The sequence below is a fragment of the Sciurus carolinensis genome, chromosome 6 (assembly GCF_902686445.1).
Source record: "Sciurus carolinensis chromosome 6, mSciCar1.2, whole genome shotgun sequence".
NCBI classification, from domain to species: domain Eukaryota; kingdom Metazoa; phylum Chordata; class Mammalia; order Rodentia; family Sciuridae; genus Sciurus; species Sciurus carolinensis.
Window position 1 is genome coordinate 13,949,852 of NC_062218.1, and position 288,358 is coordinate 14,238,209.

At 41.1% G+C, this 288,358-nt stretch overlaps 1 protein-coding gene, 1 long non-coding RNA gene, 2 other non-coding genes and 1 pseudogene across 4 annotated transcripts; 1 reads left to right on the plus strand and 4 right to left on the minus strand.

Annotated features, from left to right (window-relative positions):
* Positions 1 to 2,530: 2,530 nt before the first annotated feature.
* On the minus strand, positions 2,531 to 120,485 carry Marchf11 (membrane associated ring-CH-type finger 11). Its single transcript, XM_047556129.1, has 4 exons — positions 119,595 to 120,485; positions 118,248 to 118,403; positions 26,008 to 26,200; positions 2,531 to 3,025 (listed from the first exon to the last, which is right to left on the minus strand). Exons 1-4 carry the CDS (start codon positions 120,141 to 120,143, stop codon positions 2,703 to 2,705), a joined length of 1,221 nt encoding a protein of 406 aa, XP_047412085.1. The 5' UTR covers positions 120,144 to 120,485; the 3' UTR covers positions 2,531 to 2,702.
* Positions 68,978 to 69,051, plus strand: Trnav-uac (transfer RNA valine (anticodon UAC)). Its single transcript has one exon. It is a non-coding gene; the product is annotated as a tRNA-Val (tRNA).
* Positions 120,486 to 156,480: 35,995 nt separating the features above from the next.
* Positions 156,481 to 157,293, minus strand: LOC124987401 (heterogeneous nuclear ribonucleoproteins C1/C2-like; annotated as a pseudogene).
* A 6,550-nt stretch (positions 157,294 to 163,843) lies between these two features.
* Positions 163,844 to 164,001, minus strand: LOC124987796 (U1 spliceosomal RNA). Its single transcript, XR_007109306.1, has one exon. It is a non-coding gene; the product is annotated as a U1 spliceosomal RNA (small nuclear RNA).
* Positions 164,002 to 256,482: 92,481 nt separating this feature from the next.
* LOC124986523 (uncharacterized) lies at positions 256,483 to 257,990 on the minus strand. Its single transcript, XR_007109021.1, has 3 exons — positions 257,891 to 257,990; positions 257,187 to 257,317; positions 256,483 to 256,932 (listed from the first exon to the last, which is right to left on the minus strand). It is a non-coding gene; the product is annotated as an uncharacterized LOC124986523 (long non-coding RNA).
* Between the last annotated feature and the right edge of the window lie 30,368 nt (positions 257,991 to 288,358).

Here is a 288,358-nt window from a genome sequence, read left to right on the forward strand (position 1 = left end):
GCCCCAATTTTCTGCATTATTGGGTTTACAGCCGTTGATGGAGACAGAATATCCATCCCCCAGGAACGACCCTGCCAAAACTTACCACAGGCTGCAGCCCACCAACTTCTCATCCTGTGGGATTCAGTCCCAGGTACCCAGCCGACCCAGTGGACGGGATCCTGTTCCCTCCTGTACTTGGTGCTCTCCCACCAGAGACCCTTCCGTTGCTAGAACATGCCTCTCTTTTCCTCCAGAGTGTCCATTACTCCTTTGCTGATTCGCAGATGCTCATTAACACCAGCCCCTCGGGGACCCTTCCCCAGACGCCCCAGGGACAATTCACTACCTCTCCGACCTGCCGCTTCTCTTAGCTCACCTGCATGTCAACGTGTAGGATGCACCGCCCGCCAAGGCTCCTCTGATATCAGGCCTGGCACGCAGAAGGTGCTCCTGTAAATGTCTTAGGCTGCAAATGAATGACTCAAAAGAGACACACGGAGTGGACTTTCTAAATTTTTATAATATTGGAATAGATTTTGAAAATAAGATATTTCCAACTCATTTCCTTATCATCAATGTTCTTGGCATCAAAGGCAGCTGGAGTTTGAATTATGGTATTAATAGTTGAAAAGATAAGGGTTTATATCATCATAACTCATACAGCATGTTATTAAGAATTTTAATTATTTTAAGGCAATGAATTCAATTTTTTAAATGCACACCCCCACACTTGAATTTCCATGCAATCCTTTCAGGGATGGTATATTTTTAGGGGGTGGAAATTCTGCTAGATTCTTCTTCCAGTGCTGACTTGGATTGTGTACTGGTATTTGTGTGTTTGTGTTACAGGAGGTAGGAGATGGCGAGGGGGTGTGCAGGATGTAGACAGAAGGCACACCCAAAGGGCAAGGTCCTGGGAAGGAAGGAGGCTTCCTTCAGGTGCCCTCTCCACCAGCGCTCTCATATCCAGAGGTCTCCACCGTACACCCCAGGCAGATATGGCAGAGGGGGATTCTCATCCTCTGCCCCATTTTGTTGTCAAGTGACACACTAATTCAAAAGCAGGCTTGCCACACTCGGGAGTGCTCCTGTCTAAAGTCTGAGTCCACTGTTTTTAACACAATGCTCTACATTGCAATGTCAGTAGTAGCTGGAATTATTCTCCATTAAATGATGTGCAGTTTATGACTTGCCTTCGTGATTAAAACATGCAGGAGCCCACCAGGACTTTACTCATTGAACATCAGTTTAAAACAAGCAAATCCCTCAAAGGTTGGAACAGAATGCTCAGCACTCTCACCCTCTAGATCTAGATCGGTCTCTACATAATGTTGGGTTTTCATTCTTTCAAGACTTTGTGATTCATTTTTCCCATTTCTGCAAATCGTCAAAACTTCTCATTGTGGCAAAGATTTTCAACTGGAAAAATATAATTTTTAGAAGTGGGAGAGTTTGCTATGTGGGAATCAATGCTGTCTATTCTATTATCAACCACACAAAAGTTTTTAGAGAATAGAATACAAAACATTATAATGCATCACCTATATTTCATGTGTTTTAAAATCTAATTAATTGCTTCAAACAGCCAGCATGTTCAACTCATGTTTCTAAAGGAAGTATGCCCGTCTGCCTTCCCATCTCTTGTCACTGCCCATTAAAATGTGCCAATTACCTCCACTGGGAAGTCTAAAAGGTGGAAAGTCCCAGGTACCACGAGTTAGCAACCTGTTCCTGGGGAGTCAATAGCTTCATTTTTCTTTTCCTCTTTTCATTAAAAAAAAAATACTGATACAAGTCATCTAGAGAAGACATCTCACAGCTGGAAAACATATTTTTAGGACTTCATTAGACCAAGTAGGAGTATATTTAAACAATTAGGAAGATACGTAAGGAAAATCTAAAATGGTGCTCAGATAATTCAAGACATTCATAATTGAGGAATCTAGTTGTGTTAGGTCTATTGGAGGACTGTAAATGTGAGGCAGTATTGTTTTTTTGAGTTACTATTATTATAACATGTATATGGTGCAATATTCTGATGAGCTTTAAGAACTGGAAATAGCCAGCCTTGCCCGTTTGATATGATTTGGGATAAAACCATCTTATTCTGCTCATATTTATCTTTTCGGAAGCTCTCTGCGCTGCTTCAGAAATTAGGAGCAAGCCATGATCCTTAGAATTCGCATTGCTGGTGATAAGTTGTTTTTCATCACGTTAAAAAGTCACGCTACAGCTTGCCAACAGCATGAGGCACAAGAAGCCAGGCCCAGAGCGCCACGGCAGCACCCGTGCCATGCCCTCGACGGGCACTTGGGATCTGCCCACCGCACGCCAAATGCTTCCCCATTCGTACTGTCCGAAAAACTACACGTGCAGCAGCAAGTTTGGTAAAAATATATTTAAAATAAGCAGGAAAAAAAATAGTTTTGGCCTTAAGGATAACTTCCATCATTCTTTTAACCAAGTAGTTAAATTATATGTATAATGATTTCAAGTACTAACTTATAAAAGATGTGACAAATCAGAAAACAAAGAACAAGAGGACTCTCTTTTTTTTTTTTCAGAAAAATGTATTTGCAATTCAAATGTTCATATAAAAAGCATAAATTTTAAAAAGTTCACAGATGTGTGGTTTTTAGAAGTGCTATGGTTTCTCCACTCATTGCAATTACATTCCGAAAGGTGCAGGGTGGCCCGCGCTGCATCGCCAGGCATGCCGGTCACACTGAAGTCACTCTCATCACAACCTCTCCGGAGCTGTTGTCTTCTGACAGGTCCTCCTGGGGCCTCATCCGGTTGAACAGATGCAGGAGCACATAGCCACACTGGAACCTGGGCGAGGTGAGCTGCGTCGGGTGAACCAAGTTTCTGCTCCGCAGGGCCGTCAGTGGCAGCCATAAAGTCCTACTGGTGGAAGACTCTCCCCGGCTGCTCTCTTCAATGTCTGTGGCTTTGTCATAATTTAACACATCCCAGTGCAAATTCACTGCTCTCCAGCGTTTAAAAACTCTGTAAACTGCAGCTCCTTCATGCACAATGAGACCTGAAATTCAAGGGGGAAAAAGTAAGACATCCTCATCAAAAGTTGGAAATCCTATTTTGTATTAAGAAGAGGGGTTCAAGAAATGATCCATTCTGTGTTATTCATCCCATCAAAATTCAGTATCCTGACTACTCAAATATGACTCCTGGCAAGCCACCACCCACCTTACACAGAAAGAATCAATATTCAAAGAGCGACTACCATGCAGACTTCACCAGCCCTGGTCTAATTTACTTGCTCCATTGTGGCTCAGAACACATTTCTTTAGAAGAATCATTAAATTTGTTTGTTGATTCAACATGGTGTCCAGTATGTGCCAAGCAATGTGCAGGGGGCGTGGACCCAACTGACAAGCTGGGACAGAGACAGATATGCAGGTCACTACCCTCTGCCCAGTGTCTAAAACAAGGCCTGACACACAGCAGATATGGTATTCCCTTTCTGTCATTTGTCCTTTCCTCAACAACACAACAAAAGTTGACTGGACCCCTGCTTGAGCTTTATGTGTATTATCCCACTTCGTTCTCACAGCCGTGCGAAGAATACCAGCATTTCCCTCACTTCACGCACATGGAAACCAAGACACAGGGATGTGAAGGCCCTTGGCCAGGCACACACAGCCGGAAGTGCTGGAGCAGGGAGGCAAACCCAGAGTCCCGGGTCTCCGCCATGGGGAAGTGAGCCTGATGGTCACATGTTCCTGAGGCAGACTTTCAGGAAAACAAACCAGGTCGTAAGAGAAGCCCAGGGATCACAACCCAGTGAACCCCGAGTCCCACACAGCTCACCGCCCACTCCACGCCCCGCACACAGCCTGGCTCCTCTGGGAGAAAAGGAGCACCTGCAGGAGACACCCCTTCAGATGGAGAGTGAGGAGGAGCTCTTGGCTTTGAGGAAACTGCGATGTCACTGAAAGTCAGTGGGGAGGTCAGGAAAGATCTGCCCGGTGGAGGGTGGCACGCCAGAGGAGCGCCACCACTCACCTAAGGAGCACTGCGACCTCCTAGCATTCAGAGTCCTGGTGCCTGCCACAGGGAAACTTGCAAAAATGCAAATAAGGAAGCCTGTGAATAAGGTGCATGCCTATAATCCCAGCAGCTCGGGAGGCTGCAGCAGGAGGATCCAAGATCCTCAGCAATTTGGCGAGGCCCTGAGCAACTCAGCAAGATTCTGTCTCAAAATAAAATATAAAAAAAGAGGACTGGGGACATGGCTCAGTGGTTAAGCGCTCCTGGGTTCCATCACCAGGACCAAAAAAAGCTTACCGCATGATTATTTATATTTAAAGAAAAACATGGCAAGCAATTGTGGAACATGGATCCAATGGATGACAGTAAAATTAAGGGGACAAAGTCGTACCCAGGAACATGGATGGGCCTCAAAACCAGAATGAAAATCTTAAAGCCATGATGAGAAAATGAAAATTTCTGAAATGATTCTACATTTTTCTGGATGCACATACATATGGTGAATGTTTAAATTGTATGCATGAGAAAAGCACTAAATTCATGATAATGGAAAGGAAAAGAAACGAGATTGAGGAGGGCTTCCAAGAGGGCTTTCGACTGTCTCAAATGTTGCAATATTTTAAACGGAGCAATTGGATATGGATGTTTCACATATTATTCTGTATATTTTTGTACCAATAGAATTCAAAAATTTCAAAAATTACAATTATTTAAAATATTACAAATAATTTGGAAAATTAATCTGAAATGGAATTGAGGAATTTGGGGAAACAAAGGAGGCTGCTGTATTATACATGAGGACCAGAGTAGCAATAAGCAGAGCACAGAGGGACAAAGGAATGAGTTCAGAAGAAAAATGGGAGCAACTGTAACTGAAGGAAGAGGGAAACTCCAAGTCCCATATTCCCAAGGCTGGAGGAATGGGTGATTCAAAGGGTGATGCTCTTCCCATCCATACAAAGCACGTTTGGGGTGTTTCTGTTGGAAAGATCAGGTTTCCGTCAGCTAACACAATGTCAGATAGGTGATGGAGATAGCCACACACCTTGAAATATCAGAATGTTACCTATCTAATGTCAGAATTTAAGTTTCACATTGCTCTTACCAGAAGATAACCTGATACATGTAGCTTCAAAGCTTCCAAAGATATTAACATAGAACTAAAAACTGTATGTGATCTAATAAGTAAAAATCCACTCGGCCCAATTATTGAACACTGCCAGGTGTAACAGATATAAACTGCTGTCAATCATAACAATTTTTTTTTGTTTGTTTGTTTGCGGTGCTGGGGATCGAACCCAGGGCCTTGTGCTTGCAAGACAAGCACTCTACCAACTGAGCTATCTCCCCAGCCCAATCATAACAATTTTGAAAAGCTGTATTTTTAAAATAACTTCATTTCTTTTTCTACGTGGTGCTGAGGATTGAACCCAGTGCCTCACACATGCTAGGCAAGCATCTACCACTGAGCCACAACCCCAGCCCCGAAAAGTTGTTCTGATCAAATTCTTTTTCCAAAGAAATAGTCAAATTTGACCTAATTGGCCAGAGGTTTTCAGGAAACATAAGTCAAGACTACTAGATTTTAGTTGGTGATTTTATTATTAGCTTTCTAAATTCACCATGGCCACAATTTAACCTTGCTGAATCTCTTTTTCCTCCTTAAAAAGCAATTGGAAATACCTAATTTTTACATTCAGCAGGAGAGTGTGAAGATAAATTGGATCTTATCAACTATAAAGCCATCAAATTTCCTCTGAGATGGCAACTATAAAAATACAAGACACCATTATTAATTAAAAATCAATGGTGAATTTATGTGGAAGGGGTATTGGTTCACACTGATCGCGAGGATATTACAGCTTGAGACAGGCTGACTGTGAGTAAGTTCAGTGATGGGGGGTCTGAGCAGCTTTCCAGGAGAAACCACCCTTTCCCAGGTTGCTCTTCGCTTTTCACTGATTTCCTTTGAAAGGCCAGAAATCAGATCGTTTACTAGAGTTTAAACTCTCTTTCTGGGAATATATTCCTAGTATTTCTTTTCTTAATGCATAAATCTACCCAATGTACAGACACACGCTCCACAGGTCTTTCTAGAACATTTGGAACAGAATTAACCAAGGAAAACTACTCAAGAGGACACAGTCCTCTTGAATTTCCAACTCCATGGGCAGCCTCTTAATTGTATTAAGTTATGAGTGATGCTCAGATTTCATTTTGCTCCCATGAGCACACAGAAGTACTCCTTGCCCTCTGCAAGCTTAGATTTCCCTGGAATACAATGAATCCCACCCACCCTCAAAGATGTCCTCGGTAGTATGCATTACCCTGTTTCTTCTTTGTGTTCTGGAGTTGTGGCAAATGCCTTTTATACTAGTGGTTATGAGAAGACATGATTACAATAAATCTTCAATCCAGGCTAAGGATTCATTCAAGTCTATTTCACTGTGTTGAAAATCCAACCTTTAGTTTTTTATTTACTTTTATTATTATTATTTTTTATTTTTGGTACTGGGCATTCAACTCCAGGGTGCTTAGAAAATCCAGTTTTTAAAAACCATATGAGTATGCTTTCTTACTGATAATCAAATGAATTTGTCACCTTGACATTTCAGGTCATATGAGAACAGGCTTGGATTTGCTTTGTCATCTGAGTCACTTAGTCTGCAGGGAAAAGAAATGACAATTTCTGTAAAACGTAAATGCAAAATATTTTAGATACCAGTTACACTAAATGGCACAGATGTCCAAAGTGTGAATTATAGGGATCTGGGGTCTGGAGAGTTCTGCAGTGTTTGTGTGTTGTGGAAGGGGAGGGATTGGTTTTTGTCATTTTCTTGCTGATAACATTTAATGAGAACATACCCTTATGGTGTGCAAAGGACATTTCTGTTAGGGAATAATCTTGAAAAACAAAGCCAGCCTAAATAGTTTCTGGTTTCAATGAAATTTTTTAAAAAGGTATTATGTAAGTGAAACATATTCAAAATTTTAAGTGGTGTGTTTATTTTGAAATTCTATCAATAGATATGAACCAATTACCCAAAGAAATGAGAGAGAAGATCAAGATACTTAAGGTTATGAGCTCACGCACTTGTGGGTGTATACACACACACACTCGATTTGTCTATGTCTATTTCAACATCTGAACAAAAGCTTGCACAGTTTATGGTCAAATACAAATTTTATCTTATATTAACAACCAAACCATTAGTCAACATTGCCATTCCTTGGGTTGCCAGCCTCAGCCTTGGTTTGGATAGCTGTAGTTGTTTCTCGTAACTTATAAGCTAAATTTTTCTTAAAATTTTTTAGGGGTAATTTTGTTCCAAGAACTTTCCTAAGAGTTTTACATGCATGATTTTCGTTTAATCTTGAAAGCAACTCTACAAATAGGTGTTATTACTATCAGGGAACAATTTGAGGAAATTGAGACCTAAATAGATTTAACAATTGGTCCAATATCACAAAGGTATAAAAATCAGAGGTGAGATGGAGACTTGAATTTGTCTCAGTACCTGAGTCCTATCCATGCTAAGTTTCCAGTGTATGGCAGTCTCTTCTGGTTGTAGAATGACCAACTAGGAAATTAACATAGACCACCTATCAGTGTTCCCTGGTATTCCAATGTTGACAGATTAAATTCCCAGTATGATGGTATTTGGAGGTGGCCTTTGGGAGGTAAGCAGGGTTAGATCAGATCATGAGGATGGGGTCCTTATGGTGAGATAAATACTCTTTAAAAAGAAAGGGAGACGTGAAAGAGGTCTCTTGCCCTGCCTCTGTGTGTGCACACACCAAGGCCATGTGAAGGCACAATGAGAAGATGGGGGCTGACCACAAGCAAGAACAAAGGCCCTCACCAGACACCAAACATGCCAGCACTCTGGACTTCCCAGTTCCCAGAACCACAAGAAAGAGAGAAAATGCTACTTAAGCCACCCAGGCCATAGTATTTTGTTAAAGCCCCCTAAACTGACCACCAGAGACCTTATGGATAAGCTTCCTCACCCTCATTTAAAACATGAGTAGATTAAGTCCTGGAGGCTGTAGTTTGAGACAAATTATACAATTAGTGCCATCTTCAATATCCCTGTGTGTCACTGACACTGTTAGATGTAGAGGATGCCCATGAAACAGCCCCACCGCGGGGAGAGAAAGACAGGGAGCCGTAGCTGCAGGCGGCACCCGAATCCTGCCCTGAGCTTTGTCTGGCTGCCGGCTGAGTCGCCTCACCCTCGGCCTTACCAGGAAATGCAGGCCCTGGGGAAACGGCAGAGAAACCCAGGTACAGTCCTGTGCAGGGCTCCATCAAAATGACCCCGGGAAGGCTAAAGAACTGCCTGCTCACGGCAGATATCTGGCAGAAAAGTCTCTTGATTGTGAAATTGTCCAAGATTTACAGCTTAATTTCACCTTTCTCCTTTGCCAAGACTGTTATCTCTCTGTCATATTCAAACCCTTTAAATAAGCCTTGTGTCCTCCTGGGAAGTGAGTGTGACCAGAACCAGGTCAGAGACTCTGGGTCCTGTTTGGTGGCATATGCTAGAAAGGTTCAGGGCCTATCTCAACAACAGGTCCTACTTTTTAAAAAATTTTATTTTAATTAGTTATACATGACAGTAGAATGCACTTCGATACATCATGTATAATGGAGTCTAATTTCTCATTCCTCTGGTTATACATGATATAGAATCCCATGTACGTACATGGGATAATAATGTCTGATTCACTCTACTATCCCTCCTACCCCACATCCCTCCCCTCCCTTCACTCCCCTCTACCTAATCTAAATTAACTCTATTTTTCCCTGGCCCCCCTCCTATTGTGAATTAGCATCAGCATGTCAGAGAAAATACAGGGTTTTTGGTTTTGGGGGATTGGCTTATTTCACTTAGCATGATTTTAACTCTAAAATTTCTACTCTTTGGTGAAGGTCAGAGAATGATTGCTTCAAAGGATTAAACAAACTAGTCTGTGGTCCAAACACATTAGCTCTCCTAACACTATTTCCCAACATGTCACAAGTTTAAATATTTTATTAAAATGAGTCTTGAAGAAATAACCAGAAATCAAGGTTATTTCTATATATACAGAAGGTTTTTGATGGACTGAATATGTACATGAACACACAAAAACACACAAGATAGGGGCTGAGATTGTGGCTCAGTGCTAGAGCACTTGCCTTGCATGTGTGAGGCACTGGGTTCAATTCTCAACACTGCACATAAATAAATGAATAAAATAAAGGTTCATCAACAACTAAAACAAAAATTTTTAAAAAACACACAAGATAAAACTTAAATGAAGATTGACATATGTCATCACAAAAGTCACCAGGTTTCAAAACGTTTTCATGAATTCCTACACCTCTGGGAAGCACAATGTCCTAAAAACATATGGGGATTTTAATGGATACTATGTCCAACGTTGTCCAAATAGAAATAAATAATGTGAAGAAACGGTCCATATAAAATGCACTTTCAAGAAGTGTTGTTTTTTCTATTGTTCAATATTAATGGTACAGACCTTGGTTCATCTCAGAATTGTCTAGAACAAAGTAAAATTCATAGGACCAGGTTGAGAATGGCATGCTGATCATGAGACCTAACAGCTCAGGGGCTCAAACAGATTCATTATTACCACAGGCAGTAAAACCATGTGTCTGAGGAACCTGGTAAGGACCATGAACTATTCTGAAGCTTCACATACACACACACACACACACACACACACACACACACACACACAAAACCCGATGCCAGAGGCTGACTAATACCCAGATATTGATGGTCTAAGCCATCCCACCCCCAAAGCAGATAGCAGCACATGTGAAGAGAAGCCCCTTCACAAGAGGGAAGACCCTGAGTGACAGCAGAGATTCTCTTGAGAGTGCACCAAAGGAGCTTGGTGTCCATTCCGTGCCGCTGCCTCTCTGCTCCACGAGGCCTGCCGCCACCGGCCGGGTGGGGAGGGCACGTCTGTGTGGGGTCTGCAGCACTGAGGACACCACTGCTGGCATCAGAATGAGACTGCAAAGCCCAGTTTTATATGGAACCTAGCCCTTTACTAAGGAAGGGAGGGTGAGTGAGCTACTGACAGGTTGAATTCCCTCTCGTCCTGCCGTCCCTAGGTCAGCTAATGGCACTACTCCAAGTCAGCTGAATCAGAAAGCTGGGAGTCACCAGGACTCCTCTCACCACTTGCACTCAATTCTGCTCGTTCTGTCTTCTTAGCAAATCTGACCTGCAACCATAAAACAGAGAAGATGCTGGAATTTCCACTCTGACATTTGCATGATGAGCTATTAATCATGCTTCAAGATCCAGATTCTCTCATATTTTCTTATCTGATGGAGTCAAACAAGATCAATCACCCACTCCTACCATCTACCACTGTACACAGGACACACTCACCCTGTTTGACTTTACACCTGTACTGAAAACACTGTTGATATGCCCCTGATCCCTAACCAGCTAACTAGCTATGTGTTCCCTGACAATGGGAAGCTTATCTTACTTGCCTGTAGATATCCATTCCCACTGCAGGGCCTGGCGCATGCTAAGAACTCAATCTTTGCTAAATGAGAGGGAGAGATAAAGAGGAGGGGCCCCATCCCAGGAATCTAAGGGAAGACAAAGATTGACTTAATCTAGCTGCAACAGTGTCATTGAAACAGAACAATACCTTGAGGGTTGTCCTTTTAAACATTAAACTAATATTTTATGACACCAAAGACAAACTGAGACATGCATTTCAAAACTAGATTTGAAAAGGGTTTAGGAGTCAGTGCCCATATTTCGTGAAAAGTGGATTTTAGCCTGGGGAAGGGGGAATGGACAGAGGGAATAGTGGGGAGGAAAGAGTTAAAAATCGTTTATGAATGGAAGAGTTGAAAATTCTTTATAAACATTTGTGTTCTGCCCCAGCAAACTGTAGGCACCCCGCCACCCGCACTATCTTATTGGCCTGCATCAAGCAACTATGAACCCAAATACTTTTAAAATGACTGTACCCAGGCCTAAACAGCCTTAGAGGAAGAAATGATTCTTCTCTGCTATTTCCAGGCCAAACAGAGAGAGGAAGCTGTCCATTCATTTCACCACTTGTTTTCTGAGAAGTCAATTGATTCATCAATTATTTTATCATCTCTCTCTTTTTCTTTTATTTCTTGGTAGATAGATTGGAAGTTATCCTGATTTTCCAACTGCTAACCCTTGAAGCACAACACACCATTGGCACATTCACATAATATTTCACAGAAGCTGCAAACTCCACTACAGGTTATAAAATATATAGTATGTTGACATTTTTAAAAAGGATTAAAATAATTCACTGGAAAGGAGAATCACTAAATCATCTAAGTTTCTAGTTGAGAAAGAAGATCTATGGGTGTGATTTTTTTTTCGATAAATAAATGAAGGAGTGAGGTCAATACTTTTATAGAAAATAAAGGCATCTTAGAGGGCTCCTCTAACAGCAAGCGCAGATAAGCATCGGTTTAATTTCTGTTGTTAAGTGTCATTCTGTCCCTCAGTTCAGGGGTAGGTGAAATATCTTGTAACAAAGGGGAAGCGTCATACATCACAGAGGTCAGAAGACCCTTTGGAGCACAAATTCACCTTTAGCACCACTGTTCACCTGGTGAACAAACAGTCACTGAATTTAAAATAATTTTTTAAAATTGGGTGTGATGTGATCCAACTTGGGAGAATGAACACTCTTTGAGACCCAGGGATGTGATGTTGAGTGACTGGCTCAATGGGTCACAGTGAGTTTCTGAACCCAGGCACTGATCCAGGCCCTGGAGGCCTGGTCCACTCTGCTTGTTCTGCAGGAACTCAGGCCTCAGAAGACTTTTTTGACCAAAACTAAGCATCACTAGAGTCCCTTCAGCCCACAAAATGTTCAGTGGCCAGAGGCACCAACGCCAAAAAGTACATCAAATCAAAATTTCCTCTTGGTAACACCAAAGGCTAGTCTCCTAAAGGGTAGCATAGGAGATAGGGGATCACAGCAACCCATACAGTTCATAAAAATAAAAAACTCTGCCAGTTCTGATGTCATGAAAATATTTTTTGGTTAAAAAAACAATGTTGATATCTATCTTCTGTGTTAATTAAAGATTTAGGACTTGAAATTGCTTTGGTAGATTTCCATTTGTTTCCCACATTCTAATCCATGGACCAAAGCCAGTTCTTAGTGATTGTGTGAACTTTTCCTAATAAGAAGTAGACAAAACTACAACTAATTTCCCATTTCTTCTCCAATGGACAAACTGTCTACTACAAATTCACTGCAACCCTATGGGTTGATCACTTTGAAAACAACATTTTTTAAAATTTACGTTAAAACATCTAATTAAAACATTTATCTTTGTGGCTTCTAATATAGTATCTTACTTCTGCTGGTTTTGGATTTTTTTGTCTTTCTCTTAAACTATAATGTCAATTTGTAAAAATTCCAAACAGAAAGTATCATATAAGCATAATTAAAATTTATAACTCTTCTCTTTCATTCCAGGATGCCAATAAGACATTTTCAATTGAAAATATTAATGAAATTTTTTAACCTGAATGCAAAAATACTCGGGTTCCTTAATATTCTGTTCTGTGATCTGGTGAGAAAATTCAAGGTTGAAATGTGATTCTCTACACAGATAATTCTTTTTAAGAAATGGTTTCACTCAGAACAATGGAAAGAGAACTGAATTTTGGCACAGTAGATTGCATACATGTCTTCCATTCTCTTTACTAGTGTTTCCAAATACCATTGGCTCCAATAATTTTGAATAAATAAATAAACACCTCACAAAATAACTACATTACTTGGGGATTTCAGGAAAGAATTTCTCCATCTCTGATCTTAAATCAGATTCTGCATCTTAGAAAAGGTGTCTGTTCCCTATATCATATATTTGTGTTTGAGATAGTAATTTAATTAGTTTCATTTTATTGCAGACCACATAGTATTTTGTAAATTAGCCATTCAGGTTCAGCGTCTAAGTAGGGGGTTTTACCAGATAATAAACAGAATTAACTGAGTCATGTAAGAGTTCATACGGGTTGTGCAGTCTCTGGAGTACCAGGATTCCAATCATGGGCCCTGCTTCCAGGCTGCGTAACCCTGAGGACGTCACTCACTTTGGCTTTCCCGTCTCTAAGATGGAATGATAATGGCAGCCATGCAGCCTGAGGTCCTTGAGAGGATTAAGTGTGACAGACGAGGTGGGAGCTTGGACTGATGCACGGATCGCAGTAGCTGGATCGTGGTTTTGAAGACCTTTTGTCTACTCATTTGGAAGCAGGTGAAACCTCCAGGGGCCTGGTTTCTGTGCTCACTTCCGTGGTTCCTGATGACCTCAGGGTTTGTCCCCTCTCCCTGTCAGCACCCACAGTGCACGTCATGATTTAGAAGAATGTTTGCTCACATTCCCTTCGGTGAAGTTCTGTGTTGTTGAGTGGTACAAAGCCAGGAAACCCCAGAGGTGAGTTCAGCTGTGAAGAAAAGTCCCAAGTTTTGGGGTTCGGGGAGCTGCTTCTTCCCTGGTCCTGCATGGGCCCTGGCAGCTCTTCTTGTGATGGTTTGGCTCCACGGCTGCTGAATCTGCTTTCTGCTCTTTCTTCTCATGGTGATTCAGCCTCTTTGGGGACCTCACTTTAACTTAGAGTGCTCAGGGACACTCTGGGTTGCTGCCCTTGTTCTCAAGCCTCACACAGTCAGCATTCCCACAACCACTCTTCTGGAAAATAGTGACATCACAGAGTAGAGCCACACACAGTGCACACCTGGGCACATTCATGCACACTGCAGGAGGTGAGCTCTCCTGGCGTGGTGGTGCCCACAACCACCAACAATGTGTCCCGTGGCTCATGGACCTCCTCAGCTCCTAGACCCACAAGGCTGTAGTGTCCACGTGTCCACAGCATATTCCTGCTCCACCCCAGCCTGGGCCTTGCCCTCCCAGAAACCAAAGCAACTCCAAGCTCTGGAACTTGGCCATCCCATTGCTGATGACAACCTCCAGTACTTCCCACTTGCCCACTTTCTTAATCTCAATGCACCTCCCTCTACCTTCCAACCACCTGACCCATTCCCCAAATGCCAGCTTCTCTCTGGCTTTTGTTCCTTCACCAGCAGCCACGACAGCTCAGCCCAACCAGCAGCCCAGCTCTGCCCACTTGGGGAAAGAGGCAGAGTGGAGTTTGCTGCTCTTTCTTTGAGCAACTCTGCATAACCAAAGCCCGTCTTGGCTTGGGTCCCCCTCTTCCCCTCCACACTTGCACCTCATCCCTGTTTTGGTGGAAATTCATGACCACATGGCTGTGTAGATCAGGGTTGTCCTGCGACAGCCTCAGGAGGCCCCTCAGCCGTGCTCGGCAGTTCTTCATGCTCCTTGGCTTCTCTCTGTGTCCACAGTGTCTTCTGTGGGTCATTAACGAGTTTATTGCTCTCTTCAAAGTCTTCTCCCCGCATTGTGCCTCCCTGGGCAGCTGATCAGGTAACACTCTTGACGGAGAAACAGAGACCATCTCAGCAGCCGCCCCCCTCCTCAGAGGCACAGGGCCCTCCTGGGCAAGGCGAACTCGCCCTCTGGCTCTGGCTCCAGTACTCTGCATTCCCTGTGACACGAAGTGACCCCTTCCCACCCTGGATCTGCAGTCTTTCTCCCCATCTTCTGGGTCTTCATTCCCACGGGCTTCCATGCCTAACTCTACCATTAAAACCAAGGAACAGAACCCTTTCTCAATCCCACACTCCCCTCGAGCTCTGCCCTAGTTCACCAGCTCCTTAGTCAGCCGAGCTTGGTGAACTTACATTCTGAAAGTCCTTCTGCCCTTCCCAACCACCCTCAACCTACCGCGCCCGGCCTCTACCCATCCACCCCCAAATGCCAAAACATGAATCAATACTGGTTTCATTTCACTGGCCCTGGACATGGCGTCTGGCACTGAGGGCCACCTGCTCCTTCTCCCAGAAGTTCTTCCTCCTTGCCATGGCCAACCCCAATGGCTTCCTCTCTCTGGCCTTGCTCTCCTGCCTGCCCATCCTGTCTCACTGTGTCTCAAACTACCGCTTGTCTCACCCTGCAGACACTGGTTTCACCTACCAGAGATGAATCCTCTTCAAGTTCTGTCGTTGTCAAAGGTCTTTTATCAATATCAAGCTGACCCAGCACACAGTCCTTCAGCGGTTCCTGGCTTTCAGTGTGTTCTCACTCCCACGCTCCACAGAGCCTTCCATGACCAGGCCTTCCTTCCTCCTGGCTACTCTCCCAAACAAGCATCTATCGCTCTTTCCACATTAAATTTCATATGATTCTTTTAAAATGAAAAATGGTGTTATGCATGCATTATTAGGTCCAGGCAGGTGCCTCTCTCTGGACCCCTTGCTAATTCCTGGCTTTCCTTAAAATTTTTGCTCAAAGTCCTCAAAAGTCTAGGAATGGAACCATCTTATTACTCAGCTATTCCAATCCTTGGTATTTATCCAAAAGAACTAAAAGAAGCATACTATAGTGATACTGTCACATGAATGTTTATAGCAGCGCAACTCACAACAGGCAAGTTTTGGAACCAGTCCAGGTGCCCATCGACAGATGAATGGATAAAGAAAACGTGGTACATATACACAATGGGGTCTGACTCAACCATAAGGAAGGATGAAAATATGGCATTTTCTGTAAATAGAAGGAACTGGAGAACATCATGCTAAGTGAAATAAGACAGACTCAGAAAGTCAGGAGTCAAAAGTTTCTCTCATATGCAGAAGGTAGAGCAAAATAAGAAATAAAAAGGCAGAGGGTCCCATGAAAAGAGAAGGGAGTCAGTGCAGTAGAGGAAGGAGACTGATGGGGAGGGAGGAGGGGTGAGAAAGGGAGACACCGCAGACTGAAATCCACCAAATCGTGCGATGTAGACGTGTGAATATACCACGGCGAATTCCATTTTCATGTGTATCCATAAAATGCCAAAGTTTAAAAATGAATAAATAGAGTGGCAATCTGTAGCGTAGAGGAAGGGGAACAGGAGGAGAGAAGAGGAGAGAAAGGGGACTAAGGACAAAATGGAGCAAATTATACTACATGCATGTGTGATTATGACAAAATGAACCCAAATATTGTGCATAAGTACAATGAACTAATAATAACATTTTTGAAAAATTTTTACTCAAGATTTTCTTTCCTCCCCAGAGACTCGACTGACTCAGCATGGTTAACCTTCCCCCATGGGTTCTCACATCTCCCTCTCTCTCCTGGCACTTTTCAGGTTGTGTATTAATCCTTTCCTTTCCTGAATGTCTCCCTGCAGCAAGCGGAAAGCAGGTAGCATGCTGTAGTCCAGGTTTCGGCAAAGGGAAAGGACCAGACAGTGAGTATTTTAGGCTGCGCAAATCAGGGGCTCCTGCAACTTCTCATAGAGAGAACATTAATGAATGGAAGCGGCTGGTTCTGACAGGACTCTGTTTATCAGCCCTGAGGTTTAAAAGTGCTATAATTTTCCAAAATCATGGGCTGTACAAAAACAAGCAGTGGGTGGCTTTGGCTCTTGGGCTTCAGTTTGCCAGCCTTTGTTGTTTGCATCTCTACGCTGATTAGCATACAGGAAGTACACCATGAAGGCTGGCTCAATAAGTGACCCACACCTCTTTGGCTAGAGGGTCCTGAACTGCAAGAGACAGTAGAAGTGTCCTGACTTTCTACAGAGGAAATGGAAGTCAACGTACCAACACACCCGTGGGCTGCTCTGCTAATTAAGGTAAAGTCTCTTCAAAAGAACTTGAGTTTTACAGGCGGGGAGGAGGGGCTGCATTGAGGTTTTGTTTGTTTTGTTTTGTTTTCTCATGGGAGAACTAAAGGGTTAATTAGCTTTGAGAGCCCATTCTAGCTAAGCACAGAAGGGCAAGCAGCAAAAACAGTTCCCTTTGATTTTATTTCCTGGGGATTTAAGAGCAGTAATATCACTAATAACCAACCATAATAATAATCTTTAGACAAATTGGTAAATGGCAGTATGATTAAGGCATAGAAAACCCTATAATTTGTACCTCCAGAGAAAAAAGATAATGACCTACTCCTCAGAGCAAATAAATGATAAGGATTTGGTTTTCCTCGTCAGTGTTGAACTGCACAGGGCCCTGCCTCTGCCCTGAAGGGCTGCCTAGGATGCGCTCAGAGTGCAAAGCACCCAAGCTGGAGCAGGCCAGGATGGATCCAGGTAGGCCTGCAGGCTGACCCACTGCCTCAGACTTCCTAGAGAAAAGGAAGCACGTCCTGGGGTATGAGGCAGGCTAACATAGTCTGAAATCAAGGATAATGAGCTGTCCCTGTGAAGGAATGCTACTCAATTCCAGATGAGCTAGCAGTACATGCAAATTCCTAACAGCCGTGGCTGCGTACGCTGCAGATCCTGCCAGTACAGCCCACCTCACAGCCCCGTCCTCCGCCTGGGGTGGAGATGGAAGGAAACCCAGAGGGGCTCTGGGAAAGAGCAGAAGAATGTTTCTGCTCTCCCTACAGAAGCAGCTGGGTGAAGGTCTCCTAAGTAGCCAAACTGTGGTGCTGAGGGATGTAGGTCCCCAATCAAATTACAGCTCAGGAAATGAAAGCATTTCCGGAGCAGAAGTGGCTGACATGCTTCTGATGTCCACAGGGAAAATTAGAGAGATGTGGAGATTCAGAAAGGAAATACTGGGCGAACAAACTTTCCTGGTGATGACGCTAAACAGTGTTTAGGTTGAGCTTCTTTATTCACATGCCTTGTGATTCACGCAGACTTATCTCCATCAGTTCTTTCTATGAAACTCAGAATGAGACAAATACAGCAACGGTATTTCCTACCTCCTGCTTCCATGATAAGCCAAGGTGTGGACCACCACACGCTTGAGCAGCCTTCTCAGCTGACCTATTGACCTTTAGGGCTCTGCTCTCCTGAGGGATCCCAGTTGCCGGACTCCAAGCTTGGCCGTGGTGGTGGTGACTGGGGTGGGGGTGGATGATGAAGGTTTGGATCTGGCCTCCCAGTGTTTTATGTTATGAAAATGTCAAAATGAACCAGTTAATTTGTCAATTAATATGTGTTAGTAAAAATTAAAGTTTCTTTTAAATTAAAAAAAATACCTGTACATGAAGATTTTTTGATAGAAATTGCTGACAATTTTTAGTGGGGCAGGCCTGCCCAGCTTTGGTGGCCCTGAACAAAACAAAAGTGTAGGGGCAATATAGGCTGACATCTATGGTTTCCACCTCTCATACAGGACCTTCAGTGAGGGCCTGGCCTGTATCCAACCATGTGGCCTCTGATGGTCCTGCCTCTCCTCGGGGAGGACCAGGAAGGAGCTCACTCTACTCAGTCACCCCCAGCCCCCTCCGTGCAGAAGAGCACCTCCACAGAACCTTGACAGTGGGGTGAACATGCTAACTGTTCTCTTGGTAATTCTGCATATTTCACTCGGAACTACTTGATAAATTTCCTAATTTATCCATAAATATCTTACAGCTTAAAAGATACTACCTAAGGACAATGACCCAAGGGCCACACATTTTACAAACCTCACCAGCCATTGCTTCAAGCGCATTTATTTAACTATGGTTGATGAACCTGTGTGTCAGTGAACTTGAGGCTCTCCTGTGGTCTTGAGAAAATCTCTTTTGCTTTTCTGTCTAAATCATGCGATGTCTCAACTTTAAATGCTAACTTTTTTCCTAACTCTTCTCAGTACAGTTTTCATCCAAAAGGCTCTAAGAAATATTGTCAACTTCTGAAGCATGCTGACAGGTGCCAGAAATCATTGACGTTTCTTTTTTGCAAGTTATAGTTTAAAAGTCATTGACATTTTGCTTGGAATGTATTAGAATTTTATTTTTCCATAGCAGATTTACTTTCTTAATTATGCTTTGCTTATGCTAATTGGTTCACCTTTCTTGCAAGCAAGGAAGATGATCTACAGCACTGTTTTAGGAGGAAAAATTCTCCTGTCAGTAATTAGATCATTCCTGACACCAGAGCATATTTATGGTAACCAAGTTTGATTATCCTGATTTTTTTGATAAAATCCATCATTTTTACCTGTATAATTATCACAGTGAGAAAGTGTACTTTTTAGGTTTCATGTCAATAAAATGTTAAATCATGTATTACTTTTACCTTCTCTACCTGAAAAAATTAGCAAAGTAAAACAATATCAAAAGACAAAAATACCCTGGCTTTTAAAAATGTAAATATATGTCTAATATCATCAACACATTATAGGAATGTGTTGAATTTACTGTTCTGATGTTTTATAATGTAATGTGATTGCATTACCAACTAGTTACTCTTGTTTTCTTGTGTGCGCCCAAGTAGCTTTATCTAGATAAACGATCAACTATTGAAAAATGTTTTTAAAAGGACTATCATAACTATAAATATTTACATGAGTTTAAATAACCATTTCAATTGAAAATATAGGGAAAAAAAGTTCACATTGGGGAGTATGAAGCCCCTGCAAAGGAAGCCTATTTGCCTTAACTAAAATTGGTACAGCCAGAAGAAAATATTTTGACCTGAGTCTCACTCTAGTACAACTCAGTTTATTTTCTAGAATATATTTTCTAGAATTCCCTAATTCTGTAGCTCTCAAAAACAAAACAGCATAAAAAAATCATATTATACTTATTTCATTACTTCACAAGAGCTCTGAGAGATATTTTTTTTGTTTTGGATGGCATACCAGTGTGTGTGTGTGTGTGTGTGTGTGTGTGTGTGTGTGTGTGGCGTATGTGTGTGTGTGTGTGTGTGTGTGTGTGTGGCGTATGTGTGTGTGTGTGTGTGTGTGTGGCGTATGTGTGTGTGTGTGTGTGTGTGTGTGTGTGTGTGGCGTATGTGTGTGTGTGTGTGTGTGTGTGTGTGTGTGTGTGTGGCGTATGTGTGTGTCCTCCATTCTGCATGCTTGTGCTTTAATTTCAAGAAATAAAGTAATATGGAGAACAAAAATAGCAAGTTAGCATTTTAGCCACAGAGCCAAGTGACAGAGGGTGGTCATTTTTTCTTAAGGCAATTTCTGGGAACATGTTCTATGATAAAAAGAAACAGAATGAAAGTAAAATCTCCTCGGTGTTCAAACATAATAGAAGAGACTGACTGCAGGGTGCGTCAGTGTGCTGGAGAACACAGGAATCTTAAGTGGCAGTGAGCTCTAATCTTGAACATTCCTGCTGGATTCTGTCTTCAGAAAGCACAAGCGCAAGTGTTTACAGAGCAAGCCTGGCCTGCCTCTGCATGTCACATCCCTGGCGTCCCAGAAAACTCCAGGACAACAGGCTCAGCAGCATGACCAGGGGGGCCATCATCTTCTTAAGTAAAATTTGTCACACCCACTTTGAGAACCTGTTTTAGGAAAACCAGTCTAGTGGTGTTTATTTTAAATATAGTTGAAACCACCAATTTGCAACGTGAAGAAGTGATGATATTCGTGGTGGGCAAAGTGTGGAAAACAGGAACTCTGATGTATTTGGAGGGAATGCTGATATAAAGTCTTTTTAGAGGGCAACTTAGAAGGACTATTCGGCATTCAACATGTGCTTATTTACTCAACTTGGATTTTTCCACGAAACAGAATCCAGTAAACAGTATTTGCTTACAGAAATACTCAGGTAAAACGGGAGTCCCTTACAGGACTGTCCCTAAGGGCAAAGATATCCATCAGTAGATGAAAGACTAAATAAATCCTGTTCTAACAGAAAAAGATCCCTGGATGACATTGTTGAGTGAAAAAGACCGATTGCTCAACAAATCGTATAGTATGGTCCCACTTTCATGAAAAATAAAATACCTAAGTGTCTGTATCTACACATGTATAAACTGAACAGCCACAAAAAATCCAGAGGGTATACATTAAGGTGTCGAGAGGGGACACTTCTGTAAGGGAAGTGGCACAACAGAAAGGGTTATGTTAGTGAAGGGTCTCGGAGCTTCACAGGTTTCATAATTATAAACCAAAAATTTATGTGGGATGTGTGTGTGTGTGTGTGTGTTACGTGGACAATTATGAAAATTTTAGAACAAAAACAACACACATTTTAAAATATCATGATCAATTCCTTCATACGGTATTCCAAGGAAGATCACCTCTTCCAGACATGGATTTGCCACTAACTTGTAATGCTTTTTAGATGAGGTTCATGAACTGCAGCCTCTATTTTGGCAATCCCACTGATGTAACAGGTTTTAGTCTGTTGCTTCCACAACATGAAACTGTCTGGCCTCAAGCTACGTGACTCTGACATGTCTTGGTAACTGGTCTCAGCATCTGCATGCAAGCTCACCAAATGACTCTCTGTCCCCTGGGACCATCTCCTAGTCCCTCGAACTCCAGTCAGTAAAAAATGAGTTCGACTTGTGGCACATGATTCCTCTGAGTCATATGACCAGGGGAAGTGATGGCCTCCTACTTTCTCAATGTGCCAAGTGTGGTGTGAAGAAGCAAATCCCCTGCCCAGAGCGCTGTGCAATTCTCTGGGGGGCAAACACAGCCTAGGGTGATTTTCACTCCTCCCTGAGTTACCACCACGGGCTGCGACATCTCAGAGATTTAAATCCCGTATATTAGTTTTCCTGAGAACAATCACAGTCTGAATGTCATCTACTTAAATATTTAAAAGAGCTTCCTAAATATAGTATAAAGCTATATTTCTTTGCACTTCACTTTCCTTAAATCAGATATGAACTGTATAATAAATGTGGGTTGAAAATTAAATTCACATTTAACCCACAGAAGTCTTTCGAGAAAAGTCATCCCCTTTAAGGCTCTCTGTCTGCCTCTGAGCATCTTTCCTCTCCCTTTGACAATCTTTCCTGAACTCTCTTGCTCTCACTGTCACTTGGATCATGTTCACTGCAACAGAGAAGTCCTTTCTCACTAAGAACTACAGGCTACACAGGCAGACAAGGTGAGGACGTTCATCAAATCTTACCCATTTGCCATCCCACCATCCAATACAGCAGCCTCCAATCAAACATGGATATTTAAATTACTAACTAATTTAAAATTTAGTTTATCATTCTCCCCAGTCACACTTCAAGTACCCGACACCCAAATTATCACTAGTCTATGGTATCAAACAGCATAGCCATGAAACATCTCTGTCACTGCAGAAATTCTATTGAACAGCCTTGATCTTGATATTTCTACGATAATGGTACCTAGACCCTTGGGAGAAATTGAAACATTAATAGTTAGGAAAGAAAAAAAAAAAAAACCCTAAATCTCGGGAAAGAAGAAAAGATACTAAGTAATAATGAATGAAAACAACAAACAAATTCACTGTGCCTGGAAATAAGTAAGCCAATTTCTCCAAATAAATCAACGTTCTACAAATTCAATTCAACTTCTTGCTATCTGTTATATACACTGGCTGGATTATAACATTTTTGGATTCTGGACTAATCGTCTTTGGATTTTCTGAATTTTTAAAAAGAACATTCAAGGTTGCCAATCTGTTCCTTCTCATTTAGGTATAATCAAGTCTGAAAAGCTTACAGGACTGTTTCCAGCTATCCTGAAGTCCTCTGAATGAGCAGCTAATCTCGCCTCCGCCAGGGGTGAGAAGGGGACCATCCCTCCACTTGTCAGGTATCTATCTATTCAGCTGTCAGTTCCCCAGGAAATCTGCTCAAACCTTCCCCTCCACACAAAAATCCGGCATTAATCTCCCCTGCATTATCCAGCTACCATTTTCCTGTGCATACTTCCATAACGACACAGCCCAGTGATCCTCATTACTTACTTCCATGCCTGTCTTCCCCGTCAAACTAAGGAACAAACGGAGGGAGAGTCCCCCAAGACTAAGTTTGCTCTGAATGAAGTGGCACTGCAACAGGAGCCCAAGAGTCACAGGAAACTGAGTGCATTCAAGAGGCTGAGGCAACGGGGACTCTCCAAAGGCAAAATGAGCAGAACGCACCAAACATTCTGAAACGCCGATCCTTGGCACGAGGATTAAAATCAAGGGTGCTTCAGGATCGACTAAACGGGTGACGCCAGACTGATTAAACAGGCAATTCATGAGCGGATGTCCTTGAGGAACTGTTTTCTGTGAGGCTGCAGTGGCCTTTCTGCATGGTTGTGGTCCTGGCAGAGTTTCTTGTGACACTTCTTGTTAATCCGTCACAAGCATGGGACCCCATTCCACAACTTAAGAGCTTGACAAAATGCTTCTGTTTTGATCCCTAGAACTCTCCCATCCCAGGAGAGGAGCTAAAAGACCGGCTGGCTCACTTGCATTCCTAGCACCCAGCACGTGCCTGCCACACGGAACTCTCCCAATAAGCATTTACTAAACTGACCTAAGCAAATTGGACTCAAAACTGTAAACCTGCTTCTCACTAGAAGTCTCCCTTGTCAGCAGTATTTAGGGTAGAATCAATGTAATTTTTGTTACTTTCAACATTTAATTAGCAGACATCTGAATTAATTTGAAATGTTAGCGGGGGCTAATATTGGCTATAATCCAGTTGGCTACAACTTTTACTATAGTAGTTTCTCAGCTTCTTGGGGAAAGAAATCAGATTTGCTCAGAACAGACTAATTAATGGGAAAGCCAAGTGAAATAAATAATGTTCAATGTGAATTCTTTATTATTTTTTAAAACATACAAAATACGAAAGATGAGACTTGGATTTGGTAAACCAAAAAGACAATGAAAAGTATTAAAATTCACTTTCCAAAGTGTCCTCAAAAACAGCAACTGTTTTTGTTTCTGAGAAACCAGACTTTATAAAATGGGCAGACGCATGAATTACAAAAGAGAAGCCCAAATATGTCATATGTCACCAAAAGGTATCAGTTCATGTATTTGGGCTCTTAAAAGCAGAAATTAATTAATCTTGATTAAAATGCTGACAGTGATCATCAAAACTTAAGAGATAATAAATGCAAGTTATGAAATTTAAGACAATGAAAAGGAAGTAAATGCATGGTCCGCTTTAGTGTTCAATGACATGGAGACATCAACTGCACTTTTTTCCCCCTCCAAGCTGAGCTGAAAGCTTAGTGATTCATTTCTTTTTCATATTCCTTTTTCCCTTTTCTAAAAATCTACTTTTAACTGATACATAAAGACATAAAAATTGCCTATTATCAGGGCACTGTGTACTGCTTCTATACATGTATGCATTGTGTAATGTTTAAATCAGATTAAACATAGGTGTCTCTTCTAGAATTTATCATTTATTTATGGTGAGAACTTTCAAAATCCTTTCTTCTAGTTTTTCTAAATGCTTCTTTTTATGGAAGATCACAGTTTATAACATTCAAATCAAAAGAATAAACACTATCTTTGAACCTGTCAAGGGACTGGAGCTGTAGAGCAATTTTGTGACTCTATGTAGAACAATGCCCTAGAGATTAAATCTGAATAGAGATTTCCAATTTCTAAATGCTTGCAAATGCGTTATTGCATTTAATACAGAGTGTTCATACACATGATTAGCCCAATTATTTGGGCAACATCTGTTTAGTTTACCTATTATTCATGACATTTCCCTCCCTTCTGTGTTTCTTTCTGGTCTGAAATTTGATGAGTGTCTTTCCTGTTAGTCTTGTATTAGTGACAAGGGAGGAAAGAAAAACAGGAAGGAAAAGTCAGGCTAACTGTATTTTAAACACTTTAAAAAAAATAACTGAGGATACTGAAATTTCTAGTTAAACTAAGGCTCTAATAAGTACAGACACTGATTTAAGTGATTAAAGTTATTTAAATATTTTTGATTATTCAAATGTGTTCAGTCAACCATTTCTACTTAATCACTTAATTACTTCAAACCATGATTTCCTTTATTTAGACCTGCATGGTAAGGATTATTATTCCCATTTCTATGAATGAGAACAGAGAACCCTGGAAAGATGACCCGCCCAAGCAGAGGCCCGGATTTGAAACCAATTCATTTGATCCCAAGTTCAGCTTCCATTCCCTGGAATCTCCGGTCCTCAAGCTTTACCATCAGAACTTTAGGGACACGGGCTGCACTAGCTGGGCTGCACCCCAGAAGCTCTGATTCCGCAGGTCTGTAGTCTGGGACGCGACCTGAGGACAGGCATTTCTAAAGAGGGCGTGCAGGTGCTCTGCTGCCAGCGGTCCAGAGAGCACACTACCAGAACCACTGCTTTAAATCAAGGCTACCTCCCTCCTTCAGCTCTTCGGACAACTCGTGAGGCTGTAAATGACGTAAGAACAGAGAAATATCCCTGAGACCTTGGTGTCCCACTGATGTCAACCACCCACTGATACCAAAGAACTGGTCATGATCCCAGTGCCTGCCTGTGGCGCCTCCCAGGCACCACACGAATGCTGCCTGAATTGGCTTTTGTTTCCTCATGGTATTAGGGAAAGGGCAGATCTGTCAAGTGAAATGCAGAAGGAATCTTTCTGTAGGTCTCTTACAAAATGTATGATACGTTTTGTTTTCTGAGACATTGAATTTATCATGTGAAACAGAGAGACAGGAGCCATCAGGGAACATAGTCTGCAAATCCTTAACCTCCCAAGGAGTACTTTCTGACCCCAGGAAGTCTTAGCCACATCATGGTGCAGGTCTTTGAGGTGACTGCCCTCTTCCCAAGTCACAGTACTGCATAATATTGCCATCTGTATCAGTATACGCTTCTCCAGCTTTGTAAAAGGAGACTGACTCGCTCTCCTTGCTTAGAAATAAATTATTGCCCTTATATTGCTCACCCCAATAATTTCTTCAACCCCTCCGCCTTCCTTTTAGTTGCAAAATGTGCCACTTTAAAAAATTTTTTTAATCTTGTTCATTTTATCAAACTACACTGGAATACAAATGTATCTATGCTTTGCTTAGAAAAATGCCCAAATTATGAAACCCACCTCTACCCCAGATAAGTAATAAAGTGGAAAACCAAGATAATGTGAACTGCAACAGTCTATGTATATGAGATCCAAATGGTGAAAATATAATTGCTGAAAGAAATGGATTACTGACAGTTGGTGAATGTTTAAGGTCATGGTCTTACCTATGCACACTAGATCCATAAAACCATACATTCCATAGCAGATCTGAAAAAGGATGTCCTTCCTCTGCCACACTGCATAGGGGCTGAAGGCTGACCAGAGGAGCCACGTCACACTGGCTATTAAGAACAGGGATCCTAGGATTACAGCAATCATCTGAACTTTCTCAACCAGTGTTATAGAAATGCTTTGCCACTAAAAGAAAAACAGAGGCATGTGAGAAAAAGATGCTGTGTATAACTCAAAAAGGAAAAAAAAAAAAAGAACATTTTCAGCCCCATGTTTCTCTTCATAATGCCAGACCCCTTGCAATTGGACCAGTCCCCAAATGAATTTTCCCACTTCATTCAGGCAATAAAAGAGACAAGCAGATAAAGATTAACGAATTGCCTTAACTTCATTATTTTTAGTAATTCACCATTCTACAAGTTTAATCTAGTTTACTCCAGATAACAGTACTGAATGTGAATGGCTGAGGAATATTTAGTACCTGGGAATCACATTATTATCTCTCAAGAATGCATGAAATTAAATATATTCTGACAATATATGGTGAGGAGTCCTCTATCTGATTTTTTTTATTCTTAATACATCTGGGTCCTTAAAAGGGGGGGGACTGTTGTTTCTGTAGAAACATGTAAAAAAAATTTTAAAAGAAAAGTAAGTTACATAAGAACATCAGTGAAAAAGTCATTTAAGATAATACACAGTAAAAAAAAACTCATAAGGGAACCATGAAATTTACATTATCTGTTACTGGTAAATTTCATATGCACAAATATTACTAACTTTATTATCCAATGGGTAATCCATGAAGTCTTTTTGTCAAGATTTAGAATTTGTACCCAAATGAAGTATCTTGGAAACTCATGCATTATATTGGCACACACTTCACTGGGAAAAGTAATTTGTTCTCCTAAATATCAATATTTGAGAGGATTCACAGTACAAATTATCAAAATTCCTTCAAGAGTGCTACGAACTTGAGAGGCTTAATTAGTCATGTTCTCAGTTGTGAGTGTTGGGGACAGAAACAAACCTAGAATTATCATTAGAATTTGCCAGTCAGCAATGGAACCGGACAGGACCTTAGTTCCCTCTGTCTGGAGTCTGGCTGTGGCAACAAGTGGCTGATCGGAACAATCCCAAGCTGCACCAAGCAGCCTTATTTTAAAAGTGAGTTTAAGCAATCCATGTCCACTGGATGGGTCTATTTGCTTAAAGTCTTAACTTACCTTAGGTGTGCATGCAGGCATCCTGTTACTATCACCACCTCTAATTTCCTCCCTCCCTCATTACCCATCTCTCTCCTGTTTGCTCTCATACATGTACAACTCAAAAATAAATAATCTACTTATAATATTTTACATGCAGACTTGACTTTGCATATTCAAGTATATTATTCTTATTGTTGCAGATTAAATTCCAACGTATATTCTAAATATTTTATACTCTAAAGTCATTCTTCTTTTTAAAAACAGAAACAAACAATAAACAGTTTAAAGCAAAAATTCATTTATAGAAAAATAGTTCTTGCTTTTATCAGTCTAATGATTAATTAAACTAGTTAACATAATTTTATTACTACAAATGAATCAATATTGTTCAAGCAAGATTTTAGAGTCGTCTTTTTTTCTTTTTTTGTCTTAGCTTCCTGATACAAACATTAATTCCAAACCACCAGTCATTTGAATTATAAAGCATTTTAAATTTGGTGTCACCAAAGAAATATGAAGAGTCAATGTTCTTGTTCTTGTTTAGTTTGATTATCATTAAAATCTGTCTTAAATACAATAACACAGTAAACACTATAAAAGACCATCCTAGATGGATGGTACTTCATCTCTCTGCCATCTTACCCTTGATCAATTTATTAATCGCATCATCAGATAGATGAGAAAGGCACAGATAAAGGACAGTGCAGAGGACACTGGGCAGCAGAAGCGTCCTCTGCGTGTGTTCATGTGTGCACACACACGTGTGCATGTGTGGTTTGCACATGGTGTCCACATGCTCAAACACATATGCCTAAATCATAGTTGAGGGCAACCAAGAGTGAGAGAAGAGGAGTCGCCAAGAATGGTCCTCACCACCATCTACCTTTTTTTGCCAATAATTCTTACAATGTTACAGATTCATTATGCAACTTGAGTTAAATTTGAGCAGTTCCATATTGTATGATCCACTGTATACAGCTTCAAATAGACCTTCTCATTAATTAATCTGAGCCTGCTTGCATGATAGCTCAGTGACAGCATGGTAGCCCTGAAGAGAGCGTGGTTTAGCCCTTCTGGATGCTCTGATTTGGGAGGTCTGTGGTGACGGCTGTATATGGCTCTGGAATTTCCTAGGACACAGGAATGGGGTGGCCACACATGACCCTGAGGTATCTGATCCCTCAAACTCCTGTGTGGTGTGCACCTAACTCATCAGTATAGCGGCTCCTTGGATGGAAGGTGAATGAATAAAAGGAGAGTTGTCGGAAGCAAGAAACATGGATGCTTCACACTTGTTTGGTGACGCCAAATTTAAAATGCTTTGAAATTCAATTCCCTGGCAGTTTAGAATTAATGTGTTTAAAATCACACCAGGAAGCTGGGGAAAAAAGGACAACTCTTGATTACAAAGCACTGGGAAGCTTGATTATTTCTATCATCACAGAAATTATCTTTTGTCATGGATACGAGCAGCATTTCGAGATTACAATACTTATTTTTAAAGAAAAATAAATTGTGCACAATCTACATTGAAGACCTCCAAATTTTTTTGGTTAGGTATTAATCCACTAATAACACAAAGCACTCCACTCGTAATGCAAATGTGTTCAAGGGTAAGTAGATGCTCTTCATATATGGGTGAACCTTAAAATTAGCACCATTTCACTGAATAGTTAGTAAGGATAAACCATAATTTTGAAACCAAAATTATTAACTCCAATAATGAAAGTAGGTTTCCCCTTGGGCACATCATTGCGGCAATGCCCGTGCCCACTAGGTACCACTCTTTCATATTTTTACCACCATATACATGGACAGGGCTGCTCCTATTCCCCCTCTAGGAAGAATAACTGCTTTTCCTGGCAAGAAACCAGCAGAGACCTTGCTCTCGGAAGGCAGACTCTCCCATGGCTGGGCTCAGCCTTGTGAGTCAAGTTCATGAATCATTAGTTTGGACAATTAAAGTGGAAGATGGGTCTCTTGGGGCTTTTCTCTCTACCCCAGGCTATCCAAGACCTGGATTTAAGTTCATAAGATCATTTGAAACTTGAACAAATGTTTCAGTGGCTAAATACACTTGTTTACCCTAAAGAGACATATAGGAGTATATGAGTGTCTATGTGTGTTTGTGTGCGTATTTTTTTTTTAATTTAACTTGATTCCCAAGTTTGGGTAGGAAAGAAATATGACAATAACTGGATTGCTTCTAAGTAATTGCTATCATTTTATTTCCTCCCATAATATTTGAATGTGACCCAAGTTCCTGGAAAGCTGTTTGCTTCTACACAACAAAGCACCGCACCCACTATTCCCAGCAAACATGAGCCCAACGCCCCGCCCCTTGGGAATCTCACCTCATCTGGTGCACAAGAAGAGCAACAGCTATGTTTATCCAGGACCCCTACCTGCCAGCCACCTTTCTAAGTTGCATGAATTAACTCATTGGATCCCCACAACTACTCTATGAGGGAATTATTATCCCCACATTAAAGATAAGTAAACTGAGGCAGAGAGTCGTTGAACAATTTTCCCGGGGTTACACATCAGGTCAGGACTGGGGCTAAGAGAGAAGCCATGCAGCCTGGTTCCCAGAGTTGTGCTCTTAACACTTGGGCTGCACAGCAATTCTGCTGAGCTTTGGTGACGCCAAAGATGTACGTCCCATCTTGGCAGCATCACACTGTTTCCTGACTCCAAAAGCTCGAAGTCTGTCTTCTCTGGCCTACTGGACATGTCAGTCCCTGATCCTACATGTAAACCCCAGGGGGACAACAAAGGAAGGCTGTCCCTCTAAGCTCCATCAAGGAGGACAGATGTTTGGAACAGCATACGTCCTCAGTGCCCGACATCCCACTGTTACAGAAGGGTAGAAAGTGGTAATGGGTGGAAATGAAGAGGAAGAGAGGGAATGTGCATGAGGGATAAGTGGGAGGGAGGAGGGAGAAGTGGCAGGGAAGAGGGAGATGTGGAGACACCCTTCAGTTCCACTTTACCTCTTCTTTAATCTCCCAAGTGTACGCACTCATTGCTTTGGTCCCTCTGAACACGTTCCTTCCTGGGCACACTGTATCCTCTCCTTCTCTTACCTGATTCTCTCTCTCATCCATTCACACCCGATTCTAATGGTACCTCTTCTAAAAACCCAGCCCTCACGTCCTCCTCTGCTAAGGAAGGACATGATCCCTCTTTCCTGGCCTCCAAATCCACCGTTTATACTTCTGCTTAGTGTTCATTTCTTTCTCGCATTCAATGCCAGAGAGTATTTATTATTGTTTAGATGTGAGTTGTCCCCCAAAATCTCATGTGTGAGACAATCAAGAAGGTTTAGAGGTGAAACAATGGGTAATGAGACCCTGATGTAGTCAACGAATTAACCCAGCTGAATGGATTAACTGGGCAGAAGCTATAGGCAGTTAAGTGTGGCTGGAGGAGGCGGGTCACTGAGGGCTTGCCTTTGGAGTTTTTCTTTCATCCCTGGTGAGCAGAGCTCCGCTCCTCTTTCTGCCTCCTGATGGTCACATCCTGAGCTGCTTTCCTCTACTACACCTTTCTAACATGATGTTCCGCCTCACCTTGGGCCCAGAGCAATGGACTCAGTTATCTATGGACTGAGATGGCTGAAACCATGTGCCCCAAATAAACTTTCACTCCACTAAAATTGTTCTTGTCAGGTATTTGGCTCACAGTGGTGAAAAACAGCATTTATCTTTGTATTGTTCACAGACTGCAAGTTTCACAGTGGCAGAATCTGAGTCTTACCTCCCTGTGTTCTACCAGGCAGTAGAACACGCCAGGAAATGTCCGACACCTGTCGGTTTGGTACTGTTTCCATCACCTATCTAAATGCTGGATGAACTTGAACTCCACACCAGTCCATCATTGCTAAAGCGTAAAGTCCCAGCTCCAGCCAAACCACTTCTCAGTCTTCTCTCTATCTGCTCTCACCCCTGTGCTACCTACTTAAGTGGAACCATTCTATATCCAAAAGGAAAAACAAGTTGGGAACAATTACACCTGGCTAAGGCGTGGTGGTGGGATGGGAAACGGGCAACTCGTGCATAAAGTATCTCACCGGATGCCAATCAGATCTGACCACCGCCATGCCGTTGCTCTGATCAAAAAATTCTGGCTAATAGACACAGGGTTATCACTGCCCTTGGGGAAGAAAGAAGGAAGAGGAGGAAAGAAAAAGAAAAAGAAACAGAAAAAGGAAAGGAAAGGGGAGGGGAGGGAAGGAAAGGAAAGAGAAGAGAAGGGAAGGGGAAAGGGAAAGGGAAGGGAAAGAAAAATAAAACTGGGAAAACTAGGAATTTTCTTTAAAGAAATGTCAGGAACCCAAGCCAAAGCAAGACTCAAAGTCTCGCCCCATATAAATCACTTCCGGCCAGTAAAATAAGCACTTGAAAAAGGCACGTACATCCTCAGGTCTCTAGGATGCTATTTAGAAGATGCACCTGTCATTCCATTGTCTGCAAGTGTCCATGCACCTTCTCAGTTTAGAACCCAATTTCCTTCCTGAAAATAACCATGAGCTCAGAGGGAGCCAGGCTGAGCCCAGTGCAGATCTGTCCATGTGCTCTGAGTTAAATCACCCTGTCCGCAGTACTGCTTCATCTTTGTTTTCATGAGGCAGGCCAGATATGAATCATTAGCTAATAGATTTGTAGTACGATGATTTGTACTGTGCACAATGACAGGGGGATTACTCACCAGCGTCACCGGAGAGAACACCTGCTCTTAGGAGTTGCCCTCTGCAGAAAAAATGAATTTAACCGAAACTTATTTTCAATCAACTTTAAATGGTGTGTAAATTGCACCACTAAAGCTGAGATGGGAAATGTTGGCAGAAAAACATCTCAATGTGGAATCGGGATGATGTGTGGATACAACATTCTGTTAATTACAAGCCCGTTCTCTGCAGAGATGTGTTCATAGGCTGCATATTAAAAGTGATCTCAGGGTTCGGTAGGGGCCTCCTCTGCTAGAAAAGCATCTTCATAAACTTATCTGAGCTGGGATAAAATCAGACAAAAGGAATTTGCTTTGCCTGAGAAAAGATGAAATCTAAACAATACAGAGAAAATTTAAAAAACAGAACTGCTTCTCTGGAAAGGTTCATAGCAGTTGTTTAAATGAAAGACGGGAGATAATGACTGGTCCTAAAGATAAAAAGAGTAGTAAGAAAATATTATAAATAACTTTATGTCAATTCATAATTCCATAGCATAGATGAAATAGATAAGTTCTATGAAAAATAAACTTACCAAAACTGACTCAAGAAGAAATGGAATATATGAATAACTCTACATAAAATAAACTGAATTTGTATTCAAAAGCTTTCCACAAACACACTGGCAAACACCTCCAGGACCAACCAGATGGTTTCACCAGATGTTATCAAACACGTAAAGAAAAAAATACTATCAATCTTTCACATTCTCTGTCAGAAAATAAAGGAGAATAGAACATTTCCCAACTTTATGAAACCAGCACAAGCCTGTTTTGCAAAACCCAACAAAAACATTACAAGAAAAGACAAATCCCAGACCAAAATTCCTATGAGCACAGGTGGAAAAAAAAAATTCTCTGTTAAGTATTAGTGGTTCAAATCCAGCAATATATACAGATAATAAGGTGGTGTGAGTGGGTGGGGTTCATCCCAGGAATGCAAGGTGGATAGAACATTAAATACCAATCAATGCAATTAATCACATGAACACACTGAAAAAGGAAAAGTCCTCCTAATAGGTGCCAAAAAATAAAAATGATTTGACACATCCCCACATGATGAAAACCAGGGAGAGAAAGAAAACTTTTTAACCTGATGAGCATCTACAAGACACGTAATGCAAGGTTTATGCTTAATTGTGGATAAAAATTGCTTTCTTTACCCAGATCAGAAACTAAGCTAAGATATTCATCTTTATTACTTCTTTCCAGTTTTGAAGTGAATATCTTAATGAATGCAATGAGGAAAGAGAAAATAAAACAGTACAGGGACTGCAAAGAAAGAAATAAAAATATAAAACTGTCTCTCTTTATAGATGGCATGATTATCTGTATAGAAATCCTACAAGAAAACCACTGAAGAATTAGTAAATCAATTTAGCAAAGTCTCAAAATACAAAGTTAATAAATTAGTATCAAATATATTTAAATATCAGCAGCAAAAAATAGGAAAATAAAATTATAAAAATGTTGCTATACACACCACTAAAAGCTATAAATTACTTATGACTGAATTTTTAAAAGCTAATCTACAAGTTATTCGGAAAGAAATAAAAGACCCAAACAAACTAGAATTATAGATGAGAAGACTTACTATTTTTTAGATATTCATTCTCCCCAATTTTAATTTCTAAACCTCAAATAAAAGCAAAATAGTATCAGAAAAACAAAGCTTTTATTATCATTCATATTTTTGAAAAAGAAAAGATGAGTCGATTAAAATGGTCATAAACTAGCTGATGGTCAGCAATCTAAGTCTAATTCACAGAGATCAAAAGAGAAAAGTAAGCAGAGCTCAACAGCCCATGCCTGTAACCCCAGAGACTTGGGAGGCTGAATCAGGAGGACCACAAGTTTGAGGCCAGCCTCAACAACTTGGAAAAACCCTATCTCGAAAAAAAAAAAAAAAAAAAATGTTTTAAAGGGATTGGGAAGGAGCTCGGTGGTAGAGCACATCCCTAGCATGTGTGAGGCCCTGGGTTCAACATCTAGTGCCACAAAAAGAAAAGAAAAACTTCCAAATCTTTGTTGCACTTTTCAGGAGCAGACAGGAGAATACCCTCTGTACTCTTTCCTACATAAAACAATCTTTTCTCCCACTGCCTCAGCTCCTGGTAATGCACATCCTTTGAGGGACAGAGTCTCCACCACAGAATCATCACTTTATTTAACCAAACACCAGGAGCTAGTTCATGTGACCACAGAAAAGCAAGGAGGAGGACGCGCAGCTGCCCAGGTGTCCTGGTTAGATGGTGGTTGTGAGCGCTTCAAGTTGTCGTACCAACGCAGAATCTCAAAACCACTCTTCTTCCAGAAGCCTCCTCGACATCCCCGGGACTTTGCCAGGCCGTGTCCCAGGACCACGGCAGGGTCCTCCGTGGCGTCTACACCTCAGGAGGGTGATCTTGGGGTTTCTAAGACAGGTGTCTCGGGGACCACGTGCCTGGGTCCCAGGATTACAAATAGGAAGGAAAAAGGGCTGCCCTTCCGCCTCAGGGCCAGGAGAAAAAGGTCCTGGTGCATCGGGACGAGGGCGAATCCAGCCCAGGGCCACGTGAGGCAGCAAGGGGACCAGGAGGCAGGGGGCGTGGCCTGATAAGCATGGAGGGTCCCACGGTTCAACTCCAGGGGAAGGGAGACCAGTGCGAAGTGAAAGCTTGGCTAGTCAATGAGAGCCAGGGCCTCGGGTGCGCAGGGGTGCCCACAGGAGGGGCCCCTCTGAACGTCCGGGGACCAGGGCACTCGTAACATGAGCGGCAGGCTTTCAGAGAAATGTCTACCCAGAAAAACCCTCTGATGAAAGCTGTTCCTTATCCAGAAGCCAAGTCCTTGGAAGCAGGAGACGGATCCTCGGGACCCTCCTGGAAGGATGAGGAGGGGCAGGGGGAAGGCTGGGTCCGAGACAAACCCCTGGAGTGAGTACGGAACAAGCACCTGAATAGAGTAACCAGCGTTAATTTAGCAGCTACTGCACATGGACTCTATGCAGACAATGCCAGCCATTCGAGATGTCACTTGAGAAAAAGGGCAACTGTTCTTCCGTTGTTTCCCCCCATTTCTTCTAGAACCGCCCCTTATCTCAGCTCTCAGTGTTCTCTCTTGTTCTTTCATGCTTGTCAGAAGTTTGTCAGTCCAGATGTATTTAGTTCAAATATTGAAATAAAAATACATACTAGCCCGTCAGGGCTCAAGAGCCCTTGCTCTCTCCTGCCTATTTTGTTTTCTTATAACAAAACAGATGCTATTCATGACTTTGAATCAGGGAAAATTTCCCCAAGTGTCCACGGTCGAATATAGTCAGTCTTCGTAACTTGATTTTTCCCCATCTGATTTAAAAGTGTGTGTGTGTGTCTATTGCACTTTTATTTCATTACTCCTCTCAATATTCAGTATTATTTATGTTTAAATACAGGCTCCCCAGGTGAACTGTATCTAAGTAATTAGTAGGTGATCATAACTGGATATACTTGTTCTCTCCACAAGGAGTTGAAAGCTACTTTTGCTAAAGGAACTTACTAAAACTCTCAATGGACGACTGCTGTTTTCAACTTTGCTTTTGAGCTGGATTTTCACTGAAAGCATCTACCTTCCCATTTTAGTTTATGCAGGTCAAATACTGCAAATTCTCCCGGTAGGAACAGCACCCTTGGTAATTAGGATCCACAGCATGAGGCAGATCACCCCTTCCTAGAAACTCATGCAGAATCTTTTACAATGTGTTTTTCTCTTGGCTCCCGGGCGGCAGTATAATGTGCTCAGACAGAGAGCAGTGATTGGCTCTACCACCAAGCACTTCTCCTCAAAATGGCCTCAATGTTATTTCCTATGCACAACATTTGGTATTAGCAATTGCTATGGTTTGAGTGCATTCCCGAAAATTTCATGTACTGGACTCTTGGTCCTCTGGGTGGTGATACTGAGAAGTAGTGCATCCTTAAGGGGCAGGGCCTAGTGGGAAGTAATGAGGTCAAGGGGAGCCTGTCCTCACAAAGGACTGAAGCTTGCCTTGTGGAGTCACTCCTGAGAGCAAGGTGTTATAAAGAGAGCAAATCTGGCCCCTGAATCTCTCTGGCCTCCCGTCTTGCCAGGTGATCCCCCATCCCCCTATCTACACCACTGTGCTACTACCCACCATGAGGCCCTCACCAAGGCCAACCTGATGGTGCAACCTGACCTTGCATTCTCAGCCTCCAAACCTGCAAGCTGAATAAATCTCTTTGATTATAAAGTATCCAGGCTCGGGTCTATTTTACAGCAACAGAAAATGAACCAAGGTACCTCTCAGAATCATTGTGCATCGATGCCTCCGTGACTCTCTCTTCTTCCTTAATGGAGTTCTGGGGATTGGACCAATGGCTCCTATACCATGAAGTGGCTGATTCAGTAAGAGGAAAGACACAGCCCATTAAGCAGAGTGTCGAATGTGCCTTGTCCGGGACACGGGAGCAGGATTTGCTTCAGTTCTTGGTTAGCGTCGCACCGAGGATGACACCAACAGTGTAAGCGTGCACAGGGAAGTCCCCTCCCCTTAAGTATCTGTACATCTAAGCGGATTTGTTCAGTGTGTATCTGTCGGACGCCTGGCACATGTCACACGCTGTAGAAATCACTAGCCTCAGGAAAAATTCTTATTCTCATGAGATTACTGGCCAAACAGAACAAAACCACACAAGTCTAAAAATCACAATCCAAGTGGGTGTGTGCTCATAGCGGGGAGTGTGCTTCGTGAATGAGAAGCTGCCCCTGCGGCAGCCTTCAGAAGAGGCTTCCAGAACAAGGTAGCATGGGAGCTGGTTAGACGGGATGGGTTGGCAAGGCGGAGAAAGGGCTGAGACTCAGGGGACGGAAGGAAACGTGTGTGCAGAGCAGATGGAGAGATTCTTACTGTGCCAGAGGGGACAAGTGTTGGGGGCTTCCAGAATTGGCCACGGGGTCTGAATATTATGAACAAGACAGTGCAAGATCTGAATGGGACAGGACGGCTGACCTGCTCAGTCCTCCTCTCGCTTCCTGCATTTTTCAAAGATGAACACAACAGTCCCTCCTAACCTACGGGTTCCTCTGCCCTGTGGCTCTTATCCATGTTACCCTGCCTGCCCCTTGAGTAAGGAGACCTTTGACCAGCATGGCATGGGAGAAGGGACTTGACGTCAGCTCTGAGCACAGACTGCAACTGTCTGGGACGTTTTTGCTTCCTCCCTCTAGGACACCATGCCATGTAAGAACTACACCAAGCACAAATATGGAGAGGGCCCTGGGCACGGGACACCCAGCCGAGGGGGATCCCTGAGCACGGGGGTCCTGGCAACACGAGCCAAGAAGCCGTCTTGGAAGCAGTTCTGTCAGCCCAGATCTCTCAGCGATGCCGCAGGAATGGCAGGCAGATGGCCCCAGGGAACCCTTGGAGGCCACAAAATCATGAACAGAGGAAAAATGGTGGTTTGGAACCCACTCAGAACTAAGAATAGCTCTTTCTCTGTGCATTGCAGTGAGACATGTGCTAAGATTCAGAAAAGCAAGCTCCCCCTTTCCTTTCTGGTCTTTGCAGTGAAGAGCCTCATTAAATCACTCTAAGGCCCCTTGCCACAACTCCCTGGAATGCCACTTCTCTTTATTACTCCACCTTCTCTTTCCTTCCCACCTTTCCTCTGCTCCCCCTCCTCCTCCATCCCCCCTCTTCCCACAGGCACCTTAGGAATACTATAACAAAAAGCCCTTAAAAGCACTAGATCCCAAGTGCTTTGAAGGTGATGGAAATGTTCTACAACTGGGCTGTGGTGATGGCTGCGTGAGTCTATAAATTACTAAAATTCGCCAAAATGTACACTTAAAATAGATGAATTTTATGATATGTAAATTATACCTCAATAAAACTATTTAAAAGCCCTGGAAAATAATTAAAAAAGCAAAATGAGTGAAATCTTTTCAGCAATTATTTGCTTAGTTAGTGTGTGTTATCTTCTATTATAAGATCTTTGAAATGCACTTAATTTTTTAAAATTACATATAACTCCTGGTACACTGGAACAAAGAGCAGACTAAGCAGGCCGCTGGCCTACTCGCTGTCTGCGGCTTCTCTCTCCTGGAAGGCTGTGCTGCCTAGTGAGTTCAGACTTGGGGTTCAGATCTGAATCCAAGATCTGTACTCCAACTTTTTGCTGTTTGACTTGGAGTAAGAAGGACATTATCTTCCTCGACTTTAAAGTGGGATGACAGTAAATGAGGATTCACACACACACACGTGTACTACACACCTGACCATACAGCTGACATCTCTGAGAGAAAACTCCCCGAGCCCTCTGCTTCTGGAAGCTTCTGCAGGAAGTCTGACGAAGAGCGCTTGTGATATATGTGACCAATCCAGCTCCCACTGGCACCCGACCATGTCCTACCTCCCGACACCCTCCTGTGGCTTCACATTACTTTCCTTGAAGTGCTAAGAAAGTGTCGGTCCCGTTCACCAACATCAAGGTGATCTGGCAGCTCGCTACTCCTGAGGAGGGGCAGGTACAACATCTCCTCAGCTGTTACCTTTTACTTTGAGCAGTACTGTAACACAACCACTCAATGCCTGTCCCCTCGTTCCCATAACTCCTCACTGTCCTTCTGTTTCCCAGCCATAAGTTGTAGACAAGGAACTTGGATAACAAGGAACAAGCTTTTCCTCACTGAAGAGAGCTTCCCCTTGCTTAAATGCTGCACCGGCTGTTCACACTTTAATTGAGAACCTACCACTTGCCAGAACAGGCAGAAAAGCTGGGCAGGACACTGCAGCAGGACATCCCAGGCCCCACCCAGAACACCTGACTGTCCTTCAGTGAGGGAGGACACACATGACCAAGGGACTGCTGGGGACTTCAGGGATCCAGCAACTGCAGGCCACAGGAAGCACAGAGGAAGTAGGTATGAAGCATGGGTAGAAGTTTTGAAGCATCCGTAGAAGTTCATTAGGCAGAACAAACAGAGGCTGCTGGAAAGCCAAACACTTCTCATTCTTTGACCTTGGTACTATTTTTTTAATTTCATTTTATCTTCCACTTGTCTCTCCTAATACTTTTGAGCTCTCCTCCCATACCTGGTTTTGCAAGTCAACAGCAAATAGTCAAGCAGTGACTTGCTTAGTGCAAAAATCCAGCACAACATCTGGTTTCTACCTTTGAATTGCCCACAATCAATTTGAGCAATAAGGTCAAGGCATGGGAAACAAGGACTAAACAGTGCAGGGCTGTCCTTAAGCCACAAGCTGTGCAGAAGGGACTGTGTGTTTCACTGGGGAGCTGAGCAGACAGACACTGTACAAACTAAAGCAATCCAGAATGGCTTCCTGGGGGAGGCAGGCCTCTCTGTATCTGACAGGGGCAATGTGGAGAAGTCAGTCTGAGGTGAGGCTCTAGGGCAGGGATAAGCAAGAGAGGCCTCTGCGGTGCCCATTTAAGATACGGTTGTGTCCACAGACTCCAGAGGAGCTGTTAGAAAGTCCAAGTGCGGGCAATCATCTGGCAGACCTGTCTGCATCACCCAGCGGCACAACGCTCCCCCGGAGCCCAGCTGACACGATTTTCCACGCACACATGTGCTTCCCCAAACACACGGGGCTCTCTTGCAGGCAGGGACTGTACCTTCTTGATGGTGAGTCCTTGCGACTTGGCACAATGCAGAGGCACAGCTTCTGAACTCAAAAAACACTGGGTCAGTGAATGAAGTCGTGCTTATTCTGTCCCTTTACGTGAGTGATTTGTTCTGGCAGCGTGGAAGGATCCAAAAGCCACTTCACCTTCTAGCTCTGGTCAAGTCATTCTCAACCAAGGGTGATTTTGCCTCACCCGACCCTCCTGCCCAGGGAAGTCAGACAGTGCCCGAGGGCGCCTTTGGTTGTCATTAATTCCTGGAGATGATGCCACCAGAAGAGAGGGGGAAGAGCCTGACTCTTCTCAAGATAACTGCACTTTGGTGGCAGCGACCCTCAAGTGTGTCCCGGGTCATCTCACCTCAGAGTGGCTGTGTCCACAGGGTGTGAGGGTGTGGTGCAGAGCGGTGACGTCAGGGCAGAGAGGGACGTGCTGGCAGGCTTGACAGGCTAGCTGGGAACCTGCTCAAGTCCTGGGCCGTTCTGCATGCTGTAAACTGCTTGTCTAGGTACAGCACGGCAGGCTGACGTTAAAATAAATGACAGATGACTCAGTGAAGCCTCAGGGAAGGGAGACAGCGCACGTCTCAAAGATTTCCTTACAGTTCGGAATAGGCAGAGGGATGGTGATGGAAGGGGGGGGGGGGGAGGAAGGAAGGAAGGGCGCACAGACAGCCTGAGAGAAACCCTCACCCAAGGCTACCGCAGGGCCAGGGCACCGCCCATCCAGGACACTGCCCTGCACTGTAATCACCAGATCAGGAGAACAGTTGGCCTTTTCTGTCTTTGATGAGAAATTGAAGAAAAGGTGTCCCAAAGGGCAAAGACAATGCTAATATCTCCTTAGGAACTGCTTCTAGAGCTGGCCAAACTTCAGGCCTCCAAGAGAGGAATCTGCCCTAGACACTACATGGTACCTCTGTTCTGGAGATGGCAGAGAGAAGCGAAAGCAACCTGGTGCAATCTGGCTCTGGTGGCAAGGACAAAAAAACGTGTCCACGGAGGACAGAATCCAGCCTCGTCCGCATTTCCATAAACACGATAGAGAACCTGTCCTCAGAAAAACATGGTTGGAAGGAGGCCAAAAGGCCTTCAGAGGCCCTTCATCTTAGGAAGAGGCAAGAGTGGCCCAGGCAGTGAATCTGCCTGCTGTGAAGGGACCAGTATGGCCAGGGGCCCTCACTGTGGCCCCTGGAATCAGCCCAGGGTTCCTGCCCTCTGCCGCCGTGCCTCTGAACTCACCCTGCCGCCTCTCTTGTCCTCACGTGGGTCACTTTCTAATCTCCCTTCAGTCTTAATTCTTTCTTGCCAACTCGAGGGAGCTGTGACCACAGAAGTGGCGGAAACCACCTGCCTGGTGAACAAAGGTGGTGGCAGGGAGCCAGCAGCCCTCCACCGCGGCCGGGCCCTGCCTGCAGGTTGGGTGAGCAGGTGTGCTGCTTATGGAAATTTCCATCGCCTGGCAAACGTTCCAGGGAAACGACTACTACGAAGAGACGAATGTGAACTAATCCACGCGACAGCTGAACCTTCCAAGCAACGGGGCTGGCGCGGGCACGATCTGCCCTAAGATGCAGAAGCACATTTCCTGGAGCTTCCCGTCCCGGGAGACACTCGGAGCGGAAAAAAAATGAAGTGCGTGGTTTGAGAGGAGGGCTCGAGGGAAGCACTATTGATTTTTGGGAAAATCAGGTTACCGTATTATTGCTTCTTAGGCAGTGATGTCCGTGGTGAAGGATCATTTGTTTTTCAGTAAGCGTCTCTGACAAAGGTTTCATGACCGGAGGTACCAAGTTGGTCATGCTCTGCAAATGGTGAAATAAGGCCACTGTGCCCGCCAAAGAATTAATAAATGATTAAAGAGCTAGAGCAGTACTAACTGCACCCCACTCAAAGAAGCAGGCCTGCATCAGGGTACTTGAGAGTCATGAGACAGGAGAGGGAGGGCAGGCATGGGCTGCAGCTGTTTGGACTCTGCCAGGAGGAGGAGGGGGGTCCTGCTGGGGACAGAAGTGCCCCCAGGGCAGCACAAGCTCAGGTGTGGAGAGAAGAGGCAGGGAGGATCAGATGCCTCACCACCTGCAGCTGGCAGGGGACAGGACAGCAGGGGTGAAGAGGAGGATGCAAAGCAACAGACTCAGAAAGCACCCAGGCAGAGGGTGCTGAGGCAGCCACCTGGTCTCCAAAGCGGCTTTCTCTGCACCTTACAGGTCACACGGCCACAAGGAGCCCAGCCACGAAAGCATGAGTCCTAGGGCACCGTTCTCCACAGTCACTAAAGCACAGCTCTGTTGAGCTGCATGAGTAAAGTGTGTGTGTGTGTGTGTGTGTGTGTGTGTGTGTGAGAGAGAGAGAGAGAGAGAGGGAGAGAGAGAGGAAGGAGGGAGGGAGACTTATGCGCACACACACACCTTCCTACGTTCTGCACCTGCTGTCATGATGGTCAGTAGCACAAGCCTTGAGAGGGTCAGACTTCCACGAGTGTCCTACATCTGCCTTTTTCTATTTAAGCCTGGAACTCCACTAGACCTTCTCAGACTCAGTTTCCTCATCTGTGTGAGCATCCAGGACACAGTGATAAAGACATGCATTCAGTCCCTGCTCCATTTCCTGGCACACGGTTCTTACGACTGCTGGAATCTGAGGTCCTAGTGTCCTGTGTGCTAATCAGATGGCTGGTGCCTTGGGTAGCCTCATGATAGGGAACCAGCTGTGTGATCAGAGTTGGAAATTTCAGAGTTGGTCTCCAGGGAAGGAAAAGGAAGTGAAGGTTCGGTTGATGACCAATGGTGGATGATTCCAAACATCTACGGAAAGGTTCCTCTATAAACTCAAAATGACAGAGTTGAAGAGTTCTGGGCTGGTGTTCAGTGGGCGGCTTTGCCCTCTGCATCTCTTCCATTTGGCTGATCCAAGTCATACATGTTACACATGTGTGACTGTAAGGAAAGCATTTCTCTGGGTTCCATAAGCCAATCTAGCAAATGACTGAACCCAAGGAGAGGGTTAGGAGAACCTTCAATTTATAACAGCCAGAAGCACAGGTGAGAGCTCAACTCAGAATTGCTATCAACATCTGAAGTAAGGACCGTGTTTGGGGACTGAGCCCTTACCCTGTGTGTTTTTTGATGCTATCTTGATGTAGCTCAATTCACCATGTCAGAACTGAGTCAAATTGTGGGACACTCAGTTGGTATCTGGAGAATCAGAGAATTGCTGGTATGGGAAAATCCCACACATCTGGTGCCAGAAGTAAAGTGTTGGAGTATAGAGAAGAAAGTGTTTCTTGCATCTGTGTTAGTCATCTTTTCCTCACTGTAACAACATACCTGAGATAACTAACTTACAAAGAGGAAAAGTTTATTCTGACTCACAGTCTAAGGCTCCAGTACATGGTCATACATGGTTGCTTTCAGGCCTCCACTGGGAATGCTAGATGGCAGTGGCAGGAGAAGCCCATCAGAGCAAGCTGGTCACTCCATGGCCAGAGTTTCACAATCACCTTAAAGGGCACACACTTCCATGGTCTAAGGAGCTCTTACCAAGTCCAGCCTCACAAAGATTCCACTACATCTCAACAGCACCAACATAGGGACCAAGACTTGAGCCCATGAACCTCTGAGGGATGTCTGACATTTACACTACAGAACTCTGTCCCTGGTCCCCAGTGGTTCATGTCCATCTCACAATGTGAGATGCATTTAGCCTATCCCAAAGAGTCTCTAAAGCCTTAACTATTCCAGCACTGATCAAAAGCCCCAAGTCCCAAGTTTCCTATGAGACTCAAGGCAAACTCAGCTGTGAGCCCTTGCAAAAAAGTCAAAGAGAAATGTATACAATGATGATAGGGGCACCAGGTAAATATTCCTATTCCAACAGGGAGGAATAAGAAAATAGTAAGGAGGGATTTGGTCCAAAGCAAGACCAAAACTCAGCAGGACAAAGATAACTTTCACATCTCCATATCTGGCATCCACAGCACACTGTATCTGGATTTGGGTTCCCAAGGGCTTGAGCGTCTTACCTCTTAGCTTAGCTGACTGCAGCCCCTCTTGGGCTGAGTCTGCACATTACCCATAGCTTCCCGAGGCAGACATTCCATGTTCCTGGGTCTCGACTGCAGCATTGGCATCATTCTCACGCAGTACACTGTCTCGCCCCCCAGGCCCTCCCTCACAATCCTGCACAGCTGCCATGGCTCCCTGACTTGCATGCTGCATGCCAGCACAACCAGCACCAGGCATATGGCACCAAGGTCTGCTGTCAGCATGAACTACGTCCAGGTCTGCCTGGATCACTGCTGTAGCAGCCTCTCGGTACCTTGCTAGCTGAACACAGGAAAAGGAATCCTGGGAGTTCTGAGCACACAGGACACCCTAGGGCTCTTCTCTGAAAAGATTCTGCCCTAGAAGTTTTGAAACAATCTTGCATTACTTCATCACTGAAATGGTGGTGGCGCTGACCTTGACAATTTCGGAGATATCCTTGAGGCGCCTTTCCTATTGTCCTAGTGTGAAACCCTTGGCTTTTTGTTACTGGTGTTAGCAACTATACCCTCCTTGGCTATACCTTTACACATGCTCCTTTTATGGGCAAGATGCATTTTTTTCCAAATTATTACTCCTTTTTGTTCCCAATTCTCACTGTAAAAAGGACTAAAATCAGCCAGTAATACACATGCCATAGCCCAAATGTGTTGTTACTTTGTTGACTTAAATTTCTTCCACTAGATCACCTTTAAGCTCAGTCACCTACAAACTATATATCCAAATTCTTTGCCATGGTGTTACATGGGTGGCCTCTAGTCCAGTTCCCAATGGTGTCCTCATTTCCCTCCGAAACCCCATCAACATAATCTTTACTGTCCACATTCCTGTGTCTGCATTCTGATCTTCTGAGTCCCCACAAGATAAGCTCCTCTTCCAGCATTCAAGGCTTCTCTAACCTGCTCCTCCAAAATTTTCCAACCTCCTTTGATGAACCAGTTCCAAAGACTCCTCCACATGATCTCATGTATAGCTATAGTCAAAAACCCCACTCCTGGTACCAATTTTCTGTATGTCCTTCCCACCACTATAACACAAAACCCAAAAAGGGGGTTTTTCTGGCTGACAGTTTTAGAGGTTCCATGGAGTCCGTGATTGGGTGGACCCATTACTTTTAAGCCTCTGGTTGGAGTGCTGGCTGGGAATAGTGGAGAGTGCATGGCAGATCAACCTGTTCACCTCATGACCAGGAAGCAAAGGTAAGAAAAGGTCAGGGTCTTACAATCTCCTTCTGAGCATGCTCTTCATGGCCTAAGGGCCTCACACCGGGACCCACCTCCTTAAAGGTTCCACCAACTCTCAATGGTGTGACCCTGGGGACCAAACATTTTACATACAGGGCTTTGGGACATTCAACATCCAAACTATAGCAGTATCAGAGGAGATCATTTCCACAATACATTTAGCACCATCCCTGGAATAGAAATACCAAACGGGTGACATCTAGCTGTTAACTATTAAGAGTGCTGAGTATCCAGCAATTCTTCAGTCAGCTCTAGTGGAAGCTGGTGATGTTTTATCAACTAGGCACCTGCTGAATCTCCCCAGGACCATTAACATAACATTCATGTGACATACCTTTTGCAAACCATATTTTTTCCTAGTTCTCTAGAAAAACCAGCCCCATTATATTCAGATTTTTCAATTAATTAAAAAATATAATGTGTGCAATTTTAAAGCTCTCCTCCTTTAAGAGTCAAAAATGATAAAAAGAAGTTTTAGTTAGGACACTAACTGAGATTTATAAACTCACATAATTCAGTTTCTGTATCCACGAAATTACTTTGCACAAATGAATCATTATATCATGTCGCTGAACTCAGAATCCAAAGGAGATGCTCAAGACTGTGCAGCCCATCTGCTTTTGTGTTTTTCTACTACTAATTCACAGGAGGCTGAAGAGCAGCTCCTTCATATATAAAGGGCACAATCACAACACGACAATATGACAGAACATAAAATGGATATCTGCTTTAACTAGAGACTATTGGAGGCTGATACTTTGAAATAATCTAGTCCAAACTCATTTTGGAGACACCAAGAACAGAGATACAATGACTGACTCAAGGTCACACAGCTAGTTAGTGATCAATATAATAAAAGTCTCAGATCTCTACACTGCAATAGTAATAATGGACTCTGAAAATGGTGTGGATGTCCAGTTCCCATCCTCAACCTAGGATACTTCCTATCTAGGTCATATTCTACATAAAAACCTATGTCCCTAGGGGTTGAACAAGAGGATGATGTGTGGTCATCAAAGTTACCAAATTAAAGAATGTCACAACCCAAAAGCATGATTTTTATGGCTTCATGATAGGAAATCGTTAATACCTGGCCAACAGCAATGGTCAATGAAGACAAAGTGATATGTGAAATGTTTAAAACACAATGGCTCTGACAGGCACAGCACTTTTCCTCAAAATCATTAACTGCCCAAGGCGGTCTACAGAAAGCCCTTTCTACACTGGACCGGTGAGAGTCGATGTTTCCTTTGGGCAATAGGGAGTGAGGGGCCACTTATACCCAACAGCCAGTTTACTGTTTCAATACAACAATCACGACTGATTTTTGACTAGTGAGCAAATGAACATTATGACTAAAATCTGGAATAATATTCCTGAGCACACTAGAAAATTCAAATTATTATTGTTTGACTTCAGATTACAGAATGCTATAAAGCAGTCTTTCTAGATCGGAGGTTACCTTCTCTGGGTGGATAAAATGCACATGTATTCAAATGAGGAAATACGAGGACATAATTAAAGAATGTCACTTATCAAATCTCAATATCACATGTCTTAGAGAAACTGTAACAGGATACGTTCCCCTAATTCCAATAGTTTTGTTTGTTTGTTTTAATCAAGAGAGTATTTGTAACTCAGTTTATACAACTAAAGAAAAGATACAGAAGGATTCCAAAATCTGAAACTTTCATTTTTTTCAGTGATGATGTTTACAGGTCAACTGCAACGTACCCTAAATGTTTCTTCTTGCCTTCCCCTTGTTTATCACCCAGTGAGCAGCTTGACTCTTGGTACACACGTGGCCTCTGCTTTGTACCCAGAATTGTTCCTGGTGGGGCCCAATCAGTGAGCCCAGAGGGTCCGCTGACCTGTGTACAAGGGTTGACTCTCTCAGGAGTTTTCTTTTCTAATCAAGAGGAAATGACTGCCATAATTATTAGTTAAAAAAAAAAAAATACAATGTGGTTGCTCAGTTTCCCCATCCATCAAATTTCCTTTGATTATTTGGATTATTATCTTCAAAATTAAAACCCATGGTGAGGAATCAAAGACCCTTCCTCTAAGCTTTCCTGCTTGATGTGTCTACCTAAGCCACCCCCTGTACTCCGGTCTCACACTGTTGCAATTACTTCATCCTTTTGCCCTGAAAAAAAAAAAAAAAAAAAAAAGCCTGTCATCAGACAGGTTCATGAATAAGATGATGAGTCTCGATTCTGCAGTAACGTTTTAACAGAAGCTGAGGCGGGGCTTTGTAAATGGCATTTAGCAAGAAGAATAACTTAAAATGAAATATTTAGCCAATCTACTCATTAGGACAAAATTTGTGAGTCTAATTTAAACCATTATTCTGCAGCGAGTGCCCTCTGGTTCCTTAACTCGTCAATTTCCTCCTCAGCTCCCGGATTAGATGTGCACTCAGCTCCTCTCCTGCCCGTCTCTCAATCTCGCATTTGCTGCTGCTGACTTGCTCCTCAGCTGAGGAGCACTGTGAAGGGCAGCTTGATGTCACAGCCTCATCAGTTTATGTGATAGGAATGAACTCATCAATAAGTGTGAGTCAAGAGCCCGGAAGACCGCAGAGAGGACAGAAGCAACGGCATGCAAGGAGAACATTTATTTTCTTGAAGCATATTTGGAGAATTTGCATCTTAGCAGACATCTAGCGTTTATAATAAGCTGGGCAGGAAGAAAGGAATAAAAAGATTTATGTAAAAAGTTCATACCAAACTGAAACTCGAAAACATCTGCATACTTGTCTTTTTCAATAACCGTGACTATTGCTGGGATAGTCTTGGTATGCACCTCCGCAGGACTAATGCTCCTGCAGGGCTGGAGGTGCAGCTCAGCACCAGCCCCACATGCACACAGCCCTAGGTTCAATGCCCAGCGCAGGTTAGTCCAGACGTCATGAGGCTGAGGATTGTTAGGAGCACAAAGGCAAAAGTTTAGCAGCATGATTCTAGCTTTTGGAACATGAGTGTACTTATTAATGACTTTCAGAAGAGACTGAAGGTGACAAAGAATACAGTTTCCTTTTTTTACTAAGTCAGTGAATAGTATTCTTGAAGCCTTCGCGCAAGGCTTTGTTTGCCTAACTATAACTACAAAATTGGATCTTTCTGAGTGAAATCAAAGTGACCACACTTCAGAGTCCTGGGCCTGAGGGATCATCTCTCACCAAGAACTACAGAGCATCCACTATACCACCTCCACACACGTGCTCACCTGACAAGGAACTGAAATTACCTGGTTTTCCATGCTTACGATTTCATCAAACCACTCTGGATACTTCCAATAACTTAGTTCAGTATCACCTCCACCCCCAAATTGCAGAGACCAGTTATTACAGGTGATTTAGAAAATAGTCTCTGCTACCCAATGAACTTCTGAAAGAAATGCTGTACTACTGGTTTCACTTTGTCTGCTTTGACAGAGTAAAAAGATTCAGAGTGATTTTTGAAAAGCAAACCTGAGGCTACTGGAATCAGAGAAAGTAGAAGCTGCTATATGCCTACCACGCAGGATGACATCATATTTTTGGAATATCTGGAAAGAATTCAAAGCTATAACCTCATGCAATGAGGTTATAGCTCATTGCATAAAAATATCTAAACCTACTCACAAATGTTTAAGAAACTGGATTTGGGGGAAATGCGTAGGGCATCTTTGTAATCGAAGTCAGTTTTTGTGAAACAGCCCTCAGCCCGTCGGGTCAGACGGTGGGAGGTGTTAAGGCCTTTCTCCAAAGGATTAGTCACAAGAGCAAAGGGTGGGTGAGCTCTGCAGCTGCTCTGCATGAAAAGAGCCACCCTGCTTGACACACGCGGAAGCCCAGAGCTAAGCGCCAGGGCCACTCTGTGAGCTTCTCAAATTGATTTTCTTCAATACAGAGATAAATAAAATATGACTGGATCGGCTGCACCATAATATGTTTCATTTGGGATGCTGTGAATTATTGATTCCTGACTACCCACTCGGCATGTTTATTCACTAACCTTTTAAAGCTTTCTGATAAAATGGTGCAAACTTTTCTTAAATGGATTCATTTGTGTACACATATTTGGTGTCACACTTCTTTATTTGCATTCCTGACCTAACTTCGCACATCTGGAAAATGCAGTGCCCACCTAGGCAGTGCTTTACAAAGCGAGGCTTGGATTTGGATCTGCAAGGGGACAGCAAGCCCTTAGAGTTGGTGATTGCTTGCTTTCCACTCCACTGTCTTCCAGCAAAAACTAGGAAACAAAATTCACTCTTTCATTCCATAGTAATTCAGTGGTCACTGTGATCATGAGGCTGGGCCATGCACTGGTGGAGACAGGCAAGTCCCTGCTCAGGCGGTGCTAGGACTGAGGGAGGATGTGGATGTCAGGTGACCAGTGGTACCCAGGCAGTCAGCATGTGACTTCAGAGGGCGATGACAGCTGCTGAGAGAGCACAGGCCACTCAGCAGGGGGAAAGGAGGGAGGCTTACTTAGTTCAGGGTCCAGGGAAGCCTCTTAGGTCAACAGGCATCTATCCTGAGGAACAGGTAGGATTTCACCAGGAGAAGCAGAGGGCAGGACAGGCGTGCCTGGCAGAGGGCAGAGCACTGAGGCCTGCACAGGGTGATTCTGAGGCACACGGAGAACCGTGGTGGACGGTGACAGGAGAGAGAACCAGTGACGTGAAAAGAGCTTGAGGAAGCAGGAAAGGCCAGGGTCAGGACGTGCCTGCGAGTCCTTTCAGGAATGGGAGGTTTTCTCCCAAGCTGGACAACAACCACTAAAGGCCACAAGTGGCACTTCCTTCACTGCTGTGTGGGCCTGAATTTGAACAGGCGAGAAGCAGAAAACCCACTGAGAAGGTCCGGCTGGTCCAGATGTGGAGTGGCTGTGCTGTGCTCAGCGATGGAGGAACAGAACAGCAGCTTCAGCCTGACTAACCCCGGGTTTCGCTATTTGTAAAGCAGTACTATGCCGCTGTAAGTACCAGAGCCAGGGCAGAGTGACTCTACACCATAAGGCACAAGGTGGCCAATAACGTACACATGCCAACTTACCAACTTAAATCAAGGAGTACCTGGACACCCCAAATCCTATCGGGAACACCTGACATGGAGCTTATCAACCTCACAGACACAACATCCTCACATAAGACCCATAAAAGGAGGAGCCCCCAAGGCTGCACCCCGTCACCTGGTCACGCATCAGAAGGCTGCCCCAAGAAAATCACCACAGCAATATCCTGTCCCACTGGGCTTCAGCAGAACAGTTTCTCCTGCCCATGACGATCACATATGGCACACTCCAAGCTGACACTTGCAGTTGAAACTCCAAGGGGACACTCTGAAATGAAAGCTGCTGTCCGTTTGGAACCTCTGCTTTGATGATTCCATGGAACAGACTCATTAATCTGATCACTGATCACCTCCAGTGACTCTTTCTTTGACTCTGCATCTCTCTCTGCCTGTGCTCTTGGCATGGTGTCCTGAAACTCTGTGGCCATCTAAACCCTCTTGAAGTCTTCCTGTGACCTACCCTTATCTTTGTGTGAAGTATGATGTGTGGTTTGAGTGCAATAGATATTTAAAATTAAGGCTGAATTAAAAGACTTGTGTTTGCCCACTTATGACTGTCAGGTGACCCACGAGTATTCGGTGAACTGCCATTGCCTATGAACTTATTGTTCATTCGTCAAATTCTGACATTGGGGAAAGACACAAATGTGTTTGGTCTATGATAGTGACTCACGTAAGAGGAGGTGATGGCTGGGACCAGGTGCGACTTCAGAATGACCCAAGTGAACAGAGGTGCAGTACGTTGAGACAGAGACTGGAGGAGGAGGAGGTTTCAGAAGAAAGACCAAGAGCTGTTACAGACACATTTAGTTTTGAATTCCAATTAGAGAAGTGAGCGAAGATGTCAAGTATGTAGTTAGATTCATGAGCATGAAGGAATTACCACGTTTAATAGAGGAAGAGCCAGGATTAAAAATGTGCACGCATGCGCGCGCACACACATGCACACACACACACACACACACACACACACACAAATAAAACCAAGTTGAGCAGCCAGAGAGATAAAGGGAGCTAGGAGAGTGAAATTCTATCCTACATGGAGATTTCTGAAGACCCCTTTTCCCTCTTGCAGCTTGTGGTGGGCTTCAGCAATAGCTGTTTGGGGAAAGCATTGGAGGGTAAGCAGGATTAGGGTGGGGACAAGAATGACAGGGAAGTGAAGGGGTAGAAACCATTCATTTTCTTTAACATGCCAACTTACCAAATTAAATCAAGGAGTACCTGGACACATGGATTCCCCAAATCCTATCAGGAACACCTAAGCTTATCAACCTCACCAGACACAACATCCTCACATAAGACCCATAAAAGGAGGAGCCCCCAAGGCTGGACCCTGTCACCTGGTCACTCTTCAGAAGGCTGCCCCAAAAGTCTGGGTGGAAAAGAGAATTATGAGGGCTGGGGGCATAGCTCGGAGGTAGGGCACCTGCCTAGCAAGTGAAGGTCCTGGGTTCCTCTCCAGCACCACAGGATGGGGAGGGATTACGGCAGTGGCTGGGTGGTGGGAAGGCTGGTCTGTTAGGATTTTTCTTTTTCTGTTTTCTTTTAGAGATCAAGTGAGTGACAGTCACATCAATCCATATAACCACGCCTGACAGTCGAAAGTGATGGAAGAGAAGAAACAATCAAGGGCGGAGCTCAGGCACAGAGCGGAAGCTGGTGTCTCCTCCTTGGTGCCAGATGGAGAGATACTGAGGACATCCCACCCAGGATTGGGGAGAAGATCTGCTTTTAATTTTTCTCACTCTCCAGAGTCATGATAACGGAAAGCCTTGAGGTTGTAAAATGTTAAAGAACGCCTATTTATGAGCACTAGATGTTGAGATGCTGAGGTCCTATCAACCAGCAAACCAATTATGTATACTGACTTGCTGACAGGACCATTTAAGGATCCTCAAATTCTGAGTTTATTCCACCAATTACTCCTCTAAAGCAAAACCCCCAAGGCTCTGTGGTTTATTACTTCTATTTATAGTAATAAAAACTCAAGCCTCAGATTCAAACAATGCAGAATGTAATGAAGTAAAATGAACTAGCTGAAAATGCATTACTAAATAACCCTTCGCGAGTGGGTTCCCCGAGGCTTTATTTCTGTACATATGCTGCTAAGTGCTTAGCTCAAGGGCACTCCCATCCCGGCAGACGGGCCAAGGACAGCACGCGGAGGCCTGCATCTATGCAATGCACCATGAGTCACCCAGAGCCAGCGGGCTCTCCTGCAGAGTTTCTAAGGATGGGGTTCTATCGGGATTCTGCAGGTTCACCTTGTAATTTTGAAGTCCCACAGATTCACTTAACAAATATGTACTGAATATCTCCCGGATGACAGTCATGGTGCCAGGTGCCGAGAACACTGAGGAAAGTACAACAACCCCTGAGGAGCTTTCACCCAACGTGGCACAGAGAGTGAATAAAAGCCAAAGGAAGTGGACGCACATCTGGAACCTGGTCACTGCTACCACCCAGGTTCAAGTCTCACTTAGATCACTACAATAGCCTCCTTCCTACCCCCTGGGGTCCTTCTCCACAGAGCAACCACAGAAATGCTGCTCAGTTGTTAATTCATAATAGACTGAAGCTCTACTCCAAACCCTCAGGTGCATTTCCATCCTACATGTACAAATGTCATCGTGAACAAATTTAACTTGCATTTTCAATAGATGAAGCTCTGCAACTCTCTAACATAATGTCCTATTGCTCTCCCAACAGAGGTGAACTCCAAAAATGGCACCAGACCCTGCAGCTTTTCCCATCAGGAGGCAGAGACTGATTCTCCTCCCCTAGAAGCTAGGCTTGGCCTTGAGACTGGCTTGGACCGACCGAGCATGGCAGAAGTAACTTGTCAAGACGTGGGATAACTGTCTGGAGTACGAGAGGTCAATGTGGACCAGAGAGAAGCCACCCGACCTGAGAGCCCCAACACTGACCAGCACTCAGCTTCCTGCCAGCTGCCACAGAGAAGTGAGTGAGCCCAGTCAAGAACAGATGAACTGCCTGGCTAAGCCCAGTCTACTTGCTCACAAAGATTCCTGAACTGAATAAAGGATTGTTGTTTTAAACTATCAAGTTTGCTTGGTGTGTGTGTTAGTCATAAAAGTTAATTAACACATTACACTCACCCATTTTGTTTCTGCTACACTGACCTCCTTATCACTACATAAATACAAGGTTACTTTGCACTCTTTGCCCACCATTCATCATGCTTAAGAGCACTTCTTACCCACACAGCTATCCATGTTCTCCCTTCAGATTTTTGCCCAAGTTCCATCCACAGTGAAGTGAGGTCTTCCCTTACCCCAGCCAAGTATCTCGTTTTTTTCTGCAGAGCTCAACACCATCTGAAATACTATATTGACTACATGTTTACTTGTTTAGTTTTAATCTTCCTTGCCCATTACAGTCTAAGTCCCATGAGGACCAGGACTTTCATTTTGTTCATCCCTCTGTCTCCAGTAACTAACACAGTGGCTGATGCATGGTAGGGATGCAGTATGTAATGGTTAAATGCATAAGTAAATGAATGAATGAAACAAACCAGAAAATATAACATAGTAATAACCGCCATAAAGAGATTTTAAGAAGAATGATGGTTAAGCATGGTGGTGCATGCCTGTAATCCAAGCAGTTCAGGAGGCTGAGGAAGGAGGATTGCAAGTTCAAGGCCAGCCTCAGCAACTTAGCAAGACCCTGTCTCGAAATAAAAAAATTTTAAAAAGGGCTGGGGATGTGGCTCAGTGGTTGAACACCCCCTGGGTTCAATCCCTGCTACCAAATTTTAAAAAAGTATGATGAAGTAGTAGGGAGTGGGTACCTCCTGTAGATTAAGCAGTGACATTTCAGTGACACTTGAATAAATTCAACTTCTTCTAAGTATAGAAATTCCAAGTTGCATATCAGAGTCACTAGCAATGCTGCCATTCTTCACTGCGCCTGATTGTGCTGTAACAGTCCAGAGAACAGTTTCCACCCACAGATCCAAAGAGCAGGGTTAAAGCTTTTATGCCCAGTAAAATAAGTGGACCGACCCTGAGGCAGGCAGGCTTGGTCCCGACTGCTCCATCCATCCTGCGTGCAGCATCGTTAGAGCTGCACTAACTGTGACCACGCCCCGTCTCTGAGCACTCACACCCTGCCACGTACTATTCTAGGCACATTGCGGGCTTTGACTCACTGGTCTACTGTCCACGTTCTGGTACTCGCTGGCATTGTTATCATCCTCCAACAGACCAGGTGACGGAGAATCGAGGAACTTTTTCTAAAGGCACATGGCAAAAAAGCAGTACTTGGCTTTAAACATGGGCAATGTGGCTCTGGTGCCCCCATCTTTTCTCACCTCCATACATGGCCCCCCATCACTCCCACTGCCTTGTCAGAATTTTGACAGGAGGAAACTTCTGGACCCTGCTGCCTAAACTTCCCTGGGAAGCCTTGAAATGGACCCTTCTCCTCCTGCACACCTGGGCATACACAGGGCATGAGTCTGGAGAGCAGTTCCACGGAGAGCACTCCTCCAGGAAAAGCTGCACGGTGCTCGTCCTTGCTCGTGAGGAGAGCTGCACGGAGCTCGTCCTTGCTCGTGAGGAGAGCTGCACGGTGCTCGTCCTTGCTCGTGAGGAGAGCTGCACGGAGCTCGTCCTTGCTCGTGAGGAGAGCTGCACGGTGCTCGTCCTTGCTCGTGAGGAGAGCTGCACGGAGCTTCTCCTTGCTCGTGAGGAGAGCTGCACGGAGCTTCTCCTTGCTTGTGAGGAGAGCCACTCGTGCTGTGCCCCCTGCTGTCCTCCACCCTGCAGGATGCTTGGCCAGCAGTCCAGCACACCAGTGCTTGACACTTACATGGTCTTTATGTTTCTCATCTCTCCAAAATCCAGCAGAAATTAGTAACATTGAAGGGAATTATTTTTAGGACAAGGAGAATCACACCAATGTTAAAATTTCACAAAAGGACTTCGTGTTGCTGTGCCCAGTGATGTTCTGCTCTGCACACCTGGACCCGTGCAGCCCCGTGGTCCTCTTCCTCCTCTCATGACACCGCACATGCAGAGGCCCTGACTCAGCTGCCTCGGTCACCAGCTCACGCCTTCATCGCTGCCGGTGAGCTCTCCCTGGTAGCGAGGCAAGGGGCCAGGTGCAACAGAGGTGCACTCTCCCCGTCTCCGGATGGAGCCACTGAGCTGCTGGAGAGGAACCAGACGGCACCCGCAGGTCCAAGCTCCCTCCTCAGAAGCCACGCTTCGCTGAGCCACAAAGGCTCAGTGCCCTGCCTCTTGCACTCGTCTCCTCCGATGCGTCTTCCTCAGCGTTGACGCTGCGAGGCCGCCTGCAGGGGGTTTCCTCGTGAGCTCCGCGTGTCCTCCCTCCTCAGTCAGCTCAGCATCTACGCCCTCTGACACAAGCCTTTCCCTCTTCCATACTCATCACTCCTCACTGGTTTTACTTTTTCCCCACACACCAGGTTACTGTCTGAATCGTGTCTTGCCCGATGCTCACGTGCCAAAGTTTTACCCCCAGGGACTGCAGGAGGTGACAGTTCGGGAAGACAGGTGATCAGGATAAAATGAGGCTGCAGGAGGATGCTAAGCCCATGTACCTGGCCTCTCTGTAAGAAGAGGACAGGAGGACACGGGTATAGACCAAGACTCTGGGAGGACACAGCAGAAAACTGCCCCAGATGGCCAAGGAGGGAGACACCTCGCCAACACACCTGACCTTGGACTTTCAGCCTCTGGCGCCACAGAAAAATAAGTTTCTGTGGCTTAAGCTGCCCAGTGAGGGGTACTCTGTGACAGTAACTCAAGTCACCATACGTGGCCCTGAGGTGTGTGCTGTGCGGTCTGTCACTGAACACTTGAGCTCCCTCCATGTTTTGGTGTGATCAGGTGGCTTGGCTGTGTCACACTGAACTCTTATCATTATTTGAACTCTTACTGCTATAAGATCTAAGGTCGGAAATCATGTATTTTTATTTCACCCACAGTTACCTGCAGTGACATCTCCGATGTCATTATAACTTCATCATTTAGCAGAATTTGCCAAATGAAAGACATATTTACAAGGGACAATTTCTAGCATGTGTGGACTTGTCATATTGAAAGTAAGTCACAGGCCTTCTTTACCACGTAGGTACAGAGATTTACTTTTCACAAGTCAACAGGTGGCATGAACTATGTGCAGGTGTGTATGAGTCAACAGGATCGCACACTAAGGGGACTGCCTGGGGAAGGTCCAGGCCATGAACCAGGTTCTTCTGTGCCTAAGGTTACCCAGTGTAAATCTTTAGAATGGGACAGTACTGAACTCGGGGAACAGTGAGAGTGGTGGGCTCCTCCTAAGAGTTTCTGAGCATGAAATGACCCAGGATGAGAAGATGCATGGGCTGGGGACAGTGAAAATAAGTAGTGGGATTTTAACTAGCGAGAAGTGGTAAGGAAAAAGGATGCGAGAAGGAAACAAGGAGCAGCTGCCTAGAAAGTGGGGTTCGGAAGGCAGGGAAATAACCTGCAAGGTGACTCACGGAAGAGACTGGCCAGAGCAGCTGAGGAAGGAGGAAGAGGCCGGACCCAATGACTGGGTCGACGGAGAGGCTTTTGGGGTCTCTCTGTTCCAGAAAAGGGAGAAGAGCTCACACAGAGCCCCAGACCAGGGCTCCAGGGTAGTGCTGTCTGAAAGGCTGTCAGGTGCCAACGGCTACCAGTGAGGTTCCACGCACACCTGAAAACTGGACTGCAGAGGAGACGCGCTTGGAATACAACGTTCGCAGGACATGGAGCCGTAACTGAGGGTGGGGCCCATTTTCCACCAGGAAGGGTGAAGGAGTGCGAGGCAACCGTTCATGCCGGGGCAACTCCGAGTGTTTCATCTCAGCTGTAGGAGCCCAATCAAGTCCACGGCAGCCACGACTCTGGGAAATTCCAGGCAGTTGACATCTCCAGATCAAACCTGGGTTTGGCCCAATGAAAGTCTGTAGATCTGGTAGGAGCACATTTTAGGAGACTTCCAAAAAGATGCAAAGCCCACAAATAAAAACGATCCTTCCTGTTAAAATGTGATTTGAAACTACCTCTATAGAAAAAAAAATGTGCAGGATTTTCCTAGATTAGGTTTTGAAATCGTCTTGCTAGTTATCATGGTTTTAAAGCTGAGGATCTTAAATGGTCTCAGTTACCAGCGTCCTTGGTGTCACAGTGAAGTTCCTCACGAGGCTCAGGCCAAAAGAAATCACTTAGAGTCCCGTTTATCAGAGGTGGATCCAGACAGCTCAGAACTTGCTCCGCAAGGATGAACCTAAATTTAATTATCGAGTGGCCCCAACTGTTCAGAACGGGTCGGGCGAACATGCCGGTCTTCGAGGGGCACCTGCTTTTTATCACAAGACCCACCGCGCTCTCATTCGGCATCATCAAAAGGAGAGCGAGAGAACTGGTGCCGAAACCACGAGCTGCCTCCAGTGTTGTCTCCCAGCGTCCGACAGATGGCACAGAATCTTCCATGAAAACGTGTAACATCCTGTGGTGCCCCGGGAAGTTCTTTGTGGTTCCCCAGGGTGTCTCAGGGTTCAAGTTTCAGAGCCAGAGATTTAGAGGGTCATCAGTTTATATCTTGGACACACACATTTAGGGGCAAGATTCATAATAACAACAGAAGGTATAAATCCATATTTCAAATACTCCCAATCATTTATAAGGTTTTGACTGATGTGTGTCAGATCCAATTAGACTGGCTTTTTTTTTCTTCTTCTTCTTCTTGTTTTGTTTTGTTTTTTTCTAGAAACCTGGTTGCACCAGCTTGGCTATGCTTTCACTACTTTATATATTTTTTATTTTTCTGGTGGGGGGCGGGCACTGGGGATTGAATCCTGGGGTGCCAAACCTCTGTGCCACATCTCCAGCCCTTTTCATTTTGAGACAGGGCCTTGGGAAGATGCTGAGGCTGACCTCGAACTTGCCATCCTCCTGCCTCAGCCTTCCGAGTCCTGGGATTACAGGTGTACCTCCTTACTGTTTTAAGGTTACAACTGCATTGTTACAATCGCCTTCAGGGGGAGGTTTCTTTGCAACAGTATTTTTCAGCCTCTTGTCAGTTATGTGATGGTGGAGTGGCGTTTAAACCATATACTGCAATGGGCAATACCAACTCAACGGGGCCCTGACAACTGTGACATGTCACATTAGGCTGAAATGCAGCACTTGGGTGAAGAAAACACTGCCGATAGCATATTCATGACCATCTGACGTTAGAACTGAGCACCAGGCACCAAAGGCAATTCATGCACTAAACCCTGGTAAAGCTGCTGATGTGTGGATGGAGGATAATAAATGTTAACTATTCTGGGATAGGACGGCACTTGGTTGGCATTCAGTAAATCCTGTTGGTATCCTTAGCCTAGGCTCCTCACTGCTGTAGAGAGTCCCCAAAGAAGCCCCTGGCCATGTGGCTTCTAAGGCATGGGCTTATCTTCCCAGCAATGCTTGGGCTGCCATGAGGAATCTCGCCCCAAGCCCGGCTCCCAGGAATGTAAAAACAGCACAGATCTTGGCCCCAACTCCTCCAGGAACACCTCTCAGCTGGTGAACGCCGCTGTACTGAAGTTCATACTGACCAGAGCTTCCTTAAAATATCACGGGAATTCAAATGCTCCAACAACTCTAGCTACATCTGAAGTACAAGGGAGGAAAAAAGCTACCTAAGTCAGAGGAAGTTGAACGCACAGTCCTTTCTAAAAGGCTCGGCTGGCAAACACCAGTAGGCCTGGGAGGTTTTACTTTTCTCCATGATAAGAAAGACGCAGCAAAGGCACATGGCCCCTGAAATCTGGGGATCCACGGCAGATGGGATGGCAATGTTCTTGTTCTGAGTTACAAATACACCTTCTTGCTTGCAAATCTTCAGAGAGTGTTATAGTTTGGATGTGAGGTGACCCCAAAAAATTCACGTGTAAGACAATGCAAGAAGGTTCAGAGGAGAAATGACTGGGTTGTGAGTCTTAACCCAGTCAGTGATTTAATCCCCTGTCAGGGATTAGCTGCCTGGTAACTGAAGTGGTAGGTGTGGCCGGAGGAGGTGGGAATGGGGGTGTGGCTTTGGGGTGTATGTTTGTATCTGGCGAGCGGATTTTCTCTGCTTCCTGATTTCGTGTGAGCTGCCTTCCTCTGCCACACACTCCGCCATGATGATCAGCCTCACCACAAGCCCCTTAGGAATGGAGCTGGCCTTCTAAGGACTAAGACTTCTGAAACTGTGAGCCGCCCCTCAAATAAACTTTTCCTCCTCTACAATTGTTCTGGTCAGGTCCTATAGTAGCGAAAAATCTGAGGAAAACAGAGCAAGCAGATACGATGCAGGTGAGGCCCTGGTCGCTGGGCTGTCTGAGGGTCCTCAGCAGCTTCACTCTGGTCAACAGCTGTGGTGCACATCAAGTGTCCTTACCCACCGCAGTCAAAGGAGGAACTGTTCATGAAGGAGCCAGAGGCCCGTCCCTGTAACAGACCCCCAAGGCTTGAAGCTGCGGTGGCTGGTGAAGGCACCAGGGTCACTTGGCATATGCTATGGCTTGGATATGGATTCAGTGCGTCCCCCCAGAGTTCATGCTTCGGAAGCCCATCCTCAGTGTGGCAAAGAGAGAGATGGCAAAACTGCAGTTAGAAGTGACTATGCTATCAGAGGCTCTGCCCTCAGAAGAGCTTATTACCGATCTCTCAGATGTGTTCTCCTAAGAGTGAGTTGTTATAAAAAAGAGTGACACTGGCCACTCCTTGGTTTCTGGCTTCCTATTTCTCCATGTGATCTTTCCCTCTCTCATGACTTATTCTATAAAGTCACTGGTCATGTTGTGATGCAGTCAAGGAGGTCACTACCAGGACATTGGTGCCATGCTCCTGAACCTTCAGAAGTGTGAACTTAATAACCTTTTTTCATTATAAAGTATTCAGCCTCAGTTATTTTATTATGGCAACAATAAACTGATTGATACAGCATATAAAGGGAAGAGAATCAAGAATTAAAATAGTTTTCTGATTTACACAGTGCTCACCAATTTCATGAAGTCTCATGCCAAGAATGTATCACATAAATGCCACTAATTAGCAATGAAATCATTTACTAGAAAATGTTGGCAGATAGACTAATTTTTAACACATGAATTATTTTGTGCCTTATTCCCAGTTATAATACTTTGCATATGGAATTAAGCTGAGGTTCTTAACTGCAAAGCCCCTGTTTGATACTGTTCTCATTGTTATAATAGCTACCTTTTTATGCCTTGAATAGACATTTTATGATTAAGAATTAACTGCTTATAATAATGGAAAAAATTGCCACTATACGGTGGCCCTAAATTTTCTAGGGCAAGAAAAGCTAAATGGTATTTCATTATTTCTCTGGTCTTCGGTCCTTTGTATGGAATTTTCAATGTTTCTAAGTCTCTGACACAATGAGACAGGCACAGATAAGATTCTAATGAGTGCTGACATTAAATCAGTTCACCTCATGAACTGCTCATCATAACATAATTCGCTGTTTGTTCTAACATTAAGAAACAACATCTTCAAAAGCTCTGCTTTGGTTAACATCCACTTTTAATAGGCATGGACATTTTATAGGGCCTAATTAATAACTTGATTAAAGTATTAAAATTTGGGGAGATGTTTTTAAAGTCATGAATCTTTAATAACAACAGATGTCTATCCGTTTGCATCACCTTTGTTCAACTGGGGGAAAAAAAAAACGTACATCTCCCCACGGCACTCTCAAAGAATGGATTTCGGGAGTAAAGTAATGTACGCAGAGGAACTGGTTAAACATTCAAGTTTCACAGGAGCTGACGGAAATCCCTAGGACACCTGGACCTAATAGATACTAAGTGGACACAGGCTGAGGATCAGTCTGCGTGTGTTGAGGGGTCCCAGCTCGCTCTCGGGCGTGCTCGGGTTGGGATTCAGGTACAGCACAGACTATTAACCGCCTTCATTGCCTTTCTTTGCAGGCAGGTTGGAGCAGTGTGACTGAGTGCAAGTGCTCAGTGGCCAGCCACACCAGGGCTGACCATCTTGGGTGCTCCTCTCTCTCCCCTCTCCTTCAAGGTGATCCTGGAGGCTCGGAATTCCAGAAGACATAGCTACAAGACCAAGGAGAGCTGGACTGGAAGGTGAGCAAGCAGCACTTTCCACTGGATTACACCACTTCAGGTTTCCCCCACATCACACCTAACCTCCCTTGACCAACACCAGGCACAACGGGGCCGACCTGGCTGACGTCTTGGGCCAACACAGCAGACGGGGTTTATTTGCATGAGTACCGGGCCTTCTGGGTAAGGCCTCAAGCATGGCGATTACGATCTGTCACTGTTGCACAGAGGAGGGGCCACCAAGTACAGCAGGGCATCTGCTTCACAGACGTCAGCTCCAGCCCAGCCCCTAAGCCCGCGGGTGCGCCGCAAGGACGGGAGGGTGAGGGGTTCTGAGACAAGCTCTTCCTTGGGTCCTCCAGACCTTGCCTCGGTCTCTCTCTACCCTGCTCCCTGCCACAGGAGCTCCTCTGCCCTCTGACTTCTGCTGGTTGAAGGGAACGCCAGGAAGTCGGAAAGAGCAAGTGCAATGAAGCTGGGCGGCTGCTCCAGGTGCCTACCCGCCTGCCCATGTGCACGGCAGTGCCGTCCTCCCCGTCCCAGCTCTCGACACCGCTCCTAACTCTCCACCTGCCCCTTCACACCCTGCTGCAGCCCCTGGATGCCTCCCACCTCCGGCTGGTTCTCGCAACCCTCGCTGTTCCACTAACAGAACCTGCTGAGGGGTGCACCTGTTTCGCAGCAGGGCTGATGCGAGCTGTATGTCACTCAGAAAGCCAAAACCATCTCTGCGAAACTTCTGTGAGATGTCACAACTCAAGTCCACACCATCTGGCAGAGCACACACAAACACACCAAGCGAGATGCTCTGGCACCAGAAAGCCACTGGCCCTGCAGGGGCAGCGAGCAGCTCGGCAGCACTCACACCTGTGGGGGTCAAAGGGCCCAGCAGAGCAGCCTGGTCTGCAGGCAGCTCCAATGTGGGCCGAGAGGCTGTGGCTGGCCGCTTCTCCACAGCTTCGCCAATAGCCGAGTAGTTGTTAACTGCTAAACCACGCCCAGGCCCTCAGAGCTCATCCCTGTGGACCTCGAAACAGATGGGAGAGTCTGAAGTCTTTCAGGGTCCGTACAGGAAGGAGGGACCAGAGCCAGAGAAGTAGAGCTAATGTTCTGGATGTTAGTACCCCTGTAATTCTAAGCTGGTGTGTTCTGGGGAAATAATTCTTATCAGGAGAAGGTGTTGCAGAAAAGTCCCTGAACACAGAACATGTGCTAAAAAAAGAAAAGAAAAGAAAAAAAGAAAGAAAAAGAAAAGAAATATCCTTGTTGGAATGAATTGTACTTCACTGATCATATACTAAACTCTGTGTGTGTGTGTGTGTGTGTGTGTGTTAAAGATCACTTTCAATGTGTTCTTCAAAGTAAAGAAAATTATTCAATGTTCAAAAATTTGGAAGAAAGAAACGTGAGCCAGTGTGGCCATCTGCTTATGCTGGTAATTTACACAACATCAATTCCAGATGGGCACTTAAATCTTAGACATCAACTTCTTCTGCCCTTTTGTGCCTAGTTCTTCTCTTTTTTGAAATTGTCTTTTATTTCTATATAAGACAGCACCCTTCTCAACATTTACATCTTATGCAAAGTCGTCTCCAGAATGTGAAGATGAGCTTGCTGCTGGGCCTTCAGGGGCAACCAGAGCTTATCAACTGTTCAGCAGGATCCATGCAATCGGCATGAACCTGGCACGAGCTGGCACTCTGTGGCACACCCAGGAGCAACCCTTCCTTCACTTCTGAAGAGACAGGTGGCTCAGGAGTTTAAGAGTACAAGTCACATTGCAGAAGGGCTGGAAACATCTCCTGTCATCTTCTCACAACCATCACTCTGCCTTTGGTAATAGTTTTATAGGTTCTTGACATTTCTCAGGAAAGCCTCGTCTAGCTTGTGTCTTTTACTTTTTTTTTTTTTTTTTTTGATGAAGCAATATATTAAACAATTTTTCAAGCCACAGTTTATAATGGGAAAAAAATCCTTACTTTAAGTCAAGTGTGTTATATTAAAATAGTTATGCCAAATTTAATTTAGTTTAACATAAAGATGTTCAAATAAAAATAGCTATTTTAGAGTTATTTTTATGTTCCCATTATGCCTTTATTAAGTAAATTACATTTCAGCACCTTGCTGACCCAGCAATACTTTGTTTCTACGCTGAGTTTCAGCAACCCTAGAAATGGCCTTATAAAATCAAATTGTAGAGTTGATAATGACAGTTTTAATACTCTTCTTGTGTTTGTTCTCAGGTGTCAGTAGAGAAAGTGATTTTCAGTGAACATTCATTCCACAGAGTTACTTATTCTTTGGCTTGGAGTCATTTTATAATACTGCTCCAACGTATTTTTATCTTTACATGAATCATTAAGACAAGGATCAAAAGTGAATAAAAGAAAAATGAAAAAGAAGTATACAGTTAAATTTGTTCTATGAAATCCAAAATAGACAAAAATTCTTTTTCTTTTTTAACATTTCAAGACATAATCCCTTGAAAATCAACAGAGACAAAACATCTCATCAGTTAAAGAAAAAATAAGAGACCAGTATCTATTGCCCACTAAGATTTTGTCTAATTGCACTAGGTAAATACAGTAAAATCTCATTTCAACAAGTCTAATAATTATAACCAGATTCAGCTTTGGAAATATGGTCCACCTCTCAGTTAACAATTCAAATCCGTTGCTTTGCTGATGTAAGAATCATAAATTCCAGACACACACACATATTCCTGTCTTTTGCAAATTGTTGGTCCATGGTACAAACAAGTGAAGACCATGAGTGCTTCAATGAGACTGATATAATATGCACATATCTTGGACTTGAACACTTTTGCTATGCTAACTGTGCTCACAAATAAGGATATGCTTAATGTTATGTTGGTGATATTTGGGCAGTATAAATAGTTAGTTTCACAGACTTCTGCAGAGATTCTAGCTGGATGGTTATAGAATTTAATCAGCATGTGGTGCTACTAAATAGGGAAGACTGATCATTCACTGGAAAAGAAAACATTCTTGCTTCTGACAAAAGTGCTCCTGATGATGATGTTCAGGAAAAGGCATAGATGGCCAAAAGGCAGAAGAGATTTCCTCAATGAAAACAATCCAGAAAGTGTAAAGGGAGTCAAGAATGTTCAGGGTGTGATTCCAACCTTCATTATAATTTTGGAGGTGGGTGAAGAAAATCCGACAGTGATATCACTCACTGCCTGAGGTCAGTCTAACCCCAAATACGTGAATACTGTTTGTACCAGGTTCCACATTTTCCATCCTTCCTGAAATTAGTTCACTTTCTCATTTTTCCCAGTGGACACAGTTTTATTTTAATCCATGTGCCTAAAGGCTTGTGTGAATTTACTAGGCAAATGTGATCTTATGGCTCCTTCATTTTAAATAGAATTTGCCTGTGAAGATAGATGTAAAACCAGCAGTACCTTGAATATTCCACTCAACAGAGGACGGCCTGAGGAAGTAGACAGAAGGAAAGGGTAGGTTAACACCAAGCCCCATGCAACATTAAGGCAAGGTAAATTCTACCAATGGAAAAAGAACAAAATGGACCAGCAAAGAGGAAGCCCCTAACTGAAAATCGTGAGCGTCACCAGAGACTGACCAAGAGATTGATACCAGCCCTGACTGGCAGCCTCACTGCAAGAGCTCAAGATACCTCCTGACGGTGGCTCTGGAGCCTGCCCAGGTGATGCAGGAGGATTCGTCCTCTGTAGTGAGTTTAGCGGGTTCACTGCCATCTTTAGAACCAAGCCGAAAATCGCTTGTTCTCGAGATGCTTGCATGGCTCAAAAGCAAAGGTAAAGAGCAGAAATGAAGGAGAAGGGTTCAGTGTAATGAGTGGCCAGCCGGATACTCTCGTCTGCCTTGACCCCATACCCCTCAGGGAAGCCAAGAGTCCCACCAGCCCAACTTGGCACCCATTTCAGGGTTCCATTCTTTTTGGCCCTGGAGCATCCACTTTGCATCTGTCTTCAGCTTCTTTCTTCGGTGACCCTCTTACAACACCTGGGTCGACACCGTCCATGGGAATGTTATGCATGGGAATCTAGTTGAATAGGGAGAGATTTTTACAAAGCAGGAGGGTATGGGCACAGTTTGAGAAACAGCCAAAGGAAGCGCTGAATTCCAAAGTGGAAGATTTATATTCAAAGTATCAGGGAATGAGATACTATAGAGAGTTATAGCCTGAAGACCAGGAGTAGATGTTTCATTAAAGGAACCCAAACAACATTTCTGAAGACTTCTTGGAAGCCTCACAAGCAGGAAAGACACTACTATGTCTTATGACAAACGGGGACAGAAAACAGCAAGACAGAAAATACTCAGGTGAAAAGTTAATAGGAATGGACAGAAATACAATAGACTGCAGTAGGAATTAAGATTACAAGTTGCAAAGAAATAATAAAACATCATAGGCCAATAACTACACATTGGAATAAGCAACAGATATTAACCAGGACAATAGGAATAGATATAAAATTAAAGACAAAGTAAATAAAATTTTCTTGTACTTTAATTATTAAAAAGTTTATTTGATATACCCTAGGGAAAAAAAAGTTATTAACTGTGAAAGATTTTTTTAATGGTTCCAATTATCAACTTCTCACTAAATTTATGTGCTTTGCAATATATAAAATTTACAGTTCCCTCCCATTAAGAAGTAGAGTCTACTTCCCCAACCTTTGAATCTGGTCTGGTTCTGTGACTTGCTTTTGCTAGTAGAATGTGTCAGCAGGAGCTGTGTGCCAGCTCCAAATGTTCTTGGAATTCTGCCACTTGAAGAAGCCAAGCTGACAGGAGAAGAGCCCAGTTGCCCTAGCCTGGCCATCAGAAATCAGCCAGCCTGCCAGTGCCCCAAATGTAAGAGACCTCCCTATGATCAGCAGAATGTTTCTTCACTTCCAGGTGACCACAGAGGCATGAGAGAGTCTAGCCAAGACCAGAAAACCACACGGAAAACCAAAAGACCAACAAACAATTAACAAATGATGATTGCTGGAAGCCATTAAGAATATTTTGTTATGCAGCAGTAGCTAACTATTGTGCCTAAATAGGAGCACAAAATTGTGAATACACATAGATTCACGCACACATTTGCAAAATTATGAAAAAGCGAAAATATTTGAAATGCCCTAAAAGGAAATAAGCTAAACTCCAACACTCTAGCAGACGACAGGCAAAGGAACTCTTCCGGTAATTCACAGAAGAAATACAATTAACTAAAAACATCACAAAGTACTCAACTCCATTTATGAAAGGAATAAACATTAAAGCAATGGAATGCCATCTTTCCTACATAAAACTGAAAACAGAAGTTTAAAATTCACAAGGTTAAAGGCTGAATGTGCCAGGGAGGGTGATCATTTGTGCATACACGCTCCCTGTGGGGTGGCGAAATGCACAGCCGTTCTCGGAAGCAGCCTCATGGTAGGTATTAAGCCTTAAAAATGCTCAGGTGTGTGTTACATTTGAGAACACACTGTATTTCATCATGAAACACATTAAAAACAAAAAACTGGCACTTCTACCTATTAACTCTACTTTTCAGACTCTAAACTTAGAATTTGCATAGTCATTACAAAAACAGTATGGAACAAATGCTTACCAATGTGATAAAACATGATAATGCAAAATTTAAGGTACAAACATGCATGCAACTTAATAAAATTATATATGCATGTGTATATAGTTAAGTATAGAAGGAACACAAACCCAAGCTAAGTAGTCTTGGTACCCACAAGATTACGGGTTCTACCTGTCTCTGTCTCTCTCTATGTCTCACTGTCTCTCTCTCTGTCTCTCTGTCTTTCTCCTTCTTTCTCTCTCTCTCTTTCTCTCTCTATCACACACACACATGCAGTTTTCAAATTCCCCACACTAAATGTACATTAATATTACAAATACAAGCATACATGACTGCATGACCAATGTGATCCTATAACATGTATAATCAGAAAAATGAGAGATTACACTCCAGTTATGTATGATCTATCAAAATGTATAAATGCATTCTACTGTCATGTACAACAAATTAAAAAATTTTTAAAAATATTACAAATACAAACAAATTTCCTTTTTAAATGATTGTTTAGACCACATGGTAACCTCAGAGGCCAGCTCCGGCCCGGCATGTTTTACGATCTACTCATCAATGACTGCACCATGGCACAGCATGTAAGCTCACCAGCTCAGGAGGCTTCATGGATTCAGACTGACATTGTTAAATCATGAAGTGATCATAAATAAACAGGATGGAAATGAAAAGGGGCCTCTGCCAGGTCATTTACAGAGCATAAACTAATACACAATGCAGCACACAGGACCAGCACAAGTGTGTCTGAAACAGATCTAGGAGTCTGTGGGCCAGAAACTGAACACGAATTTAAAAGCCAATATAAAAAAGAAAGTACATTATTGAAATCTAAATTGAAGAATAAAACATAAGATTAATTCCTCCCCACCCTATTGACTGTGTACTGCCTCTTATGAATATCCTCTATTTGTTGGATCCACAAATTATGGTAGGTTCAAAACAAAGACTATACACAATAGTATTCCTTAGTAAATGAGATCATGTAGCCCAAAGGGAAAACACTGGTGAAAAGATTTTAAAAATGCAGGATAGATGAAAATTATTCCTGCAATGACCAGGTGATCTTCAAGTCCCCTGAAAAAATACTCAGGCACTTAGCAAGACCCTGTCTCAAACTAAAAAAAAATAAAAAGTGCTGGGGCTGGGGATGTGGCTCAGTGGTAAAGCACTCCCCAGGTTCAATCCCCAGTACAAAAAATAAATAAATAAATAAATATATCATATATATATAAACAGAATATAGCTAAGATATACAAAATACACATATAATCAACAAATATTAGATGGTAAAATGAAAGAATGGAAGGTGAAAAAATACTTAATTCTTCTTATGGGGCAAAAATAGATACTGGCTATGTCTATGAAGCCATAGGTATTATTTATAGAGGTTATCACTAAGAGTTACAACATATGTAATAAAAACTTAAATAATGAAACAAAGAATAACATAAAATATGATTATGGAATTAAGACTAAATGTTATCTGTTATAAATTGATAAATTTCCATTGTATTGAAAAACAAAACAGACACCCAGACATGACCCTCAGTGGAAAAATGGTATTATATATGTATAACACCACACACACACACACACACACACACACACACATATATATATAACACTTAAAATAATGCAACAAAGGAATGCTGAAAATAAAATAAAAGCCTGGGCCAAAGTAAACCAGATTAAATCAGGAGTGGTGATCTTAACATCAGACACACTGAATTCAAAGCAAAGAGCAGCAATAAGGAAGAACTACTTTAAAATTGTAGAGAGTCCAATCCACAATCAATATCTAAGACTTATAAACATAACATCAATACTTATATAGCAAAATCTATATGAAGTACAAAAGTAGAAGAAATACAGAAGTGTGTAGATTAATCTTTCTGCCAAAAAATTATCAAGTGAATAAGAAATAATAAATTAAAAATGTAATTATAAGATACATTCAAATTAATATATAACTGCAATTACATACCTTAAAACAGAGATGCAATTTCTTTACAAATTATCATGGACTATTTGGACTATTATTAGACAAAAAATAAAGTCTCAGCAAATTATAAAAGTAGAAATTAAATAGATGATAATTCTATTCAATGCTGTAAAATATGTATAACAAAACCAGAAAGTCAATAAACTCTACCATCTCTAAAAAAATTCTCCAAAACAAACTTTATGTCAAAAATGAAATCAAAACCAAATTATAGAAATATAAAAACAATGAAAATCGAATGATCTCTTTGCATCTCCAGATACCATAGTGATATGCTCAGAGGAAAATTTACAGCCTGAACTACTTGTATTAATAAATAAGAGGGCTGGGGAGATAGCTCAGCTGGTAGAGTGCTTGCCTTACAAGCACAAGGCCCTGGGTTCGATCCCCAGCACCCCAAAAATAAATTAATTAATTAATTAATTAATAAATAAATAAGAAATGATAGGTCTTTTTTTAAAGCAGTTGAGCAACCACGTCAAGAGATGTAAGGTCAAGAAATAAGATAAGGTCTTAAATAACCAAAGTGAAAAAAAAAGAATATGAAAAGAAACAGATTATTCATGGAACATGTGACTAATAAGCTACTTGGCTTAAAATTTTATTACATATAAATATTTAAATATTATAATGATTGTTATAATATTTAAATTTTTTTATATTTTAAAATATAATATTTTTTAAAACCTGGATGAATGGGCAATTGTACACACAGCAAATTACCAGAAACAAAACTGTAGTAGATTTTCATGGAATAACCCTTACCAAATTGCACCAGACATAATTTCACACAGCCACATTCTATGAATCCTTAAGGAACAGGTAATTCCAATACCAACTGCAACGCACACAGAAGGGAAGAAAAGCTTTCCATTCTTCCAATGAGACCAGCATAACTCCACGGCAACACCTTCCACAGCGAGTGTACACACACACACACACACACACACACACACACACATGCACAAACTACAAATGTCCCTTCTGGCCTCAAAAATCTTACATTAAATGTACATAGCCAAATTGTGCAGCACTGTTCAATATTTAAAAATATGTCAATATAACTACTCATGTTGCTAAATAAAAAAGGGAGGCTATTTTCTCCATTAAGGTTGAGAAGGAATTTGGCAGAAGTTAATAAAGTTGAGAATGTATCCATCTTGATTTTTGAAATTGTTGTAATGACTATGAAACTCAATACAATAGAAGATATGGAGACACTGCTGAAATCATGATGATGAATAATATTTATAAAGTGCTTAATACGTTTCTGGCATCCTAAGTAGATATAAACCAATTTGAATATTCATTTTTTTCCTAAAATAATGGTGAGATAAAAAGGTAGGGCACTGGGAATACAAGGGCCTAAGGGAAGAACTGAACCTGTAGGACACTTAATTTATTCTGAAAGCTGGAGGAACTAGCTAGTCTCCCCCACACACAGAGGAGGAGACACCAAAGGCCACCCTCTCCAGAGGACACACTGGAGACTTTTTATCTATGACAGACGGTAGATACACTCCTGCAGACTGTATATACAGTCTTCTCTCAGGGTCGGTGGGAGATTGGTTCCAAGACACCTCCACCCAGTAGACACCAAAACCATGGGTGCCAGTGTCCCGGATGTAAAATGGTATAATATTTGCACATAACTTATACATACAGATATTCTTTAAATCTTCTCATACACTCCAAATGACTTTGAGATACTAATAACAAATAAAACAATGTAACTGCTGTTTAAGTTGTTAGCACACTGTATTCAGGGAATAATCCACAAGAAAAAAGTCTGTGCATGTTCAATACAGACAAGATTTTGTTTTTTGAATGTTTCCAGTTCAATGATGGTTGAATCCACAGATGTGGAACCTGTGCATGTGGAGGCCCATCTGTACTCACTGAGTGCCTCCTGGGTACTGGACACGATTCGAGGTGATAGAAATATCCTGTCCCCACCTATCTTACTTTCTAGTCTTAAATCTAAATGCAAGAAGCAGCTCACAGTGCAAATCCTCTTTATTAGTAGGAGACACTCCCAAAGTTTCAGGCACTGAGTAAAATGAAAACAGAAAAGTGGCCCATTCCTAAGGAGCCCACAAAGAGGTAAAGGCCTCCTGAGAACAGACGGCTGCACAACCTTAGCCACAGTCCATCAGCAAAATAAAAGAAGGACATCTTTGGAAAGCCATCTGATAAAAATTCGAGAGAAACAGACCCATCAGAAGTTAAATGGCCTGGGCACCTTGTCTACTCAGTGTGGTCACAATGATATTTTGAAGAGAAAAGATATTTTTATAAACCAACAAAATCTACTTCCCATTTACCTTGAAAATGTGAACTGAAACATAAGAGCCAAGAAACACATGAGAACACTGCACTCCAACCTTGAGCCTAAAGAACAGCACGGCCTCCAAGGCACCTATTCTGAGGAAAGCACTTCAGTGGCCAAGCGCCTAATAGCAAAGGTGCCCACAAGGCCTTTTGCTACTGGGACTCTGCTTGATTCTTAGGGGATTGCCTTCCATTTCCCTGGAAAATCACTTTGCAAACACAGACTTTTACAGGCAAACATGGTTTCCTCATGAGTCACTGCCAAAAGTTTATAAGACAGCCTCATGATCATTTGTAAGAAAAAAACAGCAGACGCTTGTCTTAGACAACCCAGACCAAAATGACTCAAAACCACACGTGGAGAGCTGGCATCACTGTTTCCAACCCCAAACCGTTATCAACAAGTAATTAAAACTGGGAGGAAACAATTATGTTCCATTTGTTCTGCAAAGGCAAAGTCACTTCTAAGGTGAGACTTCAAGAGGAGAAAGCACCCAAGCACCTACTTAGAACCAGTAGGTGGTTTTCTGCCCAACCTAGGACCCAAGCTCACCTTCCTTGTTAAAATAACAGCACTGGAAGAGATTCCTTTCTAGGACTGTTGGGACAGATTTCAAAATCCTTTCTTCTGAGTCCAGAGTCTTAAGCCAAGTAGACAGCTCGTAAGGCAACCAGAAAACAAAATAGATTATACAGGACTACACTCAACCCTGTTTTCACCCTAAGGATTTAAATTCCCTACAAATTCTGGATGCCAGTGTTTCAGTGAGGCAAAGTCTGATGAACCAGGGAAATTCCTCGGTTATGATTCCCATAACCCCTGCCTCTCTCTCCTTTGTTAGCTTCACTTGAAGCCCTGTTAACAGTTTTTGCATTCGCCTTTTTGTGCATAAAAGTAATTTGTACCAGACTTGAAATGGGTCTGAATACCCTCTGTCGGCTTAGCCTCCCATCTCTTTTCTCCATTCTAGTTTTCTTGCCTGTCATTGGCTCCTTGTTCTATATGAAGCTCTTATAACTGACCCTTCCTTTTTTTTTTTTTTTTTTTTTTTTTTTTTTCATTTCTGACTCCTGACAGTATAGGGAGATAGAGAGTCAGAGACCACCGTGGATGTACTGCAGTCAGGGAAGTAGAGTGGGGTGGGAGACAATGGTTGATGGGAAGGTCTTGTCCTGACCTTGGCCCCTAATTCCCAGTCAGTTCTTGTTCCACTAACAATGCTAGATCTGGCACACTGGAACGAGGGAATTTGCGGCCCTGGCTCACTCTGGCTGGTCTCTTTCTCCTCACCACCTCCCAGGAGTGGAGTTATCATGCCACTGAATATTGATATTCTACCATCCAGAAGAGACTTCCTTGACCTATTTCTTTAGGGCCCCCGTGATCCCTTAAACTGCTAATCTGATACACTGTTCGACAAGCATGTACCCTAAGAATGTCCTAAGCAAGAGCTAAGACCTGGCCAGCATTCCAACAAAGACATTTTCCTCAACTTTAACATTCATTTTGCCTAGAGAGACTGAATGCAAAATGGAACAAAATCAAACAGAGGAATGTAGGTATTTGAGAAAAGTTTGTCTAGATATATGGAAGTGTGGTGTGGGTGTTTTGGGTGAGTCCCCCAGAAACAGATTCACCTGACACATCCTGAAAGTAAAACCTCTTCAAAATACTAGCGGGATCTCAGAAGCATGGGCTGAGTCCTTTAAATGAAATGCCTGGAATCAGATGTGTTTCAGATTTGGGATTTCTTTCAAATTTTGGAATATTTCCATCTACATAATGGCATCTTGGGAATGCGACCCAAGTCTAAACATGAAGTTCATTTGTTTCATGTACACCTTAAACACACACCTGAAGGTAATTTTATACAATATTTTAAACAATTTTGTGTATGAAACAGTTTGTATACATTGAACCATCAGACTTCTGGCATCAAGTTGGCACTCAGAGAGTTTAGATTTCAGAGCATTTCCGATTGGGAGTTTGGGGTTAAGTATCCTTGACCTGAAGTTTGATTTAAATGGATTCCAGTGTAATAGAGTCTAAGAGCTACAGTCTGTAGATCCCTTCTTACATTATTCAGCTTTTCCTTATTTCAAAACAATACTAACTTTATAAAGAGAGAAGGTTTATTTGGCTTACAGAGATGCAAGTCCAAGATCAGGTGAGCCCATGGTCTGGCCTATGGTGAGGGCAGCACGCCACAATAGCAGCTCATGTGGGAGCAAAGGGTAACTTCTGGAACCAGAGCAGAGATAAGACAGGTGGGGTCCCACAAGCCACTTCCATTGCACACCCACAGTGACTTTACGGGATCTGCTATAAGGTTCCATCTCTTAGAGGTTCATGGCACCCTACAACATGCCACTTTGCAGACGAACCCTTTAATAGACAGTCCTTTGAGGAACACAAATAATTAAGCCACACCCAAGTCAGAGCACTGAGTCCTGCAGCCCCTGCAGTGACATGCTCACTCCTTCTGTGTTAACAAAAGCCTAATAAATTTAGCTGAAACCAACCGAAACCAGGGTTCTTCGTCTCTGACTCTGTATCCAGAATAAATCACTTTACCTCCCTAAGCCTCGGTGGACCCATCTGCAAACTGAGACTAATGATCAGGCTAACAGCACAGGCCTTTTGTAAGGAATTACTGAGCTAATGCATGTGACATTCCTTTATACACAGAAAAACATATTTAATTATGAATTGATTTTGCTTCTCAGAAAAACTCAGAATGAATGCTGTGAAATGCATTTAGGAAACATAAAAGTTGAGAACATGTTTGTGAATACTGCTAAATATTAAGATGACCATTAATGTCCTTTTGGATGGGATTTAACAAATTGTCCAGCGATGCCCAGATCGAGCAGACCCTCCTGAGATGTTATTCATCCCAACACAAAGCCACCAGCAGGTCCTCCCACCCTCCCAGGAACAGAACGCCTTCTGACAGCATCGCTCCCGCGCTAACCTAAGTTTGTATTCACCGGCCGCCTCTCTGCTTTATCCCCTAATCCAGCCTCTTGTTTTCCATCAGCCTATCTGATTGATTTGGAACGTCTAATGTTTAGTTAAAGCATGCATTTTGATTCTTCATCAGAGCAACATAAAGCAATCTGTGTATCGAGCACACAGAGGAATTCAGAGATGAACCACATGGCTCCATATCCAGGGAAATTATACCATAATTTAATAGTTGAGAGAGGAATTCATGGTGCCAAAGTAAGTATATAACTTCACCATGCCGAACACTGAGATTAAAAAATAATTCTGTAAAAAAAAAAATAACATTGTTTGTTATCTGAATTTTTAGGCTGTTAGACAAACCTGTAAACTAAGTGGAAACATGGGGATGGCTAACTGGGTTTTTCGGTCTTAACCGGGATTTTTAAATGCCGTATGTACACCACAGGAAGCCAGCGGAATTCGAGGAACACCCGCAAGAACGGGGAATGAGGCTGAGTGCGCGGCTTGTGGACAATCATCAGACCGGCTTTCTCATGAAGGTCAGGATGAGGCTGAGAACCGGGTCCACTCGGACGCGCTAGGATGGAAACGAGAACCCCCAGCAGCAGCGCTGGGAGGTGGAGCCTGACAGCAGGCGTGACGGCCACCAGGGCGGCGCTCGCTCGAATGATTGGTGCTCCGAGAAGGGGCTTGCGGAGTGGGCTTGCTCTCTTCTGCCCTCTGAGACACCCATTCCTCCCTCCCCAGGAAGCAGCGTCCAGGATGCCACCCTAGAAGCAGAGAGATCAGGGCCCTCACCTGCTGACACCCTGACCTTGGACTTCTGGTCTGCAGAGCCCGTGAGGGGACATTTCTGTCCTTTATACATTCCCCAAGTGATACAAGGGATCCAGGTCCGCACTGACGGCTCTGCATCAGCTGAGAACCAGCACCTTTGATGGCTCTGTGCTGCTACCATTGTTCTTCCTCCTCCAAAACCCAAATCCCATCCACCCATGGGAAAACTGTCAGGCACACCCACGCAGAAGGGTCATCTACCAGCCACCTGACCAGTGTTCCTCAAAACCGCCAAGAACTGTCATAGGCCAGAGGAGGCGAAGGAGACACGGTGACGAAATGTGATGGACAGCCTAGACAAGATGCAGGAACAGGAGAAGGATACTAGGGGGAAGATGAGTGAAAGCCTAGTAAATTGTGGATCTGAGACAATATCAATGCGACTAGGTTATTTCTTAGCTGTGACAAGTGTTCCATCGTAACATAGGTATTAACAAGAGGAAGAACAGGTGGCAGAAGTAGAGGAGCCCTCTGTACTACCGCTTGCAACTTTCCACCTCTAAAACCATTCTAAACTTTAAAGTGCATTAGAAATTGTCAAAGACCATTAACAACTGTAAACTGCTGAACAAACTACTCATGTTGCAAGCATTTGGAAGCACTGGAATAATTGCAGGGTCAGTTATGCTGCTGTGGGATTTCTACATTCTTAAATTCCAACTCAGGTCTCTTGTCTTCTCCATGTCCCATTTTGTGCTCTGGTGTTTGGTGTCTAGTCTTGCCCGCCACCAGATTGCTGAGGACAGTTCTCCACCTCTGCAGCTCTCCCCAAAGGGACCTGACGTTGGTGTCCTTCCCTGCCCCCTATCCTCCACCTCCATCCCTTGTTCTTTGAGAGGAATCCTGTGCTCTGTCTGCCTCTCTCTCTCTAATTAAGGAATTGCTCTCTCTGTGGGTGTTAACGTAGCAACAGTTCTCAAGTAATCTATAGGTTTTTTGGAGTAATGTTTAAAGACAAATGAATTCAAAGGGGGAAGGTGCATAATTTTGGAGGCAAAGACAGATTTTCTGGACTTTTCCATCATTCACAGGGAATGTTGGAAGGCTTTCACTGAGACAGCTAGATGGAATTTGTAAACTAAACTTCAAGTGAAATCAATACCTAAAATGTTCTAAGCAAATGGTTTAGTTTTATAGGTACTTATTCAAGTCCAGAAGTAAGGTCTTGCTATGGCCAAAATTCATATTGAAGCTCTAACTCCCAATGTGACTATATCTGGAAATAGGGTCTGTCAAACATAATTAAGGTGAAGTGAGGTCATAAGCAAGGGACCCTAATATGACAGCACTGACCTTATGAAGGAGGATCTCTTTTCTGTTCCTGCCATGTAAGGACACAGCACAATGGAAGACATCTTCAAACTAAGGAGAAGGCCCTCTCCAGAAATCAAATCTGCCGGTGCCCTGATCTTGGACTTACAGCTTCCAGAACTCTGAGAAGTAAATTCCTGCTGTCTAAGCCTCCAGTCTATGGCATTTTGCTGTGGCAGCCCATGCTGACAAACACAGTTCTTTATGAAAGAAAACTGGTTATAGAATAAGAAGACCAAACATACCTACTCTAAATAAAATGTTAAAAGGCCAGTCTGTCAATACTGAAAGAAGCAAATGTGGGGAAAAAATATAAATAATGTTCCTTTTTTTCTCATTCTAGCATGTATTTATCGAAATAAGTGCATAAGGACTGTGCTACTTTTCACAGAATTACTCTCTGTATTTCAGTCTTTATGCGGCATATGGTGCTCAAATGGGTATCCTATAGTAAATACCCTTCCATTTCTAGGCAAGTTTTGTCCAGGTTTGTCCAGAGCAAATACTCAGATAGATTTCGTCCTTTTATGAACCAGACCTCGAAGTGGGTTTTCTGTGGAAGTGTTTCACATCATTTATGTCTAACTCTAATACTTTATCCACCTCCCACCAAATTCTCTAAGTGAAGTATGGCATCCAGTTCTATTCATTTAGTGAACATTTTAAGAACAGCAAAATTAAAATGTTTGATTTTATAAATAATGTAAAGAAGTGGATCATCAGGTCAAATTGCTGAATCACAAGTGGGTGCTGATCTTGCAGACCTCACTGTCCAAATGGCAAGAATCTTTTTGTTTCTATTAGGTTAAAATAAAGGCACAGCCCGTGTCCTAACCTCCTGCTCACAGAAGGTTGTCAGGCCTTCTTCATATTATACCCAATCCTTCTAACTCATGCAAGCGAATCTGCTTGCTATTCATCAGTCAGCTCCCACTAAAATCACAAATGAGCAAAACAAGGTATAGTTAAGACAGCCTCCTGTTTGTTAAAGACATTTTATTTCTTCCTTTGAGCTCTGATAGTTGCAAAGAAGACAACTTCAACATAAGACTGCGGAATTCTCTCTGGATCGTTGCCACCTGGAGAAGAGTAAACAACTCCTGGACTCAGGGACCAAGACTTCAGGGCTCACTCCACCAGCCCTACAATCCTGGGGGTTTGCATACATGATGTCTCAGATATTTTCAGTTCTAAGGACTGAAAACCTGAAACTAATTCAAAGTTCTGATTGGAGAGCCTGAGAGAGCAGGAGAAACTGTTTAGGATGGATCGATTCCAAGTTTTTAGTTTATGGCACAGTAGCTGAACTGTGAGAACCATCGATACTCTCAAGTTGGCTTTCAACCCTGAGACAACTTGAAAGCACCCCATCTTGTGCAGAAGTAGACCTCGGACTGTAGCAACCACAGTTCTGAAGAAATAAAGCCCGGGCCTTCCATTATAGTCCTGGGAAGGAGTCCTGATCAAGGGGACTAGCTGGATCTGGAGGCAGAGAGAGGAACATGTTGAACTAACAGCTTTATCAGAATGGAAATAGTGGAAGTGTCGCCATTGTTCTTGGGTAGGTCTGTTCTAAACAAAGGGTTGTTTCAAGGGACTCTCTTTCACTCAATCTCACACTAGAAGCCATCATTGAGGTGACTGCATTTACAGAGGGCACAGCCATGGAAGGATGGGTTTTGACTGGTCAGTCTGCAGGCAGTTCCAAGAACACCTTAAATAAGTAATTAGCCTCCTATTATGCTCAAACCACAAGGCTCTTTATTTTAAAATCACTGCTAATGCCAGCCAACATTTATCTAGCGCTTTTTCCGTGTGTCACTCTGCTAAAGGCATTATGTGCCTCATTTCATTTAATCCTCCCCAAAACCCTATGACGCAGTTACTACTATTATTATCCTCATTTGACAGCCAAAAAAATCTGGGACACTGAGCAGTTAAAATTCTGGCCCAAAGTGACAAAGTAAGTAAACAGACAGACTCAAAACCTGATCCATGGCCTTATTAAACCAAAACCTCAACCACAAAACTGCTTGTAAAAAGTGGCAAGTCCTGGTTCTAGATATACCTTGGCTACTAGTTCTTTCTGGAAACTGGGCCACCTCATCTCCTTTTTGAATAAGAGGTTTGATCTAAACAATCTTTAATGCACCTACAGAAATCTAAAACTGGGATCTCCCAGCAATGTTGAAAGACCATGAATTTGTCCTGTTATTTCAGATTCCTTCTTGGACTGCTTATGCAACTAACTACTGTGAGGCACACAGAGCACGTTTGACATTTTGCACTAGGGTTTGCAGTTATCTGGCTTCACCGACTCATCCCACTAGAAATCTCAGAAGACAGAGACCACATTCATCACCACACTCTTCCACACTGCTTAGCCACTGTCCTGCCCAAACTAGGAGGTCAATTAATATAGCCCAGTGCACTGAATGATCTATGGAACCCGAGGAGGGACTGCTGAGTCATGATTCCAGGAAACGTTCTTGCCACTGGCAAGACTGTGTGGCACCAACATGTCCTGGGGAAATTTCCATAAAGTGACTTTTCTTCATCTTCTGCCTCCTTTTTATATTGCCCACTTTGGGAAAATTTAAGAAAAAAATTCTGGGGAAGATGCATTCGGTTTAACAACAACGTTTAAAAAATGATCAGAGCAGGAAGTTAAGAACGCAGAGTGCTAGGAAACAGTGTAAGTTTACTTTTTGTTTTAAAAAATCAACTCAAATGATTAAATTTATGCAATAAAATATATAGAATGGGTAAAAATACACATCATAAATGTCACGATGTTTCATAATCCCACTTTTAGATACCCTTTACAAAAGAATGGCTACCCAGACGTTGATCAAATTCAATGGCTACTTGGGATTTTTCCTCTCCTCTTTCCCTCTTTCCTCACTGGCTCACATCAGCCACTAACATTAGGCAATCTCTCCACGGTACAGACTTCTGACTTTAATCCATACTGACACTTATCCAAAAGCAAATTTACAACAGCAGGTTTAGCGCTGAAGAGAGGGCAACTGTGAATAGATGTCCCCTACTCCTCTCGCCTGTCCCTGCCCACCTATTCCTCCTTCTCCAGACATCTTGTTAACGTTCCCTCCCATCTCCTAACCCAGGGACTCCCGGCAAAGCCTGGCCTGGACCTCCAAGGCCTTCTATGGAAACGTAAGAGGTCTTCCCAGAAAGTCACCAATGAAACTTTGTTTTAAAGACCTAGGACTTAAAGAAGATGAAGAAAGAGAGTAATGAAAAGTTGAGATGAGAAGAAAACCCTTTTACCTTCTGGAAGCTTCCTGGCTGCTCTGGTTCGAATGAAAACTTCATAGGACTTCAGTTTCAAGTGGTGGTGAGAATGTGCAGCAACTGAGCGTTCTTAACTGCGGAGGACAGATTTGCACGCACATTTTGAAAACCCTTCAGTGGTGTCTTCTAAAGCAATCTGTACATATGCCCTGAGACCTCATGTCATTCACTGCATTATGGCCCAAATTCTTCACCTAGCCCTGCATCCATGCCCTTAGCCAGGGAACAGCAGCTTCTCCCACCTCCGTGGAATAAATGCATGTCCTTTGGACTCAGCCATGCAACTTGCTCTGGCTACGGGGGTGTTAGTAATGTGAACATGCATCTTTTCCATGTTCTCTTGTGCTTCAACCATCTCCTGAAGAGATATCCTGAGTAGCCCATCGGTCCCGGGAGGGAAAAGCATCAGAGCTGACCAATGCGCCTACATCTCTGATCAGTCCGTAAAACAGCACACGGCAATAAAAGACTAACTACTGCTACACTCAACCACACAGATGAAATTTCACAATGTGGAGCTACAGAAGCCCAAGACCAAACATAAGTACCATAAGATCCTATTTGTGTAAATTCTATAAACAGACAGATAAAACTAATCTATTTTGATAGAGTCATGCTTGTAGGCCTAGTAACAGGCAGCTCAAAGGAGCATGTTCAAAGTTAAAACATCCTGTATCCTGACCTGGATCATGGACATGGGGAGGATTTATCGAGCTATGCCCTCCAGAATTAAGCACTTTAGTCCCCGTGAGTCACTCCTTAACGAAAGACTACATTTCTACAAATACATCAATAATTCTTAGGATTGAGAGGGGACAGCAAGAAGCCATGAGAGTCAATTCTGCTGTAGTCACTGCTCAGAACCAGTATGTACTGGGAAAGTACAATGATCTGAATGTCCCCTCCCAACTCATGTTGAAACTAAACTGCCACTGTTAACAGTACTAAGAGTGGGACCTTTCCCCACACCTCCCCCACAGGGGAATGAAATTGACTAAATTATGTCATGTGCATCTATGGATAGTTATGACAATTATTATGCACCAGTTAAAAAAGATGATCTCAAATGAAAAAAGGAGTTGGAACCTTAAAGGATGATTGGATCATGAGGAATTTACCCTCAAGAACTGATTAAGGTGCTTACTATGGGAGAGGGTTCATGACCACAGGAATGGGCTCTTGAAAATGAGTATAAATAATATCATGACAATAAAAGGATGAGTACGGCCCAGTTTTCTGCTCACTCACCCTTCCGCCATGCTGTGCGGCAGGAGGCCTGCACCAGATGAGGCCCCTCAATCTTGGATTCCCCAGCCTCCAGAAGCAGAAGCCAAATAAATTTCCATCATTTATAAATGATCTAGCCTGTGGTATTCTGATATAGTAGCAGAAAACCCACGGAGACAGAGTCTTGACTTTCTAGGCCCCAGAAGCCAATCGAGAGGCTGGAGAGTAGAGATGAGGAGAAATATGTTTCCCACCTGCCCCAATATGCAAATCTCTTCACCTTGGAAACATGACAAGCGCTGCTACCGAGGGTGGAATGGCCTTCCTGGGCAAGCCTGAGCAGCCCACATCGTCTCTGGGATTGGAAAAGGTACTGGAGTTCCTAAACAGGTTTGGCAACTGATCTGTTGGTAAACTGGAGGTGGTCTTTTGTATTAATTTACAGTCAGTCTGTCATAAACATTCATGTTTTTTTCCAGGATGATTTATTCTCCACAAAGCTGACTCCGCCTCTGAGTCTCACTTCACGCTCCCCTTTCCCCACGCAGACCCTTGCCCTCTATCCCTGTTCTCGCTCAAGGCCTAGGTAGGCCTTCGGTGGAAGCTGCAGTACTCGCACAGACCATGGGCGCGTCTCTAAAGACACGTTTTCCGCACTACACTGTAACTTACGTGCATTTATTCTCCACTAGCTACAAGCTCCTCGAGTCTGCAGACCATAACTCATACGTGACCCTTGAGCCAGGCTGTTTCACACAGACACTAGAGTAAATATTATTCCCCACACCTGGAATGCTGTTCCTCCTCTCCACCTGTCCAAACCCCAAGGCTGGTGAGTGAATCAGCACCAGTGCTTGCCCCTGTGTGAAGCCCTCTTGGATCTCTCTTGCTGCAATGACTTTCCCCTTCTCTGAAACCCTGTGACCTAAAGAGCTAATTATCACTTTATGGAAGTCACCATAGCATAGGAATGAGAACCAGTGGAGACCTTATTTGGTCAAGCTGTATGTTTTAGGTATCTATTAAAAAAAAAAAAAAAAAAAGGTAATTGTAAATACCTTATTATTCCCCAACAACTTCACACTTTCATGTATCTTCCCAGTTAACTTTTAATTGCCAATGTCAATATATTAGCAATTTTTTTCTATTTCTCTATATTCATAAAAACATTTAGAATATGTAAAATAAATGTTTTTTACATAAAATAAATGTTTACATAAAGATGCTTATTTATCTATATGTACATCTACACCTCTACTTACTAAGTGATGTTGGAGCATATGTGCCTTCCATACCCTGGCTTTGGTCACTCAACAGCACAGTGTGGAAATCTCTCCAAGTGGATGCAATTTGTAGGCCTCAGAAAAAGCCTCTGCACCGAGGTGCTGCAGTTGACAAAACCGCTCACCAGCCTTTAGGGATGCGCACGCAGGTCTTTCCCCGTGTTTATCGCAAGCAAGACTGAAATCAATATGCTCATACATACATCATTCCAGACTTGTATAATCATACCTTTAGAGTAAACCCCTTGAGGTATGAGTGCCAAGACAAGACTCGTACATTTCACATTCAGGCAAACATTCCTAGACCACCCTAAAAACAGTGTGTGCACACAGGCCCCAAATTCTTTCCCAAAACCACTCCCTGTCCACATTCCACTCTTCCCGACTGATCTATTTGTCTCCCAGCAAGACAAAACTTGGCAGCCTTCAGTCTTGCATCCTTGATTCAAAAAAGTGTGCGCGTAAGTGTGAGAGGCAGGACACAAACACATTTAAGGCTACAAAAAGATGATATTAATCAGAATTTTTCCTTCCAGGTCTTTAGGTATTGCCAGGAGCAAACATTTCATATCTTACCCTTAGCATTTCCAATAGACATACAAAAAGAAAATAATCACCCCACTAACCAAACAAAACTCAAATAAAATAGTAAGATTTTTAATTTTGCTTTGTTGTCATTTGGGGTGAAGACAGAGAGTGATGGTCCCCGTGATGCAGGTGTGGGGGAAAGGTACGCAGGCCCAATTCTTTTTGTTCTCTTTCCCAATTAGCTAGCTCTTCGAGAACAATTTTAAATAACAGTGGCAACGGGAGACACTTGGGTTTTGATCCTAACATTAGTAGCTGAATTTCCAGTATCTCATTCATTAAGTGTGGAGTGGTTTTCTGTTGAGCTTTATATTTTTATATCTATTTTACTTTCAGTTCTATTATGAATGCATGGCTTTTACCAAATGCATTTTTGCATCTATCAAGATGAACGTACATTCACTGGGGTACTTACAACAGGTGTTAATAGAAACCAGACAGCACCTGCCTACCTGCCTGCCCCTCTAACAAAGAACCTCTGTCTCAATCAAGAGATGAAATTCATTCCAAATTTCAAGCCAGGGCTCAAAAACAAAATTGAAGCAATCTGAGTATAACTGTGGTATACAAGTCTTAGCAAGATCCATGTCACAAATTTTGAACTCGGTTAACTACTTCATCTTCAGGAAACTAAGCATAACTTTGTCAGGACCCAGCTTGGTGCAAATTCTGACCGACACAGGAAGAACAGGTGTGCAACAGCACAGGTAAGATTACCTACCAGTGGCTTTCAGAGCTGAGTCAGATATCTACGTCTTACCCCAATCAGAAACACAGATGGAGCCCCCTCCCAAAGCTCATGCAATCAAGAGGCTCCTGATAAATCCGGGAACGGGCATGGTTTCGAAATTCTGCTTCCTCCGTTCGGCTAAGAATAATCTATTAGAACATTCAGATGTGCCTCTCAGGGACACCTGTGCTCTTCGAGCCAGTTATACCATCTTCAAACTAAACGCATCTTTCTACTTAGTACTCCGATTAAGCACCAATAATGTCATTTGGAGCACACGCAGTGTAAGCTACATTAGTGTAACATGAGCTTTCAGACTGCACAAAATACTATGGAATGGAATGCACACATTTTATGTACAATAAATCAGCCAGGTCAACTTCCTTTGCTGGAAGTGATGAGTTTCTCTGCTGTTGTCCCGTGTTCTTCACGTGGCCAGGCACCACAGAGGATGCAGATAAATCGGGCACTGATCCTGCTCCAGTGCCTAACAGTGTGGTACAAAGACAAAAATGTACACACCATCCCAGAAGCCCAGAAAAGACACAGTGCCATGAAGTTCTACGGGGCAGGAGATCACACTCAGGGAGGAGTGATCAGAAGTGGCTTGGATCAACAAGTGGCTCTGGGAAAACTGGAAATCCACATGTAACACAATGAAATTAGACCCCCTATCTCTCACCCTGCACAGAAGTCCACTCAAAGTGGACCAAGGACCTAGGCATTAGACCAGAGACCCTGCACCAAATTTCCATCATGCCGGCTTAGGAACCGAATTCCTCAACAAGACTCCTAAATGGGATGGTATCAAACTAAAAAACTTCTTCACAGCAAAGGAAACAATCAGGAACGTGAAGAGAGAGCCTACAGAATGGGAAAAAAATTTTTGCCACTGCACCTCAGATAGAGCACTAATCTCCAGAATATAAAAAGAACTCAAAAAACAAAACAACAACAACAAAAATAACAATCAAGAAATGGGCTAAGGAACTGAACAGACACTTCACAGAAGAAATACAAATGGTCGACAAATATATGAAAAAAATGTTCAATATCTCTAGCAATTAGACAAATGCAAATTAAAACTACACTGTGATTTCATCTCACTCCAGTCAGAATGGCCATTATCAAGAATACAAGTAACAATAAATGCTGGTAAGGAAGTGGGGGAAAAGGTACACTCATACATTGCTGGTGGGACTGCAAATTGGTGCAACCACGATGGAAAGTAGTGTGGAGATTTCTCAGAAAGCTTGGAATGAAACCACCATTTGATCCTATCCCACTCCTAAGCATATACCCAAAGGACTTAAAATCAGCATACTACGACACTGCCACATCCATGTTTACAGCAATTCACAATAGCTAAACCACAGAAGCAACCTAGGTGTCCTTCAACTGGTGAATGAATAAAAAATGTGGTACATATACACAATGGAATATTACCCAGCCATAAAGAGGAATGAAATGATGGCGTTTGCAGGTAAATGGATGGAACTGGAGATTATCATGCTAAGTGAAATAAGTCAATCCCAAAAAACCAAGGGCCCAATGTTCTCTCTGATATGCAGATGCTGACTCCCAGTAGGTGGAGGGGGAGGGAGAAGTGGAGGCTCACCAGATTGGGCAGGGAGGAGTGGGGGGATGGGAATGGCAAAGACAGTAGAATGAATCTGATATAATGTTCCTATGTTCACATATGAATACACAACCAGCGTAACTCCACATCATGTCCAACCACAAAAATGAGAAGTATACTCCATATTGTGTGTATCATATGTCAAATTGCATTCTAGTGTCATGTATAAGTAAAAACAACAAATAAAAAGAAAAGTGACTTGGAGGACAAGCAGCTTTTGAATTCACTTCTGAAAGCAGAAGGGATTTCTCCATGTAGAAAAACAGAAAGAAAATTCCTAGGCAGGAGAAGAGCACCACCAGTCCAGGAAGTAAAGCTGGATTCTGTCTGTGCCAGGAAAACAAGGAGAGTCTGGAGGGGTCGCGGTGACAAGACAAGCAGGAAGTGGCCTGCGCTGGGCCACTTCGGCGGTGGCTCCTCAGCTAAGACCCGGACTAACATGCTTTTTAAGAACATACGCCACAGCTACATAAATTATCCATACATCTGGCCAAAATTCAAGTTTCAGCAAATGTAGAAAACTGAAATATACCAAATGTGTCCTTTCCAATCACAAGGCAATTAAGCTAGAATTCAATAACACGAAGGTAATCCTCGTATGTTTAAAAATTAATTGTATGATGATTTGTTAACGTCTGTCTCCCACTTAGATTGTAAATTATGTAACAGAAACTAACAGATCAAGCTGGCCAAAGGGGGAAAGTTTGCAAATGATGTTAATGTGAATTTAAAAATTAACAAGCTTGATTTCAATTTTCAAAAGGTAAAGGATACAAACATCATTCACATACACCCAGAGATACTCCAAGGGTCGGTAAACATGGAGAGCAAAGTCCGACCTCATTAGTAATTGGGGAAATGAAAATTAAAATAACCAAGTATCACTTCTATGCTGCATCGATAATTGAATTTATTGGTGATTAATTATTTATAGTTTCCCTAGTCATGAGGATATGGGAAATGAGCACTGTCCTCTGATGCTGGCGGAAATTCACACTGGGGCTGTGCTGACGGCAGGCAGGCAATCAGGAGGCATCTATAAGGGTTTAATGGCACATTCTCCAAAACCCAGCACGTCCACATCTGCCTTCATCCTACAGTCATAGCCCAAACTGTGCGTGGAGTTCACGACACCAGTTTTATAACAGCAAATAGAAACCACTAATATCCCTCGATAGGAAAAACACTAAATAAACTTGTAGATTCGTTCTAAACAACATAACACATTGGTTAAAAACAAACAGAGAGCCCTGTGTGCTGACAGTCAAGTGAACGAGGCTACAGAATGAGACAGGCAGAAGCTCCCCGTCTTGGGAAAGGAAGCAATATGAACCCACAGACCCACACGCGGACACCCTGGGTGCATTTCCCGAAAGCCTTAGAAGACTACAGACCATTCTCTCCCCTTTGATCAACACCAGGAGGCATATGGGTTGGATGGACCTGGGAAGCAGATCAAAGAAGGCGTCGTACACTTTCACTCACGTGGTTCCTGGATTATCTAAGTCTTTAAATTTTAGCATGTATTTTAATTATATTATGTTTTCCTGAATTACCTATATAGTTAAAAACAACTTAATAAATTACTGGATTTACTATAAATCCCATAAGGATGCGTGGTTCCTCATGAACTGACATTCATGTTCTCTTTATTGGAGGGAAATGTTCTCAACCGTTTTCCCCAATCAACATAGACTTTTCTGAATTCCAGAGTCTGTTCAACCCTGTAAATCTTGGTTCAACTTAAACTGAAGCACCTCAGCACAAGATGCGTTTCTCCTACTGTTCATCCTTACAGTATTTCAAGTGCAGCATTCCTACCAAAAGCTTTGCAAGGTGCCTTGAAACATAAGTGCTCAATAAATGGCAGCTATTATTACTGTAGTATCTCTCCAAGTTGTTGGATAGTAGCACCAACTTTATAGTAAATGTGCTCTTTTCTGAGCTCACCAAAGGCACAGACCTGGTCACCCTGACAAGGTGTGTACAAGAGGAGAGGGCCAAGCAAATTCCGAACTTCTCACTCCAAATCACTCTCAATTGTATTTTTTAAATATTTTCAGTCCTAGAAATGGTAACTGGGATTTCCTTAAACACTTTTCTAATTTACATCAACCTCCAAAATCATTCAACTGTGTAACCAAATGAGTCTTAATCCATGAGTATCTAACTTTATAAAGTTTATAAATTAAATTTATTTTTAATTTTTAAAAAATTTTTATTTGTTCTAATTAGTTATACATGACAGTAGAATGTTTTCTCTGATATGCAGATGCTAATTAGCAATACACTCTTTGTATTGAGTTCTGGATATATCTACTATGAAAGATCATGATTATATAATTTAATCGCCATATAGTCACTTTCCTGACACTGGTTGTGATCAAACATCTAGAAGAAATTCCATTATTAGACTCTCTGATAAGATATGAGAAATGATTGTTTTTATTTCTAAAGTGCTGGCCAAATTCTGACTCACAGCTGATAAGAAACACTGTATTACTTTTCATATCATAAAACTGCCAGCCATATGCAGTCAACACTTTATCTGAAGTTAGGACCTTCTCTCCAAACTATAAACTAAGCAGCCTTCAACAGCACTCAGTACTCTCCTCATTCCTCATGAGAATACTAACATACCTTAGTATCCAATTGTGAGGAAATGGTTAATCGAACATGTTTTAAGACAGAGCATACAAGTCATATGCATATTAATATGAGCATTTCTTCCCTCACTCTCAAGGAGATCTTATGCTATTTCATTGAAAACCATCCTCATTTTGTACCAAAGCATAGTTGCAATATTAATAATACTACTGTCATACAAATTTATATGCTGTGCACTTTGCTAATGGTTTAACTACTGAAAATATGATTTTGGTAGTTTTATATAACTGTTTATTTCATTTAGTACCCTATGGTTTGCTATTGAGAGAAAGAGGCACCTCATAAGTAGCAGAAGTAATTTTTCTTATTTTATCATTATCTGGGAGGGATAATTTTCTAACTGTCCAAACAAAAATATATACCACCAGAACATGTGACTATCAATTAACCATCCTAATTTATAAACTTATTATCATGCTTAGCATTTTGACCTAGAAATATATTTCCATTTTTGATAAGGCAAATGTAGTATGAGTATATATAAATATATATATATTTATTCCAAATATAATGTATTTATATATTTATTTATTCACTTAAAAACTTTCACAGCATATCCCTATTTGAAATAGGTTTAAAATGGACTTTAAGTCAAGAGACTTAAAGAGATAGAAAAAGTCACTATATAGTAAAAAGTGGTCAATTCGTCAAGAAGATACAACTATAAATATATATGCACCCAACATCAGGATACCAAAATATATAAAGTAAATATTAATAGTTCTGAAGGGAGAGGCTGTAGTAATAATAATATAATAATCCTAGGGGATTTCAGTACCCCACTTTCAGCAATGGACAGAACTTTCAGGTAGAAATCAATGGGAAACATCAGACTTACTACATTGAGACAAAACAGACCTGACACACACAGAACATTCCCTCCAAGAGCAGCAGAATAAATATTCGTCTCAAAGGCACATAAGACATTGTCCAGGAAGGATCACAAGTTAAATCATAAGGTAAGTCTTAGCAAATGAGAGAAAACTAAAATAATACTGAGTGTCTTTTCCAGTCACCACAGTATGAAACTAGAAATTAATAATCAGAACATTAAAAGATACATGGAAGTTAAGTAGCATGTTCTTGAATAACTAATAGTTAAGGAAGAAAATAAAAAGGAAATTATAAAGTACCATGACACAAAAAGGATATAGCATACCAAAACAGATGGGATTCAACAAAATCAGTTCTAAGAAGGAAGCTTACAGCACTAAATGCCTACTTAAAAAAAAAAAAAAAAAAAAAAACTTCAAACACCCTAACATTACACCACAAGGAACTAGAAAAAGAGGAACAAACTAAGCCCAAAGTTAATACAGCAGAAATAATAAAAATCAGAGAGAAGAAAAATGAAATAAATAGAAGAAAAACAGTAGAAGTCATCAATGAAACTAATTGCTTTTGAAAAGATAAACCAAATTAACAAACCTTTGGCTAGACTAGGAGCAAAAGGAAGAAAATCATGAATGGAATAAAAGATATTAACAACTGGTACTACAAAAAATACAAAGGATTCTAAGAGATACTGTAGTAATTATATGCCATCTAATTTGATAATCTAGAACTAGATAAATTCCTAAATACATACAACCTACCAAGACAGATTACAAAGAAACAGAAAATCAGAACAGACCAATAATGAATAAGGAGACTGAATCAATAAGAAATATTCTCTCTCCAAAACAAAAACCCAATACCTAATGACTTCACTGCAGAATTCTGAATTTAAAGAACACCAATTTCTTTCAAACTCTTCCAAAAAACTGAAAAGAGGGAATCCTTCCAAACTCATGCTGGCATTTCCCAGATACAGAAAGTTGCAGACCAATATGCCCTGATGAATACAGATGCAAAAATCCCCAAGAAAATACTAGCAAACCAAATTGAATTGTGCATTGAAAGGATTCAACAAGACCAAGTGGAATTTATTCCAGGGATGGGAAGAGACTTCAACTTATGCAAATGTATATATGCAATATATCACATTAACAGAATGAAGAAAGAAATGTGTGATTATCTCAACAGATGCAGAAAAAGAATCTGAAAAGATTCAACACCCTTTTATGATAAAAACTCAACAAATGAGATTAAAAAGTAACATACCTCAGCACAACCGAGGCCTCATAAGATAAACTAACACCACACTCAACAGGAAAAAGTTGAAAGTTTTTCCTTTAAAATCAGTTAATAGCATAAGGCTTCTATTCAACATATTACTGGAAGAGCTAACCAGAAAAGTTATGCAAGAGAAAGAAAGAAAAGCATATGATCAGGAAGAAGTTAAATTGTTTACAGACACATGACCTTAAATATAGAACCCCCCCACAAAAAATCTGTCAGAAGTAATAAGTTGCAGTTGCAGGAAACAATCGGCATGCAAAAATCAGTAGCATTTCTACATACTAACAACAAACTATATGAAAACACACACACACACACACACACACACAAGAAACCAGTCCCCTTATAATAACTATCAAAAAATGAAACACTTAGGAATAAATTTAGCCAAGGAGATGAAAGACCTCTACACTGAAAACAAAATTTTGTTAAAGAATTAGAACAAGACACAAATAAATGGAAAGATATCCTATCTTCTTGGATGAGATAAATAAATCCTGTTAAAAATGTCCATAATATTCAAAGTAATCTTTAAAATTAATGCAATCCCTATCAGAATTCCAAAGTCATTTTTCAATGAAATAGGAAAAAAACCCTAAAATTTATTCGGAACCACAGAAGATGCCAAATTGTCAAAACAATTTAAGCAAAAAGAACGAAGCTGAACGTATCATACTACCTGAATTCAAAACATACTACAAAGATAATCAAAGAGTGTTGTACTGGCATAAAAACAGTATGTAGACCAATGGAACACAATAGAGAGTCCAGAAATAAATCCATGAATTTATGGTCAATTGATTTTTGATAAGGTGCCAATAATACACAAAGTAAAGGATAATCTTACCAACATATGGTGCTGGGAAAACTGGACATCCATATGCAGAAGAATGAAATTAGACCCTGGTCTCATACTATACATAAAAGTCAACCCAAAACAAAGATTGGCCTTAAACATAGACCTGATGTAAATATAGTACTAGAAGAAGACATAGGAGAGAAAATCCAAAGTATGGTTCTATGCAATGATTTTTTAGATACAATCCCTAAGGCACAGGCAAAGAAAACAAAAAGAGAAATGGAATTAAATTGAATTTAAAAGCTTTTGTACAGCAAAGGTTACAATCGACAGGATAAAATGACAACCTTCAGAATGAGGAAGTATCTGCAATCCATACATCTAATTAGGAGTTAATATCCAAGACAGATAAGGGAGGCAAATAATTCAATAGTGAGAAAACAAGTAACTTGATTCTTTTCAATGGACACATCAGCAAGGCCCTGGATTTAATCCCAAGCACCACAAATAAATAAGAAAGAAAGAGAGGGAGGGAGGGAGGGAAGGAAAAAAAGGCAGGGGATGTGCTCAGGACCTAAAAAAAAAAAAACATTTCTTGAAAGAAGACACAAATGGCCAACAGGTTCATGAAAAACTCCTCAAGGTGACTGATCGTTAGGGAAAGGTAAATGAGCTACAGTAAGGTATTACCTCACATCTGTCAGAGTGGCTGTTTTCAAAAAGATGGAAATGAAAAGTGTTGACAAGAATGGAGAAAAGTCCGCTCTTGCCCACGGCTGACGGGAATGGAAATCGGTACAGCTATTATGGACAACACTGTGGAACTTCCTCGAAGTATTTTTTTTTTTTAAATCCATGTAATCCAGCAATCCCACTACTGGATATGTACCCAAGGGAAATAAGGTCATATTTTACAAGGTCATCTGCCTACCACGCTCACTGTGGCCTTTCCACAACAGCTAAATACAGAAGCAACCTGAGTTTATCTACAGATAAATGGATGAAGAAAACGTGGTACGTGCACATGATGGATACTAGTCAGTCTTAAACACACAAAAGACAAGGAAGTTTTTTCATTTATGACAACGTGGATGAACCTGGGGGACATTAGGTTAGGTGAGATAAATTGGGCATAGAAAAGACAAATGTCACATGACCTCACCTCTAGGTGGAACCTAAAGAGGCTGAGCTCATACCGGCAGAGCGGAATGGTGGCCCCAGGGACTGCGGGTGAGGAGACACTGGTTGGAGGACACAGATTCGGTTCAGAAGAGGAAGTTCAATAAATCTAGTATCAACACAGTAACAACAGTTAAGCCATTAACAGTAGATTGCATTCTTGAAAAACCCTAAGGAGTAGATTTTAAGCACTCTCACCACAAGTGGTAAGTATGTGAGATAATACATTTATTAATTTTCTTGATTTAGCCATTCCATAATGAACACACATTTCAAAATATCACATCACACTTTCTTTATTTGTCCATGTAAAATAACTCGTTTTTAAATGAATAATAAAGCTTGTCAACAAATAGAGTCGGTAACGTTAAAATCTAATGGTCTATCTTGAAAAAATTACATAAAATAATTCATTGGTTTTGGTACCAGTGACTAAACCCAGGTAGGGGGACTTAACCTTGGAGCCACATCCTCAGCACTTTTTATTTTTTATTTTGAGACACCATCTAAGTTGCTTAGGGCCTTGCTAAGTTGCTGAAACTGGCCTCAAACTTGATATCCTCCTGTCTTAGCCTCCTGAGCAGCTGGGATTATAGGAGCGGGTCACTGTGCACAGCCTTAATAGGTTTAATGAATTTTATGGACACACTGTCCTCTAACAGAAGCTTCAGACTGCTCAAGTCAGTCCTCTCCCTGTACACCCTTGAAAACCAGAACTGACATGATTTCCCCTGACAGATCATAATGTTCCTTCCACCTCTGCCATGCCTTCATACACTTCAAGGTAGAGGAGTTAGTCAATCAGCAAGGCAGGTCTTCAGAGAGACTGGAGCATCTCCCCATCTCAGTAAGTTAGAGGCCACATTTTCTAAGCATCACACCAAGAGCAATTTTAGCCTCATTGATCTGAAAATGGTGTGCATGATTCCAGACATATAACGTTTATCTAATGCTAATTATGAATGTTCCTAAAATGCCTTGGAGAACGTAAAGTAGGTTCCCCATCTAGAAGAGAAAATAATTTCTCTCTCTCCTTTCTCCCTCTTTGATTCCTTTCTTATGTTTGGTTATTTCCAGGGCAGAGGGTCTTTCCTAGGGCTTCACAAGCAGCCAGAGAGAGGCGTCCTCCACTACACACCCTCTCACCAATGACGGAGCCTCAGGAGATGGCCGGTGCCTCAATAATTACTGCTTAATTAATGTGTCTCTGCTTGTTAACTAAAAACTTAAACTGCTTGGAAAAAATTTCTCCCTCAAGCAAGATGGCTTGCCATTAGTAAAACAATCAGTAGTAATTAAAAACCTCATTTTCAAATATAGTTCATAAGTTTCACATCATGAAAATGGCTTCTCATCTAATTCTCTTTAAAAATGTTGCCCTAAGCAAAATAAAACGCTGTCTTTGAAAATGTAAAGCCAAAGGAAAGAAGCTAAACTTCAACCAGTTTCCTCTTCAAATAACAAAATTTCTCCAATAATAGATCAATAGTTGCTTTTACATATGCAAATTCAAGTAAGTGATATTCTTTAAAGAAATTTTTCTTGAATCAAAAATATATAAGATGTTTGACTCCAAATATTTTGACAGAGAATGCTAGATGTTATAATTATCTTTAATTTAAATTTTTCACACCCAGAAAGACAATGGGCAATCAAAATCTGAATGCATTCCCCAAAAAGTTTACATGAATTTAACACTATTCTTGAGTTTAAATGCTTTACATTCTCAAACTATTTAGGAAATAGCTATTCCAAAAATCTCTAAAAAGAGTAAAGATAAAATCCACCAAATTGCAAGTAGAATAAAGAAAGCAGAAAAGTTTAACAAAAGTATCTAATCAAAAAAACAAAAACCTGTCACTTTAGTTCAAAAAAATTAGGTGAGCAATAACAGATGATAAATACCTTTAAATAAAAGGAATCTGGGTCAAATTCATTTAAAAGTAAGATAAAGAAAGTGCAGTATGTTTAACAGTGGAATTCTGCAGGATGGGTCAACTTCCAAGAACATACCTAGTTCCTGTGTACACTAGAGGGCGGAGTTGCATAGTGAAGCTCTTCTGACATCTAACGGGGAAGGATTCAGTCTGTAAACCCTCAAGACCTATTACTGACTTAATTTGAAAGACTTTAAACTTTTAATAGATGACCCAAACTAGTCCACCATGAAAGCAATCAACCAAAAAGGAAACCCAGACCAGGGATCATGGAAAATACTTTTCTGAAGAATGATCCTCCGTGCATGTGTTCATAAAACATCCTATTCCCCAGGAAATGATGATCACTTTTTTTTGAATGGAAGATTCTTAATAATCCACTTATGCTTATGGCCTTTGAGAGCCAAAGGTTTTAAGTTACAAGCGACATTTCTCATCAACTTCGGGAAAGTATTCCATTTTCGTTGACTAAGTGCCATAAACTTAAAAAAAAAAAAAAAGTCTCCATATTATTAAAAGTTTTCTGGGGAACAGAAAGTCATCTTCACCCTTCATAACTCCTTTATATTCAGACTCCCTGTCCATGGCTAAGATCCGAAAACTATGAGCTGCCCAGCATCCTACCTCACTGATAAATGGAAGTCATTTATTTCCAAATGGATTTTGGAAGACCAAGTATCAATTTTTGTAGCTCCTGGAGCAACATAAAAAGTCACTTCCCCTCTTTAAGCATCACAGGTCTTTCACAGTGGCCAAATCAAGTAAAAGCCACTTCAATATCTCCCAATTACATTATCTTGAAAATTACAGCCTCAAACATTCATTCTGCAAATAGCCCAGCTTCTACATGACATTCAATGAGATGATGGAGCTTCTCTTCAAAACAATCCATCTCAGAAATTGTGTTTTTCAACAGAAAAATTGTACTTGTCTAAGAAGAAATAAGTTCAAAAATTAGTTTCTAGCTTGTTTTATTGTTACATTTATAAAATCAATATTAAAAATAATTATAATCCTAGATAGACCTAATTTGTCGTATATGCAGACTTAATTATTTAAGATCCTTCCCCTTTGATAATTCTATAGATTGAATTGTAAATGTGGCAACATAACTAAATAATTTAAATTACTCAGGAGGAGCAAATCGAGCATCTGTCTTTCTTAAAATCCGAAGTATGTTTCCACTATTCTTTTTCCCTTAACATCTCTCTGATCATATTCATTTTTCCTTGCTCCTCAAACTAAAGTCTTGAGTTTTCACTATAACACACTTGATATAAAAACAGATCAGGAAAACTGAGCCTTTCGTAAGGATTTTAATATACTGATACAAATTACAAAACTGTAGAGTACAAATATGGACCTCTCTAGTTTAGTTACAGAAAACTAAAACCTGAATGAAATGTATTTAAGTAGGAAAACTATGACAAATATTCACTAGCACACCCTACTTCTAAAAGCGTAAACATTAAAATTTTTATCAACTAAATCTAACATTATGGATTAGTAGCCTTCCCTAGTGACCCCACATCTCAACATTTTTAACAGCACATCTCAACATTCCATACCCACTTCACTGCCCAGTGTTTTCCCCTTAGCACTTAGCACTAATTAACTTACTGATTAGTTTACTTGGAATTTCTACTTATGTACTGTCAGTATTTCCAGAACATGAGACCCTGAAGGCCAGGATTGGGGCTTTTTGAACAAGAGTTCTTGTAAATCTCCAGTGTCAAAATAGTGCTTGACACTTAATAGGTCATTAATAAGTATAATTATATGGATGAATAAGTAAGTGAGTAAAGAACAAATCTGAAACCTGACCATCTTGTTCTAACAAGGTGAGGAATCAAGAATCAATAGGCGGCTATCAAATACCAACCACTTTGCAAATGTACTTGATTTATTTAATCACCCAACAACGTCAAGGAATTAATACACACGGTATCACTGTTAGTCACACAGTTCATATATTACACAGAGCATCCTATACTCCCAACCCTTCCAGCAAATATATAGCAAATTTTCAAAAGGTAGGGCTTACATTGCAAAAGCAAATTGTGTCAACATGAGTTCATAATCACGAGGCTCTGGAGATGTGGAAGATGTGACTACTTATGAGTGGCAATAAGACTGTCCTCCTTACTAGAAAAGCATAGGTTCCCACAATTCCTCCATTTCCCACACCAGGTCAACTCACAGATACGCAGATCTTTTTCTTTGTACTTTTTTTTTTTTTTTTCAATGTTGGCCATCAAACGAACACTTAATAACTTCACAATCAGAAAGCAACCTGATTGTCTGCTGATTTTCATAAGGCCCTCCTCCCCAGGAATAACTTTACACAGGCCCAAAACTCCTTACTCAATAATCCAACTATACACTCCCTATAAGAGACACAGGTTAGATTCAAAGACCAAATATGTTGAAAGTGAAAAGATGAGAAAGATACATCATGCAAACAGTAACCAAAGGAGAGTTGGAGTGAATATAGTAACACCAGACAAAATAGACATTAAGACAAAACTTGTTGCTAGAGTACCATGGTTCCAATGGTGGCGTCCACTCCAACTTGAGTATTGAAGCTTAATCACCAACGCGATTGTACTAAGCAGTGGAGCCTTGAAGAGAGGATTGATTTGTGAGAGTGGAGCCCTCAGGGGCAGGACTCGGCCTTTCAGAAGAGCTGGAGAAAGTGGGCTCCCTCTCTTCTCTGCCTTCATTTGAGAACACAGCACATGCCCTCCAGGGAATAGCAACAAAGCACCTTTTTTTTTTAATTTTTAAATTTGTTTTAATTAGTTATACATGACAGTAAGAATGCACTTTGATACACCATATAGAATGGATTATAAGTTCTCATTTTTCTGATTATACATGATGGAGAATCCCACCAGTGGTAGTTGTAAATGCACACAGGGTAAAAAGTCTGATTCATTCTACTATCCTTCCCCTCCCCACCTCCCCCTTCCCTTTCTTCACTCACCTCTACCTAATCTAAAGTAACTCTATTCTTCCCTACCGGCTCCCATTGTGAATTAGCATCTGCATATCAGAGAAAACATTCGGCCTTTGTTTTTTGGAATTGGCATATTTCACTCAGCATGATATTCTCCAGCTCCATCCATTTACCAGCAAAAGCCACCATTTCATTCTTCTTCAAGGCTGAGTAATATTCTATCTTATATATATATATATATATATATATATACGCCACATTTTTTAACCCATTCATCTGTTGAAGGACATCTAGGTTGGTTCCATAGTTTAGCTATTGTGAAGTAAGCTGCTGTGAACACTGATGTGGCTGCATCACTGTAGTATGCTGATTTTAAGTCCTTTGGGTATAAACCGAGAAGTGGGATAGCAGGATCAGATGATGGCAAAGCACCTTCTCAGAAGAGGAAACAGAGCCTTCACCAGACACCCCACCTGCCAGGGCCTTGACCTTAGACATCTGCTATCCAGAATTGTGAGAAATAAACTGGTTTTTAAGAATTGCCAAATGTGAGCTATTTTGTCACAGCAACACAAATGAACTAAGACATAGAGACAAAAGACATTCCATAACAACAAAATGGTCAACCCATCAGGAAAATACAGGAAAACGCAGCAATTACATATATATTTGTACTTAACAACAGAACTCTACAATACATGAAGAAAAAGTATATAGAACTGAATGGATAGACAGAATTCAACAATAATATCTGGAAACTTCAACAGCCCTGCTTCCACTACATAAGAAGACCAACATGGAAATGGAAGACTTTGACAACACAATCAAAACCATGCTTGACACTATAAATCAACCACAGCCAACAGACACCTACAACACTTCACTCAACAAGAGCAGAATATACATTCTTCTGAGGTACACAGAAGATTCTTCAGGATAGGCCATATGGTAGGCCAAAATTTCTCACCCAAACACCATGGGCCAAATGTGGTGTAGAATTCCAAATGTCTGGGTTTTTTAAATACCATGCATTTTCAGTATACTATGGAGGACACACACCATCAGCAAGGTCTAGGTCAGCACCCTGTAACAAATCACAGCATATCTAAAGAGAAATATGACTTCTGACACTAAACGAGGCAAAGATTATTAATAGTTTCAGATCAATTCAGATATTTTGTCATCAGAATAAATCAGAAAACAAAATCCAAAAGCTATTGCCTCTACTTGCAAAGCATTTTCGGGTGGTTCTGTTTTTCATCTCTGCTGCTGTCGTCCTAGCCCTAAGTGTCCACTCTGTCCCTTCTGTCCATCAAAAGTGCATTCTAACGGCATCTGTGCTTTGGGCCCTGCCTCTCTGCAGTCCAGGCTCACCAAGCAATCAGAAGCATCTGCTGCTTCCCTGCCTGGGACCACACAACACTTGCCAGTGCCCTTGAAAGAGACGCTACCAGCCTGCACGGTTAGGTGCAGTCCAGTTTCCCCAGAGAGGTCACCTACTCCTCCCCACTCGTGGTCCTCCAGTCACCTGGCCTTCCTTTGATTTCCTCAAACACCTCAAGTCACTTCCTGCTTAGGGTCTTCAGTTTCGCCATCACCCTTCCAACAGCTCTTCAGGGTTTCTCAGAGACGGGATCACTGCTGACCTTCAGGTCTAACTCGGATAGATGTCCCCTCCTCGGAGAGACTTCCCCTACCTCCTCGACCTAGCTACACTTGGTCTTCCCTGTGTGTTTTTCTTAACAAACGAAATTTCAGAGTAGCTTTTGATTTACAAAAAAAAAAAAATTGCAAAGGTAATACAAAAAGTCTCCACAGACCCGCACCCAGGTTCCCTGTTGTTGACATCTTACAGGGAGGGCTGTGGTGTTTCTATGACAAGTAACCAGCCAACACTAACATTTTACTACTGACAAAGCTCCACGCTTGCTGAGGGTTTCACTGGCTCTTCTTAATGCCCCTTTTCTTCTCCAAGGTCCCCTCCAGGATCCCGCACTGTATCTAGTTAGCATGGCTCCTTGGTCTCTCGGGTCTCCCAGACCTTTTGAAGTTTCCCCGTGCTTTTTCTTCAGTTTTGAGGAGTACTGGTGAGGCCCTTGATTTGGCTTTATCTGATTAGACTAGGGTGGTGGGTTCAGAAGAGGGTGACCCCATGGGTGGAACAGTCTTATCAGAGCATGTTAAAGGCACATGCCGTCAACGCAACACCCCAATAAAGCTCGGTCATCACCAGCAAGGTTAAACCTGATCACCTGGGTAAAGTCAGCGAGTCAGTCCTCTTCATTACAGAGTTGTTCTTCCTGCCCTTCCCACCCTAATGCCACTCTACTCCTTGGAAACAAGTCACCAAGTACAGCCCGCACGTAAGGGACACAGGGACCTGAGCTGCACCTCTTGGAGGCAAGATTGTATCCATAAATTATTTGTAAGTATTCTGCCCTGGAGATGTGTCTCTCCTCTCCCCTTTATTTATTAAATCACCTCTTCATATCAATATTCACTCATGGATGTTTTACAGTACAGGTTGAATTATAATCCAATGCCACATTATAATAAATATTTTGTTGGGCTGGGGTTGTGGCTCAGTGGCAGAGCACTTGTCTAGCATGTGTGAGGCACTGGGTTCGATCCTCAGCACCACATAAAAATGAATAAATAAAATAAAGGTATTGTGTCCATCTACTACTAAAAAAAAATTTAATAAATAAATAAATAAACAAATGTTGTTGCTCAAATTATTCCAGCTTTCTTCATGGAGGGTTCTTTCACTGTGGGCACTATGTCCCTTGAACATGACCCCAGTCTTTTCTTTTTGGAGCACTTCTACACTTTCTGACATGTAAGATGTTTGAGTCTCATTTTTACATGACTGTATCCCTTTAGTACAGAATAGAATTGAAATTTAGTTAGGTCTGGTTCTAGCTGAGATTATTGTTGGGATATCACTATCATTAGGCCCTCTCAACAGAGTGAGCTAGGAAATATATGTATGTATGTCAATCTACCATACGTAAAAACCTATAAATATTTCTAGATGTAATATGAGTTTATGCTGATGTACTCAATTTCAGTCAAGTACCAAGTGGTCCACTTTACCACATACATCCTTTTTAATCACTCAGCACATTAGTCAGGGTTCTCCAGAGAAAAAGACCAATGGGACCTGTGTGTGCGTGTGTGAGTGTATGCGCACACACATGTATGTGCACACATTTTTTAGAAGATTCATTATAAGGAATTGGCACACATGACTATGAAGACTGACAAGTCCCAGCATCTGCAATTGTCAATCTGGAGAGCCAATGGTGCAGGCCCAGTTCCAGTGTAAGGCCTAAGGACCAGGAGAGCTGATAGTAGCTCTGAAAGCCTACCAGCCTGAAGGACGGTAAGCTCAAGACCCACAGAGAACCAGTGTTTCAGTTCAAGTCCAAAAGCAAGGAAAAAAAAAAAATGATGTCCCAACTAGCAAGTAGACAGGTAAGTGGGACTCCCTCTCTTACTCAAGGGAGGGTTTTCCTTATTCTTGTTCTGTTCAGGCCTTCAACAGATTATGAGGCCCAACCACATAGGGGGAACAATTTGCTTTACTTAACCTATGTATTTAATTATTAATCTCTCCACAGAAATGCACACACAGATATACCTGGAGTAATGTCTGAATAAATGTTAGGGTACACTACAACATAAAATTAATCAGCATGCCTAGTTTACTTTCATTAGCATCATTAACACTACCTATAATTACCTAGATTTTATATTTATTTGCTTACTTATTTTCTGTCCCTCACCATCAATAATCGTAAATTCTAGAAGCAGAGGCCCTGCTTGTTTTAAACAACTCTGGAACTCCAAGGCTTAAACAATGTGTATTATGTAGCAGTGGTTAATTTGTTGAATAAATGAAAAAATAATAAGTAGTATTGATATCTAGCTTACAGTAGAAAATAACAAAGATGGACTGTTTTGCGATTATCCCTGGAACATGAATAAAATCATCTTACAGGTCAAAAATCAACACATATTAATCTACCGCTATGCTTTGTTATAATATTATTCTCCATATATCCATTATGATTTGGCAGTAAAGTTTCCCCTTCAGGTAATTCAAGGGATAGCTGGCATTTCCCCCCTAAAGTTTACTTTAGTAGAGCATAATCATTTTCAAAATAAAGTGCATATTTATTTTTCAAGTTTCCTCTTCCACAATAGATGTTACTTTCAGTCCCAGTAGTGACAGGTCAGAGGAGAAGGGAGATCCATCACTCATCCTAACTGGTGTCTCCAAGTCATTGAGAAACACTTCAGCATCTAAGGGTTTTCCACTCATAGTTACCCAGCAAATTTTGGCAAAGTTTTTTATTTCCTTTATTTTTTATAACTAATAGAGAGGCCACCTGCATACATAGTTATGAAAAATATCTGCAAACATAACAGAGAAGTTAATGCTGGCAAGGGAGATGGAGGAGAGAGCAGGACAAATATATTTCCTGTGGCTTATGAAATATTCTTCCATAAGAATATAAATAAAATCCCCTGATATTTATGAGAGATGCTATCCTTTCCAGAATCTTTTTTTAACAGGTTGAACAAACCAAGGCCAGCCTGTGTAAATTTCCTGAAATAGTCCCCTGTTCACTGGAACTATTATGTAGCTCAATGTCGTGACACAAATTGAATAGGGAGATGACATTTGGCACAAGTGCAAGACCATATATAACAAAGGAGTGTCCAGAGGGTTCTGGGAATAAGAGCGAGAGGCTTATGGAGAGGCACCCTGGACCCAAATTAAGCTCTTGGCCACCTGCACATAATTAGCATACCAAAAAGAGAAGCAAAACTAAAAGGAACAATGAGACAACAGAATTATGTTACTCCAACAAGGACACATTGCCCAAGTGTCACCAGTCAAAATGAACTAACTTGAAGAGACAAAAACTGGAATCCCAAAAAGCCAAAGGTCAAATGTTTTCTCTGATACACTGAAGCAAAGCCAAAATAAGGGGTGGAGGGATTGAAAAAAAAAAAAGAGTAGAAGAAAGATCAGTGGAGTAGACAAAGGGGAACGAAGGGAAGGGAGGAGGGATGGAAGGAGGAAACACAGTGGAATGCATTCGACTTTTCCTATGTACACAGATCAGTACTCCACATGGAGGCTCACCTTGCACACCACCACACACCACCACAAGACACTATTTTTTTTTTAATTATAAGTAAATAGCCCAAAGATCAGTAGAGTAGAGGGGATGGAGGAGGGAAGAGAAAGGGGAAGTGTTGGGAAAAGAACCAGAACAAATTACATTCCATGCCTTTATAATCACATCAAAATGAATCATATTGCTACGTATAACTATAAAGAATCAATTTTTAAAAACTGGCAAGAGGAGTCTCAGCAATTTAGTGAGGACCTAAGTAACTTAGTGAGAACCTATCTCAAGATTTAAAAAAAAGAGAGGTTTCAAGATGGCAGACTAGAGGGCGGCTGCATTTCACGTTGCTCCAGGACGCAAGATTCAAAAGAGGAGATAGTGAGAGACTTGGGACCAACTCAAAGCCGCTGGGTGAGTCTCTCCCATTGGGGAGGCGTCCCGGATGGGGCGGTAGCCCCGGAACACAGGGAACTTTGTGAAGTAGAGTTGCTCGGCGAGACGCCCCTCCCCCCACTGGAGCGGTGAACACGGACAACTGGGATCATCGTAGAGGAGGCGGCTCAGCACAGCGCTTGGACTCGGAGCAACCACTGGGGCTCCGGGCGGCTGCCTGAGGAGGAGCTGCATGGCGAGCTGTTTGAACTCAGAACGAGCGCTCCTGAACACCGGTGGCCTGCCTGGAGGAGGAGCGCGGCGGGTCACTTGGTCTAGGAGTGGCTGCATCAGAGCCACAGGCAGTTGCCAGAGGAGGAGCTGTGTGGCGAGTTCTTTTAACTCAGAATGACCGCTCCTGAACACCGGGAGGTTGCCCGGAGGAAGAGGAGAAGTGCGGCGGGTCGCTTGGTCTAGGAGTGACTGCATCAGAGCCACAGGCGGTTGCCAGAGGAGGAGGCGAGTGGTGAGTTGATTGGACTAAAAGCGACCGCTCCTGAACATCGGTGGCCTGCCTGGAGGAGGAGCGTGGTGGGTCACTTGGTCTCGGAGCCACCGCTCCTGAACACCCGGGGGGCTACCCCGAGGAGGAGGAGGAGGAGGAACAGGGCAGGTCACTTGGACTTGGAGTGACTGCCTAGGGCTACGGGCGGTTGGTGGGAGGAGGAGACGCGAAGTGAGTTGCTTGGGCTCCTAGTGACTGCATCGGAAACCCAGCCACTGTCCGGAGGAGGAGGTGTGTGGCGGGTCTCTGGGTATCGGAGCTATTGTACGGGGCTCCAGGTGGCGGCTCAGAGAAGGGGCCGCATAGCCAGGCGATTAGGTGCAGAGTAGGGTCCCAGGAGCTAGGTGGCTTCTTGCTCGAAGAGCCGCACAGAGACACGCCTAGGGGTGGAGCGAAGTTTCCAGGACTGCGGGCAGATTCTCTGGGAGAGGCAGCCTAAGGAGACTCGCCTGCGAAGGGTGAGGCTCCCAGGCCCATGAGGTAGGTCCGGGCCCCTGGGAACATTGCAGAGGAAGACAGCCCAGCCCAGGCGGTAGTTGTAGATTGAGGGGAACCTCTAGGAGGGGAACTGATCAGAAAGATGTCCCCACCGAGTGAGTCTTCCCTGCGGGGGGAGGTTTTCCCACAGGGACGGTAAAACCAGAGACACAGGCACAAACAGGACTTGCCTCAGCCTGCAGCCTAGTTCCCTGTTGGATGACCATTGGTCAACAAGTGGAGGCACCTCTGCCCACTAGCAGGGAATATACGCCACCTGAGGGTCACCACCCCTAGAGAGGCAGCTTCTTCGTGGAGCTCCACATTATCGACTTCCTCCAAGACTTCAGGCTACTGAAGGATAAGAGGGGATATACTAGCAATCTTCAGGGACATTATAAGTCGATAGAGGAAATCTGCAATATCTTAATGACCCACTGATTCCTGAACATTATGAGAAAACAAGGGAAGAAAATGCCCCAAACAAATATAGATGTTACATCAATAAAATCCAACGACAGCATGGCAGAAGAAATGACAGAAAGGGAGTTCAGAATGTACATAATTAAAATGATTAGGGAAGCAAACGATGAGATGAAAGAGCAAATGCAGGCATTGAATGATGAGATGAAAGAGCAAATGCAGGCATTGAATGATGAGATGAAAGAGCAAATGCAGGCATTAAATGATAGCACCAATCGACAGTTAAAAGAGCAAATACAGGAAGCAAAAGATCATTTCAATAAAGAGTTAGAGATATTGAAAAAAAACCAAACAGAAATCCTTGAAATGAAGGAAACAATAAACCAAATTAAGAACTCCATAGAAAGCATAACCAATAGGATAGAACACCTGGAAGACAGAACTTCAGATATTGAAGACAAAATATTTAATCTCGAAAGCAAAGTTGAACAAACAGAGAAGATGGTAAGAAATCATGAACAGAATCTCCAAGAACTATGGGATATCATGAAAAGGCCAAATTTGAGAATTATTGGGATTGAGGAAGGCTTAGAGAAACAAACCAAAGGAATGAATAATCTATTCAATGAAATAATATCAGAAAATTTCCCAAATCTGAAGAATGAAATGGAAAATCAAGTTCAAGAGGCTTATAGGACTCCAAATACACAAAATTACAACAGACCCACACTAAGGCACATTATAATGAAAATACCTAACATACAAAATAAAGACAGAATTTTAAAGGCTGTGAGAGAAAAGAACCAAATTACATTCAGGGGGAAACCAATAAGAATATCAGCAAATTTTTCAATCCAGACCCTAAAAGTTAGAAGGGCCTGGAACAACATTTTTCAAGCTCTGAAAGAAAATGGATGCCAACCAAGAATCTTATACCCAGCAAAACTTACCTTCAAATTTGACGATGAAATAAAATCATTCCATGATAAACAAAAGCTAAAAGAATTTACAAAAAGAAAGCCAGCATTACAGAACATTCTCAGCAAAATATTTCATGAGGAAGAGATAAAAAACAAAGAAGCATATCAGCAAAGGGAGGAATTACCCTAAAGGAACTGTCAAATAAAGGAGGAACCAAGATGTGTCAATAAATAAATAAATAAATAAATAAAATTTTAAATATGAACTAAATGACTGGGAATACAAATCATATCTCAATAATAACCCTGAATGTTAATAGCCTGAATTCATCAATCAAAAGACATAGACTGGCAGATTGGATTAAAAAGAAAGATCCAACAATATGTTGCCTGCAAGAGACTCACCTCATAGAAAGAGATACCCATAGACTAAAGGTGAAAGGATGGGGAAAAACATACCATGCACATGGACTCAGCAAAAAAGCTGGAGTATCCATCCTCATTTAAGATAACGTGGACTTCAAGCCAATGTTAGTCAGAAGGGATAAAGAAGGACATTTCATACTGCTTAAGGGAAGCATAAATCAGCAAGATATAACAATCATAAACATCTATGCCCCAAACAGCGGCTCATCATGTATGTTAAACAAATCCTTCTCAATTTTAGAAACCAAATAGACCATAACACAATAATACTAGGTGATTTCAATATGCCTCTCTCACCACAGGACAGATCTTCCAAACAAAAATTGAACAAAGAAATCATAGATCTCAATAACACAATCAATAATTTAGACTTAACAGACATTTATAGAATATACCATCCAACCAAGAGCGAATACACTTTCTTCTCAGCAGCACATGGATCCTTCTCTAAAATAGACCATATATTATGCCACAGAACTAATGTTAGCAAATACAAGAAGATAGAGACACTACCTTGTATTCTATCAGATCATAATGGATTGAAGTTAGAAATAAATGAAAGAGTAAAAAACAGAAACTACGCCAACACCTGGAGATTAAACAATATGCTATTATATGATGAATGGATAACAGAAGATATTAGGAAGGAAATTAAAAAATTCTTAGAGGTAAACGAGAACAAAGAAACATCATATCAAAATCTCTGGTACACTATGAAAGCAGTACTTAGAGGAAGATTTCTTTCATGGAGTGCATTTAATAAAAGAAGTAAAACTCAAAAAATAAACGACCTAACACTACAGCTCAAAGCCCTAGAAAAAAGAAGAACAGACCGACACCAAAAGTAGTAGAAGACAGGAAATAGTTAAACTCAGAGCTGAAATCAACGAAATTGAAACAAAAGAAACAATACAAAAAATTGACAAAATAAATAGTTGGTTCTTCGAAAAAATAAACAAAATTGATAAACCTTTAGCCACACTAACAAAGAGAAGACGAGAGAAAACCCAAATCACTAAAATTCGGAATGAACAAGGAAATATCACAACAGACACGACTGAAACACAAAACATAATTAGAAGCTATTTTGAAAATCTATACTCCAACAAAATAGAAAATTTTGAAGACATCAACAGGTTTCTAGAGACATATGAATTGCCGAAACTGAACGAGGAGGACATACACAATTTAAATAGACCAATTTCAAGTAATGAAATAGAAGATGTCATCAATAGCCTACCAACAAAGAAAAGTCCAGGACCAGATGGGTTCTCAGCCGAATTCTACAAAACCTTTAAAGAAGAGCTCATTCCAATACTTCTCAAAGTATTCCATAAAATAGAAGAGGAGGGAACCCTCCCAAACTCATTCTATGAAGCCAATATTACCCTGATACCTAAACCAGACAGAGAAACATCAAGGAAAGAAAATTTCAGACCAAAATCCTTAATGAACATCGACGCAAAAATTCTCAACAAAATTTTAGCAAATCGCATACAAAAACATATTAAAAAGATAGTGCACCATGATCAAGTGGGTTTCATCCCAGGGATGCAAGGTTGGTTCAACACCAGGAAATCAATAAATGTCATTCACCATATCAATAGACTTAAAGTCAAGAATCACATGATTATTTCGATAGATACAGAAAAAGCATTTGATAAAATACAGCACCCCTTCATGCTCAAAACACTAGAAAAAATAGAGATAGTGGGAACATTCCTTAACATTGTAAAGGCCATCTACGCTAAGCCCATGGCTAATATCATTCTAAATGGTGAAAAACTGAAAGCATTCCCTCTAAAAACTGGAACAAGGCAGGGATGCCCTCTTTCACCACTTCTATTCAATATCATCCTTGAAATTCTAGCCAGAGCAATTAGACAGACCAAAGAAATTAAATGGATACGAATAGGAAAAGAAGAACTCAAACTATCCCTATTTGCTGATGATATGATTGTATACTTAGAGGAACCAGGAAATTCCACCAGAAAACTTTTAGATCTCATAAGTGAATTCAGTAAAGTAGCGGGATATAAGATCAATGCTCATAAATCTAAGGCATTTTTATACATAAGCGATGAATCTTCAGAAAGAGAAATCAGGAAAACTACCCCATTCACAATAGCTTCGAAAAAAATAAAATACCTGGGAATCAATCTCACAAAAGAGGTGAAAGACCTCTACAATGAGAACTACAGAACACTAAAGAAAGAAATTAAAGAAAACCTTAGAAGATGGAAAGATCTCCCATGTTCTTGGATAGGCAGAATTAATATTGTCAAAATGGCCATACTACCAAAAGTGCTATACAGATTCAATGCAATTCCAATTAAAATTCCAATGATGTACCTTACAGAAATAGAGCAAGCAATTATGAAATTCATCTGGAAGAATAAAAAACCCAGAATAGCTAAAGCAATCCTTGGCAGAAAGAATGAAGCAGGGGGTATCGCAATACCAGATCTTCAACTCTACTACAAAGCAATAGTAACAAAAACGGCATGGTATTGGTACCAAAATAGAAAGGTGGATCAATGGTACAGAATAGAGGACACGGACACAAACCCAAATAAATACAATTTTCTCATACTAGGCAAAGGGGCCAAAAATATGCAATGGAGAAAAGATAGCCTCTTCAACAAATGGTGCTGGGAGAATTGGAAATCCATATGCAACAGAATGAAACTAAACCCATGTCTCTCACCATGCACGAAACTAAACTCAAAATGGATTAAGGATCTCGGAATCAGACCAGAGACCTTGCATCTTATAGAAGAAAAAGTAGGTCCAGAGCTTCAACATGTCGGCTTAGGACCAGACTTCTTCAACAGGACTCCCATAGCACAAGAAATAAAAGCAAGAATCAATAACTGGGATAGATTCAAACTAAAAAGCTTTCTCTCAGCAAAGGAAACTATCAGCAATGCAAAGAAAGAGCCTACAGAGTGGGAGAAAATCTTTGCCAATCATACTTCAGATAGAGTGCTAATCTCCAGAATCTATAAAGAACTCAAAAAACTCTACACCAAGAATGTAAATAATCCAATTGACAAATGGGCTAAGGAAATGAACAGACACTTCACAGAAGAAGATATACAAGCCATCAACAAACATATGGAAAAATGTTCAACATCTCTAGTAGTAAGAGAAATGCAAATCAAAACCACCCTAAGATTCCATCTCACCCCAATTAGAATGGCGATTATCAAGAATACAAGCAACAACAGGTGTTGGCGAGGATGTGGGGAGAAAGGTACACTCTTACATTGCTGGTGGGGCTGCAAATTAGTGCAGCCACTCTGGAAAGCAGTGTGGAGACTCCTTAGAAAACTTGGAATGGAACCACCATTTGACCCAGCTGTCCCACTCCTTGACCTATACCCAAAGGACTTAAAATCAGCATATTACAGAGATACAGCCACATCAATGTTCATAGCTGCTCAGTTCACAATAGCCAGATTGTGGAACCAACCTAGATGTCCTTCAATTGATGAATGGATAAAGAAAATGTGGTATATATATACAATGGAATATTACTCAGCCATAAAGAATGATAAAATTATGGCATTTGCAGGCAAATGGATGAAACTGGAGAATATCATGCTAAGTGAGATAAGCCAATCTCAAAAAACCAATGGACAAATGATATCACTAATAAGTGGATGATGACACATAATGGGGGGTAGGAGGGGTTAGTGTTAGGGTTAGAGTTAGGGTTAGGGAGGGGGGCAAGAATGGAGGAAGGAAGGACTGTATAGAGGGAAAAGAGGGGTGGGAGGGGTGGGGGGAAGGGGAAAAAATAACAGAATGAATCAAACAACATTACCCTATGTAAATTTATGATTACACAAATGGTATGCCTTTACGCCATGTACAAACAGAGAAACAACATGTATCCCAATTGTTTACAATAAAAAAAAAAAAAAAACTGGCAAGAGAGCAGGTTATTAGATGGAAGCTTTCACAGTTCATCCTACACCTAAGGGAGGGATAGAGTAAGAAGTAGTAGCTCTTCAGGAAGTTTCCTTACCTACTTTACCTATATGGAATTGGTTGTTTTTGTTCTGTTTTTGTTTTTGTTTTTGTTTTTATGCAACTGTCTCTAGTCCACCTCTACTTACAAAAAACTTCATTTGGAACAATCATGTGAAACAGCTGTTGAATCATGAGCTGTGCTCACAAGGAAGATGTTGTCCAATACCCAAGGATAAAGGAAGTACAAGCCATGACGCAATCTCTCTTGGCCGTGTGCTCTGAGCTGCCATCCATTCACTGGTACTCGTAGGTGATTATCTACTCATCAGCCCATTCCCTGCCTTCTGAAGGGTCAGAGGAGCTCTCACTTTGCCTTCCGAGTCATCCCATGCTACTCTTAGAAGGTCCAAAAATAGAAGGAAGCTGAGTTTCCTTTGTTCCAATCCCTTTAGCAAAACATCAGTCACATCGCAGCAAAGCCACATGCCCAGGAAAGGCAGGGAGTGAGCAAGGAGGAGAGAGCCTGTTCTTTGCGAGTCTCCCTGGGTTGGAGTTTGCGTTCCCCACATTTCTGAAGCTGTGCTACAACGGTACAAACCACTCATCAAAAAATGTCACCTTGTTTTCAGCCAGGTGGCAGATTTCACACCAGAAAGAAATTATAACCAGTAGACATTCCGAGTAGCTTAGCCATACCCAGGATCATACAGTAAAATTTCCAATGAATTATTCAAATTCCCTGAACAAATGCTACATGAAACCCTTCAACCAGTGACAATCTCAAGAAAGCAAGTGTGTCACACATGGATAATTCCACATTCACTGAGTCTTTTTTCATGACATTTTATGTTTTGAAAAGAGCAGATATGTCTCACTGGAAGATTTTTTTTTTTTAATTCTAGGTTTTTAAAAATAGATTCCTGAATTCTTTTTAAAGGCTTTTTACTGTGATCTAAAAAACTGAATATATTTGCCCAGGCAAATTCTGAATAGTATTATTAGAGGATCAACTTAACAAGTTGAACATTAACAGCTAGGTGGCTAATATATAAGTAATGAGTGCATTGCAACCTCTTAAGATGTATCCTCACTGCGGAAGTAACATGACCTCCATAATTCTGGCCCCTTCATTGAAACACTGGCTCATGCATCCATCCACTCATTCATACCACAAATATTCATTGAATATCCACAATGTGACCAAGAAAATGAATCTCAAGCAATACTGACCTGTTTTTTGTAATTTGTTCTAAAATGTGTCCCACTTATTGCTATGCTTATCCATTTAGAAAGCAAGCCTAGAAACCCTAAGCAACCTAAAATAATTTCATTTTAAGATATTCAGAAGTGGCTATGCCAATAACATCTGCTGGGCTGCAGACCTAAGAGGATTTATTTAGGGATGAACCTACTAGCACTCGCTACAGTGTATTCCAGCCTCAATGAGATGAGAGGTGCCCTGTTTCAAGGGCACGGAGGGCTTATTTTGAGATGGCCCTGCATTCTGCTTCTGACTTAACTGATGCTACTCCTGGGACTTCAGGATATGAGTCTGACACAACCAAGAAACCAAAAGAAACAATGATGTAAATATTTAATATTAAGAAGCAGCAGCATTTTTTCATGGAGCTCAAGTGCCACCATTTTCTAAATGATGCAAGCTCATTATGATTTCACTTGAAATTATAAAGAAATACAAAACTTTAGAAACACTTTGCGCATGCAATTTTCTAAGAGGTCATGAAACACCCCAGTCAAGATCAAGCTTCCATTTGTTTAAACTACTGCCAAATGTTGCTGGGTCAAGTCTAGCTCGCCACCTGCTCTGGTGTAGCCTACACGCTTTCACATTTTTAAGTGGCAGGGAAGAACTTTTTAAGGAATGGTATTCCTTGACACATTAAGATTTTGTGAAATTTAAATTTCAGGGTCTATTATGAGAGTTGTACTGGAACACAGCCAGGCTTATTCATTTATATAGTGTCTACGGCTGCCTCCTTGCTAGGACAGTGGTGGCAATGGCCCCATGACCTAAAAGACCATCTATCTGCCCTTTAGAGAACACGTTTGTTGACCTCAGATGAAAATAAGAAGACAAATGTTATCAAGTGAAGACACAGAGACATGCCAATGTTCCTCCACCCAACCACGGCCAAAGAGTCTTGCTACTCTTAAGTTGCTTTGAGCAGAAGATCTGTCTACCCATTTCAACCCAGGAGACTCAGGAGGAAGTTCTTCCTTCTGCAAGCAGGTGGACACACAGGCAAAGAAAATAAAGGAGAGAAAAGTTTCAAAGGGGAAATACACTTGAGGAGAGATAGAAAATGTAGAAAAACAGATGCGTGTGGAGAAGAATGTTCCAGAATAGAACCAACGGGGTCTACATTGTCCCCAAGCCCTGCCCTAGAAAGTTTAGAAACAGCAGAGTACAAAGTCTGAAATGTTCCCCACCTCCTTTCTCTCCTGTCTCAGAGCAATCTGACCCTGGGACAAGTTATAAAATTACTGTACACGTAGCCTGCACAGTAAATAAGATGGCTCCAGTAGTATGCAAAATTAATTTACATATTTCATTCAGTAGAGAATCATTACTCTTTTCTAGTGAGTCAAATGCAGATTCATGTGTTTGGGCAATGAGTAAGCAAATGAAACAAAGACGATTTCTAAGGCAGGGGAATTGCCTCGTGATGTGTTCTTTATTTTGACATTTGTAGTTCACTCTAAGACATGCCATCATACACACTGAAATATTGCATCTGAGCGCTGTTTCTCAGTTATTCAGGCGTGGCGACAAAAAGCCTCCTCTCAGTTTGTCATCTGCCTTAAACCACAAAAAATATTAGTAAGAACAGAGAAAAAGTCAAAGCGGTGGTTCACCATGAATTATGGTCTGGATCTGGAATGTCCCCCCAGGGTGCCTGTGTTGGAGGCCTGGTCCCCAGTGCAGCAACCTTCAGAGTGAGGGTTTTGGGAAGTGAACAGATGATGAGGGCTCTGGCCTCGTGGGTGGACTGATCCACTGACAGTCAGATGGACCAGTGGGAGATGGTAGGAACTGTAGGCAGTGCAGCATGGTTCAAAGAAGTAGGTCACTGGGGTGAACTGGAAGGGCATTGCTTGTCCCCAACACCTTTCTCCCCCACCTCTCTCTCTCTGCTCCGCAGCTGCCATGAGTTACACAGCTTTCCTCTTGGCCTTCAGCCATGGTGCTCAGGCACAAAGCAACAGAACTGACCATGGACTGAAACCATGAGCCAAAATAAACTTGTCCTCCTTTAAGTTGTTTGTGTCAGGTACTTTGGTCACAGTGATGAAAAGCTAACACACCATGTCACAAGGTGGACATTTTTGAGCATTTTTAAGCCCAAAAGTGCAAAGGTCTTGAATGATTTCAAACGACAGCATGCAGTATGCCGGAGTTCCAGATCTGATGTTTCCTTCACACATTTTCAAAATCCCCGTCAATTTCGATAATTTTTCAGCTCCTTCCAATGCGTCAACTACACCATGCATTCAGTTCTGAAGATGAAAATACCTCTTTCATGCCCTGTCTAGGAAAATAATGACTACCCGAGTCCTCAAAGCTAATTAAGGTGAGCCCAAAGTTCCACCTTAGAAAGACAACCAAGACAAACCCAGCTGGCACCAAAGTCCTCTCTAATTTATATCTATCATGATGAATCTCAGAGTTTAGGAATATGGATAAAAATGAAAACTCATCTCAGGTCACCCTCCTTCCTAGGAGACTTTCCAGTCATTCTTATTGCTATAAGAAGGCCTGCTGCTAAGAGCACATTATAAACGTTTAAAGGAAAAGCAGTAATGGAAGGCTAATAAAAATGTTACAGGCTAGTAAAAGTGGCCAAGGGCCTAATACCCACAAAGGTATGTGGCCCACATGAAGTCTTGATCCCTCCCCAGGCGGGAAAGGCAGGTAGATATCACTATCCCTCCCTCTGGTGGTCTGCACGATGGAGGAGGAGGAAGCAAAGTTGGGAACACCTGATTCTCTGTGAATGATACTCAGCCACCCCGCTTGCTGCCCTCCAGCAAACTTGAGGCTTCTCTGGCCTCCCCGACTGACAGGTCGCAGGTATCCCACACAACAGGGGACCACTGCAGCAAAGTGCCAACGAATAATGGCTGCCTGACTCTGAAGAGTGCTGCCCTGTCTGTACCTGGCCACATTTAAAAGCATCATATAACTCTAATAAGGGGAAGACTCATAAGGACATAGGGAAGACCCATAATAAATGACAACTAGAGAGGAAATACATCACAGTACATCTCACTACACTGGCTTTTAAAAATGCTGACTCATTGATTATTTATGATAACTAATTTGATCATAAACTGAGATGGGTTTCCCCAAAAAGCAAGAGGTAAACATCTACAGATAAAGAATGATATTGAATTCATAATAGCCATGACATGGAAACAATCTAAGTGACCATCCACAGATGAATGGATGAGAAAATATGGTTTTTAGACAGATGGGAATACTATTCAGCCTTCAAAAGAAAACAAAATTCTGTCATTTGCAATAATATGGATGAAACTAAAGGACACTGTGTTAACTGGAATAAACCTAGCACAGAGAAACAAATAACAATACAATAAATATTACTTAAGATGTGGAATCTAGGGGCTGAGGTTATAGGTCAGTGGTAGAGCACTCACCTAACAAGCACTGGATTCAATCCTCAGCACCGCATAAAAATAAATAAATACAATAAAGGTATTGTGTACATCTACAACCAAAAAACATTTTTAAAAAAATGTGAAATCTACAAGAAGTTGAACTTACAGAAGTTGAAAGTAGAATGATCAGTACCAGAGACTGGGACTGAAGTGGTTGGGAAAGGGGGATGTTGGTCAATATTAAAGAAGAGGAATAAGTTCTGGGGTTCTATTGACCAGCACAAGGACTGTAGTTAACAATAATGTACTGTATGTTTCAAAACAGAGAGGATTTTAGGTGTTCTTAACCACAAAGAAATAATAACTATTTGAGGTAATGAATATGACAATTAGTATGACAATTATTCCATAATATATATATATATGCATCCATATACCTCAGATCCTATAAATATATGTAACTATTATTTGTCACTTAAAAATAAAATAAAACTTGAAGGGAATGACATGAAAAGAGGATCGTTAATGTCACTTCAGTGACAAGAGATTGAAGAAAACAAGAAGGACCCGTGAGCAGGGGCCAGCTGAAGGACCCCACCTCTTAGGTGACAAGAAATAAAAATAATTAGAACCGAAAGTCAAGTGACACCTGGCATGTTCCCAGGTACCATTCTAAGTGATTCACATATATTTCAGCCTCTAATCCTCAAAATTATGTATGAGATAAGTGCCATTATCCTTTTTAAAGTTGAGCTAACTGAAGAATTAAGAGACTAGGAAACTCATCTAAGGAAACAGCTATGACTTTACATTTACGTTTTTCTATGCAAGCAATATCGTCTGACTTTTATAGCACATTTAAAGTTTCCTATACAATAATTTATCTAGTAAATGTTACTTCTTCAAATATCTATATCTCAGTAAGCTACTGAAAGCATTCATAAACTGGAATATAGTTTAATTGATTTATAATGTCACCAACATCTCAGAATAAAATTGATCTTATATGTTTCTGTATCTCACCAATTATAGATACTACTATGAGATTTGAAATAGAATTATCTTTTACTCTTAAAATATCTTTAATATAGATATATTTTCAATATATTAATAAAACAGATTCTGCAAGTAGGTAGGCAGGTAAATACATTTTAATTACCTCAGATGTTTTAATTAACTCCTACCACTAATGATGTAACAATTAAGATTTAAATATGTTGTAGAGAATGCATCTGTTGGGTCTTATTAATGGGCATCACTGAAATCCAATGACATGGGGAAGTTTAGATCCCATTTCTCAAAGAACTTTAATCTCATAGAGAAAAGATAATTAAACCTAAGATTTCAAACTCACTGAAGCATGTTTCCTTCATACACACCTGCTTCCTGGCTCCCTGACCTTCACTATCTCCACCTCCCAGTGAGCATCAGGGGATAAATCACAGTAATAATCAATTCTTATAGTACTTGAAGACGTGCATCAAAAACCTCTGGAGGAGTCCATCTCCCATACCTGTCCTTTGAAGGGAAGCTATGGGGATGCCTGCCAGTCCCTGTGGACTAAACACAGAGACCAGGGCAAATAGGAAGAGCCATTTTAAAAGCTGTCTCCTATCATGAGTTAAAGATGGACATTCTCTTTAAAAGAAAGACTGGACTTCAGAGGTGGAAACTGTTTTCTGTTCCCTTGAATCTGATTTGGTCTTGTGACTTGCTTTAAACAAGACAGTGCAGAGATGTGAAACCATGTTCAGAAGTTGAGCCTTAAAAAATCGGTAACTTCCACTTGTACCTTTCTGAAACCCAGCTATCACAGCCTGAGAAACACAAAATGACATGGACGGACAAATAAGGCTCCAGTCGGTAGCTCCGACTGAGCTTCTATCCAACGACCAGCACCAAGAACAACTCAAAGGGGCGAGCTATCTTGGATGCGCTAAGCCAGTCAAACCTCTGGATTACAGCTCCAAATGACACCACACGGGGAACAGAACCTCCCAGCTGACCTCGGGCAATACAAACACACAGGTAATAAATAATGATGCTGTTTCAACTACTCAGAACTGAGGTGGTTTGTTAGGCAGAAAAAGGCAGCCAGAAACCTCCTCAAACCCTACACAGGCTGCAACCAGTTCCTACTCACCTTAGACAGGAAAAGTGGATAGACCCAGAAATATCAAGAGGGCTAGGAGGGGACTGAGAGGAACACCTTGCTAATACGTGACTATGGCCATGGTCCCTGGAGCCAGACTGGCTGAGTTGGAATCCTGGTTTTGCCCTTTACTAGGTATGTACCCTGCAGAAGTTACTGACCTTTTCTGAGTCTCAGTTTCCACTTGGGTAAAACAGAGATAATAATATCCCTCACCTCACTGATTTGCTACAAGTACTAAGTAGCAGTATCCATACATGTAAAGCACTTAGAACAGTGCCTAGCAAAGCGTGAACGTTCATTAAATGTTCTCTCTTGGTATTATTATTTATTCTCTTTTGCTCTACATCCAAGGAACCACCCCCTCACAACTGTGGGATGGCTCTATATGTGGGACAGAGAGATATGAAAAGTGAAGGGGAAGGCCATAAATGGACTTCTTGTGTGACTCTCCACCATGAGGAAGGGGATCCCCACCTACCTACCTATGCAACATGAATGTGATAAATGCTAACTCAAAACTCTGGGTTCACACTGAGTTTTGAGTTTCAAAGGGAGAAAGCTAAGAAGCAGAGTGAATGGTTGGGCTGTGGGTCATCCACAATAGAAATGTCAGACAAGTGGCCAAACTTGACCTGAGCAACTGAGTGTAAACTACTCTTACGTCTAAGAACCCACTCTGGGAACCTTATAACTCAATTGCTTATAAAGAGCACCAAGTTTTATATATAATGGAGTCCTGGAAAGTCATCTCCTCTCTGGTATGATATGAGTTGTTATCAAATTCATATCAGTTTTATCAGATCAGGTTACCTACTGATCACAGTAGTATTCATATGTGTCATAATAAAATGTGTTGCTAAATGTGTGTGTTAGATTGGATTAGTTAGGGGGTTTGTAGGAAGGAAAAGGGCCATATCTTATATAGTTTGGAGAACTGCTTTTGTTAAAATAATCATTGAATTTTTTAATGATGTAAAAGACAGTAGTAATCGATTCTTTTTGTCACAGGAATACAATTAGTTTATAATATTTTTTTTGCCACAGCCTTTTATTTCTACTTTTAAATATTCCTCAAGGACCTACTTCTATTTACTCCAAATGAATTAACATGTAGTGTTCATAAGTTCAAGCTTTCAAATTACCAAGTAAGCATTCTGTTTCAACCCTTGAGCTTCTGACCATAGTCCTCATTGGACTTTTTGCTGGAGCAACAAACTCATCTCTTATCCTTCCATATATTTGTATTTGTAAAATCATTACAGATATAATTGCATTAACCATATCCTGATCTTTGGACATGGTTCCATCTGTTTTTCAACACAACTATGATAGATCTATAAATTGATATCCAAGTAGTTCAAACAATTAAAGGTTCTGGGGAAATGTGCTAGGCTTGCACCTATCTTCAGCATGATAACACCACTTATTCACATTAGTTATGCTTCTTCTTTTCAAATAATTTATAAGCCTCAGGTCAGCTTGAGAAAATTTGTATTTTCATTTCATGCTTGTTAATCATGCCTTAAATGGCAACTACCAGAGATGCAAATTAATTGCAAACTATATGAAGGATGTGCAAGTTAAAAACTATGAAATTTAAATTATTAATGCAGCAATATTTTAGCTTCCAGTTTCTTTCTGGAAACACTACAATTTCCTATATGTTATACTGCTCAATGCAAATCACATTTGGTAATTTAGATAGAAACCGAACTTTATGACGTTTTCTCCCTCTCCACTTTTCAATTCCCTCTTTCTGTTCCTTCCATTATCTCCTTTGTCTCTGCGCTTTGAACTTTTTTTATTTGTCTGCTTAATTTCAGTCCCATCTCACTATCTGACCTCATCACGTACACATTACCCTACTTTAATTTGTCATTCTTAATATTCCATGTTTTACATTCTACCAGCCTATTCAAAGAACTTGAATCAGTTGCACCAGAAAAAAAATAAGAAAAAAAAAGAAGTCTATTTTTTCCAGGGTATTTGTGGTACGGTGTTGTCATTTTACACAAAAGTTTAATAATATATGTGATACCAATAGTATGATTGACGGTAACCCTTGGAAATACTTCTGCATCCACTATGTAGTTGAATACAGTAAAAAATGAAAGTGGCCAAACTTTAACTGTGAAGAAAATCTCCTATGAAAAAAGAAAGCCTGGTTAAGTGAAGAGTATTCAGAATAGAACTGATAGGTTCAACCAAAGTTTCCACAGAAGTAAAGTTTTGTTTTCCATAACGAGGCTTAACACTTATAACAAAGTACTTATAACAATTAACAAAATATTAATAAAATAAATTGTGTAACACTTTAAAAGGGCCATATGATATTTTATCAACTTGCTCTTTTAGAAACAAAAATGGTTATAATTTGGTCAGTATATAACAATTATTAAGGAAACCATATTCTTTCAAGTTTCTCAACAAATGTAATTGCTTTTTCAAAGCACAGCTCTACAAATTCTAAATCTTGGTTTTACTGCAATTTGCATTAAATGTTTCAAGCAGCATAAGTAAACATCTTAAGTAATAACTAAACTCAAGTGCACTCATGTTAACTAAATTATTTCTGGAAAAAACAAATGTCATGTTTACCTGGCAAGGCTGTTTCATCTTAATGGCTATCACGTGGTATCTATAACAGCAGAGCTCGCAGGTCCAGGATCCTCTCTCACTGATCCACTTTAGCAGGCACAGTTGGTGTGTGTACCGAACTGACCCATCACATCGGCAGGGATTTAATAGCTCCCCCTGAAAAAAAAAAAAAAAAAAGAAAGACTCAATATAAATATTTGTGTCTGTGTCTTTATTTAAAAATACAATACTTGCTTTCTTTTTCTTTCAAAGTCATTTACCCAGAAGGACGAAAGCATCAAGCTCTATCCCAGAAAAGCAAATTAAAATTTTATATCTCTGATGGGAATGAAACTAAAGTCTTAAAACTATTTCAAATATATTGCTGAGAGTTATGACATAAATGTTTCTACTAACATACACAATGTCTGCAAGATATAGCTCCCAATACCCTTGGGGGAAAGCTGTACTATTAAATCTCTTTAATAACTTTTAAGTGGATGGTCAGATGCATTTCCTCTACAGTTATTCTTAATCATTGCTAAAGAAGAAATGCATGGCACCCCAGGAAGCAGCCTGCAATAGCATTATGCTTTTACTTTTTCTAAATGTAGCATCATAAATATTGACTTAGGGCACTATATCCCTGAAAGCCTGCATATTCTTATACAACTTCCTTACTTTTAAAAATATTAAGCCTAATGTCTTCTCAGCCCACACATTGTTAGAGAGATATATTATCCTCTACTCTGCATGATTACTCTCATATAAGTTTGCATGCACCTCAAATGGCGTTCTAAATTCTGCTTCTAACAAAATATAAAGTACGCTATTGGCTAAGTTGCCTTTCTTTCAAAGCACTTTCCTACTTCTCTTGCAAGAACTGTAACGTACTTTTCACATCAGTGAGATTCAATCATCAAAACCTTCAATATGGAAAGACCCTGTTCTTGTAACGTGACTCAACTCCAGTCATGGTCTCAGGATACATTTAAGGTAACAGACTTCACCTTACATCCTGTGGGTATTCTTCCACATACAAACCAAAATCCTTTGAGTAATTCACGAGAGAGTCTTATGGCATTGCAATATCATTAAAGCACCCCAGGAACGTGTAACTGCAAAACCAGGTAGGGAGGGAAAAGTGAGGCGCAAATTAGCCCGGTGTTCACCACCGGGACGTTCTCATCTGCCTTCACGGGAATGGAAGGGGAACACACCGCAGCCACAGCTCAGAGGCGGGACCGGACAGGCCAACTGGAAGGCTGCGCTGTCCGTGGTGCTGAACGGTCTACCATCGAAAGCGGGAGCCGTCCCGGCTCTGGCCGAGTCCACTGCCTGCTGCCCTGGGGTCCCACGGGGCCTTACCTGCTCCGCGCCCTGGAAGCAGATCTTGCAGATGGGCTGGTGATGCTGGTGCTGGTGCCCCGCGCGTTGGTCGCCGCCGCCGCCGCTGCTGCTGCTGCGGCTGCTGCACACGGAGCGCGTCTCGGGCTGGTCGCCGGCGCCCCGCCGCTCGCCCTCCCCGCCGGCGCCGGCCTCTGGCTCCCCGGGGCCGCCCTTCCCCGCCGCCGCCTCGGGGACTGACACCTCGGGGAGGTGCCTTGGACCTTCCCGGGAGTCACCAGCCGCCGACACCTCCTGCCCGGCGGGCGGCAGGGGCAGGGGCGGCGGCGGCGGCGGTAGCTCGTCCGTGCCCCTGCGCCGCGGGGACACCTCCCTCGGCGGGTCATCCTGCCCCGCCGTGCGCTCGGGGGGCACGGGCGGCGCGGGCAGCGGCGGCAGGTAGCGCGGGGCCCCGAGGACCGGGGCCGGCTCTCCCGGCGGCGGCGGCGGGGGCGGCGGCGGCGGCGGCTCGGCGTCTCCGCTCTCCGCCCCGCGACACAGACTGAGGCTGTGGCCGCCCTCAGAGCTCATGGTGGTGCCGCCGCCCTCCTACCGGCCCGGCTGGAGGGCCGGGCACGGACTGCCGCGGGAGAGCGAGCGGAGGGGGAAGAAGGGAAGGGAGGAGGGAGGAGGGTGGGGAAGGGGGACCCGGGCGCCGAGGGCTGGGAGGGCGGGACGGGAGGGGACGCGGAGGGCCCGGCGCGGCGGCAGAGGCGGCTGCTCTGCGGAGCCGCCGGCTCGGCTCTGATGGAGGCGGCGCCGAATTCGGCTGCGCGTGAGAGCCGCGCTGCGGAGGGGGCGTGGGGGAGCTGCGGGGCAGGAGGGAGGAGCAGCGCGCGGGCGGTGGGCCGCGGAGGGGCGCGGGCAGCGGGCGCGGGGATGGGGGCGGTCGTGGGAGGGAGGCGGGGGCGCGCGCCCGGGGTGAGGCGCGCGAGGAGCGGCCGGAATTGGGGGATCCCTCGCCGCCTCCACCAACCCCGCCCCGGGGCCGCTCACGTCGGTTCCGGGGCGGATTACCCCTCTCCAAACGGCGCGGCACTGCGGCTCTCGTGCAGGGAAAGGGGGAGGGGTCGGAGGCCGCCAGTCCAGAGACGGTTACTGGGGGTAAGTGGGCTGTGGAGGCGCGGGCCGGGTGGGGGCGCGATGCCCGAGCCCAGACCCGCGTGGGAGCTGGGGCACGGAAGACCCCTGTCCTGGGCGCATCCGAGCCGGCGGAACAGCGGCGCGGGGAAGGGCGAGCGCACCCGGGTACGGTAACCGCCGCTGACCCGCGATCGCTCCCGGGCCTCGAACCTTCTCCCTCAAGGGCACAGTCTCCCAGCTGCCCCAGAGCCTTCAGATAGAAATCTCTGGAAGATTTATCCTCCCACTGCCTGTCACGCCCCCTGATTGCTCCCCGCGTCCTCCTCGCCCCCTCTCTCCTGCAGTAAGTTTCCTGGGTTATTTCTAAGTATCTTGTGCCTGTGATGTCGGAGGGTCGTTTCTTGGAATGATTCCCAACAGTGAATCCTGGTGTTTGTGGCCACTTTCATCCTTTCGGTAAAATGATGAAAGGAAAAGTGACCGCAACCTTGGAACCAGGTTTTCACTCACCCGCCGTACACCCAGTTTCTCCATAACTGCGCCTCACAAAACCTCTCTGGGACGTCTCTCTGATCCGGGCCCTTTCTCCAAAAAACTCCCTCACTTGCAAGGAACTAGAGAAAAAATTAGCACATGTCGTGGATTCCAAATTCGTGCAGTGTGAACTCATAAGTCACTGGATTTCTGTACTGCAATATGTCCATGCAAATCAATGCCGATTGTCACTGATGTAACACTTTTACGTCCTGGACACAACCCACTCTCAGACTCGCTCTCAGAGCAGTCGTTTTTGACTGCATTTCACAGCTGAAGCCCCAGGATCAGATAGGCAAACTAACTTGTTCAAGGTCACTGGTCTAGTAACGAAGAACTTTTGAGCTCCCTGACTTGAGATTTACCTTCTCAAACACCAACGATTGTTTTTCCAATTCTTTCTTCCGACTCCTAAAATAGTGTTGTAGTGCGTGGTTTGTTTGGTGGCACTGACTCCTATTAACGGATGTTTTGAAATGGTTGAAATAAACTACCAGCTTAAGTTAATTTTTCAATTACACATTTTGGCAGGAAGAAGCATATTTGACTTTTTTAAAAAAGGCTCTTTTAACAAATTAGTTCGATTGGAAAGTAGGAAACGAAGGTAGTAAAAAAGAGAATTTGAGAATGCTAGGTTGCAAATGGCTTCAGATGAAGTAGTCTCCAGCAATGTCTTCTTGCACTTAGTTCCCTGGGATGAGCTTATTTTTGGTACCAGAGTGACAAGCAGCAAGCACATTTTTAAAATAATAATCCCTGCCTGCCCTGGGAATTTATCACATTGAAGAGATGTGATTGTTGATAATGCTTTCACTTTTGGTCTTCACCTGCCAAAATAACATTGCATAAGTTTATATATTATCTGTTTCAAAATCATTATAAATCTTAAGATAATCATAAGCCTTGATCAAAACTTTTTAAAGTAAAAAGGTGTCTAAATATCTATGGGGAGCTTGGTAAGGGCCACTGACCCACTGGGTTTCCAGTCTTCTTCCTCAAGGACATTCTCCCTGAGCTGAGAGCCTTCAAATTGAAGTCTCTGGAAGATTAATCCTCCCACAGTACAAACCTTGTACAATAATTCAGTCAACACAGAACCTGGATAGAGGAGGAAAAGACCACAAGCCTAGCTGTGTCCTCTCAGTTGGTTGTTTCTGAAAAACAATTAACTCCAATAAGATAAAATTAAGTTTCTTAGATCAGTAGAGGAAAAGGAATAGAGGGAGGGAGGAGGGTAAGAAAAGGGAAAGTACTGAGGATTGGATTAGAGCAAGTTTTATTGTAATATTATGTATAACTTTAAAAAATAAAATGTTTTTAAGATATATACTAAATTGTTGTGAACTACAGTCACTTTAAAACAATTAAGTTTCTTCGATACGGTGGGTGACCACATGGAATCATTCTATCCCAGATTCAATGACCTCCAAAGCTGACTTCTCTAAAGAAGGGAAACATGTCCACAACCTTCAGTTAACCCAGTAAATCTTTAATGATCAGGAAAAACAACCTTGTGACCTTTGACTACCCCTCTGTTGTAAAATATAGAATAGTGAGAAAGGATGAATCATGCTCAGCTGCTGGCACCCAGGTGGAAAAGATGACAGAGTCAGGCAGGGCAGATAAAGAAGGACAGGGAAAGGGCAGGACACCGGAGCACCAGTTGCCGATGTGTATCCACCAACAAAAGAATAAATGACAGGAAATGAAGTTTTACCAAATTTGAACAAATGCTGAGTGCTACTTTAAACCTGTCTGGACCTACATTAATAAGGAGAAAGATAAAGACAGTGAAACAAATACTAGAAAAGTCTTCGTTTTCATGCCGCCTCACCCCAGCACACACGTAGTACAGTGTACCCGTCACCAGGTGGGATGTTCCCTTATAAAGGTCCAACCTCTTTAGACACTGGGAATGTCTTGAGTTAATCTAAGGATGGGGGAAAGTTGGGGGGGGGGGGGCCGAAGCAAGTGTGTCCCAGAAAGTTCCTTGGTGATACTAATGGATGTCTGTAGGATATTCTTCTTGAACTTCCCCAGGATGCACTTCCTGGAAGTGGCCCCTAGAGTCAGCTCAGGGATGTTAGGTAGGAAACAAACCAGGCTACAGAAGTTCAGAGCATTTTCAGAATTATCCTGAAACTGAATTAGGTGCAGTGACCTTGATGTGCCCTCCAAACAGTGGCAGTTAGCCTGGAGAGCTCTTAAGAATTGTTCTCAGTCCTTAAAGTTTAAGTCTTCAGGATGGTCCAGAATTGCTCAAGCAGCTCCTTTGGGATATAAGCATTTGTCCCTGTGGCCACTGAGTACAATTCTCAGAATTCTATGTTGAGAGAAAATAAACTAAGAACTCTGTTAGAGAAGAACAAGATGGTGTCATGTGTGTGCAAGAGGGTGAATTTTAAAGAGGACAGTGAAGTGGAACCTGTACTATTACCACCACTCAATTCAGAACATAGCTTTGTTAGGCACAAGAACCAAAGCAACATCAGCACATGAAAACCCAGTGACATATGCAGAGGAGTTCATAACTTTTCATCTCCTAAACTATTCACTTAACTCCAGATTCATGGAGTTAAGAGTATCAAATTGTATCCTTCTCGGCCATTTTGAACTAACCAGGTCCAAAAGCAAACAACACCTCTAAACCTTTTCCAATCTTCATTGTGTCAGTAAACCAGTTGTTCATTCACCTAGTCGTTCAAGCCAAAATCCTTGAAGTCATCCTTGACTTTTCTTTTTTGCATCATACATTCAGTATGTAAAAAACAGTTTTGAAAATGTACTTTCAAAATACATGCCACATTTCACTACTACTGTTCTCCTCATCCCCATCATCCCAGTTCAGACTCCATCAGGATTATCAAGCTGTCAACCTACCAGAATTATCAAGAGGGCCTCCTAACTCTCCCCCTGCTTCTTATCCTAGAACTCAAACCCTATAGCAGCCAGAATGACCTTATTTAGTGCAAATTCAGTTATGTCAGCCTCCTGCTCAGTACCCCATCAATGGCTTCCTGACACACTTAGTGTAATTTCAAAAAATCTCACCGTGTCTCACAAGTCCTAAAGCGAGCCCCTGACTGCCTCTCTGAAAACTTCTCCAACCCTCCCTATGACCCACCCCTCTCTGTGTTGGGCATTTGTACTGACCACATGCTCTCCTTGCTATACCCCAGGATGCCCCTCTTAAACTAGTGCAGTTCTCTTGGCTCATCGCTCACTTCACTCAGCGGTACCCCATCAAGTTTCCTGTCTGAAATACTGCCCTCCACTCTCATTTTAAGTCTAACCCTGGCCTAGCTTTACTCTTTCTCATTTCACTTACTTCTGAACATTTACACTTTTATCTTTATCTCTCTATGGCTATATTGTGTATATTTTGCTTTCCTTGTTTTCTCATTTAGTACCTTTGTTAAGAACTCTGACTCCATGGAAGACTAATTTGTTCACAGCTCTGTTAGTGGTGCCTAGAAGAGTACCTGGCCAGAGTAATGTACAGCCAATATTTATTCAACAAGCATATGAATAATCCAGTCCATCAAGCAGGAAATTATTCATCAGCCTCTGTGTTTAAGACACCATGCAGCTGGTTAAGCTGAAGTTCCCAGGTGGGAATGCAGCCTGTAGAAATATGCTCCATGTGACACAAAATATTTTTCTCCATTGCTTAACTGAATTAGCCAAAATTATCCTATTCTCTTAGCATTGTGCAGTTGCTGCCTAATCAGTCATTTGCTACCATGCATAAGTGAGGTCAAAGTCTGGTATGACCTTAGTCTCATGCTCACAAAGACATTGTCAGAAATTTAAAAATGAACACCCTGGTCTTCAGGAAGCCACTGATCTTACGTATGGATGGAAAAATCCCCATGTCTGATCAATCTCATTGCTGATCAAACCCCCCCTATGATTTTACCCTGCACTACCTACTAGCAGCTGTCAGTTCTCCTGTTTCCCTCAGCTTTTCACTTCCCCACTCTTCTGTTCCTCCTGGCCCTCCCACTCATAGAGGCTTCCAAATCTAAGCAGTCCACTCCCCTTTCTACCCTTATTAGGGTATTCGGGTCCCTATCCACTTCCTTACTTTGACCTGACATTTATCCAAGAACCTGGAATCATTTCTGAATGATCACTGATGCCTAAACTTGGAATATGAATACCATCAAATCTACTTATTCCTACCAAAACATTTCCTTCAACTCCTGCAAAACATTCTGAGAACTTCAAAACAATCAAATATTATTTTGAGACTATGCTTGGTTTGTAAAAGATCATATTGCATTTTTTTAAAAAAACGTCTCCCTGCCTTGAACCTGGGAAGTGATTTTATGTCACAGATGTGAAGACATTAAAATCTAAGAAATGCCAGTGTGCACTAGATATCCTGAAACTTCCTGACACCGGAATGCGACTGAGGCAGGACACCTTGCTAGGGCCATCCAGGCCTTAGAAGGATCTCAAATAAAGCCATCCCTGAGTCCCCAGAAATGAAAATCATCTGCATTCCTTCCACACTCACACATTAAATGATTAAGTGATTCTTACCTTGCGTCTTAGGCTGTGGAGTTAGGTATGCACTTACCTGGGTTTCTCCCATTGTGCTAGATTACAAGCCACTTGACTTCCATCTATAGTTAAATGACCTTGTCTCTAAAGCATTTGCTTAATATGATGCTGCATAGCATGAGCTCAGTAAATATGGATTAAGTTAGTAAATATTAACTAAACTCTTAATTCAAAAGAACTACTGCTTACTTTTTAAAACTTGTTGATAGATTTCTATACAAATAACAGAGAACTACATTTCCCCTGAATTTGGAGAGCAGAGGATTACTTGACTAGACAGAGAACTTGCTAGACTGAGACAAACCCTTCTTTGGATAACGTTTTGACAAGGATTCAGTGTTCCTTAGGATCGTTCAAAGGCCAGGGACAAGCCAAGCTTGCTTTCTCTTTCCCCTTTCCCTGCCCACTTTTCTCCAGGACCCCAATCTCACCCACCTTGGCACATGATCAGTTTGAGAAGAGTGGAGATTGGAAGGAATAGGCAAACCCAGATACTCCGCTAGAGCCTGGCTTTAGCTGGGTGCTGGTCTGGATCCTGGCTGCTGCAGGGTCCTTTCCTTTTTCATGGGGCCCCTGCCACAGAAGAGGCTCTCTTTAGACAGGAAGAGGAGCTGAATGCAAGCTTACACTAGACCACCAACCTCACCCTCCACCCACGCCACCTTTTTCCAGACTGAAAATTCCTGGAGAGAAATATGATTGCCCCGGCCTGGAAAGTGCGCAGCTGACCAGTTGCTGAAGATCCCTTCCACAAAACCACAGAGTTTTTATGAGTGAATAGCAGTTCCTCAAGCAAAGAGAAAGGTTCTTTTCAAGGGAATGACTGCTTGACAGAGATGCTAGCTATCTCCACTTCTTGGAATTTGACCTCTAGTCTGTGTAGTTTCTAGAACTCTCACACCTGTCCTTCCCATCCCAGCTAAGCCAAAAACATGAGGCTGCTCTCCAAAAGATAATTAGGTACTGAAATGCAGAACCAAGAGTTATAAAGCACAGCCATATGCAAGCCTTCCTGAGTACAGGAAGGCTCAAGTAAGTAGGTGTAAGTTAATACCATTTTGAAAAAATTCTTGATATGTCATAAACCAAGTGTGTGCTAGTGTGTATATGTATATGGGTGGGGGCGTGGATGAGGGGGGTCCCACAAGTGATAGGTATCATCAAGAAGGGATTGAGTGCCAAAAATAAAACACCATCTGTTTGTGCAATCAGCAATTCGCCAGTGACAAATTTTTGGTAATGCACTTTGAGACATACAGAGTTAGATCTGACCTCAGAAAACCTATGATACAACTAGAAAGATAGGCACATGGACAAACATGTTACACAGATTGAATTACAGTAGGAGGATTAAAGATGTTATGAAAGTACAGAGATATAAACAATTCTGCATGGGAAAGATGATTCATTGTAAGAAAAATTTTCGGAATGGATCTTTTGGGCTGGAGGTTGAAAGTTAGGAGTGTACTGTGCTAGATTGATTTTTTGCAAGTAGCAAAATCAATAGGATGGAGAAACTTTTGTAGATATTCAACTTAAGTATGAGGACTGTCAAGAAAAAGAAGACTGAGAGAATATATGATTCAAGTTCATTAAAAGTGAAGAACTCGTGATAGGATAAAAGTTTAAGTGAACAAGTAGGACAAGCCTAGTACATACCGAAATGCTAGAAATAAAAGAAAAGCACCTTCTGTTGGAAAAACATCACTGGAAGAAAAGTTTAGATTATTTAACTACCAAGAAGTCGCTATTCCATTGAATACAACAACCTAGAACCACCACCTGAGAACCAGGAAATGAGCAAATGAGCCTCTTACAAGACCCCAGCAGCAACCCCACATGCTACCTCATGAAGATCTACCTCCTAATGCTTAAACCACCAGATCTGTGACATCAGATTTTAAGCGGAATACTGACAAATAAGCTTCCTTAATTTCCCTGTCCACAGCAGATTACAAATAACAAATTTGGAAATGAAGAGGATCAAGATTGGAAAATAACAGCTGATGTTCCTTCCTCCAAGAAAACAGACTCAGTAACTTAACAGCTTAGCAGCACGATTTCATTTAGATGTGGTTGAGTAAGCCCCTGGGCATTCTGCATGGGCTGAGGCCCTGGGGTGAATCCCCAGCACATCATGTCCCTGGCGGCCTATCAGGTTTGCAGCCTGGGGCGTGTCTGTTGATGAACGAGTAAAGAATGAGGAAACACATTCAGAAGATCCACTCTCAATACAGTCAGTTTTAACTTTTTAATACCCAGGTTTTTGATGTTAAGACAACCAGATTTAAAAGTGTTCTTTAAGTCCTCTGGGCAGCCCCTGCAGGTACCCCACTGGATGTCATGGAGCCCCTGTGGGCATGCGTCATCTCTGTCCCCCTCATCTCAGTGGCTCTCTGAGCAGCAGATCACAAGTCATTTGAGGGCCAGTCATTTATATTCATGTATCTTTTATAGTTTGTCCCCAGTGCTTAGTACAAAAGTGTTGGCACAAAATGGCTATTCAAAAAAGGCTTATATAGTGAACAAGGCAGAACGAAGTGATTGTAACACTTTTGAAGAAGATTTATATTAAAAATGAATGAGCTTTCAACTACACGAGCAACTCTTCCGCACTTACCAATGATAACTAAAATTGATTGACCATTTGTTGGGTCAGGCACTGTTCCAAGCACTTCACACGTGCTATTTAATACTTAGCATGGTGCTGCGAAGCAGTTGCTATCATCGTCCTTATATAGAGAAGCCCAGAGAAAAGTGGGTGGGGCCGGTGGGGCAGCTGGAAGTGACAGAGGCTGCCTAACACCCTGGCAGTCTGGCTCCCCAGCCCATGCCTTTACCCACCGTCCTGTGCCCCTGGTGTTATTTAATTCAAAGTGGATGGAAAAAAGAAACCTAGCAACTCATTGCTACAAGGGACAGTTGAGCTCATCAGTGTAGCTCACCGTTTACAAAAAGGCGTGGTGGTCCCATAACATTTTGAATGCACTTAAAGCCACTAATTGTACTTAGAATGGTTAAGATGGTCAATTGCAAAATGTAACACTATATATTTTTTTAATCCTGGGATATGTTTCTGTAATGTGTTGTTCAGGCTCCCCATGCCTGAGTGACTGACATGTGAGGAGCCCCTAGAATCTGTATTTCTATAAGCCCCCTAAAGCTCCTTTTCATTTGCTTTCTGTGACACCAAAATTCTCAGCACTACGGCTTCTTTGTAGGTTTAAAGTGCTTTTTCAATGTCACAATGGGTCTTACCTGCCTCATTTTCCACCTGTGTGAAAACCAGGATTCTGGATTACGAGTGAAGTTGATTTCCTATCTTGGTAATATGCAGAAATTACCACGAACTCACCTCAACTTCATGCGGCAACCTGAAGTTCCCTCCTCCTCTCCTTCCTGAGAAAAGCAAGAATGGAGAAAAGATTCTTTATACAAAACTGTTGGCACAAGAAACACAGCCGTTGTAAGAAAGGGAGAGCTCAGTGCTGGTGCACCCTAAGCACCTAGAACAATGGGCATGTGGACACATTAGGGACTCAAAAAATATCACGAAAAGAATAATGAGTGTGCTCTGTTCCCTGCTTTGGGAAAAAGTCGATTTCTCCTCATCTCCTTCTGGGGAAGCTTTCAGGAGACCCCAATTTAGAAGACACGAAGGACCTGTTGTGGGTTGACTCACACTTAGTAAATATGAAGTGGATGGCGAGCTGAGTCCTCCTCAGGAAATCCCGAGGGTCAGGGGAGAACAGTTGCTCTCACGTTGGAGCCACAAGCACACTGCCGTCCTGGATCCACCTGCACTTCTGGATGGTGTGTCAAAGGATTCCTGAGTATTTCGCCTTATTCAAACGTATGCCATGCAGGAAGGAGGCGTGGCTTTTGCCTGGGCCCCTTGATGTAGCAAGTAAATTGCAGCTTAAGAATTTGAACCTGGACTGCCCAGTGGCTGTCGGCTGAAAGGGACCATACAGAACTGAAATTTGTGCAGGTCAAGGGAGCAATGAGAAATCCAAAGAACTCAAGAGGTAAGAACGGGGTGGCTTTGGTGAGTCCCAGGGGTTCGTGCAGCTCTGAGTACACAAGCAGGCCCAGCAAGGACCCCTGCTTCCCCCTCCTCCCTGTCCACCTTGACCCAAGCCAGGGCCTGGGAGGAGGGGAGCAGGAAGAGGGGTGCCAGCAGAAAGCCCCTCTCCTGTTCCCCAAGCAGCATCATTCTGGAAAGGACCCATTCCAGGGTGTAGAAGACAATGTGGTTTGAATGGGAGGGAATTTTGATTATCGTCAGGTACTGGACTTTAATTACTGAACTAAGACCATGTAGATAAAAAGGAGAGTGGGGTAACTACCTGAGAATGGACAAAGAAGCCTTGAGGCCTGTCTCCTTCTTCATTCGGTTTAGAAAAGATCTATTGTCACCATCCTAGTAGTGGGTGGAGTAATAAAATATTGGTATTTCCATTTACTAAAAATAATTTTCAAGAAGACAGACAAGTTAATATGGGATCTTGAAAGGGAGACGAGATTTTCTTTTTCACCTATCAGTAGGTTTGTGGCTGAGATTCCTATCAGAGAAGACAGATAACCAAGAGAAAATATACACATTTTTTTGAAACATAAGTTTTCTGTGACACAAGAGCCTTCAGAATAAAGACCCAAACAACCAAGGAAAACTATACATAATACCTGCCTCTGGTGGTGGGGAGTGGTGGACGGTGGTAGAGAAGTACGAATGGAGAAAGCGGGAGATGTAATTGATGGTAGTGAACCAGAGCTGTTTGACAGAGGCTCATGTCCTCAGACAGGGGCATTCCTTTCCTCCGAGTATAAGGACGGCATCTCTCCTGAGGGTCTTATGGCCTGCATCAGAGGAAGATCAGAGAGTTCTTTGGTGACTTGCTCCATGGGAGACAGGTGGGAGGTCAGAAAGAACTCCTGCTTCTGCTGTTTGCTCAAATGCCCAGGTGCCATATTGTGGGGTAGCATATCTGGAGCCCTATGGGTGTCCATTACCACCTGCACAGATTCCCTCAAGCTTACCCAGGAGGGCAGGAGCCTGCAAGCCAACACCAATACCACTGATTGATGCCAGTGGTATACTAAAGCCTCTAAACCAGAATTTTAAAAATTTTTAAGCTCTGGGGTGTGGGGGCAACACTAACAAAAATGAATATGCAGCAGAGATGGCAGGTGGCCTGTGAAGCTTAGGATGTCTACTATCTGGCCTTTGGAGAGATTTGCCAGCCTCTGTTTTAAGCAGCCCTGCAAGGTATATGTTAAGGTTCTCTAGCTACACAGGAGGTCTCGAGGCTCAGCAGATTAACATGTCTTAAAACATGCTCTAAAATACCCATTCCCCAGTCATCCTAGCAAAAAGAGATGCACCCAGGACAAACGGGTGGGGGGAGGAGGAGCAGAACTGAAGGGGAAGGAAGTCTCCAAGGTGAGCTTGTCTTTCATCTATATTTCCGCATTTTTATTCCCAAATAGAAGAAAAAGTTAGCGTGGGGTGGGGGGTAGGGTCAGGGATTCTGTGCCTGACCTTTGAGTAGGCTATGAAGTATCTTAGCCATTGTCTCTCAAAATTGCTTTTTGATACCCATTACTAACAGGAGTGGAGGGTCGTTGAATGATATTTCCTAGGCTCTTCCCTATGTTCTGTCAGGAAGAAAAAAAAAATCCTACTTTCAAAGGCCTATTGATTTTTATGTTTCAAAAATAATTCATTCGTATATCATGATTGAAACCGATAACACAGGCCCAAGACTCATTCTCACCCTGTGGTCCTCAAACAGGGAGTCACTTTGCCCACTTCCCTGGGGACATTTTTGTTTTCAGTGGGCCAGTGCTTTTGACTTCCAGATGGGTAGACGCCAGGAACACTGGTAGACCTTCTACAATGCACAGACGTCCCCTCCCCCACACACACACCACAAAGATGCCAACAGGGCCAAGGCAGAGGAACTCCACCCTAAATAATAGCAAAATTCTTCCCAAGGTAAGAGTATAGGAGAAGTAGTTAAAATTTTTAAAATACTGCTAAAAGGGAAATGATAATCTACACAAAGAAGGGCAGTCTGAAGGAAAAATTTCAGAAGTAAAAAAAAAAAAAATTAAAATGAGAATTTAAATATTAGAGTGCTTTAATTTTTTTTTTTTTTTTTTTTGGTTGAAAGAAGTAGAAAACATTAAGAAAGAAGGACAGTGTCCAAAACTAATTGGACAGGCTATGCATAATACAAGAACATATGCTTAAAATGAAAAGCTAACTAATTTAAAATAGATTAAAAGTAATGCATATGCAAGAGGTAAGGCATCACAAATTGGTGAGCGTCACTGTCTTTCAGCTTATTTTTCATTTTCTTCAATGCTCTGTGAAGAGGCTTCCCACTGATTTCAAAGGATATTTTGGTATTTCAGCTTCCCAGAAGCTAAAAATTAGACTGTAAAAATTATGAACACTCAGTAATTTAGATTTTAAATCTGCTAGAATGTAGGGACATGCTTATACAATTTGTGCTGAAATCCACATACTCACAAAAAGGAAGTGTTGACTATGTTGATGGGAATGAAGCTTGTACTTACAGGAGAGGTGATGGCGACAAGAGACAATCTGGCCAATTCTGGGAAATGGAATCCCAGTCTAAAAGGATTAAGACCCATAACACCTGCAGAAGAAATCCCAGTTGTCAACAAGACCTCGGAGTGTGACTTTGACAGCCCCACCTGCACGCAGGCACCGAACCCTCCCTGGGGTCCCCCCGTGCACTTCCCTGTGAAACCCAGTGTTGGCAAAGAGCCCTGCCATCAGCTCAGCCCGAGTTCCCCGCCTCAATATCGAAAGCGCTTCCTCACTGCTCTAGTTGGAGGGAGTCCCCCAAAAGGTCCAGTGTCTGAACCCCCATCCCTCAATGCCACTGCATTGGGAGGCAGGGCCTGGTGAGAGGCATCTGGGTCCTCTTGTAGACTCATGCCTCCCTCCTGAGTGTGTTCTGGCCTCTCAGAGCTGGACAGCTACCTCTGGAGCTTCCTCGAGAGGAAGTGAGACTGCCCCATATTCACCTCTTCCAAAAGCACCAGTTTATGATAAGAGGAAGGAAAGAGTCAGTGTGCCCTGGAAGACAGGGCCTAAGAAGAACCAGACCAGGAGGGCTAGCGAAGTCTTGCAAGTGCTTTCTTTTACTTCATAAATGTCTCTATCCAATGTAAGATGCCATTGCATATTTATCAACATGCATAAAAACAGGAGTCACGAAGGATGTGGTTGAAAGGAAGGCCAGGTGATTGAAGCTCAGAAAACTTCTTCACAGTGAAGAAGGTAAGGTGTGGGGGGAGGGGGACCTGTTGGCAATTTTGGAGGATTATAAAGAAATGATTATACAAAAAGATTATTAAGAAATTAAATGAATCTAGGAGATAAAAATTAACTGGTGAATAATTTTCTTTAGAATTAGAGTGAGCCAGACCTTACCTTCCAGGTGCGTCTTCCTTTCTTCCATGATGGACAAGGAGATTTCAGGGAAGGTACAGAAGACAACTGTCTTCCCTTTGGTGATTCTGGTATGAATGCAGGTGAGGGAATTCCAGAAAGAGCCCCCTCCCTTGACTTGGGGTGGGAGACACAAAACAAGGCTAGAAACAGCTTCTGTGGTTGACAGAGACTTGCTTCTAAGGCCTTTCTGCATGTCAAAGTGCCAATCTTTGGAATATCCTCTTTGGAAGCCAGCAGATACATTTCTGTTTCCAGACTAGAATTCATAGTATCATTACTCTGGTTTTTTCAGGACTTGGACTCTTCTTTCTTGGTCCATTTGCATGTGACATGACCAATTCTGTTCCCAACTTTCACACGTTTCATTAGCCCCTCCTCTTTCTTCTCCTCCTGTGCAACTGGAGTCTGTATTTTTCCTGAATTTCCAGGCAGCTTCACCTTGAACTTTGAATTTCTCAGCTGCTGGTAGCTGTGCATGCCAAGATAAGTTCTTGGTCTTGGCTTCCCCACAAACTATGAAGGTGCCAGAAGCCGGGCTCTTGTGAACATCTAGCCTTGGGATGACAAAAAAGATACTCTTAGGTTTCCTGGTGGTGACTGTAGTGATCTCTGTAACCTGTCCAAGTGCAGTTTGGACGTGGCTTACTCCAACTTGCTTCCCTCTCTGGGCCGCTGCTCCTTGGTTCAGACGCTGCTGTCAGTAGTCGGGGTGCGGTTGCCTCTGTGGAACCCCGCTCCCCCAGTGCTGAGGTGCATCAGTCAGTGCCATCCTGCTTCAGCCTGGGCTGTGGCAACTCCGGCTCTGTGGCAGGGGCAGTTTGAAGGCTTCACAGAGCGTTTTGTGAGGGTGACACGGAACCAAGATGCCATTAGGAAGAGTGACATTTGGGGGGATCTTTGATACCATTGCCAAATGGCATTCTAAAAGGTGATGTGAAATTGCATTTCCTCTTTCCAAAACATGGATATCACCATTTTTAAAGCTGTAGAGTCATCCACATCATGGATCCACCTTATTGATTCTTATTTATTTAATGATTGGGTTTGTGTCCTCTGTTTCTTACAGGATGATTCTGCTTTATGCGAATGTGTCCACACAAAAAGGTTTAAGAATCGAAAATCTCAAAGATAGGTGGTTAGTTTAAATGTTGATCGATGCTGCCATTCACCATTGAAAACTGTTTTATTAATTTATCTTTCACCTGTAGTTTCCGCTTTCCTCAGAGTAGGATACAATCAGTCTTTCGAATTTTTGAAAATCTAATGTGGAACAGAAAGGGCGTACAACTAGAGTCTTCTTGTTTTAATCCGCATACTCCTGTTGACGAGTAAGATCGTGTTAATTATAGGGTTACAAGAAGTAGAATCTTCTCCTTACACTTGACAAGGTTAATGACTGGTACCCCCCACAGTAAAAGACAGATTAATAAGAGAGAAGCATAACAAATTTATGTAATCAAAATTTTACAGGACACAACTTTTTGTAAAGGGAAGACTCAGAGGTCCAGGGAGAACCCTGCATTTGATCACCCTGGTAGGACCACCTCTTAATGTGTTGGCCATTAGGTTTAAACACATAAACTTTGGAGGACACATTCAGACCACAGCAGTGACCTTGCTGCTTCTGCTTTCTCGATTTCCCAGTTGCTGAAGTTTAGGGTAGCATTTCCAGCACGCTGTCATGTCCATCTCTTTCTTGCGCCCCTCCCTGCCTTTTCTGTGAATAGTCTGTTTATAACTTCTGAATATTTAAAAAACCTTTTGAGTATTATTTTAAGGGGCACTTCGTCTAGGTTGACTACTAATCCTCAATGCTGCATTTATAACAAGTGTTGAATTTTTGAAATTCTAGTGTGGGCAGAGAGGACATGTAGCAAATCTCATTCTAATTTGCATGATATTGAGCAGAAGTTGCTCTGTATCTTCCTGAGGGTTTTTTGGTTTTTGGTTTTTTTTTTTTTTTTTCTCCTTACATTTTAGTCTCAATTATTTGGGTTTTTTATTTCATCTTGAGTTACCATTAATAATTTGTGCTTTCTTAGAAAATTTTCCTTTTCATATAGGTTTTCAAATACATCAAGATGAAGTTGCACATCTCACCTTGCACCAGTTAGGATGACTATGATCAAAAAGCCAAGAGGTCACAAACGTTGACCAGTGTGGGACCCTCGTACACTGTTGGTGGGAAGGCAGATTGGTACAGCCACTAAGGAAAATGGCAAGGCGGTTCCTAAAGAAATCAGAAGTAGAACTGGAATATCATAAAGCTGGTGATCCCTCTTCTGGGAGAACACTCAGAGGAGATGAAAATCCCTCCTCCTAAAGACACCTGCACTCCCACGTGCCTTACAGCATTAGTTGCGATAGTCTTGATTCAGAAACCACCCACGTGTTTGTCCGCAGGCAATAGATGAAGAAAATGAGTGATGCACTTATGTAGGCACGCACACATGCACACACTCAATAGACTAGTAGACTAAAAAAGGAGACCCTGCCATTCGCCACACTGGTGAAACTAAAGGACATTATGCTAAAGGAAAGAAGGCAGACACCAAAAAAAATATTGCATGATCTCACTCGTATGTGGAATCTAAAAAAAAGAAAAAGAAAGTCAAATTTACACAGAAAAAAAATAACCATGGGCAGGAGGGGGAACAGGAAGGAGAAGACATGGGTCATGAGAAACAAAGCAGCAACAGGTAGGATGAACGGTCTAGAGATGCAACGGGCAACCGGAAGACAACAGTTAATAAAATCATGTGGTGCTGTATTTGGAATCTGAGTCAAATTTTGCTTTCTCTTATCACAAAAATAATAACCATGTGAGATGATAGATAAGTTGATTTGCTTCCCGGTAGTAACTATCATGCTACCTTTATAAATCCCATTGTATGTTTAAACCTCAAATATATGTAATAAAATTTCTTTTTAAAAAATAAAATATAGTTGTACATTTTATTTTTAATATATTTATAATAATGGCTTTCTTAATTGCAACTTGATGTTAAAGATTAAGTTAATTAGTTTAATTGTGCTTTGTATTTTTGTTGTTCTGATTTTAAAGCTATAAATAATCTTTGGAGTGCTGCTTTGACTACATCACAATGAGGATTTTCATTCAATTTTAAATAGAATGTAATCTCAACTTGAATTTTTTCACTCAAATTTTAATAAATTTTTAATGATTGTAAAATTTCTGAGGAAGATATATTTAAGAAAAGACCATTAGTTATTAGTTTTGTTTGTTTTATTTCATTAAGCACTGAGGATGTGAGCAGCATGATCTCTATACTATAAAATATGCTAAGATTTTCCATGCAGCCGGTATTTTTGGTGAATACTTATCATTTGTATGGATGTTTGAAAACACTGTGTATTTTTATTCTGTTTCATACAAAGTCATGCTTATCTTCACTTTATTTTTGTCTACTTGATACATTAACTTCTAAGATAGATATAAAAACGTTCCCATAAATCTGTTTGATTTCTGTTTGATAGCTATGCATTGAATCTCTACATGTACTATTGTTATTGAGTTCATTTTATTATTACTATTTATATTTTCAATTTCTGTTTACACAAAAATCTGTGATTAGTTTATAATAATATTAATATATTAATAATGTTATTTATATAATTACATATATTTTTGTGTAGATATAATTATATCTTAATATTAATAATATAATACTATATTAATTATATAATATTGTATTCATGCATAATACATGATTTAATATGCAATATAATAATTATTTGGTTTGTAATAACAATAATCATTCAGCTCTATCACCTATAGTAATTTGGGTTGAGAATGCTTCTCTTTAATGTTTTCCTTCCTTTCTGTTACTTTTATCCCTTTATTTGATGATTCTTGGTTGTCTGTTCACTCTCTGAGGTGATGATCTAGATGGATGACTTCGATGTCACTGTTCCATGGCAGATAAAGCAGACCCAGGCTTTGTTGGTTGCCTTGGATGGGTGTGGTGGGGACAGCAGGCAGAGCCTGGTATCTTGGACCTTGGGAACCTTGTCACTTTGCATCACCAGCCTAAGGCCCTGGTCCCAGGACCACTTGGCTCAGAATTTGCCCTTCATACAAGGATCCTGGAAATCAAGTCCAGAGCCAGCTTTTCTGTAGGTGTAAGGGTGCCGGGGGGACAAAACAGTTTCTCCCCACTATTGGTTTTCAGTAACTGACAGACCACAATAGCCCATGCTTTCTTAAGTGCTGCTAGTTCCAATGTTTTCTGGAAAGTTCCAACATTTCTTCTTCCAGAATCTGCCATTTTATTACAGCACTGGCACCCAAACTGGCTTTCAATATCATATAGATTTACTAAGATATTTACTTATTTTATTTTAGTAGAGTCTGTTATCAAAACTGGACCAGAATTCAAAAATTCTTTTATAAGGTTGCCCAAGTTCAAAATGAATGCTGTTTCCCATTTGTAAAATGTGGACAACAGTATGTGTGCACAGAACACTCCAGAAATGCTAGCCACTGTTATTTTGTCTGCCATGTATATTGCAAAAGTTTATCTGCTATAAAAGTTATCTTGTATGTTTGTGTGTCTGTAGATTTAGGAGTGAGGGTATTTATCTTTATGTTTTCCAATAATAAAAGCTCATGCTTATATAGTGCTTACCATGTACCTTTTAAGCTCCACACATATATTATTAACCCATGGTTCCGAAGGAGAAATCACAATGGAAATTAGAAAAATATTTTGAACCAATAACAAAAACACAACATAATAAAACTTATGGGGTGCTTTTTTCCATTATAGTTCCTAATTAGCTATCGCTGGTGCCTTAAAGTGTTTTAGTTTCTGGTCATTTATTTTGAATTTAGTTTCGGCACTGAACGATGCCTCAGGCTTATGAGCTATTTTTTTTTTTTTTTTATTAGAAATCACCCTTCCAGTGAGTAGGAAGGAGTCACAAGGGGAGTAAGGCAGGGGAGCAGAGTCCATGTGAGCATGTGGCACAGAGAAGAATGCCTGGCAGGTGTGTGCACGGGGATGGGACCTGGCCGCCCTGGGGAGCCCTGGAAACTGCAACCTGGGAAGGGCTTGCTGGGTGTGGGGAGAGGGGAGGGAGCGAGCCTGGCAGGGGCCAATGCCTTACCTACTAGCTTCCATCTTCTTCAGCCCCTCCATTCCCAGCCTTGGCATAAATCCAACTGGATAAACTCCCTTCTCTCCAGGAACTTCAAACAGTCTTATCCCAACATATTCAGCTTTTCTGATTGTCTTCATTGAGGCACCGGAAACTATGCCACCAAGGTCACAAGCAAAGTTTAGCTTTATGCTTTGCTTTGATATTTTAATAATACATATTATATGTTACATAATATATTATGTTTATATGACATGTATATAAATACAGATATATCTATATATCTAGATACAAATACAGACTTGCATATCTTTGTTCTGTTTTCCAACAAACAACTCCTTGAAATTTCCAAAGTGATGTGTCCTTTTTATGCTAATGAGTGACTAACTGCTGGGGACCAATGGTGTAGTTAGTCAATCATGATTACATAATGAAGCCTTTATAAAAACCCCAAAAGTCTATCTCTGGAGAGCTGAATCTGGGGGGGACCTGGAAGCTGGTGTCCCTTTCCCGCATGCCTTGTCCCATGTATCTCTCCCCCAGTTGGCTGGTCACCTGTATTCATTGTATTGTCCTTTATGATAAATGGGCAAATGAAAGTAAGAATTCCCAAGTTCTGTGTGCTTTTGTAGCAAATTAATTGAACCCAAAGAAGGGCTGTGAGAACACCAGTTTTTAGTCAGTTGTTCAAGTATTAGTGGTAACCTACTATTTGCAACTGAAGGCAGTTTTGTGAGACTGAGGTCCCTCAGTCTGTGGGATCACAGGCTATCTCCAGGAAGATAATGTCAGAACCAAAATGGATTAGAGGACACTCAGCTGGCATCCAGCATAAGATCTGGAGCTGGAGAATTAGCTGTATGTGGAAAGAAACGTTGTGGTGACCAGAGCTGGTCTGTACTGAGTTAGTGTAGGAAGAAAACATTGATGTTTTCTTACCACTTACGATTGTTTACTAACCAATGTTCTAGTTGTGAATAAATTTTATCTAAAGAATTATTAAATCTTGATCAAAGAATCAGTAAGCAACACATTGGTCCTTTTCTTCGAATTGGTATTTTTATTGCTATGTAACAAATTCTCTAAAACTTAATGGGTTAAAACAACTGTCTGCACTATCTCACCTGCTCTGTGGGTCCGGAATCTGAGCAGGGCCCAGCTCCATGCTGGGTCAGGGCTTCTCCCAGGCTCCAGTTAGGTGTCAGCCAGGACTGACTTCATGTCAAGGCTCACTGAGGAAAGGATCCATTTCCAAGCTGCCTCACGTGGTTACTAGCAGGACTCTTTTTCCCTGGGAATGTTAAGTGAAGGACCTCAGTTCCTCCCGGCTGCTCCTTGCCATGCGGGCAGCTCAACATGGCAGCCTGTTTCATAAAGTGAGCAACTGAGAAGAGCCAGAGAAAGAGAGAGAGAGACTCCAGCAAGGGAAATCAGCCTTTCATCATCTCATCTGGAAGTGGCATGCCATTGCTGTTGTGGTATTCAGGTTGTCAGAAGTGATTTACTGGTTCTCGCCCACACTCAAGGCTTTCTCTGAAGAATCCCCCTTTGGGCGAGAAAGAATGTGTGTCCCTTTTCAGAAAGTGGAAACAGCAGCTGTCACCCTTTTACTGCCTTCCGCGGCTCATGTACAGGTGCCTGATCTGCACGTGCCACTGGGAGATACCACGGCAGACTTCAAAACAGAAGCTGCCTACGCCAAGGAGTGCAGCGGTGGCAGCAGGCACTGTCCTGTCCCGTCCAGCTGCAGCAGCGCAGAGGAAGCAGCCGGGATCCAGACTCGACGTTTCTGTGATTCAAGCTGCAGTATCTGTGCCACCTTGTCTGCATGGTTCTGATTCTGGGGACTTCTTGCAGATACGATGAACTAACCAACATTTTTAAAACTCCTTTTCTGATTAAATTAGCCAGATTTGTTTTCTGTAGCATATAGCTAAGAAATTTGAATGCTGTTCTCATTATTGCATTAGTTCTTTTTTGTATGTGTGTGTGTCTTCTTCAAGATCAGCAGCTCTCCACCTTAACTTCTTTTTTTCTCAGTTGTATCATATTTTTGTTCTTTCCCTGTGCATTCTGAGATTTCATGGTCATCTTTCACCTAATAATGTTTTGTTTTATCGATCGATTGTTCAGTGGCAATTTGAATTCTATACTTTCATCTTCATGTTGATTTTAATCTGGTTATTTTTTATTTCTTACCTGCCTCTCAAATATATCTCTCTTAACACTGAAATTTTCATCTGATCATTGATCTCTTAGAATACATTTACTCTTAAATTATATTGAGCATGAAAGAAAATACTTTTCCCAAATTTACTGCTGCTTTCATAGTTAATATATTAAAATGTAGACTCTTTTCCTATATCTTAGGTATTATGATCTTATGTAAAGCTCAAAGTTGTTTCAAATTTTTTGAGAATAAGTTCTTGACTGTACTCGCTGTTCACCTGGTTGATGCTAGCTTCCCCAGACTTGACCTTGAAAGCATGTTGATATGCATGGTCCCTAGCAAATATTTGTCTTTAAAAACTAAAGATAAATTTTAAATTCTCAGAACATATCCTTAGGTATTGATTTCCAAATTCCCAGACAAGAAGACTAGTTTTCTTATAAAATAGATAAACCATACTTTAAAATTCCACAATAACAGAAATAAAGTCATCTAACAAAGAGAAGACTTCTTAAAAAATTGACAATATTTTTGTAAAGATTAATACCTTCAGTTATAGAAATATATAATGCTTATGTTGGGGCCCAGGACATGGTATATTAAATATCTTAAGCTAAAGGAATTTGAGGGTTAGCAGGCCCAGAAGGGACTCTCTGACCCTCCCTGGAGTTTTCCTCTTTCCCATAAGGAAGACACATGCTTATCTCCAAAGACAGGGACACCAAGAGGAATCTGAAGGATCAGGTCTTGCCAAGCATTCCCTTTAATACCCTTTGCCCTATCTTTTTTCCTTCAAGACTTTTCACTCTTTATCAAATCTATCATAAAAAATACACAAGTGAAATCAAATCTTCATTTTCTTATCAGGGCTCCTAGCTCATGTAAAACTTTGATTAAGTAAATTGGTCTGTATTTCTTTTGTTGGTCTATTTTTTACCATTTTCATGTACAGGCTCCCAGCCAATGAACCTAAGATAGGCAGAAGGAAAAGAAGTTTTTCCTTCCCCACGCTTACTACACATATTATTGATTTATTATAAACTGTCAATAGGAAAAAAAATCAGTAATCTCATGCACATGGGCAAAGATCAGAAATAGGTACTTCACTGCAAAGAAAATATAAACCAACTTCTGAAAGGATACCTCAAAATTAGAGAATTGCAAATGGAAACTGCAATAAATGACCACTTTTTACCTTTCATATTGGCAAAATTCAGTAACACTCTGGGCACAGATTTGAAGAAGCAGGCATCTCATACGTTGCTATACAGAGCTTCTATAATATAAAGTCATCGCTATCGACTGTAATTTTAAATGCATCTACTTTTGCCCCAGCAGTTCTTCTTGAGGGTTTCTGCCCCACAGATATACAAGGTAACATGCTAGTCTATTAATGGCAGTATTTTCTATAAGAGCAAAAGATTAAAAGCAGCCTAAATATCTGTCAGAAGGGGCATAATAAAATAAATCACAGCACATCTTACAAATTTAAAACACTGAGGCAAGTCCAGTGATTCTCGTGTGAGGTGATTGCCAAGCCTTGCTGAGAATAATGGGAAAAGAAGTCAAGGTACTATGATTTTATTGTCTTACCGCCTGATAAGACAAAATATGTTTGTTTCTTTGCTCCAGACAAAAACAAATAAATAAACAAACAAAAGGAGGCACCAACCTAAACACTTGAGTGTGCATTGAATATCTCCAAATCTACCAAAATACAAAGCCAAACTACACTGTTGACTCTTAGGGAAAACACTGGGGGAGGTGGGCGAGTGTACCAAATGGAGCTAGTTTGAGTTTGTCCTGGCGTGACCCTTGACATCTGTCCACAGGCTTGATTTCTAACATACAGTTGAAGTTTTGATGAGGGTGCGTTGGTACAATTGCCCGTTGTTCACGTGCAGGGGTAGTCTCTAATGTTTTTACACGTTAATGGTACAAATTGAGGGAAAATGATGTGATTATCTTACAGGTTTCTATCTTTAGATTCTTAAGCTATTTTATAAACTGAGTGAAGACTATTTTTAAAAAACAGAAACAATCTAGAGAAGATCATGCTAAGTGAAAATAAGCCAGATTCAGGAAGTCAAGGGTCAGATGTTTTCTTTCAGAGGCAGATGCTAGAGAGAAAAAAAAATTAAAAACGAAACAAAACAAAAGGCTAGGTGGAGAGTGGGAAGGAATCTCATAAAAATAGAAGGAAGACCAACAGAATAGAATAGAGGAAGGAGATTGATCAAGACAGAGGGAGGAGGAGAGGTCATGGGGAAGTACTATGGAATGAAATCTACCAAATTATGCTCTGTCCATGTACAAATGTACCATAGTAAACCATAAATAGGTATACATTACGATGCACTAATTAACAGTAACTAATAGAAGGGAGCTCAGTAGAGCAGAGCAAGCAGTTAGGGGAGGGAGGGAGAGGGAAAGGGAAGGACAGGGGAATGAGATTGATCAAATATGTGCATGTAGGAATATGGCACAATGAACCCCACTTTTAAGTATAATTATAATGCACCAAAAAGTGGAAACAAAATTGTCTGCCAAAGTATCTTGACATTAAACACATCAGATTGTAAAATAGATTTGGAAAGTGAAAGCCAATGTCCAACTGTTGGTCCATTGAAATTAAACTTGATTCAGAACTTGAACTGAATCAAGTTCAAGTTCACTGAAAGTTCAGTCCCAAGGCTGTGGCCCCCACTTCTATACATGAGGAGACAAGCAATATACATCTAGTACACTCTTCAGCTTCTGCACAAAATGTCAGGCTTTTGATCTTTTTCTCCAAAACAATTTCACCTGTATTGATTATGTCCTATAAAAATCATCTTGATCTTAATTATGCATTTCTTTCATTTATTCCTCTTTACCAATTAAATTTAATTACATTTTTTTCATGTGAGATTTTTCATTAAGACTGCTGGATGAGTTCATAATGTGCAGTTAATCTACAGCAGTCTTTAAAATAATATGCCAGGATTTTGAAAGGATGGGAGTTTTAGGAGTAGGAGGGGCTGCTTCACATGTAGTATGGTACATAGGAAAAAATTAAAAGGACTTTAAATCACTTTTCTCTCAGACTAAAAATTTTTATACCTCATGTAATATATTGCCATGTTCAGATATTTTGAATCTGTTTTTGCTTAGATGAAACAATATTGACAATAAATTATAATTATTAAAGTGGAAATGCAATTTCAAGAAGAGTATATCAAATTAGGGCCTAGTTTTGTGTTGTTTGAACGTCACGTTTTAAACACTTTTTCATTGTATGTTTGAGGTATTAAACATGAAGTTTTGATATACATACACACAGTGAAGTAAGTACTGTAGTAAATTAACATATGCATCATCTCACATAGTTTTTATGGTTGCTCTCTCTTTTTGTGGTTAAGAGTATGTTAGGAAATACAGTACAAAGTATTGACTATTTCACATTATGCAGTACACCCTAGACTTATTTATATTACATACCTGCAATTTTGTACCCTTTAACTTACATTTTCCCATTGCCTCAAACCCTGAAATTTTCTACTCTTAAAACATGCATTTATCATTTCCTCATCTCTCGTAACAGTACATACAATCACCAATGTCCATGGGGGTTGGTTCCAGTCCCCTCCTCCACCAAGGATACCAAAATCCTCAGAGTTTCAGGTCCCTCATATGGTATAAAATGATGTACTGTTTGCTTATAACCTATGCATATCCTCCTGAATATTTTAAGTAGTCTCTAGGTTACTTATGCTATCTAATACAATGTAACTGCTATAATGTATTATTTAGGGAATAATGACCAAAAAGTTTGTGTATGTTCATAACAGAGGCAACTTTTCCACATATTTTTATTCTGTAGCTGAATCCACAGATGTGGAACTAGAATCTTCCCTCTTTCTCTCTTCCCTGTCTAACCCCAGGAGTGGGAGTAGATGGATGGTTCCGTGGGAAACTGTTTATTCATTCAACAAATAGCTCCTAGAACTTTTGTGGATCAGACTCTGTCCTAGGCTCAGTGACCACAATGTAATCCAGAAAGAGTCCCTGCCTCCATAGGGGGAACAAATCCTAGAGGGGAGGAAATTATGTAAGCAAATCATTGTATATAGTTTCAGACAGTGATGGGTATTGGTCTTCTCTTGCAAAACAATTTCAAAATTCAGTGACTTGAAATGACGGTCCTTATTTGTTAATGATTCTGTGAATTCCCAGTTTGGCTAGGGCTCAGCTGGGAAGATTTGCCTGTTCCAGTGATGGTGGACAGGTTCACTATACATTTGCCACTAGTTGGAAGGTTCTGCAGGCTGCCTGGCCCCAGACAGCCTCCTTCACATGTCAACCAGTTGTCTCGGGCTGTAGGCTGAGTTGTCTTGTGTCCCCTCCCTTTGGCATCTCCTCCAGAGCTCAGCTCTGGTTAGTCAAATGGCCTTCTCAGAATCCAAGTCCATCAAGTAAAGACAAACCCCAGTGCATGAAGAATTTTAAATCTGTGCATATGGCACCTTTGTTATTGTCCTGCTAGCCAAAGCTAGTCACTAGGCCAATGCCAAAGTCACAGTGGAAGATGACTAAATAAAGAAATGGATACAAGGAGAGTAATTATTGTAGCCATTTTTGCAGAAAAAAATGCCACATATATCAGGTGCCAATGATCCCAGATTCAAGAGTCTGTGCACAGACATAGAGAAATGACTGTCCTGGTGGCCCACTTACATTTTGCTTCCATGTGTCTCAAAGTATATATACATTTTTTAGAAAAGTTTTCTTGCCACTGGAAATTTCTACATTAAACAACATTAAATAGTTGTTATTATTATCATCACCATCTTTAACATAGTATTAAAACAGAATTATTATATAGTATTATATTATTACATAGCATGCTATAGTGTTAAATAAAATAATACTATACTATTATTCTGCACTTCCTGGGAGTTTAATATGCCAATGTGCAGTGGATGCCCCTAATCAGGAATCTCCCTTATAGTATTTCAAATATTTTTCTCCACAGGAAAAAAATGTGTGCCAGGGAAGATGCTACCCAACCCAGACAACTCTTGCCATCAAGATCACAGGGCCAGTGTTTCCAGATCTTCCCATGCTTCAAGGAAAGCAAAAAAGGTGTTTTTTCCATTCCATATTGTGTGAAATTTCCTAATTCTTAGACACTTGCCACCTGTAGCTAGAAATACTTATGTTAAATAAGCAAACTACAACTGCAAATCTAACTTGGCTGGTTGGTGACCCCTACTACACAAAGGACCAGGGATCCTCCCAGGGAAGAATACATGCAATGGAGGTCAGAGTATGTGCTTGGAGGTTTGATGAAAGGCCCGGAAGAAGAGGAAGGGTGACCGTAAGCACAGCACTGAGGCTCACTGGACTGGGCTTCACACCCAAGGCCTGACCCCAAGAGGAAGTCAATGGAAGATCAGAGGAAGTCAAAGAACTGCTCTCTCTCCTACCCAGGGGCACCATGAACTCAGGGAGGGTGTGTCTGTGGTGAAAGTAGAGGTGGACTCAGCTCAGTGTTCTCCCCATGAGTCAAGCCTTGGTGGCCCACGGAGGAGGAGCCTAACTCTGCCCAGTGGGCCCACCTCTCACTCAGGAGTCGCCTGTCAACTGGACCAGAGTTGGAGAGAGGCAGGTGTGCTTCTAAATTTCCCTGTTAGAAGGAAGTTTTTGACCACAACCCATCTCTTTCCCTCATCTGCAATTTACAGATATTCACAACTTCTTCCTGTCTGCCATTAAATATTTCTCCCCATCTCTCTCCAACATACTTAGTTTATGCTTCTATTCCGGTTGTGATAAATTGTATTTTTCAAAAACACACCTCCCACGTGCTCTCATACCATGTGACCTTGCCAGAGTTCCATCAAGAGGTAGAGTCTAATTGCCCTCGATTTGGGCAAACTCTATGAATCTCTTGCCACCAACACAATTGGGTGGGAGCGACTCCACATTGCTCCAAAAAGGGTCTTGTAACTCTTTTCCTCAAGTAACTTGTTCTTCTGGAGAGTTTCTCAACCTCAGAATAATAGACTTTCAGGGCTGAATAATTCTTTGTTGGGAGCTGGGATAAGGTGGTGGGGTTTTCCTGTGCGTTGAAGGAATATGGCAGTCTCCCTGGTTTCCCTTCCTTATATGAAAGGAGCAGCTTCTTCTCAATTGAATAAGAACCTCTGCTCCATAAGATGCCAGCCCACATTTAAGAAACCAAACTACTCAAAAAAAGAAGAAGAAGAAGAAGAAAAAAAACTACTCAAGACCACCATGCAGGAGAATCACAGGTAGATTGCGTGTGTTAACAGTCCCCGATGGAGATCCACCATCTAGCCGACCTCACCCAGTGCTGCGTTTGTGAGTGAAATATTTTGGATTCTCTAGACTAGCCCATCTGCCAGCTGAGCACAACTGAACAACCTCAGTCAGAGCCTCTGGTCCCTGTCTCAAACTTCACCTACAGAACCTGAGAAATGTGAGTCTTCCGTTCTATGATTTGGGATAGTTTATTATACAGTTATATAGAAAGCACCTGTATAGGTGAAAGGTGAACTAAGGGCTTTTACTATCAAAAAAATAAAATAAAATTAGTATCCATTGTTTACCCTGGGATACTCATTTAATTGTTATAATTTGCTATACAGAAAATGTCTTTATAAATGCATTGATCCTCTCACTCATTTAACAAATATTTTATTGAAGACCCAACTTTTGCCAGGAATCATGTTAGGATATCATAGAGAAACATAACTACATAGGACGTGTTGGAAGCATAATATTTGTGAGGTTTTGGTCACGTACCCTGTGATCAACTAAAAATTTACGTTTATGAGTTAGTGACCTTGACATGGCCTTTATTTATTTATTTGTTTTGCTTCTGCTCATGTTCTTCCTGGAACTTATTCTTCCCTATTCATTTTCCTAAATCCTGCCCACATGAAGACCAAATCCGACACCACCTCTTCCACAAAACCTTATTCTATTTTTCCACATCCTTGCCAGCATTTTTTTTTATTATTGTATACAAATGGATACATGTTGTTTCTCTATTTGTACATGGAGTCAAGGCATACCATTTGTGTAATCATAAATTTACATAGGGCAATGATGTTTGATTCATTATTTTTCCCTTCCCCCCCATCCCTCCCACCCCTCTTTTCCCTCTACACAGTCCTTCCTTCCTCCATTCTTACCACCCTCCTTATCCCTAACCCTAAACCTAACCCTAACCCTAACACTAACCCCTCCAACCCCCCATTATATGTCCTCATCTGCTTATCAGCGAGATCATTCGTCCTTTAGTTTTTTGAGATTGGTTTATCTCACTTAGCATGATATTCTCCAATTTCATCCATTTGCCTGCAAATGCCATAATTTTATCATTCTTCATTGCGGAGTAATATTCCATTATATATATATATATATGCCACAGTTTCTTTATCCATTCATCAACTGAAGGGCATCTAGGTTGGTTACACAATCTGGCTATGGTGAATTGAGCAGCAATGAACATTGATGTGGCTGTATCTCTGTAGTATGCTGATTTTAAGTCTTTTGGGTATAGGCCAAGGAGTGGGATAGCTGGGTCAAATGGTGTTTCCATTCCAAGCTTTCTGAGGAATCTCCATACTGCTTTCCAGAGTGGCTGCACTAATTTGCAACCCCACCAGCAATGTATGAGTGTACCTTTATCCCCACATCCTCGCCAACACCTATTGTTGCTTGTGTTCTTGATAATCGCCATTCTAATTGGGGTGAGATGAAATCTTAGGGTAGTTTTGATTTGCACTTCTCTTATTACTAGAGATGTTGAACATTTTTTCATATATCTGTTCATTGCTTGTACATCTTCTTCTGTGAAGTGTCTGTTCATTTCCTTAGCCCATTTGTGGATTGGATTATTTGCATTCTTGGTGTAGAGTTTTTTGAGTTCTTTATAGATTCTGGAAATTAGCGCTCTATCTGAAGTATGAGTGGCAAAGATATTCTCCCACTCTGTAGGCTCTCTCTTCACATTACTGAGAGTTTCCTTTGCTGAGAGAAAGCTTTTTAGTTTGAATCTATCCTAGTTATTGATTCTTGTTTTTATTTCTTGTGCTATGGGAGTCCTGTTAAGGAAGTCTGATCCTAAGCCAACAACTTGAAGGTTTGGACCTACTTTTTCTTCTATAAGATGCAGGGTCTCTGGTCTGATTCTGAGGTCCTTGATCCATTTTGAGTTGAGTTTTGTATAGGGTGAGAGATAGGGGTTTAATTTCATTCTGTTGCATATGGTTTTCCAGTTTTCCCAGCACCATTTGTTGAAGAGGCTATCTTTTCTCCATTGCATATTTTTGGACCCTTTGTCTAGTATGAGAAAATTGTTTTTATTTGGGTTTGTGTCCGTGTCCTCTATTCTGTACCATTGATCCACCTTTCTATTTTGGTACCAATACCATGCCATTTTTGTCACTATTGCTTTGTAGTAGAGTTGAAGATCTGGTATTGCGATACCCCCTGCTTCACTCATTCTGCCAAGGATTGCTTTAGCTATTCTGGGTTTTTTATTCTTCCAGATGAATTTCATAATTGCTTGCTCTATTTCTGCAAGGTACATCATTGGGATTTTAATTGGAATTGCATTGAATCTGTATAGCACTTTAGGTAGTATGACCATTTTGATAATATTAATTCTGCCTATCCAAGAACATGGGAGATCTTTCCATCTTCTAAGGTTTTCTTTAATTTCTTTCTTTAGTGTTCTGTAGTTCTCATTGTAGAGGTCTTTCACCTCTTTTGTGAGATTGATTCCCAAGTATTTTATTTTTTTCAATGCTATTGTGAATGGGGAGGTTTTCCTAATTTCTCTTTCTGAAGATTCATCACTTATGTATAAAAATGCATTGGATTTATGAGCATTGATCTTGTAACCTGCTACTTTACTGAATTCACTTATGAGTTCTAAAAGTTTTCTGGTGGAATTTCCAGGATCCTCTAAATATATAATCATGTCATCAGCAAACAGGGATAGTTTGAGTTCTTCTTTTCCTATTCGTATCCCTTTAATTTCCTTGGTTTGTCTAATTGCTCTGGCTAGAGTCTCAAGAACGATGTTGAATAGATGTGGTGATAGAGGGCATCCCTGCCTTGTTCCAGTTTTTAGGGGGAATGCTTTCAGTTTTTCACCATTTAGAATGATATTAGCCATGGGCTTAGCGTATATGGCCTTTATAATGTTAAGGAATGGTTCCACTACCCCAATTTTTTCTAGTGTTTTGAGCATGAAGGGATGCTGTATTTTATCAAATGCTTTTTCTGCATCTATTGAAATAATCATGTGATTCTTAACTTTAAGTCTGTTGATATGGTGAATGACATTTATTGATTTCTGGATGTTGAACCAACCTTGCATCCCTGGGATAAAACCCACTTGGTCGTGGTGCACTATCTTTTCAATATATTTTTGGATGCGATTTGCTAAAATTTTGTTTAGAATTTTTGCGTCGATGTTCATTAAGGATATTGGTCTGAAATTTTCTTTCCTCGATGTGTCTCTGTCTGGTTTAGGTATCAGGGTGATATTGGCTTCATAGAACGAGTTTGGGAGGGTTCCCTCCTCTTCTATTTCATGGAATACTTTGAGGAGTATTGGAATGAGCTCTTCTTTAAAGATTTTGTAGAACTCGGCTGAGAACCCATCTGGTCCCGGATTTTTCTTTGTTGGTAGGCTTTTGATGACCTCTTCTATTTCATTGCTTGAAATTGATTTATTTAAGTTGTGTATGTCTTCCTCGTGCAGTTTAGGTAATTCATATGTCTCTAGAAACTTGTTGATGTCTTTGAGGTTTTCTGTTTTGTTGGAGTATAGATTTTCAAAATAGCTTCTAATTATGTTTTGTATTTCACTCGTGTCTGTTGTGATGTTTCCTTGTTCATTCTGAATTTTAGTGATTTGGGTTTTCTCTCGTCTTCTCTTTGTTAGTGTGGCTAAGGGTTTATCAATTTTGTTTATTTTTTCAAAGAACCAACTATTTATTTTGTTAATTTTTCCGATTGTTTCTTTTGTTTCAATTTCGTTGATTTCGGCTCTGATTTTAACTATTTCCTGTCTTCTAGTACTTCTGGTGTGGTCTGCTCTTCTTTTTCTAGGGCTTTGAGCTGTAGTGTTAAGACGTTTATTTGTTGATTTCTACTTCTTTTGTTGAATGCGCCCCATGAAATAAATCTTCCTCTAAGTACTGCTTTCATAGTGTACCAGAGATTTTGATATGATGTGTCTTTGTTCTCGTTTATTTCTAAGAATTTTTTTATTTCCCTCCTGATGTCTTCTGTTATCCATTCATCATATAATAGTGTATTATTTAATCTCCAGGTATTGGAGAAGTTTCTGTTTTTTATTCTGTCATTTATTTCTAATTTCAATCCATTATGATCTGATAGAGTACAAGGTAGTATCTCTATCTTCTTGTATTTGCTAACAGTAGCTTTGTGACATAAAATATGGTCTATTTTAGAGAAGGATCCATGTGCTGCTGAGAAGAAAGTGTATTCGTTCTTTGTTGGATGGTATATTCTATATATGTCCATTAAGTCTAAATTGATGATTGTGTTATTGAGATCTATGGTTTCTTTATTCAATTTTTGTTTGGAAGATCTATCCAGTGGTGAGAAGGGTGTGTTAAAATCACCTAGTATTATTGTGTTGTGATCTATTTGATTTCTGGAATTGAGAAGGATTTGTTTGACGTACGTGGATGAGCCAATGTTCAGGGCATAGATATTTATGATTGTTATGTCTTGCTGATTTATGCTTCCCTTAAGCAGCATGTAATGTCCTTTTTTATCCCTTCTGACTAGTTTTGGCTTGAAGTCCACATTATCTGAAATGAGGATGGATACTCCAGCTTTTTTGCTGTGTCCGTGTGCATGGTATGTTTTTCCCCATCCTTTCACCTTTAGTCTATGGGTATCTCTTTCTATGAGATGAGTCTCTTGCAGGCAGCATATTGTTGGATCTTTCTTTTTTATCCAATCTGCCAGTCTATGTCTTTTGATTGATGAGTTCAGGCCATTAACATTCAGGGTTATTATTGTGATATGATTTGTATTCCCAGTCATTTGACTCATTTTTGTTTTTTGACATGATTTGGTTTCTCCTTTATTTGGTTATTCCTTTAGGCTAGTTCCTCCCGTTGCTGATTTGCATCATTGTTTTTCATCTCTTCCTCATGGAATATTTTGCTGAGAATGTTCTGTAATGCCAGCTTTCTTTTTGTAAATTCCTTTAGCTTTTGTTTATCATGGAAGGATCTTATTTTGTCGTCAAATCTGAAAGTAAGTTTTGCTGGGTATGAGATTCTTGGTTGGCATCCATTTTCTTTCAGAGCTTGAAAAATGTTGTTCCAGGCCCTTCTAGTTTTTAGGGTCTGGATTGAAAAATCTGCTGATATTCTTATTGGTTTCCCCCTGAATGTAATTTGATTCTTTTCTCTCGCGGCCTTTAAAATTCTGTCTTTATTTTGTATGTTAGGTATTTTCATAATAATGTGCCTTGGTGTGTGTCTGTTGTAATTTTGTATATTTGGAGTCCTATAAGCCTCTTGTACTTGGTTTTCCATTTCATTCTTCAGATTTGGGAAATTTTCTGATATTATTTCATTGAATAGATTGTTCATTCCTTTGGTTTGTGTCCCTGTGCCTTCCTCAATCCCAATAATTCTTAAATTTGACCTTTTCATGATATCCCATAGTTCTTGTAGATTCTGTTCATGATTTCTTACCATCTTCTCTGTTTGGCCAACTTTGTTTTCAAGATTAAATATTTTGTCTTCAATGTCTGAGGTTCTGTCTTCCAGGTGTTCTATCCTATTGGTTATGCTTTCTATGGAGTTTTTAATTTGGTTTATTGTTTCCTTCATTTCAAGGATTTCTGTTTGTTTGTTTTTTCAGTATCTCTAACTCTTTATTGACATGCTCTCTTGCTTCCCGTATTTGGTCTTTTAACTGTTGATTGGTGTGATCATTTAATGCCTGCATTTGCTCTTTCATCTCCTCCTTCAATGCCTGCATTTGCTCTTTCATCTCCTCATTTGCTTCCCTGATTGTTTTAATTATGTACATTCTGAACTCCCTTTCTGACATTTCTTCTGCTGTGCTGTCATTGGGTTTTATTGATATAGTATCTAGGTTTGTTTGGGACATTTTCTTCCCTTGTTTTCTCATATTGGTCAGATATCAGTGGGACCCTGAGATGTTGCAGATTTCCTCTATTGGCTTATAGTGTCCCTGTTGATTTCCAGTGTAACACTCCCAGCCTTCAGTAGCCTGAAGTCTTAGAGGAACTTGATAATACAGTGCTTCCGAAGAAAGCTGCCCCTAGCCCCCTACTGGTTCCAGGACTTGGAGCTGGCTCTGTGCGGAAAGGTTCTCACTGGGGGACCTGCACTGCGCAGTTGGCCGTGTGGGAGGAGCTCACCTCCGGAGTGTTCAAGGCTAACTGGGGAAGACTCTAGCTGCCCTGCCCTTCTCTGATAAGCTGCCTCTATCCGTCGTCCCTCAATGCCTCCCCTTCTTGAATCCTGGGTTCTGGAGCGACTGGAGATGTAGTCATCCTCTAGTCCGCCATCTTGGATCGCCCCGTGGAAAGTGCCTGTGGTCGGAGGGGGCAGGGCCGCCTGGAGAAGTCTCTGGCTGCCCTGCCCTGATCCCAGAGGCTGCTTGCGGGTCGAAGTTCTTCGTTGGCTCGGGGACTTGTGGCTGGCTCTGTGTAGAAAGGCTCTCACTGGGCGGTCTGCTCCGAGAGGCTAGCCTTGAAAGGCACCTCCCACCGCAGGGGTCCAGGCTGCTTGGGGAAGTCTCTGGCTGCCCTGTCCTGGTCCCTGGAGCCGCTTGCGGGCCGGAGCACACCGCTGGCTCCAGGACTTGGAGCTGGTTCTGATCAGAAAGGCTCTCACTGGGGGGCCTTCTCCGAGAAGCTGGAGAAGCTGGCCGTGTGGGAGGGGCCCACCGCAGGAGTGCGCAGGGCTGCCTGAGGAAGAGTCTAGCTACCCTGCCCTGCTCTGATAAGCCACCTCTATCCGGGCCTGCTGCCCAGGCCAAGCTTTACCCAGTGGGTGAGACTCACCAGTGGCTCTATTTTAGTCCGAGTCTTTCAATGCCTCCCCTTCTTGAATCCTGGGTTCTGGAGCGACTGGAGATGCAGTCACCCTCCTGTCCACCATCTTGGATCGCCCAGCATTTTTAAAAATGCATTCTAACTGCAGTGAGATGGTATCTCATGTGGTTTTAGTTTGTATTTCCCTGATGGTTAATTCAATTGAGCATTTTTTCATGTATTTATTGGTCATTTGGATTTTTTTCTGTTGAGAGCTATCTGTTCAGATCATTTACCCATTATCTTTTTCTTTTTTCTCTTTTCTTAACTATTGTTGGTGGTGGTAGTGGTGGTTACTTAAATCAGTGCAGCCACTATGGAAAACAGTATGGAGGTTCTTCACAAAACTAAAAAAAGTAGAGGTACCCTATGACCCATCCACCCCACTCCTGGGCATATATCCAAAAGAAATGAAATTAACATACAAAAGAAATACGTACACACCTATTTATTGCCGGACCATTCACAATAGGTAAGACATGGTCAGGTGGGATGCTCATTAACAAATGAATGGACAAAGAAAATATGTTACATATACACAATGGAGTGCTATTCAGTCATTAAAAAGATCTAATCCTGCATTGCAGCAAAATGGGTGGAACTGAAAGACATAATGGTAAGCAAAATAAGTCAGTCACAGAAAGTCAAGTATCTCATATTCTTTCTCACATGTACAAACCAAAAATAAATAAAAGTGTTGACCTGGAAGTGGGATGACTGGGGAATATGAAGGGGGCCAGGGATAGAAATGGGGTGAGGGTATGAGAAGTCTGAATGGACATGATCAGTGCATGATGTACACATGTATGGAAATATCACAGTGAGCCCCAATTAACACATGTTAATAATACTATTAATTTGATTATAAAAACCCTTATCCTATCCATTAGCCAAAATTATTTTCATCTCCCACCTTTTTTTCTTTTTTGGTCTTTCAATTTCTTCTTTCCTTCTTCCCCTGCCTGAAACGTTATAAATTACCATCCTTATTCAGGATCTGTCCTTTCTTCCTACTATATCTAGAATGTGGAACCCACCAGCAGGAGCTCTGGTGGAGTTCAGCTCCCTAACTCACCAACTCATCTACGACTGGTGAAAGCAGCCCAGCCAACATTCCTCACTCCATTTTCACTGAACAGATGTCCCTTCAAATGACAGTCACTCAGACAGAGCGTCTCGGCTCTGGATCCTTGCCCATCCCCTCCCTTACCTAGCTGCCTCCAGAAGCCAGACTTTTTCTTCAAATCTTTTCTTTTTTTCTCTCACCCCTTTCCTCACGTCTCTCTTTCTCCCCTTGCCTTGTCAGCCCCCAAAAAGCTTTAGCATGTAAACTTCAAATGGGGGTGACCCTTTCTGTATTCTAACTTTATCTCTTGGTTCTCCTTCTTTCCAGAGACAACCTTCACTGTCTCCATTTACCCTTTAGCCCATGTGACTCCCTACCTGTCAATCAAATGCACAGCCCTCATCCCCATCCTGTCTCTAACACTCTGCTACTAAGTCCTCAATGAAGGTGACAACTCTCTTCATTATTGTGAAATAGCAGACAATTCCCGGGCTCCTCCTAATCAACCTCTGTTGTAATCTACACAGTCGCTCAGGATTTTCCTGGTTTTCCAAGACACCAATCCCTCCTCACCCTGCAACTCCTCCTCTCTCCTTCCTGGGCTCCTCTCTCTCTCTCTCTCACTCCCTCCCTCTCTCTCTCTCTCTCTCTCTCTCTCTCTCTCTGCATATAAACACCAGTGTTCTCACTAGCTCCTGCCTCTCAAGTCATTGAGCAAATTGCTCTCAAAAGCTTCCATGACACCATCACCCCAAATCTTTCCCAACTCAGTGCTTCCCAGTTCCAACCACTCTGTGAGCTCCCAACTCATGAATGCAGCACTTCCTAGATATATCTACTTGCTTGTCCCTTAGACATCTCAAACTCCTCAGGTTCAAGACCACACTCATTCTCTTCCTGTTTAAATATAACCGTCCTGTGGTCTCCACCTTGGGGCATTGCCTTCTTTCCCTGAGTCACCTTGACACAGTCACCAAACCTAAGTATTCTGCCTTTCATGAAGTGGCTCAAGCCATTCGATGTCAGCTCTTCGTTAACCCAGGTCCCGGTCATTTCTGCCTGGACCTCCGCAGCAGCCTTCTAATTAATCTCCATCTCCAGTGTTCCTCCTGGCCACCCTCCTCTCTCCTACCACGTTCCTCTTTCTAACATAGACATTTGATCATCGTGCTGACAAGATTAGAGTCTCCCTTGAGAATGACGTCCAAGTTCCTCAAGCAGGAGGATAGGACCACGTGACGGGGCTCTGCTCACCTTTACCACCTGGCCTCTCCCTGCACTGTCCCTCCTATCGTCACACTCGCTCATGTCTCCCTCGTGTCTATAAGCTGGCAATGCCATGCTTTTCTCTATTATTTCTTCTTCTTCTTTCTGGCATTTCTTTCTTCCTTTTTTACTCTTTTTTTTTTTTTTTTTTTTTTTTTTTGATAATAACCATGCATCCTTTTTATTGTTAAGTCATAAGAAGTTATCAAAACTGAAAGTACAATTACCGGTAAGACTGAACACAACTACTAGGAGCGCCACAGGAAGTGAAAATGGACCAGGCACAGGGCAGTATGAATTAATGAGCATGGGAAGAGGACAGGGAGGACGGCGAGCACGTGGGAGAGGATCTGGTGACATTTTGATCTTAGAGAAGCGCCTGGGTACAGAAATAACGGGTTACGATTTCTAAACCCCACTATGTGCTTAAGAGTCCTCCTCGCCTTCCTCTCTGTCGTCCTGTCCTTCGCCTCTTTTTCATCGCCCTGGATCAACTCCAGCCGGCCATCCCCTGATCTTCCTTCTCCTTGTCACCCAGGAGGTGCCCCACGCGGCAGCGTCACCTGCATCCCTCAGACACCGTCTTCACATGAGTCTGCTGCTCTGCTCCTCTTCCGACTTCTCTCCTGCTTGTTGGCTCTGCTCCTTTTCAGTCTTCTCCAGGTTTTCCAGAAGAGAGTCCACTTGGTGTTTTATTTGGGTCGGCTCCTTCTTCATGGCCCGAAGGTCATCTCCTTCAACTTTCCAGACTTGGAAGAGGATCCCCGCTGTCCACTCTTAGAACTGAAGCCACTTTGGCCCCTTTGGGAGGTGTTTCCTGATACCCGCTGGCATGTAGAGGGCTCAGCAGCCCTAGCAGTAGGAGGAGGAGGAGGAGGAAGGCGTGCGTCCTGTCACAATATTCCCGTTGAAAGTCATAGTCCAAGTCAAAGAGGAGCCACACGTCTCCGCTGCAGATGGTTTCACACCTGCTTTTCCTCTGTTCACCTTGGCTCCACGGCCAGATTAATATCTAAAATGTGGCCAGCAAACATTCTGCCACCCTTTCCTGCTGCAGAACCTCAGGTATTTCTCTCATTAACATACTGCCCTGACGGACAGAGCAACCCACAGTTTTGCCATACTTCCAGAAGATTGCCGCCACACGAACTTCTTTATCACCAGGGTGTGGAGATTCCCAGTGGACACTCGGGAGCTCACGGAGTGTGGCTCTGACTTGTTGGCAAGGTTGCTAGCCATCGTGTTTGGTAAGGTTCCTCTCAAAGATGAAAGAATGTAGCTGAAGATCAAAAAAAATCTCACTCAAGCAAAGACCCACTAACATATTTCAAGTAATTTGTAACCAGGAGGCAGGTGGGAGAAGAGATTCAATTCTCCTTACTCCTTTCTTAATTGGTTAATTTTTTTCTCAATTCTAAAAGCTCAGCCCAGTCGTCAACTTGTTGGGTAGCTTTCCTTCGTGTCCCTTTGTGGCTCAGCATCCCCTGGTCTTTCTCTATTCGCAGTACTTGGCCACTCCCTCTTGCAACCTCATCATACACCTCTTGAGAGTAGGGGCTGTGCAGCTCTAAACAGTGCTGGGCACCCAGCAGATGTTCAATAAATGCCCTAGATGCTCCTAGCCCATTGCACCTCTGTGAGAGCTCTGTGCATGCCTTGTCTGCCTCCTTTGCTGGCCTGCAAACCCTGTTCCTTTTTCAAATCCCTCTCCCACGGTGCACTACCGTGCTGCCCTCTTTCTAGACGCGTAGCATCGTGTTCGACGGAATTCCCGTTACTGTGTCATATGTTCATATAAACCTAAATGCTGTTCATTAAAAACAGCCGAGTGTTCACTTTTACAGCACTGACCACCAACACAATGCCACGATATTGAAACAGATGGTTAGTTGCCACTTCTCTAATTATATCGATCACATCCTTCCACACAACAAATTGCTGTAGAGCCCTTTGACATCTAGTCCATTCTTAACCATTTGCATGGTTTCTGTTAGGATTTGGTACTGAGGTACTTTCAATTGTCGATCGGACCTCCTAGGAGAGTAATTCTCTACCATCCGGTGTCCAATCTCCCACAACCTCAATGAAACAGCCTCCAGAACAATTCAACTCTCCTTGTTACAATTGTGTGCTCACAAAGCCTTTGCATTATTTATCCACTGGGTTATAGAAGATAAAAAAAAAATCCTGATCTACCTCCTGGACAATAATTATTTAGCCCTGAAAAATTCTGATGCTGAATTCATTTTTGTGAGATTTCAATGTCTTTTAGGACATTACCCATGATCTGCTAAACTTGGATGTATCAATGTGTTCTTGTGGCTGTAAGTCAATCTCCTCAATTTTGTGTAACCACCCTGGTGGAGATTTAGGAAGCAAAGAGGATTTTCATGCAGTGTTGCTCTGGCTATTTGTTAATTTCATCTAGGTAATGTGTAGTCTTTTATAGTTTCTGGTATATATAAAAGCTTTCACTAATCAAAGCAATATATGGATTATCATGTGAAGGGAATAAATTTTAACCTCAGTAGAGTTGTTTTGTACTTAGATTAGGTTCTGAAGTCACCCTTTTGGGCAAAAATCATATGTAAAACCTATACCCCTGCCAATCACCCAACCAAAGGCATATATTCCATCATTCCAAGTCCACTGCTGCCAAATGTCTTATCAACTTATGTTATCAACTTGACACCAAAGGAACTTGCTGGCTTGCATTTAAGGTCTGTTTTATATGAATAACGCTTCTACAAGGTGGGAATGATTTTCAGCAGCCTGAGATGTTCACATGATCAGAGCCCAGGGGATCACTGGAATGGACAACATTCTGGTCTCCTTTCACCTGCACTTAGGACTGGTGCACGGACTTTGGTGGGATAGTGAGTAGAACCACCACGGTGTCCTCTCCCCTGACCCAGGTAGCTCATTCATGGAAGTTAAATACACACATTCTGTGACTACATTGGGGCTTTTCTTGATGGTTCTCAATAGCTTGTCACAAACCCAACTGAAACCAGGAGCGTGGCTGTGGACTCACCCCATTCTAAGAGTTCTCTGTTCCTTACCATAAGTCTGATTTCTGTTCTGCAGTTCTGAACTTCCACCGCAGTGGTCACCTGAGAGCAAACTGGCTTTGTCTATCCCTTTCGTATTTTATTGGCCATATTTTGGAGACTCTTGATGGCATCAGGACCCATGTGTTTTCTTAAACAGGTATTGGGATCCACTATCACAGATATCTGCAGAAATGTGTCAAGCACGTGGACCTGAAAGTGCCCTGTTGGCTTATAACCAGGGCTTCTTGCAGGAAATTCTACCCTCAGCCTCTGAGGACATACTTTACCTCTCTCACTGAGCTTCTACTTACACACTGAATTAAATTTAATCTGGCATCTAGGTAGGTGCGTCCAGCTTACAATGATAGACCCACTGCAAACATAAAAGAACAGGAATTTAAAAAGAAAAAGGAAAAGAAAGGGAAACAGAAGATTTGGGGAATCCTGACAACAGAGGTAGAAAGGAAGTGGAGAGAGCCAACATACACTACCTCTTTAGTCCTCTGAACCAGCTTGAAAAGTGAATGTCATGTTTGCCCCTTTTGCAGAGGAAGAAACTGAGGCTTAGTGATATGCGACACCCTACCCAGGTCTCAGAGCCGGCAGATGGTACAGGGGGGACTCGCACACAGTGTAGTGTGCACGGCTCTCACTCTTGCACTCGACCACACTATTAACACCCTCCCCAACTCCCATGTTTCCTCTTTGCCCTTGTCATAAAGGTACCATGACATGATTTCAGACCATTTTTTTTTTCTTAAACAAGTTAAATGTGCATAAGACAAGTTAGATTGCTGTTCTACTCTAGCTTCTGAAAATGACTAGAAATCTTGGATAAAATGCAAATAAACAAGAAATCCATCCTCAGGCCAAGAACAACAAGTTTTGTTTTGTTGTTTTGCTTTGTTGTTGTTTGTTTTATTTGCAGTAGACTCTTGCTGAATCAATGGCTCTCGAGTTTGAGCTCTCGCAGCTTGGGGATGTAGGAACAGGGCATGACGCCCAGGGTAGGCCCCAAGTAGAATGTAATAGGCGACGGTCCAGATGAAGATGGGATCCCCAGGAGCTACAGTCCAATATAGAAAATAAGCAAGAAATCCGTACCATACCCCCAGACTCAAGGGACTGCACACGGATCAGCTCTCTCAATCCTTGACCTGATTATATTGTGGGGGAAAAGTCCCATGAGCATTTGGAGCTACCCATTGGTTGGTTCCTCTGAGGACATAAAGCCCTGATCCAAACTCCCAATGAGATCCAAAAAATGTGAAGCCAAAAATTTAGTTTTGAATCCAACTTTTACACAGGGGGATACACATGACACAAGAGGTATTTGGAGATGTTTAGGGGATGTCTTGGGGTTCTCGTAACTACTCCGTACACTGCAGGCATTTGCAGGTAGGAGCAAGGACACAAAACCTGCATAATGAAAAAAAAATGTCACAGCCAAAATGCTAACCACTCACTCCTCAAGAAGCAGCGATTTCACAGAGATGAACAGCACCCCTGGGCATCTCAAAAAAGTACAGCTAAATGGATGGAATTGGAGAATATCGTGCTAAGTGAAATAAGCCAAGCCCCAAAAACCAAAGGCTGAATGTTTTCCCTGATCAGTGGAGAATGATATATGATGGGGGTGGGGGTAGGGAGTGAGAGAAGAATGGGGGAACTGTAGATTATGTAGAAGGAAATGAGAGGGAGGGGGTATGAAAAACGGTGAAATGAGACAGACATCATCACCCTATGTACATGTATGATTACACGAATGATGTGAATCTACATCGTGTACAACCATAGAAACGAAATGATGTACCCCATTTGTGTACAATGAATCAAACTGCAGTCTGTAAAACATTTAAAAAATAAAAGTAATAATAAAAAACAAAGCACAACTAAATTTGCCTGAAGAAATCCACCTTTAACCCACTATTCTTAAGGGTAAATAAGAAAATAAGCTAAAAAATAAATAAGAGGGCTGGGGAGATAGCTCAGTTGGTAGAGTGCTTGCCTTGCAAGCACAAGCCCTGGGTTCAATCCCCAGCACCACAAAAATAAATAAATAAATAAATAAATAAATAAATAAATAAATAAATAAATAAAATAAAATAAATAAATATGAAAGTAAAGTGACAACCAACTGTAGACCAGAGACACTGGCTGCCTGGAGGGTTTACAGCTCCTGCACTGGTACCTGGATACTGGTGAGGAGAGAGGCTCCACCGAGTGGCCCCCAAGCACCCCACAGCACTGCCAGCCCCTGCTTCATGTCCGTCTCCAAACCTCCTCACACCTGCACCCAGGCCTCTTGTGGGGGTTGGTGGGCAGCCTCCCTCGTGGATGCCATGGGACTCAGTCCCTGGCCAGGGCAGCCAGAGTTGCAGGTTGTAGGCAGGAGGCAGAGCTGAAGGGGATGTAGGAGCTCAGCAGAACCTTCCCTGAGGGCAGGCGCAGCAAGGGGACAGAGGTGGACCCACAACCGAGTCGAGTGCCGAGCCTGTACAGCATGCCTCGTCGCTCCACTGGCTTCACTTTCAAAGCACAAACATACTTAATGAGGAATAAAGGGTTTCAAGATGGCAAGAGTAGAGTATTAAATGTCTAGCAAAGGGCCTTTCTATGCATGGGCTCTATGTGACCACCCTGGTCCTATACCAGGTAGCTGGCTCTGGCACCTAGTCCACCAAAGACTAGATGATTCTGCCAGGCCAGCTCTCAGCTGTCAGGGAAGGATTTTCTCACTCTCAGGGGTAGGAATCTAGCTGCAGGAATTCTAGATCCAGGTATTGAAAAGAGGTGAGGAGGTCTCTTGTTCATATAAAGTATGTAGAGATTCATTTAAAGTTCTTGTATCAGTACCCCTGTTGTCAGCCAGGAATTCCCAAGCCTCTATTTCCTCTGCCTCCGAATCTCCTTACAATAAATCTCCTGCCTTCTGGCAGGGAAGGAGAACTGGAATCCAGATAGAAATGGATGGAATGAAGGAAGGACCCTGTGGGCCACTGCCTCACATAAATCCTTTCAGACAATCTTTGTGCCTAGCCCACACAAATCCTGTTTTCAGAGGTAGCTGGTGCTTTCCATTTCCGAAAAGTCCCATTTCTGAACTTCTGTGATATATAACTCAACTTGGCTTTTCTTTCTCAGCTTTATTTCAATTTCCTCTGCATTGCTAATTCACTTACCACTTGCTGGTTTCCTTTCCAGCTTCCAAAATTGTGTTGCTGTTCTCTCACTCCTAGTCTTTTTATCCTATGGGGCCCTGCCTTTAAAATCTCTATAATTGTCATTTTAGTGGGGTTTAGAAAGGGGAAAGAATAGGACATGCATAATCAATTCCACATGATTCACCGAAATTTCTCCTTTGTAATTTTAAAATAAAAGTTCCCTTTCCATCTTCTCTTTTCCAATGGCCGTGCTAATGTACAGCTGTACTAAGGTATAGAAGTACTAATGCTGATGAGATTCACAATGGAGGCCTGTGAATCTAATCAGATCCTGGTCTCAAGCAGGAATGATGTATGGATTGGAAAAGGGTGTGTCGCGGCAGACAACCAGGCAATTAAACATAAGAAGTGCCTGAGACTATTTCAGGGGGAACCCTCAGGGCACCTCAATTCCTGCTCCTCTAGAAACTGCATGTTTCTAGACACATGACGGTGAGGCCTCAACAGCAATATCAGACGCCTCTGACCCCGGACAAGGGACCCAACTGGGTGAATCAGTTTCCCCTTGGGAGTTTCATCTTTGAACCAAGATGAGAGAATTAGGAGTCATCAGTAAGCAGGGCAAGAAAAGGCAGCACTCTGGAGGGCAGGCACTCAAACCCATTGCAAAGTCTCTGCAGAGCTGCAGAAGTCCTGGGGTTGGGGGGCGGTCCACTCTTTGTGTTCTATGCATACCACCAACAGCCATATCTGTCTAAGGAATTCCTCCTTGTTTTAAGGTGATGCACTCAATTACCATAACACAGTGGGGTGCTGAGTTCGAGTGGCTGGAAACAATTGTGCAGGTGTCCTCCAGCTTCACAAATTGAAATCAACCAGGATGGGAGTATTTACACAATAAGAATTGGCACAAGCACCCCCACCACCACCAGGAGAGCTGGGTTCCTAAACATTTGCAGCACACCACCGGTTGTCATCCTGATTGCACATTTCCCTGGTTCCCGGTTTGCTCATCACCAAGTGAGTGTAATACTTTGGTTTTCCTTTCCTCTCGGATATGTTACTGAGATTTAACTGAAAATAAAGATTTTAAACTAGCCAAATCTTCAGGGTTTTTGACATTCTAAACTGGAAATTTTCTATTAATTTTAATGGATATCATTTCTTATTGATTAATGTCACATTGTTTAATGGGTTAATAGATTTTTTATGATAAAAGAATATAGACTGGCCATTATATGAACCTGGCTGGCTTGCTTATGCATAACTTGAGGGAATAAAGATAATAAAATGGTATTCAGAACATACTGTGGATATGAGTAAATTCTTCATGCATTTTCTTTAGCAAATTACAATCATGCCCAAAAAGAATCATAGGGAAAAACTATATTTGTGTGTGTGTGTGTGTGTTGTGTGTGTGTGTGTAGTGTGTGTGTGTGTGTGTGTGTGTGGTGTGTGTGTGTGTGTGTGTTGCTGGGGATTGGATTCAGGGCCTCATGCATGCTAGACAGGCACTCTGCCACTGAGCTATAGCCCCAGCCCAAAGGTTTCTTCTCTTAAACAGTCCACACGGGAGGAACTTGCAGACACAGTTCCCCACTACCACAATTCATACAGTGCAGTTCCACATTTGGGGAAATCTCAGGGGTCAGCATATCTGGAGTGCGATGGGCGAGACTCACCCTGGGAAATCCACCTCGGTGTTATGGATCTCCCTGCCAGGAAAGTACCTAAGGTATCTTTTAACGTTCTCCCTCGTCTCTCAAGATACAGAAAATTTGAAGCATTTTTCTCCGGAAAAAAAAAAAAGAATTTTACTGCAAAGTTGAAAAAAAAACAAAAAAAACCTGTCAACATAATACATTATTACTTTATAGTTGTACATAAATATATTTTATGAAGCAAATCTATGTGCCTTATCTTCTTCAATTCTATTAACACCTATTTTTACTTTAGAATCCCAGCACAACTCTCACCTTGCCTCTTTTCCTTTACTTTCACGTAAAATGGAGGTTCTCAGATAAAATATGGCTGGAATTTCAATTTCAGGTGCAGAGTGAGGATGTGCAAATACCACATTTAGATCCATATCTTAGGCTTTGTGTTCTGCGTTCTGAACAATTGAATTAACATCAATCTGTGTCCCTCATTGAAAATAGATGTTGAATCAGGACAGTGTAGATATTTATCACTGTGAAAAAAATACACGTAAGGTAAGCAATTCAGATAACATTAGAAAACTACAACAAACCAGGTGCTCTTATTATTTATAGGGTGCTTTTGAGAACATAAAAAAAAAAGGGACAGAGCTCATCCACTGGGACTGTGGTTGAAGGACAAAAGAGGAAACAGAGTAAATAAGCCAATCAGAAAAAAGAGAGAGGGAAGGAAGGGGGCTTCTCAAATGAGATATTGCTGGCGTCAGGTTCATTTCTCTTCCCTCCTGAGCCATCTCTCATGCTTTCTCCTAGGGAGAGAATTTTATTAGGGGACTGCATGCAAAAGATTTGGCGAAACGTAATTTTGAAAACAAATTTGCAAGAGAGGGATTTTGCTGAGAAAAGCCTAAGAGAAATATGTTCTTCACATATAAGGAGCAGCCTAAGAAAATTTATGGGGAGAAAGGGAATATCAGTCCTGAAGAAAATGAAGAAAAGAATATATATGGGCAATAGAGGAACAAAATTTGACTAAGGGAAAGGAGGGACTTTAAGGCGGTTATGATACATAACATAGGGTTATGTTTTTATTTACTAACAATTCAGACTTATACAACTCTCATGACCCAAGTTTCCACTTCTCTAGCAGAAGATAAATTGCACAGGAAGCAGGAAGCAGAGGCTGTTCTTCTTGCCCTGCTGGGTGTCTTCCCCACCTTCGTCTTCCGGTACCAAATGCAAACGCTTGCCCACTAAGACCCTTCCTAAGTTTTTCATCTTTAAACTCTATCTCTGATTTAGAATGAAAAACCTTGCCCAGGCAAAGCAATTTCAGGCATCAATGAGCAGTAAAGTTTTTTGCCCAAGTCCATGGAATCTGTCACATACTATCAATTGTGTGTATCTGCATATTTTTAATTATCTTGTAGCTTTTGAGGCAGGTCAAGAATGTAACTTCAAAGTGATGATAACTTACCCGTATTAGTATCAAGTAAGTGAAACATTAAAGGTGATTAAAAAAAAAAAAAAAAAAAGCACATCACTAAATTGGATAAAGTAATGGCCAGTAATGGCTATTGGCAAAACAGGATCTGGGAAATTTCAGGAAAACATAGGGAAACAAAGAAGGGAAAATTCTATGTGGCTCAATGATTTTTTTGGAAACCTCCATGATACATTATGGTAATAATTTCTTCAGCCTTTTGTTTATCCATTTAATTCAACAGTTCTTTACTAAAGAGCAACCCTGTGCCAAGCCATGATCACAGCATTTATCTTCTGGAATAAACAGGAAGAAGGCGGTGCGTGCTCATGGATATTACATTGCAGGGATAGAAGAAAAGCGAAACACCAATACACAAGGAACAGGCCAATTAGTGACAAAGTACTATATACAGTGTGACAGATCAATACTTTTGCGTGGACAGAGGTCTCTCCAACATGTCACTGAAGTGAGTCTGCATGGTAGCCCGAAGAAACCAAGTGAGGAGCTGGGAAGAACACTCCAAGCAGAGGAAACCGAAGTCCAAGCTTGGAAGGGGACCCACGAGGCTGGAGTGCGGTGGGTAAGGACAGAGGGTGTGAGATGACACTGGAGACGTGGGCAGAGGTCAGATCTTAGAAAAGTGTTAAGTAGGAAAGAGATTGGATTTTTATCTTGGTTGCCATAGCATTTTAGAAAGGGGCATGATGAGGTCAACTTTCAATTTTTAAAAGATCACACGGACTGCTGTGCACAGGAGGGGTCAGTGTGTGGAGGGAAAGCCTTCGGTCTAGCTCAGAAGCTGTTGCAGCAGACACGGCGACAGCCGACACAGGCTTGGACAAGGTCAATGGGAGTGAGGAAGGAGAAAAGTTGTCAGGTTCAGGACGCAGCCCAGAAGTGCCCCGAACAGGTTTTGCTTATGAATTGGATGTGAAAGGTGATGAGGGGAAAAAATAAATCATACTTTTCTGCAGACACTGAGTGGATGATGGGTTATAGCTGGGATGGGGATTCAAGGGAGGGACACACTTGTTGAGAGGATGCAGAAAGATCTGAATTCTCTTTGGCCAAACTGTGTTTGAGAAGTTTATTATATATCCAAAAGGAGATTAGATAGTTGGACACATCAGCCTAGAATTTAAGGTGTCAGGTGAGAGATAATTATGTGAGAATCCCTAGCTCGTGGGTAATATTTAACTCCCTGGCATAGATGGAGGGCCTTAGTAGCATCCATGGAAAGAGGGATCCACGATGCACTCTGAAAACTTGTTTCATGAGGAGATGTTTATCTCCTCCCAGGAGGGAGTGCTATCATGGAAGCCAAAGAAGAAAGTGTTTCATAAAGAAGGAAGTAATCAGCTGAAAGTTCCAAGACGAAAATAACCATCTGACTTGACAACCTGGCAGTCATTGGTGATCTGGACCACATGAATGCCAGTGGAGAAACACAGAGGACAGTGCCACTGATTAGAATGACTTCAACACTGAAGATAAAGTGCGAAGCGGAGAAGACACCACCCGACCACCATTTAAGTTGTCACCTGAACTTAAGCGCCATCCAACTGAAGATGGACATGAGATCAGAGGTTTTTTCTTAGGAGCTACTGGAACATGTGTGTGTGTGCTAGTGGGAATTACCTGTTTTAGGGAGAGAGAGATCTATGAAAGAGTTGGATGTAGATAGTGGCAGACACAAACTTCCTGGGACCCCAAAAAGTGTGAGGACCCAGGGTCTAAGATAGAGAGGGTAACATTAGATAGCAACGGGAACCCTAATCCACAGTAACAAGGAGGAAATCAAGAAACACAGGTACCGAGGGAGGTAAATGGGCAGATCTGATGACAGGCCAAGCGAGTTCCCATCCGATGGCTTTTGTTAATGAACTATGAGAAACAGCCATCTGTTGCGGGGCAGTGAAGAACCTTGAAGACAGAGAGCAAATGTTGTGAAGTAGACATTTTTGGACAAGGAGAAATTGAGCACAAGAGGGAAGTGCAGTGAGACTCAGGGACAATGGTGATTCTTCATTTGAAATCTGTTGAGTGATCAACTGAAATTGTTTGAAGTCTGACCAGTCAGCATCATTGTGGGCGTTTTTTTTTGTTTTGTTTTGTTGGGTTTTCTTTTTTTTTTTTTTTTTTTTTTTTTTTTTTCGGTAATGTTTAGCTGCTTGGGTTCAGCATGGAAAAGCTAATTGGTTGGATCTACAGGGGAGATTTGAAGATTAGAGCAATAAGAGTTTCCATTAGAATGATTTAGAATGATGGATCTTGAATCAAAGTAGATAAGAAAGAAAATCTGGCATCAACCTTTTACCTGATTAACAGAACATATTGGCATCAGAGAAGAAGTGAGGGAGGGAGAACTGCTTAGGTAGAAGGAATAGAGTAGGTGAACTAAAGGCTAGTTAGAAGTTTATGTTCAAAGTGGAGATTATCACATGGTACCTTCATCGATGGTGAGTGTGTGGAGGGTGTAGCCACGAGGTTGGATTGCCAAGTGAATGGAGGCAAAGTAAAGGAGGTGAAAGGTTGAGGCACTGAGAGGCAATATGTGGGACAGATATCACAAACGGATGTTGAAATCACCAAGAATGGCAAGGGCTTGAAACAAAGAGAGTCTGGTGCTGCATTTATTAACAAAAAGGGATGTAATGATATCAGTTGAAGGCAGCAATGAGGAGAGATTACATGTGGGACCTTCTAACTGCCGGGCACAAGGAACTGAAGGGTGAGAAGACAGGGAGGGAGAAATCACTAGGAAGTGGCAATTAAGAAACTCATAATGCCAGGTCCTAAAATTTTTAAGATATGGATAAAATGAAAATTTTATTTTCAAGTTACATGCAAGAGAAACAGTCATGAAAAAGATAAGAAGAAGAGATTACGGAGGAATACAGGGGATGTTTTGATGACAGACACAAATCATGTTCAAGAAAGAATTCATTCAACAGATTCTCATTGGCCTGAGCAGAGTTCTGGTGCTGTGTGTAGCAATAACAATGGACAAAACTGTCAAGGTTCCTGCTCTCAGGCATGGAACCTGCACTCTGGCAAGGGAAGGAAACATTTTAAATAAATAAGAAGATAAATCAGATACTGCTCAGGGCAAAGAACAGAATTTAAGGGGTGGGCCTGTGATCTGAACACGTGGCTACTTCAGATCAGGTTCTGAAGGAAGAATCTGCCCAGCAGATTCTTTAAAACAAGGCCCAGCAGAAGCCTGGGACAGACAGGGGTAGAAATGCACTAGAGGCCAATGGGGGGGCACAGTCCAGGGAATGCACGGTCACTCGGGCTGGCATGCAGGTGAACGGAGTGTGAGATGCTCTAGGGGAGGAGCAGCTGTGTCTGTGTCCTAGAGTTTCCATGACAAAAGCACCACAAGCCAGTAGCTTGAAATAGCAGAAATACCTTCTCCTACCGTGGTGGAGGCCGGAGGTCTGAAAGGAGGTGTTCCATGGGAGGCTTTGGAGGAAGCTCTGTTCCCTGACTCTCCTGGCCGCTGGTGGCTGCTCAGCCCTTGCCAGTCCTTGGCTTATAGTTGCATCTCTGTACTTTCTGTCCCAATGTCTGTCTTTCCTCTGTGTGTACCTGGTTCTCCATGCTCCTGTGTCTCTGTCTCCCTCTCGACTTGTCATCGGGATTTGGGACCCACCCCGACCCACTATGATCTCATCATACCTAGATTAGATCTGCCAAAACTCTACTTCAAAATAAGATCACACTCACAGGTTCTAAGTGGACTAGAACACTAGAACGCTACCGAAGTCACAGGACTGCTCTCTCTTGAGTGGTCGAAAGCCCTAAGCACAGGCTCACACAAGAGCTTTGCCCCGAGGCTTAGGAGTCCAAGAACTGAGTCAAGTCCGCCAAAGCACAGCACTGCACTGGGGTGGGAAGGAGGGGGCCTCCGCTTGGTGCCTCTAACTCCTAGTTCCGGGGAGTGGGGATGGGAATGAGTGACAGCCGGAGCAAGTACAACACTTGTAGGTGAGGACTACATCTCAACTGTGGGGACAGTCAGCATCAGCCAGTACTAGGGAAGGAAGTTTGTCTCCCCCAAATCCCTCTGTTGAAACCCTAATCCCACAAAAGTCTCCCTTTGAAATTAAGACTTTTAGGGAGGTAATTATGATCAGAAGGGTGGGGCCCTCACCCAAGGACTGGTGTCCTTATGAGAAGGAAGAGAGTCCGGGAGCTCTGGCTCCCCACGCGGGCACAAGGAAGGGCCAGGTCAGGACACAGTGAGAAGAGGACTCTGCAGTCCAGGAACAGACGTGTCACCAGAGACCAGCCCTCCCTGCAACTTAACACGGACTTCCATTGTTTAAGCCACCCCATCAGTGGTGTTTTCCTATGGCAGCCCGAGCAGACGGAGACAGCAAGTCCTCACTTCAGGTTTAATGAACAGGAGTCAAAGGCCCCATAAAGATGAAGCGGTGAGGGGAGCCCAGGGAAGGACCAGGGAACCGCTGTCCCTTAAAGAAGCATCTCTACAATCTGCATGATGGAGTTTTTTACTTGATTTTAAAGGGTTTTTATTAAACGAATATTTATTGTCACCAAGTTCGAGCCACTCGGTTACATTACTAAATCCCAGACACTTGACAACATGTAGAAGAAATTAATGAACTTTGGTTCCGTGCCAAAGAGAGCGTGACTTTGTGGAGTCACTGTGTGCTACATTGTCATGATGCATTAAATGGAAATAATGTTCACCTCTGTTGTCCTGGCTTCAAAGAGATGAAAGAGAAGCCTGTTCTGAGAAAGTAATGTGATACTATTTCTTAAAGTGGAAAAGACATCATTTTCTTTGTAAACTGGTAACACTATTCTGGCACTCCAGATGTTGTTCTTCATTTCATCTCTAGCAACAAGAACTCAAATGATTCCATCCTTTTCCCTATGTCTTCTAGTTCCTACCTCATGTTTTATTCCTGCTATTGCAAACCATTTCTGTTTGATTGCCACATGGGGAATTATTTTGACCCTTGATAACAAGTTTAGGAGCTTCCTGCAAACAGATTTCACAGTTTAGATTCACATTAAGCTACTCCTGCATGGTCTCTCTGAAAGAGGATACAAATAGAAACCAAGGGGTCACTTTGAAGGTCTGGTTGGGTTTAACATCTTTATTAAGAATCTGGAAGATGGCGAAAACTGCAGTCATGAAATGTGATTCTGCATTGGGAGTTGATGCAGTGACAGAAGAATAAATTGAGAAGAAAACCAGAGTGACTGAAATTCAACCTGGCAAGTTATAATCTAATATATCTGCAAACAAGAAAAGAATTCAAAACATGAGCTGTCAATGGATAAGTGAAGTCAGTCAAGTAGTAAGGTCCTAAAAGGCCCGGGAGGGGTGCAAAGTTAACCGTGCATGCCAGCAGAACTGTGATGGGCTTGACAATGATTAGTGGCATCCTATACAGCAAGGACGGAAGTAGGGAAGGGAAGGAAAATGTGAAGACTGGAGAGATGGCATGGAGAGTCCCATACTGCACTGGTGTGTTATTACTCAAAAGCCCTCAACGGCAGAGAGGTTAAAAGCATATATCAAGAAAAGAGTGAAGAAAAGATCAACATGGGCTAAACCAATGAGTGGAGGTTTAAAGCAGACTCATGCGACCTGGATGCTGGAGCAATTGTTTCAGACAGCAACCAGATGGGTTTGAGTCTCTGACTCGGTCACGTTAGTTATTTCACCTTAGGGCAGGGTACATAACTTTTCAAGTCCCAATTTCTTGGTCTGAAAATCTAAAACAGTGGGAATGCCTAATTCTTAGGGCTGTTTTAGGACTGAATGAGATAGAACCTGCTAAGAAATTAGCATAGCCCCTACCGCACACATTCATCATCAATGTTTATCACAACAAGCAGCAATAAAAGCAATGGTCCACAGGAAAAGAGGAAGGTTTCTTATATTAATGCACATATATTTTTCTCAAAAATTTTTTTTCCCTCAGTGAAGAATTTGGCAGGGAGACTTCTCTAGATGTGACATTCAACTGAAGTTTCTCCCTAACTATCCACCAGCCTCTCTCTGTTAGCGGAGTGTTAATTGTAAGTAGTTCACTGCCCCCATCGCTTTCTCCAACACATAATTCTACCATCTGTCCTCCCATCTCTTCTTAATCAGAATAGCCCTAATAGGCAGTCCTGGATCTAGTGTTTTTTTCCCAAACCCAGAGAATATGGAATGAGAGCCAGATGGTAAATTTGAGCATATCTAGGACAATCACTTTATTTAGCTACAAAAACAAACAAACAAAATTAAATAGTGGCTTCTCCTTTTTATATGCTGGTTTTCCCTGGCCAGAAATCTCCTTGAACTTCTGTAGATGACAAATAAAAGTTCTACTCATCATGCAGCACATATACTCTCAAGCCATGGCATTTCAGAGTTGGAGTTCTGGTTGTGCCATTTTAAAAACTCTCAATCGTTGTGTGCTTGTTTCCTGCGGTCCATGCCAGGTCTTTTCTATGATATCAGAGTGAGACTGAATGGGGACATTCTTTTTCAAAAGGTGAGTATTTGAAGTGAATTTCATTTGAACTAAAGGAAACAGGGATGGACCATGTCAATCAGCAGGTTAAACAGCGTTTCCTCCCGCTTGAAGCCTGTTCTCTGATATGCCCGTTTCTCAGAGACATAAGAGGAAATGACCTGTGTTCCCAGGACGGTCCTTTTCTGAGGTTAGAGCCTGCCTTGCCCATTGTGATCAAGGATCTGCTATATTAATTAACAAGACCCAACACATTTCTTTTTCAGTTGAAAACTTGTGCTCCAATGGTTTGGCCAATCTGATAACACTAAGAGAAGAACCATTCTGCTCCCCAAGACTTTTTCTAAGAAATGAATAACATAATACCTCTAGCCATTGTACGGACATATCAATTTCTTTTTCCAAACTGAATATTTTTTGAAGAGTCGATAAAAACTACCAAGCAGATTCTGGCAGTCATTACTTAGAGATAATAGATCGATTATCTCAAACCTTCCTATATCATCTTGATCTAACTGCCATTGAAATAGTTTACTATGCTTTAGGTTATTTCCAGTAAGGCATCAAACTACATATTATAAATGATGTGAAAAAGGGTGGTTGTTTTTAAAAGAAAAAAAAAGTGGTTAGCTCAACAAACATCTCCCTTCTTCCCTTACCACTGTGATTCCACAGAGCAGAGACAATGATAGTTTAAATATTTATAGTACTTTTTATCAGGTATTCATTTTTGCTTGAAAGAAGCATCTTCCTCAAGAGAGGGAAGACCTGCCCTCTACCACTCCATGTAAATGAGCATCAAAACAAACAAGGCAACAAATCAAAAAACAATGTTCTCATTGGGAATTCCATCACATTGAAGACACTTTATTATTGAGGGGAATATTTTTCCCTACAGAAAAGGTGCTATACTATTTCAGAAATGTACAAATTAATCATCCAGTTCTTGACCTGCAACAGAAAGATAACTAACTTCTTTTAGTTCTGCGATGAATGTTCTCCTAGTTTACTGAAGCGTTCTTTCTACGTACCTGCTCTGTGTAAAAACCAAAAGCAACCACACATTGACTTCTCTTCCACCAAGGCCTGCAGCCAAGTGTCTCCCTTCAACAGGGCAGAACAAAAGATCTCGTACCTCACAAGCGTGCTGGGATAGTATTCTGCCTGCTCTCGGGTGTGGCCAGCACTCCCACACTTGGATTAGCCATTTGATATTGATCTGGTTTCAGTTGTGGCTAAATAAGTTTGCTTTGAGAATTTGCTGATCATCTAATGTATATTGGGTTAGCAGGTTTTGGGGAGCTAAGAGAAGAAACCCTAAAGTGAATAAAATTTATTTTCCTTATGTGGGATGCTTTTATGTCTTTTTTTTTTTTTATCAAGTGTCTTGATGGAACTAATTCTTGACATTTTTCTATACAAGTTTGTTACAAAAAAATATTGTCTCAAAGTGTCACTTGGATGCCCTTTGTTAAAAAAAAAAAAAAAAAAAAAATCCTTGGAATTGGCCTTGCAGCACCCAGGCTTGACATGGCCTATTCCATCCCTTCTTGAGCATAAGGATGATAATGCCTCTCCCATTGTCTCTTGATGACCTTGTCTGGGACAGCTCGGATCATGTACCTACTTTGGCTTGTACCAGTATGAGCTATTACACTCACATGATTGAATCACACATTTCCTGTTACATCAAGGTTATCCAGATATCTGGAGCAAATTCCATTTCGTTGTAGTTTTGTAAAAGCAAACTGCCTACATTAGGTCTGATAGCACAGCATTCAATGTCTGCTACCCTAGGGGTGTCCTTCACTGTTCAGATCAAAATGCCTGATGGAGACATTTGTATATTTTCATTTACCGTTAATTGCCAAGGACTTGGAAGTCTATTCTTCTCAAATGTCTTTTGTTATGGGAGGGAAAGGATGGAGAGGGTGTTGCTGTTATTTGCTAGAGAAAATGTGCCCTTTATTTATGCCAATAAACCACTTCTGTCTCTAAATTGCTCAGTTTATAATTGATACGCTCTCCTTTAAAGGCTTTTACACCATGAGTGCTTTGTTGCTTTCAAAACAGTTAAAACATGCTTATGCACCTGGAATTCCGTTCCATAAAAAGGGAAATTAAAAGAGAAAGAAAGAAAGAGGAAGGGAGAGAAAAAACTAGCCCCATGCATGATTGAAGTCTCAGGGTTGTCCTAGGGGTGGTACACACCTGTAATCCCAGCTCTTCAGGAGGCTGAGGCAGGAGAATCACAAGTTGAAGATCAGCCTCAGCAATTTAGAGAGATCCTGCCTCAAAATGAAATGAAAAGGACTGGGGAGGTAGCACAGTGGTAGAGCAGCCCTGGGTTCAACTCCCAGTACCCAGAAGGAAAAAAAATACCTGAGGGTTGGAAAAAAAACAAAAAAACAAAAAAAACTCATGAGATAAAGAGATAGCAAAAAAAGAAAATGCTTAATAAATGTACTTCAGGGTGCAGATTAACTGGGCAGATGAGAAATTAAAAAAAAAAAAAAAAAAAAAAAAGCACAGGGAACTGGAGACTCCTTTAAGCAGGACTCAGGGTTTCCAGAATCCCTGAGCTTCACCTGGGCACTTTCAGCAATGCAGACTCCAGGGCCTGGCACCATTCGTTTGCATCTGAGGAGCTAAGGAGGACAAAGAAGAATTTTCATGGTCGCCACTCTCTAAGGATTCACCTGCACAGTGACATCTAAGAACTGCTTATATATTGAATCCACTGCACCAAAAATAAAAATAATAAATAAAAAAAAATAGCACTGGCCTGACCTTAGCTGTCTTAGGCCTTTAATATGTCGAGAAACAAAAACAAATCTCTCTCTCACCTGTCTCACCCACATATCAAAATGCTTCAGAGGACAGCACCCTCTCCCTGACCGCGTGGCCCTCAACACTCAGGGCTCACTTCGGTTGCTATAACAGCCCCTGGAGGCCTGCGACTGCTCCCACTCTTACCTACCACCCCTCCCGAAAGAGTGGTCAGAGGTTTATTAAAAAAAAAAAAAAAAAAAAAAAAAAAGGAAATAAGATCCCATTACCTCCGTTCTGAAAATTCTGCAACAGCTTTCTAAAACAGAGTAAAGTTCAAAATGCTTCACTCAGGCTGCAAAACAAGAACTAACCCACCCGCCTCAGTCCTGGCGGGACCTGCGCTGTCAGAAGCTGCTGAATGCTGAAGGAGCTGGGGTTCCCCGTCCGCCTCATCCTCCGCAGCCTCATCCAGGACCGTTCCCCTTGCTTCTGCTCGCTCCTTCCCTGGAGGATGCCTGCAATCAGACCCGCAAGCGAAACCAGCCTTTCCTCCCTTAGGGCTTTTGAACCTGTGACTGGTCTATTAAGTGGGCTACATTTGGGAGGGGACAGTTAGAAAAGAACTGGACTCTTCTCCCACCACTGATTGATAAGAGGCTCTGTCAGACCTTCTCTCTCTTCCCTTTGAGCGATCTCAGCTCACCTTCTAAACCTAAAATGAGGTCTCGCCCCATGTGCACAGGTCCCCTTTCCCAGCTCCTCTCTGGCACTGTGCTTGGGAACCAGCAGCTAGGGTCCCTTCATCCCCCTATTGCTTTACCTCCCCTGGCTAGCATCTGACTCCCAAAGGTTGGGAACAGAGTCTAGAAAGGTTAGCACAAATGACGCTACAACTGGTTTACACACTCGGAGTTACTTGGGTTGTCTCCTGGTGTCATGGCAGACGCCCAATGCCAGCTGTGCCCCAGAGACCGCACCATGCATTGTTCAGAGACACCTCCACTGCCTCACTCCCAGGGCCTCCTCCTCCACACAACACTGTTCCCGGATGTAAGCAGTGCGTTCTTGCTGATAGTAAAGGGAGGGAGGCCTGTGAGCTTTAGAAAGCAAGTTCTAAGACAGGGAGTCCAGCTTCCCCTTCCTGAAAACATGTCCAGCCTCCCAAGTTATTCAGTTGATGCCTCCTACATGGGATTTAGAGGAGGGACCAGGACTGTTCTTCCCGCAGAGAAAGGAAAGGAAACAACACTCTAGCAATTTCTTGAGCTGTTTGTCTACCTCCTGGCGAGTCATGTAGTGGTGTTGAGAAAGCCTCTGCTCAGAACTGGGAACGCTTTGTCCCTGCTCCTCTCCATTATGAAGACGTAGTTAACTTACAAGGAAAGTCCCATTCTTTAGGCTGTTCGGTTCTGATTGTTCTGTTATCCATTGCTGTGTCCAAATCCACCTCCAAAGTAGTGACTTACAAGTTACTGTTTTCTCAAAATTCTGAGAGTTGACTGGGCTGTGTTCAGTCACTTGGGTTCCTGCAGCAGGGTGGACTAAGGCTGGCGGAGACATCACTCACATGGTTCCCTGGGGCTCCTCCTTGTAGCCTGGGCATTCTGACAGCATGGCAGGTTCAGAGGCTTCAAAGAGGGAAAGCAGAAGCTGCCAGGTCTCTTGAAAGACAGTTCTGGAACTGGCATGGCTTTTCACCTGCCAAAGCTCTTCATGATGCCATGATGATCCCAATTTAGGCAAAGGGCAAGAAGAGGTCCCACCTCTTGCTGGGAAGAGTGGCATGTCCACTTGGGCAGGGAAGGAATGAATGGCATGCATCTTTGGAGACTGTTCATTGATTTCATCCCACTGCTTAGAATCATTTCCAAAGATCTTGACATAGCCCTTGGTCTTCTTACCATCATTCAGGTCTCGGCTTAAATGCCACTACCAAAGCCAAACCCAACTCCATCCATCACAAATCACCCCACGGTTACTAGGAATTTGTTTTCTTCATTGCATTTCTTATTTTTTGTTTATTTTGTATTGCAATTATTTGGTATATATAAGTTATTATTTGTTTGCTTATTTTCTGCTCTTAACCTCCTACTTCCCTTTGAAATGTGAGCTCCCTGAGAGCAAGGAACTTGACCTTCTCATTCTCTGCAGATTCTTCAGCATCTAGAATAAAGAATGGAATCGGTCCTGTCTGTGAATGAAAGAACAGCTTGCCCAGTTCTACTATACCCAAAGCCAACTCTAGTAAGTGTTTGAGAGACACAAACATCTTTTTCTAAGGTTTCATGTGAGAGTAGTATTTTTAGAACATTCAACTAGATCTCTAGTTGAACATATATGATATAAATTCAGCACTCTGCTTCCTAATAACACTTTGAATTTCATCTAGATAAAACAACCTCAGGTTTCATAAAACTTTTTAGTATCATTAAACAGCTAAACAGAATTTTCTTTATCTGGGTAAAGTCAAGGGAGATTATTCATGTTACACCTTCAATGTGAAAATTGGAAAACTAGAGATTTTATGCTACTGTTCTTATTGGGATGATGGTAATACTTAAGTGTCTTGAGCATTTTCTTTGAGTCAGTTACCAAGCTAAGTGCTCCCCATGGCCAAGTTCATCAGTTGCTCTAGCATAATGACCAGGAGATTCTTCTGCTTTGATGTATTTCTTTGTGAGGGTGACCGATCCCTTACCTAGGACAACCACACTGTAACATACTACCATGACTCACATTTCTTTCTTTACTTTGAGACCTTAGTTAACTCTTGTCCCTGCAATAACGTACTGCCTGTTTTATGAAACATCTATCAACACGTGAGTTTTAGCTGTCTCTTTTTAATTGCATTTCTATTAAGTGACATCTTTCTGTAAGGAACTAAGGATAATGGCAAGCTCAACACTTTATATTTCTTAATGTTACATCCACCTATCCCTTAAATAAACACCTGGAATATGAAATGTAATTACATGATATCATAAATGCTGTTCTAAAATTTGACTTTTGATGAAATTCTCCAAAACCATGTAAATGTGTTTTCATCTTCCAAATTGAGCGATTAACTTAGCTTGTCTACAAATACTATCCCATCAAGCATAGAACTGATGTGCTTGAAAGCATGTCCAATCAGCGGTTGCTCCTCAGTGCCAAAATGTAGCTGACTATTTTCTGCTGAAAATTCTGGTCTCAAGATCATTGTTCATTTAATTGATGGCTACTGTCTTCATCACACAGCTGTTAGCCCATCAAGAGACTATTAATGAACTTGGCAATATACATTGCATTAACTTTTTTGCCCTAAGGTTAATCATGGGAAATATTTTTGAATGTGCTTTTGATATGCTAAGCTTACCTAATAAATATGATTAAGTAAAATAAGTTGAGAGGAAGAACATCAATTCAATGAAGAGTGCATCAGGCAGTGGGTTCATTTTTGAGCAAAGGGAAATTTAGTGTCTGTACTTTCCCAGCTCTTAAAAAGAACTTGGCTATGATCCAGAGCCTGAGCTCTACCTTCTTTGAGCTAAGCCAAAGAAACACCGATTGAAACATCAAGATGATTGTCTCCAATTGAGTATTATTTAGGGATTGATTTTTGAATATTATACACCTTTCTACAGTTCTTTGTATCAAAACTAGCATTATAATTCCTTGCTAGAATATGAATAGAGTGTACTCTGTGACTAAATCTATGAGAGGAATAAACAATGTTGAAATAGTAGACCCTTAAGAACAAAATGTGCTTCATTAAATAATCGCCCTCCTAAAACTAAGTAAATTTCATATTAAATATTAAGCCTTTCTAAAACAAAATTTGTTTGTTCACTTTTTAGAAGTAAAAAAAATCCAACATGTAAAATACACTTGCTGCTATTGCTACTGCCCTGTCCCTCTCCTATCCAGCCTTCTGAGTGCTGTTATTTTAGCTCTTATTGACTCATTCGATATTAGAAACCCGGACCAAAAAATAAGCTATATGGCATTTAGAATAGTAAGGATTACTCAGGTCTTTAGAAACACATTTTGTGATCTAATTCTCCTTATTTTAGTTTCCATTAGTCTGATAAAAATTAATGGCTTTGGATTGAAACTTTCCATCATTTGTCTAGTCTAAAAAGATGTTATTTTTGGACATTTTGATATAGTCAATTCAATCATTTTCTCCTACGCCAATCAAACCCCTAAAATGACTACAACGATGACATCAGTTTTAGGAATGTTAGCAACCACTGTTGAAGACAGGAAACTATCTTTGAGTGGGAGCCATTTTTTTTTTTCAAGTACAAAATCAGTGCTCTCTCTTCTCTTAGCACAAAATTTTTTTGCTGAAATAGAAAAATTCCATTCAGGCTTCCTGGGCTGCACTGGTTTAATCTCTGCTGGAGGAAAGAATCACAGAGTAGATGGCACTGGTGGAGGGAATCTGGTCTTCCTTGGCTTCCTTGGTGGGGTTGCTATGGGGGCTTCCACAGCAGTTTTCCATTTAGTCCACTGCTTTAGGAATAATTTCTTCATCCTGGGGGTACAGCAGCAGAGGCCAATTTCTTCATCCTTGCCTTTGAAATCAGGACCTGTCCTAAATTCAATAGTTTTAACCAACTAGCAGACTGGATGGAAGACATTCAGTAGGACCAAGCAGGATTTTTTGAGAAAGAGGAATCCATAAACCTAGAACAGGAGTCCATACACTATAGTCATTGGTTCAAATCTGGTCTGCCATCCACTTTTTTTTTTTTTTTTAATTTTAAGATATTTGAGTGGCAAACAAAAACTGTATATATTCAGGGTATATAACGTGATGTTGTTTTGCATATTGATACTGGGAACCAAAATTCAGGGCCTAGTGCTCTGACTGTGAACTGCGTCCCCAGCCCCAAAGTGATGACTTAGTATAGGTATATGCTGCGTACACATTATCATAGTCAAACTAATTAGCACATCCATCACCACCCATAGTTACCATTTGTGGGGGAGGCAAGTCAGGATATGTAAAATTGCTCTCATCAAATTTCAAGTAAACAACACGGTATTATTAACCACAGTTGCCACACTATATATTAGTTTATAAAACATTCACCTTGTAACTGATAGGTGGGGTCTTCTGACCAATCTCTCCCCATTTCCTGCACCCTCTCCCCAAGCCCCTGAGAACCATCATTCTATTCTCTGCTTCACTGAGTTCAACTTTTCTCGATTTCACATAAAGTGAGATCATGCGGTGTGTGTCTTTCTGTGCCTGGCTTATTTCTTTTAACATAATGTCCTTCAGGTTTATTCATGTTGTCTCAAATGTCAGATTTCCTTCTTTTCATGACTAAATAAGATCATATATATATATATATATATATATATATATATATATACATACATATATATGTATTTCACACAGTAAGTGTGTATTATATATCACATTTTATTTATCAATTCATTGATAGACACAGACACTTGAGTTGTTACCATACAACCCTAGGACTTGGGTGCTAATGATGTGTCAATATACTTCCATCTGCTATAACAAATGTACCATCTGGTTGGGATGTTGGTAGTAGAAGAGGTTGTGCATGTGTGGACAGAGATATATGAGAACTCTCCTACTTTCTGCTTTTTTTGCTGTTTTTGCTAAATTTATGTTGTAAAAAAATAGATTCCATTTTTTTTTTTTTAAATCTCTCTGGCAAGAAATAATCCCAGCCTTAACTCATCAGACAGCATAGAGGAACCCTTACTAGGTCCATGAAGACAAAAATCTGCAAAGGGTGTTTGTAGGAAAGCAAGGTTGGAAGAGATGTAGAGTTTGCCTTGAGACTAGTCTAGACACAGTGCCCAGGAGCAGGACACAAAGCTGATACAGATTTCTCCTGGTCCTCTGGAGATACTTGTAGGAGGAAGACCTCAAAAAGTCAGGTATAAGTGTCTGGCTGGAAGCTCCAAGTGGGATCCCAGCCAATAGCCCAGCAATAGTCCCAGTATGTGACTAGCTGAGCCCTAAGATAGTTAAGTCCCAAACACCATCTGCTCCATCATAAGAGGCCACCCAGCAAAGACTGCTGGAGTCCAGTTAATAACCAGATCTAGGACAAAAAAAGAATAAGCTGATTTCTTTTATTTTGATGTGTGAATCACTGCATAGCAATAGATTACAAAGTTAAGTACAATTAATACAAAAATAGAAGCCCAACTGGGTAGTTGTTACTGCTTAATAAGACAATGGGAAAGAAGAGTTAATATCATGTCCAGTTCCTGTGTTTACTTTTTAACACGTTAAGTGGCCCAAGATCCTTTACCTTTTCCAAGTGTGCTACTGAATTGATAGAATCCTGCTTTCTCCAAGGCAAATGACCTAAAAGAACCAGAAGGGTGAAAAAATATATATACATTATGCTCAAATTGCTATCATGCATTTAATTTAAAAATAAAAAATATTTGTCATTCTTTATGTCTAGGTTCTGGGTTGACAAAACACAGTCACAAGAAATTGAACCCTATTCATTTTTAAGAGTAACCTTACAAAATTACCTCCTTATCTTTTACATAATAATTCATCTTTTGCTCTCTCACTGATACAGTCACAAGTCTCCTAGGACCCCTACAAATCTTGATAAGCCCCTCTGGCATGCACCCTAACCTAATTATGGCAACAACTCCAGTGGCCTATCATTCATTTGGATGCAGTGAAATGCACGATTGCACAGGGTCACATTCTTGGGTGAATTCCTCTCTTGTCAGCCAAGGAGCAGCTGCCTGAGCACGTCCAAAGCTGCAGACCAGGGCCTCCTGCTTCCAAGCCAACACTCGCTCCCTTCATTCTTTGAAAACAAACTTCTCCCCCACTTTATGGAAGAGAATATCATCACCTCTCTGTCTACTACCACTTCCTCTCATTTGCATGACGACACTTCTCACTTCTTATTCTCCAGGATCTGAGAATAACTCCCCTCCCTCCCTTCCTCCCTCCGTCCCTCCCTCTCTCCCTCCCTCCCTCTCTCCCTCCCTCCCTTCCTTCCTTCCTTCCTTTCTTCCTTCTTCCCAGCACTGGGCATTGTACCCAGGGGCAATCTACCACTGACCTACATCCCCAACCCTTTTACTTTTTATTTTGAGACAGACAGGGTCTCACTAAGATGCCCAGGCTGGCCTGGAACTTGTGATCTTCCTACCTCAGTCTCCCAACTAGCTGGGACTGCAGGTGTGCACCACCAAGTCCAGCAATATGTCCTTTCTAATCATCTTTTTTCCTTAAGACTACCATTTTCCAACCTCTCTGAGAATCTCCCCGTAAGTCATTCTGTATGTCTAGCCACCTCCACTTTCCTGACTTTTGACCTTCTACCTATAAACATTTTAAAACTTCCCATTCCAAAAGCTAACCCTTCTTCTTCTTGTGATCTCTGTGCCTCCCGCTCTTCCCCTTTTGGCTATCTTCTTGAAGGACAACCCCATGCTCAATCCCTATCTGTTCCTTGTTCTACTGCATTTGAACGCTATCTACCACCCCACCCGGCCCGTGATTCCAATTGTTATTTTCGGTCTTGTTGACATTGACTTCTATAAGGCTTTAGAGAAGCTCGGCCATTTCACCCTTTAGAAATCACATACCTTCCCTGATTTCCACATCACTTTCTCCTAATCTCCCTCCCTTCCTCTCTTCTGTCCTTCCTCTCGCCTCCCCACTCTCAGCAACATATGAAATAAAATTAGTCACACAAAAAGTAGGCAGAAAAAAAGCACAAATTAGAAAACAAATTTAAAGTTGGCAGAAACCAGCAGTTCCAGGTCTGCTTAATACAACAGCAAGATGCCTCGGGTCCCTCCTTTCTCTTCTGATGTTCTCAGTAAGTTGTTGGTTTGTATTTTCTCACTTGCTACTTCAGAGGCTCAAGATGGATGCCACAATTGCTTTATAACGGTCTCATCAACTATCTTCCTTAAGAGACTGAAAACAGGCAAATCTGTGCCTTGGGTTCACTTTTTAGGAGCCAAGAAAATAGTAGAAGCCCTCACACGCCCCCTTATCCTCCCTGACTGGGTCTGCAGCACATGTTCAAGGACCAGCACTGGTGAGAAGGAGTGTCCTTGACTGACAGTCTAATCACTATCCACTCTTCCCCAGAACACAGGCGTCTGTCAGCCAAGCACACAGTCAGGAAAACATGGCTGGCGTCTCTCTGACTCCCCTTTTCAGTCTTCATGATGCCTGCTGACTTCAGCCAGCCCTAAAATGTTGGTCTTTTCCAAGATTTCTTTCTTGGACTAATAATCCCTTCATTCTTTTCCAAGATAAATTTATTTATTAATGTTTACACCCTAAACATTATTCATCCCCAAATCATTTTCTCTTGTCCAGAGCTGTTCTCTTGGCTACAGTGACATCCCTTTGTCTCCATCGAGATGACTTCCTGGCGTTTCTACCGGGGTTTTTCACTGACATCTAGAAGTCAGCTCATCACACACGGCACTCATTGTTCCCATTCCTAGTCCACTCATTTTCCAGCTCTTAGCATTGTCTCCATTTATTGGTGGCATCATTCCATAACCTTCTAGCCAAGCAAACAAATCAATGCCATCCTGGATACTCTCCTCCCCTTACCTTCCACATCCACTCAGCTACCAGTTCCTGCCCTCTCCGTCCCGTCCCACAAACCCGTAGCCTTGTCTGCATCTCCAAGCCACCGCCTTCCCCATCTAACTTCACTTCCCGACACCTCTCTCCTATCGTATTACAGTAGCCCATCCGGGACCTGCTTGTATTAATGCACATAGAACATCAGGCTTCATTTCATCATCTTTCATCATTACCAGACATTAAGGTGCAAGAAAATTTTCTCTTTTTCATTTTTTAACCCCTTGAAAACTATACCTACCCAGTACTTAGTACCGTGAAATTAAGGTTAGCTGGTCAAACTCATATGTACAGAAATGAAGACCCAACTCACTACACCAAGCTTTCTTTCTCATCTCAGTGTAAGATTATTAGGGAAGGACCTCTGTCATTCAATTCCTTTGTAACTCCTCCATGTCTGAAGCACAGTGCTCTCTACTAAGAATGGCAAAAGCATCGAAAACTATTAATAGTTTAAGAACCCCTAAAAAAGAAGTGATACGTTCTATAATCAAGGACGGACATGGCATTAATTTGTTTTCCTATTTTGTATTTACTTCCTAGGTCACCCTGGAGTCTAATTCTATAACATGGAATCTTGACTCCAGTCAGATCCAAGGTCTCTTCTGGGTCTCATGTCTTGTGATTCAGTGACTTTGAGATAAATAAGTCCATTATGTGAAGGAGGGGAAAGTACTATCTGTGATGATGTCCTGAATAATTGTTTGGCTCAAAATGTAAAGTTTATTTTTAGTAACATGAGGTAAATATTTGAAGGTTATCAAAGTATGGTTTCCTTTTGGAAAAGACCAATATAATCTTTGACTTTGGGTCAGAAATTGAAGGTATTGCATTTGTGTGATTATCTCAGAAACACTGAAATTAACCACTACAATTTCTTCAACCAAATTCTTAGTCTAGTAAATATTTCCAAAATATATACCCTAAATTAAAAATAAGATTAAAGTATTACAAAATAATATATCATATTTAAACATTTTGATTAGATTGAAAGAAATTGTATTGACTAGTAAGAATAATTTTTCTATATCAATTTTTGCCAAAAAATAGTTATCCCCCTATAAGTAAGCTCTTACTTCCATTCCATTATTGGCCTTCTTTTTGCTTCAAATGTTTTACACTTGAAATTCTCATCTTTTCTCAGAAATTTAGCTCATAACTCTCAAAGCATAAGGAACAATATGCCTTATATATACACAGTGTTTTATATTCTACAATGTCCTCTAATCTATTTTACTACATCTAAGCCACAAGCTAATCTCACGAGATAGATAAAACATATATAATTTCACAGATGAGGGGACTGTCACCTTTATCCAAGATCACATGGTGAGTAAATAATGGAACCAGGAAAAAACTGGGATCCTTTGATATTTAATCTAGTGCTCTTTGAAGCTCATCAACTATTCCAAACTCAAAAAATAAATCTCCCTCTGCTTTTTATAAACCAGCATTCGGATTGCACTGGGATATCCAGAGTATAAATTGCTTGTAGACTTTTGATTACTCCTTTCTTTTTGCCATTTCAAAACTGAAATGGCAAAACTTGGGAAGGTGTCCAAGTTTTATGCAGTGAAAACTTTACTTCTTGGACTTGAAAAAGTCCAGTCAATTTTGTCAAAATAGAGAAAACTGTTCTTCATGTAAAATTCATAAGACAAATGAATTTTTAAAACTTGCAAAGATGGCTAAGTTGTAACCTCACAAGCTATATTTCAAAATGCACCAGAGGTCTTCTGCTTCTGGCCAACACAGAGTAAGTTGTACCAGATGAGCCCTCTCACAAGAAGCAACTATAACATGACAAAATAGACAAAATGATTATTTTCAGATGGAAAACAGGCAGCATAGATCTGTGGGAGCCCTGAGAGAAGGGAACGTAAGCTCCCGGTTGTCTCCCGGTAAGTCTCCCGGTTGCCAACCCAGCTTTCTGCCTGGAGGCCCTGTCCAAACTGCTGTGGGTCACAGGCAAGTGCAAACAGACAGCAGAGGTCTCCTTGGCTGGGCAGAGGATGCAGGCATCATAGATTTGGGCTACTGGGATGTCTGAAAATTGTGGGCAGGAATGGAGAGAAAGGAGCTGTGCAGAAAAGGAACTACAGAATTCAGTATATAGTTCCCCTTTGTCTTGAGTCTAATACAAAACTCTGCATCCATGGGGCAAGAGTCCATCAGTTGTGCCCAAAACCAACTACCTAGGGAAGAAAACTGCTGGGAAACATTAACTGAACAACTGCTAGAACTCACTTAGCTGAATGGAATACTAATCAGATGGAATGGCGACATCTCATTAAATAAGTCTGTCATGCAGGAGAGACCAGGGAAGGTCGTGGGCCATGCTAATCTGTCCCTGCAATAAAAACTAATCTAAAATTTCCTCAACGAATCTTAAAAACAAGCTTTGAATGAATCAAGCTTTAGTAAATCAATTATCTGTTGAAACAAAAACCAATATTTCATTATTAAGGAAAAGCATAAAAGGTAGTTATTTGTCAGCATAGTATGCATAATATCCAGCACACAGTTTTTAAAATGATTAGATATAGCTGGATGTAGTGGTACATGCCTGTAATCCTGGCATCTCAGGAGGCTGAGGCAGGAGGATCACAAGTTCAAAGTCAGTCTCAGCAGCTCAGTGAGGCCCTAAGCAACTCAGGAAGACTCTGTCTCTAAATCAAATATTTTTTTAAAAGGGCTGGAGATGTTGCTCAGTGCTTAAGCACCCTTGGGTCCAATCTCTGGTACAAAAAAAAAAAAAAGAATTAGACATGATGAAGAAGTAGTAAAATGTGATGTGGAACAGGAAGAAGTCAATGAAAAAATCAATGAAAAAATCAGTTTATTTTTAGCTAAAAAAATATCATAAATTCTGTATTTAAACAAGTTACATTTAAATTTTCTCTTAGACATCTAGATACAACTATAGAATATACTTTTTGCTACATAAAACTAGTATTCATAGGAGTTTCAAAGTTGGGGATATAGCTATGGAAGATTTCAACATGAAAATGTGTGTGTGTGTGTACAAACATAAATAGTATTCATACATATACATGCATACATTTATACGTACTATACATATAGTAGACATACATATATACTATGTATGTATGTACACTATATATGTATATAGACATATCCATATACACCTACATTACAGAGAGGGTGTGTGTGTGTGTGTGTGTACACACATATTACATACACACATACATATGTACAAATATGTACATATGTACAAATCTCCTTCTTTGAACATTTCAAAAGTATGACTGCTTTTTTTGGAAAAGATTATTTTCCAAAATAGATAAAGTAATTACAGAAAATATTAAAAATGAGCAAAAACTAGAAAAGGCATTTCTGACAAGGAAACAACAATAACTCCAACCTTATTAAGACTACTGACTTCAGTGGGAGCTATATAAGCCAGACCACATTGGATTGAAATCTTTAAAGTATTGAAAGGAAAAACAAGAGGAAAATTAATGTTTAGTGAAAATATCCTTCAAAAATGAAGGAAAATAAAGACATTTTCAAGCAAATGCTGCAAGAATCTGTCACCAAGAGACAAGCACTACAAAATATATTAAGGGAAATTCCTTAGACAGAAGGAAAATGATACTAGATGGAAATCCAGTGTACACAAAGGAATGGAAAATTCCAGAAAGATAAATGTGTAAATAAATTAGAATGATTTCTTTCATTGCCTGACTCCAGAAAAAAGTGAAACTATACCATTGAAAGGCATATATATACATGTGTCTGTATATAGTATATGTATATGTATATGCATACAGGCATTCAGGTGGCAAAGTATTTTGTACATATGTATGTGTGTATGTAATATGTGTGTACACACACACACACACACACACACCCTCTCTGTAATGTAGGTGTATATGGATATGTCTATATACATATATAGTGTACATACATACATAGTATATATGTATGTCTACTATATGTATAGTACATATTAATGTATGCATGTATATGTATGAATACTATTTATGTTTGTACTCACACACACACATTTTCATGTTGAAATCTTCCATAGCTATATCCCCAACTTTGAAACTCCTATGAATACTAGTTTTATGTAGCAAAAAGTATATTCCATAGTTGTATCTAGATGTCTAAGAGAAAATTTAAATGTAACTTGTTTAAATACAGAATTTATGATATTCTTCCTAAAACCTGCTCTTCCGTCAGTCTTCCTTTAGTTGCTCACATACAAATCTTGGCATCATTCTTGACACCTCTCTCAAAAACTCCATACTCACATCATCAAAAATATCCTGCTGGCTGTGGCTTCAAAATATGTTCAAACCTGACCACCTTTCACTGCCACCATATCTAGCAACATGATTCAAGTTGTCATTATCTCTCACCTGACATTTTGCATTGGCCTCATTATTGGTCTTCCTGGTTCCACTCTTGCCCTATTTAAATCTACTCTCCATACAGTAGCTAGAATGATCCTTTCAAGAATGTGAATCTAATTTTTCTAAATTCCTGCTGAAAATGCCCAGTGGCTTTAGGACATACTGGAATAAAATCCCAAATACTTTCCAGGGCACACAGAGTCCTGTGATCTGACCTCTGGCTACTTGACTACTACTCCATTGGCCACCCTGGGCTCTATCTTTTCTCAAAGTCCCTAAGCACATCCTTGTCTCAGGGGTTTGGACTTCTTGTCTTCTGCCTTGTTTCCCCCAAAAGGCATAGCTCTCTCTCCCTCATATAATTCAGATTTTGATAATTTACCTAATTTAAGAGAGCATTGCTGATCATTCCATAGAAAAGAGCAAAACCTTGCCCCTGGCACTTTATCTTTCTTTCTTATTTTTTTCATTACATTTGTCATTACTTGGTTTTATGTTACAACATTTGTTTACGGTCTGTTTCCCACTAGACTATAGAATTCATGAAAGCATAAGTTCTGACTGTTTTGTATTCTGCTGTACCTCTAGTCTCAGGCACAAAAGAATAATTTGTGCTAATATAAATATTATCTTTACACTTAACTTTATTGTCTAGTGAGACCAAGAGTGATGTATTTAGCAAGCATGAGAATATGAGCAGGTGAAACTAAAAGTCCCCTAGAGAAAAAGAAGAAATGCCAAAGGCGAGGAGAAAACACAGAATGGAATTAGAAGAGCTTGGAAGGCAATTATCTTCATCTCTGCTGTTTAACTAAAGTCAATGCTCTCAAGCACCTTGGTGCATTCAGAATGCATTTTGCAAATTCCATAGTGCTTTCTAGCTGAGGTTCTTGGCATGTCCAAAGAAGGTTGCATGGTGACCTCACTACAGGGTCATGCCAGACTACTCCTCCAGTACAGTCTTAGTACATTAGAGCATCAATTCTTCCTTTTGTGCACTCAAAAAACTTTGTGCTGACACTTACTATGTGTTAAGCACCAGGGATTTTGAGGTTAAGGACAGTCATCATCAAGAAAAAGACTGCAGTCTAGTGGGGGAAGGAGACATGAGAACAGGTATAATGAAGTAGAGGCGTGCACAGACTGCCAAGGAAGCCCAGCGAAGGGGCTGTGGGGGAGGAACAGGAACACCTCTATGAGAAGGCAAGTCTTGTGCTGAGCCCTAAAGCATGTGCTCGTGTTGCTTGCAGTAGCCAAGACATCAGGAAAGGCAGCACGACCCAAGGCACAGTCACAATCGGCTGCCGCCTTAGACCACTGCAGACGTTCTTCCACATCGGACCAAAGAGCAACAGAGGGAGTGACTCAGAGGCCACATTGCAAATGCAGCATGCTCCTAAAGACTTTATATATTAAAGAATGAGGAACTTTCAAAGGATTGAAAACAACCACATTTGCACTGTTGACAGAATAAAAATGCATCAGAAAGAAAAAGACATGTTCATAGGCTATTGCAAGAGTTCAGTTCAAGAAACCAAGGGCTTGGTCCAGGTTAAGCACAGTGGAGAGACAGAGAAGGAGAAGCATGATAGGCACAGAGACACGATCCCTGAGTCTTTCTTTTTGATCAAATGTCAGGAGTGAGGTACAGGAGGGTATCTAGCTGATTCCAAAGCTGTCTCTGTAGATGCCTGTGTGGACATTGTATCCTTAAGTGGGGATCCCAGTAGAGAGAGGTTGGTTTCCAGACTTACCATTATGAATGGGTGAGCTTTGGGGATTGGGTGAGCTATGGAGGACTGAGATGCATTAGTACATATCTCAACTCAGGAGAGAAGATTACAGACAAATCTGGCTTTCCACAAGCCGTGAACTGAATGAGCAACCACGGTGCACATGAGATTAGAAAAAAGAAGCCATGTGAATCAATGGGATCTCTAGGAGCTAGAAAAGGACTTTATTTTTAAAAGTGGCAAAAGGGGATTTTTGTGTGAAATAAGTATGTATAATTTCTGGGTAAGCCAACAGCTTTCCTTGTTCTAGATCCAAGTTACATATAACTAACTTCTGACAATGATTTCAAGGATGACTTCCTTTAGTCATAAAGAAAACTTTAAGTAACTTTTTAAAACCAACAATGAGTGATTATCCTTGATTATGGAAGACTGGGGGAAAACATTCCATGTACTAATGACGGTGGCACCGTGTCTCCAGCCAGATCCACTTTCCTCCATCCTGTGAATTTTACAGTAGGCTTCCTCTTCTCTACAAATGCCACTTCCAAAACCTCATCCCTCTGCTTTTCCAGGTTCATCATAATATTGCACTGAGCGCTTTACAGATGTAAGACAACACCATATCTACTCTCCAGCACCACACCTTCCATGATCCCATGGAAAACTCAAAGTGCATGTCACTGTAAAGCTATGGACGCAGAGCTTTGTATTATTTGGATTGTGAGGTTTTATAGTATACAAAGATAAGATTTTTAATGTTTTTTTTTTTCATAAAGAGATCCCCCAAATTGTGTGAGCTTCAGGTTATTCACACCTGGCTCCACCTCTGCATAAGTTTTACAACTCAAATGTTATAGACAGCAGATTAATAAAATTAAGTTAATATTTTGATTCATTAAATTAAATCGATCAATTGGAAAATTGTTCCTCCCACCCAGGCATCAGAACCCATGCCCTGTCTGCTGTAGCCTGCGTTCCCCACCCTGGCTGCATGTTTGAATCACCCAATGCGCTTCCAGGGTTGAGAATCACTGCATTACACTGCCTCACTTACCACTTCTAATGGTCAAATACAGAGCTGACTATTCCACAGTGCATTCTAGAGGAAACATTGCCAGAAGACAAAAAAGAGATGGAGTTCTTCTCATTTAGTTTAAAATAATTTGTTCACTGAAGGTTGAACTGTGCAAGTATGGTAAACATTTGCTGGTATGAAGAAGTTGTTTTTTCACAGCTGGAGAAATTTTAATACACCAAGTGGAATATTCATATTTGTTCTTCTTTCAATTATTGATAATTTTTCTGACTTGCAATACGTAATTAAGTATGTAGCAACTCCCTGTGTTCTGATCTACAGAAGCCTGAATCAGACCTTTGGGTTCAGGTTTCATTCATTGCCCTTTGAATCTTTTCTTTTGGGGACCAATGCTGGCATCTTCACCTAACTGAAATGCTCTTCTCTCCCTAAACCCTAACAAAGGAAGGGAGAAGTATGGACCCCAACAGCAAAGCTTCTTAAGCTGCTGCTGCCTAGCTTAGGCCTTATAATTTCTTATGAAAACTTTTATTTCAAAACTAAATTCCATCTCTATTAAGGACCAGGGAAGCAAGAACAATTATGTGTGAGAGAAATCATGTGAATACTTTCAAATTCCCTGTGATTCTTTGGACTTCCAAGCTGCTTCTGCTTTGTTACTCTCCTTATCTGTGTATATGAAGTGGCATTTATTAACTTCCATATGGTTTTTTCTCCTTTAAAACCATTCAAAGGAACCAGTGTTGGAGGGAATAAGTGTAAGTGAGTGAAAGACTTAAATTCTGGTTCTGCCTCAGTAGCTGCGTAAAATTGGACAAGGTGCTTAAACTCTTTGAAACCATTTTCTTTTTCTGTAAAGTTGTACTGTAAAAATGCATCCTAACTTATGCGGTAGGTCAGTGACCCAAATGTGATATATCCACCACGTTTCACTTAACAGAAAAAAGTTTGCTATAGAGGGAAAAGAGGGGAGGGGGAAAGGAAAAAATAACAAAATGAATCAAACACCATTACCCTATGTAAACCATTTGTTTACAATAAAAAAGAAAGAAAGAGAGAGACAGAGAGAGAGAGAGAGAGAGAGAGAGAAAGGAAAGAAAGAAAGAAAGAAAGAAAGAAAGAAAGAAAGAAAGAAAGAAAGAAAGAAAGAAAGAAAGAAAGAAAGAAAGACAGCTTGCTTTACAGGAGACTTTGACCTCAAGATCTTTGACTGAATACATGCAGACTTAGAAAGCAGTATCCTGAAGTATATTCTAAATATATGAACAATTTAGCCAAGCTTTTCATCTAAGTATGGTAAAGCATAAGAAGCCTCATGTATTTGTTCACTAATCAGAAATGATTGCATGCATTTACTATTTCCTTTAATTTAGCAAATATCTTCTAAGATGGCAAGCATTAGTGTTGTTTGAGAACAGGTTGTTTTGAAAGGATTAGAATCTGATTGACACCAGTAACATGAAAAGCCATTATTGATCACTCAGGATAAGTATATACACAAGGATTTCCCTGTATAATATTATGTTTCAAAGTCACTTCAGTCAGTATAAACTCTCAAAATGTATGTAAGAATCCCAGCAAGGGCCAAATGTGCACCTGAACACTAGAGCAAAGCCTGACTGATTTAGAGTCGTTGAGCAGGACAGGAACACAAATATTGTCTTGTGGACTAAAACCTTAGCTTTTACAGATAATGATACAGAGATTAAGTGGCTTGGTCAAGAAGCTGTTTTGTTGCTGATTGGAATTAGAGCCAAATCCCCTAAACGAAAATCTGTGTCTCTTCACTACTCCACTCTATACCTGGAGACACTCTCCCCAAATTTCCCACTGAAATAGTCAATACTTAAAGTTACAGGGAGTAGGGAGACACTATGTCTAAAATGTGGGGAAGCAAAGTATTCAGATTTTTAGGAAACTTTAACAAAGAAGTCTATTTTTAAATGTTTTTGTTAGTGCATTAAAGTTACACATAATAGTGGGGTTCATTTCAACATAATCACACATACATGGTCCATTTGAATCACTAGTACTTCTTCTTTTCCTCCCCTCCTCCCGCTTCTTGTTCCCTCTCTACTCTATTGGTCTTCCTTCTATTTATTTATTGCTGCTTTTAATTGGTGCTTTGTAGATATACATAAGGATGAAATTCACTGTTGTATATTCATTATATAGTATAATTTGGTCAATTTCATTTTATGGTTTGTTATCATAACAAAGGTGTTCAATTCACAATATACTTGAGTTCTTTGCTCCAGCATAGATTTTCCTATCAGACTACAGGGCTTAGTTTAAATGTATTTTATTTAGTTGCTTACTTACATTTGCAGAATTGATCTTAAGTTGGGATTTGATTAAAGAAAGCATTACATGAAATTAACTTCACTGGAGTTCATCATTCTTATGCAGAAATTTTCCAAAAATTAACCAAAAGGGAAAAACCCCAAATAGGAAAATCTTTTTTTAACTCTCTGAGTGGATTGGTTTACTTTAAAATTCACAAAATGACCTGATAAAACAAAAGTTTTTCCTTATTCAGACCAAGCAGTTAGGTGCACGTTTAAAGTAATGATTGTCAAGATTTTAGCATTGCATAAGTATTGTCAGTTGTGGAAAGTCATATGTAAGATGTTTCAAACATTCTTAATCTGGACAAAATGTAAAGCAAGGAAAATCAGTTTTAAACACTCAGTGGTCTTGGTTTTGCCCCTGCGGTGGGGGCAGAGGCATTATATGCTACCCTCATCTGCAGCTGTTCCTAGATTCTTCTATGAGTGTTGCAAATAGAAATGCTTTCCTCATGAATGTTTAGGGTTATGGCCTTTTCTGTAAGCAGTAGACCTCATCCCAGTTGTTGACTCTTAAGAGAGGATTGCAGTAGGTGGGTGAATGTTTAAATATCAAAATAGAATTTATTTTTCTGATTAGAAAATAGTTTCCAAACATCACAGAGGTATAAGAGGGTCTGATGAGGCTATGGTCCTGGCTCTATCACTAAACCTCTTACCTGGGACTCAGTTTCCTGCTGTGTAAAATGTGAATTGTTATGGTTCATTCTATGACAGATTTGAATTCTCCCAAATATTCAACTTTTTTTTTTTTTGGTGATGCTGGGGGATTGAACCCAGGGCCTTGTGCACGCAAGGCAAGCACTCAGCCAACTGAGCTATCTCCCCAGCCCAATATTCAACTTCTTTATTCAAAGCAAGCTGATAAATTCTTCACCAAAGGCTGAAATCACACTGGAAATTGATAGCTCATTTTGCTAAATTCAGTGCCACATCTCTTCTCTCCTAATAAATAAATGAATAAATAAACAAATCAATCAGATGCAAATTATGATTCTTATATAGGAGATGAGAAATGAAAAGCCTGATATGTACTCTTCCATTGTTAGAAGGGCTAATAACCTAGATTACCATAGGGTTTGTCAGATATATCAAGAGAGTAGATGAGGGTATGTTGTCTAGGAAGAGAAGAATCTCTTCATTTGGGTAAATGTTTTTGTGGTTTATATTATTTTACCACTTTCTTTCTGTTTTATATTTATACAGGAAAATCAAACTCTATTTTTACACACACACTACTCAGAAAAAAATTGATGAATTCTAAGAAGTATAATGGGAAGAATTTAACTGTCTTCAGTAAAATGCATCTAGTGGAAGCTTCCATTACACCCATTTGTCAGAGATACTATTGCAATACCATAATGTAGTCCTGAAAGAACTTGGGATCAAGAGATAGGAAATCCTGGACTCATAGCCCTTGAAGGAAGGGATAATGTCTTTGTGGTTTTTACTTTGCATTCCTAGAGCTTAGCTCCACACATGGCATACAGTTGGTGTTCAAAACGAAGTCTTGCTTCATCTGCTGGCCCTGCTGCCTCCTAGGCAAACATCCTAGTCCAGGCTTCCTTGGAATAAAAGTTGAGGCAGAGGTGTGTGCCAGGGTTGCACGTGGAGGTATAATCTAAAGGCATTAAGGGGCATTAAGGGAGAGAGGACTGAAAGTGAATTGAAGGTCATCACTCCTGAGATATCCATAGCTTACGAGGAAGACACAGCTGGTTCTCATGCAGATGTGCCATGCAGAACTTCTGAGCCTCCGTCAGGGAAACCATCCATCAGGGGAGGAAGAATTGATGGCTAACTCCTGCAGCTCAGCGCTCAATGCACTCCCTGAGCATGACTCCAACACGCTTGAGCAGTGTTCCCTGGCCTCTGGGGTCACCTTATCAGAGTCCACAGTGAAAGCAAGAGGAAGAACCTACAGTCAAGCCAGGCTGAGCTCCAGCACAGAGCAGTTCTCCCTTGCTCAGCATTAAGAAGGTCAAAGACAATCAATCACCCCACATCCACCCCTGACCCCACAGGCTCAGAGGGGCAGTGGGTCTCTCCACCAATCAAGTAGCTTGTCCCAGGAACCAGGCAAAGCTGAGTCAGTCTGTACAGGTCATACATGGATTCAAAGATAGTGTGATAATTTTGAAAATAATTTGACCTTAATCTCAACTTCTTCAGCTCTAAAATGGTGTCCCCCAAAAATTCCTGTTCATACAGAAATATTCAGAGGCAAATGATCAGATTTTGAGAGCTATAATCTAAAGTGCCCATTCTAGTTTGAATGGCCCAAGGGGTCAATGTAAGCAGGTGGGGCATGGTTGGAAGAGACGGTCCCCTCTCGGGTCTGCCCTAGAAGGGTGCAAATGCCCTGTAGCCTTACCCTTCCCTCATGATGTGCCATCCCAACTTGGACCCAGAGCAGTGGGGTTGGCCATCTCTAGACTGAGACCTCTGAAACCGTGGACCCCCAAGTAAACTCTTCCTCCTCCAAGTTGTTCTCATTGTGTGTTGTGGTCATAACAACAGAAAAGCTGACTAGAACATCCCACCGAGCGCCCCCTCCTCTGAGCCCTTCCTTACCTTTCCTCCATCCTGTACTCCCAGTCCACAGCCCTGGCCAAGGACAGAAGCAAGGTTTGTAAGCTCTACAAGTCATCCAGTATTGGGAATCGCCTCAAAGAAAATTTACAAATGTAAAACTCAGCATGGAAGTGCACATGTATTTAGAAGGAGCAAAGAAGACACCAAATAGTGGAGACTTGGCAACCCAGGTTCTTCTCTTCTGAGATCTCCTTAGGCAATTTGCCAGAAGAGCTGTGTTGTGCTAACTTCTCTAGTTTGGATCCAGAATGTTCCCCAGGGGGGCCCATGTGTTAAAGTCTTGGCATTTTGGGGAGGTGGCAGAACTTTCAAGATGTGAGACCCACAGGGAGGCTTTAAGTCATTGAGCCTTGAAAGCATGCCCTCCAAGGGATCATGGGACCCTGATCTCCTCCTCTCTTTCTCCCTGTCATGATGTACTGCCTTGCCACAGACCCAAAAGCAATAGGACCAACCAACTATGGACCAAAACCTCCAGAACTATGAGTCAAAATAAAACTTTCCTCTTTTTAAGTTAATTGATCTCAGGTATTTTGTTACAACAACAGAAAGCTGACTAACATATTGACTTCAAACACCAAAAGCAGAACTTAAAGTGCACATAGGTATTAGGGAATTTTTAAAATGTATATCTTGATTCTAGAGACTTGAGTGGGCCTGAGAAGGTACATATTTGACAATACCCAGATGGAGTGTTTTCTGGCCATAACCACACTTAAAGTAATAAGTCTTTCAACTTCCAGCTCTCATGGGCAGATGCAAGTAAAGGATTAGGAAGCTTAAACCTCGTTAACTTCACTGCCTTTAGGTGCAATGCCTCACCCCTCACCACCCCCACCAAAGGGGCAAGTTGAAATGTCAGTGTGAGATACAACTTTATATCCCACAGATATGTACAGGTAGTACATCAATTAAAACTTGTTTAAAAAGGAAAGTTAATACCTGTGGGAACTGGGTGACAAATTCTTTCCAATTCCTACTTTCAGCACAACTAAAAAAGAACCTCATCCTTTTGTCAAACAATAGGTTATTTAATGATTTCTGCTGATACGCACTCTGATTTTTCCATATACTCAGAGGCCTTTAAGAATTAAATGAATTGTTAGAACAAAAGTCTTTCCATTCTTGTCTATTCATTTCTGCAAAAAGTTTTCTAAGGAATTATACTAATGAAAAAAAAATTAGGAAAATTATTGATGCAGAACTCCGTCTCATTTTTAAAAAAAAAATTTTTTTTACAAAAAAATCCATTGATACCTAAACTATTTGGAATAGAAAAACCATCTATCTCATTAACAAACATCTCCAGTAACTTCTGTATGTTAATAATTATTTATCAAATGTGTAATATAATTTATATTGTCTTGGCCAGTAGAATAAAATATTAATTACAAAAAATATTTAATCCAAGATGCTTATGGTCACAGGACTTTTAAAAACATAGTTTTAATTCCTATATTTTGATGCTCAAAAAAAAAAAAAGGATTTCCAAAATTAAGATACATCACCATGAAATTCTGAGATGAAATCAAATGGAAATAAGATTACAAGGGAAAAGGGTTGCATAAAATTTCTAACTGTTAGAGAACTCATTCACGAGTATTTCAAGTGAATGGCTAAATATCAAATTGTGACTGTATGTTGATCCCACAAGGTGTAATTAAAGCACCATATAGTGGCTTTATCTTATAATTGCAGTAATTACAATCTCCCCTGAAGTACATCTATTGAAATTGCTTAAAATCATGACAAAAAGGCTGTCAGTCATCAGTGGTCCTGGGGGTACTTAGCTCCCAGTACTCCTCAGAGCTCAGGCGCACACCCGGATTTGGGGGCCCATTGCACTGCAAGAGCTGCTCTGCCTGCTCAGCTCCCCGAGTTCTCCGTTCCACCCTCCAGTCTGCGAATCACTCCCATCACTGACGCTCTGGATTTTATTAATGCCACAGGCATCGACCTTCCTCATCGTGCATCGTTTGAGGTGGGGGCGACATAATCAATTTCCCAAGGCTGCCATACCGAAGCACCACAAACGGAGAGGCTTCAAACCACAGAAATGCACTCTGCTGCCACTCCACGTCGCCGATCGTGTCTGTCCCGCCTCTTCCTGGCAGCGTGCCATGGGTCCTGGGCGCTCCTGGGCATTCCTTGGCTCGCAGCTGCGTCTCTCCAGGCTGCGCCCCCGCTGGCACGTGGCATCTTCCTCCTGGCGTCTGTGTCATCGCATGCCTTTTCCCTCTTCGTATGACGACACGTGTCCCAGTGGATCAAGGGCTGACCCTAATCCAGGATGGCACCCTGAGCTTGTTACATCTGCTCCCTGTTCCTCACCCAGGTGAGGACTTCAGCAAACCTTTTTGGAAACGAGAGTTCAGTCCACAACAGCTTTTTGGATAAACCCTCAAGACCCACCTCCTGATCTGTCCTTTGCGCTCAGCAGCACCCAGGTCTCACTTTCCTCTGCCGACCCCTCCTGTTTCTCCTGACCACCCCACACTGGACGCCAGAGCCTCGGTTCTGAGTACACATCCCATTCTGTGGTCCTCTTGGCCCAAGACGACTCCACGATGGCCCATTTTCTCTGACCCTGACCTCTCCTCTGATCCCCAGGCCCAGATATTCCACTGTCTACTCAAAATAACCTCTTAATGATCTCACAGGCATCCCTAACCTCCTGCTCCCAAATGCCACTCCTCACCCCACGCTCCATCTGCTGTTCCTCCAGTTCTAGCTCCGTGACTGACACCCACAGAGCCCAGTTGCTCCTGCCAGTAACCTGACAATCATCCTGGCTGTCTTCCTCCTCAAGATGTATCTTGGATCCACAGAAGATTCTGTTTTTCTTGCCAATACCCTAATTTAATCCACCATCATGACTTGAGTGAAATAAGTCCACACAGGCCTTCAAGGCCCCACGTCATTCTCTACAGGCTCAACCAAGAATTAATCATAGAAGGAAATGCATCTGTGTGACTTCACTGTTCACTATTTGATGAAAACATAGTCACTCTGAACTTAGGACTTTACTTAGAACAGAAAGTAGAGTTATATTACTGTGTTTATCATACTTGTGTAGCTCCATAGGCTGCTAACCAATTTTGTATCTACTAGAAAATGTATGTCTGAATTCCTTTGACTTTTTGATTATATAAATTTCTGTTCCATAAATTCTTTGACTCAGGACTTACAATCCTGCCAGTTGTCTCATTCGTTAACCTGAATACAATTTTTTGAAATGTACTCAAAAATTACATTTCAATGAGATTAATGTTTTTAACTTCTCAAAAGATAGACTTTGCTTTGGAGATGGTCCAGAACGTCCAAGGGGACTCCCGTGCCAAAATCCAATTAAGCTGTGTTGTCCAAAAAGTGTTTCTCATGGACTTGTTCTTTCTAGAACCCCCGAGTGATTCTCAAGCAGCATTACAACTTCACTTGAGCTAACTACTTCTCTCTTTTTCTAAACCTGACATTGTCTGTCTCTTTCCTTTTGCTTCAGTTCTTGGCCAAATTGGGCTGTGTTTTTGGCTTCTGTGGAACTACACGCTCTCATTATGTCTGGGTGGCTGAGTGTCTGCACATAGCTAATATGTTATTCCCTAAGGAGAATAAATATTGGGAATCTGGTCTGATGGTTTACCAATGTGGTGACCTATGTTGGTGAAGTCAGTGAAGGGGGACAGAATTTCCAGTTTCTTAATCTTTGTTTGCTTGGCTGATTGGGTTTGTTTGCTGTTTGTTTGTTTTTGCCTATGGGTGTGATCTCAAATCCAGAAAGAAAAGCCCTTGGAGAGTTAATGAGTCTTCATGTTGGTGTTCTCACTTGTGCTTGGGAGACCTGGGCTCACATGCCTGAAGTTACAGGCTCTTAGAATACTCCTGTGTCTACAGCTAAGAGACACATTTATTCCTCGCTAGATATTCCTCCACTTCCAGAGGTCATTATTAAATGAGTTCATAATACCTGTTAAATTGAAAACCTCTGCTCTGATTGGTTTATGAAAATAATTATGTGTCATATAAAGCAATTATTTTCACCAGGTGTAAAATGGCCTGTAATCCCAATGACTGGGGAGGCTGAGGCAGGAGATCTCAAGTTTGAGGTCAGCCTCAGCAATTTAGTAAGACCTTCAGCAATTTAGTGAGACCATGTCTCAAAATAAAAAGAACTGGGGATGTAGCTCAGTGGTAAAGCACCCCTGAGTTCAAACCCCAGTAGTTAAAAAAAAAAAATGTAAATCAATTATTTTCCAAAATATCCAGGAAATAAACCTTAGCACAAGTCTCACTTGTGTAATAATTTTGATTTTAAAAACAACTAAGAATAGAAGACTTCAGTTAAAGGAAAAAGTTCAAGAGTTCTATTGTCAAAATAATGGCTATAGTTAAAACAAATACATTCTTGAAAATTACTGAAAGTAAATTTTAAGTGTTCTTACTATAAAAAAATCATATGAGATGATGCATATGCTAATTAGCTCTATTTAGTCATTCCAAAATAAACACATTTTTAAAAACATGTTGAACAGGATGAATGTGTACAATTGTTAGCAAATCCATGTCTTCTCCTTGAGGTTATCAGTGCAACATAGAAATCAAGTATCTGTTTTAATTGGCTTTGTTTCTTTATAAACAGACTATTTAACTTCTTAAACTATTTATATTGGTTTGTTGAGGAGATAATTAACATGACTTCTACATAATATTTAAGAATGTGAGAAATAGCAAATTATATGTTAAAACAAATGGAACTGATTCTAACAAAAATTTTTATGACAGTAATTATGTTTTGTCATATGTCAGCTTGAACATAATTTCCAAGGTTCTTAGATTATGTTATGCCTTAGACTATAATTAAACTGAATTAATTAATGGAGAGTCTGATGCATACATACACACACACACACACACACACACACACATATACTTTCACTATATTATATATGGTCAGATAGATAAAGAGATATATACCCACGTATAGATTTATAGAGAAAAAGTCAAGATACCAGTGTAGGGGAGTGAAAAATGACTTCACCCAGACTTCTGGGTTCTTTGGCTGGACTACAAATTAAATTGACATAAGATAGATTAACAGGAGCGAATCATATTAAATCATGACCATATGCACAGGAGACCCACAAAATATGAGACTCAAAGAAGGGCTAGGTGGCTGCCGCTTATGTAGACAGCATCCCCAGCGACCGACTGGGATGGAGGCCCGCTTCATGCGGAGGGAACAACAAGCTAGGGGAGGAGATGCGTGGCGCCTAAAGATCATCCTGCTGCGCAGACAAGAAGCTGTCTGGGTGCCGCCCGCAGAATAAGTGAGTCTGTCTGGTGTGGGGTCCACCTCCAGGCTCTCCCAAGATCAGAGGTAACTTGTCTGGTGGGGTGGAGGCCCAGGGAGAGGCCCAGGAGAGGGCCGTGACAAGACAGCGCCTCCCGAGGGTTCGCAGGCATATAAGGGAGCACGGAGAAGCATCTCCTGCAGCTGCTGCTCCCGGAGATCACAGGTCCAAGTCGTTCCCGGGAGCAGTCCCCAAACTGTTTCACAAGGGCTCTCCAGAGGAGAAGCAGAGGAGCCCACGATGAAAGCAGATGGCCGTTCCAAGATCCTATAGAGCAAGAGTTCATTACGCAGGGCGGAGTGAACTGAGGAGCGGACAGCGTCAGTGTCGATTTTAATGTTTTAATTCCTCAGGGACGTAGATAGAATGGAGTCGGAGCTCTTCTTATGCTCTCCGAGGTGGGGAAAGTCTCTGCCAAGAACCTCCCTTCCCCAGCCCACTCCACTCCCCTCCCCAAGACTTCCTCACCACCTGCTCATCATGTCAGAGGCCCAGGGGACTGACCACCTCCTGGTCAAGAGGAAGGGAGCCCCAAGGTCAGAGGGTTCCGCTGCTGAGGCTCTCCATCTAGACCCTTGCTGTCTGCGCTGGTTTATCTCCATAGACCACTTAACCCTCCACATGCCAGTCATTAATGGATGGCCTTCTGTTGCAAAAAAATGAAAATACTTTTGGAAAACGTTTTTTTTTTTTATAACTTTGGCACAGAAAGAAAATAATGCCAACTTTTCCCATGTTTCCTACACGAAGATTCCAGTCTGACGGTTTGTAATTCTTCTTTACTTATTATCAGTCCCTTCCAGTCCCATACATTCATCCAAGCACTTGGCTTGCCTTTTGGAATCCACTACCCAAACAGCATTCCTTTTCCCACTCACTTCCTATCCTTTCCTATTGCCACTAACCTAGTTAAGACCAGAGTTGCGCCCATCCTCGGATGCTGAACCTGAACTAACCCATACTCTTGACCCCAGCCTCGGGGCTCCTTCAACCTGACCCCCTTATCCAATCTCCAACAATCTGCAGCCCTGAGCAGCTACACAAAGCACTTCTATAACCACAGAACTACTCTGCTCACAGCATAAAGCTCAAAACCCTTTCTGGGAATTTAAAGACCTTCTTCCAGCTGGTCTGCTTTAGCCTCGCCTTGTTTGTGGGTTTTATAGATCACTCACACATTCCAAACTTTCTGCTGTGTTCATAGAGTTTTCCAATCAGAAAACTTTTTCTGTTACCCACCCTCCACCTGTCTTTGCATATTTCAATCAGATCTTGTCCACAATTTTCTCCGTGAATATTTTGTTTCTTCCTCCAATATCTGATAAGAAAAGTTGTCTTGAAACTTTCCTGATTCCTAGAAATGGGGTCTTAACCTTCTTCTCTGCATAGGATCATTTGCAGCTCGTGTTTTCTGCTTGATGTCAGGGGATTCCTTTGAACCAATAATGTCTCCGCACTGATGGTTAAGCTTTAATTCTTGTCGGGGAATTTTAACACTTTTCCTGTTTCCTGCTTCTTGATTGTGTTTTCCTGGGATTCAGGATTTAGAATAACATCCCCAATAAATGCCATTTAGGAAATCCCAAGTTAAAAAACACATTTTCATTGTTGTATATAATTGGTTCACAAAAATATTATTTAGTGAACTCAGGAATTACCTACATTTGACTTTGCTTTTACTGTTAATCAAGGGGTCAGACTCTGTGAAATTATTTGTTTACTTGTTGATTTTGTTCTCATAGGAAAGATAATCCCCAATGTTAGCATTTTGCTGCTGCGTAAGACATTAACCAACTTTGCAGCTAACCTACCAATATATTCTAACATTCTTTTCTCAAAGTGCCTATTACTACCTAGTTCAATTCTTTGGACTAGCTTTTGAATGATTCTTTTATTAATGAATAAATAAGCTTCAGATGCACATCATTCTTCATTTGCATAAGAATCCTGGTTTTAATATTCTTTTTTTTTTTTAATTTTCACAATTATTTGGCAGTACTTTATATGACTCTTCTGGATTTCCATAAAATCCATCTCATTTATAATGTTCTGTGCTATTCTTCGTGTTAAACCATCAGTTTGTAGAGGGCAGGGCCATGGGATAAATTGTTTTCAGAGCGTTGTCTAAGAAGGCCATGAAGGAAAAGACCAGTATCGTCAATATCATACCCTTAATACTGGTCTTACAAATAACAAGTTAGACCACTCAAAATAGTCATCTAGAAAGCAAACTGGAGACTCTGTAATGTAATTCGGTACATGCAAAGCAAATACCTGTGATAAATGTGTAAAAAACAAGGTAATGATTTGACGTCTCTGGTTGTGTTGGTTTATTTTTCCACTTCACATGAAGCTGGAGACGTGATACCAGCTGAGGCGACGTACCTCAGCCGCAGCGACTGAGAACCCAGAGGCCTATGTCAAGACGACCACACTGCTGCAGGTAAGTCAGGCCGGTGGGAGAAGGCTTCGTCAATGACAAACTGCAGCACTTGCGGCAGGAAGTCCCTGCAAGCATCTCGTCAAGGCCCACGTGGTCAAACAGCTGCCCTTCCAGAGCAGTGATGTGCACACAAAGGACCTCCACACCTGGCCTTGTTCTGTGCACCAGACCTATGTATTTATGTCATCAACTTAGCCCAGTCCTTGACCCATCTTAAGCCACTCGGCTCAGACTGCAACAATTCTATTTAAAAAGAAAAAACAAAAAGCATCTTCCCTAACTTCCTCCTCTTCAGGTAAGGTGAAGTCGCCCCTTGCTGGAGAATGGTTAAGAAACTTGGTTTTGGATGGGACTCAGTCAACACCTTATAATCAAAGGTCACAGAAGAACTGTCTGGTACTGAAAAGTGGCATAGCAGACTTTATGATATCATCGAATCATGCCGTCCTACGGGCATTGGCTGATACTGGATATGCCGTCCGGTATGAGTCTGCTACGGCTTGACCTGGCTTGTTCCCCAAAGGCTCATGAGCCGGAAGCTAGGTCCACAGTGTGGGTACTGAGCCGAGGCCTAGTGGGAGGTAATATGGTGATGTGGGAACCACCCTCAGAGGAGATTAGCACCTGCCTCAGGAGAGCGCACGGGCTTTGTGGGACTGGATTAGGTAGTAGGGGAGCAGATTGTGAAAAGCAAGTCTATCCCATGCGTTTGGCCTGTCTTGAACACACACGCTTGCTGCTCTCACATGTGTCTCATGGTGCCTTCTGCTGTGGGACCCTCTCCATAATGGTCAAGCAGATGCTGGTACCATACATTTGCACTTCCAGAATTGTGAGCTAAAATAGACAAACCTCTTTTCTTTATAAAGTACCCAACCTCTGGTATTTGTATTATAGCAACACGGAATGAACTAAGACAGCATGAAATAAAAGAGACCAAGGATTATTGGAGTTTACAGATAACAAGATTATGGAAAACTAATCAGAATTGTGCTAGGCAAGTGATGTATCATCCTTAGTTTTCTGTAACTACTCAATACCACCTACAGAGAAAATTGAAATATGAATGAGTTTTATGATGTGTAGGCAATCCATCTCACCCTATCAAAATCTGCTTAGAATGGTCCTCAGGAAAACTTTGGAATAGAGTTTGTTTTTGAAATTCCATTTTTCTCCTTATTATCTGCTTTTCTGTCCATTCTTTCAAGAAATCAAAACTTCCAATGTGCTTCTTGCTTCTATTCCACATAGGCCTGGGTCTTATCATCATTTACAGCTTGATATAATTGAATTTCCAACAGTACTTTATCTTCTCTAACTCCCTCATCTCCTGCCTTAACCTAACCATCAACCTGTGCTATCTCCTCCACTATACTTTCTTCAAGATTTTTTTATTTCAAATATTTTCTTTCTATTAACAAAATGAAAATAACTTACCTTTAGTTAAGGAAATTTCAGATAAAAATGAAATTTTTGGCAGGACCAGGAATTCCTTTGAAACTAACACATTAGATGGTTTAATTGTGGTAAAATTGGGACAATCTGTCTACAACCCTTACTACAATTGTCTCAATTAGACACCAAATGTCTTCACAGGTGTTTTTTCCCCCAAAAAAACTCACACCAAAAAAGGAATGGCAGGTCACGACGGCACTAAGGTAGTTGAGATTATTGCAATGGAAGAATAAGCTAAGATACTGCAAGGGACCATCAAATTCAGGAGCTAGAACATTCTGAGGAATAACTGGCTAGGGGCATCAACAATTCCAGGTATGAAAAAAAGAAGACAGCTCTAGATTAGGGAACTGAAAATTTTTTTTTTTTTGTAAAGGGCCAGATAGTATACATCTTGGACTTTGCAAACCACACGGCCTCTGTCACAACCGTGTAGAGTTGGTAGAGTCGCCACAGACGACACGTGTCCGGATGACAGCGTCCACACGTATTGCCATCAAACTTCTTTCACAACAGGCAGCCCGGGGTATGGATCTGGCCTGATGCTCTTGCTCTAGGTTACAGACTTAATTAACTTAAGCATAAGATGCAATGTACGTTCTTGATGGATTTTCGTCCTGGAACAAACCGGCTGTGAAGACATTTGGGGTATAATTGGGGAATTGTAATAGGGTTTACAGGCAGACTGTCTTCATCTTACTATTCGACTCATGAGCTTTCCACCTCGTGACGGTGCAAAAGCAATATACATTCATATTCAAATTTTGAATTTTGATCTTCCCCTGGGCTGGGGATACGTGATGCACTCCTCTCTCCCAGTGCTGGACAGCATGGGGAGACACAGCTGCCAGTCAATCAGAAGACCACCCGGGGAAACAACGGATCCTCTCAGTGGATCGTGTTGCTAAGCTGTGATGAGCAGTGGGACCATTTCTGATTTATGGTGACTTAGAAATGTCCTTTGGGGGCCACAAATTTTTGGCATACAATTGTATTCATATGGAGAAGTAGAAAATGTTAACTAAAATTTACATTACCATAGAATATATAATTTTGTTTCATTTGTTTGAATGTGTGTGTCTATAAAATTCTAAACCTATATTCATTAAAATTCCATTAGTGTTGGAAATATAGTATTTTAATTTTATAACTTTTGATTTTTAAGTTTTTTTACAAAATACATTCACTGGTTTTGTGAGCAAAAAATTTCATTTTTCATTTAAAAACATAGAAGAAAGTTTTGGGCTTTTTTTTTTTTTTTTTTTTTTTGGTGATATTGGAGATTGAACCCAGGAGTGTTCTGTCATTGATCTGTATTCCCAACCCTTTTTTACTTTATTTTAGACAGATTCTTACTAAGTTGCTGAGGCTGGCCTTGAACTTGCAATCCTCCTGCCTCAACCTCTCTAGTCCCTGAGATTACAGGCATGCATCACCATACCTGACTGGAAGTCATTTTCTTTAAACCTTTAAAATAAGTATAAATCTTGGGTGATTAAAATGAAGAAAACCTCAAAATTCCATCTTTCCACTTTGGGAAAAATTTTATTATACAAATGTAAATATAAGTTTCATTTAAAAACATATTTTGTAAAGTGCACTAAAACAAAGATGATTCCTCAAATGAATAAATCTGATTTTTTTCCTAAATTTTGATAGTTTTTGGAACTGTCCTCAAGAGAATATGAAATAGACTTCTCACAATTTTGTAACTTATAAATCACATTTATTATTGCCCACAGGAAATTTTATGCTTAATGTATGCAATGAGTTATGGGTAGCAATAAATGTGTGTCATTTAAATATATATAGCTATTAACTCTAGATTTTACACTTTATTAAAGGAATTCTGCAATGCATTTCTAAGTGGTTACCATTTAACATAACTGAGATTAAATTTACACAAGGCATTTCTGAGTATTACTTGACTCGGTGAGCTTTTAATATTTTTTCCACTGTATTTTAATTTTCTTCCTGTAATAAAATTTGGGACTGTAAAGAAGTGCATGAGTGTATTTGTGTGGGGCCGGGTATTCTCTGTAGGTAGGTTGTAGAGAGCTAAGGGAAGTCTCCAGGTGGAAAGCCGACAGCTTCCTCTGCAGGTACGACAAGCACCTTTCCACGGAACAGTGGTTTCCACGGCAACGCAATACACATCCTCAGCTCACACTTGGGACTCCTGTGGACTTCCCGCTTTCTCTGGGAAAATTACGGGCTTTCGATGACTTCTCTCAAGTCCAGTTAGCATCGATGTGTCCTGTCGTCCGTATCCTGGGCCTCATTCACTGTCCTTTCATCTTCCCTGATTATTTTTTTCCCATCACCAGTGAAAGATGCTGCCATAAGTTCAGGGTGACTGTTTCCTACCTTCCCAACGCCCTCATGTCATCTTGCACTTTTTCAAGACCACCCCGCAATCCCACAATCCTGTCACCCTTGGCAGCCAGGGTCTGCTTTGTTCTGCACCAGAACCCACCCGTCCCTCCATTCCTACCCCTAGAAATAGTTTTCTGCATCAACATGACGAGGAGAAGGAATTCCCAGATGGCTGGTAAAATGTTATTTCTGGGTGTGTCTGAGAAGGAGTTTCTGGAAGCATTTAGCGTCTGAGTCGGTACAGGGAGTGAAGAAGATCCCCTCATCAGTGTGGATGGGCATCCCCTCGTCCACCCAGGGCTGATGGAGGAGCGAGGCAGTCGCTTCCTCTCTGCTTGAGCTGGACGTCCATCTGCTCCTGCCCCCAGCCGTGTCCAACCCTTGTTCTCAGCTGGGACTCAGAACAGCACTTACAACCATTCACTCCCCGCCTCTCAGGCCTTCAGCTCACTGCCAGCCCACAGGGGGACTTCTCAGCCTCCATGAGTGCGGGAGGCACTCCCTGCAATGAATCTCTTTCTGTACATCTACATACAGCCATCCCACTCCATCCGCAGGGAACGCTCAAGCCCCTGCGTAAAATGGCACATTATCTGCCTCTAACCAAGGCACACCTTCTCGTATACTTTAAGTCAACTCTAGATTGATTATGAAACCTAATGCAACGTAAATGTTTTGCAAGTGACAGTGATATGTATTGTTTAGGGCATAATGACAAGAAAAATAAATCTGAACATTTTCAATACGGATGCAAGTTTTAAAAATATTTTTGATCTGAGTTTGGTTGAATCCATGGATACAGAACTCACAGATACACAGGGCCAACAGTTCATATGAATATATTTTTGAGTATTAAATATATATATGAGATTTTATATATATATATATATATATATATATATATATGTGGGTTTCACTTCTCTGGAGAACTCTGATAAGCACACCTATAAACACAAGAAAAAGATGACCATGATTTTCCCACCTTGCATCCTCTTCTGAAAATTCTCTCTGCTTGGCTGTATACAGGAGCATTCAAGTTTTTAGTACAAACACTAAAGTCAGATAGTATTTAAGCGCAGCATGTTGGGATTATGAATCCAGAAAGCAGATGACCACTCAGATGCTAAAGCCCCCACTGTGAGGTCTATAGGCAGAGACCTCCACAAAGCTTTTTTCAGCATTCCCTTGTCCTGTCTGACTCTTTTCTCTCTTGCTCCTATGACATTTCAGTTCACAAGAAATTCACATCCAAATATTGGACATTTAGAGTAGGTACTTTTTAGTAGCCCTCTCCTCTATATATCATAAATATTTTTAGTACTTTTAGTAATAATCATAAAACAAAATGAATAATAATACTGAAACTTAGGAAACTTTGTATATTTAATCACAGTGATAGAAATTAAAATAAAAAATAAACAAGGCCCTGGGTTCAATCCCCAGCACTGCAAAATGAATAAATAAAATAATTAATTAATTAAAGATAATAAAATAAATATCATGGTACAAAATAAGATGGAAACCAGTCCTTGTATTGGGTTGAATTGTGGCTTCCCAAAAAACATTCCCTAACCCCTGGTACCAGGGTCTTTACAGATATAATTAAGTGAAAGATCTTGAGATGAGATCATCCTGGACTAACTGGGTGAGTCTTAAATCCAGTGGCTTTGTCCTCGTAGGAACAGGAGGAAGACACACAGCGGAGAAGACTCATGCAGACGAAGGCATGGATTGTGCTGCTGTGTCTACCAGCCAAGTAGATATTGATTCTTACATACTCAATATAATCAGATTTATTCATTTATTCACAACCACAGTTGACTGAAGCATGCTTTTTATTCTTTTTATTTTAGAAAAGTTTCTTTCACATTGAACCACAGACCTGTAAACAGTTAGAAAAAGTCTTCAATGCCAGAATAAGTTTGGCAGAGATAGAGAAAAAATCCTGTTTCATAATAAATTCCAGAAATCACAAAAATATTCATGTCGCTATTTTTTAGCAAATAGGTGTCCCCCAAAAGCTCATGTGTGCGACAATACAAGCAAGTTTAGAGGTGAAATGATTGGGTTCTAAAAGGCTTAACCTAATCAGTGTATTAATCCCCTGATGGGGATTACCTTGGTGATAACTGTAAGCAGGAAGGGTATGGCTGGAGGAGGTGGTTCCCTGGGGTGCGCCCTGGGGTTTATATTTGTCTCTGGTAGAGGAGAACTCTGTCTCTGCTTCCTGGTGCCATGTTCTGAGCCACCTTCCTCCACCACCCTCTTCTGCCATGATGTTCTGCCTCACCTCAGGCCTGAAGCAATGGAGCTGACTATCAACAGACTGAGACCTCTGAAACTATGAACCCCCAAATAAACTTTTCCCTCTCTAGTTGTTCTTGTCAGGGCTTTTAGTTATAGCAGCAAAACAGCTGACTGAAACACATGCTTTTGCTGTCCTTCTGAAAACTCAAATTCCTCCCTCCTCCCTACTGAAAAAAAAAATTTAAACATAAATACAAATTCCAAGAGGTTACAGAGGGAAGCAGAATTACATTTCATCTTGAGAATAAAGGTGCTATCACTGTTCATTTTATTTTATTTTTCGGATTTTGTTTTTGCTTTTGTTTTGTATCACTGTTTATTTTGAATGTGTTGTTTAAACCCAGGGATACGTTGTTTCCAAATGGGTGGAAGACACAAACCAGTCCTTGTGACCACGTGAGCCATTCTGGCACTGCAGGAACTACGTCAGCAGTAAGGAGAGCCCTGAGTCAGTGTGAGCTTAGACCAGCTGTGCAGCAGAAGTTCTCCAGGTAAACTTCCAAGTAGAATTCCTTCTTTGGGAAGGAGCACAGAACTTAGACACCTTAATTTAAAACTCACGTGTGCATAGCATTTTAAAAATTTCAATGGCAATTCCAGCAAATGTTAAGATTCTTACACCAACAATACTCTGGGCAGGGGAGGGAAAAACTGAGGATGACTGAGATGGTTTGGAATTGCTCGTGCACATCATAAATAATAATTATATAATAATAGGCACCACTTATTGTCTATACCACGGTAAACTATGTCCACCACCCTACCTTCAGTATTCCACTGCCGTGAAGGACAAGCAAGAGAAAAGCACAGCTGTATTAGTTTTCTTGCTGCTATAACAAAGAGCCACAAGCTGAATGGTTTAAACAGAAGCAATTTATTGTCTCAGCTCTGAGATTCTGGGTGGAATCCTCCCTTGCCTGTTCCTGGTTTTGATATTGCTGGTAATCCTTGACATCCCTTGGCTTACAGCTGTATCCCTTCAGTCTCTACCTCTGCTATCATGTGATCCTCACTCTGTGGGTGTCTCTGTGACCAAACTCCCCTCTTCTTAAAGGATTTTGGTCATATTGAATCAGGGCCCTGCCTCATGACTTCATCTTAACTTGATTACACCTACAGACACCCTAAGTCCAACTAAGGTCAAACTCACGGGCATGGGGTTAGGGCTTCAACTTATCTTTTTGGAGGACACAATTCAACTTGTAGCAGTTCACAATAACTTAGTTCTTATTAACTACAAAACATTTTGCATTGTTTAGTGCTAAGGTTACTTGGGGAAGCTTGCCACAGATTTTACAGGATGATTCATTTGAAAGGGTAACAAATCCATTTTAGTAGCAATATACTGAAGAGTGTCTGTGCTTTTTCCTTTTTTAAATATGACATATTTTAAAAACTTGAACATTGATTCTACAAGTCATTGGAAAATGAGTCATAAAATTTTTCTCATTTATTAACATATTTGCTTCTTTCTGTAGTTTTTTTTATTACTCTTCTTTTGAAAATGCTTCTAAATTGTTTCAATCACTTTGCTTTATGTTTATATTCTGATTTTTTAAGATCATACACATTTACCTCTTTTCCTCTAAACTTTAATTTCTGGGCTAATTTGTAGCCCTTTTTAAGTCACCATAATTTTTTTTTTTTTTTTAGTTGATAAAACTTCCTCATGTATTCTCAACTTTTCCACAAAGCCTTAGATAATATTTTAAAAATTTCTGCTCCAGCTTTGCAAAGGGTCAGAGGTCATTTAGCATACACTATGAGATCTCACAAAACTCTGATCATCTTCCATGTATCAATTTTGTCCTTTCTCACTTGGCTTCTCAATTTTCTTAAAAACTCTGAACTTCCCTATCCCCTTTTCCCTCTCCCCCTATCTCTTTAATATAAAAACCTTTTCCTTATCACTTCAGTATTGTGTAGATATTTATGTTCCCCTCCCCCAATTTTCTCACTATTTCCCCATTTTAGTTCTTGTTTCATTAACTCCCCAAGACCCAGGGAGTCCATTGGTCAGAGAGGTGGCAATACCCACCCCCAGATGGCTGCCTGTCAAAGACCCCTGACTTTACCACTTAATAAAAACAATATTAAAGTTATCTTTCTTATATATAATTTATACCCCAGCTACTACCTAAAGTGCCTTGGGGAGTTTATAAAGAAATTGCCTATTCAACAACTACATTTCATTGAGACAGAAAAGAAACATTTTTACAGTGGAATTAATCCTGGGGACTCATACCTGGAAGACTTTGCATATTCGCTGAAATAGCAATTTTGGAGAAGATGAAATGTTTTCCATGCTATGGTTGAACTCCTCTTTATACCCCCAAATTAAGGTGAACATATAAAACTATATTTAAAGGCATTTCTAGCAGGAACAATCAGATATCACCCAGGAATGGTTTTTTTCATAATCTTAAGTGGTGAAAGGCCTAAGAATAGGAAACTGAGATCCAAATGGTAGGGTCTGAATATTTTTCCCTGCAAAATCCAGATATTGCCAAAGCGATGGTTTTAAGAAGAGGAGCCTGTAAGAGCCAATCAGGCCAAGAGGGTTTCTCCCTCATGAATGAGATTAGGTTCCCTTATAAAAGAGTTTTCATGAAGCATTCAGCTAATCCGCTTCCGCTTTCTGCCATGTGAGGACACAGTGCTCTCCCTGTCCAAAGGAGGCAGCCCTCACAATCAGGCAGACCTGCTGCAGCCTTGAGCTTGGAATTCCCAGCACACAAAACTACGAGGAACAAATTCCTGTTCTTTAAAAATAACCCAGTCTCTGGTAGTGTGTTACTGCAACATAAATGGGCTAAGACGCTAGATTCCACTGTGTGGCCTCTAACGAATGGGTACTGACAGTGAAGATCAGAGTCTCAGCAGGAAACAGAACTCATTCGGGATGATTCAAATACAGGGGCTCAAAGAAAAGATTGTTCAGAGTTAAAGGAAGAAAGCAGGGATGGTGGGGCATCAAGAGAAGAGCAACACAAGGCTTTACCATTTCTGGGATTGAAGGGACAAGGACAGGAATTAGCACTGAAGGAGCACCACCCTCCACCTTGCAGAGCTGGAGTCCTGGAGGTTGGACCAAGAGTGCTGTCCTGGAGATCACTCACTGAGAGACAGTGTCTACTGAAGAGGCAAGGAAGAAGTACCTGGCCTCTCCCTCCTCCTCTGCAGTTGTCCCTGCCAGTCCTTCCATTTGACCACACCCACCTGAAGGCAAAGGAAACCCAGGGTTGTAGTCCAACAGGTACTAGCCTTCTAGGGTAAAGAGTGGGACAGAAAAGGCCAAGAATAAATTCAGCGAGGTAAATGGAGACCAGCCAGCCCAACAATACACTGAATTATTGGTTGATAGAAATTAATAAGCCCTAAGTGACTTCCATTTTTTTCTACTATAGGTACAGATATCATGTGACAGACCCAGATCTCCTACCAATGGCAATTGAGGCTGAATATAAAGGTGTCATTTTTGAGTTATTCATGTTTAATTTCATGCCATGTAATTCATACATTATTCAGGATTTTCAAAAAACAAAAATTAAGTGGATAAAATGGCACTAAGAATTTGACCCACGTCTGAATCACTTCTAAAAGTCACTGGGACAGGTCAGGGGTTTGTGTCATCTTGACTTAACCACAGTCATCTGTCACGTTATCTGATCAGAATAGTTCCAATTATGTATCCCACTCCCTGGAAACCCTCAGAATACTGCCAGGAAGTTTTCAGTGTATTCTGTCACTCTCTGGAAGTCAGGGGAAGCCAGAAGGACAAGAAAGCAGAAGAGCAATGTAAGTCTCTGATATGAAGCGGGCCCTTCAATGTCTCACCTCCCTGACTGAAGGGAAATTGCCCCAGGTCACATGGCACAGGCAAAACCAAAACTGGAACCCAACTCTGCCTGATCCCACTTTCTTTCCATTACCTTTCAGTCACTCAGAGGTGCCACCTAGCATACCAAAAATTTTCCCTGCAGTATGTTCTACTTTGCATCCAGAGAAAAGTGACAAAAGTAAAGATATACACTGGGGATGTGGTAAGAGGAAAGCCATCGAGAAGGCTCCAGGTGGGAGTGGACACTTTCCACTTGATCATTGGCCACATCATCCTTGGTACCACAGGCAGGTGGACAGTGTGCTCGTTTCTGGCCTCAGACACTGCTCTCCTCTGTCAGGGCAGACTTTCTAGTTTATTCTACTATAATGGACCCAGTGGTAATCAAACAGGAGATGGAGAAATAGCCCCAACTTCTCCTGCTCTGGTAAACTGTAGGAGTTTCTGGTAAAACCATGAACTGATATCATATTCTTATGTATAAAGAAAAAGAAACAAAGAAAAAATAATAAGATTTTTCATGCCAATGAAAAGTTACCATTAGGATATGCAAAACTAGGAAGGAAAAAACTAACATTTATATAAAACATCCACTTTATTTATTTATGAAAATAAATTTAAAAACAGAGACCCTGAAGAATGTTTGCCTTAGTGTAAATACCATGCCCTTTAATGCCACTTTCAACTTCAAAATAGATTGCCGTGGAAAGGCCAGCGTGGTGAGGAATTGTATTTTCTGCTCTAGAGATGTTCCACACTGCAGGACGAGGGACCATTTGTCACTGTGTCTAAGAGGTCTGATTAGATTGACATCAGCAGATACAGGGTACATGCGTGGGAAGGTGCTTTAAAACGAGACCACATTCTATGTTATTTCAAATAGGTGACCTCTGATATTTGTATATGTTTATTTCAAATACTATATGATCCATGAAGAAACTGGAATTGGTCATTGTAAACAATTTTAAACAAAAAAAGCACAATAGTAAGAATCTAAATTCACTTTTCTCTCTAATTATAATCAATATATTTAAAAGTTTTGATAGAGAGCAATTGTACACTTTTATGGGACATAGTATAATGTTTTGATATGTTTATGCATTCTGTATTAATCAACTCAAGACACTTATGTTCTCCATCCTATCAAACATTTATCTTTACTTTATGATGGGGACATGCAAAATTCTCCCCCCTGGCTATTTTGGATTAAGTGACACAAAATTGTCAACCATGATCACCCTCTGTATACAGAACACCCAAGCTTCCTCCTCCTCTTTGCTTGGGAGCCCTGTACCCGTTGCCCAGGCTCCCCAAAACTCCCCCTTTCTCTCCTTCCCTGGTCTCTGGGAACCACTGTCCAGCTCACTAGCTCAATGAGCTGACTTCTTTTAGATGCCACATCTGAGTGAGATCATGTGGAACTTGGTTTCCTGTTCCTGGTTTATTTCACTTAACAATAAGATCCCCAATTCCATCCATGTTGCTGCAAATGACAGGATTTTGTTTTTGGTTGTTTTTTTTTTTTTTTTTTTTTTTTGTGGTCCAATAGCATTCTGTTATGTACATATGCCACATTTTCTTTATCCATTCGTCAGTCGAGGTAGGTTGATTCCATCTCTTGACTGTTGTGCACAGGCCTCAAATAAACACTAGAAAGCAGCTCTCTTTTGTATACTGATTCCATTTCCTTTGAATAAATACCCAGTGTTGGGACTGCTGGATTATATGGTAGTTCTGTTTTTCATTTTTGAGAAGCCTCTGTACTCTTTCCTATAGTGGCTGGAATAATTTACATTACCACCAAAAAGTTTTTAAAAAAACAAGTAGGCATTTCTGATAGTAAGATACACAAATGGTTGACAGAATTTGGAAAAATGCTCTATATCACAAATCATTATGGAAAGGCTATCAAAACCACAATAAGAAATCACCTCACCCAATTAGGAGAGCTATAACCAAAAACAAAATAATCAATATTTTTAAACCAGAGTCTCCTTTGCTTTTTAACAATTTCTGGGACCTCAGAGGAAGAGGAAAGACAGCTGAACTTTACAAACATATCAACTTCACACATTTTATTTTTGCAAGTGGAATTTATTTAGAAATTACTTTATATTCACAGAATAAAGGCAGAATTAAAAGTCCAGAGAGCCAAATGACTTTTTAGTAAATAGAATTGGAAGTGGGGACTTAAACACTGAATGAGTTGATTAGGAAATTGCGTAGGAGTCTTGGAGGTTGAGGGGCAACTTTTGACCCCTCTGTGAGCTAGGAGGGGTCACTGAGCAGCTGGAGGGGAGAGTTAAGCTGAAAGTTTGTAAATGCAAAGCAAGGCACCACATATGCATAAAACACTGATTTTCATCAACGAGTCCCCCTGTGGCACGTGCGTATGTGTAGACAATGTATTATTATCGACACTATATATAACTCCAGTCGGTCTGCGCTAGTAAAGAACAGCTGTCTCCCACCAAACAATGTGCCTCTGAGGAGTCCCTAAGCAAGTCTCAGCGCAAGCAAAGCAATCAAGGCTGATTAAAAGGATAGCATTTAACCAGGGGAGAGGAAAAGCCAATGAGGAAGAAGGAGAGCGAAATCTTTGCACCTAAACTCACACTTCCATCATCCACAGGTATTACCAAACCCTACCATCAGGCTTACCTCTGTTTACAGCCATGATCACTTATTACTATGAGGAAATTAAAAAGTTCACAGTTATGCCAAACACCTGGTTATGCAGGTATAAAATCACTTTATGATCCCAATACACAAAGTATGACATTCATTACCATACATTTGAATAAAGCACAAACATGCCCCCGTGAAGAAGTAAGATTACTGGTGTTTTCTGTAAACTCCCCCATCCTGGAGGTTACAGACTCTTTTGTAGGGAGGCTTTACCATTGAGTTTCTCTCTCTCTCTCTTTCTCTCTCTCTCTCTCTCTCTCTCTCTCTCTCTCACACACACACACACACACACACACACAAATACAATATGGTCATTCTATATTTTTTGTGATTATTTTTAACTAATGTGTACTATCCAAGTTGGCCATCATCATTCAATGGTAGTCAGCCCTTTTTCTGTGATAATAAACCCCTGATATCTAGCTGGTATACAGAGTATGGCCACACAGAAGAAAACATGTCCCCACCTCCCAGGCAGCCAGCTAGAAATGGTCATGTGACCAGATTCACTTAAGGCCAAACCAAAGTCCCAATTAATGGAACCATTTTGAAAAACTGAATCTCTTTTTGTAGTAAAACTGCCTGACACTTCAACATCATGAACCATTGAACTGTATCGTCTGGCACCTATGCTAAAACAGCAGTCATGTGGAAGGGTACACGTCAATGTGTGCTATAAAAAGCAATTTTATTTCAATGACACAGATAATGACATCTCTGAATAAATGTGGGCCATCTGTGTAATGCATGTCTGATCATATATGTGTGATAGTACCTGTTACCAGAGGTAAGGGAGGTAGGAATTCAGGTCACCGCCATTGGACCAGCAAAGAGATGGAGGCCCAGGGAATTCAGAACTTTCTTCATAATCACATAAACTCTTAAAATTTCCACATAGACTATATCAACTTCCTAGGAACGAATAAACCTACTAAAAGGAACCTTCCATAAATGTTATGATTGTTTGTATCGTTGTCAGATCCTCTGTTCAATCCATTGAAAGTGGATTCCTGTTCCAGTGGGGGTGTACTAAGAAAATCTGGGGAGTCCAGTGGCAGGGATGGTATAATGGGGTCTGTGGTGGTAAGACCAGTGCAAAGGTTGCCATGGATGAATATTCCCCTCCCATCCCAGCAACAAATACAAGAGTGAGGCTGACCAGGCAAGACCATACTGTAGAGGACTGTAGAGGAAGTCTGTCAAGGAAGGAGAATGTCAGGCCATAATTAAAAGGAAGTAGACTTTCCAGACTGGAAATAACCTCAGAAGAAAAGATAGAGGTTCACACTGGAGAAAAATACTAGGTAAGAAGAAAAATAGCAAATTGGTGGACAGAACACAAGGAGTTGTCCGCAAACAGCTCCTGGCCAGGCTTTTCAGGATCCAGTGGGGACCAATCAGAGGACACACAGCGGTGAAGCCTAACCCGGTGTTAGGCGGGAAGGATGTTTAGACCCCAAGCAGGCTCTAAGGCACTCTCCTCCTTCTTTCTCTCCTCAATTAATTTGGAAGGTCCTTCCTTTCTCCAGGCTGTGCAGACATTGATTGGCATCCTCTGGGGATGAGGACCCAAGAAAACAGTACCACAGACCATAAGAAGAGTAAGCTTGTTTCCTTGAATTTCAGAGATTTTATTTCTTTTACTTGCAAATTTATTTGGAGGTATGATGGAAACTCAGCTTAACTCCTAGATATGATTTTCTTATTGTCTATACATTTTAGCATGGAAAGCCTGAAACGAGCAAAGTAGAGAAAATAACTCAATAGATTTCTTGTTTCAGCTGTTTGGTTTTGTCCATAACCACCACCACCATCCTAGGCCCCCAGATTATTTGAAAGCAAATATTAGGCAGTCATGTAACTTCACACAGAAATATTTCAGAGTATCTGTCTAAAGTATAAAAGCTATAAAGTGAATTTGGGCTCACCACAGGAGACTATTTCTCCTTTTGTTTGCAAAAAGCATCATTTGGATCCCACTCCATGAAAAGACAAATTATTAATGTGCTTCCCTCCTTGGCTCACTTTTTTCTGCCTGCAGACTAAATTCAATCATGACAAATTACTAAACTCTCCTCCTGTCTGCCCTGAAAATTCTACCATTTGCTCAAACGAAGTCAGGAAAGAATGGTGCTACGTCAGTTTCTTTCAAAAATATGTGGAGTTCCCTTTCCTAGTCTGCTTTTAAAAGGTGAAATTTCACCTTGTATAAATGCTAGGTCCAAATCACCCGGACACCTTCATGTGGCGTCCAGTTCCCATCCCGGACCTCCAAGTTCACTCCCGCCCCATTAGTCCTCCTTGCAAATAGCCTTCAGGGCCATGGTCTCAAATGCCTTGCTGATCTTATCACTGCTATCCCTCAGGAACCTGTGTGGCTCCTTATTACCTAGTTTTCTCCTTCCTGACTGCTTTATGAGAGAATTTCTGCCGGCTGTGGCTTCTATTCTTACCCATTTGTGTCTCCTTTCCAACCAGGTCAAGCTCTTAATTGCAATGGCCCCACAATCTGACCTCTCTTGACCATTGAGTAGTTTCCACCTATGATGCAATTTTCACCTGTAGGGTGCATTTTTATTACTCAATGCCATTGCTCCCATTTGGGAGCACATTATCCCCTTTTGGATAAGGTCAAATAGTAAAGGAAAAAATGCTTCCTCAATGAATGTTCTAATAGGGGATATCCCAGGTAGGTTGTTCTTTGAGACTGGACAGCAAATTTTGGGTAGTATCCCAATAAAAGCATTAATGTATGGAATTCAATTTTTTATATTGGGTCGAAGGAAAGAGTAATGCCCACCTTGCTAACTATTGTATATATATATAGCCTTACATGTAGCCTATAGCCTTATAGATCTATGGTTTCATGAAACATGATTGGACACAGAAATCACGATACAAATTAGTTAAAACTTTGCCATATAATTTATGGTATAATGGGGCGCTATGAGAAAATAGATCTTAGATTCATTCATTTATTTAGTAAATACTTAGCACTGATTACATTACAAGCCCTGAGATCTCATTCTAGGCCTAAGGATAACAAATTTGACTAAATTTATACATTCGTGTAACTAAAATTTTATAGGATGCAGAATATAAGCAAGTAGGCAAATAAATATAGAAAGAATCCCTGGTGCCAATAAGTGCTGTGGTCAAAATAAGCCAAGGTTAAGGTCGATATGTGGGGTGACCATTTGTTTATTTGTTAGCAAAGGTGATCAAGAAGGTGACATCAGAGAAGAGATCTGAAAAATCTTTGCGCACAAGCTCTTTAAAATTCCTTTAGAACTAACCTAGGTATTCTTCAACAGATGAATGGATAAAGAAAATGTGGTACATATATACAATGGAATAGTACTCAGCCATAATGAGAATGAAATTATGGCATTTGCCAGTAAACAGGTAGAACTGGAGACTAACATGCTAAGTGAAATAAACCAATCCCAAAAAACCAAAAGCCAGAGGTTCTCTCAGATATGTGGATGGTAACACACAATAAATGGAGATAGGGAAGAATGGAAGCTCACTGAATTAGACAAAAAGGAGTGAAGGGAAGGGAGGGAGATGGGAATGGGAAAGACACAGAATGAATCAAACACAATTTTCCCGTGTTCATATATGAATACAGGACCGGCATAACTGCACATCATGTACAGCCACAAGAATGGGAAGTCCTACTCCATGTATGTATGACATGGCAAAAATACATTCTATGGTCATGTATAACTAAAAAGGACAAATGAAAAATTTTTGAAAATACATAAATTAAATAATATCCCTTTAGAAAAGCATTCCAGTGAGAAGGACTAAAGAGTATAATACCTGGGCCAGAGTGTCATTGGTGTAGCAAAGACCAGCGGGAAAGCCTGTGTAGGTGAGGTGGACGGGTGAGATTGGGAACGGTATGGGACCAAGCCAGAGGGGGCAGGGCTGGATCGCGTGGCTTATAGGCCCTGGTACATGTCTGGATTTTGTTCTACCTGTGATAGAAAACCATACATTTGGTTTCAAAAAATCCACTTACTTTCAAAGATTCCCCTTGTGAGAGTTTCGGCAAGAGGGCTAGGAGACTGTGGTGATTTGGCCATGGGCAGAGGGGAAGTGAGAAGAAAGTGGGGTTGTGTATATTTTAAAGATAAACCAAACAACCCTGCGGGTGGAACAGGAGAGGCATATGGGGGGAGATTGTGAATCAGCAGTAAATCCAGGTTTTGGAGATGAATCACCAAAGGAAGAGTGGTCTAGAACCAGCGGTACCCAAGTTTGAGTTGGAGACTTAAGTTTGAGATTCTGCTCAGTCTTCAAGGGGAAGATGTGGAGGAGATGGTTGGCTCTAAGAGTCTAGAGCTGAGGAGAGAGGTCAGAGAGAGCAACCACGCCAGGACATCACCATCCAGGTGTCCCACGCTGCGAGATTTGATGGAATCAACTAGAGGGAAGAGTTTTGAGGCCGGAGCCGTGGGCCATGCCAGCATTAAGAGAAAGGGAGACATGATGGGTTCATCAACAGAGCAAAAGGGAAACAGCGAGGTCAGTGGAAAGCCGGGAGTGAGTGGTAGAAGACAAAGACACGGTGTCCAGGAGGCAGAGCGGCTGCGACAACCACGCTAAACTATTTTCTTCAGCTCGGGCTGCAGTGTAGCCTGTCTGCTGAGGAGACGGTTCCAGGGGAGAGGCAGTAGTGGACACAGTGGGGAAAGAGGCAACGGAAGCAGGAGCAGAGCCTGGGGAGCGAGGGCCAGGAGGCAGGCCCCGGAGGAGAGGTGGGCTGAGGTATCACGGCCGCAGGACAGGCAGAAGAGCAGGATGCAGATGCCGCGAGATGACAGACGTGCCGATGCAGCGTGGCTTGTCCTCCTCCGACTGCTTCTGTGACTTTCTAACTGCAATGAGGAGTGAGAATCAGCTCAGAAGAGAAGACGTGGCAGCTGTCTCCGAGAAAGAACAGGAGAAGGCACGGTAGCGGGAACGCAGTTCAGCAGATGCCACGGCTGGTCCCAGGTCTCCCTGGGATTCTTGTGATCGTGTGTTAGTCACGTGGAAGTGAGGACATAGTGTCAAGGTGTGGGACCCTGAAATTAGGGTGATGTTCAGATGCTAGTTACAACAACACTGAGACTACCACCATCTCTAGGGCCGACTTACAGAATATGGTAGCCACTAGCCTCGTACAGCCTTTGAGGACCAAAATTCAGCTCATTCAAATTGAGATACACTACCACTGACCCCGCTGCACCTTACCCAGTAAGGTTCAAACACTCGGTATGGAAAAACTCGAAGCAGGTCTTTAACACTTACTTTTTTTTTTATCACATGTTGACATGATAATAGTTTGGATATATTGGGTCAAAGAAAATAAGCACTAAGATTAATTTCTTCTATTTTACTTTGTAATGTGGCTACTATAATTTTGAAAATTGTACACATGGCTTGGAATTGTGGCTTGCATTTTATTTCCATGGTACAGTAGTACTCCAGGAGGGTGGTTATGGTAGAGTTGAGGGAAAGATCGCTGGAAGGAAGGTGAAGGTTGCAGGATGCCAGGGTGATGGGTGGATCAAGAACATGAGTGTTGAGAAACGACCATGAACCAGGGAATAAAAACCTCTGGGAATGGAGATGTGACCAGGATGCTGATGGATGCCTACAACTAGGAAAGGAGGTAGCAGGAGATGGATCCTGATGAGCGGTTAGGAGTTCTGAAGGAAAACAGAGGAGAGAGGAGATGGGCTAGGTGCGTCCAGGGAGAACACAAAGCTTCTACCTCACCTCCTGGTCATGAAGCACATGGTGGGTACAAGAAAAACAGCAGGATATGCAGAGTACACAGGAGAACCGGGGTGGTTAGAGAATGAGTTCCAGTTGGATCAAGAAGTGAAGGGTCATGCAGAGAAGAGACTGAGGACCTGGGAGTTTGCTAATGGCAGGCCATTAATGCCAGTGGGTGGCAAATTTAGAAAACTGTGTGATTTGTCTGCTTAGGCTGTGTGAGAATCAGTATCCTTATAAAGATGGATGACCTGAGACACTCAGATTCGCGGTGACTTGTAATGCATGATACTTAGACCTGACGCTTTTGTAGAGGATCTGCATGAACTGGTATGCTTCTTAGCTCCCTCTTGGGCTTTGGCTTGAAGTCTGCACCAATTACAGAGGTGATGACATTGTGTCGAGGACATCGTCGTATGTCCTTGAAGTGAACCTAAGGGCACAGAGACCAGTGGGAGGCAGATGCATAGGGAATTTTCATGAACCACCACTGGTGCCTGGCTGCATCTCAGGAAATGTTATTCAGGAAATTTGTTACACATTTATTAAGAAGAGTAGGTTGATTAGAGGCCTCCAAAATTCATACCTACCTGGAACCTCAGAATGTGGCCTTATTTTGAAATAAAGTATTTGCAGATAGAATTAGTTAAGGGTATTGAGGTGAAATGATTCAGGATTTAGGATGGACCTAAATGCACTGACTGGAGTCCCTAAAGAAGAGGAGAGGGCTCAGAGAGAAGGCCCCTGCCCCTGGGGAGCGCGGTGACCGCCTCAGAAGCCGAGAGCAGGCTGAGGACCGTTTCTCCCTCAGAGCCTCCTAAAGGACTCAACCCAACTGACACCTTGCTTTTGGACTTCTGGCCTCTGAGCTGGGAAAGAATAAATTTCTGTTTTTTTAAACCACCCCGTTTGTGCTAATTTGTCGCTACAGCCTAGGAGACTGACACACTGGCGGTAAACTCCCCCGGGAAAGGGGCGAGGGTCTCCGAAGAAGACCTGGGCGTGCGGTCAGCCATCAATACGTGTGTTTTCATTAAACTTCTTAAGTATGTGGACACAAAACCCCTCATGCCCTTTCAATGTCCATCTAAAGAAAAATTCAGGGAGCTGGCTCCTTACTGTCACACCATGATGAGTGACACAGAGCTGAGTAACGTCATTTCAACCATCTGGACACACTAAGGTAAATCCCTTAATTTATTGCATTTCTCCCCATTAGTGTTGGGAGAGCTGAGAAGCCTGCATATATTTTTCTAAACGGCCATGCCACTGAGGTCTCATGCCCTTATTACCTTGAGAAACCAAGTTCAGGGATTCCATTAAAGTTCTAAACAATGTTAACCTCCCTCTGCTCAAGTAGTTTTGCAAAGTCCGTTTGTGCTTTTGAACAGCAGAGCGGAACCCCACCCTGACCATGGCATTAAGCTTGGTATTGACAAAGCCATTCTCTACCAAATGACCTCCTGAATCTCACTTTCTGGGCTTGGGACATGGCAGCGGCCGTGGGCTGACAGCTGGGCTGTGTTCTTTTAAATGAAAGCGATGTTTTTTACCAAAGCTACATTTTCACTAATGGGACTTAAGTGTTCTGGACAAATTATTCAGAGGATTTTTTTTAATCAACTCTCTAATCAGGCTCTCTCCCACTATGGAAAGCACAAAAGGAAATCAACAAACACTTGAAGGATGGAAAGAGAAACGGGAGCCCATCAGTCATTGCTTTACCCAAGAAAGCTTGGGCAAGACAAGGGTGAATGATTTAAAGAGTGAGACCAAGAATGCTTCTGCTCTCCAGCAGGGCAGGAACTGGGGTGAAGGAGAAGGCTGCACCCCTCCCCGCCTCTCAGGCAGGAGTACTCCATCCTAGCCTGCCCTCTCTGCCTGTCCTGGAGCTGAATTTCTCTTTGAAGATAAAGGAGAAAAGAGGGGAAAGTGATGTAATTGAAGCAAAAAAAAAAAAAAAAAAAAAAAGAGGGAAGGCCAAAAAGAGAAAGGAGATTTGCATTTGCTTGAAATAAAACAGTATTTGGGACTGCAAATTGGAGCAACCACTCTGGAAAGCAGTATGGAGATTCCTCAGAAAACTTGGAACGGAACCACCATTTGACCCAGTTATTCCACTCCTCAGTCTATATCCAAAGGACTTAAAATCAGCATACTATAGTGACACTGCCACATCTATGTTTACAGCAGCTCAATTCACAATAGCCAAGTTATGGAACCAATCTAGATGCCCTTCGTCAGGTGAATGGATAAAGAAAATGTGGCACATATACACAATGGACTATTACTCAGCCACAAAGAAGAATGAAATTATGGCATTTTCTGGTAAATGAATGGAATTGGAGACTATCATGCTAAGTGAAATAAGCCAGTCCCCCAAAACCAAAGGCTGAGTGTTCTCTCTGAATACTAACCTAAAACTAGGGAGAGTGAGGAGGGGAAGAATAGAAGTCCATTGAATTAGACAAAAGGGAACAAAGGGAAGGGAGGGGGAATAGGAAGGACAGTAGAATTAATCGGACATGACTTTCCTAGCTTTGTATTTGAATACAAGTCCAGGATTACTCCGCATCACGTACAACCACAAGAATGGGATCCTAATTAGAATAAGTTATACTCCATGTATGTATAATATGCCAAAATACATTCTACTGTCAGGTATATCTAAAAAGAAGAAATGAAATAAACTAATTTTTAAAAAGAAAGAAAACAGTATATTCGAAGTTGCCGGAAGCGAGCAGTTCAGAGCTGCTGTTAGTGTGCCCCTCCTGTGTCCACCTCGAATGTGGGTGAATGGGCAGGTCTGGGGGTTGGGGGCTCGTGGGGGGCTGTGTGACCAGCTCCCAGGGTGAACTCCTTGCTTTGACAATCCCCCCAAGAAAGCTCCCCATAAACCTGGCGTGGATCAGAATAGCAGGAAGCCTTCTTTCCCTCTCCTTTTCAGGTTTTTGATGCTGAGGGTGGAAAGAAGAATCTGTCAGTGATGCTGATGAAATAGCTTTTAAGATATATCCATTTCTCTTCTGCTCCAAGCTTATTTCACACTGCTACCAGCTTGTCTATCATGTAATGATTTTTTTAAAATGAGACACAGCCTTTCAGAGTTATAAGCGGTGGAAGATACATATTCAAGCCGTGATACTGCTCTTTAAAATACTCACAGAACTCCTTTTGTGAAACTGTTTTCAGATCTTACGTCTGATTCTTTAGAAACTGCTCAGCAGTGATGAAACTTTAACTTTTGAGTATAGGTGAACTTTCTGAATGTCAGAAATCACTCAAAACAATAGAGCAGGAGATGAATAATCAGATTAGGGGAAATCATTTTTTTACAAAAAGCAAGTTTCACAGAAAATATTATGACCTAACAGCAAATACCCAATAGTGGCCTAACTACTTTGGAAAAGAGTCAACTTCTAGTAAAGTTGAAGAGGAGACCTACTCCTGGGCAGCAGTCCTAGAGAATCCTTGTTTGTATGTATAAGAAATAATCTGTGCAGCATTGTTTATAATACTGGAAAGATATATTTATATAGTAGAATCCTATACCAGCCAAAGTCACATGTAATCAGCATGGGTAACTCTTTCTTAAAATTTTTTTGTGCTTTTTTTTATTTTTACAGACTGCATTTTGTTTTTGATTATTTACTTATTTTTTATTTTTTACAGACTGCATTTTGATTCACTGTGCACAAATGGGGTACATCATTTCATTTCTATGGTTGTGCACGATGTAGATTCACACCATTCGTGTAATCATACATATACATAGGGTAATGATGTCTGTCTCAGTCCACCATCTTTCATACTCCCCTCCCTCTCATTTCCTTCTTCATAATATAAAGTTCCTCCATTCTTCTCTCACTCCCCACACCCCCCACCCCATTATATATCATTCTCCACTTATCAGGAAAACATTTGGCCTTTGGCTTTTGGGGATTGGCTTATTTCACTTAGCATGATATTCTCCAATTCCATCCATTTATCTGCAAAGGTCATAATATTATTCTTCTTTATGACTGAATAATACTCCATTGTGTACGTACACCAGTTTCTTTATCCATTCATCTCTTGAAGGGCATCTAGGTTGGTTCCACAATCTAGCTATTGTGAATTGAGCTGCTATAAACATTGTTGTGACTGTGTCCCTGTAGTATGCTAATTTTAAGTCCTTTGGGTATAAACCAAGAAATGGAATAACTGGGTCAAAAGGTGGGTCCATTCCAAGTTTTCTGAGGATTCTCCACACTGCTTTCCAGAGTGGCTGCACCAATTTGCAACTCCACCAGCAATGTAAAAGTGTGTCTTTTTCCCCACATCCCCACCAACATCTATTATTGTTTGTGTTCTTGATAATAGCCATTCTAATTGGAGTAAGATACAGCACTTATCTCCAAAATTTATAAAGAACAAAACTTTACCCCCAAAATACAAAGAACTCAATCAATAAATGGGCCAAGGAACTGGACACTTTACAGAAGAAGACATACAGGTGATTAATAAATATATGTAAAAGTGTTAAGACATACAGGTGATTAATAAATATATGTAAAAGTGTTCGACATCTCTAGTAATTAGAGAAATGCAAATTAAAACAATTCTAAGATTTCATCTTATTCCAATTAGAATGGCTATTACCAAGAACAGACTGCATTTTGATTCTCTTAAAGAACAGAATTTTTAATGAAAAAAAAATGGTTCAGATGGATATAAACCGTGTGATACAACGTATGTGAAGTGTTAAAATCTGCAAAGCAGCTACAAACTGTGGCCGCATCCAGCTTAGTGTGCGGGTTGAATCCAGGACTGTGGTGAGAGTCCTGCACTTGGCCCTCAGGGCTCCTTCAGCTCCTCAGTCTTCTTTGTGATGAACTTGACGGTTTTGAGCCGAACTGATCAGGTATTTTATGAGATGTCCCAATATTTGGACCTACCTGATCTTATTCTCACGATACAATGGGAATTCTGAGTTGGGGGATGAAGACCGCAGAGGTGAGTCCACATGCATCACATCACCTACCAGCGTCGTCATCTTCAGCTGTGGATGTGACCCTCCATCACCTGCTGGTGCGGGGTTGTTCCTCTCCTGGGAATTTCCTCTCCTTCCCCTCCCTTTCCATGCTGTGCTTTCCACACCTCAAGGAGGACACTGAGCAGCCACAGCTGGGGAGTGGGGAAGTGTGCTCTCTCCTTAAAGGTGGAGCATCTACATGAATTATCTGGAATTCTACACCAAAGATTTCATCTCATCTCCCCCGTTTGTTGGTTTAATCACATACTTATCAGTATGGACTCAAGTTACTTATTTATAACTCAGTTATAATACAATACTGTTTTATTTATTTCATTGCTCAGTTTTCCCAGTTTTGACCTTTGGGAGCTCTTTCAGGTGACTCTGTGGTCCCCATATCCCATCGCCATGGGGGACTTGGGGTGGGGAGACTTCCTTATCTTCTGATGCTGCCGAGGCATCTGGCTTACCTTGCGTATCTCCTGCCCTCGTCCTGGAACCACCCATTTCTCCAAAGCCCTGGTTCTCTTCATTCGAGAATACTGGGAGAAACCAAGCGCTGGGTGGTAGGCCTGCGTGTTGCTAGCGGGTGCTCTGCCTTTGAAAATTAAATGTCCCAGAAAAAAAGTTAGACCATTACTTAGCCCCACAGATTCAAGTCGATAAGTCCAATATTTTATCCTTAGTTGATTGAAATTCATGTATAATTTAGTATTAATTCTTGGCTGTTTGAACAGCTACTTTTATGAGAACAAAGAAAAATATTCCCTTAAATTCAGCAGAATGATCAGTCGCTGGACCATATGCTGCTCTGTCAAGTTTAAGAGGACATGACCTTGACGATGACTCTGGTCTGTTCCCTAAATCATAAGCGAGGCCCCCTTCCTGGTTCGTATGAAGCCATCTTTTTCCTGTAAGCTCTCTTGGCTGAAGAGGCAAAGGAACTCTCTTGGTCTCTTTGCTAAGGGCACTAATCCTGTTCAGGAGGGCTCTACCCTCATAGCCTAATGCCTTTTCAAAGGACCCAGCCCCAATTTTTTCTTTTTCTTTTTTTTTAACTTTGTGGTAATCTACTTTTAAAATTTTTTATTTGTTCTTTTTTTAGTTATACATGATGGTGGAATGTATTTTTACATATCATACATACATGGAGTACAACTTCCCATTCTTGTGGTTGTTCAAGATGTACAGTTAACATTGGTCCATATTCATATACGAACACAGGAAGTGATATCTGATTCGTTCTACTGTCTTTGCTATTCCCAGCCCCCCTCCCTTCCCTTCATTCCTCTTTGTCTAATCCAGTGAACTTCTGTTCTTCCCTCCCTGTCACCTTATTCTGTGTTAGCATCCTCATATTGGAGAGAATATTGGACCTTTAATTGTTTGGATTGACTTGTTTCACTTAGCATGATACTCTCCAGTTCCATTCTTTTACCTGCAAATGCCATAATTTCATTCTTCTTTATGGCTGAGTAATATTCCGTTGTGTATTTGTAACACATTTTATTTATCCATTCTTCTGTTGAAGGGCACCTAGGTTGGTTCCACAGCTTAGCTTTTGTGAATTGAGTTACTATAAACATTGATATGGTCGCATCACTGTAGTATGCTGATTTTAAGTCCTTTGTCCACCACCCAATATCCTCACGTCAAGGATTAGTTTTCAGCAAAAGGAGGCCACACTCAGTTCATGGTAAAGAAAGCCCATATTACATGTCTTCTAAATTGCAGACGCTGATTTAAATATTGTTGCCAATAATGACCAATTAGCATAAAGGGATTAGAAACTATAAGACTACATTCCAGAGAGTATGTATGATAATAATATCTGAAGTCCAGTTTTGGTGATATCTTCCATTGTTATAGACATATTGAAAGGATAATTTATTATAGTTATTAAATATAAAATAGTATTTTATTCCCATAAATGAGTTTTGGCTTTCACCCTTATTTAAACTTTCTTAAGTGGCTCTACTATACAGAATTTCTACATCTGCTTTTCGTCTTTTCAGATTTACTTTTGATAGCTGAATAACTAGCCAGGAAGACCTGCGATTCCAAGTCCTCACTTTTTAATAAGAAAATGGTTACAACTGCCTCTGGTAGAAAAGAGAGGATAAATACTGCATATGCCTTGAAAATGTGGATCTTTTGATACAGTCGAAAGGTGACTAAAGCCACAGATTGGTCAAAGCAATTTAACTTACTGAGAAATAAACATGCAAATTAGAAATTAACCTTCTCTGTGCAGAAGGCGTCTTTCTGAGATCTCCTTGAGCATCTGCTATGGTTTAGATGTGAGGTGTCCCCCAAAAGTTCATGTGTGAGACAATGCGAGAAAGTTTAAAGGTGAAACAGTGTGGTTAACAGAGCCTTAACCCAATCAGTGAATTAATCCCTTGATAGGGATTAATGGGGTGATAACTCTAGGAAGGTGGGGTGCAGCTGAAGGAGATGGGTCACTGCGGGGGTGTGCCTTTGGGGATTATGCTTTGTCCCTGGGGAGGAAGTCTCTCTCTCTTCCTTTTTGGCCTCTCCTGAGCTGCTCTCCTCCACCACACTCTTCCACCATGATGTTCTGCCCCATCTCAGACCCAGAGCAGAAGAATCCGCCACTATGGAGTGAGAGTTCTGAAAACATGATCCTCAAATAAACTTTTCCTCCTCTATGTTGTTCTTGTCAGTTGACTAACACAGCATGGCTTTAGTATAAGCAACAGAACCCTTTGGGAGGGGATCTGGATGACAGTGGACGGTTCTAAACCTGGGTCGGTTTTCTCCTGTGCACAAGCCATGATTTAAACAGAGGGTCTGAAGCTGGAGGTGGATCACCTCAGAGCACCAGGAGATGCTACGGAGAGGCCTCACCTTTCTGATGCTCAACGCAGACGTGTTTACTTTCAGTATTTGTGTCTAAGAGGAAAAAATGAGAGGGAAATTAATAATAATAATACATTTTCAGAGTTATAGGGGTACCTTCTTTCAGTGGATGAGGAGACCTGGCTTTTACCAACAATACTGGTGGTCATTGTCTGTTTTTGATGAATCTTGTTATGAACTTAGTCTCTGTGCTTTACATCCTATTGGATATGTCAAGCTTGCTCAGTAGGCTTTTTGCATCTGGGAATAGAATATCTTGTCACATTTTAATCAAAATAATTAATGCCATAGTTACATTAAGCATCTAGTTGACTCCAAGGGGACTCCAGTGTCTCACAGGCCCTCCAAAAATATTTCTTAAGGGAAAATATGCTACACAAAATGATATTAAAGTTCCTGGTTATTCTCTGTGCTCTCTATGAAAGGCTGAGAGAATCCTGATAGTTGCCATGTAACTTGCAAGCCTTCCCTGTGAATTGGCCATGTGGCTTGCTTTGACCACTTCTGGGATGTCAGCAAGTGATGTGTCAGGTCGTCAGAGTATAGTTCTTTAGTTGTCATCTAGTTTCCTCTCTTCAGTAGAATGAATGTTCTAAATTGAATCTGTTCCTCAGACTGAATTCCCAAAAAACCTTTGTGTTTTAAGAGATACTGGAGATATTTGTTACCCAGCACACCTAATAGAGACTGACTAACATAGCCTGTATCAGTTTCCTCTCATGCATTACTTTCATCCACTTGGCATTATCTCATTCTAGCTTCTACCCTGGCTACCTCTTCTGGACTTGGTTACAGCAGCTTTATACAAGTTCAAACATTTCTTTTACAATCTGAACTGTGAAGTAATTGTTATTAGTGCTCTAATGGAATGACCCAAAATTGGAAATACAGTATTTTGGAAGTCTTTAGTTTTATGTGATAATGGGTTTGAGTGGAGGGGCCCATAGGCATACCTCCAAATCTGGATCATTGTATAGCTGCTGGACCACATTCTTATAAAATCTTGATCTTATCTTTGAAGCAAATGAGTCCTGTTACTTTTGCACATGTGTGTTCTCCTTCCTTCCTAAGAGTATATATACAATCATTAGAATATATTGGTGTGGACATTACTCCATATGAATAAAATCAACCTGATAATTAATAAAGGCTCCCCCAAAGGAAAGAATACGTTTTCTCTTCATCTTAATAGCTCAGATCATATGTGCGGCTGATTCAGAGGTGACTTTGGTAGGAGTGCTGAGTCACACTAAAACACGGAGCACACAAATCACAATGTTATTCTTATCACTTGCCCACCCCTTTTATTTATGTGTACCAAACCCTGGGCTATAAGCACAAGGTGAGAGTACTCCCAAGTCACTGTTTGGACAATAATGCAATAATTCAAAGCACCTCCTGAAACTCTTTAGAACTTGTGTGTGTATGTGTGTGTGTGTGTGTGTGTGCACATGCACATGTGCTCACATACATACATGTATAGCATTAAGCACAGATTGTGAATAAGAGCAGCATTCAAAATATTTTCAGAGGAGACTGGCCATTTGAAATAGATAACAGCAAAGATGGAGTTAGAAATGGGAATTGGCCTAAGCCTTGACTGTACTTTTAGCCAGTGTAACAATATTTTACAATAGTTACACCAGGGAGTGACATTTTCACAAGTGCAATAGTCACCATAAATGGGAGCACATTTTAGAGAAGTAGGGTACACACTCGAGTGAGTGTTTGCCTAACTCTAGGGTGCAATGTACTTCTCTGAAATTTGTGGGCAACACTCACTCTATTGCTACTTGGGTAGAATAAGCAGAAGGTGAAGAACTTTCCTCCTGTCAATAACAGCATATACAAGCACCAACCCTTCTCTTGAGTCCTGGTGACCAGACCCATTTGCTTTAGACATGGCCAGCTCCGTAATGACTTGGTCAGAAGACTTTCTGGTCCCTCGTTCTAATAGGCAAAGGAACAAGTGTCCCTTTGCTATGCTCTGTGAGTCAGCTCAACTTTATTCTTTTTCCTTTAATTTTTTTCAAAGATTTTGAGATTATTTTCCACCTCTATTAAGCACTTTTATTTTTGAACTAATACATGCAGTCATAAGTGGTACTTACTGAGTTATTTTGTCAGCAGAAATTGCATGGTGACTTTTAATTCTTTAGAAGACTTTCAGTAAATATAGACTATGAACTTCTCAAGTATTGAATCAGTTTAAAGTCTCGAAATTTCATAAAGGGCTTTAGAAAAGCATATTTAAATTAACATTAAAGACTAACACTATTATTTGATATTAAGAATCTTTTTAAAAATGACACTTGAAATATTTATCTAGACAATGTAAATGAAATATTTCTATAAAAGTACCTAATTTGTGATATTATTTGAGTCTTATAAGACCATTTTGTTAAAAAATGAATTTTTTAAATTACAGTTTAACTGAGCTATATTCCCTGGTTGGCATCTGCACTCTCTCAAATATTTGCATGAATAATAAAAAAGTATTTGATTTGTAAAACAAATGCAAGAAGTTTCCTTTAATTAAGTCCTTGTGCAAAAAAACACGAAATATTGTTTTACATTCATTTATCTTAATATAGCAGAAACTTACTCCTTCTTATAAAATAACTAGCAATAGAGTTAAGTGTTGCCCTCAAACTTTAGAGAAGTAGGTTGCACACTAGAATTAGGCAAACACTCAAGTGTGCACCCTACTTCTCTAAAATGTGCTCATATTTGAACACCATTTAGAACCAAAACTCACAAAATAATTTGTCAAATGATTTGCTCTTAGTAGGTATATTAAATAAACATAAAATTAAAATTTAATTGCTAAAGTTTTACTATCTATAATTATAGCCTCCTAATTCTTATTTTGAAAATCTTACTAGAAAATGTTACTAAATAAAATCTTTCCAATTATGCTGTTGACACAGCATGCTGTCTTTTCACATCTTAATGCTTTCTCTGTGTAACTGACAAACTCTATTCCATTTTCAAATCCATTCAAGGTGTCACCCAGAGGTGAGCTGAAGCCAACTCACACCAGCTCACAAGAGCTGACTCTGCACATTTCTTTGCAACTCCACATTCAATAATACATTAGTGGCTTGAAATTAGCCATGGCAGGAGAATTTACCTGAATCAACAACACTACAAGCTAAGTTGGTGGTTATTGTTTTCCCTGAGAGCTGGTTGTTAGCCATTTATCAGCATACCACTGATGTCAGCTCTTTTAAGAAGTATTCGTGCAATTGTGTACTAATGGGGAGAGACCGGGGTTAGTCCATGGAACCCTAAAATCTCAGGGTGCTATCAGAACACAAAGTTTATTTACCATTACAGCAGAGTCTGCTGCCAGTCTAGAAATAACTGCCTTCCATGTGTTGACTCAGAGACCCAGGCTCTGGAGGACCTCTCCTCTACAGCACATGATCTCCATGTCCAGTGCTGCAAGGAAATGGAATATTAGAGACTCTTGCCTGGAAATAAAATGATTCAGTGTACTGGTTCCCTATTGCTACTAAGGCAAATGACCACAAATTCAGTGTTTGAAATAGCACACATAACCCACTTAGGTGCCCTTCAACAGTTGAATGGGTAAAGGAAATGTGGTATATATACACAAGGGAATATTACTTCATCATAAGGAAGAATGAAATTACGGCATTTGCTGGTAAATGGATGGAACTGGAGACTATCATCCTAAGTGAAATAAGCCAATCCCACAAAAACAAAGGCCAAATGTACTCTCTGAGATATGGAAGCTAAAACAGAATAAGGTGACAGGGAGGGAAGATATAAGTTCCACAGATTAGACAAAAAGGAATGAAGGGAAGGGAGAGGAGATGGGAATAGGAAAGAGTAGAAAGAATCAGACATTACTTTCCTGTGTTCATATATGAACACACGACCAGTGAAACTCCACATCAAGTACAACCACAAGAATGGTAAGTTATACTCCATATATGTATAGTATGTTAAGATACATTCTACTGTCGTGTATATCTAAAAAGAACCAATAAAAATATTAAAAATAAGATCAACAGAGGGAAGGGAGCAGCGGGCAGGGAAAAGGAAGTGGAAGGAGAGGTTCTGGTGCCTGAACAAGAATGTGATATCTTCCATGCTTTTATTACTATGTAAAATGGATCCTACTGCCATGTATAACAAAAAGAATCAATATTTTTTTTCAAAAGTGAAATAGCACACATTTATTAGTTTTATTATTATCTGAAGGTCAGAAGTTAAAAATGAAAAAATCTTACTGGGCTAAAATCAATGTGGTAGACCAGGTTCTATTTCTTCTGGAGTTTTGGGGGAGAATCCATTTTCTTGCCTTTTCTGGCTTCTAAAGATTCTGTACATTCCTTGTTCTGTGCAAATCTCCTCCATCTTTAAAACCAGAAGCACATTTAGCCAGAGTAATTAGAAAGAAATAAAAGAGATACAAATAGGAAAGGAAGAAGTCAAATTATTCCTGTTTGCTGATGATATGATTCTATACTTAGAAAACCCAAAAGACTTCACCAAAAGATTCTTAGAACTGATTAAACAATTCAGTAAAGCAGCAGTATGCAAAATCAACATGAAAAATCAGTAGCTTTTCTATATACCAATAATGAAAGAAATTGAGAAAGAAATCAGTAAAATAATCCCATTCACAATAGCCTCAAAAACCAAATATCTGGTAATAAACCTAACTGAGGAGGTAAAAGACCTCTACAATGAAAATTACAAAATACTGAAAAGAGAAATTGAAGACAATTTCATTTTATATACTAACATAACGATTTAAATAGTAGCAACGAATTCTTAAGGTTTCTGGAATATAACCTAAGGAAGTAAGTGCATGACCTTTATAAATAATTTTAAACAATATTAAAAATGTTGTAGAAATTCTAAAGAAATAGGGACATACACCATATCTATGTATCAGTTTCTTACATTTTTTCTATGAACAATGGAATTTGAATCAATTTTATATGAGTTCTTATATAGTTTATTATGATGCTTCATATGTAAGTTATCTTAAGTTGGAAAGAGTTGTCATGTTCTTGTACTGGGAGAATTAACATTGTTAAAATGACCGTATAACCCAAAGCAATTTACACAATCAATGCCATCCCCATCAAAATACCAATTACATTCTTCATAGAAAAAAAAAAAAAATCCTAAAGCATATACTGAAGTACAAAATACCCCAAATAGCCAAAGTAATACTGAGGAGAAATGGCATCACAATACCTGATTTCAAAAATGTAACTACAGAGCCATAGTAACCAAAACAGCATGGTTTTGGAGTACAAAATGGAGAAATAAACCCATGTATCCACAACCAACTGATGTTCTTCAAAGGTGCCAAAAACATGCATTGGACCAATGGTGTTGGGAACACTGGATATGCACTTGTAAACTCTTTTCTCTTACGCTGTATAAAAATCAACTCGAAATTGATCAAAGACCCAATCATAAGACCCTAAACATTGAAACCACTGGAAGAAAACAGGGGAAGTACTCCATGATGTTGGCACAGGCAGTGATTTCCCAGATAGCACTCCAATAGCTGAGAAAATCACCACAGGAATTGACAAATGGAATTACATCCAATTAAAACCTTCTGTGCAGCAAGGGAAACAATCGCAGAGTAAAGAGATGGCCTATGGAATAGGAAAAAATGATGACCAAATGTTCATCCAGCAGAGGACTAATGTTCAGAATATATAAAGTACTCAAAAGCTTAATAACCAAAGAACAAGGAATCCAGTTTAAAAAAAAGGGAAAATGATCTGAAAAGACACTTCTCAAGAGATAAGTACAAATGACCAATAAATACATTAAAGAATGCTCAATATATTTAGCCATCAGGAAAATACAAATAAAAACTACATTGCTATTCCATCTCATGGCAATCAGAATGGCTATTATTAAAAAATAAAATAAAAAATAACTAATGCTGATGAGATTTGGAGAAAAGGAATTCACATACACTATTGTTGGGAATGTAAATTAGTACACTTTGAGTTTCCTCAAAAAAAATTAAAAATGGAACTATCAGATATGTCCAAAGGTAGTAAAGTTAGTATAGAAAAGAGATACGAACATGCCCATGTTTGCTGCAGCAACATTCAAAATAGCTAAAATGTGGAATCAACCCAGGAGCCCAGCAACAGATGAATGGATAAAGAAAATATGGTATGTACACACAACCGGCTAATATTCATCCATAAAGAAGAATTTAAAAGGGTCATTCACAGGAAAATGGGTGGAACTGGTGTATACACCATGTTTAGCAAAATAAGCAAGACACAAAAATACAAGTATTGCAAGTATTGCATGTTTCTCTTATATGTGCAATCCAAAAAAAAAAAAAAAAAAAAAAAAAAGACCTAAAAATAGAAGAGGGAAGTGGGGAAGGTAGAAGTGGGAGGAGAAAGAAGAGAGGGGACCAAAGAGGGCAGAAGGGCAGAGGAACAGGGTGAACGTGATCAAGATATGATATACACATGTATGTAAATGTCAACGGTGAGACACATTAATTTGTACAGCTAATATGTGTTAATAATTGCAATAAATAAAATACCATTGAAATTAATAAGACAGAGAAACATGATGAGCTGTCCATGCATAACCAATCAAAAAATCTTTTTTTAATCTTTGTTTTAATTAGTTGTACATGACAGTAGAATGCATTTATACATTTTGATAGATCATACATAAATGAAGTGTAATCTCTCCTTTTTCTGACTGTACATATTGTAGGATCACATCAGTCAAGCAGTCATATGCGTACATGCAATAATAATGTCTGTTTCACTCTACTCTCTTTCCTACTATTCCCCTCCCTTCACTCCCCTCTACCTAATATAAAGTAACTCTCTTCTTCCCTATTCCCCCCACCCACCGCTTCTGCATATCAGAGAGTTAGCTTCTGCATATCAGAGAAAACATTCAACCTTTGTTTTTTGGGTTTGGCTTAGTTCACTAAGCATGATATTCTCTAACTCCATCCATTTACCAGCAAATGCCAGAATTTCATTCTTCTTTAAAGCTGAGTAATATTCCATTGTGTATAGATAGCACAGTTTCTTTATGCATTCACCTGTTGAAGGGTATGTAGGCTGGTTCCGTAGTTTAACTATTGTGAATTGAGCTGCTATAAACATTGATGTGGCTGTGTCACTGTAATATGCTCATTAAGTCCTTTGGGTATAAACTGAGGAGTGGACCATGTGAAGTCCTACAGACCCAAAGGACCCACTTCTTCAACAGATAAATCAAAAGGAAAGAAACGGAAGGACCTAGAGTTTCACAGAGACTTAAAAGGAATACCAGTTTTTTGAAAACAAATAAGATGAAACGGGTAGTGGGATGTAGTTCATTGGGTAAAAGAGCATAAAATGATGCAAAGGTGGAGGACTGTAAAACTCCAGAGAGCAGTACTAAGGGCAGAAAAAAGGGGTGCAAGGGGCTAGGGCAGGCGAAGGAACTTCTGGGGTGTCTGGCGCAGGTCTGTGTCCAGGGTCCCAAGAGTGTGGGACTTAGGATAATTAATGAAGCATTAGCTGATGTTGCATGGTTCTCTCTGCCATAAAGAAGAGTGATATTATGGCATTGGCAGATAAATGGATGGAATTGGAGAATATCATGCTAAGTGAAATAAGCCAATCCCAAAAAACCAAAGGCCGAATGATTTCCCTGGTAAGTGGATGATGATATAATGGGGGTTGGGGGTGGAGGTGAGAGAAGACGTGGAGGGAAATGAGGGAGGGTATGAAAGATGGTGGACTGAGACAGACATCATGACCCTATGTACATGCATGATTACACGAATGGTGTGAATCTACATCGTGCACAACCATAGAAACAAAAAGGTGTACCCCATTTGTGTACAATGAATCAAATGCAGTCTGTAAAAATAAAAAAAAAAATTCAAGAAAATAAAAAAATAAAAATATCTAGAAATGTAAAATGATTCAGCCCAAAAAGTTTCCAAGACTGTCAGCCAGAACTCATCGCTGCCCCACCGGAACCATGGTAGGTGGGAGAAGCAGGGGATGGCTAAGCACCAGGAATCTCTGGGCCACCTGTCACGCCCCCTCCGCTCCCTGACTCTTCCCAGGTAGCTCTACTGAGGTCCCTTCATGCCACTACAACTCTTTTACCTGTTTGCTTCCTTATGAAGGGGTTTGGTTTTGAAGATGATGATTTTGTTGTGTCCCCTGGTATTTTAGCACCTACCACAATAGGAGACCACTACTATTACTCAACACACATTTTGTTAATCAATAAATCAATTTAAGTATTATTTCTCCTAACGTAACAGGGGTTTACTTTATGATTTCAATAGAAACCTTGCCGCTCCACCACTGGTGGATTGTTCTTAAATCGACATGTTTTTCCCTCATCTTCTTCCCTTCCCTGTGGGGAAAACAAGATTGACATCCTTCCTGCCCTAAACCCAATTATCTCTTCTTCGCTTACTGCCGGCCAAAACAAAGACACTCCAGACCTGGAAATGGGAGAAACGGTGCTCTGAAGGATAAAGTTAAATATTAATTCCATCTTCCAATAAGGGAAGGCAAACAGTCCTTTGTAACCCCCATTTTAAAGCCTTCTGTTCCCCCTCTCACAGTTAGAATGGCGGTCTCTCTGATGTGAATCCTTTGCCTTTTTTCTTTTCTAGCAAAGCAATAAAACTTCTTTTTCTTTTTTCCCCAAACTTATCCTTGTTATTAGATCAGAACTGGGGACAAGGACCACACTTTTGGTATCACTAATAGCACATCTGCTCTTTCAGAGGAGAGATTGTGTCTCATACTGTCACCAAATACAGTGAGTTCACCTCTTGGTCAGTACAAAGCCGATAAGCACAACCAGGAGAGAAAGCAGCGGAAGGAAGCAGCAAATAAGAAGAGCACTGGAGTTAATTTGCAAATCAGTATTCTCTTTGAACAAAGAAGGAGGGAGCTGTATTGGGGGAACTTATTCATATAGGGAAGACATCGTGTAGAGGGGGTTACAACCCTGATCAAAGCATTTAGTTCTCGTAAGTTACTCCAAAAAGCCTTTGTTGAAACAAAAAGAAAAACAACTCTGACGGCACATTAACAGCCTTTTAAAAGAGAAGAAACGTGTCCCCCTTAAGTGCATAAGTCTGTCCCTAAAAATGTTTGCCTAACCTAGGAGCTAACAATGCTCTTTTTTGGGCTAATCGCTTCATGGGGTCTTTTTTGGTTGGCTCTTTGTTACTGTGACCAAATTATCTAACGAGAACAACTTAAAGAAAGAAAAGTTTATTTGGGCTCATGGTTTTTGAGACTCAGTCTACAGTTGGTTGTCCCCATAGCTCTGGGCCCCAGGTGAGACAGAACATCATGGTGGAAGGGTATAGTAGAAGTAAACAGCTCAGGACATGATAACAGGAAGCAGAGAGAAAAAATATACTCCAAAGGCATGCCCAGTGACCTACCTTCCCCACCCAGCTAATCCATATCAGTGCACTGACTAGGTTACATCTCTCCTAATCTAAATATCTCACCTATGAACATTCTTGCATTGTCTCACACATGATCTCTTGGTGGACACATCATATCTAAACCACAACAGGGTTATGCCAAAATATGCCTAACTGGTATAAGGATTAGTTTGAGCTTGCTTTTCTGAGAATATGTAAGGACATGTGTAGCTCTGAAAAAAAAATGCCCTTTTGTGAGCCAGATCTGCATCTGTAAAGGAAATCTTTATTTGTCAGGACAACTATATCACTAAAGACTCAATCAATAGAGAAGGCTTGGGCTTAAATCTGCATTACAACTACATCTACCTTGTTTACGTCACTTTTTCTGGTCACCTCATCATAACCAGGTCTTTTACTACACCACTTCCCTTTTAAAAAATACTTTTTTAGTTGTCAATGGATCTTTTATTTTATTTTTTTTTATGTGGTGCTAAGTATTAAACCCAGGGCCTCACACATGCCAGGCAAACACTCTGCCACTGAGCCACAACTCCAGCCTCCCCCTTTTTCAAGTAAACTATTATATGTAAGCCTGGTGCTTAAACTGCTCCTTTGAGATCTACTTTAGAGATTTCCTTATGTCTCTGTACTATCTCCCATGTGTACATGTTATTGAACTTGTTTGTTTTTCTCCTGTTAATCTGTCTTTTGTTACGGGGAGACCCAGTTAAGTACTCATGAAGGGTTGAAAGAAAAATTATTCTTCATTCCTTCAAGTTCATCGATTTCACTACAGAATACACGTTGGTGTGTTGGGAGAAATCCTAGTTCTTGGCTCACAGCAGTTAATGTCTCAAGTGTGTAAACTTGCAGAGAGGAGCATTCCTCTCTGACCACCTAGGATTATAAACAACTGCCCCAAATTGACCTAGTGTTACCAAGGGAACCTATATAGAAGCCTGGTGGTCTGATCCCCCATGGCACATTGCAATCGGGCAAGAAACTTATAAAGTATACCTGTTCCTGCAATAAACGAGTTTGCAGGCTGCTCGCCACAAGCCTGCTTTCACCCAACTCCCAGAGTCTGGGGTCTTTACCCTGTGGTCCTTACCTGTGCCTGAGCTAGCCTGGCACCCCTACGTTGGTATTCAATAAATACTTGTTGAACAGAGTTGCTGGACCAAAAAAGGTGCCCTCCTTGGGAAAGATTATTGCAATAAGCTTCTATCATAAAGAAGGAACTTCAGTTTTCAGAGTAAGGGTTTTCCCACCCCTGATTAGTGGAGAAGAGTGATTCTTCCACAGTAGTACCTGGAACACTGAATGAAGAGTCACAATATGTGGCTTCTGCTATCACCCCCACTGCTTACCCAAAAGAGGGGCAAAATTCAGCACTTCACCTTCCAGAACTTCTGTTTTATTGTCTGTAAAACATGGGGAAGATGACCTAGGTAACTTTAAGAAGACATATCAATGAGCACACGTAGCGCATATTATCTTGTTACTTATTCTCTTCTAATGGTACAATCCCTGGTACCTCCAGGTTGATCAGACTGACTTCATACAAACAAAAATAAACTGTCATTTTTATTTTAAAAATCAACCCACAAATTATCATCAAGTCAGACTAAAACCTAAACTGCATGACCTAAAAGAGCCACCATAATGCTGATACCAGAGTTGGAGGGCAGAGCTCCAACTCCAGGGGTCCAAAAAACCAGGTCCACTACTTGTGCAAATGGAAAAACAAATGAAAAGCAGGACATGAGCTTTATTCAGTACAGCTGTGCCAGGAAGACAGGGAGCCAGCACCTCCAGCCTGTCTTCAGGGGTAACTGTCATGAACGCCAAGGCTACATAGACAAGGACAGTCCAGCAGTCACGGTCACACTGTGAGAGAGTCAGTCCTTATCTCAGGGTTGGTCAGGCCGAGTCTGTTGACTGTGATAAAAGGCGCTGTCAACACCAGATGTTTGTCGTGTCTGGAATCCAAGGTAGCTGGCTCAGAGGAAGGGGACAGATGTAAATGGAGGTAGGGATACATTGGCGGGCCCAAGTGAAGTCAATGTTTTTTTAGCAAAACAGTCTTTAAGTTCTTGTTACAATCTTCCCTGAACTATATCTCATTTATTTCTGTGGTTAGACTATAAGTTCAATGAAAACAAAAGTTCATCTAATTCACTGAATCCTCACTTTCTAGAATAGTGTCCAGTGCCTATTGAAAAAAGCACCCCAAAAAATGCTACTTTGGGTTCAAAATGAGAGCACCCATGGACCAGCAAATGTAGGAAAAAAAAACAAAAAACAAAACTTTCTCTGAGGTTCCTTTGTCTACCTAAATATTGTATCTTCCTGGGGAACACAATCACTTTCAAATCTTCTTACTAAAATTTCATTAACCAAGGAAGATCGTACTCAACACAAAAGAGGAGACTTAAAGTCAAAGATCACACCTAGAGTCCAGGGGAACTTTGTCCCAAGCCATTGTCTGTTTCTCCAGGTTTATTGTTCTCCCTAAAAAAAAAATAATCTACTACCCCTTTAAAATCGCCTACATCTCCTACTTCTCTTTGCCCTGTGAAGAGAGTATTTAAGCTTCAACCATCTGGTCCTTCTTGAGTTTCATACTTTGGCCCCTATAAACATATGCATGTTAATAAATTGTATGCCTTTTTCTCCTGTTAATCTGCCTCCTGTCAATTTGTCTCAGCACACTCAATTGCTAATTTTCTGTGGAAAAGTTTCAACTTCCTTAAACTATTCATTGTATGAATTAATGGAGCTAAACAAGTAGAGTAGTCTTGCTTCCTTAAGAAAACTAAATAAACACATTCATAGTCTGTGAAAAGATTGATATTATCAATATTAGTAGAGACTCCATCCTAGATTCTTTTATATATATATACATATTACATTTCTCTTTCTCATTTTCTTCTCCAAGGACCATTCTCAGATGATAAATATTTTTTAAAAATATTTTTTAGTTGTAGATGGACACAATATCTTTATTTATTTATTTTTATGTGGTGCTGAGTATCAAACCCAGTGCCTTGCACATGGGAGACAAGCACTCTACCTCTGAGCCACAGCCCCAGCCCAGATAAGAAATATTTTGAGGAAATCTTTCCAGTCTGATTGAAGTCATTTCTGTCTCAGAAATGTACCTTTCTTGTGATGCTGTGTTTTTCTTTAAGGTGTGCCCATTGGAACGTCACTCATCAAAAATTGAGTACTCTCATAAGACCTGTGTGTTTGCCTGTAGGTCAGAAGTGCCCCTTTTTCTTGTTAGGGACAAACAAACCCTCACACCAGTTTTCACATCTAGAATTCAAAGAGACCTAGGGCATCCTCTAAGCAAATAGAAGTTCCGTAGCCTTTTATAAGAGGATTTTTATTTTATGAAAAGACCTGTTTCCATCTTTCCTTCTGTTAGCTAGAGATGAGCAGAAATAGGAAAAAGGGGCAAGAGAAGAAGGGAGCGACTATATAAGGGCCCCTAATTGATAATTGGCCCAAAGGTACCAGACTTCTTCCACATTCTAGAAAGAGACTTGACACTGGTCTTCTGTAGGTTTACAGGCACACATCATGCTCCCTAGATCACACATGCACCCACAAGCTGCTCCATGGGTCAGAGGACCATGACGTGACCTTCCACCAGGGGTGCTAGCCCAGAAAGGGGACATTGACCCAGATACATAGGTGCACACTCTCAGTTTCCACAAAGCACACACATCTGACTTCCCAAACAGGCAGCAGCGATGCAAAGCACTAGGCCCAAAGAGCATGGCTACCTGCCACTCCAAGGACTTCCATGTCCATTGCAAAAAAATTTTAAAAAGCCAAAAGCGTAATCCTTTTGGCACATCTCACTGCCTCTCTGGGGTGCATCTCATTTCCTCTAGGCTTTCTTCGCCTTACAATAAACCTGGTCTAATTACTCCCTCTCTTGCTGTATTCTTACACCAGGGTAATCCCCCTAACCTTAGGCATTTCAACCCAGGACAGAGGCTTCTCCACAGGCAATTTGCAACCTCTAGCAATCAATCCAGTCTTCCTTTGTTGCTTCTGTATTTCCTTTTTATTTCTTTCTTTCTTTATTTTTAAAATTTTTTTTACAGACTGCATTTCGATTCATTGTACACAAATGGGGTACATCATTTCGTTTCCATAGTTGTACATGATGTAGATCCATACCATTTGTGTAATCATATATGTACATAGGGTAATGATGTCTGTCTCATTCCACCATCTTTCATGTCCCCGCCTCCCTTTCATTTCCTTCAACATAATCCAAAGTTCCTCCATTCTTCTTTCACTCCCCACATCCCCCACCCCCATTATATATCATTCTCCACTTATCAGGGAAAACATTCAGCCTTTGGCTTTTTGGGATTGGCTTATTTCACTTAGTATGATATCTCCAATTCCATTCATTTATTTGCAAGTGCCATAATATTATTCTTCTTTATGGCTGAATAATATTCCATTGTGTATATATACCACAGTTTCTTCATCCATTCATCTCTTGAAGGGCATCTAGGTTGGTTCCACAATCTAGGTACTGAGAATTGAGCTGCTATAAACATTGATGTGGCTGTGTTACTATAGTATGCTAATTTTAAGTCCTTTTGGGTATAAACCGAGGAGTGGAATATCTGGGTCAAAAGGTAGGTCCATTCCAAGTTTTCTGAGGATTCTCCACACTTCTTTCCAGAGTGGCTGCACCAATTTGCAACTCCACCAGCAACATAAAAGTGTGCCTTTTTCCCCACATCCATGCCAACATCTATTATTTTTTGTGTGTACTTGGGAATTATAACAAAAGAGGTGAAAGACCTCTACAATGAAAACTACAGAACACTAAAGAAAGAAATTAATGAAAACCTTAGAAGATGAAAAGATCCCCCATGTTCTTGGATAGGCAAAATTAACATTGTCAAAATGGTCATTCTACCAAAGGTGCTATACATGTTCAATGCAATTCTAATTAAAATCCCAATGACATTCCCCATAGAAATAGAGAAAGCAATCATGAACTTCTCTGGAAGAATAAGAGACCTCAAATAGCCAAAACAATCCTGAGCAGAAAAAGTGAAGCGGGAGGTATCACAATACCAAACCTTAAACTATACTACAGAGCAACAGTAATAAAAATGGCATGGTATTGGCACCAAAATAGACAGGCAGACCAATGGTACAGAATAGAAGACACAGAGACAAAACCACATAAATACAGTCATCTCATACTAGACAAAGGAGCCAAAAACATACAATGGAGAAAAGACAGCATGTTCAACAAATGGTGCTGGCAAAACTGGAAATCCATATGCAGTAAAATGAATTTAAACCTCTATCTCTCACCCTGCACAAAACTCAACTCAAAATGGATCAAGGACTTAGGAATTAGACCAGAGATGCTGCACCTAATAGAAGACAAAGTAGACCCAAATCTTCATCATGTTGGCTTAGGATCAGACTTCCTCGATAAGACCTCCAAAGCACAAGAAATCAAAGCAAGAAACAATAAATGGGATGGACTCAAACTAAAAAGTTTTTTCTCAGCAAAGGATATACAATCAATAATGTGAAGAGAGAGCCTACAAAGTGGGAGAAAAATCTTTTCCACATACACTTCAGATAAAGCACTTATCTCCAAAATTTATAAAGAATTTACAAAACTTTACACCAAAAATACAAAGAACCTAATCAATAAATGGGCCAAGGAACTGGACAGACACTTTACAGAAGCAAATACAGGTGATTAATAAATACATGAAAAAGTGTTCAACATCCCTAGTAATTAGAGAAATGCAAATTAAAACAATTCTAAGATTTCATCTTACTTCTGTATTTCCTAATTCAAAAAATAGGGGGAAAAATCTCCAGAATTTGAGAGTCCTATCTGGAAAACCTAGTAAAAATAGAGGAAATAAATTTTGACAAAGTTTGGTTCATAAAATAGGAAAATTGCCTTCATATCATCACCATTAGGGAATAACTCTTGTTCAAAGACCTACAAATTAGAAATGAATTTAAAACTATGGGACAATGTGTTGACCCATAGAATTCCTGTTGCTTCACAGACATTAAAAAATGTTGAACTTGGGGCTGGAGAGATAGCTCAGTCGGTAGAGTGCTTGCCTTGCAAGCACAAGGCCCTTGGTTCAATCCCCAGCACCGCAAAAAAAAAAAAAAAAAAAAAAAAAAAAAAGAACGAAATGTCGAACTTAATATGAACAAGACATCGAACAATCAAATATCCCGTTCATTAGAAGAAACATGCTTCACCTGACTCCCAGGAGAAGGTGCCAGCCCGTGTGTTTGCACTCAGCAATTACAGAAGTCTTTCGGTGAAAACAGGAGTACTCAGTCATTTCCCCCAGGCAGCTGTATTACATGGTGGAAAGCGTGTGGTTCCTTTCCTCTGTCATCAATTTCACCTCAAGCTTCTTTGTTTTCCTACTACTGTTTTCAAAGTGAGAAAGAAGAATGTGCTCCATTTCACGCATATGCAAATTAAGGATCAGAGAATAAGAAATCTTTTCTTTTCCAGGTTCAGAGTGATCAGCTTTCTTTAGCAATTACACAGGTTACTACAATGGGAAATGCAAAAATCTAGGGACTCAATGAAGCTTAATTACTCTCCATATTTACTCTGATCCCTTCTTAGCAGCTTACATCCCTGCCTTAATTCATAGCTAATAGAGGTCAGAGTCAGGGTTAATAGCCTGCAGCTCAACATTCATTAAGTCATTCACTGATCATTAAAACATCCTGAAAGAGCTTTGTGTTGAAGTTTTAATAGCAGCAATATATGGAGACTTGCTGTTCTCAATGCTAATAATGTTCTTTTATGACAGTAAGGAAGTGTGTGCATCCAACAACTGACATTAATCTTGATTACCAGTTCTGCTTCCTCAATGTGAATTCTAAACTAAATTTTTAAGAAAACTTTCAAAAAGATGAGATTTCATCCATCAGAACACGCATCGTCACCAGAACCCAAGAAGGAGGGTCACAATCCCTGAGGGGTCAGTCCTCTGGGTGCTGATGGAGCCTGCTGGAGGAAGTTGTCATGGGGCTGGCCTGGAAGAGTCCTCTATCAAGGCACTTACTCCAGTCCACTCAGCAGACGTGAGTCAGCACCTACGATGAAACTGCCCCACGCTGGGGACACGATACTGAACAAAATAGGATCCTACTTTGGGACCTGCATTCTAGCCACTTGGCGACATTGCATGGCCTGCATAAAAATGGAACAGTCTAAAGGATGGTGAAAGGAATAATGCAGATCTGTATGCATCATCGAGGTAGGTCTCAAACACGTTGCAGATGTTGTATACACAGAGCTACTTGTATAGCTTTGAAAGTGTAATTCAATAATGTAGAGAGTGTCAATACATGTGCAGGTTTATAAATACATTTTTTAAAGACTGGAAGACTCATACTTAGTAATGGTTATTTCCAGGTTTGGGGTGGGAGGTAGGAGCAATGTATGAGTCAGGGATAGGAATCACTGTGATCAAAGGAACCCTTTATTTAGGGCTCTAAACAATTTATTGCAATATTCTGTGGAAAAACAAATGCTACACTTGTATCTTTGACAAAATAACCCGAATATAATCATAAGGAAAACACAAATTGAGGGAAATTCTACAAAACAACTGCCTTGTACTTAAAAATGTCAAGGTCATGAAAGACTAAGTGTTGCTGAGGAATTAAGAGACATTAAGAGCATGCAATGCATGATCCCATATCAGATTTGGCATCAGAAACAGAGTTATAAATGGCCTTATTCGGACAATAGAAAATATTAAAAGGATAGTGACTTAAGTAATAGTACTGTATCAATGTTAAAATTCTGGCTTTTATAATTGGAATGTCTTTGCTCATAGGAAACACACATGAAGTATTCAGGCAAAAACTAAAACTAGACTTTATCTCCAATGGTTCAGTGGTTCAGGAAATAATTGAGGAGAGAACTTTTAAGGAGGGCAGGCTGTAAGCTAGAAGCTCAGTTGGGTTGATGTAGTCTTGAGTTGGAAATTCACGGGGCAAGCTGGAAACCACACAGGATTTCCATGTTACTGTCGTCAGGCACAATTGTTTCTTCTCCTGAAAACTCAACTCTTACTCTGAAGGTCTTCAAACGACTGGATGTGGCCACCCATATTATGGAGAGTGGAGTCAGATGATTGTAAATATTCATCACATCTACAAATCTGTTCACAGCAACACCTACACTAGTGTTTGATGGAACAAGTGGGCACCAAAGGCTAACCAAGCCGACCCATAAAATTAACCATCTTAGGCAAGCAGGGAGATGGTGATGCTGACTGTTAAGCTCAAGAACTCAGGAGGAAAATGCTCGAGCAGGAGATGTTGCAGGTTCAGGAATGTTGCTTTGGAAGTTCCTGTGGGCCATCCAAACAAGCTGTCCAAGGCAATTTGATAGTCGGTTTAGAACAGAACAGAGGATTAGATTTTGTGGTTGGAATGTGTCAGTAAGAGGGGAAAGTTTTTCAAAAGATGAATTGGCAATTTCAAGTGCTAGAGAGATAAACAAAGATCCTATCAAATTTTCTGGCCTGTAGGTCACTCATGAGACTGGTGATAACATTGAAGTGGAGGCTGAGCAGGAGGGCAGAACGCAGACACAGTGTAGACCACTCTCTAAGAAAACTTCCCTGACAGCGGCTTGTTTCCAGGAATATCCGATGCACCAAAATAATAATTATACAAAAGTAATTAGTCAGTTCTTTGGAGAGTCATTGACTCTGATCCAAAACACACTCAGAGGAGGAGACTGAATCATGGTATACTGCACTCTGACCTCATCCTGCGTGCCCCAGGGCAAACCATGTAAACATTATGATCTTAAAAAAAAACAAAATAATATTTATACTTGTCTTATAGAAATAGCATGAGGATTAAACTGTATTTAGGTATACAAAAATAACAGTAAATTAGAAACAGATGTGCAAACAATAGTTATTATAAGCTGTTATTCCTGTGAAGTATTTACACAATAAGGATCCTAACTTCTAGGAATTTGGTTGACCTTTAGTGGGAGTTATTTTATAGGATTTTATGAAAAAACATTTTGATTTATTTCCTCATTGCATGGATTATAGCCACAGATCTTAAAAAACTAGGCCTCAAAACATTTTTAAACATTTATGTATTATTTCCAAATTTTTTATGCTATAAAATGACGTTGGGCAGCCTTCAAAACTGTGTTAGAAAATTTCATCATGAAGCTACACTAGTGTTCTTAGCTAACTAGGATCAACAGCCTTTTTAATAATTTGAACTTTTTATTCTCTGGGCAAAAATGCAGTCAAGTTTTCAAGAGACAGATTCAAGGCTATCCTTTTTTGCATAATTGTCATCAATTTTTTTTCACACTGTGAATTCATTTAAAAAGAAAAAAATGTTCAAAAATGTCGACAAGTGACAGCATGGCTTCCTGATTTCTGGACAGAAGCCACTGATGGCCCATCAGGGTAGACAAAGAAATGGTGGCTGGTTTCTTCACACCAGTGTTTACAATGGGACAGCGACTGTGCTCTGGCTCTCAACATGAATGACGTGCATTTGTAGCATTTAAGCATGATCTCAGCTCCTTCAGTGGCGTCCTATGAGGTTCCTCGTGTAGGAGAGGTTAATTCATAAAATACGTATGGAAGACTTTCTGTGTGCCCGGCATTGCCCATGGGTGGTGAATGCAGTAATCAGCTGAACAGAGTCCCTGCTCCTGTGGAGTGCCCCCCCCACACACACACACACAATGCCTGTGAGATGCCTCGTGTCTGCTGGACTCCAGGGATACTCTAACAAGCAAGCAAGGTTGTCAGAAGCTTGTAATTTAGTTGGGGAAGCATGAATTGACAGTAACAACCAACAGCATAGAAATGTAGGAAAGGAGAATAAGGCACATGATTAAAGGACCTATCCTTGCCAAGGAAAGTTCTAGAAAGGAGAAGTGATATTTAAACTAAGAACTGAAAAATTTAAAAACGGAGTAGAATTCACCAAGGATGAACACATGATTGAGAATACTTATGGAGAACTTCCACAGACAAGTGAGAACATCAGTTAAAAAAGCGGAACACTTTCATGAAGGTAGAGCTTAGGGTGTGCAGGTATGTTCGGAGGGCAGAGAAGGAAATTTACCTGGAGCGCTGTAGGGAGAAGCTGTAGCTTTTGAGCAGGACCTGTCACTTGAGAGAAGTTAAAATCGACTTAATTTTTCTTCTTAGGTTCCCAGTCTACTAAAATATAAATGCAAAAAAAAAAAAAAAAAAAAATATATATATATATATATATATATATAAATGCATTCTTCTGTCATGTACAATAAATTAGAATTTAAAAATTATTTTTAAAAAACCAATTATATTATTTAGGTATATTAAATATTTTCACCTAATGTTTCAATATAAATATATAAATTTCAGTGATTATAATAGTAATCTCAGAGATAACAGATTTATTTAGATAAATCTAAATTTGGGTTCTTTCATTAATGTGAGAGTTCCATGTCCTTCAAAAAGTCTATGCACAGGCACATCCTTGCAGACTCTCAGACACTGCCCAGTGTCCACACAGCACCTGGTGAGCAGCCTACCTGTGAAGGTATCATGCTACCTTATGATAACAGCCATGGGAATCCTTGGAAAGAACTGAAGCAGAGAAGTAATATGATCTCATCTGCATTTGATAAGTTATGGGAAATGGGTTAAAGGGAGGGAGACAGGAGACAGGTAGGAGCTATTCACATCATCCACATGAGAGTCGGGGTGCTCTGGACCAGTACAGAGGCCTGGTTTGACTTACAGAAATATCTGGAAGGTAGAATCAGCAAGACCATTCATGGTGGGCTGAATGAGGGAAGTGAGAGAGAGAGGGGAATTTGCCAGTCAGAATAGTCAAGCTCTGGGCTGGGGAGATAGTTCAGTTGGTAGAGTGCTTGCCTTGCAAGCACAAGGCCCTGGGTTCAATCCCCAGCGCCGCAAAAAAAAAAAAAAAAAAAAAAAAAAAAGAATAGTCAAGCTCTCTCAGCTTATAAACATGACATCCATGTCCACAGTTTCTTTGATTCCTTGAATTCATTCATATCTATATAATCCACTAATTTTAAAATCAGCAACAAATGTAATTAAGTGCTTCATTTTCAAAATAGTTTTCAGAAAAGTGTTGACTTAATTTGCTTTTTGCTTTTTTTCTAAAATGCTTTTGCTGTTCTCTTACTTTCCAGCATTTCTATGAAGCTCCCACTTGGGTATTTTGATGTTTGTGATCTAATTCTAAAATGTTTGTCTCTCCCACAGGTGAATAAACATAAATTCAGATGTAGCTTAAGCACACCCTTATTATTAAAAGAAAGTTATTGAAAGCAACTATCACAGATGAGTGACATATTCGTAAATATTGTTAAAAAATAAATGCTTAGTGTTATGGAAACACTAAATTTTATTTCCTCAATATTCTCTAATGTTTCTATCTTCATTAACTTTGAAAAATACATTTCCATGCATGATAATAGCAAACCATTTTACAGTAAATGTCTTTAGAGAAAGGTCACATTCTTCCAAAGAGATACGTCAAGGCTAATGGATGTATTCAAAGGTTAGATTTCAGGGCCCTAGACCGAGTTTGATTCATGCTGTTTTATAATTGCATGCCCGTGGCTACCCTAGTTGGTTAGCACACCATACTAATGAGGCCGGTGGCAAAAGTTCAAATCCCTGGGCAGGCAATTTGTTTTTCTCTGCTTGTGGTGATGACTGCAATTCTTATCCCAAGCCAGGCATCAGCAATGTGTGTCCGTCACTGCACCGTCCAGAGAGAGTACAAATGGCTAAATAAAAATCTGTCCTTTCTATTAGAAAAACGTTGCAAAGCACATATGCATCTAGGGGGATAGTGGTGTCACCTTCAAAGACAGAGTAGAATATTCCTCATGTTACTACAACAAACAAGTTCTCGCCAGCAGCAAGTCATAAATGTCATCAAGAATGATGATCTCAAATTAGATTCCACATGAATAAATTCTCCATTTCTCATCTTAGACCAAACAGCACTAAATTTACCATTAAGTAAAAACGATGCGAAATGTGTATTTACCTGCTTCCTTCCTGTCTCCCGAAATTGTTATGAGGATGAATCAGACAGTATCTTGGAGGCATTTTAAAATAATAAAATATTAATCCAAATTGTCCCCTTCGGAGTCAGCAGGAGAGTAGATATATTGAGTTTTCACCAACCAAAAGCAATGGCTGATGGGCAATTCAGCCTTGAACAACAGAAAGGGGAAAAAAATTTCAAGCCTGCTGTTTGAATGGAACAGGGCTTGAGTGAGTTAAATGATCTACTGGTGCACAAGGTAGAAAAAAATGTTCTAAGTTTTCTGTCCTAACTATCCTTGGGTTTTGTGTAGCAATAATCACCACTGAATAGAATTCGGAAGATCATCTGAACACCATGCAACCTGTCTAGGTGGGTCCATGGCTTTATTAATAAAAAGTCTCATGGGAACACACTCCCACTTGTGAAGTGAGGGTTAGTGAAGACTTAAAAGAGAGGCCTGGCCAACTAGCTAAGTGACTGCATAGGCAGGGCTTTAAGTAGAAGAGATGCCGAGGATGAGGGGGATCACAGAGCTCCGGGGTCTGGACTCCAGCTCTGTAGCTGGCTGAGTCCAGAAACCGAAACTCAAGGAGTCACTCTTGTCCTCCCTCGCTTATCTGATCATTCATGTAAATTGTCCTCACACATGTCTACTTCCTAAATGTTACTCAAGTCCAACCACATCACTCAGCCTCTGTTTCCTACTCCCATATAACCCCATATCTGCAGGAATGCTAACAAGAATCCACAAAAGGAACCTAAGGAATCCACGAAGGACCCCCAAGACTACAAGGTTGTCTTCGTTGTTGTTTAAAGGATGCTCCCTCCCAGTAGCAAACCTGTTGAGAGATTGAGGTTATTTAAGAAGCATCAAATTAAAGAGATGTCTTAAGGGACATGCCCACCAAGCAAGTCATTGAAGGCCTCCTCCTCCTCCTCCTCTTCCTCCCCCCCTCCTCCTCCTCCCCCTCCTCCTCCTCCTCCTCTCCTCTTCCACCTTCTCCTTCTCCTCCTCCTTTCTACCTATTTCTACTGGAGGCAGGTGGGATGATGGAAGACAGATACGACCCACATATATCCAAGAGGTGAATGCTGTTGTCCCGTCTTGTTCCGTACTGCTTCTTGATACTCAACCCTCTAAAGAAGAACATTTGTTTATGGTAAATGCACCAGCCACAGTTTCCTCTTCTGCAAAGAAAGAGGTCAAGCTACAGAAGCTCTAAAGTCTCTCTTATACTAAGTATCCTTCCTTCCAAAAATAATAGAAACTAAATCATGACATGCCTTAGCCAAAAAAAAAAAAAAAAAAAAAAAAAAATCATGGGTCTATTTCTCTATATAAGTGGAACTAACTGTCCTATAACTGGAAGTCTCATGATCAAGACTTCTTTATGTGCTCTTCTGATTATACGCTGGCAAGGTTAGTATGGGTATCTTAAGTGAATTAGAAGTCAAGGTGTCAGTCCCAAGGGGCAAAATGCAATATTCTTAACTTGTAGGTTTGAACATCAATTATAACATATAGGTTTTCTAGAAAAAATTTAAAAGCAAACATTTTTCCCTGCATGCTCACAATGACAATGTTTTCCTTTTCTGTGAATATCCAAAACTGAAATATGATCTGGTATACAAAGAGTTGGTCTCTTATTGTTCAGTAATAAAATGAACAGTAATTTTATTGCTTTGTAATAGAATCAGGAATTTAGAATAATAAAAGAAAATGCCCCCCTTTACTATATGGGTAGGTAAATTTTGTTACTAGGCTCCTAGAATATATGTTTGACCTTTTTTCTTCCTTTCTTTGCCCTGTCAACACAAAGACTAATCTGGAAACAGAGATGGACAAAGGAAACCCACCCAGAGTACTGAGGGAGAAAAAAAAATAGCTTAAATTGGTTGGAGAAACGTCAGGCAAACTTAAAGTGAAACTTGATTGTTGCTATGATAAAATGTTGAAAGAGGCTAGTCAGGGTCGGAAAGTTTGTGTCCTTAGGGAATTTTCTATTAAGACTAAACTAAAAATTTCCGCTTGAGGTATTTCACTTTATTCATTCATTCACTCATTCCTTTGATAGGAATGACTGATTACCTAATAACTGATTACTTAAATATATACAAAGTAAATTTCTCAGCCAGAAAGCAGGAATCAGGACCATGTGATCTCCTCAGATTTGTGACATTTTTCAAATGTTATGAAATCCTGACAAATTTCAATATGGAGAAAATGGCTAGGAGATTAGCCAAAGAAACTTTTTCTAAGCAAAGACACACTAATCCTGTTGCTGACTATCATATATGGCTTCTTGTGATGAAGAACATTTCTGAGAGATGATTGTAGGTCATTTGGTGTAATTCACTTCAGAGGGGGAAATGACCTCCAGGGTTAGTGAGTATTCCATTACCAAAGCTATCAAAAATCAGGGAACCATCTGTCGGATAGGTGCCAGCTCATATTTTGTTTGAGGAAAATACCTCAAAGTGTATCTTCTGTGCAAACTAAACCATTGGCCAACTGGTTGAGTGGCAAAGAGACTTGGAGATACCCTAAGAGATAGCTAATGGGTTGGGGCCATTGCTCTGTTTCTCTCTCTCTCTCTCTCTCTGGCTCTCTCTAGGGAAAGAATTAAGCTCAATTCCAAAGGAGTAATTCTATTTCTACTTTTAAAATTATGGAAAATCATGAAATTGAAGAGGGGTATGGGAGAATAACCAGGGGTGGTATCCAAACACCAATAAGGTAAGGCACAGTTAATCAGAAGGGGATGGAGCAAAGTCCAAGTTTTTTGTTTTTGTTTTTGTTTTGTTTTGGTTTTGGTACTGGGGATTGAACCCAGGGGCACTGAACCACTGAGCCACATCCCTAGCCCTTTCTATATTTTATTTAGAGATAGGGTCTCACTAAGTTGCTTAGAGCCTTGCTAAATTACTGAGGCTGGCTTTGAACTCATGATCCTCTGGCCTCAGCCTCCGGAGCCACTGGGATTATGGGTGTGCCACTGCCCCCAGCTTCCAGTATCCTCTTGGTATGCCAGTTGTTGATCCTTATTTGCTGTATCTGAGGACATCTAAGGATGTCTGAGAAGACAGTCAAGGAAACAAGGTGCAGAATAACTTAAAGGACCTTGGAACGCAGGCTATTATCCACTGGATCAGAAACATTTTCCTATTTTAACAAGCAGTACTGCCACATCTATGGCAGTCTTGAGAAGAACCACCAATGCAGAGCCACAAACTACCATGGCCCTGACACTAGCCTTTGTCCCCAACAGCAAGCTCGAAAGGGGAAATCCATTAGGCTCTCCCTTCTCTTCTGTGTGACACAGACTAGCAGATGTTGGCACAGTCTGACAACCTGGCAGGAAGACTGGTTGGAGGGTTCCAAACAAAGAGGGGCTTCAAGGGGCTTCTGTCCACATCAGAGAGAAAAAAAACTGGGAATTGTTGTTCCCAGGAGTTGGAGAGCAATGATGTTCAGCTACTTACTGTTTTCTCGCACTTTGTACAGTAATTGGCCCTGTGTTGAGGGCTATGAAAATAGAGTTCCAGTTAGGGATTAAACAACGTATAAATGAGGAGTTGGTGGAAAGGCCAACTGCTGGACAGACCAACACAGCTCCAAATACTGTTGTCTACCTAAAAAAGTCAAGAAAGAGAAAAGCTCCATGCAATGGAGTCACCAGCTTAGGTGGGTGAAGTCTGAGATGATGTTGAGGATTTTGTGCAGCTACTATATTAACGCCTGCTATCCTTATCACTCCGGTTCCACCCGCTCATTCGTCTATCAAGCTGCGTGGAAACCCTGCCGTTTAGCCTCTCACGTACGCTCGAGGACGTTTTCTGTCGAATGCAAAGCACTGTGTTGATGCCTGCTTTATTACCACTATCAGCTGATCTCCTTGAAAGCAATTATCATGTCATAGCCTTTTATGAGACTAATTATAATCACACAAGTGAAAATAAATCCATTCCTTTTTTAAAAAGAACAAACCAAACATTAAAGTAAAAGCAGAGTGACCATATGATTTATTATCCAAACTAGGACATTCTTGAGAGTAAATGGAAGGACTATTAATAGTTATAGCAGGACATCAGGTATAACCTGAGAGGGGTCAGAAAAATTGGGACAATAATTGACCACACATGCAAGAACCCTAAAGCCCCTGAGAATGCTGTGCCTGCCTCCAGAGTCTGAGTTTTCTCAAAGGTAACCACTGTTACTATTTGGGACTTGAAAGCATTTAAAGTCCGTAGGATGTCAGATAGAAAGTAAAAGAACTTTTTGTCAAACCAAAGGAGGTGAAATTAGAAAAGGAAAACAAGACAAAGTGGCTCCAAGGTGGCGGCACATCTTGGGATCACCTTTATCTGGGGCTCACTTCTGACTCTCACTCCCTCATTTCCCATGTCCTAGCCAGTTTCGGTCCTTAAACATGTCTAACTCTTACCAATTGGCATTAAGAGATATTGGCAATAGAGATCCACCTGACTGGGTGGTCTCCCAGCAACCTCTTTAATCGGTACCCTTTCTACTCTATGTGGCCTTGACACACTCTTATTTTCAGTTTTGAAATGAGCCTCAAGATAGCTCCCCACCAAGTTTGTATTTTGATGCAGAGATTCACTTAAATTTGAAAAAAAAGTTAACCCTAACTCCTTATGTTGTAAAGAAGGTAGTGGATCCTGTCTTCAGAGGGGTAACGGCCCTTCGCTCATTGCTCCCACTAGCAAAGGACTATCTGGCTGGTGAGGTAGAGAGAGGGACGGAGCGGCACCAGGTCCAGTCCCTGCAGCACGGTCACCTTCAGCAGATCAGGCATTCTGACCTAAGGAAAGACGCTCACTGCACTGTTCAGCTGGGCCCAAGACAGCTGGCACAATCCAGAGGAAGCGTCACTAAGACCATTTGGCCCACGTTTAAAGCCATGCTTTCCGATCAGCTTCATCAATAACGAAGCCAACTTTCTTTTTATTCCCCATCTGTCTGTCTTCTCTAGCCCATCTCTCCATTGGCTCCAAAATCTGGGGAGAAAGATGAGTATCATTCATTGGAATTCCACGGGTAGCCCTGATGAATGAGGTTTCACAACGACTCTATCTGTGACCAGAGGCAATGGGGACCCTGACCCATCTATGCTGTTTTCCTTTGCCTCTCTGTGACTAATAGCCCACATTTCCAGGCAGTTTCCAGGGTCAATTGTGGTGTCTAGAATACAGGGGTTTTTTTTCTTTTTCTTTTTAAAGTTAACAGCCCTAGAGAGTTCGGGTTGCACCTCAGAAGTAACAAGACGGCACTTGGAAAGTAGGAGAAACCAAGATTTATTTTATGCCAGCAGACCCAGAGGAGATTAGCACTCCAAAATTCTGAGCCCTGATCCACAGTTTCTCACAATATTTATAGGTTATTTGACGTCATCTTACACTCATCCTATCATTGGGGCTTTTTCCTCTTTTTTTAAAAAAAATTCCTAATCCATGCAGCTGAAGGTCTGTGCAGGGTCTCTAACATAAAGCATGTGCACAGAACAGATAGGAAGGAACAGCTCTTTCCACAGACGTCTATTACATTTCAGGGGGGAGTAGTCAGACTCTTAGGGCAGTTATTGACAATGCAAAAGGTTGGGCCCATGGTTAATTAGATTTCCTGGAGAAAGACTAAGAGAGGGGAGGGAACTGACCCCTTTCCCAGGCACTGGATTCTTCCCATAACATTTTTGTAATTTCATTTCACAACCAGGTCTGGTTTTGCCGTCATAGTAGAGCACTCGCCAGCAAGCACAAGGTCCTGGTTTCCACCCCAGCACTGCAAATAAATGAATGAATAAGTAAATAAAACTAAGGTTAAAAGTCATAGAGAGTAGAAGCTCATAAGCCTGGATTTATTAGTGGCACATCACACTGCAGTGGTCCTCAGCTTTTGAAGAGTCAAAGACATTTTAGATTATTGTGTACACATGAAACTCATCCCAGGAAAATGCACCTAAGGACATATTTTAAAAGTTTGGCATTTAATTTTTCTCAGATTCCTGAGTTCCCTGAAATAAATGATTGACAAACCTTGCATCCTGCTGCAGTGAGTGTATGACACAGTGTCCTGCCTTCACCCTGACAACAGAAGAGAGCAGGACCCTGGCCTTGTAGGGAGCACGAGAGCATACAGCATATTAAAGTCAGCTTCTCACCTTAGACTGAAAAATAGACATAAAACAGTGCTCTTTAAGACTGTGACATGCAAATTCCTTTAAGCTCCTTAAGATTATTAATATTATAAGTGCAGGAAGCCCATATTCCCCTATAAAGAAACTCTTAATTCTTTCCATTCAAGAACTGTATCTCTTCTGTACTAATTTACTCTGCATATAGAAAAGCAAGGGACTTAACAGAAGTTCCTTCTGTTTCTGAAGCAATTAATGTACCCTCAGAAGGACAGCTGATGTAGGTGGCTGTTTTAAACCATATAGAAGCCAAATGTGAACACTTCTTAAAAATATATGGAACACAGAGGGCCAGGGCACAGGCAATGAGTAAGTGAAAATTTTCTTGCAATGGAAGGAAATAGGCATTTTAAAGAAATGGCCACCATTGTTCGTATTTATTGTACCTATGCATTTTGTGTAGACGTATCATTACATGCAAATCAGTTTTCAACCTTGAGGCTCTGGGCAAGTTGCCAGAGCGATTCTAAGTCACATAGTCTGACATCTGTGTCAGGTAACCTCACATACCTCACAAGACATTTAATTGCCTTGTCCCATTTTTACCTTTTCTTCCTGTATTTCTTTCCTTCCTTTAGTTTCCAAGTCCTTCCCAGTTTCCTACTGGTCCTTCCTTCTAGGGCTTCTCAGCAGTGTTACTCTTGACGTGTGGAGGGCAGATTGACCTTTGTCATGGGGCTGTCCTGCCTATTCTAGCCTGTTTGGCAGTTATTCTGTGGCCTCTATTCACTAAATGCCAGTGGGATCTCCCTTCCCCCAAGTTGTGACAACCAAAATGTCTCCCAACACTGCCAAATGTCCTTTGGGAGGCAAAAGTCACCCTTGGTCCAGTTGGAGGACCATGACTTTAAAGCAATCTGACTGACATCGAGCAACCAAACCAAATTTAAATTTGAGAAAGTACCTGAGAGGACCTTTTCCTCAGTGAAGGAGAGTCAACCACCAGAAGTGGTGGCTGCATATTTTCTTCCCAGTGACTTCCTTGACCCAGGAGGTCTCTCCATATGCACTGGCTGGAAATCCCTCCGTGTTACTCGCTAACCTCAGTGAAAGGAACTAACTCGATGACCGAGTTTTCTTAATGAAAGGAAATAGGGGTGACCAGGAAGAGAGCGGTGCCAGACCAACATCAGTTCCCCTGCTTAGTATAATCATTGACCTGGTGATTCTAGAAGGTTCTTTGTAGAGTTGGGTAAATCAGAGATAACCCTCAGGATGCCAACTGTTCATTCCAGCCAACTGGAAGATGGGGAATTAGTTTCCAGCGCTCTTGCCTCTGCAGTACCCTCATTCAAATTCCCTCCATCTCACTAATTTATGGCGGCGCTCCACGCAACTCCATAGCCAAGAAGCAATAATGCAGCTCATTAAGAGCCACCGGGGAGTATTTAGGAAAACATGCAAAAGGAACAGTTCCTTTATTTCCTTTCCCTAGAGCCTTATTTCTACCCTAAGTTTTTCGCCATTTCTTCTAGTTTGAACAACTAAAAATTGGCTTGAAAAAAATAACTTGCCACAACTATTCATCTTTGAGCTAGTTTTTCTTTTATTTTTTATGTTTCCTGAGATGCGCGTGATTCAGTTCCAACTTGAAATTCCAAGTGAGCAAAATGAACTCATATTTTTCATCTACAATTAAATAATTCATTTTTCTAATTCTAAGGCATCCAATTCAAATAGTCAAGTTGACAGGAACTCATCTACTGTATTCATTAGAAAGTCACCTCTTTCATTCCTACACCCTCGTGATGTTGCCTTCCACATTTTTGGTAGTTGTTTTAGAGCTTGCTGAACAGACACAATCAATACCTCATTAAGTTATTTCAAATCACTGAACTACAGCTGTTTCAGAGCATGAGCATGAAATATAGTTTCATCAATAGAAACCCAGGCTTTGTCCACACAAAGACGAAACAATTGGGCAAGTTGGTCAATTTTGTAAAAAATAAAAAAATAAAATGGGTTATTTGGTATTGAGTAGACCAAACAATTACTTGCATGATTTTTAAAAATTATTTATTTTTATCAGGTGTACAGACCATAGAACTGACAGGGACTGTCATAATTTTTCTGGTCCATTTCTTTGAGTTATTGTAAGAATATAAGCAGAAGAAAGCCTATTCTATCCTTAAATGCTACAAGAAAAATTCCCTGCCACTCATCCATGAGCATACTCTTTCCTTCTCTGACCTAAGCACATGAGTGACCATCAGTTAATCAATGAGAACTGAACATACTATGAATGAAGTTCAAGGTTAGAGTAATTTTTGAAAAATTATAAAACACGGATCCTGCATTCAAATAACTTATGATCTAGATGAGGAGCCAAGACTAGGATGTGCAGGGGGAAAGCCCAACACCTGCTAACAACAACACTATAACTCACAATAAACAATGCAGACTGGGGGCTAATGTTGGAGAAGCTCAAAGAGAAGCAAGTCATCAAGGGCTGGCAACATATTTTTAACTTGTTAGCTAATAATAGTGTCTTTACCTACATTCCAAAGGGATTGCATACACTGTATGGAGAGCAGTATTGCCACGTAAGAGGGAAATGTATTGACATTGTTAGCAAATTAGTCTAAGCATTACAAATTAAATCTATACATCACTGAGTTTGTTCCATCTAAAGATAGCAACGAATTCACAAGTATGAAATCACCCAAAGAATAGAGTAGATCAAGAATCTGACAGCCTCCAGCTGATGAACAACTGTTCTACATTTTTCTATAGAAGAACTATTCTAGAGTTTTAGAGCAAGAATAGTTACCTTTACCTTCAACAAGAAGAGATGGGCCAAGTCCTGACTGAAGATTCTGGAAGCAATTAAGCTGCAAAAGGCTGTCAAAAGCAGCCGGTGCTCCCACAGAGGCCCCACACAGCACTGCTGGGGACATCAGCCCTTCCTGGCAGGGGGAGCCTCCCTGACCATTTTCCCTTTATACCCTTTCATTATTTTCTGTTTCTTTTTCAATGCTGATATTTCTTCTTATCTCATTTTTCTTCTCTGTTGGTTATTATTTAAATGTTCTCTTTGTTGAAAGAAACATACATTTAGGAAAAGTAGACAGATTTTTTAACACATGAATCATTCAATTTTCATATGTAAAGTGAACATAACATGTAAATGTAGGGCAGGAAAATAATTTCCTTCTATTCTAAGTTATGAGCTGGGTCCTCTGTAACAAAAGAGAACTCAGAACAGAATAGAGAGTCCAGAAATAAATCTGTGCATTTACAGTCAATTTGTTTTGGATAAAGATGCTAAGCACATGTAATGGATAAAGGAAAGTGTCTTCAATAAATGACATTGGTAAACCTGGGATGTCTGTATACAGAAGAAAAAATTAGAAACATATCACATTTTTTTGTTGATAAAAAGCAACACAAAATCAATTAAAGACTTAAATGTAAGATCTGAAAATTTAAAATTACTAGGGGAAAAAAAAAACAGAGGAAAAACTTCATGACATTTTTCTGGGCAATGAATTTTTGGGATATGACCCCAAAAGCACATAAAACAAAAGCAAAAACAGACAAATGAAATTATATCAAATTTAAAAGGTTACCCAGTTATAAAGTCACTAGTGTAATTCCTAGGTCACTGAAACATTTTCAGTTGACTTTTGTGCAGGGTGAGAGAAAGGAATCTGGTTTCATTCTCCTACATATTGATATTCATTTTCCCCAAAACCATTTGTTAAAAATGGTATCTTTTCTCTGTTTGGGTGCCTTTGTCTAGGATCATAGGACTATGTCTATGTGGCTTTGTCTGTGTGTCTTCTATTCCACTCCATTGGCCTACCGGTCTGTTTTTATGCCAGTACTAAGCAGTTTCCGTTACTGTAGCTTGGGATATAACCGGGAAGTTGGTATTGTGGTGTCTCCAGGGTCGCTGTTTTTATTCAGAATTCCTTTGGCTCTTCCGGATCTTTAGTTCTTCATATGAATTTTAGGACTGTTTTTTCGAGTTCTGTGTAGAATGCCATTGGTATTTTGATGGGAATTGCATTGAATCTTTAGATTGTTTTTGGATTCATATGACTGTTTTAACAATATTGATTTTCTTCTCCAAGAACATGGGAGGCCTTTCCATCTTCTAGTGTTAGTGTCTTCTTCTATTTCTTCAATGCTATGTAATTTTCATTGTGAAGGTCTTCTACCTCTTTGGTTAAATTTATTCCTATGCTATTTTTTTAAAAGGCAATTGTAAATGGAATTGTTTCCTTGATTTCTTACTCAGATTCATTATTTGTGTATGGAAAAGCTATAGATTTCTGTATCTTGAGTTTGTGTCCTGCTACTTTGCTTATTTTTTTTAATCAGCTCTAGAAGTCTTCTGATGGAGCTTTGGAGATCTCCAAAGAATAGGATCATACCATCATCTGAAAACACATGATTTGTCTTCTTTTTTATTTTTATCCCTTTTATTTCCCTCTTTTTCCTATTTACTAGAAAAAGACACAGGGAAAACACTACAACATTTAGGCACTAGCAATAGGACCCTTACAACTCAGAAAACAATATGGAGAATCCATAAATAGACTGGCATCAAATTTAAAAGCTTCTGCATAGCCGAGGAAGCAATTAGGAGTATGAAGAGAGAGCCTACAGAATGAAAGAAAATCTTTGCCAGCTTCTCTTCTGATAGAAGATTAATGTATAGAATATAAAAATCTTTTAAAAATTAACATGAAAAAACCAAATAACCCAGTTAGAATGGCAATAATCAAGAATACAAATAATCATAATTGCTGGAGAGGATGGAGAGGAAAAAGGAACAATTACATGCTGTTGGTGGGAATGTAAATTAGTACAATCACATGGAAATTGGTATGGAGTTTCCTCAAAGACTAAGAATAGAACCAACATATGATCCAGTTATACCACTCCTTGGTCTTTATCCAAAAGAATTAAAATCAACATACTATAGAGATACATGCATATCCACATTTATAGAAGCACAATTCAAAATAGCCAAGTTATGGAAGAAAACTGGCTGTCCATCAACAGATGAATGGATAAAGAAAATGTAGTATACATACACAATGGAGTTTCATTCAGCCATAAGAAAGAAAAAAATTACGTCATTTGCAGGTAAGTTATGGAACTTGAATATAATGTTAAGCAAAATGAGCCAGATGCTAAAAGTCAAGAGTCATGTTTTCTCTCATATGTGGAAACTGGAGAGGAAAAGGAGAAACAGGATCTCATGAAATAGAAGGAAGATGGGATGAAGGGGGAACAACAAGGGGGAGGCACAGGGAACAAAACGGACCAAATTATGTCATGCACATGTACAAACGTGCCACAATAAAGGGCACTATTATGTACCTGTAAGAAATGGTCTTTTGTTAATTCTACATAGCAAAGGAACCAGTCAACAGAGTAAAGAGACAACTTCCAGAAAAGGAGAAAACATCTACAAACTATACAGCTGACAAGGGATTAATGTCTAAAATATCTAAGGCACTAAAACAATTTAACAGTAAGAAAAAAAAAAGAGTTAAAAAATGGGCCAAGGACCTGAATATATATTCCCCAAAGAAAGTATAAACAGTCACCTGGCACATAAAAAACGCTCAACATCACTAATCATAAGAGAAATCCAAATTTAAACCACAATGAAATTGTTCCTCAGATGCTCATGGGTGGCACACTTGGTCCCCAGGGCAGCAATGCTCAGGGTGGGACTCCTGGGTAGTGCCTGGAGCAGGAGGGCTCTGACCTCATTTGTGGATTGATCCTTGCATGGATTCACAGTTTGATGGCAGTGTTGTGAGGTGGTGGAACGCAGGCTGGGGCTGGATGGAGTAAGTGGGTCACTGGGCGTGTGCCCTGGAAGGGTAGGTATTTCTTGTCTCTGGCCCTTGCCCCTTTCCCTCTCTTTCTCTCCCTCTCCTGCCCACTCCAATCCTGGTTGCCACCAGTTGAGAAGTTTTCCTCTGCCATGCTTTTTGCCATATTTCTGCCTTAGAGCCAGCTATATCTTGAAACCCCTGAAACCAAGAGCCCAAATAAATCTTTCCTAAGTTGCTTTTCTAGGGTATTCATCATGGTGACAAAAAGCTGACTAACACAGAAGTGGGATTGATGCTCTGACCCTACCTGACCACATGGTTCAGAAGCCTTTGGAACTGGTTTGTGGGAGGAGTGTGGAATGGTTTGGAGACGCCAGCCAGAGAAGCCCAGAATGTTGTAAACAGAGGATCCCACAATTCAGGCATTAGCTCAGGAGACCAGAACGCCAATAAGGATGCACGGAACACAGACTGCTCAGGAGGCTTCAGATGGGAACAACCCTACTGGGAATTGAACTGAAATCCACACGTTACATCCTGGCAAAGAACTTGTCTGCTCTTTGTCCATGTCTTCTGAGTTCCTGTGAAGTTGAATTTAAAGGTGACAAACTAATCTGGTGGAGGAAATTCCAAGTCAGCATAGCACTTAGGCAGTGGCACAGGTATTCCGTACAGCTTCTAGCCATATTTATAGTGAGAATTGGGAACAAAAGTGAAGGAGAAAAATTTTTTAAATTTGTGGTTTGGGCCAGAAAAATGCATGTAACATCAGGGCCAAGGAAGACATGATTATTGAATAGATTAATGCCATTAAAGAGAAACAAGATGCTTTGCATTAAGACAATAGGAAAAAAGCCTTGAGGACATCTCAGGAATCAAAAAGATCCCACTGCAGGCTCAAAGACATGAAAACGAAAATTCACATGAAAGACTTTACTTTGAGAAGACAGCTCCAGGTCGAAGCTTCCCAGGGACTCCCGAGAAGTTCTTACCCCAGAAATCACTGTAACATGCTCAGCCATCCAGGCCCTCAGAAGCCACTGCAGTCATTGTCCAAGTGGGCCCAGATGCTGCTTGAGCTGATGGCAGGCCTTGGCATTATCCATGTGGTGCTGGTTTTGCAGGAATGCAGAATGCAAGAGTTGTGAGACTTCAGAGAAAGCCCTGGGAGGTCAGGCAATATGTAATAGAGTTGGACTCCCTGCCGGTAGTCTTTGAGCTCCTGATAAATCAAGATGTGAGAATAAAACCAAAACTGCAATGGAGAATCCAGGAAGTTAGCCAGGAATATGAACTTCTGCCCAGGAAAGCTGCAGGCAATGGGCAGAGCCAACCCAACAGCGAAGCCATATGGACTGCAAGGCCGTGGGGGCGGGGTGCCCTAGCCCTTCGAAGCCCACATCATGCCATCATGTGCCCTGGACACCAGACATAGAACCACAGAATGTACTGCTTGCCCTGCTAAGCTTTGGTTTTGCTTTGATCCCAACCTTCCTGTCCATGTCCCCATTATTCCCTTTGAGATAGGAATGTTTACCATTGTATGCTAGGAAGACGTAAACTTTTTATAAACACTTAACAGGTTCTCATAACTTAAAGTTGCCTTGAGTCTTAGCGATTTTGGACTTGGCTGTTTTCGCAGTGCTGGAGAACTGTTGAGACTTTGAGGACTCTTGGAGATGAACCAACTGTATTTTTTATTATGAAATGGACATGAGGTTTTGGAGGTAGGAGTGGAACGTTATGGTTTGGTCTGGAATGTTTTCCAAAATCCCACGTGTTGGACACTTGGTCCCCAGGGCAGCAATGCTCAGGGTGGGGCTCTTGGGTAGTGCCTGGACCATGATGACTCAGGCCTCATCTGTGGATTGATCCTTCCGTGGACTCACAATCTGATGGCATTACTGTGAGGTGGTGGAACTGCAGGATGGGGACTTGGTTGGAGTAAGTAGGTCACTGGGCGTGTGCCCTGGAGGGTAGGTATTTCTTGTCTCTGGCTCTTGCCCCCTCCTCTTTCTCTGTCTCCTGCCCACTCCATTCCTGGTTGCCACCAGTTGAGAAACTATTCTCCGCCATGTCTTCTGCCATGATATTTCTGCCATTTCCTCCTCTAAGTTGTTTTTCTCAGGTATTTGCTGCAGTGTTGAAAAGCTAGCACAGAGACCCTTGCACACTGTTGATGGGAATGTAAATTAGTTTAGCCATTATGGAAAACAGGGTAGAGTTTCCTCCAAAAATGAAAGATAGAACTACCATATGATCCAGCAATCCCACTTCTGGGCATATATCCAAATAAAATAAAATTAAATCAGCATGTCAAACAACTCTAAATTAGAGTTTTAAGTTTAATTTTAATTTTAATTGAAAAACATAATAAGATGTTCAACATATTTATTTATACTTAAGAATAAGAAGGATTTTGGCTTCAAAATAAATCTGTAGTCCTAGATATCTCTGACATGCAGGGTATGGATTTAAATGACCTTGAAATTACAGTCACAGAGATAGTGACAGCTCTTGGTATGATCTCATTGTAATTAGGGAAAGAACCACCTAATTATTTACAAATTGTGAGATCATAACTTATTTGGGAATAATAATTGTGCCTATGTTAATATCAATACTGTGCAATTATGAGCAACTTGATCATTTACATGGAAGTCTCATGCATACTATCTCATTTAAACCTCTGAATAACTGTCAGGAGACAGGGAAATGTCATTATTTTCCATATTTTTAAGAAGAAATTAGGAAAGGAATTAATAAGGAGAATTAAGAAGTTAGTTTAAATTAGTTAATAGATTAATAAAAGGTATTTTCTAAGATCACAGAGTTAGTTGACTAGAACATAGATCTTCTGTTTCCTAGACTATTTATCTACCTACAAGATCCATCCATTTATCAACTCATCTATTGATACATTTAATAATGATAGTTCATTAATGATGAATAAATTGATGGAACATACTCATGATAATATTACAAGCTGAAAGAATTCAGATTGGTTTTCATATTCAACCAACTGCTACTTCCTGTAGGAAAAGAAAGAAAAAAGTTGTATTTGTTCCAATCATTTGAGTTTTTACTTAATTTGACATACTAAAGGTGATTTGAAAGTTACCTCTCCAATACAGTATTTGAATTCAGTTAAGTCTAGCAAACCTTTCTAGAATGGTCGTGTCACATTGGATGAGTGCTACAGCAGGCAGATGGAAGCACACAGGTTGGGACAGAAGGATTTGATATCAAATGCCTATGAGATTCAGGGAGCTCTTGGTGTGGTCCACCGGAAGGATCTTCCATGGTGAGAAGGAGACATCCAGATGAAGAAGGATGAGCTTTCCTCACACACAGACTCAAAGGTGGGACATAGGTAGATACTCAGAGTGCAAACTTGGAAACTGGGAATAGTGAAGACGTGGTCACTGTGTCTTCTAATGTTCAAGAAGTTTGTAAAAGAAAAGAGAATTGGGCAGTTGGGTGTAGGTACAGATAAAGAGCTGGAAGGGGGACTTTTGCTTTGTTTTTTTCAGATTGGAATGGATTGACCCACATTTGCGGATTAAATAAAAGTAAAGAAAAGGTTGAAAAAAGAAAAAAAAAAGAGACATGAAAGAATAAGTTCGAGTACACAAATGACAAATGGAAAGCTGAGCCTGGTCAACAGGACGCACACCTTATTCTGTGCTGAAGGGAATAATACAAGGATGGAGTGGAGAAAACAAAGGCACAGATGAAGAAGAGTCTGGGGGGTCAGTGGAGCACATGCCGATCCACTGACTTTTGGAGTGCATGGTAACAACTGTAATAAAGGAGATTTCTTACGATCAATGACGGAGGCAAGCGCTCATCTAATCACTAAGCCAGCATTCTCTCATTTCATCCCTGTGACAATCCTATGAAGTAGATACTATCATTATTACGACCACTTTGCAAATGAGCAAACTGAGGTTTAGATAAATAGCTTGCCCAAGATCATGTGGCTAGAACTCATAAAGGTCTATTAATTGGCACGACACTGAAACTCTAAGGTGACACAAGTCCTGGTTCCACTGGTCCACCTTTTTTCTCAAGAGAATGCGAAGACCAGGCTTGGGGAACTCCCTCATGATACTGGACAGAGGCGTACATCCTCACCTGGCCGAGGGATGTTAAATGATAAATAAGTCAAAGATTCACATATTTATATATTCTATTTGCAAATAAGCATAATATGAAATTAGAGTCTCAGCATATCAACAAACATGTCCAATATCTTCCCATCAATCATCTCTTTTTGAATAAAGACCGCAAGTCAAATGGACCATCCTTACACTCAAGTCTCATAAAACTGCGATAGTCCCAAGTAGTATATATTGAGGACCTAGACGATGCTCTGAACTACCTTTCTGGGAAACAAGCTTTCCTTTGTGTTCGTGACGATCTCTCTGCAGTCTCCTATCCACTAGTCCTGGCGATCTGGAGAAGACCATGAGGTACTTATGGAGGTGGAGACAACCTGGTGAGGGTTGCATGAACTCACCAGAGGAGGACTGCATGCAGTCTTCAAAGCCCTGCCAGCTTGCCCAATCACCACGACCTGCGGAGCACGGCACAATACCTACTTCACAACAGGTACTCAATGAAGAAATAGAATCCGATTGAAAAGATCAACTGTAAAGACTAAGATGCTGTATATTTAGGGTGCAACAGGTAATGTCAGTGTCCTTTGATTCAAAACATTTCTTACTGATTCATATGTTCACCAGTTACACTGATCACATTCGTTTACATATGAGAAATTCTTATTTTTCCATTTGTTGGTGAATGTACTCATATTCCAGAGGTTTAATCTATTTTTTTGCCATGGTTCCCTTTGGCAAATCTAATGAAATCCACATTCATAATTAAGGAAAAGTTCAATTTCAATTACAGTTTAGAAAAAAATAAGAATGTCATTTTTCCTGTGCATGTTTTCAGTCTCCCCAAGCACTATGGTACAGGATCACCAGATAAAGAAGCCCTGGTAACATCAATGTGAAGTGCGTATGTTATATCCACAGTGTGCAAAATATTCTCCCCTTATTCTGACTTCTTCATTTTCTTTAACAATTTGCCAGATTTATTGCACGTTTTCCCCCTGTCTTGCACATAATCTTCCTACTCTTTCAAACATTTTGAAAATAAATGCCCTCCATAAATAACAATTTTAAATAACGTTATATGGTCTTTTCTCCAAACTGACAATGCTTGGTAGAACACCCCCATGCGGGTAAAATGAAAACAAAGCTAGTGAGCCCCCCAAACCTCCGTGACTTCTCTCCCTTTCCTACCAACCAGCATGCTTGAGTTGGGAGCGGAGTGATGAGCTCTCTGTCTATAACTGCGGCTTGGTCTTTCCCTCCTTAAGAAAGGTGCGTAAGCCACACGCCTGAAACTTGAAACTAAATCCTAAGTGCAGTCATTCAGTCACACCATCAGTTCCTCTCTTTTTAGCAAATGCAGGTTTGTAGATAAAGCATTCTTATGAGAACTTACTAGATTCAAGGACCATCTGGGCATTCTTAGCTTGGTTTACCTTTGCCTCTGTTGACCAGGAAATTCTAGATGGATAATCACTTCTGGGTAAATAAAAAAGAAGAGCTGAAAGATCATTGATAATTATTTAAAATGTCCACTAAGAAAATCTCTAAATGTCTTCTTCTTCCCAACTATTTTAATAAGAAGATAATTTTCAAAAAGAAATGATGGATTTTTTTTTTTCTTTTTTGGTGGCTTCTCGTTGACAGAGAATGGAAGCCTTCTTGTTTTATAACTTAGGTGCTTGTGGGGAGAGGGCGTTGGGAACTACGCCATTTCCTTATATTGTATTCTTGTTCTAGTCTTTGCAGAAATAGAGGAGCTGAAGCATGAAACAGTGCCCTTTTATTACATTTTCTCCCTTTAAACGGAACCTTCTTTCAGTGATCCGTGTCTGTATCCTCCAAAAGCCCAGCTTCAATTTTTGCTTTGAAAAAACCGGCTCAGGCCATTTGTCAACACACATTCTTCTCTGTGAGACATTTAATTTGCCCTGACCTTTCTGGAAAGCATCCTCACCCTGGGGTCTGCCGGCAGCCTTAATGCAGAAATGCCCTTGTGATGTGCCGTCAGGTTCACCAACGGGAGCCGCCGGCATGGTCAAAAACGGAGGAGACTTGGCTTGCAGCAATGAGAACTCCCTGCCTGGAGTTTTCCACCATGTGCCTCTCTCCGGCTTCTAGCCAGCACTGAGATGCTCATTTCTTCATTAGCTGGGAGCAGCTGCCGGGAAGAGTGGCTGGCCAGAAGCAGAAGCAACATCTATTCTGGCAATGAGCTTTTAAAACGGCTTTAAACAGCACACTGGATCTGAGACCATATCCAGTGAGAAGCTGTATTAAAATCTCAATGGTTTCTGCAGGGAAGATCAAGCATTCTGCTTTCTGTGCGGTAAGTGTTGCAAAATGGCTAACGAACCCGAGCTGGAGAGTGGATTGTTTTCTTTAACAGATTGTTATGGTGTTTCGCTTCTCTCACTGTTTTCCCCCTCCATCCTCATGGATGGTTTCCTGAGAGAAACAATGGCGGGGCCACAGCACTCTGAGTGGGGCCTTAGCACAGCCAGAGAGTGTGTATTATGCACAAAGGGCTCAGCCAGTGTCTGTGGCCACAGGATTAATCGAGGATTTGACAGGATCTCTACCAAACTTGAAGGACCACATGCACAGCAAAACGGAATTAGATATTAGTATTTTTCACTCCCTGGTCATTGAGATCAGAGCCATGTTCTCTTTTTGCATTTTGGCGAAGAAGTCTTTAGACACAGATTAATAGTTTGGGTTTTTAAAAATCATTATTATAGAAGAAGTCAGTAATAATGAAATATCATTATTAAAATAAATTTGGATTCAGGTTTCCAGTCTGGTGTGTAAGGATCTTAGAAGTCTCCACTTCACCCTAATTATAAGTAAAAGGTGAACCAACTGAAAAATTAAATTTTTTTCTTAAATCCATCAAAGAAATGAAGTCAAAGGGCAAAGAACTGCCTCCCAACTGTAGATGCAGACAGGCACATGCACAGAATCTCGGTTTACTAGAAAGAAACCCAATAAACTTTTTCAAGAACCAGTGCCAGTGTAAAAAAACTAAACTGTAATTAATGAATTGTAGAGGCTCAGTGTGAACAAGTCTGAGTTAAAACTCCAGGGAGCAAGGCCTGGGTTGTAGTTCAGGCATAGAACACTTGCCACCATGCACAAGGTCCTGGGTTCAATCTCCAGAACTACAAAATTCACACACACACACACACACACACACACACACACACACACAAACAAACACTCCATAGGGACCCAGTTATGGATAGATATCATCACACTTCTGACAGAGAAGTGGGGAAAGTTATCATTGTGAAATATGTCGTCAGAGCATTCTGTCAACAAAACCTGCCCTCAGGAGAAACTCTTACTAGAGACTAACCTGCTAGGGTTTTATCAGAGCCTAACTGACCAGAGGAAATAGAAATACCCAACTCCAGTCCCCATTAGTCTTCTAAATGTGGGACGAGAAATAGCCGATTCCACTCCCAGTTAGTTGACCCACCTCAGAGGGAGCTAAGCTGAGAAGCACTGGTGAAGTTCACAGACCAGGGCCACAGGTGCACCAGCAGACTGAGACCCAGCCACAGGGTCGTTGGATGTTTCCCCTGCACACACTGAAGGCCTGTTTACCACCCTTTCTTTCCACCAGCATCTCATATTCCGATTGCAGTGAGAAATTACAAGGCATACTAAAAGGCAAAAACACAGTTTGCAGAGGCTGAATAAGCATTAGAAATAGAGAAAGATACAGCAGGTTTGTTGGAATTACCAGGCCAGAAATTTAAAACAAGTATGATTAACATGCTTAGAGCTTTAATGGAAAAAGTAAACAATGTACAAGAACAGATGGGCCACATAAGGAAAGAGGGAGAAACTCTAAGAATTTTTTAAACTGCTAAATCTCAAAAAGCACTAGAACAGAAATGAGGAATGCCTTCAATGGACTCATTAGCAGACTGGTCATGGCTAAGGAAAGCATCTTGGAGCTGGAGGCTATGACAACAGAAATGTGCAAAACTGAAAAGCAGTGGGAAAAGAGACATAAAAAGAAGGAATATCCAAGAAGTACAGGGACAAAAACAAAAGGAACGACACATTTGGGGGATAGAAGGAGAAGAAAAAAGGAAAAGCAGTAACCAGTAATGACAGGATTTCCCAAAATCAATAACAGACAACAAACCACAGCTCTGGAAAGCTCAGAGAACACCCAATAGGATAAAAACAAAATAAACAGAAAAGCTACACCTGGGTATGTCATTTTCAAACTTCAGAAGATCAAAGATGAAGGGCAGAATCTTAAAAGAAGTCAGAAAAATATCTTACCTATAAAAGGAGCAAAGATAATCATTGTATCCCTTTTTTGTTTCCTCAAAAAAACAATGCAAGCAAGAAGAGAATTAGGTGAAATATTTAAAGTATAAAAAGAAAAAAAAAATGCCAATCTAGAATTTGGTACTGTGAAAAATTACTCTTCAAAAATGAAAAAGAAACAAAGATTGACTCAAACAAACCAAAATTGATGGAATCTGTTGCTAGCAGACCTATCTTCCAAGGAATGTTACAGGAAGTTTTTCAGAAAGATTTCTGCTGGTCGGAAACTTGGACCTATATAAAGAAAGGAAAAACATCATCACTGGGGAAAGCACAATATAAACTCTTGCTAATTCTTAATTGATGTCACAGATGAGTCTGTTCAAAATAACAACAATGTACTCAATTGCATATGCTTGTGCATTAGTGGAATCAGTGACAGCACCTATCTAGGGGCCAGCAGAGAGGAACTGTGAAAACTTGGTTATTTTAAGGCACATGCAGTATTCTTGAAGTGGCCTAGTGCTATTTGAAAATGGACTTGGAGGAGTTGCTAAATATGCTTCAAACTCTAGAGCAATCATGAAAAATAATTTATAAAAGGTTATATTTGGTATGAGAAAAAAATCAAATAAAATAAAATGCTCAAAGTCACAAAAGGCAGAAAAAGTGTGAAGTACAAACATAAGAATAAAGAACAAGGCTAGTAGCCAGGTGTGTTGGTGCACAACTGTAACCCCAGAAGCTGGGGAGGCTGAGGCAGGCAAATCAAGAGTTCAAAGCCACCCTCAGCAAAAGGGAGGCACTAAGCAACTCAGTAAGATCCTGTCTCTAAATAAAATGCAAAATAGGGCTGGGGATGTGGCTCACTGGTCGAGTGCCCCTGAGTTCAATCCTCAATACCAAGAAAAACAAGAAGAACAAGTCTAATAAAAAGAAACAGTAACACATATGGTAAATATTAATGTAATTATACAACAGCGAAGGTTAAAGTATAATGCCCAATTGTCTAAATATACCAAGTAAAAGACAGAGATTATTAGACTTGATCAAAAAATAAGATCCAGTTATATGTTATCAACAAGAAACCGATTTTAAATATAAAAACTTTTATGGATTAAAAGTAAAGGAATGAAGAAAGATAAGCCATGATAAAAACTAATTGCAAGAAAGGAAAAGCTGTATTTATTTCAGACAGGAGACTTTGAGCAAAACAAGTTACCAGGGATAAGAAAGGGTATTATGTAATGATAAAAGAGTTAAATCCTTAACGAGTATGCCCCAAACAACACAGCATCAAAATACATAAAGAATAGAACTTCAAGGAGAAATAGCTGAATCAACTATTCTACTTGGAAACATCAATACTCTTTGATGAAAAGTTTTCTGCATACAGATTCGGCTAAAAAATTACCAAAAATATAGTTGAACTCAAAGGCAATCTCAATCAGTTGACTGTAATCCACACATGCAGACTTCTCCATTCAACAACAGGAAATTACACATTCTTCTCAGATTCTCATGGAGCATGTATCATTACTGACCACATTCTGCGGCATAAAATACAGTTTAACAAATTTAAAAGAAAAGAAATCATAACATATCTGCTTTCAGACCATGGTGGGATTAAACCAGATATCAGTACAGAAAGATAATTGAAAATCCTGCCTGTAAATTAACACAACACTAGTAATATGTGAATCAAAGGAGGAATTGCTACAAAAACTTCAAAATACTTTGGACTAAGACAAAATGCAACTTATCAAAATGCACGGGTGCAGTGAAAAAAAGTGCTTAGAGGAAATGCATTAGTGTTAATGTCCATGTTAGAAAAGAAGAAAGATCTCAAGTTAATAACCAAAGCTTCCACCTTAGGAAACTGAAAAAGAAGAGCACATTAAATCCAAAGTGAGCAGAAGAAAAGAAATAATAAAAACTAGAGTAGAATCCAGGCATGGGGGTGGAAGCTTATTATCCCAGCTGCTCAAGAGGCTGAGGCAGGAGGATCACTTGAACCCAGAATTTGAGGACAGCCTGAACAACACAACAAGACTCCATCTCAAAAAAAAAAAAAAAAAAAAATCAGCATATTACAGAAAACAGTCCTATCAATGTTTATAGTTGCTCAATTCACAATAGCCAGATTGTGGAACCAACCTAGATGCCCTTTGACAGATGAATGGATAAAGAAACTATGGTATAGATACACAATGGAACACTACTCAGCCATAAAGAATAAATTTATGGCATTTGCTGGTAAATGGATGGAGCTGGAGAATATCATGCTAAGTGAAATAAGCCAATCCAAAAGAACCAAAGGCCGAATGTTTTCTCTGATAAGTGGATGAAGATACATAACGTGGGGGGTGGGGTGATGGCTGGGTGGGTAAGAGATGAATGGTGGCACTTTGGATTGCGTAGATTGAATGGAGAGGGAGTGGGTGGGGGAAGGAAAGGTAATAGACTGAGACAGACATTACCCGAGTACATGGATGACTGACTACATGAATGGTGTGAATCTACATTGTGTACAACCATAGAAATGAAAAGTTGTACAATGAATCAAAATGCAGTCTAAAAAAAAAAGTTAAAAGTGGATTAAAAAAAAGCAACAGCAAATAAATTTTAAAAAAAGAAAAACTAGAGAAAAATTAATGAAATTGGAAATAGAAAATCAATAGATAAATCAACAAAACTGAAATCTGGTACTTTCAAAACACCAATAAAATCAATAAGCCTCTGGTCTAAGAATAAAGAGAGAGAAATGAATTATTAACATATCTATGAAAGACAGGACATTGCTACCAATTCCACAGACATTAAAAAATAAGAAGAAAATATTGTGAGCACATCTAACAAGATACGTACAGGATCTACATGAGGAAGACTACAAAACCTTGACAAAAGATATCAGGAAGGGCCAAATGAAGGGACAGATACTCTATTTTCATGGGCAGGAAGTCTCAACACTGCCAAGATCTCAGTTCTTTCCAACTTCTATAGATTCAATATAATACCCATCAAAATCCCAGCAAATTTTGTCTATAACAACAAACTTATTCGAAGGATTTTATATATAGAGAGAGGCAAAAGACCCAGAATAACAAACACAATATTGAAGAAGAGCAAAACTGGAGAACTGGCATATAAACACCTGCTATAAAGTTACAATAATCAATATCATGTGGCAAAAAAAAGGGAGAGAGAGAGAGAGACAAATGGAACAGAACAGAGAGCCCAGAAAGAGACCCACATAAATAGAGTCAACTGAGCTTTGACAAAGGAGCAGGACAATACTAGGGAGCAAAGATAGTCTTCAACAACTGGTTGTAGATCAACTGGACATTCACATGCCAAAAAATTTTAAAAAGTGAAACTAGACTTTATATTCTTCACAAAAATTAATTATAAATGGATCAAAAACTTAACTGTAAAACAAAGTTAGAAAACTTCTAGAATATTGGAAAAAATCTAAATGACCTTGAGTAAAGGTAATATCTTATTTTCATATTTACACAATGACATTTATTGATAATAAATATTGAACATCATTTTACAAAATTAGGGTTGTAGGTCATGTATTATTTTGAAATTTAATTGAAGACTTTGAATTAGAAAAATAAAATCTGAATTCAACCTCTGGACCAAAGGAAGGAATTTATTCCTCAATTAACCATTTTAACATATTTATTAAAACTTTGTCTATTTTAATAATAATACTGGTTATTAAATAATAGATACTATGAATTTAGAAAAGATAAATACAAAAGATTTTCAATAGTTGAGGGTTTATTATGAAAATGTTTTTGAAATATTAGTAAAAAATAAACATTTATAACAATAGGTTATTTACAATAAGCACTTATTTATAATAATAAAAGTGAACTAAAAGCAACTGACATTTTTGAAATTTAAAAAATATTGATTGGGTTATTTGTTTTTATGGTGCTAAGTTTTTTGAGTTCATTATATATCCTGGAGATTCATGCTTTATCTGAGGTGCAAGTGGTAAAGATTTTCTCCCAATCTGTAGGCTCTGTCTTCACATTATTGATTGTTTCTTTTGCTGAGAAGAAGCTTTTCAGTTTGAATCCATCCCATTTATTGATTCTTGATTTAACTTCTTGTGCTTTAGGGGTCTTGTTAAGGAAGTCAGGTCGTAGGCCAACATGGTGAAGATTTGGGCCTACTTTTTTCTTCTGTTAGACACAGGGTCTCTGTTCTAGCACCTGAGTCTTTGATCCATTTTGAGTTGAGTTTCATGCAGGGTAAGAGATAAAGGTCTAATTTCATTTTGTTGCATGTTGTTTTCCATTTTTCCCAGCACCATTTGTTGAATAGGCTATCTTTTCTCCAGTGAATGTGGCACCTTAGTCTATTATGAGATAACTGTATTTATGTGGGTTTGTCTCTGTGTCTTCTGTTCTGTACCATTGGTCTACTTATTGGTTTTGGTGCCAATACCGTGCTGAATTTATTACTATAGCTCTGTAGTATAGTTTGAAGTCTGGTATTGTGATGCCTCCAGCTTCACTTTTCCTGCTAAGCATTGCTTTGGCTATTCTGGGTCTCTATTTTTCCAAATGAATTTCACGATTGCTTTTTCTAGTTCTATGAAGAATGTCATTGGGATTTTAATAGAAATTGCATTAAATTTATGTAACACTTTTGGTTGTATGGCCATTTTGACAATATTAATTCTGCCTATCTGGGAGATCTTTCCATCTTCTAAGGTCTTCTTCAATTTCTTTCTTTAGTGTTCTGTAGTTTTCATTGTAGAGGTCTTTCAACTCTTTTGTTAGATTAATTCCCAAATATTTTATTTTTTTGAGGCTACCATTAATGGGATAGTTTTCTTAATTTCTCTTTTAGTGGATTCATTACTAATGTATAGGAACACTTTTGAGCAACAAATAAATGAAAAAAATGTTCAACATCTCTAGCAATAGAGAAATGAAGATCAAAACTACTCTAAGATTTCATCTCACTCCAATCAGAATGGCAATTATCAAGAATACAAGCAACAAAAAATGTTGGTGAGGATGTGGGAAAAAGGTACACTCATACATTTCTGGTGAGAATGCAAATTGGTGCAACCATTATGGAAAGCAATATGGAGATTCCTTGGAAAACTTGGAATAGAACCACCATTTGACCCAACTATTCCACTCCTCAGTTTATACTCAAAAGACTTAAAATCAACATACTACAGTGACACAGCCACATCAATGTTTATAGCAGCTCAACTCACAATAGGTAAACTATGGAACCAACCTAGGTGTCCTTCAACAGATGAATGGATAGATATAGATATAGATATAGATATAGATATAGATATAGATATATAGGTATAGATATATATAGGTATATATATATATATATATATATCATACAATGGAATATTACTCAGCTTTAAAGAAGAATGAAGTTACAGCATTTGCTGGTAAGTGGATGGAGTTAGAAAAACATCATGCTAAGCAAAATAAGCTAAACCCAAAAAACCAAAGACCAAATGTGTTCTCTAATATGCAGATGCTAATTCACAATGAGGAGGGGGAAGGCACTAGGGTATAGTTACTCTAGATTAGGTAGAGGGTAGGAAAGGAAGGGGAAGGGTATGGGGGTAGGAAGGATAGTAGGGTGAAACAGACATTATTACCTCATGTACATATATGACTGCTTGACTGATGTGATCCTACTATAAGTACAATCAGAAAAATGAGAAATTATACTCCATTTATGTATGACATCAAAATGCATAAATGCATTCTACTGCCATGTATAACTAATTAGGACAAATAAAGAAGTTTTTTAAAAGATTGAATATTAGTAATTGAAAATGGCACAAACTAAAGGTATATAAATTCTAATAGTCTTTAAGTCATTAGAAAGTAAATGATAAATTTTAACAGCAGGGTTATATTTGAGTCAGGAGAACTGGAATTATGATGCCCCCTATGAATAGGAACATTGCCAAGTTACAGCGTCTCTTGATCCCAGTTTTCCCATATGAAAATTACTAATTTTATCATTTCTGTTTTAGCACTAAACTTCTGTAATTCAATGTATGTAATTTGCCCTACCATTAAAGATAGTTATTCTGAGATGTCGGTAGAAGTTTTTTATTTTATTACAAACATTTTATGATTTTATTAGTGCATTATAGTGGACATAGTAGTGGAGTTCATTTTGACAAAATGCATGGAACATAATTTGCTCCATTTTAATCCTCAGTACTTCCACCTACCCTCTCCTCCTCCTTTCCCTCTACTCTATGGTCTTCCTTATATTTATTTTTGTTTGTCTTTTTAATTAATACTTTATAGATATGCATAAAGGTGGAATTCACTCTAGTATATTCATATATGTACATGACATAATTTGGTCAATTTAATTCCACAGTTCCTTCCTTTTTCCCATCCATCCTCCTCGATCCCCTTCCTCTGTTCCATAGATCTCCCTTGACTTTTTAACCAGAAAATCAAAGACAGAATCCATGAAAGAAAGAATTGAGAAGCTAGACTTCATTAAACTTTAAAACTTTAGCTTTCTGAAAGATACTGTCAAGAGATTAATGACAAGTCACAGACTGGGATAAAATATTTGCAAAAGACATCTGATAAAGGACTGTTATCCTAAATACACAAAGAACTTTCAGAACTCGACAGTAAAAAAATGACCTGATTGAAACACATGTAAAATACCTGGACAGACGCCTCACAAGGAGGACACACAGATTGCAAGTAAGCATACAAAGACATGCAATATCTTTAAGAAACTGCAAATGAAAACATCAATGAGATGTCACTACACATCTGTTAGAATGGCCAAAATATGGAACACTGGTGATGCCAAATGATGGAGAAACTCTTCCTCATTGCTGGTGGGAATTCAGAATCCCACTTTGAAAGAAAGTTTGGCAGTTTCTTACAAAACTAGTCTCACCATATGATCCAGCAATCGTGCTCCTTGGTATTTACCCAAATGAATTAGAAACGTATGTCCACACAAAATTCTGCATACAGATGGTTATAGCATCTGTTATAGTTGGGATATGAGGTGTTCCCTCAAAGCTTCTGTTTATGCAGGAATATTCAGAGGTGAAATGATTTGATTACGAGAGCTGTAATATAATCAGTCCATCTGAGTTTGAATGGACTTACTGGGTGGTAACTGTAGGCAGGGAGGACATGGCTGGAGGAGGTGGGTCACTGGGGGCATACCCTGGAAGGATTGTTCTTCCTGTGGCCCCCTATTCTTATTCTCTCCCCCTCCCCCTGTGTGTGTGTGTGTGTGTGTGTGTGTGTGTGTGTGCGTGCATGCATGTGTGGGTATGCTTCCTTACTGCCATAAGAATAACTTCCCTCTGCCACCATCTTTCAGCCATGATGTGCTGCTTCACCTTGGTCTATGGACTGAGACCTCTAATACAGTGAGCCCAAATAAATATTTCTTCTTCTGAGTACAAAACTTGGTACTGAGAAGTGGGGTTGTTGCTGTGACCAACCCAACCATGTGCTTCAGAAGCCTTTGCTGCTGGTTTGTGGGAGGAAAAAGTTTAAAGATGCTAGCTGGAAAACTTTATAATGTTGTAAGTGGAGCTTGATGGGTGATTCTGGTGGGAGGCCAGAAGGCCAGAATGCCAATAGGTGTGCAGACCGTGTTCATGAGGTTTCAGAAAGGGAAATTAGGACTCTCGGGAACTGGATTAGAGGCCACTAGTATTAAATTCTGGCAAAGAATTTGCCTACATTTTGTTCATGTGCTGAGACTTTGTGTGAGGCTGAATTTATTTTGTTGTTGTAGTTGTTGCTGTAGATAGAATGACTTTATTTTGTTTATTTTTATGTGGTGCTAAAAGTTGAACCCGGTGCCTCACACATGTGAGGCAAGCACTGTGCAACTGAGCTGCAGCCCCAGCCCCTGTGAGGCTGAATTTAAAAGCAATGGAGTAATTAATTTGGCAGAGGAAATTTCAAGGCAGTGCAACATTCAGTCAGTGGCATGGATATTTCTGGAAGCTTTTAGCCAGGTTTACTGTGAGAAAAGAGGCAGAAAGTGAAGTCAAAGGATTTTTAAAACTTGCTGTTTCACCAGAAAAGTGCATGTAAAGCTCGGATCAAGGAAGGTATGCTTGTCGAAGAGATTATAGTCTCTAAGGAGATGCTAAGTAATTTTTACAGAAAAAAATAGGAAAGAAGCTATGAGGTCATCTCAGGGCATCTCAAGGGTTTACAAGACTACACTCACTACAGGCTCATGATGTAGAAGGGAGGAAACATTTAAGAAGAGATTGTGGCCAGGCATGGTGGCACATGCCTGTAATCCCTATGGCTCAGGAGGCTGAGGCAGGATCTTGAGTTCAAAGTCAGGCTCTGCAACAGTGAGGTACTAAGCAACTCGGTGAGAACCTGTCTCTAAATAAAATACATTATAGGGCTGGGTATGTGGCAGTGCTTGAGTGCCCCTGAGTTCACTCCCTGGTACCCCCAGAAAAGAAGAGATTATGAGGGTACCCTGCTCACACAGGGTGGACTCTAGGAAGTTGTCTCACCATGCTGAACTGTGTAGACACTCAGAGGCCATTGCAGCTGTGATTCCAGGAGGCCAAGCTACTGTGTGAGTTGATGGTAGACCTGGGCATCATCCATGTAGTGCTGGTTCTGCAGGAATGCAGGATGCTGGAACTAGGGGTGCATGGAGGCTTCCACCAAGATTTCAAAGTAGGCTGGGGTAGCAGGGTCAGAGTCCTGCAGATTTCCCCTGAGAGGGTAATGTGTGAAGCAGTGAAGGTGAAGCTGAAGCTGTAATGGAGACCTTAGGAATTAAGAGGACTACCAATAATGTGTACTCACTGCCAAGAAAAGCTGATGGTTGCAGAGAAGACCAGGCTAAAAGAGAACTCATGTACTCTGCAACCAACCAGGTCAGGGCTAGGGCTTCCCAAGCCCACTGGAGGACATATCTCATAGCCATGTGTTCTAGATACTATAAGTTAGATGCTGGAGTTCGGGGCAGAGTTTCAAGACCAGTTTGCCTCACTGGCTTACAATCTTGCTCGGACCCATCCTTTCTTTCTATGTCCCTATTCCCCTCTTTTGTAATCAGAATGCATATTCTGTGCCACTGTATATTGGGCACATTAACTTGCTTTTGATTTTTACAGGGACTCATAGCCAAAAGTTTGGCTTGAGTCTCAGATGAGACTTTGGACTTGGACTTTTAGGTAGTGCTGAAACTATTAAGACTATGGGACTCTTGGAGTTGAACTAAATGCATTTTGCATTGTGAGATGTGTATGAGCTTTTGGGGCCTGGGCATAATGTTATGGCTTGGGTGTGAGGTATCCCCCAAAAGCTTCTGCTAATGCATGAATATTCAGAGGTGAAATGATTTGATTCTGAGAGCTGTAATTTAATCAGTCTGTTCCAGTTTGAATGCAATGACTGAATGGCAATCGTAGGCAGGCAGGGCGTGACTGGAGGAGGTGACTCACTGGGGCATGCCCTGGAAGGTTTGTTCTTCCTGTGGTCCTGCTCTCTTTCTTTGTCTCTCTCTCCCCCACTTCCTTTCCTCTTCCTCCCCTCTCTCTCTCGCCTACCTGTTCCCATCATGAGCTGAGCATCTTTCCTCTGCTGGGCCCTTCCCTCATGATGTTGCCTCACTTTGGGCCCAGAGCAATGGAGTTGGCCATCTATGAACTGAAACCTCTCAAACGGTGAGCCCCAAATGAATTTTTCCTCCGCTAAGTTATTCTTGTCAAATGTTCTGGTCACAGCAATGCAAAAGCTAACTAAAATAGCATCTTTATTCATAATTTCCAAAACTTAGAAGCAACCAAGGCTTCCTTCAATAGGTGAATGAGTAGATAAAGAGTAGTGCAACCAGACAACTGGAAGTCATTCAGCACTAAAAGGAAATGAGCTCTCAAGCCATCAAAAGACAGGGAGGTCACTTATATGAAAGAAGCAAATTTGAAAGGCTGCATACTTTATGATTCCAGGTAAGTGACATTCCAGAAAAAGCAAAGCTGTTGAGATAGTAAAAAGATAAGCAGTTGCTAGAGTTTAGCGGGGTGAATAAAAAAAGCACAAAGGTTTAGGTTCTAACATATATGATACTGCACGGTGAACATGTAAGTACACATCAGTCAAAACCAGAAGTACCAAGAATGAACACTAAAGGAGTATGGACTTTGGAGACAACAGCATTTCAATATAGGCTCACTGATGGCAAGAAATGTGCCCCCTGGTGCAAGTTGCCAGGAGAGGGAGCCGTGTGCGTGTGGGGCAGCAGCACATGGCAACTCTCTGGACTTCCACTGAATTTTTTGGAGAGTCTAAAACTGCTCTAAAAATGAAGTTTACTAATTTAAAATAATATTTTTTAAAATAAATAATAAGTGTGGGAATAATAACATTATGTTCCTTAATTAAGACAATGACAGTTCTAATAATGTAAGTGAACTAGTCATGGTGAACGATACTTTAAAATATTTTTAATAAATGTAATATGATATAACATATCTGTAATCTCTATTGGTAATAAAGTCACAGGTAATACTAATATGAATGTAGTTGGTTGCTTCCATTTATAATAAAAGGAAATGTTGCATCTTGGGTAAATATTGATAAAGTCATAAACTTCTCTTCATCTAAGTTCACAGAGTCCCTGCGTTTTCTTCACAAACCCCTTAATGGATTATGAACAAAATGGTTTAATTTTGTTACAAAGACAAAACTGCAGCAGTTGTGACAGGGACCAGGGAAGCAATTCTGAGAACCGGGGCAACAGTGTAGTGTTTCTGATCATCTCATTACCAATCTGTCTTCGCTGCTCAAGAAATATTGCTGTTTGTGCAATCTCTGTTGAACTCTGGTTTCCATAGAACCTGCTATGGACTGAACATGTCCTCTCACCATGAGCAGATTGGAGGTGGGGCCTCTGAGAGGTAACTAAGGTTAGATGAGGTCATGCGCCTGGTAATCTCATGTGGGATTCATGATTATAACAAAGAGAGAGATCTCTCTCCCCCACATGAGGACACAGCAAGAAGGAAGCTGTCCATGAGCCAGCAAGAGCCCTCGCCAGCAACTGAACTGTGATGGACACTGGTCCTGAACGTCCAGCCTCCAGAGCTGTGAGACATGAGCATGTGCTGGTGACGTCACTCAGTCCGTGGTGTTTTGTTATAGCAGCCCAAGCTGACTGAGACAAGGTGCTTCGTGTAGCACGGAGCAGATAAGAGCCAAAGAAGAGAAAGTACATGATAGAAAACCAGATACTAACTAGCCTCGCTCCTCTCTCAGCTGCCGTCCAGAGCACTGAGAAAGGCTAGGGATCATCTGCACAGGGACTCAGAGGCTACATGGTAGCAGGAGGGTCAAGAGCCTAAAAAACAAAAGCTGATAACAGCAACTATAACCAGAGGTACACAGGTTTTTTTGTTCTTTGCCAGGAGCTGGTCTAGCAGTTATAAGTATGCTTATTCATTTAAACCTCCCAGTCACACTCTGTGGGAGGTACTATCATCAACCCACTAGATAAAGAAACTAAGGCTTAGATTGTTGAGAAATTCACCTGAGTGCGCACCTGTTAGCAGCAGTACCAGAATTTGAATACAGAGTGTCTTATTCTAGAGTGTTTTGAATCCTGATGCTCAGCTAGGTCTCTTGTCACTGAAAATGGCCGAGGTGATGGCACCCACCTCTGGAGCCCAGTGGTGGACTCAAAGAAGTCTCACTTCCCTGGAAACCTGCCTCTTTCCTAGAAATGTCCTCTGGGGGAGTCTCATTGTGGTTACCAAGAGTCAAACTTCACACATCTCAGTTGGCATTTAAATTTCCAGAAACATCTCACCTTTCCTCATAATAAAATAGTCTCTGATAAAATAATTTCATGGGCTTGAACTTCCCCAGAAAAATTGGCAACCCATCTAATCTTCATTTATTCATTAATTCAACAAATGTTCTTGGGCACCTACTACATCGTAGACTCTGTTCTGGGTGCAGGAATGATAACAAAAACAGAGAGGCCCTGCCCTCATGGGCTTACAATCCAGTTGAGGGACAGGGTGAGATACACAATAAGCAAATAAAAGTCAGGAGAAGAAATGAACCAAGGAGAAAAGTTAAGGAAAGACCATTTATGACCAGAGGTAAAAACAGGCACAAATCAAGTTTTCATCGTTTGACATTTTCCAAATTACATAAGGCGAGGTAAGTAATAAAATCTATAGTTTTCAAACTAAACTGTCACAACATCATGTAGAATCAGGTACTTCTCAGATCAAATCATGACTACTAAAAAGACCTACATATAAGAAAGTTCTAGCAAGCCACACTTCTTCACAAAGGCATGTTTTCCATCCACCAAAAAAAGAAAAAAAAATCCAGCAGAAGGCACAGTTAGTTCATCAAACAATTATCGCATGTAGGTGCATTATGTTCAATTTTTATTATGTATCAAGTAAAATCCAGCAAATGTTTTTTGAGTTCAGGATCGCTTTGATGCAAAAATATTGTTATAAAGGTTCAACGGCTAATTACTCAGAGGGAGAAATACTCTTAAAAACATGAAAGTAATTATAAAAGTTTGAATGGAAATTATTTTACAAATAGAAATGCCCTTTAAAAGGAAACTCTACAACAAATCTCTCCACAAACTCATTTTCTCAGGAGCCTCTGATCTCTCTGTCCACAAGGCTGGAGATCTCTGTGTGCTTCCAGGACCCTGGGGAACTTCTAGGCAAAATTCTTAGGAAGGGACCCCCAAGATTTCACTCCCTCATCCCAGAACCTGTGAATGTGACATCTCTCCTGAGGCTGTGCTTTGTGTGTGGCACAGTTGACCTTAAGCAGGGATACTGCCGCGGTATAATGCAATCACATTAGCACTTAGGAGCGGAGTGCTTTCTCTAGCTAGTGACTCAAGAGGAAGACAGAAGAAAAGAAGTCAGAGGGACATGAGGCACAAGAGTGGCCCTCCACCCCAACTACTGCTGGCTGAAGATAGAGGGGTCACATAAAGAGGACCTCCATCCTACACGTGGAGGGAATTGGATCCTGCCAACCATCCGAAGGAACCAGGGAGAGGATATTTCTCTACAGCCTCCGGAAAAGAAATTCTATAACCCTTCTGTCACTACCCTTGATTTCAGCCTTTTGAGATTCTGGGGCAAAGAATCCAGCCACACTCACCTGGACGTTTGACCCAAAGAACTGAGAGTTAATAAATGGTGTTGCTCCAAGTCTGTCCAGACAGTGTCAAAAGACTAATACGCCCTTTTCCGCGATGTCATAGTGAAAGAGTTTCGGTTTCTGTTGTTAGGACTGTTTTCTTTGGGTTCGCCCATCGAACTTCAAAACACGGGGTCATTGCCTTGCATTTCTTGCTCATCTTTCTTGCTGTGCTGTTTTTTTGGTTTTTGTTTTGTGCTGTTTTCATCCTTGTGCTGGAACACTGTCTATTAATTGGGGACAGACATTTACTCAGGGTCATTTATGCTCTGTGTTTTCTGATGCATTGTTGGTTGTGTTATCTCAGGTTGCTTGAAGTTTTATTAGGCTGGTTTCGCCATTCCTGCAATCTTTGCCTGTATAAAAACCCATCATTTTAAACAAAGTGTGACATATGGAAGCAGTTGAACTGCCAGGGGAATTAGGCACGTTCTCCACATAATTTATTATTTCAATGCAACACTAGCTGTTGTTTTGATATTTGGTAGATCGCAGTGTCGGCAAGTAGTAGAAAAATGGCAGCATCACAAATCATTACTGGAAACTGGCGGTCATATTGCTCCAGCTCATAGTTTCCTTCTCAGACTCGGTAAAATATAGAAATATCAGAATCTCCAACAAAACCTGAGTCATGATTCACGACCTTTCTGAACAGAGTGACCAGCACCTGGGGAGGAGTTCTCTACTTAAGACTCTTGGTAAGAGGAATTCCCAGGGCAAGGAAGGAGGTCACTGGAGAGGAGAGGAAGGGAACTCCTGTCTAGCAGGTCAGGAGTGGCAGGGAGGGAGGACTAGCAAGTTAAAACCAGGGGATACAAATAAAGATTTGCAGATGAAAGAAAGCTTTGAGCCCAGCGTCTCACAAAAGAATCTGAAAGTGAATACAGCCTCCAAGTCTGGAGGAAGTTGGAGAGAAATGTTTTATGACATCAAATGAAGAAACAAATAAGTGGTCATGGTCACATTAGAAGGAATTGAGGACCAATTTTATAGGTAGAACACTTAAGTATCTGGCCAAGAAGACATTTTAAAATAGAGGTAATTTTAAATGTGATTTCTTCTAGAAATCTCTTTTTAAAAAAATAACATTACAGCCTGTAATCCCAGCGACTCAGAAGGCTGAGGCAGGAGGATCCCTAGTGGGAAGCCAGCCTCTGTGATCCAGCAAGACCCTGTCCCAAACTAAAACTAAAAAAGGGCAGGGGGTGTAGCTCAGTGGTAGAGTGCCCCTGGGTTAAATCCATAATACCACACACACAAAAAAAAGCAGAAAAGTACATTATGTTAAAATGTGGGTCAGAATTTCTCTTTTAGCTTTGATTTTAATCTAAAAAATTGGAAACAACTGAATGTTGAAGGAGAGCAACATCTTGTGCTCCAGCTCAGCCTAGTAGGCAGCTCTCAAATACGGAGGCGTACATCTATATTTATTGTGATGGAAAGAATCTTATGACCCATGGAAAACTGAGAGATGGGAACGATCCACCTTGTAAACCGTCGTGTGCTAGTTTTCTTGCTCGCCTCATCTCCACCCCTGAAACAAGCCCCTGGGGGTCGATGCTATTATCACCCAATTTCTCGTGAGGAAAGTGGTAAGAAGCACGCAGCATAAAGTCGCCAGCCCCGTTAGAAGCAAAGCTGGGTTGTGAACACAGGTTTGTCCAACAGTAAAACTCATATCCTATACCCCGTTCACAAAAGCAGTCAGATCACCACCTTAAGGAAGAATTCATTAGATATAGTCCAAGTGAATATTCCATCTACTCTAAGGTGCACTTTTCTTTACACCCTTGATACATCTGCCATCAAGCCTGTGGGACATCTCCAAACAGCCTGAAGAAAAGGGGCTCAGTTCTTTCAGAGAGGATTCAGAATTGATCTGCCAGGTTTTTAATCAAGATAAATTAATTCTCTTCTTTAGAATTTTTGGACCTCACGGGAGACCCCCCAAACCTGAATATGGGTACCCACTTGTGACACAAATTCTCAAGGGCAAGTCTTCTGTTTTTTTCCTTCCTCTCCCCAGCACTTAGTTAATGAAAGTTTCTTCCTGTTTCTTTCTCTATAGCCTGTTGGAGTTTGTGTCTCCAATTTATGTGGAGGCAGGGAGCGGTCCTCAGCTTGGCTGTTTTCCTGTCTTTGTGGTATATCTTATAATCACTAACTTTTCAGGATAGATAATATCAAATACATCAGAATGGTAATAGTCATGATATAGTATAAGTAGTTTTGCTCATTTTACTTATGGTGTTTTCAAATTTTTCTGCAAAAACATGAATCTATATTTTTTTGAAATAATATCAAGCAATTGAATTATCCAGTATAATTCTGGACTAACCAACTGATGTCACTGGATTATAGAAGCAGGAAATGTCTCTTTCTTACACCCTGGTCAACAAAATACAGATAAGCAAGAGAAAAGCAAATAAACATATTTATAAATTTTACATGACACAGGAGACATCAGAAGGAAATGAAGACCAAAGAATGGGTAAAACTATTTGAATACTAGGTTTGATGAGAGGTGGGAAGTTGTGAGACACTCTGGTAAGACTGAAGTAGTGTCAGAGGTAAAGGGGTGAAGCTGGTCGCTCAGACTTCCCCACATCCCCCCTTCTTCAGAGCTAGGGATGCTCTTTTTCTCTGGGTGTAGGGAGGCACCTTTCACCTGACAGTCTTATGACTTGCTTCAGGGCAAGGTCTCAGAGTTCTTCCTGCACCTGTCCTGTCTCAGATTCCATCAGCTTAAAACACTCAATATGTTAAGGTGCCATATTTTAAGGTAGAACATCCTGAACCCCATCAGGAGTACAGACATACTAATAACGAGTCTGTCGTATACCTATGTGTATATACACACATATACTCATATATAAAAAGAGTGATTACGTGTTTTGTGCATGAAATATTATAAATCATATACATATACTCATATGATAAATTATATATGTATATAACACATAAAATGTACTGATATTTTATATTTTCATATGTAGAGAGAAAGAGAGGAAAAGAAAGATATTTTTAAATATTTCTTGAATGTCATTTCACTAAATAAAAGGTTATCGATGTGAAAATTAAGAGAAAGTTCCAGACTTCTCCTGGCGCTGGCTTCTGGTTGTATAAGAAGAAGATACCATCTGATTTCATAACAGGATCCAAGGTCTTCAGAGTAAGACTGACTGACTTGAGAACTCAGTCACATTGCAGAGTGGCAGAGCAACCTCAGTTCCAGAGTCCCATGTAATCCCACATCTAAAAAAAGATGTTTCCATAAGCCCTCTATGTTAGGCAAGCTTCTGTAACAGCTCTGTCAACAGAGACCATTGATTTATAGAAAGAAAAGGGGTGTTGTTGTTGTTGTTGTGTGCGTTTTGTGTGGTTTGGTTCATTGTTCTGGAAGTTCCAGTCCAATATCAAGTGGTCCCATTGTTTTAGGCCTCTGGTGTGAGTGCCTGTTAATGGCAGGTGGGGTACATGGTGGGGCAAAACTGCCTTTCTTATGAACCAGAAAGCAGAACAGAAACAGAAAGAAGACATTGTGGGGCTGATGTTCACCCTGGA

Bases quoted from the DNA above. Each gene is read 5' to 3' on its own strand.
- Marchf11 (XM_047556129.1), bottom strand. From the start codon at position 120,143: ATGAGCTCTGAGGGCGGCCACAGCCTCAGTCTGTGTCGCGGGGCGGAG. The intron at 118,404-119,594 runs GTAAGGCCCCGT...TTTTTTTTTCAG, and splicing joins GCTTCCAGGGCGCGGAGCAG to GGGGAGCTATTAAATCCCTG. The intron at 26,201-118,247 runs GTAAACATGACA...TTTTTCTTTTAG, and splicing joins AGATGAAACAGCCTTGCCAG to TGGCAAAGCATTTCTATAAC.